Source organism: Sander vitreus, chromosome 20 (genome assembly GCF_031162955.1).
Source record: "Sander vitreus isolate 19-12246 chromosome 20, sanVit1, whole genome shotgun sequence".
Classification (NCBI taxonomy): domain Eukaryota; kingdom Metazoa; phylum Chordata; class Actinopteri; order Perciformes; family Percidae; genus Sander; species Sander vitreus.
Window position 1 is genome coordinate 11,253,726 of NC_135874.1, and position 267,177 is coordinate 11,520,902.

Sequence of the window (267,177 nt, forward strand, 5' to 3'; positions counted from 1 at the left end):
TACAAAAAAGGATTGATATCTTGGTTTGCGTGATTGGACCGAGAAATCGATCATGACTGTGAGGGCGTTTGAAAAGACTTTGGATTTCTGCTATAGCATTACCACTTTGTCTTTGTTCTGTCTCGGAGATGCTGTGTCAGACTCTCTGTCAGATTACAGACCCAGTGCGACATCTCTCCATTTGAAAGCAGTAATGTTTACATACCTCTTTACATGAAGAGGGTTGTAAAGATTGTGGGGAGGGGTATTTGTGAGTGAAGCCTGCATGCAAATGGAAATATGATAATGCAGTAAATGACAGTGTGCGCATGCATGTGCATGTTTGATTGCCAGTGTTTCCAATGTGTTGTCACTTTGGCTGCTAAGCAGCATCCCGTGTGTTGCAGGAGATTAAACTCCATATTAGCTTTGATGCAATTTTAGGTTGTGTAAGTAGAAGAATGATACATGGTCCTTAAATGTGGCAGTGATTTATATACCAGTATGGGTGCAGAAACCACAAGTCATTTAACTACTTCTTAACTGTGATATAATAGCATCAAAGCTCCTATGCAGTTTATGTCCTAAATTTCTAACGTAACCTGTAAACCCTAAAAATAATGTAGTAGAAACATTGCTGTTGTAGGTAGTAAGATAGTTAGCCCGGCATGCTAATGGTTGCAGCTAGAGTTAGAGCCGACAAACACAATGTTTAATCCATTCCTTACAATTTTGCTCTTGTATGTTAGGTGTGGGAAAGGTAAAAAAATACCCTCTAAACTCTTTGGAAGTATAGCTCTTAACTACAGCCCTATTCACACTGCTTCTTGTCGGTTGACAAATCCAAAGCTTGACAGGCCTGCCATGCCTAGTTACGGTTGCTAAGTTATGATTGGACAATCGCTGTGTGTGGGCAGGGTTTAGCCAGCAGTTGATTCACAAGGGATAAAAGCAAAGATTAGAAAAGCTTTCATATTAATTATTTCATGACCCCTAAAGTGATACCTTACCTGGCCCCCAGGTTTGGAAATACTTATTTAGCCCATGCATAAAATAATCTTTTCGTCACAACAAACCTCAGTGTTTTTCTATAGGATTATATGAAAATCCTTGATTATACTGTGTGTACTGTGATGATTACCTACTAGCCTTTGAGCGAAAGATGAACTTTTTGCCTTAGTTTCAATTACTAAATCGTCCTTTCTCAACAGACAAACAGACTTTTGCATGACCTCAGATTGGTACCAGACCATGTGTCCATTCTGCCCACTCTAATCATCAATCTGCAGCCTGGTTCACCAGCCGCTGGCACCTGTCAGGATGAAAGACATGGATTAGAGACAGAGAAAGAGATTGTGAAAAGGTTGGGCATACAATGCTAGCATCACGTGTCCTGTTGCTAGGGAGGCTGTGTGTGTGTGTGTGTGTGTGTGTGTGTGTGTGTGACTGTATGTGATGTAAGTCCAACACCGCTGTCAGGCCTAGCTGCAGGCACAATAGGATGATATCCAGATTTGTGTGTGTGTGTGTGTGTGTGTGTGTGTGTGTGTGTGTGTGTGTGTGTGTGTGTGTGTGTGTGTGTGTGTGTGTGTGTCTGATATGTGGCTTATATGATTGTGTGTGATGTATAAGATAGCTTGTGCCTCTTCTGCAACGTTGTTTTGGAAAAGACTATCACTACGCATCATGCTCACCCATAGAATCAGAAACAGCCTTACACACACACACAAGTCCATGTGCACACCGCTTATGCTTATCCCTCCCTATTTCATGTCTAAATATAGATATTTCTCTCAATGATCTCTCTACATCTCAAAGCAGCAGGCTGTAAGAAAGGCGTGTGCATGGGGTTAACTACAGCCCATCCTCTGAAGAGCTCTCTCTTTCTCACCCCCCCACCCTCACCCGTACATAGACACACACACACACACACACCCTTGGAGCAGCTCATTCAGGGTGCAGATGGCAGCTAGTGTGTGTGAGACAAGAGACCCTGTCTCGCTCAGTTGGTTAACAGGGGATCGGGCTCATTGACATGCAGGCAGCGCTTCTCCTCCAGTCCAGCAGAGTAAGCTTCACTCTGGAATGAGCTGGGATACAGTTAGCTCACAAGCTATGATGACCATATGTTCATTACACCCTGACTTCATATCACCCCCGTTGTCCTTGGAGGAGATAATATTAGGCTTACAATTAACATACCACAGTCGAAGTGTAACAGTCCTTGTAGTAGTTGAGTGGTGATGTTTAATGAAGACAGAGTGAGTGAGCTAGCTCCTGTGCTAATAGGCTTTGAATATAATATATAGTGAAATCCTTCTTGATTTTAGCTAGAGATGGTCCAATACCATTTTTTGCTTCCCGATACTGATTCCGATATCTGAACTTGCATATCGGCCGATACTGAGTACCGATCCGATACCAGTGCGTCATATATTTTATTATGTTTTAACAACTGTATACTACTATCCCTGTATGGATGTGATATGATTTCTATCTTTGTTGCCGGTCTGGCTCAGGTTAAACTCTTTGTGAAACATGAACAAACACAAACAATGAATGCCACAGAACTTTCTGTTATCATGCAGTTTGACAGTCAGTTATAACGGAAAAAGAACATAAATAAACTACTTAACGTAGATTTTCTTTAGGGCTTTATTACGTGGTATCGGATCGGTGCATAAACTCAAGTACTTCCCGATACCGATACCAGCGTTTTAGGCAGTATCGGAGCATCTCTAATTTTAGCTTCTTCATGATTTAGATATCTGTGTTTATGCATTAAATTTTGTTTTCCAACCAATTATTCTGTTGTATTACATGTCCACTCTGCTCCCCATTCACTTACTGTTTATTTCCATCCATCCTTTACAAACTTCCTTATGTCCATTCAGGCATCCGCACAGTAATTATGCAAGAGCATGAGGTTATGAAATCAAAATTAGATCAAGAATCACATCAAGGAAGGTGTAATTGAATTTGTTTTATAATTATCAATAAATAATCACATTATCAATTCCATAAAAAGAGCACATTTGCGTAAATTGTATTTGTCAGATAATATAAAGCATATGCCTCCATTCCCCTAAACTCAAACTCTAAATTAAAAAGTATGAACAACACGTGACATTATGATGAACATGGTATTAGTTATGTTTTCCCTTTTGTGTCAAAGCAAACTATCAAAGCAGTCCACTTCTCTGACTATGACCTAGTCTCCAGAGACTGAAAATGTAGAGCTTAACAGTTCATTCTTGACCTTGGTCACAGCTGTTGACACAACAATCTTAACTCAAGTTCCACTTACTCTCTTGTTTCGGAGCTTTCAACGTGTGATGTTATTCTATGTGTTTCTGGACGACATTGGGTGCAGGTGTAAGCCACAATATACAGTATATGCATTATAAACAAACAGTAGTTCTTAGTAGAATAAATTCATTTTGGTTTTGGTCTTTCCATGGGATTTATTGCTAAATATTGAAAACCTAACGTAACACCAGCATCGTGCATCCAATGCAATAACAAGTACAATGTACAGGAATCTGATCAAAGCATTCCAGACTGATTCATTATAGGACAGGGACAGCTGCAAAAATGCAAGTAGGTGATGTCCTCATTATGGACTCACTACAGTATAACAGTGAGCTAGTTAGCGCTGCAGGTAAAGAGAAGGTCATTGTGATGTGATTCCAGTCTGTTTGAGTCTAACAAGCAGACAGGATCATCCAGTGGGATTAGTACAGTCCAGCAATCTCCTAAACATGTGCAGTGTGATCATGAGTGGTTCAGAGAAATGGGCTGATTAAAGGTACCAATCAGTAATTGGACTAGAAGAGAGTAGTAAAGAGAGTTTGTTGTTTTGTCCATTTTTTACTTTCAAATAAATTCTCTTCAGTTAAACATTGTCTTTTGCCCCCATTGTGTTGTGATTTATGAGGCGTGTCGAAACAAAGCACACACAATAAAACACAAACCCTCCCTCACACTTACTGCCCAATTAGTCTGGCCATTCATGTTCACATCTTTTTTTATTGCCTCACACTGCCATGTTAATTAATAAAATTGTCATCCCTCATAAATTAAGATTCTAAGTTCTGGACTCTGTGTTTGTGTTGCTGAATGTGTGCGCGCCTAATCGGTGCCTCTGCAACTGAAGCAGTACGAGTAGCATGTGTGTCAGAAATAGCCAAGCTTTAACAAAGTACCATCTATCACTCTGCTCAGCCAGGCTTCAATAATAATTGGGTTAGAATAAATGGGCCATGATTTTAGAGCAGAGAGGAAAAAAGAGAAGAGATTGCCAGCCAAAACAAAGCCAGAGACAATTCAATAACCAGGCCCCACCCAGAGAGGCAAGAAGCAGAACGGCGAGGCAGAGGCTGCAGACACAAAGCGGATTGATGTCCTGCCCCTGAACAGGGCCAGTTCTGAATAAAGATATATCTGTTGCTGCAGCCCTGAGGCAGTGAGACAGAGTGACACAGCAGAACTCTGCAGCATTTCATCAGATAATATACGCTGGAATGCAGGAAAGATAACATTTTGTCATGGGAAAAAGGTAGATACTGATAGTTTAGAATACAATATAGAGACGATAAATAAATGGTGAATGCAAGACAAGGTCCATTTCATTGTATGAAATGTATAAAATGTATCTTAAATCTTATCTTAAACTTTGACCTGTAAGAACATTTCTCTGTCGCTATTATGAGCCATTACTGGTGCTACCCAGAGTGGTGCAAATAATTAAAACTCATTGTGACATTGTTGAAACTATGCATGTAGGTGAGCTAAACACAAGACACAAGTTGGAGTTAACTTGAAGCAGACTGTGAAAACAGTATTGAAGAACAAATTATAGTGATTACAAATCAAAAAACAGTGAGATACAATAAATTACTTCGACCAAATGTGTTTTAAAAATGAATTAAGGCTAGTACTGTGAGAAAGAGTCAGATTAGTTACGTTGCCACTCATGCCAGGAATAAACAAAGTTTCATCAGTAAAAGATCAACAACAAGTCCCCATAAGAAGTACAACACAGTAATTCATATATTAAACATGCAGTGTTAGAGGCCACTATAGTAAAAACACACATTAGTATCAGACAGCAAGATAATGGCTAGCAGTAAACTAATAGCAGAAAAAGGGTTAGGGCAATATTTGTTTGGTCACAGATCTAACAAAATATTATATATTATATGTATATGATGTAATAATGTCAGTTAAACTTAAACTGCCACAGGACTTTGTCAAGTAGCGGTTGCTAGTAACAGAATGTTTATCTAAAAAAAACTGCCAGTGACAAAACAGAAAAATATAATCTAGATGCTAATGTTGTTATGTTGAATGTTGGCATTGAGATTGTCCTGTAATGGTACTATGAATGTATTATCAATAATATTTACAGGAGGGAGAAAAAACATGAATACATGAGTGGAAAAACAAAATGTTTCCATACAGGGCATGAGGGCTCACTGAATGGTTTGATCATTTTGGAAATTATGTGAATCCTGCTATGGCTTATGGGAGATTTTGGACGGACACGTTAGACAGCACTCTCAACCACCATAATCAAAATACCAAATGAAGGAATATGTTTCAGAAGAATGGTGTTTTATCTATCCAGTAGTCCCAGAGACTTATATAAGCTATGTCAAGAAGTACTAGTAGTAGTTCTGGTGGTTTTTATATACATATTTATATTTATATACAAATACGTATATTAGTGAAGCCTATATTATATATAACGGATGCCACATTATCTGTTATCTAAATTTGTTCAATTTGGCTGAAACGTATTTCGTGATGGAAAGCAGAGGCTCTAAAGCAGAGAACAACTTTTGCAATGAGGGCAGTAAATCCTCAATTTCATGTAGGAGGACAGGGAAAATGGAAGCAGGGCAGACAGGAGGAGAGAGACTTTAGATTAGGGTAAAGGGCTCAAGAAGTAAGTTCCACAGGGTCCAGACAGAAACACAGGGAACAAGTGTGTCCAGGGTGCCATTGGGCATCACAGCGGCACACATACCCACGCCCATGTGCAAACATACATTCACACTCTCGTGACAATATGCTTCACCCACTCATCCCCTGCCAGCGTTTGAATGACAAGGTGGCAGCCAATCGCTGTGTGAATCCTTTGGCAGACACACTCTTGCTCACATAAACACACCGACAGATAATGTATGCAAGGATGGAGACAGATAGAGACAAAGTCTGTATTACTGCAGATCATTCTCCAAAACAACAAAGGCGGATTCCACCTTCCTCCAGTGGGCTTGCATCGGGAAACAGATTAACACTCCTCCTTTTTCAGAATTTTTTATTGCGTGAAACAGAGTAGTGGCACAGATACAGCGCAGCAATGTGTTGCATTGCCTAAAGTGGGGGTTTTGAAGTCACAGATAATCTGCTTTTGAAACAATGAGATAGTGTTGTTTTTCATTCGGCTTAGTTAAGCCATGTTCCAAATGAGGAGTGTGGATCAAACGTTTTTGTGTTGAATCCCAAAATTGCACAGCTCTTTAAAGTCACAACAGCTGCAAATTCTCCATCTATTGTCCTGACTTCTTTTGGAGATGATGAAATTTAGCATTTTGGACAAAAATAATCCTCATGAAGTACTGATCTCAAACATCAATGGATGAAGTACCCAGGCTCTTTTTTTAAACAGCTGGGCCATGTATTTCAGCTAAATCTGCACATTGGTAGTCTCTGGTACAGAAAACTGCCAAGTATAAAGAACAATAGGTGATTCCACAGCAACTGAATGAGTTTCAGTGGCATGATCCTAGCCTACGATTAGCCATAATCAACCTACACATCTCTCTTATTACGCTTTTGGACAGTCTTTCCTTAAAGGCATTTCTATGTACAAAAACCAACGAAAGAGAGAGCTTGAAAGAGACGTTCAAATCCTGCATACTTTCTATCCTGCACACACCTGGTTAATCTCTGCATAGTGGGCATGATCGTTGAAAAGGTTGGACGCACGCCCCTGGTTCTACTGTGGAAAGGTGTGGGAGGAGGGAGTTTAGATGCGGTTAGATGATGCAATATGCATTGTGTTTGAAGCATACTGAGGCTTACTTAGCCTTAATGTCAGTGATGTTTCCATTACCCGAGTCCTTTCAGTTCGCCTGATTGATTTGTAACTCATCTAACATTATGTTTATATTTAAATCATAAATTTTAAGTTTAATCCAGTAATACACTCCTGAACTGAACTCTTGAACCTGGAATGTAAACATAGCTTGAAAAAACACACTTAATGCAACAATGTAGTATGTATATTTAATTCCCTCTTTGAATGTGCTCACCAGTAAAAGAGAATTATTTATTAGGTCAATTTAGTCAAATCCATATCTTGCATGTAAGTAATGGACAGCTTTTTATTACTTTTATTATTATCATTAGCAAGGATGTGATGCATGAAGCTCACTGGCGCTGTTATTTAGATTTATGCAGAACATCAATTCTGATCCTTTTGTTCTCCTGCCTTTATTTGTATGGTAATGTTTGAGAAAGAGGCGTGAAGCTGAATGACATTTCTGTATTACACCGAATATAAGCCATGCTGTGTAGAATACCAACGAATGTATTAGGATGTGAGGGCAGAAAAGGATGAAGCACAATGTTTTGGAACAGACATTGAAATTAGATGTTTCTCATTGAAATGTTGGTAAGGAATCAAGACACAAACAACATTTAAAGTGATCTGTACATGGACAAATGTTCAGGTTTTAGTGTAAACCCTGTAGAGCAGAGGAGAGGTTGTGGGGGTAAAAAGGGAAGAAAAACTGAAAGAGGCAGAGAACACAGAGTCCTGAGCACACAAATTCATGTTTGCTAATGGAAACAGGCTGCTTCACGGCCCTGCTACATTCAAAAGAGCTCCGGACTGTCGACCATGCTTTAATCTTCAGCAGGTGCACAAACAGAAAATGGACATGAGGAAGGGGGGAAAACAAAGGTTAAGTGGAAAGAATGCTTTACAAAATGGTAACCATAGCAACTTGCTCCAGGTATAAAGTGACTATTACATAATACAGCTAATTTGGCAACCAGTCAATCACACAGTTTCATTAACGAGCAGTTTAGGTTTTTCAATGTAATTGAACAGAGCCATTTATGATAACTCTGACATTCAGTCATTCTGGATTTTTTGTTTTTGTTTTTTACCTTTGAGTCACGTTGGGCCATCTCACCCGTACAGCACAGTGTCATTGTCATTTTGATGAGCATTACATTTATCATAATTGCTGAAACAAAGCCTGCCTACTTTTGCATGTTGCAAGTCTTATCTCTTTAGTTATTAAAGGTTTAACATACCATGTTTGGACGCAATAATGCCGTTGTGAAGCTTACAATGTTTGATTTTTGTTTTTGTGTGTTGGTTGGTTTGTTTGTCAGCAGGATTATGAAAAAACGAATGGCCCAATTTTAATGAAACTTGGTTTTAAGGGTGTAGCATGTGCAAAGGGAGAAACCCTTGAACTTTGGAGCGGATGCGTATAATGGAGTGGATACACAAATGGGCATTAGTAACCAGTGGCATGGTGTGACTTTTCCGCTCGGTGGGGCTATGGCTTTGTAGCTAGCTCTGTGTATTTTGGCCATCTTCGTTATGTTTGCAGCTACGACGCGGGATGCCACAGACAGAAACTCAGCAGCACCGTTTAGATGGTGAGTTTCATTTTTTGTTTGTGATTGATTATCAAATTATATTTATAGCATTAGTGTTACACAGCATCACCCTCAGTTTGTCAGGCAAGTTTAATAGTGGTCGCAACATAAGTTTTACACCCGCAAGGGTCAATAACAACATTTGCATGTCTGTGTGTGTACTCTAAATGCTTGCATGTTTCTGTAGATTAATATGTTTGCAGTGTGAATAGCCTCTGGCATCTCTTTCAGTAAACAGAGTAGTGGACGAGAGATGAGGACGGCACATTGGCCACAGCTGAGTTCTGGCACTGATGACACAACAAGTAATCAAAGAGACATGAAGAAGAGGAGACATTCTCAGATTTGTGATAAGAAGGAACTAACGAAGGATGGAAGGAGGGTAGTCTTTGGGTTTTTTTTACAGCACTGTACTGATTGGGTCTATCCCACTATGATGCCAACTGTCGTGGCTGACAGGCATCAGCATGATGTCTTACTAGACAGCTCTCAGGCTGGATGTGAGTGTGTGTTTGATGTGAGTGTGTGTTTGGGTTCCTAGAGTTCCTGTGTTACCGTATTGGCAAAATGGAGCAAATAAGAACTCAGACTATTCATCTTGAGGCAGCTAATGGAGTGTGAGAAAGCAGTCCAGCAGCTCCCATTTCCCTCCTGTAAACTGCAAGCCTGGTCACTGTATGGCACCGTAGCTTCTTTAGACAAGCTGAGCCGGTGCAGTTTGGAGTCCATCATGCAAGGATGACATGTATTACTCGCTCTCACTCACATGTGTTGGGCGCTGAATGATGCAGAAGGTGTTAAAAGCCTTTGGAATGAGCTAAGGAGCTACACATGCCTCTATGGTCCTGCAGCTGTGCATGTCTATACTGTAGGTTCACACAGAGAGGTGTGGCCCTACACACTGAGCATTTCTGACTGTCAGGTAACAAATCATGTTGACATTTCAGCAGACTGAGTGTTTTATGGCATCACCTATGTGATATTAACAGGCATAAAAATAGACCACTGGAAGTGCAGGTTATTTACAGCAGCTAGGCAGTGTAAGCAAAGCTGTCTGGGAGAAATGCAATTCGATATTGCAGTAGAAGTAGAACAGTATTCTGTATTCCATACTGGTGCTTCACAAAAGAAAAGGAAAAACAGCTAGACCTTTCAGCCAGATCCATTATACCCTTGTTACCCAGTGGTGCTGCAGTCAAGCCTGACCCCTCTAGTAGAGAATATTCAAATTAAATTTTAAAAAAGGTCTATTTTTCAAAATTACTTCCCTATAGGCTACAATATAAAATGGAAACTAAATGAATAGAAAGTATGTCACTAGCTGAGAGTGGAGGTGCGGACTCAGGTGAGCAATGGAATGACTCAGGAGAGGCTCCCATGAGTCCCTGATTGAAGACATCCATGAATCATCACTTCAAGCTGAAGTTTCTGTGTGTGCGTGCATGTGTGCGTGCATGCATGCATTAATTTTATTTATTTTTTTCTGTTTATTTGAATAGGGACAGATACAAAAAACATAGATTATTACACAAAGAACAATCCGATGCCTGTATCACAGTGTTTATAGCCATGGCTAATTCGCAACACCTGTCCCTAGAAGGGCTTTTAACAGTTAAAATAATAGTCAAATTTTTACAGTGAGTACAATAAAAACTCCAAAAACCAGTTAGTAGCAATACAAATAAGTGTAGTAAATAAACACATTCACTCGAGCTCACACAGATGCACACCTCGCATACACACAGCTATACATTTCATATGGCATGATCACACTGCTGCTGCTGTATGAACCATGCTTTTGATAGTTTTTTAAAGGTGGACATTTTAGTTAGAGTCTTTATATTTGTAGGAAGCCAGTTCCACAGATTGGCTCCTTTCACAGAAAAAACATTTTGGGAAAAAGATGTTTTACAAAATGGAACTTTACAGTCTCCACATACAGCAGCTCTTGTGGATCTGGAGGATTCCAGCCTGTTCACAAATTTACAAAGTGGCTCAGGTGCAAGTCCAGTCAAACATTTAAAAAACAACTTTATGTATTTAAGATTAACAAAATTAACAAAGTTTAAGATTTTATGTTCATTTAAAATGTAACAGTGATGGAATCGAATGGGCTTTTTATCTAAAATTTTTAGGGCACGGTTATAAAGCCTCTCAATAGGCTTTAAGGTAGTTTGGCTAGCCTGGGACCAAACAGTGGTGCAGTACGACAGGTGGGACAGGATCATAGTGTTCAGAAAGACATGAGCACATTCAAATGTTGCTGCTGATCAACCTGAAACAGTTCATACTGGCCTTCATTTTTCTTGAGATGTTTTTAATATGACTTTTAATATTTAGATGAGAATCTAAAATCACTCCTAAATATTTTTCTTCTTCTACCTGATTGATGAGTTCACCATTCATTTTAATGTTAAGATCATTTATTATCCGCTTTCTTGTCATAGAAAAACACATAGATTTAGTTTTCCTCAGATTAAGTGTTAAACATGATTTGTTTAGCCAATCAAACACTTTCTCAAGACTTTTAGTCAATGTACTGCTGATAACAACAGGGCTTTTGCCGGACACATAAACCACAGTGTCATCGGCATATATCTGAATGCCAACTTCAGGACATACTTCAGGCAGCTTGTTCACATACAGGCTGAAGAGAACAGGCCCCAGTATGGTTCTACGCGGTATTCCGGTCTTAATTTCACATGGGGCAGATTTTGCATGATCAATAACTACACATTGTTCTCGACCCTGTAAGTATGACTCAAACCATGATAATGCCTGGTGTGATGTATTATAAGATGATAGTTTTGAGATAAGACGGCTCTGATTTACAGTGTCGAGTGCCCTCTTTAAGTCCAGGAATACTGCACCCACGATGTTTCCTTTATCAAGAGGCTGCACAATATTTTCCAATAATGCGCAGATGGCTGTTTCAGTGGAATGGTTCTGTCTGAAACCATACTGTTGAGGGTTATATGTACTGATGTATTTCTAAATATTGAGTTAGTTGTTCTGAAACAATTTTTTCTAGTATTTTTGACATTACCGGAACTAGACTTATTGGTCGATAGTTACTAATGTCTGTGGTATTCCCGGACTTAAAGATGGGTTTTACCAGTGACGTTTTCCAAGCATCTGGAAATATTCCAGTTTTAATAGAGACATTTATAATGTGGGTCAAAGGTTGAATGATAACTTGTGCATATTTTTTGAGGAAAGTTGCGTCTATGTTATAGTTATCTTTGGATAAATTGGTATTCAGGTCTGAAATAGCTTTCAATACCACTGCCTGATTCACTTCTCTAATTTTAAAGGAATTCTCATTCTCTGATGACAATATGTTTAAGTTGCTACTATTAGGCTTGCCATCTAAAAACTTAGAAGCAAGATCTTTGAATCTGAATTTTTTTGAAAAAATTGATTAAAGGCATTAGCAACTTGAACAGGGTCTGATATGTCCTTTCCTTCACATTTTAGTTCATATGAATTATTTAGTTCAATTCTCATCATTTAGTCCTTCCTGACATCCTGCGTCACCAGTTGTCCCCCAACCTGTTGTTTTATGTCACTTGAGAGGCCGAAGTGGAACATGTACTTTGGGACATCGGGCAGGAGAGAGGGGAAACTGGTTGGCTGATTGGAGACGTCAGTCCTAAGGGAACGCTCTCAGCCTTTTGACCGAAAAAAATGACTGACAGTTAGTATTTGCTCAGCTGGCAGACATGGGCACCCAGAGGTGGGTGTGTGGAGTGGGCCAGATTGGCAAAAAAATTGTCAGAATGGGGACAACAAACAAGGTCATGCAAACTGTGTCACCATCAAAAGTATAAAGGGGCAAAGGGGCTTTTGAGGTGATTGTAGACATGCAGATTTTAAGAGTGATAAAAGAAAAGAGTAATATGCTGCTCAGAAAATATTAATAGACTCAGAGAGTCAGTGCAGAATATTACACATACTGCATTTTACTCTTCATTTTCTAAACAAAAGTAATCCCCAGATCACTCCCCTCTGTGTAAAGTATAAAAAGAAGTAGGAACTCACTATCATTGTATCTGGCAATGTCCCTTGATATCCAGGTCCTGGAAAATTATTGCCATGGTGCTAAGCTAAATTTTCCACAAAACAGTAAAAATGGAAGCAGGCTTGTTTCTCCTGAAAACCTACATGGCACTTCTCCATCTGCTGGACAGCTGACTTTAATGGGTAAACTTCTGCTTCTAGTGAGGCAATGCATTCTGGTCCACTGGATCGAGGAGAATACATCACTCAGTCACCCAGTGGTACAGAGAAACATTTAAGGGTTTTCTATGGAACACCTCAGTGCTACATTAAAGGGTAATGACAACCTTCCCTCCCGGCTGGTGCCGTCCCTGAGTTTCGGCTTTTCAAAATAAAAGCTTGCGTCTGGTCCGCTATGTGTTTGTACTTTGGTGTGTTGGATGTTTGTGAACTAAACAGTACGGCAATCATGCTAATGAATACAATAACTTTTTCAGCAGATGTCTTACTTACAACACGTTGGAGTTAGCAAAGCAGTTTTGTGTTTATATGTGCGAACGGGATTTATTCAGATTGATAAATCCCACGGTAAATTGGCTGGTTTACTAAACAGGGCCTCAGTGCTACATTAAAGGGTAATGACAACCTTCTTTCTAATATTTGGCAACCCTTCCTTGATTATCTCCCTGGTGATCTTGTTAACCTAGGGCGCCCGTGCTTTGTTTTCACAAAAAAGTCATATACACTGGTTTTCCTTTTCTTTTAGTATTGTACTTACATATACAATATTGTATATATTATTATTTATATGTATGTTAATGCAACCTATGTACGTTAACTAATTAGTGGGAATGCTGATTCAGCAGCATTCCAACTATTGTTATTCTGTTCGGCCATTTTTATTATTCCGTACGTTTTTTGGCTCTCCATAACTTCTGCATACGTTCAGCTATTAAAACCATTCAACTTTTAAAATGTTCAGCTCTTTCAGCTAATGATGGGACTTCTTCAACTTTTTTTCTACTATTTATACTTTTTTAAATATTAAGCTTTTTAACACTTTTTTTTAACATTGAAGTCAATGAGAGCGTGCTTCAAATCCTTCAAATCTTCTTCCGCTCCCAAAAGACCTTTGTACTTTCACCTACAGACACCAAACAAACTTTAGCTTCAGGTATTAGGCTATATCTTTTCAGTTTGATATCTTTTACAGTTTTTGTGAAAAAGCTGTTTAAGTTTAGTGATTATTTCAGGATTTTTTGTTTAATATGAACATAACAGAACATCTCACACACACACCAACACACACACAGACCCACACTCACTCAGATACACACATGCACGCACACACACGCACACACACATATATGCAGACACACACACAGACACACACAGACACAGACACACACACACACACACACAGACACACATACACACAAAAACACACACACATACGCACACACACAGACACACACACACACACACACACACAAAGACACACACACACACACACAGACAGACACAAAGACACACACACACACACACACAGACACACATACACACAAAAACACACACACATACGCACACACACAGACACACACACACACACACACACACAGCCAAACATAGCCACACATACAGACACACACACATACACACACACACACACACACACACACACACACACACACAGAGACACACACACACACACACGCACACACACAACACACATATGCAGACACACATACATACACACACACACACACACACACACACGTGCAAACACACATACACACACGCACACATACACACACACATGCGCACACACACACACACACACACACACACACACACACACACACACACACACAGAGAGAGACACACACACACACACACACACACACACACACACACGCACACACACGCACACACAGACACACACACACACACACACACACACACACACACACACACACACACACACACACACACACAGACACACACACTGGGTCTCACTCATTAGCATCAGCAGGTGTGGTAATTACAGATCAAAGAAAGGCTTTATTAGAGCTGAACGATAACCTGCCGTCTATTGGGAGCTGATAGCACAGTGGATATGACACATACCTTTGGCGTGGGAGACCTGGGCTCAAATCCCACTGTCATACATCAATCAATGTGTCCCTGAGGACAACACTTAACTACGGTGGCCGACAGGGGCGAACGCCCTGCAACTTCAGAAAACACACCCAAATAGACAAAACACAAGCAAATTCAGAAAAGAACTTAATTTATTTGACAACACATGTGCAGCATTCAGCAAACGCGCTGCAAATACACACAACACAACCAAATACATAAACGCACTGCAAATACACACAACACAACCAAATACATAAATGCGCTGCAAATACACACAACACAACAGCAAAGCAGTTTTGTGTTTATATGTGCGAACGGGATTTATTCAGATTGATAAATCCCACGGTAAATTGGCTGGTTTACTAAACAGGGAGGGACTATAAATCCTGTCTGTTTTTTATATTTCAAGAGCGACTTGCTCCACAATATGAATACAGATTGATCACTTATTTTGTTGGTAACCATTGTTGTATAATCACAATATTACACTTGAGGAGGCCTATACTTCAGTAATGCACCTTTCGGACCTCGAAATTAAACCCTCTCATGTAATATGGCTTAAACAAACGTCACCGTTAAACGCTGATGCAGTTTTAAATGTTTTATCACCACGAGTTTACAGACATCTCTGCTGATTGAGTATCACCTGTGACCTGAGCCGAGACACACCCACCAAACGAGAGAAAACATATTTCAAACATAGACTTAATATTTACAGTCTATGCAGTTGCTCTCTCTCTCTCTCTCTTTCTCTCTCTCTCTCTCGCTCTCTCTCTCTCTCTCTCTCTCTCTCTCTCTCTCTCTCTCTCTCTCTCTGTCTCTCCCTCTCTCCCCGTGGGGTCGAAAATCAAGCTTTTCCACTTAGCTGCTCCCTCTAGAGGTCTGGAGAACTTCCGTTGTGTAATCTGGATGCTGCGTTCTTTTGTTGCATTTGTTTTCTGGGTTTGTGTGCTTTTCTTTTTGCATCGTTTCATATTTGCAGTGCGTTTATGTATTTGGTTGTGTTGTGTGTATTTGCAGTGCGTTTCTGTATTTGGTTGTGTTGTGTGTATTTGCAGCGTGTTTGCTGAATGCTGCACATCTGTTGTCAAATTAATGAAGTTGTTTTCTTAATTTGCTTGTGTTTTGTCTATTTGTGTGTGTTTTCTCAAGTTGCAGGGTGTTTGCCCCTGTCAACCACCGTAATAATCACTACTTCAACTTCTTACGAATTTAAGCTATTCATCCAGTTTAGCTTTAGCAATTCAGCTATTCAGCATTCCTACACATTTTCTGCAGGAAATGCATTTTCTAGTTTATTTATTCTTCTATTCTATTTTGACAATATCTGTGCTTTCTGGCTTTTTTGTGTAAAAAATGAATATGCAAAAAAGAAAATTGTGATATGGCCCATATGGAATGTGTGGACACCAAAACATTTACATTTAGATACACAGAAACATTTTAGTGTATTAAAGGGTATAAGAAACCTAGTTGTAGCTTTGACCTACGGCACTTGCCATAGTTGTGTGTGCACATATTTTTCTTGTGCAATGAGGGATTACTACGGCACTCACTTTTGATTTACCTCTAAATAAAGTTGGCTTGATAACTCTGTCTAATCTTCAAGCAATGTTATGATAACCAATAGAAATAATGGCCAAATCTATGAAACCAAAACCCAAATTGCACATTTATAATCTATGTAAAACACAGCCTAAATACCACAACACTGTAAATGAATACAAGGCTTAGCTCTGAATGTGTAAAGATAGGTATCTCCTGCTAGACATCTTCGTGCTGGAGCACAGTTGCACCTCAGCTCCAATGAATTATGCAGTTCAGGATCATCGCAAACATTTTCAGGGATTTGGGTTGCTCCTCTGTACCCTGTGTAGTAGTAGTAAACACTGCATGATTTATCAAAGGCTAGAAACAGCTTGTATGACTGCTGCAGGTTCCCGCAGAGGAGGGGAGCAACTTGCATTAAAGTATTTGGCTGCTTCTAGCTAATGCTAGATGGCATAGCCTCCGTCTGCCTGAGTGAGGTCATATCTACGAACAAGGAAGCTGTGGTGAAGTCATGTCTGGCTAGCTGGAAGAGACAGCAGTCTAAGAGAAACATGCATGTCTCCTCATCCAATGCTCCTTCGACTTGTTTCCTCTATTTTTCTGCATCTCTTTCTCTCTCTTGCTTCTCTCAACCATTGATGTGTAATATTCCCCCCATTTACCGTTCTTTACATTTACTCAGTTCTGGCCTTGTTCTGATTCACAGCTCCCAAGTGGAGGTACAGAGGTGATGTAATGCAGGTCTGCACTCATGAATGTTTGAGTAGAAATTTTACACTCTATTTCAGTCATGTGAGAGGCCAGTGCCAAGCCAGGATTGACTGAGCATTTTCATAAAGTAAGTGTGTGTTTGTGTGTGCACATGTGGTCTTGTCCTGTGCTTCCACCCCAGTGAAGAAAAAAAGTCTAAACAGTTGTGGATGTGAGAAAATGTTATAGAGTGCAAAGTAAAACAACATTTTGAACAACCTCAGACACATAAAGGCTCACATAAATTGTATTGCATAGATCATAATTTCTACAATAATTACTGCATTTGGAAGACATTAAACATATGGAGGCAGCTATAAATCTATAGTGTTTCAGGCATGTATGCAATGCAACCATTTACATTAGTTTGGATATATTAACTAATGTAATATGTTTAGTGCTGGAAGGACTAATCTGTTATTCAATTTACAAAAATTGTAATAATTGTTACATCGTTGGAGTCATTTATCAAGCAATTAATGCCAAATGTTTACTCCTCAGATGTGAGGCTTTACTGCTGCTTTTATATTGTAAATTAAATATCTTTGGGTTATGGACTGTTGGTTAGACAACACAAGACATTTGAAGTCACTCCAAAAAATTGTGGGCACAATTTTCTAAAATACTGCACAAAACTATGAATTGAGACAATGTATAATGAAAATGATTGTTAGATGCTGCCCTGTAAATGTTAATAAAGAAAGGAAAATATTAGCAGAATAAAACCTAGGAGTAGGTTACTGAGCAGAAGAAAAGCAGACAGGTTTAGAACAATTAGTATCAGTTTTAAATACAGTAAATGCTCTTTGTGTGTGATTGTATGTATGAATGTCTATGTGTGAAGTACACCTCTGGATAGAAAGAGAGAAAGAATGGGGCTCCAGTAACCCAGAGAGAGAGAGTGATGATAATAGCACAGTCTTTGCCAGATGTGTGACATCTCCCGAGGGGGAACCCATGGTGCACTGTGCTTCAGGATTAATCGTTTGAATAAAAGAAAGCATAATTAAAACCTTCCCTCATGCCCAGGCAATCAGAGAGAGAGAGGGGAGAGACAGCTTTGATGGATAACCGATTCCATCCCCCTTCCCCTTACACACCACACACATATGCAACAACATGCCTTTAGCTAAGATGACATACTGTACATAAGCACAGAGAGCACAATTGATGGCTCCTGTCTATCAAATGCAGACAGCGTCAATTTTCCCTGTGTGGCATTACAGCAGCCACAAGGCGGGATGGCAGCTGAAGTTTTAATTGTCACGTAAATAAGCTGTGCAGGAGGATTCAGTAAGAGTGGAAGGCAGTGAATGTGTCTCATATCATATATGTATAGCATATATATATATATATATATATATATATCAATCTGTTGGTCCTGTTGTTAGAACTGTTGGAGGAACATGGTCGCCCATGACTACAGTATAGGCTGCACTCAGTATGTGTTTGCAGACAATCATGGAGCACTGGCTTACTCAGATATATTGTATGGTTAATATCCTTTGTGTGTACAAGAGGTTAAAGAGTGTTTGCTCAGTGTACGGAAAAGAGGGAGTGCAAGGTGAGGAATAAAGGAACACGGTTAATGATAACTGCAACTGCCGGACTGGAATTGGTCATCTGTGGCATCTTCGCCAGGGTCTCAGTTTTTTCACTGCATTGGATTTGAAAAAAGTCAAACTTAAACAGCTTTTAAAAGCCTTAAAGGCCCTTCCTAATCTTAGCAATGGAGCCTGACATGAACAAACTATCATCTGCCAAAATTTGAATGAGACTCCGACACTGTATTTGTGATGTCAATTATTTTGATGGCCCAATCAGAATTTGATATGCATGTGCCAGGGAGACACATTGAACGTAAACATTAGTGTCCAGCTGTTTTAGAAAATGATTTAGCCACTTTTCAACTTAAAGTATATATTCCTGACCCGTTTTAAACATTCATGTCTTCAATGCCTTCTGGCTGTTTAAAAAGCTCTCAGTAATGATTTGGCAAGCTACAAACCACAATTTGATATTCATGAGTCAATTCTATAGTCCTATGTCAACATGGGAAGACCACATCCTTCTGTCCATGATGGCTGGTGTGTGTGTGTGTGTGTGTGTGTGTGTGTGTGTGTGTGTGTGTGTGTGTGTGTGTGTGTGTGTGTGTGTGTGTGTGTGTGTGTGTGTGTGTGTGTGAGAGAGAGAGAGAGAGAGAGAGAGAGAGAGCGAGAGCGAGCAGGCACTGCGTTGTTTAAATCATGGTTCGCACATGAGCACAGAGGACATTCCCATTCTGCAGTGTGTGGTTCTGCAGGGGAGGACTGTGGGGGACAGCTGCTTGCTCAGGTCATGTGAACCCAAATCTCTGTTTGGAGGGAGACCAGCTTGTCTCCAGTTGTGCCTCCTAAGGCCTTGGGAGAGCTCCCAGTCAGGCTGAGCCAGAGCAGCTCTCACTGGAGAGGCACGATGCAAGCTCCTTTTACATGCCAGTGAAAAGAAAACAAGGAAATAATAGAAAGAGGAAACACCTCGATACAGCTGGGAATATATTTCAGGTTACATCTTTGAAAGCCTGAAAGCTAATGTTAAATAGAAAATATTCAAAATATGGTTCAACTTTTTTTTTAGGCTTTCATGACAAATAGTGTTGCAACTGTATTATAATGTTGTACCAAATTGAAAAATGCAGTACATAAATCCATTGGCTGCATCACTCATCATGATCTAATGTAAAAAAAAAAAACAATACAATGAACATCAATACTGATAAATGAGATAACCCTGGCTGATGGGATTACATTTCACTGGAATCGTACCTTTCATGTGACAAACAAAATTGATTGATTGATGATAAATGAAGTCGGAATTCACCGACTGATCACCTAATGCTTAATGGATCATTGTTTCGTGATTGAATAACAGTTAAATCAGATTAAATACACCTGATTTTTCTGTGCATGCATTTATGGAGCTAACGGAAGGACCTAGTACGTTTTTATTGATACACGACCCAAACCTTTGATTTGAAGATAGTGTTTACTAATGTAAGAGGACAATGATCACTGCAGGTTACAGTAAACAAGGTCCAGGTCAAGGTACAAACGTAGATTTTAAATTCTAAATAATTGGTTCGGTGGTCTCAAAAAGGCCAATTAGAAGAGACGATCTCATGATCATACGTGCTGACGTGTTATGGTAAGTGTATTGTTTAATTTCCGGTTCGCAGGTGTTCCTCCTGTGTTGCCTACTAGCCAGAGCTTTGTTGGTAGCCGTGCATCTCTAGCTCAACCAGACACGGTTTTATTTAAAGAGAATATTTGGCTAAACCCAGTTCATTTTGTCATATTCTTGCTACGGTTAATTACCCGCTATATATCTAAACTTGCACTAGTTTGCTCAAGCACTCATAGCTTCCTTCTTCTTTTACAACTTTATCGCTAATCCCACAGTTGGTTACCTGCTACTCTTTTACCGTAGTTTTCGCTCAACGTTAGCAGTTGGCGATGGCTTCTCCCTCTTCTGCTCTCTGGCTTGGCTGTCAAATGTTTCCTCCACCCATAGGTGTTATTTACAGGGGGTGGGGGGTTACAACCCCCCCAATAATCAAAACTGGCCAGTGCAATCCCCCCAAAAACCTACAATAATTTCCTTTACATAAATAAAGACATTTTCACCATAACTTGATGCAGAGAAGGCACAAATTGTTGCAGAAAAATTCACCAGAATGCAAGATATTTAAATCTTTGACGTGTTAAAATTTTAATTTTGCTCAAAAGTGGAGCAAATGTTGCAATGTTGAACCCAAAGTTTCGCCCTTGCCTCCACCTCCTTAAGTGATAATGGCACATGTAATATTAGGCTATGTAGTTTATTTGCCGTGTTGGAAGCATGGCTCCACACCGTAGAAACTCAATCGTTAGCTGTTAGCCAGCCCCCAGTAGCCGGTGCGAGCCAGCAGGTGAGTAATGAAAACTTTTTATTTCAGAATTAGGAATACTGTGAATATTCCACTCTCTCTTAGATACACTGCCATGCAGAGTATTTATGAACAGGTAATTATGAACAGGTTACTTTGAGACAAGCCAATAGAATTGTAAGTGATGTTCATGTTCTGCACACAGAATATGAGCTGCTGCCCTTCGGTAGGAGCTTTAGTGTTCCTCACTGCAGACTAAACCGATTCAAAAACTCATTTATTCCTGTGTCTATTAAGCTTTTAAATAAACTGCAGATAAAAGCCAGAAGAGGCCCAGGTTGATGATGGTGATTTGCGTTTTTGCACTGTTGTTGTGCTTGTTATCACACACTGATATTTATTTTTTGAGTAATGTTTTTGTTTTATTTATTTAGTTTTTAATGTTTATTTATTTAAAACGATATGGACTGTGTGACATGTTGTGGTTTACACACCATTAGGGTCATATTATTGTTTGTTGTATTGTATTCGTATCATGTTGTATATGTCGTTTTTTTTATGGCTGCAGCATGGGTTAGGTGCCCAAGACAAATTTCCCACCTTGTGGGGCAATAAAGTTAATCTTAACCTTGACAACTGAAACCATAGCAGCCCACGTTTGGTTATTGGGAGCAGCTCAGCTGAACAACTGTAGCTTTCCTGTGGAATAAAATTGTATAAGAAAATTGAATATAAGCTAAATGTGCACAACCCAATGTTGTGAAATCCTCATCAGAGTATATATAGACCCTTAGTTTTTTTCTTAAAAGTAAGGAGGTACACATTGCACTTGTCCTTTGCAAATTGACTCGATCAAAGTTGTCTTCCAGACTCTTTGTGGCCTAATACTCGACTAATCTGTGCAAAGATCTGTGCCATTTTTCAAGATAACAGTGTTCTCCATAACAGCTGAAGCTGTAGTGGACAGAAATAAAATTATCTCGCATCACTGGCAGAAAATAAGGTTTAAGGCTAAATGACTTGTAAAGACAGACATTTTTTGCAGTGTGAGAACATAAATCAGCTAAAGTCAGGAGAAACTGAACTTCAGCAGGTAGAGCCCATCTGTTTGCTGCTGGTATATTGATCCCAGAATGCTATTAAGTCATTTCTTTAAGGATTCCACTGCATCAGCACCCTGAAGCTAGGATACCTTCCTCTGTTCTCGTGCAGGTCCTCATTGGTCCTACCACCCCTGTAATGATTTTTGATTTGCCTCTTCAATGACGGAATGTAACTTTGTACTCCACTACATTTATTTTTACTTTACCTTTACTACACATTGGTCACATAGAGGTGTAATATATTGATCTCTGCTAACAATGGTTGTGCTTTTATTGTATAATATGAATGCCTTCTTTTCTATTTGAATCTTATCGCCACTATTCTGTTCTTGCAGCATCCAAATACATGCATGTTAATTGTGTTATGAAATCGTGGCGGTGTTACCTTTGACTGTAAAGACAAGCTGGCATGAGAAAGCAGAGAATCATTAGCACAATCAACACTTGCTGCATGCCAAAACCCGGATGCTATGATCTCTTCCAGCTCACAAATTTACACCAGCTTCGTCAAAGAAATGAATGACACTCAGATTACAGTTGATCTCTCCTGAGCAACTGGAATTTCATGCACACATTGCAAGTGGCTCACAGCTAAGACATATTTTGGCACACATATCTTGTGTGTGTGTGTGTGTGTGTGTGTGTGTGTGTGTGTGTGTGTGTGTGTGTGTGTGTGTGTGTGTGTGTGTGTGTGTGTGTGTGTGTGTGTGTGTGTGTGTGTGTGTGTGTGTGTGTGTGTGTGTGTGTTTGTTACTGGACGGCTTGGAAGGAGGGTCTAAGACAAGATTCCTCAGTCTAATTAATGCCTCAGCAACAACAACGCCAACATACGTTTCTACATAAATTTCCCAGCAGCCCTGTTTTCATTTGAAACACTGACAAGGGAGCAGCTCAGCATGTGTGCTTGGAGACTTATGGGAAATGTGGGTGGAGTGTGTGTTTGTGTGTGTGTGTGTGTGTGTGTGTGTGTGTGTGTGTGTGTGTGTGTGTGTGTGTGTGTGTGTGTGTGTGTGTGTGTGTGTCCTGTCATAGGTCATCTTGTGCAAATGCTTTATTCTGACACATTATTGGGAGTGTTCTTGGTTCATAGCCAACAGGCACCTTGGGGTTACTGCCACCATCTGCATCATATTGGCAAGATGCACAAAGATCAGAGGTTTCAATCTAAAGTTTTTATGGCAAAGTGACAGACATAGGATGCTGGTATCTCTGTGACTTTTGATGATGAACATGTTGCAGGTTTTAACTTTTGTGTCATCTTTCTCAGCTCTTGTCTCAGCTTTCTCAAGAGCTCACATTTGTAGTTATGTTGCTGTATGTTTGTTCTGAAATGAGAGTGAGATGTGTTCACGTTTTTTGGAATATAGAAGAAAAGTCTGATAATGTTAAGTCTACTGATTATCTACTGCACTGTCTTGGGTAAGTGTTAAATGAGTAAAACCTATATGTGTCTGAGTCTCAGTAGAATACTCCCCAGGTAAATATCAAAGTATGTAGATGGGAAAAATTTAATTGTGAGTTCACTTTAAATATAAGTTATCACTGGAGAGCAGGAAGAACCTGCTTCCAGCGGAGACCCAGCAGAGTAACTGGGCTAAAGTATACTGTGTTTTAACACATTTGCTATAACAGCAAACATGTAGCCAGATTTGCCTTCAATCCCCCACCTATTTTATTTCTAAGCTTTGGTTCAAAACCCAACCATGGTATTTCGAAAAAAAACGTGCTGCATCAATAAAAGACAGTGCTGCATTGTAAAGTGTGATCTCATACCTGCCTTTGAGGCTCAGTAAAACGGCAACCACGTGATTCGCGGCATGTGGCATCACATCCACATGGTAGTGGGGGGATGGGTGAAGGAATGGGAGAGGTGGGAAGGGAGAGAACAAAAAAAACACCAAGGAAGAAGAGAGAAAGAAGATTAAAGCAGGGATGAGTTGGAGTAAGAGGGATGTAGATTATTGAGCAGGAGGGCAAGGAATTAAGAAAGGAAAAGAGGGAAAGAAGGAGAAATAGAGATACTCGCAGAAATTCAACTGAGAGACAGCACTGTGGCTGGTTCATACAGAGTCCAAAGGTAAACCACAGTGAGGTAGAGTAGATGAACAATCCAAGCAGCGGCATCATCAGTGAGTCCAACCCACATTGTGTAATCTTACACTTCCCCTGGGATTAAGAAACAACTGAATTCACCATCAAAGTAGTGATATTTCTTTGTTTCTCTTTCTCTTTGCATTTCATTACTGCTCGTCTTTTTTATAGCAGCAGCTTCCCCACTCATCTGGCAGCAAAGCAGACAAGTTAAAAGGTGGTCCTTTTATTCTGCAGCCACAAATCTTACAAGATGAGTATTATCTTCGATCCCTGTGTGCCTCTGTAATACACAGTAGTGATTCACATTCTTCTCTGTGTGTGATTGCATTTCAGTGTGGGTAGCTGTAAATTAATATATCTATACTTCTGCCTCTATGTCTCTTCCATCTTCCTAAGCACGCTGCTATCCTGTACCTCCTATATCGGTACAAGTCCAATTGGCCGGCGAACGCTCCGTGTCCGATTAAGACTTGCCAGCCACTGATTTTTATTGGTTGTGTAATGGTGCAGAACCTAAACATTTATCAGGGTCGATGGACTGTTTGTAGTACAAGCTATTAGAGAATGCAGAGGATGTGAGTGGGCATAGAAAGTTAGAGCAAGCAGTCTGTGTCAGAATGAACTGTCACATCTGGAGGGAAATTAAAGATGACACAAGCAGGAAATTGTTTATGGTTTGTTTTTGCTGCAGCATGGCCTGGCCCTGTCTGCTTTGCATTAATGACAAACTACTTTACTGGGAAAGTTGGTGCACTATGGCAAAAAGTTGTAGTATTCAGAGGGTTGTGGCTTCCAAAATGCTAGAGCCTCATAAAAGAACAATGCTGAATGTAGAGAAAATACTTATAGTTATCTGGTCTCTTTCTCAAAGTTTGAACTTCACCCTAACTAACTCTAAATTAACCTTACCTACCTGGCCAAAAGAGGATGAATACATCCGTTTTTTTGGAATTGGGTGCATTGTGTCCTCACCCAGGTGCTGGCTGTCCCACAGTGAACCTCTAGTTGACAAATCTGTGTATAATCCCCTAATGTTCTTAATCCTGGGGTCACATTAAAAAATGAATGAGAAATTAATCTGCTGTCAAGTCTGTCAGGTATATTTTGTCAGTGCCAGTGCTTATTTTCAACCAAATCCTTCTCTATGAGCCATTACGGCCCAAAAACCAACCAGACCAGCCACCCAAATCCCTCTGTACAGACTCTATCAAATGTCCTCTGTCCTTTTGTCCTTGTACTGTGAAGATTTCATTAAAGTGGAGAAGTTTAAAAACAAAACACCCAAAGCGCAGGACACAGAACGAAGGCTTGGTCTTCTGCTTCCCTGATCTGCTATAAAGCAGCAGTGGTGAGGAGGGAGAGAAACTATTGTGGCTAGAGACAGAAAATTACTTTACAGCCAGAACAGAGCGTGTGTTTACACTCCCCTGGCAGACAGAAAGTTAGAAACTTGGTCACACGGTGCAAATGCGTTACGGCTTCCTCCCCCACATGGATGCAAACATCAAGTGTGTTTTGTTTCAATGTCTGCCATATCTGCCTATGCCATACTATGCCGTGCATATGTGCTGCAGTAACCAGGCTAATTTCATTGCTTCTGGCTGAGTGGATCAAACAGACCCACATTCACTGTGTTTCTACTGTTTGCTCTCCCCCTTTCATGCAGTAATCTGTGCAAAAGGCAGAATTAAAGCAGCGTCCCTCCGAAGCCAGCTTTCTCTTTTCAGATTGGTAAAAGAGGGGAAATTGGGAGGACATGCTTGTTTTGGGGCAGAGGGATTGCAGCATTCCCTCTCAGGTGAAAGCTCTGGTTTGATCTGTCACATTTTCTGAAACACCACACAGAGCAGAGGCTGCTACAAGAAAAACAGTCCTGTGTTGGTATTTCTTCTCTTCAAAACAATATTCCTATGGTTACATTCAGGTGGGTAGTTTTAATTAAATATAAATCAATAAGAAAAATAAGTTACAAAAGAATCACAAATACACAGACACTAGACAAGAGTTTCAATTATTCTGAGTTCTCTTTTGATTGATTTGGTTGTGTTTTGGAATTTGTCCAACTGTCCTCCACCTTATTCCAGGGGAGTTGTCAGTATGATGTAAGGATGGCTGCCATGATTGTTAATAAAGGTGTCAGCACTCCAGCTCCATCACTCACTTCTGCCAGTCCGTCCTTGTCCCTCAAATAAAAACACACTCTGGTCACGATATATATCACATCTGCAATTCCAAACCACTAAATAGACTTTCTTTGTCCTTCTCATGAGAAAACATCCAAGAAACAGTTCTGACAGGTCTGCTTATCAAACCCCAAACTGCTCACCCAGTCTCCCCTGGCTCTTTTCAACCGACTCAGGCCTGGAGCTACTGAACTGTTATGTAGGTATGTAAATGATGCCATGCTTGCTACTGTAAATCATAAATAATGTTAATACAAAATGTTAATGGTTATTTTACAAGTTGAACACTTTTTTTTTTACTAATAAACACATACGTAATACAACATTAACATCATTTTGACTGGTCTCAAAAAATGTGAAGGAACTGCTGTAGTAACACACAATTTTGATGCTGCATTTTCTGCTGTTTCCGCTACTATGGCCCTGCACCAGTCAGATTTGGGCTCATAATAAATGTTCCTTAGATGATTCTGGTGAGTTTAACATTTTATACTGCAACAATAAACAAAAATTAACGCATATAGGGTTGGGATTTTACTCTGGAACAGCCTGCCTGCTGACCTATGAATATGATATTACGTTATACTCAAACTTAAGACCTTTCTTACGACATGTAAATACTAAAAATGTATATTATGTTCTGCCTTGTGTTTAAATTATATGAATTTCTATGAGTATGTGCACATTTTATGTGGAAGCGAAGCATTTAATTTAAAATGAAATAATCTTTTACTTTTTAACAATGGTACCCCCACACCACACATAACTACAAATGAATATGTGCAGCATATGATCTTTAATAATCTTTCTTTAACCTGAATGATGTGGATATATAGTTATGATGAGGTGGCCCACATTGCTCATAAAAAAGCAGTTTGTTCATGATCTAAGTGCCTTCCACTCCTACAGTATATACCCAAGGAGAAGACCTTTCCTTTGATAGGTTGTCTTTTTGTCGATGACTCACATTAAGGGGGAAATTTGTCTCTAACAATCTCTGCCTTCACCCAGAGCACCTGCAATCACATGAAATTGGAGGTGTTCCTGCAGTGTTCTGCCTTGTAGTCTTAAAATAGCTTGCATGCAGCCTTGCTGTGTTCTACTGCAGTTGTCAGGATGGGTAAGGCCAGTAGATGAATGCATAGGGCCTTGAGATTACTTGATCTTCATACAGCACGTTTGCATTTTCTTAGATGTGTAAATCTGAACCAAGTGAATCGTCATGCACATTTTAGATGCCGTCTGCTAGCCTCTATGCGGCCTGTAAGAAGAACAAGAAATGCAGACACACAGGTACAGTTTAATCTCTGCTGAGTCCGGCAACACTCACATGATGTAAATGCATGACAGCATGCATAATTGAATTGGAACATATCCCAATAATTTTGCCATTATGCTGAAATTTGAAACCAGGTTGAATGTTGCAAAAAAATATAACCACTATAGCATCACAAACGGTGTCAATTGCATTTAAACATTATGGTGTTGTATTTACACTTTTTTTGCCAAGGTTGATTTATAATGTTCCTTTCATTCTGTGATACTGTTAAGTATATTTAAAGTTTAACAGGCATTTGAGGAGTAATTGAATGCCTAAAAAACATAGAGATGAGCGGGAGAAAAAAGAGAGGGAGAAAAAGATGCACACAGGCGTGCACTGCATTGCATCAGAGCAAAATTGACAAACAGCTCTTCTTTCTTTTGTTTTTCTTTTTTTCAAGTTCATGACTTAGAGAAGTCTCAGGTCCCTGCTGAGTTAGAGATGGATGTGCAGGTGCCACCACCCTTCGATTTCTCCCAGTTTTGCAGTCATCCTGGCAGGGGAATCATGAAGAGACCAGCCCTCTCCAGATCAGCTGCAACAGTCAGCTGCATATATCTCATTTTATCTCTGTGTCTTTATTTCATTCCCACTCTTTCTCTCTGTATGGTGTTGGCATATTCGTGAGCACTTTCTCTTTTTTCCTCTCCCTATCATGTTCATTTTGACCTTCACAAGACGCACACAACCTTCCCCTCACTTCAGGCTGCTTTTTGTTACATCCTTTCTTAAATGAGAGAAGAAGGGATGGGCAGAGCTTCAGAAAGGGCAGCTCCCTCAGTATTCAGAATCATGATCAGTTTTTTGTCATTCCTGCAGAGTGCAAGGGAAGTCACAAACTAAGCTCATAGTGAGACACTGTGAATGTATAGCTCACCATAAGGGCTGAGGGCAGTGTTGGATTTGCATATAGACTAAAAGTTCCCTTAGACCACTCTGTGATTGTAGCATAAGTATTGATGTGTCCTATGGAAGCAGCATCAGTATTGCAACACATTGCAGAGTGATGAAATCCTGTACAAGGTGTGTCCTGCAGTGGGGGTTTCTTTTTTGTACAGTGTGGGTGTGGCTAACATCTTCACTGCACCAAGGCAAAACTTCCACTGGATGTATATCTGTGTGATAGGTCAGTCACACAATCTAGAGTAGCAGACACAAAGTACTGCACCTCACACGTTGCTGGTGTACATGAATCCCACTTTTATTTTTCACAGAAAAAAAAATGATGTTTTTTTTTTTTTCTGGTTTGTTTTGGTTACATTTAAACCACTATGAAAAACTGTAGCACCAGAGCAGATTCTATTGCCCATTCTTTGATAAAAATGTCAATTGTGTGCCATTTTTCAGTTTTGATCAGCTTTGATTAGGGAGAAACATTTACTTCTTATATATATATATATATATATATATATATATATATATATATATATATATATATATATATATAAAAGACTAGCACTTTGTTTATTTTTCCAGTCATTTGCAAAATAAAACAGAGAAAATTGTATATCTTATTATTTTTTTTCTTCATTTAAATCACAACAAATACATTTAAAGCAAATAAAAAAAATTGGGCTGCATTTAGCATAATCCAAGCAGGGAATCAGCCTTCATGATGATTATTATATATTTATATATTTATATGTATACATATATATCATGTTTATATACAAGTATGGCACTTGATTACACAAAAGCAAGAAAAAAACACTTCACAAATAAAAGCAGTGGGCGCTTTGGTGTGTCATAAATTAAGGAAGTCACAGACGTTAGCGTTTGCAGCAGATTCACCAGATACTGTTTTGCAAGTCAGCTATAAAGCAATGGAACGATTACATATGTTAAGGTCGGTGGTGCAACACAGGCAACATAAAAACATGAATTACGCTGATGTATTTCAACTAGGTCGAACCATAGTCAGTAAGAATTTATATATCTATGCATATATAAATCTGGATGATAGATTTGTCCTTTAACCACTGTGTATGGTGCCATTTAATTAGGTTGATGCCAAAAACAGGTGGAAAGAAAAGGTCTTAAAAACACCGTCAGGTCAGTAGCACATTTTGGATAAGGTCAGGCCCTCAAGTGTTCACCTCTTAGTGCAATTTTTGCATTTACTCTCTTCAAGTACAGCAGAACAAGCCCACAAAGAGTAAATATGTGAACACGTTAACATGATCTCCGTTTAGCATCTTACAGAGTATAAACGTTACTAAAAAGTTGCATCAGTGCAATAATAAATAAGTAAACAAACGTGTAAGCCACGCTTGCCATGAAGTTCTTAAAAGACCAACAACTCAAAAAAATCTGCCCACTCAAAGTCATGACACGAATTAGGCGTGCGGAGCTGTCCATCATGTCCATCATGTTTGTTGTTGTTTATTTTTACATGTTTTCACTCCTTCCTTTTCATGTGTTACACATAAGCAGAGTCACTGGACTGAGTGCGGCCAAAATTAGGCACACTCATCCTCGGCAAGTCCTTATTTCTGATTTCATAAATGGACTTCCGCCGAGCCTGCACACCTCGCACGGCCGTTTTGATTTTCCTCCACCCCAAATGATTGAGTTCTGCCAGGTTCAGCACCACACAAAACCCACTGACCGCGAACATGAAGACCAGGAACACTGTCTTCTCCGTGGGTCTGGAGACGTAGCACTCGACATCTTTTATGCAGGGGTAGCGATCACATTCGTACACCGACGGGACGTTGAATCCATACAAGAAATACTGACCCACCAAAAAGCCTATTTCCAGCGCGTTTCTGAAAACCACCTGGATGATGTAAAACCTGGAGATGCCCTCTTGTCGCCTCAATTTGGACTTTGTAGTTCTCATTGCCGAATTAGGGATCTCTTTGACTTCTAAACAGTCCGGCTCGGCTTCTTTGGTGGAGTTCTCTGTGTTCTGAAGTACTCCATTAATAATGGTGTTCTTTATCTTTTTGCTCTCGTCTCGCTTCAGTGAATCTTGATCCTTATCTAGTGTCAGATAGACTGTTGAGTACCGCCGCTCCTTCTGCTTGGCCGACTGATGCACCGAGTACGTGATAAAACAAAGACTCGGGGTGCACACCATGATGATTTGAAACACCCAATATCTAATGTGTGAAATGGGAAATGCCTTGTCGTAGCATGCCTGGTTGCAGCCCGGTTGTAAGGTGTTACAAACAAACATGGTCTGCTCGTCATCATAGACAGTCTCTCCAACTATTGCTACGATTAGAATCCGGAAGATGACCACCACTGTTAGTAGGATCCTAAAAAGCAAGCAAACAAACAAACAATGTGAAAATAAGTGTAGATATATGTGTGTTAACTGATACAAATGTGGTTGAGTTGTGCGCAGCGTCGGTGGCTGAAGCGCTCACAGTTCAATTCGTGTGTGTTGGATTTAGGGAGCTGTCCAGTGCTGAAACAGGATGCTCTTCAGGGATATGTGTTTTTGTACTGTGTACTTAGTGTTATGCGTGTCTCGGTGTGTCTGCTTGTGTGGCTTGTGTTCTCTGATTTAATGGCTGAAATGAAATGGCATGTAAGCAATCAGCGTCGCTTTGACTGTACCTGTGTGAGCTTCGTTAATGGAAAGAGGGGATACCGCCGACTCTGTCAATCTCTTTCTGCCACCCATGAGTGCACAACCACCACTCAAACTCACCAACAAACATCAAATGGATACGTGGATGAATGAATACATGAAATGACACATGAATTTTAGTTTGGTTAAGGCTGTTTGCAACATCATCCCATCTTCTGAAACGACAGCTGTCAACTGATTTACTAAGCTGACTCGTTTAGGAGGAGGGAAAAAAGGATATCTGTGAAACAAGACAGAAGAATCCACAACACAGACACGAAGGACTGGGCACCATGCTAAAGAAGATCCTTGAAGCACAACACAGAAACGGGGGACTGGGAACCATGCTAAAGACGATCCTGGAGGCTGCTGCGTTTCTTCGGTTCTTGGTTTTTGTTGATCATCTTACCTTCCTATCATAGTAGAGTGCTGCTGGACAGCAGCCTCCAGGAGCCTCTCTAGTATAGTCCATTCCCCCATTTCTGAGCATCCGGAGAAGACTAGAGCACAACGGCACTCTGTTCAAATCCCTCCAAAAAAGCGCGTTATTTCCCGTTCTGTCTCTCTCTGACTCTCGTTGTTTTCAGTCTCCAAATCGTCCGATTTTAGCTAAAAAATGCATCTGTCACGAGATGCTGCTGCCGTCCCCGTTTCTCTCCGTCTCTCTGCGCGCTATCTGGTTGGTTATGTGCTGAGCGCGCAGCGCCAGTGAGCGTCCTGCTGTGTGTGCCGAGCGCTCCCACGACGTTGCCACACTATTCCTTGTCATGGGAGTCTAAAGGGCTGATTACTATAAGCCCTCCTATTTTCGATCTTCAGATCAGGTTGATGGGTTGCGCGCTGCGTGTGGATGGAGGAAGGTTGGATTTAATGTCTTGCCAGCGTTAATCCGCCTTTAAGTAGTCTCCCCCCGCCCATGCGTCACATACGCGCAGACAGGTCGGTGGAGCGCAGCCAGGAGTACCACGGCTTCTGATTTTTAATATTTTAGTTCTGTACATAGCGAAGCTATTCAGTGGACAGAACGATCGTGGCCAGAGTGTTGTATAGCCTTTAATGCCTTGAGTTTGTACATGTTAGTATGGGTGGCTTTATGTGAGAAGCAAACCTCTAACCTGGCTGTATTGTTAAACTAAACTCGCGGAGCTACAGAACCACCAAACCACCAAATATGCACCATATAACAATATACATCCTTCCGGCAATGGGCTTGTGGATGTACCGTGGTCTGTGCACGAGGGTCAAGGTGACTTTCGTGTGTTTTAACTTGCCACTGTTATGCGGATAGTTGCAATAACATGTGCCTATATGCAGCAAATCACATAATTTTAACAAAATAAATGGACCCAATCTTCCAGTCTTTGAGCGGACAGCATAGCATGCCCAGAGGTATCCCTCCGCAGGCTGCTGGCCCGGCTGGTAGAGCTGTTGTTTTCACCTCGGGCAAAGATGATGCTGGACACATTGACAGAGTGAAAGTACCGTCCGAGTTGCTAATCGCTTTACAAGGCAGCCTGCCTGCCTGTCTGTCTCTCTGTCTGTGTGGAGGTTTAAAAATAGAAGCAAAATATGTGACCCCGCCCTGTATATAGCTCTGAGATTTGATCAACTTAGAGCGCTGCATTATGTGTACACTAATATTAGACTATTGTGTGGTTTGACATCCATGTCAGTTATTAATGCGATTGTCTCTTTAAACTTAAATGAGTGGCTTCACTATGTATTAACACTGCATGTAGCCTTAGAGACTCACAGCATATTATTAAGTTTCTTGATTATTATATAAAAATATATAAAATAGTGCATCAATGCGCTTTTAATCAGCAGTATTTGGTAATGTATTTATTGAACTGGAATCCGATTCAGCTTTCAGGAAGTTCTTTGGTACCTACTTAGGGATTTGTTTCACTAATTGATAACCAAGTTATTATTAATATATTATTATTGTTAGCATCATCTAAATGTATCCAGTAGGTTTACAGGTAGGCAGGGGGAGCTGAAACTTTGTGTGGTTGATTTCTCATGAGGTGGCTTATCCTCTCCGCTCACTGTAATCTTCTCTAATTCAAATCTTTAATAACCTTTACTCATCCATCACGTGACAGAAGGACAGAGCCTCGCTGCTTTCGAGACACGGAGGGGGGGAGAGAGACACAGATGGAGAGATAGAGAAAGAGAAAGACACACAGAGAGGCAGAAAGAGAGAGGGAGAGAGAGACAGATGGAGAGACAGAGAGAGACGCAGAGAGGCAAAGAGCGAGAGAGAGAGAGAGAGAGAGAGAAAATGACCACACAAATACACACACAGACGCACACAGGCGCGCGCACGCACACACACACACACACACACACACACACACACTCTCTCTCTCTCTCTCTCTCTCTCTCTCTCTCGTTCTCTCTCTCTCACACACACACTCACACACACATACACGCACACAAAAGATATGCTGTATATACAATAAATATAAATCAATCAATGTTGTCTTAATGTTCAAATGTTGGCAACATTCTTATTTTAGCAAGAGTGAAGAGAGAGAGAGAGAGAGAGAGAGAGAGAGAGAGAGAGAGAGAGAGAGAGAGAGAGCCTAAATCAAATCCTGTAAAACACCATTGAGCTTGAGATTCAAACTGCAAAGAAAGAAAGATGTTCCTGCAAGTCCCGGTTCTCGTTTATTAAAAACCTGTACATATCCACATATAAATTGCACTTGAGTGTAAACAAAGAATTTGACGACAACACACGAATTCCTGCTTTGGAGCCAGGTTGTTGGCACAGAAAGGAGGGAGGTAACAGAGGGTGAGGACGGGGGCAGTCTGGCGCTTAGAAGCACTTCCTGTGGACGATGGAGGGTCCAGCCTCGTCATACTCCTGCTTACTGATCCACATCTGCTGGAAGGTGGAGAGAGAGGCGAGGATGGAGCCACCGATCCACACAGAGTACTTCCTCTCAGGGGGGGCGATGATCTAACCACAAACACACTTGTTCATTTAGGACTCTGCTCATAGAAATGTCAGTCACATTCACTAAACAGTCTAAGTTACCTTAATCTTCATGGTGCTGGGGGCCAGAGCAGTGATCTCCTTCTGCATGCGGTCAGCGATACCAGGGTACATGGTGGTGCCGCCAGACAGCACGTTGTTGGCGTACAGATCCTTACGGATGTCAATGTCACACTTCATGATGCTGTTGTAAGTGGTTTCGTGGATGCCAGCAGATTCCATGCCTGTGCAAACACAGCGGACAAGTTAGTGGATTTTCCCCCCCGCTGTCGTAACAGGTGCTAAAATGGACAGCTCCGCCAACAGCTGCGCACTCTGTGGCACAAATGTGAACAATAAGCCCCTGCTTTAGATTACTCAGTCATGTCTATTTATCGAAACAGAAGTTGGATAAACTATGACCTCCAGTTGGTGATCATAATTAGACAGCCAACCATTTATATAAGCAATAAGCACGTCTATTTTCGGAAAACAATCCCTTCCTCCAGTGTTTATTCTGATTTAGTAACATATTTATGTTCGCCTGAAACTCTTGGCAAACAGAAAAAGGCGAGTTTAGTTTTAGCTTGTTTCAAAACAGTTTCACATTATTGCGTTTTTTTTTTATGTGCGCACAAAACAAGTGAAATTATCGTTTCATTTGTTTATAAGAACGTTGATGTAATACTTAGCTAATTCTTATACTAAAATGACTATAGTAAAGACCCCAAAGCAAAGTCACTGTTAGAAACCTTTAAATCTACAGTTTATGGGACAGTGTCACTTCAACTAAATATAAAGTCTTCGATGTCTACGCTCGCCTTTACGCACCAATGAATGAGGGCTGGAAGAGTGTCTCTGGGCAGCGGAAACGCTCGTTGCCGATGGTGATGACCTGACCGTCGGGCAACTCGTAGCTCTTCTCCAGGGATGAGGAGGAGGCGGCGGTGGCCATCTCATTCTCAAAGTCCAATGCCACGTAGCACAACTTTTCCTTAATGTCACGCACGATCTCGCGCTCAGCTGGAGAGGATCAGATTTGTTTTGTGTCAGTGAAATGTCCATCATCAAAAAAAAAAGTGAAGATAATTACATGCGCGTGATAAGTATTTCCCCTGGTTTCAATTGCTTAAACAATTTCTTAAAATGAAAAGTTTACTTTCTCCAAAACAAACTACATTATGTCCTCTTTTCTTTACCAATTGTATCGTGCAGATGGATGATTGGAACAAACTGATTCGTGTTTTTGTCTTCTGTGCATGTTTAGGGTGAGGAGTGTATCTAAATTAAAGTAATGATAATTTGGAAATACAGTACGTGATGCGTTATAGCCAACCTAAGTTAGTCAGAAATATTAATTAGTAGTCTATACTCACCGGTTGTGACAAAAGAGTATCCACGTTCAGTCAGAATCTTCATGAGGTAATCTGTGAGGTCACGACCGGCCAAATCCAAACGCATAATGGCGTGAGGAAGAGCGTAACCCTCATAGATGGGCACGTTATGGGTCACACCGTCACCGGAATCCAGGACAATACCTGATGAACATTTCATTCATATATTAACTCACTGAACAAAATTGCTTGCACACTTGAGGAATCTGTCTTACCTGTGGTACGTCCAGAGGCGTACAGGGACAGCACGGCCTGGATAGCCACGTACATTGCGGGGACATTAAAAGTCTCGAACATAATCTGGGTCATCTTCTCTCTGTTGGCCTTTGGGTTGAGGGGGGCTTCTGTCAGCAGGGTGGGGTGCTCCTCCGGGGCCACTCGCAGCTCGTTGTAGAAGGTGTGGTGCCAGATCTTCTCCATGTCGTCCCAGTTGGTGATGATGCCGTGCTCGATGGGGTACTTCAGGGTCAGGATGCCTCTTTTGCTCTGAGCCTCGTCACCGACGTAAGAGTCCTTCTGGCCCATACCAACCATGACGCCCTGATAACAGCAAGGGTCAGGAAATTTGTGATGTGGTGGAGAACTACTACTAACCACCACAAAGCATCATTACTACTACTATAAGCAGATTTAAACGGTATTTTTAGAATAATAAATGGACTGTTTTCCTAAATTATTAGTTGTAGATGCGTAATGTTCGTGCGTAATTACGCACGAACATTACTGATCTGGCCCTCCAAAGCCATAGACTAGTTTTGATGTGATGTAAACGACTTAAAGTGATAGTTATGTTTAGTGTGTGTGTGTGTGTGTGTGTGTGTGTGTGTGTGTGTGTGTGTGTGTGTGTGTGTGTGTGTGTGTGTGTGTGTGTTTACCTGGTGACGGGGGCGACCAACGATGGAAGGGAAGACGGCGCGAGGTGCGTCATCGCCGGCGAACCCAGCCTTCACCAGGCCAGAACCGTTATCACACACCAGGGCGGTAGTCTCTTCGTCGTCGCACATGGTGTCCGCTCAGCTCTGCAACACACACGAGGACGCGCGCGCACACGCACGGTTAGATCCAGTAATACAATGTTTGGATCGAAAATATTACATTCTCTTCATAGACCGACAAAAACACAACTTTTGTGGACAAACAACCAAGGGAATGGTGGTTTGTTGTGGCCCTGCTGATGCTGATATTATATACTGTGGAAGTGCATGTTATAGGATTTTCACACAACACTGGAACTGTTAAAAGTTAATATTGTTTTAGTATTTCACAACAACTGTTAAAAGTTAATATTGTTTTAGTATTTCACAACAACTGTTAAAAGTTAATATTGTTTTAGTATTTCACAACAACTGTAATCCGTAAAAGTAAAGAAGCAGATGAACCTCATGCCGATGTTGTGAGATGTTCCGTTTCAGTTAGGTGATGACATTTGGTTAAGCAAAGATGGAAATCACTGCCATTCGTGTTCAAATCTTGTATCGATCCTCTTGTGATAAATCCACTGATTGGTCGTTTTTAGTCCTTCGGTCAGCAGTGCAGGTACTCACCAGATCAGCACCAGGCGCCAGATCTTCAGTGTGTAAACCAGGGGTGGCGAATTGTCACGTCGGACCAATTTATACCCTACCAAGTGTCCATATTTGGTAGCCCATTGCCCCATTGACAACAGCCACTCCATGAAGGGCATGACAGTGAGAGTGAACTCCCGCGTGGACACCTGTGCCTGCCGCCGGTGTATGGAGGACAGCGGCGTAGACAGACAGAAGATGACAGACTTCCTTTTGATCTCTTCCGACCGATAAATCACGATAATATTACTTAAAAACCACTCTGTGTCTGTGAAAGGCCTATTCTAGTAAATGAAAGCAACAGTATGACTCAATTCTGTCTAATGTCAGTAGGCCTATAATAATTTTATAATGTTAGTATTTTAACAAAGGCAAACTGAATAAAACGTCCATTTGAAGGACACAGGCCATAATAAGTAGAGTCGATTGAAAACAGAAAGAGCCACAACCCAAGCCACATCTATACTGTATCTGGATATCCAAACAAGGGTACTTGTAAAATTAATATATTTAAATTAGTTGGTATTCTAAATAATAAAGTATTCCACTTATTTTGTGTCTGTGTTTCTGGAAAGGTCTCCTAAACATATTAGAGTTTAGACTGGCAGGACACATGTAGCCCTACAGTACCAAATGGGGAGACCACTTGTGCTACACAGCTGGTGTCAGCAGCTGTTTGACTCTATTAGAAGCTCCAAGCCCCACATTTCAGATTTGTCTGAACAAAGAAGGGGAAGCCACTGCAGCAGACCAAACATTTCTATTTTAGTACAGCGTAAGTGTCCCCCACTCAAAACAGTTTTATTACATTTCATGCACATAAGTTATTCATGGACAAAAATATGCTGCTGGACTCACCATATGGCAAATGAAAATTGATATATTTGCAGATACATTCATATATCTAATTAGCATAAAATCAATGAGTTTCCATAATTCTAATGAGCTAATTGGACATTATTGATGTGGTGGTCATACAACATGCTGTGTCCGCATGTGGAAAATTTTGAAATAATTCAAATTAATGCTTTAGTCATGCTCTCTTGGTTTGCCATTTGCATTTTTCACTTTGATTGTTATAGAGAAATCCTAATTTTTAATGTCTTCGGCAGAAAATACAAACTAGAAAGCACAATATTCAATCAAAAAATATAAAGATCTAACAGGAAGAAATACTTTGGCCTGAGTGTAATATCAAAGGTTATCGCAGTGCATTGAATTCATTCTCTTTGGCATATTTCTCTTCCTCTGTCTGAACACATACTGGTACCTTAAACACCATCCACTGGTCCTGTAATTACCTTTTTATGTAATAAAAGTCAAGGCAATGTCTTGTTTTGTGTAAGAAACCTTTACAGATAAATCAAAAGCAATGTTGATACTTTTTGTTGTTCCTGACATCAAAACAATGAAGAAAAAGGAACATCTCTTGTTGTGACACATGCCATATTCTTTCTTTATTTCTGCACTAAGAAAGAATAAGACATAAGACAATGACATTGCCGGTTTACTTGAAATGGACAGGGAGTGAGCTCTGAAGGCTGTAAAATAACATTGGCTAAGAGCAGTGGATGGTCCCACCACAAGGAGGACAAGACAAAAGGGCACAGCAAGCCATGAATCATATGCTGCTGTCACCCGACCCCGAGCCATAACCCTTCACTGTGTGACTCTTTGTTTTGGTCTTATGTAATGAATGGTAGGCTGTGGTCTGCTTTAAGCATCCTTTGCCTCGGTATTCAAATAATGCTAACATTTTTTGACCAAAGCTTAGTTAAGTTTCTCTAAGAAGAACAGAACTGTTAAGAACAAGAAGGAACAGTTGACTTTCAACATGAGTTTGCCCTTCTGCCAAAATATTAAGTCGTTTTAAAATTTCATTTCAGTGTTTGCCGCTATCCTTTTTCATAGCGTGTTCAGGTACTGTCACTGCTAGGGCAAGGGCTCAGGATGTATGTAGTGGTATTTGTTAAACTGTAAACTGTTTGTTGTGCTTGTTCTCAGAGCAGCCACGGGTGTAAAAGGTTCATGCCAGACTCGGGATAAGACAGAGACACTTGGAGGCTGCTCAAACTGTCCTGTAGTGTGACTTTTACTTTAGCTGTTGCTACTGAGATTAAATCATTGTGGCACGGTCATTCTCCTCCTACTCATGACCCCTCAGGAAATCGCCCTCATTGCTCAGCACTAGAGATGAGATAATGAGGACAAAACCGTCCAGAAAAAAACAAACTATTGATTTTTCTATGGGAATTTCACATCATAAACAGAGTACAAGCCCTTTTAAAGAACCCTGAGGGTAAGTCATTTGCCTGATGCAGGCAAGGTTTTATATCTAAATCAATAAAGTGCACATATATGGGAATGCTAGATTGTAGCATTCAAGCTGTTCATCAAAAACTCGCTCAATACAACTGGTCTGAAAGCACTTTTTTCTTTCCAACATAGCACATATATCTGTGTTGAGCATCAGGGGCTGTTTAAAGGTCACAGCAGAAAGAAGACGTGAAACATATTGCTCAGTGAAAATTGGGTGTCCTCCTTCTCTCTCTCTCTCTCTCTCTCTCTCTCTCTCTCTCTCTCTGGCCAGTGCACTGAATACTGAGTGACAAACTGTTGGCTTATGTTAGTCTTCTGCTGGGTAGCTCAAAGGAGCACAGGGTTTGGATAGCTATCAGTGTGTCTGCAGTTATACAGCAAATGTTGCTTCATCATTTATACTTTGGATAGTAAGTCTCACTTTCCTAAAATGCACAGTTTAAAGTTTTTATACTTTATGAACATCGGCTTTGTAGTAGGCTCATAGGCAGCACGTGTTAGGACTACAGGGAAAAGACACAAGGAAAATAAGTTCTGATTTTGGAAAAGAGAATTAGATTTACCAGCTGGTGCAGGTCAAAATAAAATCTAACTGCAACATGATGAAATTCATTAAAACACAATGCTACTGTATTGATATTTAAGTATACCAAATGATCAAAGTTGGAAAGGAAATATATAGAATGTCTCTCAAACAAATTAAGGCTGCAACAAATGATTATTTTTATTAATGATTGTTCTGTTGATCATTTTTAATAGGTGTATAAAATGTCCTAAATATCGAGTCGAAATGTACTAAAACCAGTCTGTAAAATACCCACCAGGTTTATTAGACTGTAAACTCCTCCTAGGTTGCTAAAACCCCCATTTAAAACTGAGATTTCAGTGTCCTCAATGCTTGCTATGGCCCTGCCCAATTTGTCATTAGGAAACTAGAAACCAGGAAAAGCTCTTCCGCTTGTGGACTGGAGAAGTGGCCCACTTTGAGGCCTTGCAAACTGACATTTCCTCACATAGCCATTTAACAGTCTACCCACTCCACAATGTGTTTGTTTGTGCGTGTGCATGTGTGCCCGTGTATGAATGCAAGGGTGAAATTACAGAGCAGTAGTGTGGTTAATTGAACAGGGAGGCCTATACTTATCCTCTTTCTCTCTCTCCCAGGTCTCCTTGCAGCCAATAGGAGCAGGCTTTTTGCACAGACAGTGCAGCCAGTGCAGTGTCTCTCTCTCTCTCTCTCTCTCTCTCTCTCTCTCTCTCTCTCTCTCTCTCTCTCTCTCTTAGCCTTTCAGTAAAGCACACTCAGTTTGGCTTTAAGGCCTATCGCCTGCTGTGTCCTCTGCCAAGACTTCTGGGAGGAAAAACAGAGAAAGTTGAATTAAAATCGGGTGATTTTTTTTTTTGGCAAGTGGCTTCTATCCTCAGGATGTTTGGGAGCAGAACTGGGAAGACAAGAAAGCAATCTAACTAGGTCTCCTATGACACTCACATAAATATCGCAATACAAATTTGGGCATTGGTCACCTCCTTTTTTTAAATAAGTTTTCTCACATAATAACCCTCGATTAAAATAATGAGTGAGGTTTTGTCACTGTGCGTCAGTTAAGAGTGAGGGGTAGAAAATGAGGTTAAAAAGCGCTTTGGATTGAAATGAAATATTCATGAATCAAATTTAAATAAGCTAAAAAAAGACAACTACCCAGATGCTAAGGTAGGCTGCTCAGCAACAGTATTTTGGTAATTCTTTATAAGTATTGAATCCTGAGCTATTTTGGTGGTAGCAGCGAATGTGCAGTGCCAGTCAAAACTGATAGGAAAGCTTGTGAGTTAAAGACCTCGCCTAGAAGAAGTTCAGCTAAATAGGCTTTTGCGCTCTGATATTTTACATATATTTAAACTGTTTAATTGAGCTTCTACAGCAATAAAATATTGCATCCCCCCTATCTGCTTCATGGATGCTGTTATGAAGCTAAATCTGCTCCAGCCTCGAAAGAGACCAATAAAGCATTACTTAAAGTATTTCACATTTTGTCCCCAAAACTCACTAGCTTTAAAAGTGTATCACAAGATAAAAGTAAAAAAAGGTTCCTTAGTTGGACTTTTCAGCCACAGTAGACTTCTGCAGTGAACTTACTGTGAAGTTTGCTGTGAATATTTTGAAAGATTCAAAAGTAATCTGAAAGTCCACAGACTACTTTCACATTTACAGGGCTTTACCTATAAAAATACATCTCCAGTGTCGGAAGAACTATGCAGATAATTTACTTACTTAGTAAGTAATACTACAACAATATGACAGTGCATAAGTATGAATAGCTAAATGTAATTAAAGTATGAAAAGTAAAAGTACTCATTGTGTAAAATTACTCATTTCATAGTGTCATATAGGATAATTATCACCGGTGCATTAACTTGTGAGTAGCATTTTTTTGTTGTGGTTGGTCAAGGTGATTTTCAATACCAAACAATGGGCAGTTGAATCAGCAAAACCCTCCAAATGTATAAACACATTTATATGACTAAATCAAAAACCTTATTTTAAAAGTGCAGTCTAAATATTTCCACCAGTTTTTTTGGAATTAAGTGTCTTCCTCGAAACAAGACACAATAAGGCAAGCAACACTAGAATAGGAAAATTAAGAAAGAAGTGGAAATATTGCAATTTGATCATTTCACTTTCGATCAGATTTAAATGACTTGATAAGAGGGAGATGTTTTTTCACTGAATAATACAATTGTTTTAAAACATGCATATGTTTTGTATGACAAAAATCTGCAAAAGAACCAGTCTCCAAAGCTGTCAGAACTAAAAGTACAATATAATTTTTCAAAAAATGGAAATACTGCAAAGTACACTTACCTCAGAACTGTAGTTAACTACAGTACTTGAGTAAATGTTCCCAGTTACATTCCACGAACATGGACATCCCTCTTCTTAATACAATACATTATTTCAGTGTTTATTCGTGGCAGTCACCTCTAATCAATGGTGTTAAAGTGGCTCTTTTACCTCTGGATCCATATTACCACTAAATCCAGAAGAAAATAAAACAGTTTTTCTTTTTCATGAAATGATTAACTCCTGTGAGCAACATTACTTCTGACATCAAAGCCCTACAAAAACTCTACTAAAGCAAGCCAAACTGACCCCAACACAAGCAATCAAGCAAAGGGTGACTTAAGGTCACTAAATTAGTATGTGCCAGATGAAAATGGTAATTTACCATGATAATGCTCTAAAATGTTTGGTCAAGCACAAGCGTCCCCTCCCCTATTTGTCATGATAAGTCAGATCACACTCGATTGAGTCACATGAGTTGAAAATAATAACTAGCCTTAAAGAAATTTAATTGAACATAGGTTACTCTTTCCTGATGTCCCACTGAGACACTTCATGGTATAATAGCATAACTTGACTTTGGGTCAAAGTTAAAGTTTCATGGCAGTTGATCTAACAAAGACTAGAGAAACTAGAATTACAACCTTGCGGTCGGATGCCTCCACCAACCTATCAATTTGCGGTTTACGTCTGTCCAGACTTGTATATAGTGAAGACTTTAAATCAATTTAATAAAAGGTATTAAGTGTGTTTTGGATGCTTAATGCACATAAACCTGGCAACACAAAATATCTATACAATCACCACAGTTTTAAGATTAGTCTCACCAATTTAGTATACAAACAAATGTGAAATATGATCACAATCTCTACTTCTGTTCCTGAGTTATTGCGTTGAATAATACAAAAAGCATTTTTGCAAAACATTATGATGTTACAGTGAAGTTATCGCATGGCCAGACCTCACATTTTACTTACCTTACTCTACAGTGCTGTGGAATAAGGTCTGGCTACACCACATATACATTCTGGGATAGGAGAAAAAAACTCTCTGGGTTGTTTGCATTTCTTTAAACCAATCACAATTGTCTTGAGCGACGCTAAGCTCTGGACGCAGGGGCGTTGGCTCTGCAAAATAAATCTCGGGAAACAACTTGTTTTGGTGTCATAAAAAAGTCATAGTATAGTATGTCATGGAAATGTCATAAAAGTCATTGTATAGTATGTCATGTAAGTTATAGTATAGTATGTCATGAAAGTCATAGTATGTCTTAAAAAGTAATAGTCATTAAAAAAAATGTCTGAAAAAGTCATAATATAGTTTACCATAAAAAGTCATAGTATAGTATGACATGGAAATATAAGTCATAGTGTAGTGTGTCATAAAAGTCACAGTATAGTATGTCAATAAAGGGATAGAAAAGTAAAAGAATAGTATGTCTAAAAAAATTTAAAAAGTCATAACATAGTATGTCAAAAGAAGTGATTAAATAGTCATAGTATAGTATGTCGAAAAAGTCATAGTATAGTATATTGAAAAAGTCATAGTATAGTATGTCGAAAAAAGTCGTAGTATTGTATGTCCAAAAAAGTGATAAAAAGTGTTAGTATAGTATGTCGAAAAACGCTGTGTATAGCATGTCGAAAAAAGTCCTACTGTAGTATGCCGAAAAAAGTGATAAAAAGTTATAGTATAGTGTGTTGAAAAACGTCATAGTATAGCATGTCGAAAAAAAGTTATGAAAACGTAATGCATAGTATGTCGAAAAAAGTCATAGTATAGTATGTTGAAAAAAGTGATAAAAAAGTCATAGTATAGAATGTTGACAAAAGTCATAGAATAGTATGTCAAAAAAAGTGATAAAAAATGAGCTATCTGACCTGAAAGAAAAGTACAGTATATGTATGTTTTTGGCATATTTGTCTCTATCACTTCAAAACTTACTGGAACATATAAGATGTGAACACTCAATCGCCTGTCTTCTAATCATACACTTTTCACCCTAAGCTATCTGCCCTAACACATATCGCTATGTTTTAGTCTTATTTTTACTTTTCCTAAGTAGAAGAAAGTCATAGTATAGTAATTCGAAAAAAGTGATAAAAGTGACAGCATAGTATGTCGAAAAACGTCATAGTATAACATGTCGAAAAAAGTGATAAAAAAAATGTCATAGTATAGCATGTCGAAAAAAGTCATAAAAAAGTCATAGTATAGTATGTCGAAAAACGTCATAGTATAACATGTCGAAAAAAGTGATAAAAAAAAGTCATAATATAGTATGTTGAAAAAAAGTTATAGTATAGTGTGTCGAAAAAAGTCATACTATAGTATGTTGAAAAAAGTGATAAAAAATGAGCTATCTGACCTGAAAGAGAAGTATATGTTTTTGGCATGTTTGTTTCTTTCACTCAGTATATTGGCCCCTTAAAACTCACTGTAACATATAAGATTTGAACACTCAACCTTCAGCAGGAAACCGATGGAGTGCCTTCTCCAGGTAGGGAATGAGTCCTTACCCCAAGTGAAGGAGTTCAAGTACCTTGGGGTCTTGTTCGCGAGTGAGGGGACAATGGAGCGGGAGATTGGTCGGAGAATCGGCACAGCAGGTGCGGTATTACATTCAATTTATCGCACCGTTGTGACGAAAAGAGAGCTGAGCCAGAAGGCAAAGCTCTCAATCTACCGGTCAGTTTTTGTTCCTACCCTCACCTATGGTCATGAAGGCTGGGTCATGACCGAAAGAACAAGATCCAGGGTACAAGCGGCTGAAATGGGTTTCCTCAGGAGGGTAGCTCCCTTAGAGATAGGGTGAGAAGCTCAGTTATCCGTGAGGAGCTCGGAGTAGGGCCGCTGCTCCTTTGCGTCGAAAGGAGCCAGTTGAGGTGGTTCGGGCATCTGGTAAGGATGCCCCCTGGGCGCCTCCCTAGGGAGGTGTTCCAGGCACGTCCAGCTGGGAGGAGGCCTCGGGGGAGACCCAGGACTAGGTGGAGGGATTATATCTCTAACCTGGCCTGGGAACGCCTCGGGATCCCCCAGTCGGAGCTGGTTAATGTGGCCCGGGAAAGGGAAGTTTGGGGTCCCCTGCTGGAGCTGCTACCCCCGCGACCCGACCCCGGATAAGTGGATGAAGATGGATGGATGGATGGACACTCAACCTTCTGTCTTACAGTCATACTCTTATCACCCTAAGCTAGTGCAGATGTTATTTCTGTAGCATATTTGTCTCCTTCACTTAGTATATTGGACCTTAAAACTTACTGAAACATATAAGATTTAAACACCCAACCTCAAAAAAAGTGTCAATAAAAGTCATAAAAAAGTCATAGTATAGTATGTCGAAAAAGTCATAGTGTAGCATGTCGAAAAAAGTCATAAAAAAGTCATAGTATAGTATGTCAAAAAAGTCATAGTATAGCATGTCGAAAAAAGTGAAAAAAAGTTATAATATAATATGTTGAAAAATGTCATAGTATAGTATGTCAGGAAAAAGTCATAGTATAGTATGTCGAAAAAAGTGATAAAAAAGTCATAGTGTAGCATGTTGAAAAAAGTCATAATAAAGTCAAAGTATAGCACGTTGAAAAAAGTCATCATATAGCATGTCGAAAAAAGTCATAGTGTAGCATGTCGAAAAAAGTGAAAAAAGTCATAATATAATATGTTGAAAAAAGTCATAGTGTATCATGTCGACAAAAAGTCATAGTATAGTATGTCGAAAAAAGTGATAAAAGAGTCATAGTATAGTATGTCGAAAAACATCATAGTATAGCATGTTGAAAAAAGTCATAGTATAGCATGTCGAAAAAAGTGATAAAAAGTCATAGTTTAATATGTTGAAAAAAGTTATAAAACAGTATTTGTCTCTTTCACTCAGTATATTTGCCTTCAAAACTCACTGAAAGATATGAAATTTGAACACTCAACCTTCTGTCTTACAATCATACTCTTATCACCCTAAGCTATCTGAGCTGACACAAATGGTATTTTTGTAGCATATTTGTCTCCTTCACTTATTATATTGGACCTTAAAACTTACTGAAACATATACGATTTAAACACCCAACCTTCTGTCTTCCAATCATAGTCTTATCACCCTAAGCTATACACCCTAACACATGTTGCTATGTTTTAGTCATATTTGTCTCTTCCTAAGTAGAAAAAAGTGATAGTATAGTAATTCGAAAACTGAAAAAAGTGATAGTATAGTAATTCGAAAAAAGTGATAAAAGTGATAGTATAGTATGTCAAAAAAAGTCATAGTATAGCATGTCGAAAAAAAGTCATAATAAAGTCATAGTATAGTATGTCGAAAAAGTCATAGTGTAGCATGTCGAAAAAAAGTCATAATAAAGTATAGTATAGTATGTCGAAAAAAGTCAAAGTATAGCATGTTGAAAAAAGTCATAGTATAGCATGTTGAAAAAAGTCATAAAAAAGTCAAAGTATAGCATGTTGAAAAAAGTCATAGTATAGCATGTCGAAAAAAGTTATAGTATAGTATGTCAAAAAAGTGATAAAAAGTCATAGTTTAGTATGTTGAAAAAAGTTATAAAACAGTGTTTGTCTCTTTCACTCAGTATATTGGCCCTCAAAACTCACTGAAAGATATGAGATTTGAACACTCAACCTTCTGTCTCCCAATCACACACTTAGCACCCTAAGCTATCCACCCTAACACATGTTGCTATGTTTTAGTCATATTTGTCTCTTCCTAAGTAGAAAAAAGTCATAGTATAGTAATTCGAAAACTGATAAAAGTGATAGTATAGTAATTCGAAAGAAGTGATAAAAGTGAAAGTATTGTATGTCAGAAAAAAAAAAATCATAATATAGTATGTTGAAAAATGTCATAGTATAGCATGTTGAAAAAAGTCATAGTATAGCATGTTGAAAAAAGTCATAGTATAGCATGTCGAAAAAAGTTATGGTATAGTATGTCGAAAAAAGTGATAAAAAGTCATAGTTTAGTATGTCGAAAAAAATAATAGTATAGTGTGTCGAAAAAAGTCATACTATAGTATGTCGAAAAAAGTGATTAAAAAAAAGTCATAGAATAGTATGTCAAACAAAGTGATAAAAAATGAGCTATCTGACCTGAAAGAGAAGTATATGTTTTTGGTATATTTGTCTCTTTCACTCAGTATATTGAAAACTCAACAAAACCTTCAAAAACTCACTGCAACATGTAAAACTTGAACACTTAACCTTCTGTCTTCCAATCATACGCTAATCACCCAAGCTATCTGAGTTGCTGTAAGAGTAAAAGTGATAAAAAAGTCATAGTATAGTATGTTGAAAAAAGTGATAAAAAATGAGCTATCTGACCTGAAAGAGAAATATATGTTTTTGGCATATTTGTCTCTTTCACTCAGTATATTGGCCCCTTAAAACTCACTGTAACATATAAAATTCAAACACTCAACCTTCTGTCTTACAATCATACTCTTATCACCCTAAGCTATCTGACCGGACACAAATGTTATTTTTGTAGCATATTTGTCTCCTTCACTTATTATATTGGACCTTAATACTTACTGAAACATATAAGTTTTGAACACCCAACCTTCTGTCTCTCAATCATACACTTATCACCCTAAGCTATACACCCTAACACATGTTACTATGTTTTAGTCATATTTGTCTCTTCCTAAGTAGAAAAAAGTCATGGTACAGTAATTTGAAAACAGTGATAAAAGTGATAGTATAGTAATTTGAAAAAAGTGATAAAAGTGATAGTATAGTAATTTGAAAAAAGTGATAAAAGTGATAGTATAGTAATTTGAAAAAAGTGATAAAAGTGATTATAAATAAAGTGAGTATAGTATGTTAGAAAAAGTCATATTATAGTATGTCGAAAAAAGTGATAAAAAAGTCATAGTATAGCATGTCAAAAAAAGTTATAAAAAAGTCATACATTCATTTCATAAAAAGCTATAAAATAGTATACCATACAAATATCATAACATGTTATAGTATAGTTTGTCATAAAATTGTTTAGTTTTTATTAAAAAAAAGTCATGGGTGTCATAAAAGGTCATAGTATAGTGTGTCATTAAAAAGTATGTCTGAAAAAGTCATAGTATAGTTTAACATAAAATATCATATTATATAGTATGTCATAAAAAATCATAGTATAGTATGCCATAACAATGTCTGATTGCATTGATTCAATTTAAATTAAATTAATTTTCAACCTCAACCGAAACAATTGGATTGCAGACTGTGAAGCTGCACTATTTAAAGAGTTGGTGGAGACTAAAGCTGAATATAGGACTTATATTTTTCAAGTGGTCAAAAAACATGAAGCTAAATGAATGATGATGTTGCTCATTGTCTGTTGGATATATAATCACGCAAGTGTTTGATAACGTGTTCGCCATTTCGACAACTTCATATGTTCATAATATCCCAATGTTTTGTTTACCTCAAAAATAGGAAAAAAGCAGGTAAACAAAATGATTGAAGGAAACTAGAAATCCATCTGTGATCTCCAGCTTTCTCTGTCTCTCTATTTACCTTCACCTTCTCAATATTTACCTTCACCTTAATATTTCGCAACATGGATTCTCTACCAAATATTGTATACAATAAGTCAGTCAACAAACACAGAGGGCAAGTTCAAAGCAGTTTTAATCGCATTAATTCATTTACAAGTCTAAGCATTTTCATTGTTAAATTGCCATTTTCATTCTTATCTTCTCCATGCAGTGTCATCATGAATTAAACAGCAAACACAGACCATGAACACAAAGCCTATTTTCTTCCTGACAAATCCATAAAAATTTGAAATCCGTGGTTAATTACATGTTAACAGAACAAGTGGAATCCATTTTCCAAACCTTCCGGACCTTTGGTTACATAACTTGCTAAAAAGTTTCTCACTGCATTGATTGCCAGTCATCCCATTATATATCCACATAAACATTAACAGTTCTCAAAGCAAATACTTTTCTTTGTAAAAAAAACAATGATCTCTGTTCCTGCTGTCTGGTCCTGATCACTTAGGGTCAATCATAACCACATGGCTTGCCGTGCTTCATGTTATAAGCACAGGTTCGGCCCAGGTTGGTCCCCTGCAGGAGTAGATCGCAGAGTTGGTCAAGGCAAAGGAAGATCAGGAGGGGGGCGACAAGGACGTAGATACCCCCTATAGCGATGCTGAGGGGCCAGCCAATGAAGAACAGAACCAACAGCCAGATGATGGACCAGAAACATGACACACAACTGGCCATCCTAGTCTGGGAGAAAGGGAGAAAGATGAGAGTGGCTAATAAAAGTGGACATCCGCATGCTTTGCAAAGCCAGAGACATACAACTATAACTGATCATTGGAATTTGGGAGGAAAGCTGACAGAAGTGCACTTCAGGATCACTACAACAGCATCAAAGTCAGTTCCTGTGAGCGGCCATGCCTCTTCAGCGGTGATAGGAGATTATCAGATTGAAACGTGCCCTGTTGATGATATGGATGTACTTGTCGGGATTAGGCAGTGGCCTTGACAAAGCATGATAAACTGGCAACCTCAAGCAATAACCACCAGGCCTGTCTGCCTGGTGAGGTCAACAGGCTTACATGGTGTTGAAGACCAACGCTGGCACATTAGTCAGCCACTAATAGCAGATCAGCGGAGATCATGCATAACTTTGGTAATGAGCATTACTTTCTCTGTCAACGCTGATAAGAAACAGTGACCAGGAGTATGATTTGCTGCTATTTTGAGCTATAAAAATGCCTGTTGTATTATCTGTGATGTAAAATTGGAATGCTGTGCAATGTGTGAACTCTCCCTACCAGATGATTTGTGCATATATATATATATAGTGGCAAACATATAAGAAGAGGTTCGCAACAGTGGAATTACATTTTTCCTAAGAAATGCAATATTAAACGAGAGGATTTTTTTTTTTTAAATCCACCAGAAAAATCTGCCCTGAGGCCCAGCCTTGAAGTTGAGATTGTAGAACTGGTCGTTTTAGAAGTGTGAAAGTGTTGTGCACTGTCATGCTGATTCCCTAATCCTGTTTTAGCTTTAAGACACAATGGTCAGATGTTTCCCCCCTCTGGGCACTACTGTCTTGACGATGTAATGTGTAATATCCTGTTGTGACACTAGTGTCACATATGGTTGGGCAATAAACGACTCATTCAACGCGAGTGTGTCCTACGGTGAATCCTATGCTTTTGGAAAACGCCTTCACAATAAAGTAAAAAAAGGGCAGAATAGCATTGCACAAACTGTCATAGCCTTAAACGTCAAATAAAAGACTTCATCTTTCTCTGCTGTACTTCCCTTAAATTCTTCCTCTTGCACCTCATATATCTTGTTTGTGTACTGTTACATTTACTGCAAGCCCTTTAAAATGACTGAATAAGGGACCATTCGGTATTTATGGAATGGACCACCGGAGGAAAATAGGGGAGGGTCATGTCTTTTTATTCTTTGTTGAGGGGAGGGTCATCCAAATTTTTTTAGTCTAGGGGGGAGGGTCACCCAACTTTTGTATTTGTGAGAACAGCAACATTTCAAAGTGGTTTGTTTGGTGCATATTTATCCATGTAGCTCCATGTAGCTCTCTCAGTCTTGGCCCCTATCGCTAGCAGATGGGTCCCTCCCTATTTAGTCAGCCAGACAATTTGAACTGTAGCTTTAATGTGGGATTTCCCAAACTGAATAAATCCCGCTCACACATATAAACACAAAACTGCTTTGCTAGCTCCATCGTGTTGTAACTAAGACATCTGATGAAAAAATAATTGTATTCATTAGCATGATTGTCGTACTGTTTAGTTAAAAAACATCCAAAACACCATACGAAAAAAATAATGGACCAGACACAAGCTTTTATTTTGAAAAGTCAAAGCTTGTGGACTGCACCAAGCCGGGAGGGCATGAGACGGGAGGTCTATATATATATATATATATATATATATATATATATATATATATATATATATATATATATATATATATATATATAAACGACAGCCTTTTCAAGGCATTTGAGAAGGAAGGAGTGGTAGCATGCAAGCTCCCAAATTGACGCTCGTCTGAGAAATGGAGTTTTGGATAATGTTCAGCTTTGGCAGCTTTACCTATATGTTAAAATATACAATGACAGAGGAAGCCTAGTGACGAGTCCATAGAAACCAGTGTTGGATGTGTTATTTCCCAGTGTGCTTTGCTGAATGGTCTCAATGTTTTATTGTTTTACTTCATGTGAATACTAGTTTACTAGATGAATAAATTAGTATTTGAAGTAATGCAGTAATGCAGGAAGTATGCATTTAGTTTCCATGCTTATTGTGTTTCAACAACAACGTTATTGAGTAAATCTACTGAAATGGCCACCACACCATAACAGAGCAGTGTGTGTAAGATGAGAATGCAGAGGTTTAGTCGTGCATATCATGGCTGTAAAAAAAACAATGGCTATCTGTATGTCTTTGCCAAGAGCAAACCAGTACAGAAGGCACCAATACATTGTTGGGGAGTATTGTATCATTTTGGAGAGTTATCCAAAATGTATTGCTGGTGAAGGGAGGGTCAGGTCTATTTTGACTAAAGGTCCCAAAACTCCTCCAATGGCGCCTGAAATAAATAACGAACAGTCCCTAACCAAAATTATGTTTTGTAAAAATGCCTCCTTCAATTCGAAACTCTTTTTAAGTGTTGCAGCATAAAATACTTTTGTGGCAAATTACAAGTCTGTATAAACAATAACATACCGTCTGTGCTCATGACCAAATGTACATTATCAGTTTTACTGCATGCCGTTAGTCTCTGTGACACATCAGCCCATAGCAAAGGTTAGAAGTGAGAGCTTTGCAAAGTAACTATTAACCTAAGGAATACCTGTCGTATGAGTATAAAAGACATATTCACCTTCAGCAAAGAAAGGTTCTGGAGAAAGTGTGCTCCTGATCTCCTTCTTGTTTGTAGCTATTCCTTCCCGTCTCCCAGAACCTGCTCGAGACTTGCAGAGATGTTATGTGAGAGCAGTAGCCACTTCCCACCAGTTAGCTCTAATTTACTACAAGGCACCACAGGCAACTGAATTCTCAAGAGGCCAGCTGGGAGAAAACAGAAATATAGTAACTGGAAGGCTTAGCAGAGGGAGGATATTACACAATGCATGTGACTCAAAAAGAAGTATGCTTGCTGTCATGGGTTTGTAGAGGTGTAATTAGTGATATATATGACAGAACACTATGCACATTTGTGTTATGGCTGCATACAAGTATATTGTGTCAATGTACATTCATTAAGTATAAATCATAAAATATTTCAGCATCATGTGATATACACTGTGTTCCAAATTATTATGCAAATTATATTTTACTCTGATTTTCCTAAATAGTCGATGCAAATGACAGTCAGTATAATTTTCAAGTCACCAACCGTTAGGGTATAAGTCAAATTTCACTGAACAAACCACCCAATGAAAACACAATTATGCACAACAGAGTTTCAAAACATTGTATAGGTTGTAAAGAACTGAAAATGGTAATTTGCTGAATTTGCAGCATTAGAAGGTCATATTTACTGAAATCAAAAGCTATTTCAATCATACACATCTTAACAGGGCAAGTTACATGAAGAGATTTGTGGCTGATTCAGAGCATACACGGGTTTGTGCAGATAAAGGCATAATGAGGAAGGTTTCTGCCAGACAAATTCATCGGATTAAGAGAGCAGCCGCTAAAATGACATCACAAAGCAGCAAACAGGTATTTGAAGCTGCTGGTCCCGCGAACCTCAAGGTGTAGGATCCTCCAGAGGCTTGCAGTCGTGCATAAACCTACTATTCTGCCACCCCTATCCAATGCTCACAAGCAGAAACGGTTGCAGTGGGCCCAGAAATACATGAAGACTAATTTTCAAACAGTCTTGTTTACTGATGAGTGCCGTCATAGGCTGATATGGGCATAAAAGGAGAGAAACCCATGGTGTGGCCCCCATCCTCCCCTGACCTCAACCCTATTGAGAACCTTTGGAGCATCCTCAAGCAAAAGATCTATGAGGGTGGGAGAATTTGCATCAAAACAGCAGCTCTGGGAGGCTATTCTGACATCCTGCAAAGAAATTCCATCAGAAACTCTCCATTAATCCACTTAATGGATGCAGGAATTGTGAAGGTGATATCAAAGAAGGGCTCCTATGTTAACATGGAACTTGCCCTGTTAAGATGTGTTTGATTGAAATAGCTTTTGATTTCAGTAAATATGACCTCCTAATGCTGCAAATTCAGCAAATGACCATTTTCAGTTCTTTACAATCTATACAATGTTTTGAAATTCTGTTGTGCATAATAATTTGGAACAGTGCATTTTGAGTTTTTTTATTTTTGAAAAAAATACAGTTTTCATTGGGTGGTTTGTTCAGTGAAATTTGACTTATACCCTAACGGTTGGTGACTTGAAAATTATACTGTCATTTGCATCGACTATTTAGGAAAATCAGAGTAAAATATAATTTGCATAATAATTTGGAACACAGTGTATATCACATGATGCTGAAATATTTTATGATTTCTACTTAATGAATGTACATTGACACAATATACTTGTATGCAGCCATAACACAAATGTGGTCTTGTCTTATGGGCTTTATGCCAAAACCGCAGCCGACAGGGATTATCTTCCTTTTCTGACCTCTCATTGTAATCCTTTCCTCGGCCGACAGACAGGCATATCCTACTACTCTAGAATACTGTACTCATGAGAACTTTGACCAGGAGTGCCCTGCTCTCAGAAGATAGAAAAATAGTTGTTACATGGCTCCATACTTGACTAAATGCAGAAAATATGCCTCTCCACATCTATCAACACATGGTACTCCATCAGGTCTTTAGACTGGCCCGGGCTAGAGCAGCTGTGCAGCTGACCTGTTCTCTCAGCCTGCCTGAGGTATGATGTAACAACAACCAACCTCTGGTGCATGATAATGAATGAATTTCCAGTCTATGTTTTTGCCTGCAGGACTGTGAACTGGGTTAACCTCTTCATCTTAAGTTAACTTGTTTAAATTACCAAGACTTGGGTTGGAACTTTTGAGCAGTTGTTTTGATGTCCACACAAATATTAGGCCTGAAATTGTTTTCTTAAATTTGCTCATCAAACCTCATCTTTGAAAAATGACCCAGCTGACATATGCTATTCTGCAGAGCACTGTGATGTTAGTACTCTACACAAAGTTATGAATGGCAGAGGATTTAAGGCTTGCTGGTTAAGTGACTGTGTACATCCAGAGGGCGAAATCCCCCAGCATGCACACTGGCCCTCGGGTGAAGTGACTGACCTACAAATGCAGCTTAGTCGCAGCTTGTGTAGCTGGTATAGGCTTAGCCAATCAGATTTGAGTTGTGCTTAAAGCAAAGCTGGAAAGCAGATGAATGGAAGTATCATGGCAGAGATATTTTAACAAAGCTTAAACATGTTGATTATACACTGTATTTGTTGGTCACTGTGCGTATGAGAATGATATAGATTAGAACCTCTTTTAAAGTATTATAGGCTCTGGTGGTTGCACATATAATGAAACATGTCAGAGACAATAAAGGATTTGCATTTTTATTTATTTTTTATAAAAAAAGTACTAATGGTTACAAAATTGAATGTTCTAGAAAAATGAATGAAACATTATCACCAGGATCTCCTTTCAGTAGAAAACTAATTCAGAATCACTGATTCGCCTGAATCCTTTTTTAAGGGACAGTCCACTTGGTCCCCTAAATAGCTGAGGGCCCTTAATTTAACAATAGTCCCGTATGTGGATGCTCTACTGCTTTTGCTCCTCTCCACTGTCCTCCCCGTCACTGTCGCTGTCTCTGCCTGGATGCTCTGGCATCTTAGCATGGCCCACTGTATCTTGATTTTCTTCCTTCTCACTGGTGTCCTCCGAGTTTGGCTCTGAGGTTGCCTCTCCTTCTGGGGTTTCCTGCTCCATGGGGGTTTCTTCCTGCGGCTCCCCAGAGCTAACTGGCGCTTCCTCGACCACAGCAACCGTCTTGGTTTGTTGTGGAGGCATAGCCAGTTTCTGCTGTTGCTGGTAAAAAGCCAAAGGAAAGGACAAACAACCTTTAGTTATTATAATATTAACTATTAATGTCCAAGGCAATGTAGTATACATACACCATCTAAGCAAACCTTTCCCCCTCCGTCATGTCATATTCCTCTTTTTAAGTTGGCACAAGACAATGTCAATGTGACAGTAAGTGTAGTGAAAATAAAATCACTTAATATGCTTGGCTTGTGGCCTGTTAATTCTCCACATGCACAACTACAGCAACTATTTTACATCTGACCTATTTACTGTTCTGCATTAAAGTTAAACAATACTAAAATAGTGACTAGGGAGAGACAGTGGCAGCTTTTAGCACTGCTTCAGTGCTTAATGTCATAAGACTTAAAGAAAGTTAAATACAAACGTGTTAGTATAATGTGTGTACGCTCAACATAGTAAAAGTACCAGTTTTAAATAGTCTTAGTAATATCATCCTGTCTTCTATCTATGTCTTCAATGAGACAGCAACAGTACTGCACTGCTGGTTGTTTTGAATGATACAGTAGTACATCATTTGACACTGTGTATTCATCAAGGGTTTTTACCTGTTTGTACTTCTGGGAGGTCTGGATCATGTGCATGTACATATTATACACCAGGTTGGTCATCTCTGGCATGTTCTTAATGATTTGGTCTGGCTGTCCAGAAGCATCTCTCTGAGGAAAGGAAAGGAAAGAAAAAATATCAGTAAGAGAAAGATAGTTATGAATCCAGGATGTGATGGTAATGAAGAAGTATACCTGCCTTGTTAGCAGGAACCACATGGTAAACTACTGATCTGACATAAATTACAACTGCCGGCTACCTGCTTGGTATTTGAAAGCAAATTTCTCACTTGCTGCTCACGTACTATCAAAAAAGAGTCGAGAATGCAGAGTTTGTAATTTGACAATATTAGTATGCAGACAGAGTCTTACAGCCTAAACTGAGGAGTGAGGAGAGCAGAATATTCAATCTGCTGGGCTGTTACCTCCTAAATACAGGGGTGATGGTCACAGAGGCCCTTAGGGCATCAAGTGAATGCGCTGATGGCTTTAGCACTGTAAAACTTAACTGTGTGTGGTTTTATTACTGTAAAACTAAGTAAAAACATCAAGGCATTTATGAGTCTCCCAGTGATTTGAGTGTGATTAGACATTTAGCTTTACCATCTGTCAAATACTATCCAACAGCGCTGTAAATATGTATATATCCATATGGAGCATTACACAGCAGTGTTGTCTGTTGCTTCTGAAACAGCACTGTTAAGTAGCCTGTGAAAGTTCTGGTCGAGTATTGCCAGACAAAAATCTAACTGCATCTGCGTGTAAGCAGCAGGGGTTTACTGACTCCAGATAGACGGGCTAAGCAGGGGCCACATGTGTGTGCCCAAAAGAGCTGTCGCCCACGGGGATGAACACTCTAGAGTCAGAGAAAGTGTCAGAGGCTATGGGGTATTTTAGACACCCCGGTTGCCACACACGCCAGTCACAGAGACACAGTTACCAGACAACAGTCGTCTCATGCTGGCCTGGCGGGATTTGGGGGAGTGTTTTTGCCTTCTGACCTTCCAGGGTTAATTATAGCCAGGCCTGTGTTTCCCATGCTTGCAGATGGCCTCAGCTGAATGCTGTTAACAGGCCAGGGCCAATGGGTAAAGCTGCTGTAAGACTTGGGACTGTTAAGAACTAAAGGGAAAGAGGATGCCATTCAGTATATAGAGGCAGGATTAGGCAGAGTCAGGGGGCTGTGTTAGGATGTTGGGAGAGTGCAACAGTTATATGGAAATGGGAGCTGATGTGAAAAGTAAGCTTGGTTCTTATCGGCAAATATGGAGCTTGAGTGCAAATTTAATTGAGTACAAGATTATGGTGCTTTAAGAAAGTGGTGTGTGCATGCAAGCGTACATACCGGCTGTTCCTGGCTGTAGTATTCATGCGGCCTGATGTGTAGCTGCATGGGTCTGGCAGTGAGCTGGTTGAAGACAGGAGTCAGCTCAAAGCAGTTTTGAAACAACGACACCCGGGCAAAGATGTACAAACCAAGTCTGGCTCTTGACATGGCCACCACCAGACGCCTTACATCCCTGTAGAGTTATAGAAGAAAACATATCGTTAATAAATTGGTTTGACAAAATGGAAGAAACAATCAAAGTGGGATGAAAGTGTAAAATTGTAAGAGGAGAGGAAATCATGTGTAGCAAAAACAAAAACGGAATCAAAGTGGAAGGATCAAAGCTGTGCAAAGTAGGAGGATAGAGGTTTAGTGAAGGATAAGCAGCAGTAGGTTAGGGGGACAAATATAGAAGCTAAGAGAGAAATAAAGGAATGAAAGGCAAAGACCAGGGATAAACAAGACAGACAAAAAGAGGGAGATGTGGGAGAGTACAAGAGAGGTAACATAGGTTACTTTTTCTTGCTATCCAGTAGAATTAAGAGATTAGAGACAGAGGAGTCATTTCCCAGAGAATGGAGGAATCATGCTTGGCTTGCTGTAGTGGCCAAAGAGTGAGCACTTCATGATATTTAAGAGGATTAATCTTTGCAATATGCATGATGAGTTCCAAGAGGTTGTTTACCTGCCCTATTTTAGAGGAAGGTGGAAGAGAAATTCTTGGACAACTTCTAAAAGCCACAAAAATGTACTCTCTTTCACAAAGTGAACCAATAAAAAAAGGGAGGCTGTAGTCTTCGAACTATGTATTAAATAAACCTTTGTAATTGTACTCTTCGTAATCTTTGTATTGTGTTTTAGGTGTTTAGATGGACAACCTAATGGAGCTGTGCAAAAATATGACCAGCTGGCCTATAAATCTTCAGGACAAAACCATACCGGCTTATAGAAATTTGCAGAGCACAAAAGAAGGCAGAGCATACAAGAGGGAAGAGCAAATCGCTCATGCAAGCAGCTGTGGCAATACTGAAAACATCTTCGGTTTGATACACAAGAATTTGGCAAACACTTACTCACACACCTACACCCACACACCCATCCACCCACCCACACACAACCACACCCACCCACACCCACCCACGGATCGGGCCGCATTTTTCTGTCCGAGCCTGGCCCGCGTCCGACAGAGCAGTAACCGAGCCCGACAGGCATTAAGATATGTATGTCCGAGCCCGACATGAAATGTCCACAGATGAGTGCATCAGCACACACGGGGCAACAAGTGCATGTTAACACAGGCACGCATCTACCTAATAAGCTTTTTTAAATTTAAAATGTTCAACGCCTTATCGCGCTGATGACCGAGCCTAACCCGAACATCATTTCTATTACTAATAAATACTTTGATAATAGATGCAGATATTACAATGTGCGGTTTCAAATTCAGTGTCACTTTTGAAGATGCAACATAGAAGGTTAACCGACAGCACCATCGCCGTCATGAAAAACAAAACAAATATATATATATACACATATATACATATATATACACATATACACACATATATACATATATATACATATATATACATATATATATATATATACACACACATATATACATATATATATATATATATATATATATACACACATATATATATATATATATATCAGCTCTAGTCTATAATTACAATGAATTCAACTTAAAATTAAACATGCATTGTTTAGGCTACTACTGAACCAATATCGGTACCGATACCTGAAATTCGGTTCTGTTTTTTTGGGTATTTTCCCTCTATAATTACAAAACAATTATTTCAGTTGTAAAAATTATTGTCAAACCTATTTATCCTATGTACTTAGAACATTGTTATTTTATTAATTAAACAAAATCCTCCTCCTCCCAAACCCGTCCCTAACCTATTAAATTGAATGATTATTAATTTCTTACTCACTGTAACTTTTATTCTTGTATTTGTATATTATTATATTTTAGCCCGTTTTATTTTCATCATGACCATTTTAAATTGCTCTTTAATGTTTCATGTAAAGCACTTTGAATGGCCTTGTTGCTGAAAGGTGCAGTAGAAATAAAGTTGCCTTGCCTTACAACCTCAGCCTGTCAGTCAGTCACCAGGGCACAAAAACCACCGTTGTGCCTGCTTAGGAAGTGTAACGTCAACAGCACTGTGACCGCTTTCGGCTCTACATTAATATCATATCGCAGCAAATGCTGTCTGCGTGAAGTTTTGAAAAACTGTAACCACACTTGAAACCACTTTATCGGCATTTCCGTGACTCACTGTGACTTCAACAAAACTGCAGAGCCGACGTAGTTTGCAACGTCCGCAGCTATGCGTGTGAGTGTGTGTGATTGTGTCAGAGCTCTGCTCTCTGTCAATTTTCAGAGGACAGATAAGCTTGAGCTTACGCGCTCTCAGGTACCGAAATTTCGACGTTTAACGTGTAAAAAAGGGGGCAAATTTACTGGTCGCACATGTGTGACTGGATGTAAAATTCAGTCGCACACTCTCAAATTTTGGTTGCAAAATGCGACCATTTGGTCGCAGTCTGGAGCCCTGTGTCGGCTCGGGTATCCATCAACACACCTGAGCACTTTATGATATTAAGAGGATTAATCTTTGCAATATGCATGAGTTCCATAAATATGTAGAAGGAAAAAAAGGCTTATGGAAATCATTGTGCAGGGTTTATGAGTGAGTGAGTTAACAAGTACAGCTGGTAGGTTATGTAAAATTACTGCAAATTTCAAGCATGGTACAAAATGAAACTTGAACGCACAACATTTCCACAGAGACAAACTACAAAACAGCCTACAACTAATGAGCACAGAGCTCTAGAAAGGCTGAACCAATCAAGCATGGTAGCCTGTGGACATGGCACTACTGAGAGACGCCCACCTGCGTTTACTGTGACATGGCATGGCAAAGTGGACGAATACCGTTTGCATGTGTGTGTGTGTGTGTGTACATGTCAGAGTGTGTCTGGATCTGGGCTTCCCTGTCAAAGAATGTTCTCCAGCATGTGAGCGTGCCTGTGTGCATCAGCAGGAATGCTTCTCCTGTCAAAGCAAGGGTCATCTTATCATATAGTTGGGTCCCCTGTTGTTGTCATGGCAGCAGATTGCCATGAGGACAGATGCAGGAAGGGGGGAAGAGTACAGAAGATAGCACTCAGTGGTACACCACAGTGATCCCATAAGGAAAAAACACAATGGACAACACGAGAATTTACCATAAACCACTGCTCTTTCAACCACTCAGCTGACCATTCATTAGTGTAAGGGGGGCCAAGATATGAATGAATATTAAGTCAAAACAAAGCATATAAAAAATTAAATTAACATGATATTTTCTATAATTATAATTGCTCCGTTATTAAAGGGGAAGTGTGTCGATTTTACTCATCAAAGTCCATCTCTAGTACTATTGTACCCCTTCAATAACAACTGGTAACTAGAGTTTTAGCACATTGTTAAAAGGGACAACCTTCCCACTTTGTGTGGGCTGAGAATGTGTATAAGGCAGGGTGTAATATCCAGTGTAAGACAAGATCAAATGAATGATACCGAGAGGAGAGCAGGTGCTGTCAGCAAGATAAACTACCACTTTCTGTGGCCCGCTGCACTTTTCTTTCCCAGCTACATCAATTCATTAATTTATCTGTGAGATGAGGAAAGAACAAAATAGAGTGTTTAAGTGTTTTCTCTGCCGGCTAAAAATGACCGGGGGGGGGGAGCATGTATTTAGCTACAAAAGGAATGGCTTATTATTCGTACTGGGGTTCCAATTTGCAGACTATCCAATGAGAGGGCGGGTGAATGCACTGGCAGTACAGCTGTGATAAAGCTGTGATAAAGCTGTACATTACAGCCAGAGGCCAGCATGGGAAGCTGAAGTACTATGAAAGAGTTCAGCCAGTGTCAGTGTATCAGGTGTGAAGAGCTCATCAGGATGTCATGGCAGCCAAGGTGTAGCCCATTTCACTACGTCAATTCGTGAAATGAGAAAAGAGGTGGTAATAAAGAGAAGAGGGAGCAGAGAGATAAGGAGACAGAGCTAAAGACTAAGAAGAAAGGCCAGCAAGGGAGTATAGTTGAGTGGATAGCAATAGGACATGGAACAAAAAGACAAAAAAAAAAAAAAAAACTACCGCTGCAGTTTGGTTAACCATCATATCTCTTAATGACTGTTATATGGTATGTCTTTGATCAGAGCGGAGCTCTTTGTTTGATAGTCTCACCCCCAATCATCAGAGCACAATGGCTTCTCTTAACCAGGACAAAAAGTACAGTCAGCTCCACAGACATGCTCCTGTCCTGAAGCACCCTTTGTCCTCACTGCTTCAAATTAAGCTCATGCATACTTCAAGACAGCCAGTGTTATTCTTTTTTTCCTTTAGCAAACTTGATTCAGTAGTTATACATGACAAAAGGAGAAAGCCTCCTTAGAGCAGCTGTCTCAAGAGAGCAATGGCGTTTTTCCATTACATGGTACCTGCTAGACTCGCCTCGACTCTACTCGCCTCACTGTGCGTCCGTTTTCCATTGCATATTTTAGTACTGCCTCAGCGTGGCTGGTCGTCATAGCGGCGCCGCAGTAAACTGCCGTGGCCTAACGCAACACACACACAGAACGTGGAAGGTGTGGTGTTGTTGCCACAGCCAGAAGACACATTTTGTTTCAAATGAAGCTGGAGGCAGCAAAAATAAACACAGTTGGCTAAACTATTTAAAAATGGCGGGTTTGTCGCTCGCCCCCCTCCGTAGCTTTCACGTCACCTTTTGGTATCGGCTCAGCTCGCTTGGAACCTCGACCTAGGTGGTACTAAAAAAAGCACCCGTTAGCAGGTACCAGGGACTTTTTTTCGTAATGGAAAACCAAAAAAGGCGAGTAGAGTCGAGTCGAGCAGGTACCACGTAATGGAAAAGCGCCATAAGTGTTGTTTCCCTGGAGGATGTGTATCTAAAGTGTAGATCCTATTACACAAGTATTTTTATAGTAGAATAGCTGCTGAAGGTGTCTATTTTGGGTAAGGCATGTTTTTGTGCTTGGCATGCATTGAAGTAATTACCTCAGATGTCCCACGGCTTTGGTGCGGACCAGTGAGAGGATGATGTAGTCATTCTGCTGACCCTGGAACCTGTCCACTGTTGTCACCTGCACAGACACACAAACATATTCATTATTGAACAAAACAACATGAACATAAATATGCTAACTACAAAGATATGCTAACTAAGCCATGGCAGCTGATGTATTTTGCAAAGTAAATAGGTGTGCGCATTTCAGGTAGGTGGAGGGATTTGGATATGTTTAGAAACACGAGGGAGACTGCTTTCTGTCTTAAATTCACCTTTTTCTTTCTTTCTTCTTTCTTTTTTTGGGGGGGGTGGTGGGGGGAAGATAAATGATGGTGCCTGTGTTTTCTTGTTACTGCTGTTATCGCTCTGGGCCACATGGGCAGCCAGCGGAGCTAATACGGCTTAGAGGGCATTTGCTGCTACTAGCCTCTTACCTGGGCCCCTGAGACTCTGGGCCAAGGTACTGGGGGCCACGCTGCTTGACTGGATCAGAGATTATTTCAGGGAGACAGAGAAAGTTTTTTTTTTTTTTTCAAAGCAAAAGGAACTTTGTGTCAGCCAATTTGCTTTTACACCCTGGTAATCCTGTCTTGCTGAGAAGCGTACTTATTCCTGTACATTAAGAACAGAGCTGTGTTGTGACTTTGCCAGTGCTGTTACAACTTGCATAATAAAGAAAACATACTACACTTGCAACTTGATACAAAGCAAAGAAATTGAGATGCAACTCTGTAAAACTTGAACCCATTACACATAAAGTACTAGCTGTACTGTATGTATAACTGCTCCTACAGCCAACATTTCATGAACTTCCATGCACAACCCATGGCAGTTTTTTATTCTCAAGTGCATATTATATAGCCAGGACTTCCTTCCTGTCCATGTTTTCTTTTTCTTTTCTTCAAGGGATAAGCAGGTTAGTTCAATATGATGGGCCAATAAAACCTACGGTGGCATCCTGAACACATTGTATTGAAACTAAAATAACAGTGTTTAAAACTGTGATAGACGCAGGATGAATCTGCCACGGGCCATCACTTACGTCATATATACACGATTATACCCGTCTTATTGTATTTTAGCTTTTTTTTCCTATTCTCTATTTTTATTTCTTTATGATGTATTTATATGACTTTAAATACAAAACAGTGTGTAAGCCCTTACACGTGTGAGGAAAGGGAAAATAAATTGTTACAAAGTGATAAGGGTCTTCCTGTCCGTGTTTGATAGAGTTGCCTCCCAATTGGTAATGGCAACCAAGGAAGAAGCAATTATGTTAGCCTAAACCTACATAAAATAAGACTGCATGTAAATAATGGTTACATACACAAAACACGTCATAAGTCCTCCTTATTTACTATTGAACAAAAAATACTACTATTTAGTTATATAGACCACATGCTGCGAAATCAAAAGCCTAGCAGAAAGAGGTTGGCCTTTCCTCTATAGATCCATCCTGTAGAGTTGATCACTAGGACATCAGCTACCATCGAGCTGTCACACGAAGCCACACACGCCCAGGACTACAGCAACCAACCTATGAACCAGCCATGCTAAATAAATCATCCTGTGGTCCTGGTTACCTCATATTAGGTAATGCAACTTTCAGTGACTTTCAGTCCCTTTGCTAAACCCATCCAAAACCTGGGCAACAGGAAGAAAGTGTGTGTGAACTTGTGAATGAGGAAGAGATGAGGCTAATGATGTAGTAGACCAATACTTATTTACGTGTCTCTGTTGCTATGTAGAACAGGTGCAGCACCAGAGGCAACAATATGTTGGTTTTACAGTAGCATGGGCTGTATGTTCAAGTCAAATGCTTAATGTTCAACTCAAACAGCCGTGGTATGCATGCATGCATGCACATGTTCACACAAATGTCGCACAGACAACACGCCAGTACACGCTTTGTTGAAATAGGCTAGAACTGTGGATTTGAAGGGGATATAACGGCACGGTTTTAACCAAAACAGTCCAACTTGTTTAGCAGAAATGGGGCACTTAAGAGAGGGAGTTATTCTTAGCCCACATACAGTGAAGCCCAGATAGAGAATCTACCTAAGGCATAGCATTTTGAATGGTGTTTAGTTATTTATGAGAAATCTTCCAGGGAGTGAATTACAGAGGTCATGTAATTGTGGCGCATGCATGTCAGTGGATACAAAGCTAATGGTCAAACATGGATCTCCTCTCGTTCTTACTCACTCTATCCATCCTGCTATATCTGACTCATGGCAATTATGCCCTAGACTGTGCAGAAGGCAGACAGACAGATTGTTAAAATTTTTCACAAGAGACTCTTGGGGATGACAGAGTTAACAGTGTAATGTTTCAGTCCAAGTGCCTTCATATCCACATGTCTCAGGATTTGATATCTGTCTAAAAAAAAAAAAAAAGGCATGCTGGAACATGTTAGGAAGACATTTCCCTATCTATGTCAACATATCTGGTTATAAGACGTCCTGGTTCTGGTCACACAGCAAGACTTGGTTTCCTGTTTAAAGAGGCTTCTGCTCTCAGAAAATAAAAGAATCCCACAGAGGGATGGGGAAAGAGTGTGTGTGTGTGTGTGTGTGTGTTTGCAGCCATGTATATTAATGAAGGGAGGGATGCAGAAGGTGAACTCAAAGATTCAACATGCATACTCTTCCCTTTTAAGTCATCTACAGTATCCTTGACTTTTGATGTGCTTTCTGACTAACTAAACACAGGTTAACTAAATCACAATTGCTAAAAATTTTAACATTGTTTTGTTTCATTGCTTGGCTGCTAGTAAGGACTGGGCTGAGATTTGGGTGGGATGAACCCATGCTGTGATTTTGAATCCAGTTTGAATTTATGTAAAAATGTTTTGATTAGTGACCTGAATGAATTAACACTATTCTGGTGTTTAAAATATACAACACCAAAAGAAAGCAAATTCAAGTGGACATTTTCTGTAAACATTAATAGAGTAAACTAAAAAAAAAACATCATTAAAGATGCATAAATGCAAAACTGCATGCATATGCATGGCAACTGTTGTGTTTGAAATTCAGTAGACAGCTAAGGCTAGTGTGTTTATTTGATTTTGAGACTGTGACTGGTGCCAACTGTCCCGCTCGTTCTTTTCTTACTAATTAAAGTCATAGCCGCAAAGTGGGATGGCTGTTGACATTTGCTTGGTTTAGCTATTGTGACACATTCTCAGACACTCTGTGGACCCAACGCTCTGCGCCATGACCTTTCAGCTGCTCAGCATTTTCCCGCAAGAGCCCCTTTCTTTTTCATCTCCCTCCCTCTCTGGCTCTCTTTCTTCTCAGCAAATCTAACAGCCTGTCACCCCTGTCACTTTATTACTAGGCATGCATACTGACTAAGGCCATGAGCACAATGAATGACACTTTATGTCTCAACATAGCTGGACATTTAACATGACCACGCACAATTTCTGGCTAGCTGTCTGAACAGAGAAGACAAAGCAACAAGGAAGGTATGGATGTACAGCATGAAATACAGACACACCAACAGCAGATTAAAGACTCCAGCCCTGCAGGTGGTAGAATGCACCATAAACACAAAGACATAAGAGGGATTCACGTCCTGCTTGCTTGTTAGACAATTAATAAACAGTAACATCTGCAGTTTGTGCCTTCATGCGTTTAAGGAGAAGGCTGATGATATTCTATATTTTTCTTATTGTCAGCAAATCCCATAAAAAGACCAAAACCAACAAAATTGTCCTACTAACAAATACAGTGTATTCCTCTGTGCCGTAGACCTCCATTTTGTAAAAACAATGATGTATTTGTGACCCGTTTTGTAAGATTTACGTATTACATCAGGCTGGGCAAATGGAATGTATCAAGAGACAGACAGGTTTTGGTCTTTTCGTTAATTTGTTGACAATAAAAAAAATGTAGAAATCAACAGCATTATCTATTCCATAAAAACCCTTAATTGTATCTAATATACTGTGAGTCTGTGCTGAACACTGCTGTACTGACAACACTGTTGAAATTTCATTGGCCAGTGGGGAAACCACCATGCTTACCCACACACTCTGCCACTTTGGCACAATGACATGCCAACTGACTGGTGATGTGCCATTTACACTCCGATCTTGAAACTTTCGCTGGCATGCCTAAATAGTATTTGACATTGTAAAGTGTGTGAAAGGTCTGAAGAACAGAGACCAAAGAAAGGTGAGAGATTGTGAGTAGGGAAAAAGAAACGAGTGAGAGGAAATGATAACCTGAGGCTAAAAGCATTTAGCAGTACAAACAGAAAATGGATGCCAACGGGCTGCTGACTTAACACTGTGTAAAGGAAGGAAAGAGAGAAGAAAGACAAGAGGAGTAGGGGGGAATACCGTGGGCTGAAAAACAATCCAACAAGTATTCTTCAGGGATGAACACATTATGGAGACTACACCCACTTTTAAAGTATGCACATTTAAATCCTTTCCTCAACACACACAAAGACAGACAAAGACACTCAGTTAGTTTGATTTACAGAGGTATGCAGTCAGCTGGTATATAAACTGTTGAACAGAGGGCACAAAGGGTCCTGCTCTATTTGAGTCTTATGACCTGCATCAGTCCTGATGGTCTTATGATTTGATGGAGCAGGACAATAAAGGCCAGGGCCTACAACAGGGAATAGTGAATAAAGAACGTACATGAGCTGCTCATTAATTTTCCACCCTGCAAGAACAACACAGATTCACTTATTTCAATGAGATTCTATATGTCACAATGCAAGTATGAGGCCCATTGGGAAAACTTGTAGGGAAAATGTACAAATCTAATTAAATTGCACAAGGAGAAAGAGGAGACTGTGTATGATTGTGGTAATGGAAGGCAGAAACAGCTAAAGCCATGTGAGAATTGAGAACTGCAAATTTATATATTTAGGAGGTGAAAACATGCCTGTGGGACTGTGGATTCCTTCCTGACAGGAGAGAAGAAATGTGTCTCAAGTCATATTAGAAGTGTGTAGAGTTAATGTATGTGGAACCGGGTGTGTTTCAGTGTTGGAATGCTACATGAAAAGTGTAAATATCAATATTTCACAAATACACTTTAAGTAGCTTGTTAATTTAGACTGAATTGCCATTTTGTTTCATTATATTAGGATCGCTAAACAGATGTGGTTGGTGATTCAGAGGTCTGGAACCAAAATAAAGCTTAAGTAGTTTTTCAGGTGTATTAAAGACCATCCTTGTAAGAGAACAGTCAAAGAAAGTAATGTATGGAGATTAAACAAAACAGGACTTAATACTGCTGTGCTTATAATGTATAGTATTACTGAAAAACAGCTGTGTGATGACGTACCATTTGTTTGATATTACATTAAGATACCATTTTGATTTAGATTGTAGCCCATTATTGAATATTGTACAATCGAATACCATAAACAGCCTGTTCTATTACAAGATGATGCATTTGCATATTTCAGCTTACAGACTCGCATTCATGCTTCCTTTGTATGATAAAAAGTTTTCTCCAATTTCATTTACATTTCATGAGGACATACTTCTTATACTTGCTTTAATAACAATTTAAATAATACAATCATTGGATGCAGCTGTATGCACTGTTCCCTGTAGTCAGTGTCAACTGGTGCATGTGTGTCCTCCTTACCTTGTTAGGCTGACTAAAGAAGGGATTGCCAGCACAACGCTGGTTGATGACGTCTCTGATCAGGTGTTTTTGTCCATTGTAGGTTGTGAGGATGCTGATGCGGTCAGCAGGGTAGCCCAGTAAACGCATGTACATGTACAAAGCGACAGTATACTCCGCCTCTGCCAGGTTCTTCACAGGAAGAGAAAGAAAAGGAGAGGGCAAGATTAACATTATCATATTTTAACTATACACTATTGTACAAGTCATGAGAGAAGGAAAAACAATGATGTTTGGGAATTGCTATTGTCTATCAATTTGGTAATCTTGTAGTGAATCGAAGCAATACGCTGAGTTACCCAAACACACGGGTCTCTCTTACTATCAGCACAGCCAGGGCTGTCTGCTGTGTTTGACACTTTGCTGTTCCCATTCTCTTGTACTTTAACATCATGCTCTAACCCTTTCTCGCCTGTCAAGTGTTTAACTTTTCTGCCAGATAAAAGCCCACTCATTCATGCATGAGTAACCATCTGATTTGAGTCGGAATTAATTGCCTTGGACAGAGTTCAACACCACCACTAGCTAGGCTGGGACAAAATGTCCCAATCTAGGATCCCCTCATGTCACAGTGTTTCCATACCCAGGTAGATAACATCCGAATTACATTTTTTCCCCAATCAACAATGTATTTTTTACAGCGCACCCAGACCAGCGACCTCCAGCCCCTTACCCCTTATGAAGTCACGCTCCGCGTGCATGACAGCGTCAATGCTTCACTTCAGGCTCAGAGGCTATTGTTAGTAGTAGCATGCTGCTGGTGGTCTTGCCATGGGATTAACTGTATTAACAAACCGTAGAAACGCCGCTGTGAAACCTCATTTATCAGAGTTCAGTTGTTACCCCTGTCCGCGGCAGTCTCCTCCACTCTATATCTATAATGGAGCTAACTGCTAATGGAGCTTATCGTTGCTAACTGAGCCTTCAGTTCCCGTTCTCCGTGCCTGAATCCATGTATTTATGAACTTGAGCCCGATTAAAACCCGAGATTTTATTAAGTTGGCTGTAAAAGTTTAAAACTACAACTCAGAGTTGTTTGAATGACAGAAATATTCAGATTAGATCTTAATGAATGCAACAAGGACATAGCTGTAGTAGCCTACAAAACAGTGTGTTTACGATCCCTGAAACACGGATTAAAAACACTTTAAAAAAAACTAACAAAGATCTAACCCAAAAAAATAACTTTAACTAGCCTTAGTCTTATATGATTTAACAGAAATTAGGAGGAGACAGTGTTGAGATTTTTATTAACATGTAACTTTTTATTTAGATCATAGTATTAAGTTACATATAATAGCCTATTTGGGCTCCGGGTATTCAGGTATTTTATCTGATGAACCATAACATTTGACAAACCAACTACATTTAATTGACAAAGCACATCATGGCTACACTTCATCTGTATCATCTTTTAGTCTGATATGTTTAATATTTAAATAGTTATTTATTTCGAAAGTATCTGTTAATGTTATGTAGCCTATCATTGTTTTCAATAAATAGTTCATAAACTTCGTTTGACTAGTTTTTACTGAACCCAGCAATAGCGCCGCGCCGTCACATCCTGCGTCACCCACCACCACAAGTAAATTCTCAACCTGTGGGAAACACTGTGTCTAAATGTTAAGGCCAGTGTTGCATGCAGCATTCACCCACTTTACAATCAACAAATTCCCCAGCATGTGCATCCTGGCTCCAAGGCTACACTCTGCCCTTCAAATGGGACCAAAAAAGAAAAAAGGCAACGGTATGCATTATTCATCCAGTTTCTATTAAGCCTGGATTTCAGCCTTACATCTTTGATAATAATGTATGCAGCTTCATCAACAGTTCCTGATCCAGATGCACTGAAGTCAACACATCAAAAAACAGTGACATCCTTTGTTCTTCTTCCCTTATTACATCTCTCGGAATGGCACAAATTCATAACTTTAATGACCAAACCATGTTTTTACTGATAGAAATGTTATTCAAGTTTGGCAGTGAATGTAAGGTATGAGCTGGTCCTTTTCAAGGAAAAATATTCAACATTATCTACAAATGGTTGAAAACCATGGGAATGATTTTGGAGGCACATGAGGTGCTTGATGGCCTCACCGTGTTCATTCTGGCTGTAACCTTACTGTTTAGTAGGGCTGTTGAAACGAATTCCGAAATTTGAATATAATTTGAATATTAAAAAAGTCAATACTATTCGAATGCTAAAATTACTATTTGAATATTGCTTTTAATGTATTTTTTATTTATATATATATATATATATATATATATATATATATATATATATATACACACATACATACACACACAAATATATATACACACAAATATATATACACACACACACATGCAATCTTGCCTTTCTCGCCACAACACGCATGTGAAAATGAAATGCTTTTGTTTCGTCTGATGAACAATAACGTTTTTGAATCGTATCACAATTGTACATGTTCCAGCGACGTCTCCACGGAAACGGAGATCATCACTCCTGACAATTTGTGTGGAAGGTGTTTGGATTTCAATCCATAAATGGAAAAATTACAGATAAAGAAGTGGCAATCTGCAGAATATGCAAAATCCGAATGAAATATCACTCCTCAATGAGCAACCTGAGGGCACACCTAACAACGTTACACCCTGACAAGCTAGGCGATCTGTCCGAGGAACCGCCGCTAAAACGGGCAAGAATAGGTTATTTTTTGCCTCTCTCCTCATCATGGGACTTACCAACTGACAGCTGTCTGCCAAAAGGCGATAAAAGACAAACTGACACGGTTCATCTGTAAAGATATGAGACCAATCAACATCACGCAGGGGTCTGGATTTAAAGATTTTATTCACGAGTTTGAGCCAAGGTACATTAAAGTTGACAAATTAAAGTCATTCATTTTGTCCCGCTGTTTTATTGTTAATAAGAAAGCGATCACCTGTTTCCAAATGTTTGTATAGTAATGTTAGTAGTCCCTCTAGTGGACAGAACTTGTAACAACAACCACATGCTGATAGTGGAATTGGCGATCCATAAGCCTGTGTAATGTCGTAAATATTAATAGGATGAATTTAAGCATTTAATATTTGAAAATTATTCAAATATTAAATAAAATAAGGAATGGGATTCAAATAGTATTATAGATAGAGATAAGTAGACACAGGGTTGGCTTTTCCAGCTTTGCCTACCTGGTATGCATATTTACCATACTAATCTAATAGCCTAACACCCAGAGAACTTGTTAACCCTAACAACAAGGTCAGACCTAACCCACTGGAGTTTGAGCCAATGGCTGGAGGCTCCATTAGGAGTGGAGAGAATGGAGGGACAAAAATGGGCAGAAATAGAGACGAGACAGAAGGGGAGAGAGGGTCAGAAATTGTGATGTAGATACAAACGCATAAGAGGTAATAAAAAGAGGAACAAAAAAAAAATCATCTTTTGGAAATTGATCTTAATGCCTTAATTTAAAAAATGAGGAAAAATCCAACCTTTAAGGACACCAATTTTCTTTGTGAATGAATGATGTATCGTAAATAAATAAATGTTCTTCCTTAAAATACAGCGGGCATAAGTAAGTACACCCTATGTTAAATTCCCATAGAGGGATTTTTATTTTTAAAGGCCAGTTATTTCATGGATCCAGGATACTATGCATCCTGAAGTTCCCTTGGCATTTGGAATTAAAATAGCCCCACATCGTCACATACCATTCACCATACCTAGAGATTGGCAGGGGTACTTTCCATAAAATCATCTCTCAATGCAAATCAAACCAGCTATTAGGCTAACATAAAACCATGCCAATCTCTACTTATGCCCCCTGTATTTTAAAGGAAGAACATTTATTTATTTACGATACATTATTCATTCACAAAGAAAATTGGTGTCCTTAAAGTTTGGATTTTTCCTCATTTTTTTAATTAAGGCATTAAGATCAATTTCCAAAAGATGATTTTGTGCTCCTCTTTTTAGTCAACTTTAGCATGGGTGTATTCACTTATGCTGAGCACTGTAGATAAGCATCTTACTCTTTATGAGCCATTTGACAACTTAGGAAATACTATCAACGGGCTGAGACTTAATATGGAAAGGGCTTTAACAAATGAGGTGAAGAAGCAGGAACAGACCTTTGGACTATGGAGTGTCTGAGTGCACAACGCACATGTGTTTGTGTGTATGATGGTTGTGCAGTTACTGTGTAAGTGCAAAGTAGGGTTGTGGCACTGTTTGTTCAGCTGTGACAGGCATTCAGCATGCACTGGGTACAATTGCACTGCATGTGAGAGTGTGTGCGTGAAAGGCATAGTCAGTGGTACTGGCAATTCCCTTGAGGAGCTTGAAAATGGCAATAGGCAAATGGTATTGAGGTTCATGTGACCTGGTGCCTCAAGAGGTGCACATAAGATCATGCACAGTGTTGAATGCTGCAGTAACATTCATGAAGCACTGATATATCTTCATTGGCCATGAGCTTATTAACAAATTAGTGTCTTAATTGATGTATTTACTAATTAGTATCTATTGTAATCATTAGACAAATAGACTTTTACTTGAAATCAAGTGCTGCTGGCTTTCTGATGGAAACAAACTCTGTTGTGTCCTGGAAGTCTTTCTGTTTATTGTAAAATGTATGTCATGTGTCTATTCTGGTTTTAGCTTCCTTCCTTTATTAAAAAGGAATACAGTTTTTCAGAACCACTAATAATCCAGTTAAAGTAACTAGATTCATGTTACATGTACTCAAAATGTTTTTATCACAGTTATGCTGTTATATTTGACAGTAATTTTTGGACTCCTGTGCTAGTGTGGTGCCGAAGAAAACATTTTTATTTTAACACAGCCCTATCGACCCTGCCCTCCGTCCACACACAGTCTTGAGTGTCTCAGCAATGTCATGATGAAACACAATCTAGCTCCTGGTGTGAAAGGCAAACACACTGGTCTGTGCTGGGCAGCCAGTGCTAGCTACAGACTAAGCAGGGTTATGAATATATCATAAGGACCGGTAGCTAAACCATTAAACATTTAAAATGAATGAACTGCTGTACAACAACCGATTCAGAGGAAATGGAGGTCACGGAGGAATACGGTTCTCTGCTCTAGTGGAACTAAGTGTGCATGAGTGTGTATCCGTGTAAAGGAGTGTATAAATTGTGCTTAGAAACTGCCATCCATTGAATAACACAAACTATTTCTGCTTTTCCAACATTGTGTATGTCCTACACATATATTGAATTTTGTGTTGCATACTGTGCGTTCACAGCTCTCCAAATTGAAGTAATGCATATATGGGTCTGTGTAGGTTCATGCTGTCGGCAGCAGGGTATTTACAGTTGAAATCATGTCTACCCTTAGTATTCAATTCTAGTTTTGTTTTAGTTAGTTTTAACAATACATTAAAAGTTATTTTTGAAAAATTACTCATTTGATATTTATGTTATTTCAGTTTTGGTCATAATTCTTGTTGAAGATTTCTAAAGTAGAAAGAGTGGTTTGAATGTGTAATATAACTGGTAGACATCCATAGCACAAATAACAGTTGTGCTGCGTTTGTATTTGTGTACTGTGGTGTGCACTACTACTGACCTGGTAGAAGTAAGGGTTCGGCTCAGATTCTCCCACTCCATTGAAGTCCTCCACATTAATTAACTGGAAGTCAAAGGTCAGGCCGGGGTTGGGCACCTGGAACTCAGGCAGTTGCTGAACATGAGGCAGATTCCCCAGGTGTTTGTAGCGCCAGTTGTACAGGTTACACAGGCTGTGGGACAGGAAGATAGCAACACATTAAGTCACATTGTTGCCATGTCCTTTGTGTGAGGAGACAGTACCAATCACTAAGATACTGCATCATTTGTGAAATTGAGTTGGTCCAAAGTGATTCTAGCTTGATGCTGCAGCAGGGTGACCCACCTTGCACGTGCACGACCCTGTGCATCCAGATCTATGGTGGGCACTCCAAGGCGCACAAATCGGGTGAAGAGAGACTGCTCCATGTTGGAGTACTTCTGGAAGGCCATGTTCTTGATAACAGGGGGCAACTGGTGGTGGTCTCCAATCATGATCCAACGTTTCAGCCTGCTGTAGCCATCCTCTGGGTTCTGTAGAAAGGGGAAGACAGAAAAAAATAAATGGTAAGAACACCTGTTACACCTAAATAAAATGCAGGGGTCTGTACTAGTCTTATTAAAATGTAGGTAATAGATTTTGATCTGTAAAGGTAGGTATATTAGCTGTATGAATTAAAAACTAACCTATATAGTCTAATCGATTACGACATGTTGTCCAACTTTATTCAATAGTTTATGTAAAATCAGATCTTCAGCATAGAATAACATTTAGGTCCAGCAGGGCAGTGAAGCATGAAGGGCCTGTACAGTTTTTTTTTCTACTAATGTTTATGTCATGCTGCCAGGTTTGGCTAATTAGATTTAGTTTATTTGGAGCTTGACCTCAGACAAATCTAATATACCAACCGTGGCAAGTCAAGAGTTGATTTAATCACTGAAATAAGGGTTGAATGGCCTGATGATGAAAGGGAATGGGAGGAGGAGGAGGAATTAACAGTTTCGCTGTGACATATACCTGGCATTCTCAGACTGTGACTCAGTAGAGAAGAGAGATAAAGAGAGTAGCTCTGGCAGGGTTGTTGGATGGGCTGATGTGCTTAATGAGCTCATCTGTAAACAGAACTATCTCGGACAATTAGGCACAACTACCAAAGACAAGCACCATTACTGTGTTTGGAGCCCATCAGTCAGACCTTAACAGAGAAACTCAGGTGGTAGAAGTCTCGTAGAGTCCTGAGTAAAGGATTAAACTAGGTTTGATGTCAGAACTTATGACAGTGCTACGGCCTGGCAGTGAGCTTTCTGTCAAGGCATGTCTGTAGTTTTTCAATACTCAAGATTAACAGCTCAAATGTTCACAGTCTTAGTCATAAAGACTAAGACTTAGTCTGAATAGGGTTACCTGTAACAGGAGGGGGATGAAGGTCTCGATCTCCAGAATCTGAGCAGCTTCTTCCATCAGGATGTTGTCATACTAATAAAAACAATCAACAATTTCAACCAAATACATAAAGTAACTGCAGTAAATACAAGTTTAGCCAGGTTATTGTCTTTATGTCAACTGAAAAGAGCGTACCTTAAATCCCAGCTCCACCAGGTCATGACGTTTGAGTGCAGCATGTGTACAGGTCATGGCAATGATTTTGGCTTCCTTCACAAGCAGATACTTGGAGCGGTCCAGTCCACTTCTTAGCAGCTCAAAAGCCCTAAACTCCTACAGGATAGACAGGAGAAAAGGTGAGGATCCAGAGTTAATCACTGCACACAGAAATGTTTGGGAACACAAATAGCAAGAAGAAATCAACAAAAAAGGGCAACATCCTAAAAGGTAATTAAAAACTACTTGTTTAATGACCTCTGGGAAGAACTTGGACAATCATGGATTTAAATAGATGTGTTCTGAATGAAGTTAAGTTTTGCTTTCATGTTTTATACAGTGGGGTTGGGAGGGGAAACTTAAATGGCATTCTGACAAAATGATGGATGATTACTGGTGAAGATGATGGATAAGGTGATTATAGGGTGAAATAACCACACATCTAAAAGAAAGGCACAGTTTAATATTCAGATTCAGTTGTGTCACAATTAAAAGAATTGTACTATTGAACTATTGTACTATTGAACTGTAGAAAACTCAGTGGCTTAACCCTAGCAGTGTAATAGCTCCAATTGCCTCTACTTTTGATTCTCTATAACTCCAAACTTTCAAGACAAGACATTCATAAACGATGAAGTGATTGGCAACCTACTCGCCTTTTCATTAAACATATTGTTATTAACATAATCCCTCTGCTTCCTATCCTCATTAGGAAACGGTCTCCTCTTTTTACATGATGCAGTGTAAGAGATGTCAGGAAGCCACAGGGCTGCTCTGCTGTTCAAAAGCTGCAGCTTGAGGAGCACTTTAGCACAGATTTAGCCAATATCATGGCACTATGAAAACCACGCTGTGGGGAGAAGCACAGAGGGGGAATATGAGAGGGGCTGCTATATTCAGGTTGCCCCACTAGCTGTGTAGGGGTAGGGAAGGGAGAGAGGAAGGGAAGACGGAAGAAGTAGACTCAGACAGCACTGGAATATAAATATTTAATGCGTTACTATTTTAGCATTAATATTAAACCAATCAAAACATGCAATATTGATGAGATCTATTTTTAACCCCCGTGGCTCCAGAGCGGTTGAAGGGTGAAATTAAGACGGTAAGGATTCACTGACACTGAGAAGAGAGCGAAGAGAGAAAAAAAGTAAATAGCGGTAACGATGTGGTGGGACTGCAGAGGAGGAAACAGGAGATGTCTATACAGGAGGAACCCAGGAGGCACACTTTGTTGCTGTCTGTCTAGCTAGCAATACATTCTTTGGATATTCCTATGACAGCTTATTCCAAACAGATTTTACATTTTAAGAGGCAGACAGATAAGCAAATTCAGCAGAATATTGATTTGTCTACCCTGCACCATAGACAGCAATACCTCCTAATAGGTGTACAGATTTCACTGCAGCATGGGTGAGGCTGAGGGAGGAGGGAGAGGTACTGTGATGCAGTGATACAGAGGTCAGCCAGATAAATCAAGGTCACCACACATGTTGGGATATTACCTCCAGCCAATAACTTCTTTATTGCTTTTCTGAGACCTTCTTGGTGTTCCCATAAATCTGAAATGTTATTGTTATCCCTATAGAAACACTTGATGGACCGAGGAGGAATAACAAATTCAGCTGTTTGTAAGTGCGAAAGAGTGTAAAAAAGAGTGAAAGGGAGAGTAAAAAAGAGAAGTGGTAATAGCCTTCATTACTTTGTTGTGCTGCTTATCTTTTCAAAATGGTCAGCAATCATATCTATGAATAAATAGTACAAGTACTGTTAAGTATCTTTTATAATGACTCACTCTATCAACTGAATCAAAGGGACAGGTGATGAAAACTCAGATGCAAAAGTGGCAGAAGTACCATCAAATACAGCTGATATAAACCTGTGTGTGTATGTTTGAGTAAAAGAAGGAAAGGGCTATATATGTTTACCTCAGTTTGAGAGAAGTTGAAGATGATGTTTGCTTCTGTGTATGCTATTTGTCGCTGTGAGCATTTTAATGTAAAGTACATTGAATTTAACTTTAATGACATGCACTATAAATAAAATGACCTTACTGCACTGAAGTAACCTCCTTACATCCCACTGGGTGTTGTTCAGCAGTGAGGGAAATAGTACTGTGTCTGTGTGTGTGTGTGTGTGTGTGTTTTTCTTACCTCCAGCTGGGTAAATATTTTCTTGATGTGGCGGTAACAGCCCTCTGCGATGTCCATGTCCTCTTCATATGACCGGCCCTTGAACACAGGCTGGGGGGCGTTGGAGAAGTACTTGTGGAAAGGAAAGTATGCAGCCACAGCTTGCACCTCCACCGTCTTGCCCTGTTTAGGCCTGACTTTGCTCATGTACTCTTCCCAGCGAGAAATCACCTGTGGTAGGGAGGGAGAGCAGACATACAGATTACAGCCAATGTAAAGAAGTTGAGCTCCAGTAGTGCTAGTCTGCGTTTAGTGTATGTTAAAAATTCCCACACGATTGTGGCTTGTATGAATTTGGGTTCTATGTGTTTTTGTGTGATCACACAAATACAAACCTGGAATTGTACCTTGTACGATTTCATGTAACAAATCAAATTGACTGATTTCTTGAACTGATTGATTGACAAACAAGTGCCTGAAAGGTGGAGTGGGTTGGTGTGCATGACTGCGGTATTGAAATTATACTGACAGAAAAATCATACCTGTTCACACCAAAGGACTGTGGCAGCACAGTGGTGTTTACATTTACAACAAAACAAGTGTTTTAATTAATGACTTGATTTAGCCACAACATAAATAAACACAATAAGGTACTTTCTGGTATGCATGAGCCTTGACTTAGGTGATGCCTTTCTGAGGTCTACCAAAATGTGAGCACACAGTGGGTGTTCTGCATGGCTCTGCCCAGCCTGTATTTTCTCTATTATTACTTGACTATAGCAACACCAATGAACAAATGAGAACCGATAGCCTCACTCGTATACAGGTGCCCCTGCTGAGCATTTAATAAACCAGCTTCAACTAAACAGCAGGGAAGCTTAGTTCTATAAATACCCCTATGAAAAACAACATTTAGAACATTAATGAGTCTACTAGAGGACTCAGCCTAATTGCACTTCGAAACTTTAAGTATGTCTACATGTGCGTTGTTATCATTGATCACAGACGGAGTAGTCTGCTAATGGTCACAGATTCACTACTCTCAGCTTCTTGACATTTACATCTTCAATTGTCACAGAACTAGCACTGTTGGCCAGTTTTTAGAGCTAAAATAAACACAAGAACTATACTAAAATTAAGTGAGGGTTGAGAATCCAGTCTCCAAGCAACATCAAATTAATGAGGAACCAAAGTGGTGTGCGTGTGAAAGACAACTGACAGATTTCTGGCAAGGTGCAAAAATCGCAGCCTGAACTTCATCAGACATAAACTCTGACACTAAAAACCATTGTATCCAAGTATTTGCTATGACTTTTATTCACCAGTGAAGTATGTGCTATAGAATGGAGTTTGAGCTATGACCATCACTAAAAACTATGTAACTGCCATCTTTACACTGCTTTTATACTGTATGTCTCACATTGGTGTTGAGATGTGATGCGATACTTAATGACTTAAAAGGTTGGATATTAACTTGAGCTCCCCATAACACTGACGATGACAGCTACACGCCACACTTCTTTATGTCACAATTGACAATAATGTCTATTTTAGAACCATTCCAAAGAAGCATAGGAATGCAAGTACGTAATTGTCTGCAGTGGCATTTCTCTTGCAGCACGAGAGGACAGGGATAATTAGGTAACAGGAATAAACAGCGAGGCTTGAGACTGTTTCTAGGGTATTTGCAGTCAAGGCAAAAAGAGAAGTGTGTCTGGGGAATGGAAACTTTGATAATGTCTGGGTTTGATTGCCGTGTATATCTCTGAGGAACAGGACAGGCAATGCAGAAATCCATCCTAATTAATTCAGCAAAAATATCTTCTGTATCCCCTTAACTCTCTCTCTCTTTGAAAATCAATATTAATATCCACAAATTTCAAGGATTTTGAGAGGCAGAAAAACATCTAGACTTTTTTAAGGTTTGTTTTGCTAAACCTGTATGCAATTAGGAATTTTACTTGGACAGTACACACACACACGCTTGATGTAATATTATGCACAGTATGAACCGATGCTGAGTGCAAAATCAGAAGCATAGCCTATGCAACATTGGTTGACAATTTGTGAATTTCTCTGCACATTGCAGAAACATATACACACATAGTTTTAGTCTTACCTGGTAGAGGTAGAAGTGTCCAGCAGTCTCACAGGTGTAAGAAACATCTCCCGGGACATCCAAGCTCTCCTGTAATCTCCCCACTTCTCTGAGGAGCTCCAGTCTTCTGGCAAGGACATAGTTTACTCGGCCATATCTGGAGAGAGACAGCACAGCATAGTTAATCAACAATCTGTTAACAGTTTACCATTTATTATTACCGTAGGGACAAAGGGTTAAGAATGGTACAATGATGTAAGAAGATTAATGTTTAAGGTTCAAATGGCTGTTTCTAGAATTAAATCCATAAATCAGGTCGTGGTCTCATTTCAAAAATACACTCTGCTAATGCAGTTACGCTAATGTAATGTAAACATCCTGATAAAGGTCCCTTGGCCTTTGGAATTAAAATAGCCCCACATCATCACATACCCTTCACCATACCTAGAGATTGGCATGGTTTTATTTCAGTTAGCCTAATAGCTGGTTTGATTTGCATTGAGAGATGATTTTATGGAAAGTACCCCATGCCAATCTCTAGGTATGGTGAAGGGTATGTGATGATGTGGGGCTATTTTAATTCCAAAGGCCAAGGGAACTTTATCAGGATGCATAGTATCCTGGATCCATGAAATAACTGGCCTTTAAAAATAAAAATCTGCCTGCCTCTATGGGAATTTAACATAGGGGTGTACTTATTTATGCCCCCTGTATTTTAAGGAAGAATATTTATTTACGATACATTACTCATTCACAAAGAAAATTGGTGTCCTTAAAGGTTGGACGTTTCCTCATTTTTTTAATTAAGGCATTAAGATCAATTTCCAAAAGATGATTTTTTATTCCTCTTTTTAGTCAACTTTAGCATGGGTGTATTCACTTATGCTGAACACTGTATATTGTAAATATGACCCAATGGAGTACAAAGGTTTAAAGAGGGCAATGACTGTCCTTGACTGTACACAGGTTTGTTTAGGTTCTATCCTGCATCCTACTGTGCAGCTAAGCAATACTTCTTAAAAGCAATTATCAGGTGGCAATGAGACAAGCAGCACACAGGTAGACAGGAAATGGGAGGGGTCACAGGGTAATACTAGAGGTGATCTCTATTTTTAGACCATCTGCAAACATCCTCAGTCAGCAGATGACTCAAAGACCGTCACAGTGGACTGCCTGTTTTGCCTGAATAAAATTAAATAAAAATTTGGAGTGACCTTGGTTCCCAGGACCTCTAATGAATTTAGCTACTGAGAGAGAAAACCCAGAAAAGATACACAGGTGTGAAAAACGGCAGTTATCGACAGAATTGCATTTTATTTTTATTTTTTTGTAAAATCCCATAAATATAAGACTTGCACACAACAGCAACAACTGTGCTTAAATCTGAATGAGGATGCTGCATTTCCTTTCCAACAAGAGCAAAAGTGGTATCATGGCATTTTCTTGACAAAGAATTAGGGGTGTGACGAGACACCCAGCTCACAAGACAAGACACGAGATTGGGTTCACGAGATCGAGACGAGATTTTAACACTATTTTACAGAAAACTACAATAAAGAAGTAAGACTGAAAAAAAAAAAAAAGACCTTTATTCAATCGAAAGTCCCAAAATGAAAACCGAGCACTGAAAGGTTTTGCCATAAACTCAGATAACTGGCTTCTCTCCTGTATAACTAACAGTTACACTGTTACCTATTCCATATGTATGGTGGAGAGCTAGTCTCTTCACTCAGAGAACCAAGGTTACAGCATAACTAAGCGTTTTCTGGCAGTAGTTGAGACCAAATGTGTTGTACTCAAATCTGTCATTGTACAGTAGACAGAGAGAAATAAAGCTTATTTTACTATTGTTTCACATTGATTACGTTCTAAAGCACAAATAAATTACCATCAAACACTCAAAAGATGATTTTTGTTTAGACAGCTCTTTTCTCCTCTGCATTTTAGTAATTGCAGCAATAAATAAGGAAGTAGGCTATTCTAGTATCAATTTATGACCATTATAGGACGAACGGAGAACATTTCTCTTTGTTTAGTATCATTAAAAGTAAAGTTGTGTCTCGGCCAAGAGAGAGAGAGAGAGAGAGAGAGAGAGAGAGAGAGAGAGAGAGAGACGGAGAGCGGCGGTACTCTCTAACGTTCTAACGCTGGGTTTTACAAGCAGCTTTTTTATTCCGCTCTGCGATGAGAACGGGCGGGGGATCTTCAATGCTAATTTCAAGGCTGCTGCTCTGCACTTGTGTACTGATATCGCGAGACACATTTTACCTTGATGAGAAATCTCGTCACGATTAATCTCGCAATATCACGTCACACCTCTACAAAAAATCTTTTTTGACCTAGAACCTAGGGTACAAATATAGACTGTCCACATCTGAACATACGACTTGGTATTTCTTTAAGATCTCCCCTATACAAAAACCAACATGCACTCCCTACAATCTCATTAAAACAGCACAAAATGCATCATGAAACGCAGGGAGGCATTGATAATTGATGGTGCTGTAGCTTTCCCTTTGTTAGGCATTCAGGGGAGCACTGCCTTCCATTTTCCATCTCGTATAGTGTTAATTAAAACTCTCTGGCGCTCTCCTCTCGCTGGTGTCAGTGGGGTGGAAGGAGTGTGGAGTCTGCATGTTGTTATGAGGCAGCCAGGCAGGCGGGAATATATTAAATGCTGCTAGCTAAAGCTCTTTCTTTTATGTAGGAGTTATTTGCTGCATAATTAAAAAATGTAACAGACTGCTTCCATGTGCAGACACCTGTTCCCATACACTGCTATTCATACTACAGTCATACCCTCAAAGTGAGCAGTAATCATACACAGAGTATAGCAAATGCATGCATCACCCCTCCCTTCCTCCACTGGAACTGTTGCTAAAAGCTATAGGGTGCAATTTGCTCAGTGCCACAGATGGTGATGAAAGGGTTAATCAGACGGGAATTGCCTCTGAGTGCAAGGCTGTAGGGAGAGATCCCTTACACTGGTGGAATGGGCTGAGGGGCCAACAACGCCTAATGAAGATAAACCAGGTCCATGCCCTGGCATATGGGAGTATCGAGTAGCCCTGTCACTGTGTTGGCTCAGACTGATTATGTATGTGGGCAGCTGGACTGCTTTTGTGTACGTATGCGTGAGTGTATTGTCCGCTTTGATCAAACTGTAAGGGTTGCCTCTGCAATGTTTATGCACTTTAAGTATGTAACCATTTGTTCAATGCACCACAGATGCATGTGTGAATTAAAATTGTCTCAATTATCACATGTGCATTTCTGTTGGGTTAGGTACATCTGTGTGTCTGTTCCCACCCCATCTGTCCCCTGCTGTTATCACCTGCTAAAGTCCTTCTCAGTCTCCAGCTCCTCTTCTCCGTGGCCCAGACGCAGGAGGTGGCGCTCGTCGATGTCTAGAGCCATGATCTTTTCAAACAGCTGGTTCAGAGCCTGATGTAGAATGAAGCATGTCAACATGTAAGCATAATCAGACATGGAAAATCATTTCATTGTGTGTGTATTTTCTCAACAGTACTTGTACGCATAAACCTGTTTTGACTTGTGTCTTTTTCAATCTCTATGGATTGGGTTTCATTCTTCATACAGTGCTGTTTGTAATATATTTGAGGTATTTATAATGCTATCAAGCACGTGTCTATTCTTGTATAAAGAATGTAAATGGAAGGGGGAACTATTGTAGGAGAATAAGGTTTTTTATCATTATATCCAGCAATGCTTCTTGTGGCCAAGGTTCCTCTTGGCACTGGTGTAAAACAACAGCAGATTACTTTATGATTAAATTCGGAGGGGAGAGGACTGGGTCACAACAAGGGAGCTTAGATATTAATTTTTCCTTTATGGTTGAAATATAGTCATTGCCTGATTAATGGGCAGTTCTGAGTTCAAGCCATAAATTCTCCAGACAGCTTCACTGTTTGAGTAGTGCGTTAGGGAAACTTTTCATAGCTTAGCTTAGAGACGTGCTGAGCCGGTTTGGATGTAGATGTGCTCTGTGTGTGTGTGTGTGTGTGTGTGTGTGTGTGTGTGTGTGTGTGTGTGTGTGTGTGTGTGTGTGTGTGTGTGATGGGTTAACCTGGTTAGAGTGTGTGACTATGAGGGTCCTCTGCTCAGGAAAGTTGTGATAGAGGTTTGAGATGATCTGAACAGCAACATCCGTCTTTCCGGTACCTGGTGGTCCAACAACCTGAGACACAGCAGGAAGCGAAGAAGGGGGTGGGAAGAAAGAAATGAAAAAAATTAACAGAAAGAAGTAGAAGAAAAGCACAATCAGAAGTTAGGTCGCATGGGAAAGGCGCTTGCCTTGGAGACACCCTAGTGGTTGTGACAGCTAGGCCCTGGGCATGTCAGAACGGGCTAGGCTGGAGCCCCATCGTTGGCCGTGCTCAGATATACAATGCATCAGGACTTCAGTGTTGCCTGGCATGCAAAAACCCAATGACTGCACGGATGGGTAAAAACACAGAGCTACTGAAAATGGAGAAAAGGTATAGGAGGCATAAGTATTTTTCAAGCCTTCCTTATGTACTTGTCATCTGAATGCTAGTATCACTTCATCTATGTATACAGGTTACCATGACAATGAGCCTTATATTTACCTGGGGGGAATAGCATATAATTTACTAAATAAATATTCATGTAAAACTGTAACTGTAAAATACATGTCTTAGTATGGGTATCTCAGGTGAGTAATTTCTGCTAAAATAGTAAGCACACTTAGATATACTGCATAAATCAGGAATATCTAGATAATCTGTTTCTGGTTCCCCTACATAAGAGGGTGTGTGTGTGTGTGTGTGTGTGTTTGTTATGGCTGCTAACAACATATGGAGGAAGGTTAGAGGGGGTGCAAAGAAGAACGGAGAAAGGCTTGCATGTAGAGTTGTTTTACAACTCTGCTGATAGCCTACTTGCCATATTTACCTAGGATAGCTGCACAATAAATTACTCAGACCGTGCTGCCAGCTTCCAATCACCACATCAGAATAGCAGTTTTGTCAAAACAAGTGTGTGTCACACTTCTGTTCAGATGACAACAGCAGGCTAGAATGACAGAGCTGTGGATGTGTGTATGAACTGGGTGTATCCATAGCTGTAATATGTCATTTTATGTGTGGTTGACAATGCCAAAATTACAGAGAGGATTTCAGGGAAATCTTTCATCACTCTAAATGAGTGATGAGATAGGGACACCAAACAACAGCTTATTTACTGGTGAGGAAAATCCCTTGGTGTACAACACTAAGATTAATAGTTGCAAATCTTTGGCTTTATACCAGCAAGCTGGAACAGTATGCATCTGCAGTATCAGCATCAGTGGACTGACTAGAGGCTTTACCCAGACAGCATCACACTCCTGGATATGCATGATGATTTTATAGGGATGGGTTTAACACACAGCTCGTCCTCGTAATTAAGTCTACTACTATAAACTTTCCCCTTTTCTATTACCTGTAGAATAAAGTTAGAAACAAAAACAAAATGAAACATTAGGATTGACTGTACTGCTATCAACTTAATCTTCCAAAGAAAAATAGATAGGGTGACTACACTAGTATTCCATTAAAGCCAGATATCCATGATAACTACTTATGCTTATGTATGATGGGTTGAGTCCGTTGAAATGTCAACTAGATCATTTAGATCTTGCAGATTTTCTGTGGGTGGCTTCTATTCAGTCTTGAAACTTATGTCAGAAATGTATACAATAAAACCTGAGCCTTACCATGGTGAGTCCTGGCTGCATCCCAGCTCGAATGGCTTCAATCTGAGTAGGAGTGAACTGAATTGTATTCCTGTAACACATGTAGATTGCTTATATTAATAAATCAAGTAATTAGTCAGATTTGCTTAATAGCCTTGACAGCATAAACACATTTGTGTTCAAAAGCTTTCACAAGTTGTTGTTGTTTTTTTTGTAAAAGAGATGCTTAATGCCGTAAGTTTTGTTGTGTTGTTTTTTGAGACCATCTTTAAAGATTGTTAAGTCAGGGCGTCCCCAAAGGCCTCGTTGTTCCTATCAACATTTAAATATCAAAGTGCAAACTGGAAATGCTAAAACACCACCAGATGAGTCTTACATTTTCATGAAGGGCAATTATTTGTGGTGTTATAATTAGTACAGGAATATTAAAGCCTATTCTGTTCACCTTTAATTGCATAAAAAAAAAAAATCTGTAATTGTAGGCATAACAACAACCAAAATAGCACCAACACATTATATGGCAAACAAGTCAGAGCAGATACCATGGAGACAAGCACGGACAAACATAAAAATAGTCAGGGCCAGAGAAGGGCACTTATAATAAGCCTCTGTGCTGTTTTATAATAAAAAGATGTTTTGGATAGAGGTTAAGGACTTAAGGTATGCTCAGTACACTGACCTCAGAGAGAAGTCAAGGATTGACCAAACACTGAACAACCTTTTGACCCCTAACCTTGTTGAATTGTGAATGGGAAGGCCTGAGTCTTGGCCTTAACCTCTCACCGTTTGGGCTGGTTGTAGGGATATGGGCCACGGTTGAGGGTGACATAGGGCTCAACCATCAAGGTCATGCCCTCCTCTTTGTCTTCCACTTCTTCATCAGCCTTTCTCTTCTTAACTTTGTCTGCTTTGTTTGAGACGGGAAACTTGATTCTGGTAAAGCAAAAGGAAGAAGATGGATTATTGTACTAAAATATAATACAATGCAATATGTATGTATTCTCATTTATACCTAGTAAGCAAATTATACAACAGCAATTAAATAAAATATGAATGTCTATACATTTACTTTGATCAAGGTAAATCAACCTCAACAAAACCGTTCTCTTTATCATTTGATTATTGGATCTTTGACTTTCACCTGAAAGGGAAGACTTGCAGATCGGGGTTCTCCTCGGTGACCTTTATGGTGTAACCAGGGAAACACAAACGTAAATGGTCCAGGGACAGAAAGGTGTCATTGAAGTCCAATGTGGAGATCTGATTGGGCATTTTGGAGTAGTGGGCACTGCCTGGGTCGCCATAGCCGAGGATGATGTCGTGAAGCCAGTCTGGGACAACACACTCTGTGTTCATCAGGTTTCTGATGGTCTCTAGCACTGCCTAAAACAGAGAGACAGAGAAATGTGAGCAATGACGCACAGACAACAGACAACCATCCCACAAGAGGTGCTTTAGCTGGATAAGAATAACTTTGTGGTGGGCTGATGGGACAGCAGGTAATTTGTATGTCTGTCAATTATATTTTAATGAACTGCAAACTGTCTTAATACCCTGAGCGTCAAACATTGGGTAAGGGAACTTGTTAACTTTTATCTATGTCACACATCAAAGATGGAGAAGAATGTTTCTTGAATACCCATTAGTTCCTGCTCTTTTCAAATTCATAAAAAAACAACAACTTCAAAATCATCTGTCATTGCTCTGGCTATGAAAGACAGAAATGGGTGTGCAGAATTCGAAATAGCAGATTTGACAAAGCTGTAATGAGAAGCTCTCAAAAAAAGGATGTGATAGACAGCAAAAGGCTTTTGTGCATGATTAACGTTCCAAAAAAAAGTTAAACAACATACAGCAAAACAACATAAGATGATAAGATATTTAACAAAAGTTTCACACACTTGCATGGATAACTTTACTATGACCTGATTTGTAGAAATATTAACAGATGTATCTCTCTTAACCTTTTTCTTAACAGCAGTTCTGCTGCAGGCAGCTGAATGTATATTCAATATAACATGGCTATAGAAAGCTCTACTATACAATGTTGGCTTACTACCACAGATGGTTTCTTAAAAAGGTGAAAGAGAGGTGGAGGTACATTTCACATGACTTCTTCTAGTGAGAAGTGTCTCTCATTGGGATCACTGGGAGGGCCTTGAGTGGGTGGTATTCTCAGAGTTGCCCTGGCCCCAACTTTACAGCTACAATACCCAAGAGAGTATAATATGTGCGACACATCACTCTGGGGTGGTGTTGGTAGGACCAGGGCTCAAGGTCTGAAGATAAAGTACTCAAATACAACGTACAGTGAGGGCTGATCTCTTTGCTTCAGCGTATAGTCCAAACCTTGAAATTGTTCTCCTTGGGTTTGCGTCTCATGATGATGTTGAAAGTCTCATATGGGTCTTCGGTGCCACTCTGAATACTGCTGGTCATGTCCTGTTGATACTGGTTTGGGTCCAGCCATACACGGAAGGTTCTGGCATCTCCTCGCAGCTTAGGCTTTGGGTCAGGTCCTAGACCAGAATGGTTGGGGAGACCACTTGTTACAGCGACAGAGTAATGATAACCTCAGTGATAAATAATAATTCTAATAAATAATAATAATAATAATTAATAAATGCCATTTTTCACATCACTGTTACAAAGTGTTATACAATCTAAATAAAAAATGTAACGTAGGCCAGGACATTAAAACAGAAAACTAACAGAAAATGACAGGGCAAAGAAGGACAAAGGTTAATATCACAACTGAATCTAAACCAGCCAATTCTAAAACCATGGTTTCAATAACAATTTCCATCCTATCCTTCCATTAAAAACAAAACCCTTGCCTTGCTAGCTACAGTACTATGGCTCCTCAGGAACAGGAATTGCTTAGATGCTTGACTGACAGGCCACTGGCTTTAGGCTTACACCCATGGGGAGCCTGTGTGGTGCAGCAAGCGCAGCTTTCACATACGTCTAAATAGATTCTTGAATGCAGCTGCAGGGCACAGAGCAGGAAAGTGAAACTCAATCCAGTTGGCCTCTGATGTGTGTGTGCCCATCCATGTGTACGTCTGTCTGTGCGCACGTGTACAGCTATGTGGGGATCATCAAATCCCCCTTACTAAAATGAGTGGTGATAGCTTAAGAGTGGAAGCTACACCCTCAACACCATGGGATAACAATGTGGACAAAGCTGGGACAAGGTGTGTGAGCAGTTAAAACATGTTATGTGCCATTGTTTTAAACTGTCAGTTAATAAAAGGTGGGATTAAATCAATACACAATTAGATTTTAACGTAGATGCATTGCATTTGTTCATTTCACTCACACTGAATATATGTTTGTAACATATTTGACACAAATATTCCATTTTTAAATATAGTTTTTATAAGACAATATGCAAGTCAATTATTAGTGTCCCAAAATGCACCTCTCAGCTTGCGTCTCACCTTCGCCAAGTGCCCAGTGATTTATGTCTGACCCTACCTACCAGTTACCTATAGTAGCACTTAGGCCGTTGGGGATTTGAAAGTTTAACCAAGCGGACACTGACAGACACTGGCAGCATGTCTATGTAGAAGGCCCTGCCCTCTACATATTTAATCCAAACAGATAAGAGGGAAAGAGCGCTTCAGTGCATGGACACATGTTCTGGCAAACACTTAAAATAGCAGGGCTGCAGGCTAGCTTAGGTGAAGCAACCACTCAGACCAAATGCTTTGGGCTGTGGGGAAGAAAATGACACAGTAAACAGAGGAGATCCTGTTACTGTATAAACATATTTTACTTCCCAGGGAAGACCAGCGATTTGAATTTGATCTGCGGGGATTTCTCCTGTGTACACACACACACACACACACACTGAGTCTTATATTTGTTGACAGCAAATTTGGAGGCTTTTATTAGCGAAATATGGTAGTTCACGGATACAATTTCATGCTGTGCTCAAATAAAGCTAGAATGCATTGTTGCTGGCAATACCTTGTTTCAGAGATATAGGTGAGCGTATCTATATGACACATTACTCTAGCCTGCAGGACAAGCCCATTCAGTGTTCTCTTACAGAAGCACATCCAGATATAGCCAATGCAGCTCTTCAGTTAAATCCAATAAAGAAAACGGGGGCAGGGCCCAAATCTCTCAGGTGTTGTTGTTGACCTCAGGTTAATGGAATGTTAATGCAAACAGGTCAGGTCTCACTGTGACTGTCACCATGACAACACCAGTCTGACCCTCTACCGAAGATTTGTCGGTGGGGTTCCACTAGGTGGATGGATGTCATGTGTGGTGTGTGTGTGTGTGTGTGTGTGTGTGTGTGTATGTGTATGTGCAGGAAGGCAGGGGCAGATATAAGCATACCTTCTTCAATGACACGTCCCTTGTCATCCAGCATACCCTGCACCTCGCAGCCTCTCACATACACCAGGCCAGTCTGCTCCACAAAGGGCTGGCGCCGGTCGAAGCGTGTGCCGTAGGGCAGGTTGGGCCGCACCGTGATCAGAAAGCAAACGTCATGCTTCCGCAGCCCTATAGGGAAAAATGATAGAGAGAGGGGTTAGAGCCAGGGAGGAAAGAGCGAGAGGACACAGGAAGAAAGAAGTGATGGTAGTGTGGGGGATTTTGGAGATGTGACAGAAACCACCCTGTCAGCATTTGCCTGATCTTTAAAACATGAAGCTCTAATTATACAATGGGGGAAGAGTTAGTACATGGAAGGAAGTAATACTTCATACCTCCACAGAATTAAAAGAAAGTAAAACCATAAAAGGGTGAAAGTGAAGACATCAATTTGGGCTATTAGGCTTTTTTTAAATCCAGGGTTCACTACATTACCTCTACAGCATTAACCCAATGAAAGAGCCCATTTCTTTTCTAAATGAATTAGTGCAATACACCATTGGCATACATTGGCGTGTGAACCTATATCCTATATCTTTCTTTGGAGAGCTATAGCAGTCAGCTTGCCGAAGGCTTCATTGTGCTTTCTATGTTCCCAATAATTCAATGTATTTCAAGGCTGACAAGCTCCTGTTAACATTATCTACAGTGCCCTTATCAGCCACACAGAGAGATGGAGAAAAAACGATCAGAAAATAAAACATAGAGGCTCAGTGGTAGAGACACACAGACATATACAGACACAGACATGAGGTAGTTAAGGGTCATGAGTCAAGGCCTAGTGGGATGGAATAGAGTGAGTGGTGAGGGAAGACTTTATGGAGGTTATAAACTGCTTACTAGGAAGACTTTTAGGAGACACAATAAGAGAAAATAGAGGAAAAGAAACGGTGTAGCAAGGCAAAATGAAAGGGGAGCGTGATGATGAATAATAGTCATAAGGTGTATGAGGATGCGTTTTGTGATCAATTATCTTTTTGTTTATTTTGCTTTCCCATTATCCTTTGTGAGTAAAAAATAAATAAATAAATAAATACATAGAGAACGCAGGACAGCTAGATTGGCATAGCAAATATGAATGTTGGACAGACAAATGTGACTAAAATAAAAAGGCATTGACAAAAAATGGTCTACCAATAATGGACAGACACACAAATACTGTTACCTTCCCACTCGTGCTTAATATGATCTTGTACGTTGAGGTTAACAGTGACATCCGCTCGAACACGGGCAGGCCAGCTCTCTCCAATATTGGGCTTGGCAACCTCTACTATGGAAAAAGAGGTGATCATCTGAGCCATCCTGGCCCAGCCCCCAAACACCGCTCCACCGTACTCTGATTGCCTGCGTAGAGGGACAGACACAACAACAACTTAGACAATCGCTGTGGGCTGTTGTGAAGCTTGAAATCAGTTGGATTTAGGGCAACACATGGCACTACTGCTTACTTATTTACTTTTGCAGGAACAACAAACAAGTTGCTACATAAGTTGACATAATGGGAGCACTTATAAAATTCTCTTAAAATATTATTAATGCGCCATGCCACCTTGTGAGAGGTAGACAGAGGATAAGAATCTTCATTGATTGATCTAAAAAGACAAGGTGTAGCTGAGTTAATGGTAGAAATTTGTTCTACCTAGGCAGAAAAAGGAACCAGAGATGCTTATCTGTGTGCCAGAATCCTATTTAACACTCAGAACCTGTAACTTTTATATGATAAGTTAAACTTTTATTCTAACTATTATTATTGCACATGAGCTTTTTACCACTTCCTTTTGAGTATCTACACCCAGCATTTCACTGCATGTATTGACAATATGAGTATGTGTATGTATCTTTTTAAATATCTGAGAACATTTACATTTTTACACCAAGATAATAATAAGACATTCTGGATCAAATTTCCTGTAGCTTTACAGAATTGAGGACATCTCACCATGGTTTCATACGCCACACCACATCCTCTATATCCTGCCTGATCTCATAGGTGGACTCTAGACGAAAGAGGTTAAAGTTCCTCAACAGGTAGTCATGGAGAGTCAGGAACTGGAGATTCAGCTTAGGTAGTGCTAGACAGCCTAAAAAGACAAAACAAATGAATAGACAGAGACGGACAGAGTGAATAATAATTGAAATAAAACTAATTTCTTCTATACAATTACAAAATGACCAAAGTTATATGAAGCTACGGTTGTAATATCAACTGTGTAAAATGTTGCTTCTACATGGACTACTGAATGCCTACTAAGGGTGTCATGATTTTGATTTTAAATCGAAATCAATCGAAATTAAGTCACAATCTTGAATATCGAATTAAAAAAAATGGAATCCTCGATACTGCCACGCCCCCATGTCCGGGTCTGTCCGGTCGGCTTGTCAAGCGGAAAAAAAACACACGTGTTGAAGTGCGAGTCAGTCAACCTCCTGTAACTTAGCTAGAGCCAGTCAAAAGATACCATGACAACTGCAGATGCTGGAGACCCTTCGACAGAACTTCAGCCCCCTCATCTAAGTGTATGAAAGTGTGGAAGTATTTTGGATTTCCAGTGAGTTAACGTTCGCGTTGTCGACAAAAAAAACACAGTTTGGAAGCTCCGCTATGTGCGTGTACCATATTCTGTGTGTGTACCATTGCACATTAGCCTAGCAGCTAGCGGATATTCCTTCTACTTATAGCTTTATCCCAACAAAACCGCACAGTTGAATTTCAGCCTGCATGCACGTTTTGTAGCCTAAACAGAGCAGCTTATATTGGTTATATTAAAGAGAGCAACAAGTTAGCGGACTGCCGAGTCGCCCTCTTTGCTATCGGTCTGCTCAGCTGCTGTGCTGGTTCGATGGTGTTTAAGTCTCCAACTAAGCCTTCAAGGCAGCGCTGCGACCGTCGTCTTCAACCATAACCATTGCCTAGTCCTAGTGCCTTTCAGGCAGCGCTGCCTGGAAGACGACATTGGGGGCTTCAAACACCAAACACCAAACTGTGTGCTGCGAAGCGTCTGCCCTCAGGATTGTCAGTAAACTTTTTTTCTTTCTTTTTACTTTATTGACAAATTGTCAAGTTTCCAATTGACTGAAGATATGTTATTGTTACATTATGTTGTTAATAAATGTTTTAAATTAGACAATGTAATGTGGTACATTGCGAACAAAGGTCAGATATTATATTACATACAAGTCTAGTCTAAAAATGGCATAGCAACCTGTGCTTAAAAAAAAAGAAGGTAAAAAACGAGAATTGAATCGAATCGTGACCTTAGAATCGAAAATGTAATCGAATCGAGGATTTGTAGAATCGTGGCACCCCTAATGCCTACCTGTTACAGCCAAAGTAATATACTTAAGGGATTTAGTTTTAAAGGTCAGTGGTATGCAAGTTGTTTAAGGTGTCCTTGCCAACCAAAGAGGATTCCCCAAGAGAGGTGCCAGTTCAGTGCCTTCAGGATAAGTGATAACACAAGGTGAGGGTGTAGAATTGGGAGTAGGAGGCACCGACTAGACACTGAAATTAGCATGCGTGCTCAAGTGCATGTTAACTCACACAGACATGCAAACCCAATCACAATTTACAAATGCAATACACACCTTCGCCTGAGTAGTACTCTGTCGGGACGATGTTCTCATCCCAGATTATCTTCTCTGTTGGATAAAGAGGCATCTGGTTAAGTTGCTCAATCTGAGAGATTCTGCGCTCATGACGGGACACCTGTGTGTGTGTGGCAAATAGAGCGAGAGAGAGAGAGAATTTGGGTTAATTACCAAAATGTTCCTCTGGTTCAATGTCTAGGGTCTATATCTTCTCTCTTACTAGAAGACAGACCAGGGAATAAAGAAAAAAGCATTGACAAAATCAGGTCACACAACAAATCTGTTACATCATACCCACGGTAAACGTCTGGTTTAACGGACGCCTTTTATTACTTGTCATTCTCAATGTAGAGGATGCAGCTAGACCTCAGGTGGCCAGTGGGTTTTAAAATGTGTGTGCTTGTTAATGAGCATATAAATAAATATATATGATATCTAGAAGTACTAAAACAAAAAGCAACAGTATTATGATTGGATCTTTTAATGTTAGATAAAGATGGTCAACACATATGAAAGTTATTATGTCACTGGCTTTTTTTTCATATGTATACACTAGAGCTGCAACTAGCGATTACTTTCATTATCAGTTAATCTGGCGATTATTTTCTTGATTAATCAACAAAATCGTTTTAGAACATTGCAGGTAAAAGTTGCAGCAATCTGAACTGGCCCACAACACTATCTGATTGGCTAGATGTTACACGATTAATAGTCAATCAACACTCAACCTCTCTGCTGATAGCCAATCAATAGTCAACAACCAGCCTCGAGCAGAGGGGTCTTTGCTCCGGTGGAGTTGGTTGCGCTAAGCTTGGAAGCTAGGCTGCCGGAATTTCCGAAGTTAAAAACATTATAATCTTCCACACTGAATTTGCAAAAACACGCCAATCCTGTGATCTATTTCTGTAATGACAAGCCTGCCCAGTTATATCACTTAAAAGCCAGAAAAATGAACTTTTTTGTGGTGATAATGTTAGCTTGAAGTGTTAACATTATCATAAAAGGAGTTTATCAATACGGAGCAATAGTTAAATGTTTAATCTTAAACTAGCATTGGTTCCAGTGCAACAGTGACTTACTTAAGCTTCCACCCTGCAAACGGAAGATTACTCATCCGTATGAGACAATGTTTTCAAGTTATATGCAATGTTAGCTGACAACAACGTTGAGTCTCACAGCTAATTTGAACACCTTTGCAAACATCCATGAATTCATTTGCTGGTTCATTAGGCCTATCTAACGTTAGGTCAAAGATGACATTGCATGCACTTAAAACTATGACTTAAAATCAATTAAAATGAGCTCCACATTTACCAGCTGCAACATTTAAGTTTTGAATGCATTAATGCATCAGTAATTATATATTATATTGAAATGGACGTTAAATTTAGTATTTTTTTGTTTGTTACAATAACATTTACTTAAGATTTTTAATACAAGACATCTATTTTATCAAAGTATTTTATTTAAATCTTAATTTTGACTAAAAAAATTTAATTTTTACTGTAAATATCGGTTCCAAATATCAGTTATCGGTTTCATTAACTACAACAAAAAAAACAGTATTGTTCGACCCCTATGGCAGAGTTCTAGTTCTGTTGCCTCTTCCACTTAAACCCACTCAGTCAGAGATGTTGGTTGTTGGGGGCAACCTCAGGCGCAAACAAATGAGTCCCCTGATATTGTCTCCTGCAACAGTCTAATCAGATAATTATGAAAAAGCTTTTCTCCATTGCTTTTCAGAGACCTGGGGAGGGTCTGAGTGGGCAATTACGAATAACTGCAGGGCAGCCTTGGAACAGCCACTTTGATCAAGAGGTCTACAACACATGCGTGAATGTGTATTGGGCAGACTAGTGGGATAAGGGTCCAGTAGTTTCCCGGAGGGGTTTTAAAAATGAAAATTGGGAGAGCAAGGGAAGGGGAACCAGAGAGCACAATCAAACTAGCTCTAGCCTTTCAAGAGATAGTTAAAAAAAAGAAAAGAAAAAAAGGCTCTCTATCTCATCAGCACCGTCTTCAATTTACCATACGTCACACAAATGCCCACATAAAGCAGTAATTGGATTAGAAGGCAAATTCAAGAGGGACGGGCAGCAGAGAGGGGATACTATATGTATTCCAAGGTCAAGGGCTATAATTAATGACTTTAAAATGAGAAACACAAAACCCATTATGCCGTAGCGCTGACTGGCCAGTTATTGTTCTGGAAAATAACTGCACCAACATTGTTTGTAAAGGTGCACCAATACCAATTATGCATTTTTTATAATGCCAGGTGACAAGCACATAGTGCCTGACATATTGCTTCATTCCCTCATACAACTACACTTTTATTTTATAAATTTAAATGTCTGAGGCATTGAATATGGTCTAGTATAAATATTTTAATATTTGATGTACTGGAAAGCAATAAGACCATGTTTTCTGTTAAAATTGGTCCTAGTTTAAACCATGACCACTGAGAATTAAAAACTCAAAAGCCCGCATGGACAATTTACTGAAAGCCAAGACTGCACTTACCAGCAGCTCAAGGAGAACCTCCTTCTCATAGGTGGTGTCTTGACCTTCAGGCAGCTCTGGCAGCAGACACAGATATGAGGCCACCTGGTGGAGCGTATTGGGACTACGGAGAAAGATAAGAAACAAGTGATTAGTCAGCTAGAAAAGTTGCATTTGCAAATTAAACATTTAGCTGACACTCTTATGCAGAGCAGGGATGACAGTAAGCAAATAATTAATACAATTAAATAATAATTGCTGTCCTGGTAATGAGTGAAATGTGAAGATTAAGATTGAGACAGGGACAAAAGAATGTCTACTCATACGATATAAAAAAAACAAAAAAAACCCACTATGTATCATTATTTCAGTGCATCATATTTACAAAAAGAAAAAAAATGTGTAGTTTCAGCCTCTCTTTTGGGACACTACCTCTACTTACCTTACATTTCAAATGGCGACAATCAACACCACCACTATGTGTGAAGATACACAGCCTTATCAAATTCTTTGTGCTTGTTAGCACTGCGGCACAAAGAAATTCTCTTGTTTGCTTTGACACTCACTCCCGCCCTGTCAGCATGTGTGTGTTAAGGGGCCGGGGCACACTGATGCGACAGGATTATGAAAATCGAAGCCCATCTCTGTCTCAGAAAGCTGAGGCATGGCTCTTTGCATACAGACCCGTTTTAATCAGGTTGACACACTGTGACACAGGCAGGGTCTGGTACACAACGAAGGACAGGACACGGACACATTGTGACAGCCCTGGACAGCCACACGTGGCACTGACCGACTGTATTCGTGTATGTGCATGCATTCTGCTACTTGATGCCGCGCTTGAGCTGTGGGGTGGCAATTCTGCCAATGCTGCGGTTTGGTGGCCCAGTGGATGACCTGGCATAGGTCATGTGGACATTTCTTCCCTTAGCAACAAAATAACAACTGCACAACAACTCACTCTGAGTAATGAAGATGACTGGACCAGGTCATGACTGACAGCTGAGCTACTGGCAGGGTAAGGTAAGGATGGGGACATAATAGAAACTGGTCTACAGTAAGTTTGCCCTTCAGCCTGAAGGCTTTCTCGACCCTTGTTCAGAATTTGGATAAGCCATTAAACAGCAACTACATTAGGCTAATGTGTAGTTTCATCACTGCAAAGGGCAAATTAACAAAAGATATTACCTGGCAGTTTTATTCAGCTAGACACATGTGTACACACAGCCACAACATGAGACAACATCACAAGCCCGACAGGCCGCTCTTTTCTTAATGACAGGATCACGCTGAAGAACTAATTACACCCATTATTTTGGCATTTCCAGTAGTGGTGACTCTCTTCAATTTTGCTAGCATTTCACAAAGTGATGCATACTCTTTGATCATGTAGTCAATTCATTTTGGCCTGAAATGACACTTACACAAACTTACATGTTTTATGAAACTGAAAGAAGAGTGTGTGTGTGTGTGTGTGTGTGTGTGTGTGTGTGTGTGTGTGTGTGTACATGTGAGAGAATGGGTGTGTATATGTGTGGGCAGACTAAGCAATAATGCTGCGTTTGTGTGGGGACTTAGCGGATAAATTCAGAGCGGCGGCTGTCTGGGAGCTAAGCCTGTGGGTAGCGCAGTTGGAATAAACTGGCATTAGCGTGAGTTGTTTGGATGAAATGTGCCTCGTTAAATCTGATCGGCATATTTGGAGTTACCCAGGAGCTGCTTTGGTGACAGTTGTGGAGCAGGGAACAATGCAGTTACTGCTATATTCAAAACCCTAATTCTGGGAAAAAGAGCGGAGCTTCTACAAATACATTAAATGGTTCAGCTAAGTCTTTACCTGATTCAGCTCAGCTCATAACCCTCTGCCTGACTCAAAGAAACTTAGTTTGGGGTTTAAAAATGTATACTCCACTACAGAAGTTAAAAAGAAGTGATGGATATACAAACATTGACTGCAAAGAGGAAATTTGTGTTGATCCAACACTGCACCTCAGAGCAATCATGGCAAATGAAGACATTAAACTGGACAAACAAATACGTTATCAGACACTCACTTAGAGTGTGTTGTAGAGCCAAAACATTCGTGGCTTAAAGTCCAATAATTTTACATTTTCATTATGAAATCAAAATGCCAAGAAAGGTTAGAAATCCTGAAGTAATTACAAGTTACCAATAAATTAATGTCTTTTCACTTCCCTTCACGCATGTGTACAAGTAAAAAAACATACACACAGGCCAGTTCATCAAAGCAAGGGTGCTTTTTAGCTCTTTGGCAAGCTAATATGATCTGACAAACAGCTGTTCAGAGAGTTTATTCTCAAGCCACTGCAAATCGATTAAATTAATGAGGCGTGCCTCTCTCTCTGGCTGGTACCAGCTGCCTGTTCAAGGGCTCACTAGCTGCCATTTAGCAGGGAAGTCAGGCAGCAACGGTGGTGCTGATGCTATACTGCAACATAGGACCAAGATACGTAGTCTGCATGTGTGCTTGTACTTTAACTGGGGCTTGTATGTTCTGGTGATCAGAAGAACCTCTGCTGACAAACTGCTGGAAGGTTTGTTTCTGTGCAACTCTTTGCCACCAACAGCGCTTTAAGAAATTATGATGTGCTCGCTTAAGGACATCAAGGAAATACAGTAAGTACTTGTACATGACGCAGAATTTGAACCACCTCAAGGTAGATATGCAGTACATTTACACATCAGGATGTAGTCCCCTTAACTAAAACAACACTCTGCTGCTACAGCATTATAGTATTAAGAGTTCACTGAAATGTACTCATGCATATCCTCCCACCACGTCCCTCCATCTGGGCACTTGTTCATTTCACGATTCATTTTGGATGTTTTGATTTACCTGAGATGCCCAAAGTGTTTCGTCAAGGATTCTCGAGTGTCTACTGCTGCTACGTTAGACAGAGCAAAGTCCTGCAACTCTGGAAAATGAGCAAAAGCTGCCCTCTGCAAGACAAAAAGTGCAAAACACTGAAGACTGATGTCCAAATACACACCACCACTGTAAAAATATTTTACTCATTATTACATATACTGTATTGGCGTGACCACGATAAACAACTCTTATTATTATGGAATAACATTATAAAAATAGAATTAGTACAGAATTTGGCATTACACACACACACACACACACACATTTATTATCACAACTATGAAAATCAGACTTGGAAGCTGACAGTATCCTTTTTTATCTATGTCGCACTCTCCCACAACATGAAGCCACGTACCCCTGATGCACAATAATACCCAAAGAGATCAATGAAGAACATCCTCAACATTTTCAATGAAAAACAACAGCAGAACCAAAGCAGGCAGCTGAGATATGGCCCTACACATCTGTCTATTCCTCTTTATGTATGCTATTTACCTGCAAGGAGAGGATTTTATCATAGTGCAGAGTGGTCATCTCTTTCCCTGTCAGGGCATTTCCTGTCTGGTCATTGATCTCAAAACCTGTGTAGAACTTCAGCATATCCAGCAACTACAGAGGTAAGACAACAATACAGGTTTCTCATTGAATTGTTAGCAGAGGTGATTTGAATCTCAGTGCTTCCACACAATCATTTCAGGTGTACATGTATGCATGTTGTTGTGTTTGCTAGTGTGTTGTACCTGGCAGAAGAGGTGTCCCTCCTTCTCTCTTTGGGTGAGGCTGGACAGGTGGCAGCTGACTACCAAGTGAGAGTCATCTAACACTGTATTGAACCAACGCCTGGTGGGCAGCAGGGCCTAGACACACAGGACACCATGTTAACAGCTTTAGACTACATGCTTACACAGTTGTGGCTAAAATACCCTTTCAAGTTCACACAACAACTGTATATAACTGGAATGCTTTTGGTAACATAAACAATTCTATTTCAGTGGACAGGATAACTAAAAACAAATAACTAAGAAAGACAAGCCAAATTACCAGGAAAATGGTCTGACGGCCCTCCATCACACACAAAAAAAAAAGAATCAGGTATTGTATGAACGGATCTCTCAGGAGATTAAATAATCAATTGGCTCAAGAACGACCACATTTCCCAGCATCTGGACCATGACAATCTATACATCTGATTGATCCATGATCTTTTCTTTTCTTGAGGTTGTTTTGAAACATATGATATAGAGGCAAACGATAAGGCAAACTGGCTGTGAGATGTGAAGAAGACTTCCTTTGCCATCAATTATTTGCTTGCTGTAACACACAAACATGACATGAAGGCAAGTGCAGAACAATCTGAGTCAAAATAAGATAACAGAGCTACTTTGGTAGGAATATAACAAAGAAAGTCTGATGAACTGACAGTCTAAGAGAGCAAATGATTGGTGCACACAAAACAATAAAGGGGTTCAATCTATCACATTATAAAAGGCAGAACAGTCCAGAAAAAAACTGCATTGTGAAATAGAATATGAAATGAAATACTGAAAGACAAAACAAATATTTTATTCATTAAAAACTGCTCTTCAAAAGGCAGCAGGTGCAGCAAGTGATACCTAAACACAAGAGAGCAGATACCTGTATATCTATTCAGCCATCTTTGATCTCAACACAGTCCTGACAGCCAGCATACAAGAGACATGAAAACAGGGATCTTTTTCCCTGCATTAATTTTCAGGTCGTCATCAGAGAGGGTAAGTATGGATTTCAGGCAACTGAGGCTTTGTAAAAGGATAGCGCTGAAGGACAAGAGATGTCTCTGGAGACAGTTAGCTGGCCGGCCACTAGCCGCTGCCAGGAACAGCAAGGCCGGCCTGTCAGCAGGACAGCCAGATGAAATCTATTGAGCTCCCTCGCTAGAAACAGGAGACCTGCACAGGCAGCAGCAGCCACAATCTTATGTGACATAGTGTCTTCACTCCAGAGAGCCAACCTCATTGGCAAGTTGCGACCCTGAAACACTATGTCAAATTTTATTTTCCTTTATTTCTTTTAAATGAACAAATATGATGAAAGTTCATAATGCCCTGACAATGCCAAGTCTTACTGCATAACTGAGGTGACTGACAATGCACCATGAGTACCAATGCAAATTATACTCCACTGCACGACAACTACAGCAACAAAAAATATTGCTCTCTGTGGTATATAGTTGATATCTTACAACTAAAACCCTTTTTAAGACCACTGCAGTGCGGCGGGTTAAACCAATGCTGCCGATGTAAATGGGCAAGAGGATATCGTTCCTACATTAGAGTAGAGCTACATATCAGCCAATCTTAACAAATATGAAACAGACAGGACAAGAGTAAAAGTACTCTTTTGATTTTCATCTAGATTGTTGATTATATATTTTTTTCATACATCAATCATACATTTGCAGATTAAAACAAATAGGGCCGATAGCAGAAAGAATCCATTTTTTAAAACAACTACAATATGCCCTCTGCCAGAGTGTATTTCACCTATAAGACATTTATCTCAAATTTGATGGCAATAGCACACAGCAGATAAATTAAGAATTTTAGGTGAGGTATTTGAAAACAGGTCGTTGTTAATTTAAAAAATGGAAAATACAATGCATGTGTGTATCAACTGCTCCTTTGAACATTGGGATTATTCCAAAAAGGAATTGTGTCTCAGGTCACAACCCTTATGTCTTGCAGACACTGCACATTACTCCAAACACCTTATACCAGATGTTGAAGCCATCAGGCTGAAAATAGCCATACTCCAATCAAAGACTACTGTTTCAAATACTGCATAGCTTTGCAGACAGCACTGTCAGAGACGCATTGACCTGAGTTAGCTATAAATATGAAGGACAAAAGGCAAATGAGCTCAGCAGAGACGGATGTCTACACCGCTTCCTTCATCAGAATACCATGATCAAGCAAATACACTGTACATACACAGTGGAAATGAGTGTCTGCTTAGTCTGGGTTAAGATTGAGTGCATCATCTTGCACTGCACATTTTAAATAAAGCAATCAAATCTAGGGAGAGAAAAAGTTCAAATGTCAAAGGATTGTAAAAATGTACTGAATAAGGCTTTGGAACAGGAGGATGTGCCTTACCTCCAAATCAATCATGAGTTCAATGAATCTCTCACAGTAATGTACTTTGTCCATGGATACAGGCCCTATTGAAAGGGGAGCAGGAAATCATGGAGGTTAGCACTTCACTTCATATCAGGGAATGCATGTTGTCAATGATAAATGCAATCTGACAGACAAGCAGACATGACTATTTGAACATACAAGGCCAAAAAAAGATCGGGAACGAGAACGATGAGATATAGCAGTGGAAAGGAGGTTGTGTAGTTATCACTGAGGATATGAGGACAGCAAATGCATGTGGACAACACTAAGGTGCCATGCTGAGTGTGTGAGCCTCACTATGATATACTGCATTGCCAGCACAGCAGCATGCTGGGGCATCAGCCCTCATTAAGCATGTTAAAGTGTGTGTGTGTGTGTGTGTGTGTGTACTTAAAGTTTAGGCATGCAGCACGCATTAGAGTGATGTGGATCCTGCTGGGCTTCAGATTGTAATCTACTCTGTCAGGTTTGAATTCTACCTAAACAAACAAATACACCACGTTCTGTTTTTAGCATTCAGGTGGGGGGGCCTCTGCGTCGTCCTGCATTACAACATAGTAGTTAGGGCCGTTGGCTGTATGGCAGCTGGAGCACATGCTCCTTCGGCGGCTGCACAACTCAGAAAGAAAAAAGGGATAAGTGCAACTAAAACAGTGATGAAAAAGGGCAATATTGTGTTTCATACTGGAAATATGTCCCAGGACTGAAGAGATGTGCTCTCTGACTGTGCAAGCTTTAGAAAATCCTAAGTACATTAATCATGCTGGGAAAGGTAGAAAGAGCACATGCAAAGACCTGCTTTGGGACCAAAGGGAGAGTCACCCAGTATCATTAATTTCACCCAATATTTGGAGGTAGAAATCCACACCAGGGAACACATTTTTTTATATTAAAATAGAACCAGGATCGAATGGTCATTCCTCGTGCCGAAGGAATTAAGTAGTTGTACACAATAACACTATGAAATCCCAAGGGAATAAATTTTTTTTTCTGTTTACCTGATGGCGGAATTGACATGAGAACTCCGAGAAACTTTTTAATGAGAGCTGAGAGGAAGGTCCTCTCTTTTTTTGCCCTTAGGAAGACACAAAGAAAGCAGATCAGAAATAAGGCTTAGACACTGATAGGATAAAAAACACAATTTCCTAGTGTGTATAGATCTGAAAACGCAAGTTAAGAAAATAATATTACTGCTCAGCTGGGTCAGCATCCATCTTATCACACTTCTTCTTGATTAGATTCCAGAACTTCTGCAGCTTTGGAACTTTCTTAAGCTCTTGTTGGAGTCTGGACTGTAAATGTGACAGAAACAAATCAGTAAACAGTATTCGTGTGATGGCAAGGAGGCAATTCTTTCCAATGAAATTATCAAACGTCATTACTTGGTGTACCAATAACCACCAGAAAAAAAAAATAATTAGAGTAATAGGTTGACATCTTACTGGTAGGAGGCACATCCACATAGGCAGAGAGATGAGCTGCTGCACCTGCTCTCTGATCAAATCTACCTCCTGGGAAAGAGGCGCGCAGAGAGAGAGAGAGATAGAGATAGAGAGAGAGTTATCAAAATGCACTGTGTATGACAGATTTTTATTATACTTCAGCTCATAATAAAAGTCTGCAACTAAAATATTTAGAGGGCTTTATATGATACAATCAAAGTGCAGCAGGCTATCACAGCAGATTTTAAAGTGAGAAATCTGCAGTGCTTCCCTGTGGTTTAATGCGGCTGCAGAGGATACAGATGGGTGGGAGCTGACCCAAGTTGTTTTGCCTAGGCTACTACTGCCACCTAGTGGACATTACGGACAATTGCCTTAATATCCACATTTATCTTGACCGACAAGGTATTTTGGCATTGCTTACATTAAGTGGGAAGATGTTTTTAACCTGTTTGAAACAAAACCCTGATTATTCAAATCCCCATGTAAAATCATTGAGATCATATTTAGAGTAACAACAGAATGGTGTAGATGAATACTTTTCTGCCATCTTCCAGTATATTTGACAAACCGTGGTTATCTGTCCCTAGATACAGATGTTGTACACAGCATCTTAATTATCTTCTTATCCAGACATGCACTAATAAACACTCCAGCCAAGACTAGTAACGCTAGGGCTTACCAAGGCCGGCTGCTTATTTAAAAATAAAATCGGTGTAGCCCAAGTTTATTAGACAAACCATCTTACTAGGGCTGGGCAATATGTCGATATTATATCGACATCAATATATGATTCATGTATTTCTATTTTCCTTTATTGGCGCATATACATTGGCGAAAAGTATGAAGAGCAACATGTCCCCTGCCCTTTGCCATAATGTGCCACATAACGCATGCATTATGCCTATGTGTGCACACGCACATTTAAAAAAAATGCATTGACGATGGCAATACCAAGTCCTCCCGGAGTTGTGCCTTTTGTCATTAGTTTTGCTTTCAATAACTTGGTAAACAGTGGCAGTAAGCCAACAGCTACATGCAAGGCACCAAGATAAATGATGGCGGATCAACAACGTCGGACTTCATCAGGCATCTCAAAATGCACCCAGATAGGTCAGTCACTTGCTAATGTGAAAGAGACGTTACATTTAGCATATATCTTCACAGGTAACAAGCTAACCATCGCAAAGTGTTGTGCTAATGCTGGGAACAGGCAAATTGTATCTTTATAGTTAGTAGTTGCTGAGGCTCAGACATCCATGGCGCACAGGAGGCGGGACGCACAGATCCATCTCCCCAGGAACAAACGCTGTGTCGGGTGGGCAAACTCATGTGATGCGTAAATGATCCCGTGGTGATTTGTAGGCTATTAAGTAAACAAGGTTCTCCTCTGAGTCGGGTCTCCCTCGCGCTGGACTCAGTTTCACTGAGCGTACTAACACTTAGAAAATAAATGGCATTACATTAGTGAGTTCAAACTGCTTATTGTGCGTAATTTGGACTGACACTGAGATGCATGTTGTTCTGTAACTGTATTCTCTTGATTTTCACTTCGACATTAGACATTTTTTTGAGTGAAAGAGACGTTACATTTAGCATATATCACCACAGGTAACAAGCTAACCATCGCAAAGTGCTAATGCTGGGAACATGCAAATTGTATCTTTATCATTGTATCCATATGATGTGACAGACTTAGGTTAATATTTCACCAGGTCCGAGGGCTAGAGGGATGTGTTAAGTAGACCCCATAAAGTTATCCTACAACTGATTTTGATACTGTACTGTCTGGACGGTAGCTACAGGACATGTTTTGAATTCATAAGATTTAACAATACAGTGTTAGGGACAGATCAGATGGCCAGAGACTTGAGACTTGACTTGAACTTGCCCCTCAAAGACTGGAGACTCGACTTGGACTTCCAAAAAATGACTTGTGAACATCTGTTGTGTTAATATTAGTGCTGTCAGTTAAACACATTAACGGCGTTAACGCAAACCCATTTTAACGGCGTACATTTTTTTATCGCGAGATTAACATTCTTTTTGGCCTAGCAAACTTTGTAGTTTATTTCACATGCTGTTGCAACAACTAGTAACATTAGAAAAACTACAACAGACCACCGGATCTAGCTAGACCGGAAACAAAACAACAGGCACACCGCACACACTTGTTTGGGCTTGCGAGCCGGCCAAAGAGTAGTAGGCTAACGTTACGCTTGGAGTGGATGGCGAGCGCGAGACGCCGAAATGGATGCCAATAAGATTCTGAATGGAAAGTTTACTTATAAAAAGTTGCCACATGGCATTGCCATTGACAAGACCAAAGTGATCTGTGCGTTTTGTCGTTGTGAACTGAGCTATCATCGCAGCACGTCCAGTCTGAAATACCACTTGATACCAAGCACACAGCTGATGCGAATTCTTCGCCCCCTCGTCAAAGCCAGGCGACAACGGATGACTTCAGACAGAAGCACATTTGCACAAATCAAGCCGATCCACTTTTCCATGTTGATAAGAGCATTAAAATGAGAAAAAAATAATGGGACAAAAAGAAATCAAGGGACATTTAGAATAGATAAAAATGTGCGATTAATTGCAAGTTAACTATGACATTAATGTGATTAAATATTTTAATCGTTAGACAGCACTAGTTAATATTTTGTGAAAGCACCAATAGCCAACCCTACAATATCGACATCGATGTATTTAGTCAAAAATATCTTGATTACTTTAAACCATGTAAATATTGTTATTAATATATTAGCCGATTAACTCAGAGTAATCTAGGTATTGACATGAAAACAAACCTCCCTTATTGACCCTACAAGCAGCAGCATAATAATCAAAGTTACATACTCCTCCAGTGAGTCAAGGCATTGAATATCCGTTTAGTGGTACACACCAGACTGTTGAAACAGTGGTCCAGGAAGACCAGCAGCACAGTTTGTTCCTTCAGATTGAGGCAAGCCTCCTCGCCTGCCAATGCAGCTTCCATCACACATTTGAAGAAGAATGGGAAATGGCTGGGCTCCCTCTTGAACACCTGATACACACAATTCAAAAAGCAAAACAATGTTGTAGATAGCCATCCATTTAAAAACGGTAACTGTAGAGATGGTGAACGTACAGGCTTAAAGTAACTTGTGTAAGTATGATCTCTTCAGAAGCTGGGGTCACCATGCAATGACAAAGTCTTAAGATGAGATACTGCATTTCTTACCTCCCAGGCTGGGACATTTTCTCTGAACTTCTCGTTGACGATGCAACAAATGGACATGAGGTAGGCATTGCTGGACACCTTGGGAGTGTAGTTCACCCATAGGTAGTTCTCAAGATACTGGCTGAAAAATTAGAAAATAATGTATGACTATCTCTCCACCAAGTTGTTTTAACACTTTGTATTCATTAGCTGCTTCATAAAAAGAGGGAAGAGGAGGAATTGAAGTATCTCACCTGAACTCAAGCAGCATAATTTTTCTTATGGCAAATCTGAAAGCGTAAGGGAAAGAAGACAACAGAAAGATAAATAAGTGTTAATTGGATTAAACATAGCATTTGAAGGCAGATATGCTAAATATTTACTTACTTGGACTTGAGAATCTCTTTTTCATAAACATCTTCCATCACCTAAACAAACAGCAAAGAATGTTAAAATTCTTAGGGGTTAAGACAAACACGGAGCACACCTCAATGCAAAAAAACACAACATGTGTGATTAGTTCATTGACTGGTGACTGGCCATTTTATTGTATACAACTAAAACACACAACTAACATTTTGATAAATAAAGTATATAGAACATGTGTTTGCAACTTACGTTGTGAAAGTAGTTCAGCTACAAAAATTATATAAATATATATATATCTAAGATGCAGCAATGAATATAACTCACCTTAGGGTCAAACGGTAGTTTATTCTTTGCATGAGGAGCCCAATATTTATTAGCTAACTGAAACCAGAAATAAGAAAAACATCAAATGGTAGTAAAAGTGACAGCACAGAGAAATTCATAAAGCAACACAAAAGTTGGTACAAATGATGCATTACAGGGTGGTGTATTTGTGGAAAATTCAGAGGTTCAACTAGATATATTATTTTTTGGTTTAGAGATACAGTATATTTTGGTTTAAATAGTGAACTATCTAGAAGGTAAATGTCTCCAACTTAGATCGACTCTCTACTAAACTGAACAGTATGTGATCCACAGCACAGACTCAAATCCTGTGTCACAGGTACACTCCTCCCATTTGCCCGTTACCTCCCTCTCACATTAGTACTTTTTGTATGTAGTAGGATCTTCTATGCAAGCTTAATTCAGGTTCACCTAACAGACATAGATCAATTACAGGTAAATCAAAACAAAACTGACTGCAGCATAAAAACAGCATGTGAAAACGTATTACAACACACAGTGCTGGACCAGCACACAAGTGTAGTATACATGCACAATGATTACCTGTGTGACATATTCTGCATTAATCTGAGACACAGATGGCGCAGCAGCCTTTTTAGCGGGGGTTTGTTTCTCCATGGTGGCCATCTGAAGCGGCTATAATGACGACTGCCAGAAAAAGAGGGAAATACGACATTGTAGTAAAGTAACCATAGCTACTCATTGATACAAACAGGCGTTGAACTTAACTATTTGAACTGAACTACGATTTGAAAATATGGGGCGACCATACGCAAGAATAGTGCTGAGAAAGTTAGCTAGCTAGGTTAAAAACTTAATCAGTTTGTGCTATTCCAAACATTACAATAACTCTAATGCCTCCCGATACTTGAATATACATCATATTAGTGATATACGTTCCTATAACGTATTATTATTAACAAAGCGTCGTAAAACACTAACATTAGTAACGTTAAACGTTAGCTGTTTCACAATATCAGTTGGTGAGCTAAGCTAACGTTAATTAGCACTAAGAGGCTGCCTCCGAAATAACATTATATAACGTTACTGTTAGCGCCATGGCGTACACAAATATATGACGATAATAAATTAAGCTCACAAACCTTTATGTTTATTTTGGCATCAGTGTAACTGCCGTTGGACGGTTGGTTGCGGTTGCGCATGTACACAACCAAAACGCGCAGTGTGCGACTCACTTCCTCAAAGGGTACGTCGTTAAAATCGTCCCAAGGTACAAAAGCAAATCTTCCGTTCCTATTGTGTACGTTCTTAAAAACAACGAGTCTTAACTGAAGTACAAAAAGGCTATCATAAAATATTAAATTATATAATAATATAATTCTAATTCTGATATTGAATCAACAAGAGGGACTACAAAATACCATATGAAAGACGTTTAATTCATGAAATACAAAAATGTAAAAATATTCAGTCCATTATAAGTCCATATTATTATACATATATTTTACATACATACAGTATATACAAACATCACACTAATGACAAATCATGATAATCATAAATACAATTTTACACTGCAAAAAAGTAACATGTTGCTAATCAATGAATTAGCCGGTGTGTTGTGACATGTGCCGACTGTGTGAATGTTTTGCCACAAATGTCACACCTAAACGGCCTTTGACCTGTGTGAATGAGATAATGCCTTTTAAGTTTAGAGGGAGACACAAAATGTTTGAAGCAAATGTCACAACGATACTTCTGGGCTGACTCTGTCATTTTAGGTTGAACATTGGTTGAACAAATATGTTGCTTAAGAATGTTTTTGCTCATAAAACTTGCAGAGCACTTCTCACATTCAAACACTGATAGTGGTTCACACCAGTAATTATCTGGCTGCATTTGATTCTCAACTACAGAACTCACAAGTTCATCACTGAGCAGCTTGTTGCCATCTGAAATAGCCATAACTCCTTTAGACTGACATGGTACTTCTACATTATGTGTAGAAGTACCATCATGCTGGTGTGACAAAGGTGGAGCTGCCGTGTTTTGATTTTGGACAAGCTTATTTATTTCAAAGGTAAGTTGAGAGGGAAAGGAATAACTATAATGGTCTGTAGCCAGATCATAATGGTCTCTCTGTCTTTTCTCTGATTCATTTTTCTCCTCTTGTAAGCCCACTTCTGGCACTGCCATCCATTCAGTGTTTATTGCCTCTGACCAATAAGACAAATCTCCATCAGTAAATGAGTGATGACCAACACTGGCATATGACTCTGGCTGCTCTTTTGTTGCATCTACATTCAAATTTGTACAATCAGAAAGGTTTTCAATGCATTTATCCTGGAGATTGTTGATCATTTGAATTTCTCCTTGAATATAATGTGAACCCTGTCTGCATCTGTGCTCGTGAACTTTTAGATGTCTACACTGTGTGAAGGTTTTGCTGCACATAGTGCATTTGTATGGCCTTACCCCAGAGTGAGTGACCGGGTGCCTTGATATTGGAGATGTGTTAAGTTTCCCTTTTTTACCAATTACATTACTATTTTTTTTAGAGTTTGTCTTAAAGACACTGTTAACTTTTGTGATGGATATTTCACGCCTGGTGCAGAGCAACACTCTCACTCCATTATCTTCAGCACCAACAGAATTTGAAAGTGTAATGTCTGTGTTCACAGATCTATTCTGTTGTGGGATATGGACACTGATCCTTGGGTAAAGCTGCTGTTGTCTATTTGCTTTCAGTTTTCTGATGTTCCCCTGTAGATTGACTGGCCTGGGTGGTTTCCTCTCCCAGTGAGACCTTTCATGAGTTTTCAGATGTGGAGCTTGCCTGAATGCTTTCCCACACAAAACACACTCAAATGGTTTCAAGCCTGTGTGTACCATCTCGTGCCTTTGTAATTTAGAGGCACTTGGAAAACACTTTAAACACTGGAAGCACTTGTGTTGCACGTTGCCTGGATGACGCATTGATTTAGCAGCCTGTGTCCTTTTCACAGTCACTTTAGAAACCTTGCGCACAACCTCATTTTTATTTGAGATATGTGGCAACAACTTGTTATCGGATTCCCTGTTGTTATTCCGAATAGTTATTATAGAAGGACTCTGATCCAGGTGTTTTACAGAGACTACATCACTGCCAGTGTGCGTCTCAAAATCATTCTTATGTAGCAACATTTCCTGTACTGGGACATCTGCTGCAGTCCTTGTGTTAAGCCCACCTATGCGAGAAGGCGGCCGATTGATATACAATGATCGTTGCTTGTGATATCTAGACCACAGATGAGTGCGATAATGGACCCTCAGGTGTGTTTTCTGACGGAATCTCTTTCCACACATCTCACAGCCAAAGGGCCTTTGTCCAGTATGACTCATCATGTGCCTCTGAAGTTTTGATACCGATGGAAAACATTTTAAACATGCGTGACACTGATTTAATGAGTAAATTCTCTGCTGCTCATTGGTGGCATGGTAGGTTTCCCTCTGCTGCTCTGCTGATGTAATTAACACAGAATCCTGGGAAAGAGAGTCATTGTAGTCACTGCAATTTCCACTCCATGTTTCTGGTTGAGCAAAGATGTTCAAGTCAACAGGATCTGCATGCCTGGGTTCAGGTAAATGTTGTATTGCTTCAGAATTAGACATTTTCACATCATTGGTGTTTTGCTCAGTGGTTGAACTTCCCAATTCTTTTTGGTTCCTATGAATTTTATGATGACGTATTAAATTAACTTCCAACTGAAACGACCTGCTGCAGATCATGCATTGGAATGGTTTCAAGTCTTTGTGTGTTAAGTGTTGCTGCTCTTGTTTATCTGACTTGTGACAAATACTCCAACACTGACTGCTTCTATTTAAAGATTGCTCTGGTTTTACAAATGCATCCGACTTGATTTCAGTTTTGTTCAGGTCCTGCACAGCATTTACACTTATTTTACACTGTTGCTCCAGTTCCACTGAAGAATTCACAGGAGTGTGATGGCTGGTGGGTTGAAGATGAAGTGATGATTGAGGCTGCAGACCTGTGGTTTGTCTGCTATTGCCAAACCTCTCTTTTTTCCTTTCAGTGCCGGCAGACAGTGAACATTTATTTGCTGTACTTAAATGGGATTTCAAGTGTACCTTCTGTCTGAAGGCTTTCAAGCAGATCATACATGAGTAGGGTTTCTGCCCCGTATGAATAAGGAAATGCCGTTGTAATTTGGATGGCGTGCAGAAGGTTTTGAGACATTTAGGACACTGGTGATTCAAAGTCATTTTGCTTCTGCTGGAGCTCAATTCTTGTGACTGCAGGTGCTCTTTCGAATAAGCCTGTTTAGAAAAAGTCTGGCCTGACTCTGTGCCCCCCTCACATTGTTTTAGTTTGTTATGAGCTGGTGAATGAATCCAAAGCTGAAGAGATGAAGAAAATGACTTCAAGCAGACTTTGCAGGTGTGAGGCATCATTTACATGTGGCATATATATTCATTTCCAGTCTCCCTTTCCACTCTGGCTGGGAGGCCACAGACGTTGACACAATCGAAGGCATTAAAGTGTAATAACCATTGCCATGTGTGTTAATCCCTGCAGCTGGTTTATCACATTTTGCTTGTTGGTTATGAGTTACAATGTCATCCCGTAGATGATGTGTTGGACGCCTTGAATGGTGGACTTTCTGCAAGTGCTTTTTTAAAAGATCGGACTGCTTGAAGGCTTTTCCACAGATTGTGCAGATGAAGGGCTTCTGGCCAGTATGGATGACATAATGTTTTTGAAGTTTATGTGGCGAAGGGAAAGATTTTGGACAAACCACCTTGGTGATTTTTTCCCCCTGAGTAGCGATCCTCTCAATAGACCTAGAGCAAAGCATATGGAATTAAAACGTAAAGCAAGCATGGAGGAACTCTAATCAGTGCAACAGACAATAGTAAACAAATGATTATATATATATATATATATATATATATATATATATATATATATATATATTCAAATTCTGTCCTATTATGTTTGTCTTCGAAAACCGAAAAATGTGACCAGAATTACGTTTAATATGTATAATGTCTAAAATATAGTGCTGTAATAAACCGTGCATTAATTTCCATAACGTTATAACGTTAACTAACATTAGCAGGAATTTGACAAAGGAGTTAACAATATACACTAGCCAAAATGTGCAGCAAACGTCGGAACTGGCTAACAACCCTTTGCTTTGAGGGAGTATAAGTCAAAAGTACTTACTATATACGTTTGAAGTCCTATTACAACTAATGTATTCATTATGAGCTGACAATGTGCCTTGTTAGCTTTCTTGCTAACGATGCTAACGATGCTAACGACTTGGACTTACCTTGGCAACAAGCATGTACGTCCCTCAAAATGTACGGCGGGAAACAAAGGTATAAGGTTCCTACCCGTGGCAGACCTCCAGATGCGGGTATACCACATGCTATGGATGTTATTCTCGCGATACTTAATCTTCTACATTGACGATACAGAGGCTATGCGAAATTTCTACAGACCTATAGCTCTCTTAATACATCCATGACCTATATAGTGTAAAAAGTTAGACCAAGACTCATAAGACATACAATGTATTCCTACATTTTACCTATTCAGATGGCTCCATAATTGATATGCATTCTGACTGTAATATCCCCAGGGCAGGGCTGTGGAGGAGTGTTGGAGAAAGGCAGTGGTGTTAGTGTAGCAGCAGACAGGTGGGTTCACAGTCCTCCTCTGTAACTGAGTGTTTCTCTAGTTTGACATGTTATGGCCCTTTTCACTCCTCATTTAAACCATCTACCCCTCTGATATGGTCCATTTGGTCCTCAAACCTTTATTATTATTTTTTTCTGAGTTCTGAGCCAAAGGATTTTACTCGCTGCACCAAGTGTTTGTGTTGTTTGGTTTTGTCAATGTACATACATATATATACACACACATATATATACACACACACATATATATATATATATATATATACACACATATATATATACACATATATATACACATATATATATACACACATATATATATACACATATATATACATATATATATATATATATATACATATACATATATATACACATACATATATATATATACACACACACATATATATATATATATATATATATATATATATATATATATATATATATATATATATATATATATATATATGCCTCAGTGTTTTGGCAGGTTTAAAAAAAATATATAAGACCATTACCTTTCAGAGGTAACTGGGAGATGACAATAGGGTTTTGGTCTAGTAAGACCCAGAGTAACCACAGGTTTTCAAACCCAGTTGGATGTACTTCTGTTTCTATTTTTCTCACCTAAATCGACAAGAATGAATCACGGCTGTTTTTGATTATTGATTAAGTTGTCATATAAGAAAGTTTTCGAAAGATGTAATGTGCATAGCAAAATATCAAATCATAAGCCTAAAACTTTAGAAATTAAAGCTAATTTTACTATAACAAAGTAAGAAAAAAATCTGAATTGAATCAGAAATACAAAAAAAAATTGGCAATAACCACCATTAATTCAAAATACCTAAACAATTAAAATAGTGAAAATTTAGAAAATAATTCTATTGTAAGTCTATTTTTGTGTCTTAACATGGAACATTGAGCATTGAACCAAATATATCAGTGATCTATTACAGGAGAGAGAAAAATGTTAAATATTTGTAGTTCTAATGCTACATTTCTTAATTCATAAATTGTTTCACTGTAATATAAATAAATAAAATTGTTTCAGTATATTAGTGAAAATACTATGCAAACTGTTATGTTGACCACTAGAGGGCAGCAGACACCACTCAATAGCATGCGATGGCTGGCCAGTTCAGAAGATAGAACAAGTTTCATTTAGTAAGTGCTGTGACCATGAAGACATGTTTCACAATGTGTCAGGAGAAGAAAACAATACATTATGAAACAAAAAGGATTGAAATATGTAAACAAACAAAACCATAGCCACTGAGGCAAACGGACCACAATGTCAGGAGGCATCACATGCAGCGAGGCCGCTCCTGAGCTGGGCTCCCCTACTGTAGCCCACTGCTATGGGGAAAGAGAGTCACACACATCAGCCTGGTTAGCCTGGAGGAAGAAACACACAGTTAAAGTCCATGTGCAAGGCCACAATGACAAGAGCCGCAGGCTTTGTACACTGTGCACAAAGGACAATGTTAGCCACAACAGCCAGTCTGTTTGCAGAGCGGTTGCAGGTCAGCTTAAAATGTACATTTGACAAAACACACAAGAAAACTAAATGTCACCCTGTCTTTATTCATTTTGTGAGAAAACACAGTGGTAAAGACACAAAGAAATGTTTGCCATAGGCCATCACATCAGCTATGTTGAGGTTGTGATGATATACTTGTGGCTTTGCCTGTGTCTGTATGAAAACACGCACACTGAAAGACAGAATGTAATGTTTACAGTGCGATCGACAATAAGTTGTCGTACACTGAATTTTAGTGGCTGATTTCCTCCTCTGTGTTTACTGAAATGTTGAGTCTTGTATTTTTGTGTTTTGTGACATCAAATTCCTTGAAATTTAGCCATTGTGCAAATGTGGAATTTGAATAATTAAGTTAAATCCAGTGCCTATATATAATTGAAATACAATTCCATTGACTGGTGTGTGGTTTTTCCTTCATATTCATTGCTCAATTTGAACAAAACCCCCCTCTTAATCTTCCCTGTAAACCATTGTTTATCAGGGAAGACTGCTGAATGTGCATGTTTGCCCAGCACAGTCTTTTCGGCAACACTGTGCTTGGCATTCAGCCTGTTACACATATTTAGAAATTTAAGGTACCAAAAAAATTGACAAAGAATTATTTTTTTTTGATTCATGTCTTTTTCGACTATTTGTGTCATTGCCAAATCTGTGGCTACACCTACATTTATTGAAAACACTGAAATATAATCAAATATTTGTTGATTAAATGTATGGGTGTTTACTTGACTGAAATGTACAAGTACATAATAAAAATACTTTATTAAAAATACCCATACCTTAGAGTTTATTTGACAGCTGCATCATTCAACAATTCTGAATCTCCCCCTGACGGGGCCCTTTAAAACCAAACAGGTGAAGATTAACACACACTGTATATTTATGGGGCTTGCTCACTCTCATAAATAATTGCTCGTTTGTGTTTTTCAACCCTCAATAAAAATCTTCAGGCTCTATTGGCTGCCTCTATTGTTCAATTTTTGATAACAACAATCAAAACAACATTGCGGTTGGTGAAGATCAATAGCCAACTCCACACCCCCGCCATCACAAGCGTGATGAAAAGAATAGCCGGAGTGAAGATGCATTCCAACTCAGATCATCAATATGGTTCATGATCTTTGAGAAAAGAAATGTTCCAGGAGCAGTGGTTAATAGTGGTATTTTCTTCCCACATCGTCACAATGTCCATTGACAGCCCCAACACACACACACACACACACACACACACACACACACACACACACACACACACACACACACACACACACACACACACACACACACACCTGCCCTGCAGCTGTGTGTTGCAGTGTCCCTCTCCTATTAACCAGGTTGCCTTAGAATCAATAGAAAACATAAAGAGGCGTAATCTTTTCAGGTGCTTGGCGCTGATTGCCTATTACACAATAATAACGCACCTTGAATCCCATGAAGCATGAGAGGGAGAAACACAGTCACCTCATCCATACACATTACACACTCTCACAAACCAGTCACACAGTAAATCTATAGGTTTACAACTGAACAGATGGTGTCAGCGGTGGCGCTAGGCCTTTATGAGGGGTGTTAGCTAACGTGGTGAGAGAAATTCCACCAGAAACAGTGGGATATCAGAGGATACAGTTTATCGCCTCGTGGAACGAGACACTGCTGGTGTCTCCTTTTGTAGACTATGGTCTCCAGTCTTCTGGTATGCAGCTTCAGCTAATAGAAGTTCCATGAGACTTGTTTCCGAGGCAGAACGACAGCTGCTGCAATATACAAGTCCAGGGGAGGACAAAGTGAATTATTGGCCTAAATTCTGGGATGTGAAGTGGAATAAACACATCCTCAAAACCGCACATCATCAAAACCACTTGGAGACAGACAAAGCTTTACATTTCAACAATCAGCAGTGATAAACAGTCAACATTAATGAGCACTGATGTCCTGTCCTGACAGTAAGTCATTAGGTTTTGGATTGTCAGAGTCGCTCCTCTAGAAAAGCCCCACTGAATTCCGGTGCTATGGATGACTGGAGTCTGGTTGTTGACTCTGGCTGTGTTTCTATAAACTGAGCCAGCAGGACAGGTGGAGGATCTGGGAGTCAGGCAAGTCCAGGACTGGAACCAGGGCCATGGACGGACTGGACTCTCCTAGAGAGCTTCTCAAACTTTCTTCAAGTCCTGGTGGGTAGAGATGGGGAGGGAGATCAGAGGGTGAGGAGAAAAAAGAGAGAGAGATTAGTTTCATGAGAACTTTGGCTGGAGTTGGACATCAGGTTTTCATATAGCTGCCCCACTGGGGCCGTCCCAGGACAGAGGCTGCACTTAACCCTTCGACCAGGGAACACAGACCTATTTACAAATTATTGGCATTCTTAAATCCATGGCAGATTGTAGGCCCCCCCCCCCCCCCAATTCAACTCCCTGCAGTGTGCAGACATATGGTCAGCGAGGACAGAACTCTAAACTCACACACAGCCATATACAACCAAACACATACACACAGAAGTACAGAGGGGGGGGTGTAACCCTGCCATGCCCTTTTGGACAATTGAGCAGCTTGTTAGGGGGATCTGGTGCAATGGATCCTCTGCTCCTGTTGTGTTGGGATGTTAAGAAGCTGTGTTGGGACTACCTCTCAGTTTTATAGGAGCTGAGATGTTAGTGTGTGTGTGTGTGTGTGTGTGTGTGTGTGTGTGTGTGTGTGTGTGTGTGCGTGCGTGCGTGCATGCGTGCGTATGTGGCCGGACTACAGACAGCCAGTGGACATGTGAGAATTCATTGAGCGTCTCAGAGCCTGGTCTTGATGACAGCCTGTCTATTTAGCAGCAGCCCGCTGGGATGTTGCCTATTCCCTCCTCTGCCTCGTGCACTAATTGGACACAAGTGTTCCTGTCTCATGGTTGACTGTCCTGGCTTATTCCTTCTGATTTAAAAGCATGTAGGATGGGACTTGGGTGTGGTCACTGTGATCTGACATGGTTAGAATAGAGATACACATCCAGGAAAGTATGCTATCTCACTTTTGTACCATCACTATTGCAACTCAATCTGTTTTTGTTCCATAAACAACAACATCTGCGTAATATGATGTATATCAAAATGTAATTCCTGACCACTTATCTTGAGTCTCAGTGGAGAAACACAAACCAATGCCATTTTAATAACATCTACTAGTACTGCAGTACCACAATGTGACATTTATGTAAACTTGTAGAGAGAGAAATTAGGACAGAGAGGTTACGCGAGCAGTTCAGCACTATTAAATAAGCCTCATTCTGTTTCCTTTGAAGCACACGCAGCATGCCACACATCCTTACAAACAGCCCACACACCCTAATTAGCTAATATGCACTACAGCTTAAAATACCCCCACTGAACACAGGGCTTTTTTAGAGGGCATTAAAAGCCTAAATATGAGTTATCAGAGCATGTGGTGCACCCTGGTAAGCGGCATCCTCTGGAGATGGCTAGCTGACAACTGAACGAGCTAAGGAGATCACAGACAGAGGATGGTTTTATTAAGAGAAGAAACACACCCTTCATCACACCTCGCACACTAAGCCTGTTTTATGTCGCAACGTTTTAATCTTTGTACTAACAGATAGGAAATAATTGAACTCTCTCTTTGAGAGTCACTTTCAGTGTCCGTGTACACAGACATTCCTGCTTATGCATGAATGAGAGACATGAGGGGGGTGAAGGTGACTTGAGTTACCAGGCAACTTTGTGTTCTTTTGTCTTTGTGAGTGAAAAGCGAGTAAAACCACGGACCGCTTTTCCCCAATCCCTATAAATGCTTCTGTAAAATCACACAAAATCCCAGGGATACTTCCCACCACACACCCAATCCCCATCCTCTGGTCTCTCAGCCCCCCTTTGGGCTACACAGGGAGCCTCATTGAGAGGCCCAGTGGACAGAGGCTGTAAGATTCAAAAAGCCATCACATTAGCAATGGGATGGAACTAAACCATCTACCCAAGAGGACGAGCCATTATTCGGCTTCACGGGGAACACACAGGGTGCTGAGAAGGCTGCTGTTAAATCTCTGTTTTCAAAACCACACTATTACTAATGCCCACAACACCACTTTATGCTAAACATCGACAGCCATTTTTGTTCAAACTGATTAATATATAAATATTGTAAGGCTAAGTGAATAGAAGGTGGTGTGTAAGTGAAGGCAGTGGTGAAAAGGAGAGAAAAAGGGGATTCCTGAGAGGAATGGTTGATGCCTGCTGGGCGTATGGTGCTTTTAAGCAGTGGCCAAGGCCCAGAGCCAGTGGTTTTTAGTTGTGCTACACTGACTTCCATACTGGTCAAAATAACCGGTAAACAAGGTGGTAATTAGCAAGTGTTGGCTCATGAAAATGTTTCATTTTGTCCAAGAAGAATGAACGAAAAAGACGAGGGGCTGGGTGTGTGCAGTAGAGTAACGAAAAAGAGAAACAGAACGCTTCCTCGCCTTTCTTTAAAGCAGCCATAATCAATAATTGTATAGCAACAACGACTCACACGCCTAATTGTATGTGAAAAGGAGTGGCTCATAGTGTTAAACCCAAAGAAAATATCGCCCGACTGCAGTTTCCCTCAACTCTACGAAGATGTATACGTCCTTTAGTTAATTGTTTGGGTTTCCCGGCCCAGGACCTTACTGTTTTTTTTAGTTCACTCTCACAAATCTCATTGCATCTAATAAAGCTAAAAAGTAAAAAAAAAAAACACTGTACACTACCTTGCCAGCACCAAACAGACAGACAGTAAACAAGAAGTGGACATTGTGGAGCATTTAGCTGCTAATGACACCAGATATTTTCCTCAGGAATTGGTGGAGACCAAAACAGAACTTAAAGGAGAGTGGGTATTGAGCTCATTCATCAGATGTATACAAACACAGCTTCCAATAAATTATAATGTGCTGAGTGCTCTGTATCTGCTGGATGTGTAAATAAGCAACTGTTTGCTAATATGTTCACCATTTTAAAACTTAAAAACATGTCAATGTTGTGTTCACAGTTTGTTTCAGCTACCCCCAAGTGGCCAAAATCAGTTATTGCAGGTTTAAGTATATGAGGTACCCTTTTTATTTTAGTATTAAAGTAAAGACATCATAACTTATTTGTTTTTGACTTACTGTTGTGTTAAATAGTGGATTTCTTTAATCACAAGATCTTATTTTGGTCCTTCTCTAAAAGTTGAGGTTTTAGTGGCAGGGGCCTATCTTTGAGAGAACCTTTCTATCGTAAGTAACAAGTTGAGACAAGATGTTTAAAGGTTTCATTTGGAGCATATGTCATGTCTATCAGCTGTGAATCCTAACGCAAGTAACCCAAGGGTGGGATGGGGGGTGGGGGGTTCAGCCACATTTTGCTCCAGAGTTGTTGTCTGTCTGCTCCGCTGACAGCAGCAGTTGTGAGGCTGTGACTGCTAGCGCCAGAGGTGTTACTTTTCCTCCTTTGACTTTTTGGATTCATCGCCCGATGAGCATAGGCTGTGACCCATAAAAACGCCCATGGGTAAGCTTCCGGGGCTTGGCTGTGCATGCAGGGTAAGGTAACAGATTCCAGCTCAATGATGAGTCAGTAAATGGTTTTAGGGGAGCGGTCCGTGCAGTCCATAATCAAAGAAACTTACATTTCAAGGGTGAAGATTGAGGTTGACTTTGCTAAAGTTAACCAACGACCCAGTACCACACACAACATACACAACATTTTGGAGTACTTCTATAGAGAAGCTTCAATAGTACATTTTGATTTCAATTGTACTATAATATATACGTACATTTAGCATTTATTTGCCATATCTACAAATTATTACCAATTTTGCATGTAAAATTTATAAATATTTTAACAAGATTCCTCCTAATTGCTCGTCACTCCTCTCTTCTATTGTGGACAACGGCAGAAGAAATAAATGACATGCATCATATATCATGAAACAGTGTTTTATAACAATTATATAATTAGGTAACAAAACAAATAGCGCTGTTCGTTTTGTCATGCATATCAACACGTATTCAAAACGGATCAACCTTTTCCCCATTCATCACTGGTAACCATAATTTCACGTCCTCTGGAAGATGAGTTATGTCAAAGCTAAAAATGACAGTAAGATGGCTGGTTTGGCACAGATTCAAAAATGTTAACTGACTGCCTTAGCGATGACTTGACAACTGAGCCTGTGTGATCGATGTGCTCGTCGCCCTTTTCCTTCCGAGAGAACATCTCTCAGGATAAAACAAATACCGTTCCACATTTGCCTTGACGAGAACCTACAATCCGGGGAGCAGGAGATGGTGGCGTATAAAATTGTAATGATGACAAAAGACTGTGCCAGCTGCTTGGGTTACTGTACACAGCGCCGACACAACAAATGGCTTACAATAATTAAACACAGGAAGAAGTGGAGATCCTCTGGAGAGAATGCTTCCTAGAATATCTTATGGAGTTTACTTAACCAACGTCAGCTCAAACTTTCTTTGAAAAGAGACTGCAGAGAGAGATGGGCTGTCACTTTGTTTCCATTAATATAGTGATGTGGAGGTTAACTTACAATGTTAACAGTGTTAAATCCTCTTAAAGAATGTAAATATTAGATCAGTGCAAAGCTCATGTGTAATGTGATGTAAGCAACATGTCCAGTGACATACCTTTAACAATCTGCTGTGCCAGTGAGTGGTTGCACTTGTAGAACACCCTGGCACACAGTGGCACCAGCTCAGCATCCATCTTCGTCATGGCTTTCTTAAATGTAGCGCCAACTGCTTCTGTTACATCCTCCACACTAGTGACCTCCAGGTTATCGCCGGGCACAGCCAGGGAAAGTGAGAGTGAAGCACTACACGTGTCAGCAGACATTACAGTGTGGCACTCTATGGATCCGCACGCCACCTTCGTAGTCACGTGACAGGAAGTCCTTTTGGTGGGGTCATCCTGAATTGCAGTTACATGAAGCTCAACAGCTGCACCCTTGGGTAAGGCTGGTACCATGACGACCAATAACGGTGCGGCTTTGGTCTCAGGCTCCCACAGCAAGTCCTGCAATACACACAGATGGAATTTATATTCAACTGGCTGGCAAATTATATGCTGTGTTGTGCTACACACTACAATCAAATGTATTGCCCTCCTGCTGGGATACATGCTGTGCTTTCTGACCACAAACACTGCTCCATCAACATTAAACATTATGGTAAAGCATGTCGTAAAATTCTACCACAGAGCACTAAGACAGGCTTTTTACTTGACAGACTGACAGGCTATCAAGTAACACGAGATTGTGAGGTGACCCTTGGTAATGATAGTGTGTACAAACAATTCAAAAAGCAGCCATACTGCTTGCCGCCACCGTGAACAAAATGCACAAATGCATTCACTTTGAGCTGCATTTGCTAACATGACAGGTCCTTTCCAAGATGACTTTTCACCTCTCTAAGAAGATCACTCACACAACATGTTATGGCAGTTTTCACCACACATGTAGCGGAAAACTGCCTCAATTTGATCTATAGACACAAAATCGATTTATTTTTCTCTCCTCTGGACTGAGGGCCATTAACAGTAACAAAATGTCTTGGAGCAGTGCTACAATGTGGCCCTCTAATAATACTTGGCTGTGGCTTCATCTGCTAATAGGAGAGAAATGAGTGTTTTATATAAATGCCATTTCAGTCGGAGTCGATAGGGCAAAAACACTTAACCCCCTCTTCAATTCGCTGGATCAATTTTCAACCACTTACACCCCACTTTGTAAGTGCAGAATAATAACAGGTTACTTACATTTTATTTTGATATTCACTCACAAAAAAAGAGAAATCATAGACAAGAGCAGACAACGGCCTCTTTGTCCCTTCAAAAGACAAACCCAGCATGACCCAATCAGCCAGATTCACTGAAGCAGCACTTCAGCCCTCAGATTAAACTTTAGTAAACGCTTAATTGTGTATCAACAGCTAACATCTTGCCTTGAAGAGTGAAACAAGAAAAAAAGCAAGTGTCCTGAATGTGTATGTGTGCATGGGTTAAGATGTCTTCACTCTGCTCATTTTGAAGAGAGCCAAGCTTGCAGTGATCAACAATCACAGGAGCACAGAACAATAGCCGTGTCAGCACAGACCTCTTAGGATGTCAGACTAAGTGACAGCACACATACGTGTCCTATGCTTTGATAAATGTTATATTAGCACTTCTGGCACAGGCTAGGTATTCTCCCTTGAGGGAACTGCTCCTGCACTTGTCAATAGTGATTGAACATGGAACAGAGAGTGGGAACTGGGGAGAGAAGTGACAGGACAGGGGGTCCTGCTCAGCCAGGCTTAAAGGCCACCCTGCAGGCCTTGGGTGCTGAGGTACTATACCCAACCGACCGACCATAAGGAGATCAGGGGACTTCAGCACTGCAGCTCCAGCCTCAGGCAGGACTTTACTGTCACGGCACAGTTTCTGACTTTTTGTCAGAGCTGTCGGACGAGGTTACATCAGTCCCTTTTTGTTTTGTTTATTAATGTATCCGCCAAAATGTTACATTAGGTGGGAAGTTTGTTGAGCGGTTCTGTGGAACTAAATGTGCTAAAGGTGCATTTTTGTGTGTGTGTATATGTTTCAGACTCGACTGTGGTCAGAACTCCATTACCCTGCCATAGGAGTGAGAGGGGGAACACTGGCTGAATCCAATAAAACACAAACTTTGATATATGGTGGAGTTGAGTGCTGTAGTGGAAAGTTGGGAGGGCAGGCGGGTGGCAGAATGTGTGCGCGTAGAGGGCTCTGTTCCGCTCTACATCAGCCACTTAACACAATCCATCTCATTACTTCATCCCACTTCAGTTTCAGGGCATGCAGCCGTTCCCCCAGTGCTCTCTCACTCCGTAGGCAGCAGGTAAAGGCATGAAGTCTGGATCTGCTGCACTCAGCTCTCTACACTGATGGGGTGTGACCTGCCTCTCCTTATGTTTGTTTTGTTTCTCCCCACTTTCCTCCCTCTAACTCGCGTCCGTGCGCCTGGAGCGTGCGGTGGGTTGGAGGGCCAAGAGGCGTGAAAGCCGAACGGTAAACACGGTAATAAGGAAGTGGTGTAAAGGCGGGGGAACAGCGGGGAGTTGATGGGACTGCGCTGCTTAGCCAGTTCCCCTACATTTCCTGCCCAGCGGGATGCCTTCAGCATGTGGCTCTATGTCTGAGCACTTACTGTAGTGCTGTCAGTCTGCTATAATATCCCTTGCCATTCACTCCCTAATTCACTGACTTTTCTTGAGATTCCATTCTGAAGCTCTGTCAGGCTGTTTGTGTAAATGAAACACACAGGGCCATGTCAGTGGGGTGAAGAAAAGTTTAAGGGTATGATGCCATTATAAAACCATGCCAGAAGCCACAGTTACTTCAAAAGTCCCAAGTAAGCAGGAGAGGTATAATGTAAAAACAAAAAAGGTTTTACTGTGATATGCAAGGCGGAAACTCTCCACACTGCACATTCAGTACTATTAAATTAAATGTCTCACCAATCAAAATGTCAACAAAACCAATCTTTTTATTTTGTTTCCACATTTCCAAAATAACTTTAGTGTTCATGATTAGTGTGTAATACAATATAAAAGTACTTTTACACTTTATAACAAAAGTATATTTAAACCGGCTTCATAATTGTTTACTTTTTTTTTTACATGTTTTCAGAACCTGTTATTGCTACACAAAGACACATATGTTTAAAATTTTTTGACTTATGACATCAACATCTCCCTGTTCATCAAACCCTTTGCACACACACAGACAAACAGGCTCTTTGTGGTTTAATGCACCGTAAATACAATTTCACACTTGTAGCGACTCTAGTATGCTCCCAATTAACCCTGCAAGCTTCTTCATCCACCTGATTAGAGAAATTATCAACGCACAACAACAACATGGCCCTGTGGGTTCACAAACACGCCAGGCACTAGTGTTTCTACACAGGTCTGGTGTCTGAAAAATACACTGAAAAGTATACCAATTATATTTTGGTATATAAAAGTGTAAGGCTACATAACCCAACATTTGACAAGTGGAAATCTTTTATTTGTTGTTTATTTGAATAGGGACAGATACAAAAAACATAGATTATTACACAAAGAACAATCCGATACCTGTATCACAGTGTTTATAGCCATGGCTAATTCGCCACACCTGTCCCTAATGTCAATTAGTATCCAGAACTTAACCACATATTAATGTTGCGTTCACTGTTTCAACCTACTGACTCTAAACAAAATGCAATATAATGTATTTCAGTACTTAATATGACATATTTAATTCGTTTTTATTTGTCAATGAAAGTTTAAGATAAAATATTAGGTATAACTTTCCGTTTTTATTTTTACTTTTAAATGTACTTGTTACTACTTCAGTTTCATGGACCAGAATGCCAAAAGTAAACATATTAGATTACACATAATAGATTATTTTATGCAGCAAAATACGACATCACATTATTGCCTAGCATAATTTAATGTTTTCATTAGTATTTGTCCCTGTATTAACATATTGTCTTGCCCGTCTTCTTTTCTGTCTTTTTGTAAAACACTTTTGTTTTGAAAATGGCTGTATAAATTAGGTTTACTTATAGAGCTACAACAGTGTTGTGCATTTGAACTCTTTTTTTCCAGTGCTAGCCAGCAGAGTTCTTCTGTTGTCTGTGGGAGTTGTGTTATCAGTGTTTGACCTAAGTTAAACATTCTAATTACAGTCAATCCCCACCCCAGGGAGAGAGCATTTCACCTAGTTTAGGATGAAACAGTAGCCCCCCACCCGCCCACCCCGGCTGCTCTCCCTATCTTTCCTTGATGTGAAAGAGAGAAGAAAGTGTGAGGGCCAAGCTGGGAAGACACATCAAGATGATCTGCCTCACAGGCAAGTAGGAGCGTGAGGTCAGATCAGTAACCCACCATCTCAGCCAGATCTATTCTTAAGGGAAGAAATCACCTGTTTGCAGATGGAGCTGTCAATTAGAGCTGCTTAATCTGGGAATCAGTTGAAAATAAAACATGGTCTCCTGGTGACTATCCTGGGTCAAATGAATATTTTTGATTGTTCTGACATGGAAGCACAACAGATGGCGGATGTTGTCCATCTTCAGTGACCTCTGACATGAGCCTAGCCTTGTCACCTCCCAAAGAACGACCCATTCTGCATGCTAAATTGAGGTTACACTGTCAACGCTTGAAGTACAATAAGGCTGAATCAGCCAAATAAATTCACAAATAGACACCGGCTCTTGACTGAGATAAGCTGAACTGCAGTATATGTATTTAAATTCAGAAATGATCACTTAAAGATTTAAGAATATGACTGCTGGCCTTCAATAACACATTTTATATATACTGCTATACTATTGTGGAATTGACACAAAGAAGATACCCTCTCTCTTGTCTTTAACACCTCTCACCACTGAACAGAGCCACATGTTAGAGGTGGGCTCTTGACTCTTAGGCCCTATTCCCATGGCGAGACAGATTACTGTGGGTGGAGAAGGGCTGCCAGGGGAGACTGGTGCCCCTATTAGATGTATGGAGCAGGGGTTGTAAGCTGGGGCGGTGGAATGGAGGGAAGGATGGAGGGAGGTGGCAGGAAAGAGGGGTGGAGAGGGGGATAAGCTGCTCTGAGAGTTGAACGGAGCTCCAAAATGGTGTGTGGGGGCAAAGGATTAGGGAAGCTCTGAGGAAGACATCTGCTTCTGTGCCAAGCCCCACATTATCAAAGACACCAGCGTTTCCCACATCATCAACTTTTCATGAGCGCACTCACTGGTAAATATAAGTCGCAGCGGCTTGTGTCTCAAGGGGGCTGAGAGGGGCGAGGAACTTTCCCTTATTTCACAACTATAAAACACAATTCTGAAAGGCCTCTATGAAAAACTTGGGGTACCGTATAAAGTTTCTCTTCTTTTACTTATTCATCGACACATGGATCCCACTATCTTCTAATCCATTAAATATGTTTTCATTCTATGTAGTAGTAGTATCGTATTATAAGTATGATCAATATTTCCTCTGTATCTATAATAAAACAGCCAGTCATTGCTCTTCTTCTTAACCACTGGTATATATTGCATAGATAAAAATCTCACTCCACAGAGACTGACCTTCTCTTCCTCTGCAGCCCTCAGCATGCTCTCCCAGACGGCCCTGATGATGGGGATGTCTTGGTGTCTTGTGGTGTAGCAGTGGGCCTGGACAACATGAGCTAGAGTCAGACTGCTGATCACAGCCTCCAAAACCTTCTTCACATAGCTGAAGGACAAATGGGCCTGCGTCCTGGTGCCAGCCTTTACCAGCTGCATGGTACACGGGACCAAAGCAATTTGGCCTGCACAGAAAACCGACTCTTCAACCTAGAGAAATGAGCATACATGAAAAACACAACAATGTTGGCTTTATCATGGTAAAAACAAGATTAACAGTCTACAGCCAAACTAGCGGCTCAATGAGGCTGTACTTTGTACCTCACTATCTTAGTTTAGTGTGAAGAGTGTTAGAATGCTAACATTTGCTACTTGGCAATAAACACAAAGTACAGCTCATAGAAATGTCATTAGTTTTGTATTTGGTTGAAAACCAAAATATTGGACACATTTTAACATGACAGTGGTGCTAGATGGAATGTAATCACCAAATGTATTACAATTCATCCTGAGGGTAACATGAATGTCTGTACCAAATTGAATTTCAATCCATCCAATAGTTGTCGTGTTATTTCACTCAAAACCACAAATATGGACCTCATGGTGGCGCTACAGGAGAAGTCAGGAGCTCACCAAAGTCATTATTATCCTCTGGGGACCATGAATGACTGTGACCAACGTTGCAATCCCTAGCGCCACACTGCTAGTTAGAGCTGGGCAATATATCGATATTATATCGATATCGTGATATGAGACTAGATATCGTCTTAGATTTTAGATAGCGTAATATGGCGTAAGTGTTGTCTTTTCCTGGTTTTAAAGGCTGCATTACAGTAAAGTTATGTCGTTTTCTAAACTTACCAGACTGTTGTAACTGTTCTATTATTTGCCTTTACCCACTTAGTCATAGCCACATTACTGATGATTATTTGTCAAAAATCTCATTGTGTAAATATTTTGTGAAAGCACCAATAGTCAACACTACAATATCGTTGCGGTATCGATATCGAGGTATTTGGTCAAAAATATCGTGATATTCGATTTTCTCCATATCGCCCAGCCCTACTGCTAGTGTGGCTAAAGATAAGTAATTGTTACAGTTTTGTTCAGGTATTTTATTGTTTATTTGCACAGAGTTATAAAGCACATACAATAGATTTAATGCAATTTCAGTGAAGGAGAGGAAAGAAGCCCAAAAAAATCTTATTTAGAGTCTCCCCTATACAAAAGAGAGAAAAAAACAACTGAAACATAATTCCTCTACAAAAAAATAAATAAAACAAGCAATGCAACAAACAAACAGGGAAACACAACACTCAAAATATATCTATATAAAAAATAAAACAAGTAAAAAGACAAGGCAAACAGAAATACAAACCATAGAGTCAGACAATAAATACGATCAACATAAGTATTCCAACATAAGGTTTAAGATTAAATGTCATTGCCACCCTATACTCCAATGCTTGAACTTATTCATATCATACTTCCACAAAAGAACACAGGCTAAAGGCTTTCATCTCTCTACTAATCCATGGTTGACACTTAATTACAGTCTTTTAGAGAACTGTTCTGGTAAGGCAGTGTTTAGAAGTGACCTTAACAAAAGCAATACAGACTTATTGCTAAGGGGAAAATCTTCCCTTCAGGGCCATAGAGCATGAATCTGAGTCATAAATGTCAATTAAAAATACATTAATTTGGTAACATTTAAGTTATATAATGTATATATATATATATATATATATATATATATGTGTGTAATTGTATGTAACCCCAGCAGTGATTGTGGAAATGTGCCTTTATAGTGAAAGTGGGTTAAAAAAATAACTTTTAATTTGACAATTATGAACGAACACATCTATTCAACCAGAAAACTAGATGTAAGAAACAAGTCATCAAACTCCAAAATGACTTTTATAAAAAAAAAGGACAATATTCATCAATGAGGTGCTATAATCAAATTAACATTCATTCTAAGTGTATGTTTGAGTAGCAGTGCATTAATTAACAGGTTTCACCTCTTGCCATTTTTCAGCATCTTAACACCAACAATTCCTATTTCACAAGCAGGTATTCTGAGAAGCCTGCAAATGCATCTACATTGCACATGTGTTAATTATGAGCATAATAAACCATGTGATAATTAGCTCAATTCTCAGTTAAATACCTCTGTTAGAATTAAGCTTCTAGTATAATGAAACCTAAAAAAATCTATCTGTTCAATGCAGAGAGATGGTCAGGGATGAGGAGTGGCATTAAGGAGGTCAGGTCTTTAGAGACCCTGTAGCTCACCAGTGCTTGAGGTTAGATGGCATTAGTGCTGGACAATAGCTGGCGGTCAATGCAAATAGCTGTTGGTGACTTGTTGATAATTCCTGGCCTAGGGGACCCTGGAGCACGCGCAGATCTCTCGGGAGGATCAAGAAGGCCTGAATCAATTGATACATGACCTGAGACAAGGTCCTTCACTGATTACCAAAGACACAGCCAGGGGTATCATGTTTCACAGTGAGATTACCAGAGTTAGCATGGACCAGAGGTATTACTTAAGACTCTCAACTTGTTCAAAGGAGGAAAACTGGAAAATGGAATATTTCCCCCTTACTGCAATACATGTCTTTAATGGGATACTGGCAGAACAAGATGCTAGCCGCACAACTGTTTAGCTAGAGGGCAGACATGGTCATGGCCATTTCCATAATCAGATGGGTTTGCCATGATCCCCAGCTCCTGGGTTCACTTGTCAACTTTGATGAATCTTCAGCTTCCATCTCTGCTGCTCCAAATTACTGGGACAGTGTGGGAGACAAGAGATGGAGGGAAGAGGGGCGCAAGTGAGGGAGGGGGAAGAAAGGGAGTACATAAGGCCCTCGCTGCTTTCAACCAGTTGGATCAATCACCGGATCATTTACCTGCGAGCACAATCTGCCCGAGTGCCTGCATTACTATGTCTGTGAGTCGTACATAAAAGCCAGATTCCCACACATCAACAACAAATTGTCATTGGCATTCCATTTATGAGCCATCAAATGCCATCATATCTACCCCAACAAAGAAGGGCTCCATCAGGTTGGACGGGTGGCCAGAATCTTTTAACAAGCTCGTCCCCATGAAAAGAGCTCGCTCCACTTTGAATTCATAAAGGCTGGCTACCATTTGTCAATTTGAATATCAAAAGGAGCTGGCATGGGGCCCCTTGACTGTTAAAGGCAGACTCCCATAGCTTCTACCAAGCAGGTGTGTGATGATCAATTATTAAGGATCCCTCTCTGGTTACTCTTAGTGGGAGGTGGAATTGGGAATTTGGGGGTTTGTGGTGGTGGTGGTGGTGGGGGGGTTACATCTTTCTGTGGTGAACCTGGATGGGGGAGATACAGTGGAGAAGGGAGAGCGAATACTATTTACATAAAATTAACAGTTCAAAAGAATGAGTTCGCACACCAATCAAACTTGTTAATTGACTGTCAATGGTGTGTCCCTGAATATACAACACAACTACATTATTCATCTTAGGCCTTGACAGGGAAGACAGTCCAATTTGCATGGGCGTTCTAAACGTGATCAACAACCACAATGCCACATGCATTTTTAATAGGCCAGAGATGGGATCCTTTAATATTCATAAGGGTCAAACAATTGCATATGACATTAAACTTTCTATAACAAGGTAAGTACTTTTCAAATGTTAGCCATAGCAGACTAAATGGCCCACAGAGAAAAGGGGGAATCAATACTACTTGTTCATGTTGGTTTATTTCTGTTCTACTGCTTCTTAGTAATATTTGATATTTCCTGTCGTAACTTTAAAGGTTTTTTGAAATGTCAGGCTTAAGCTGCCTTTCGGAGCAAAAATGAATATTATTTATTGTATCTTAGATCGGTTTTTCATCAGAAAAAACATAAGACTGTCAATGGGTGGGCAATTTGGACCAAATTCATATCACAATAAATATCAACGCAATATCTAATTTTCAATATTTGATGGTATTTACAAACAACAATTATGATTAAAAAAAATAACCATTTAGTCGACAAAGCTTAGTTTCTGTCGTTTTTTTTTTTTTTTTTTAAGTTTCACAATAAAATGTATAAATTAATTAAATTAATTTAAACATAATAACAACAAAAATGGAACATCTCTTTCTGATAATTTTGTCACTGTTTTTTCATTGTGAGTCAATAAAACAATACTGAGTGATCAAGCAGCCCTAACTAAAAAGAAAAATGGACCACAACGCTGTCCTGCTTGATATTAACGAAGCACTTTTTTTGTTCATGCTTTATCAACCTTTATTTTATGACTAAAACGCCATCACTTTTCTAATAAACCCAATGACATGTCAAAAGGTCACCTTCCCCAAAGACATTTTCTCTCTCTAGCCCTGTGAGCTGCAGACAGTAACATATATGTAAATGTACTCAGGAAGCGCCTTGCTGTGTCCACTTCCAACCTTTAATGGTGTCTTGTTTCAGGCTGGTGTGTCTAAGGTGTTTCTAATTGCAGTTTTTGTCAAAGAGCTTCCAGAGATGACCAGACAGTGCTATACTATTCACATTGGTGTTGGAGCCCTCTGGGCCCCCATCGTGTTAAGGATGTCTCAGAGTGTTATTAGCAGAGCTTTGGAATGGTATGGATGAACTGGGCTGGCCTGGATAAAATGACCTGGTATTGACGAACAGTCAGGTTTTTCTGCCTGGTTCCAAGGACAGAGAGAGGTGGAAAACTGCTCCAGCGCTCCTATCAGATATGCTAATGGTCACATTTCTCCCCATTGAGACCTCATGCATAATTTACCAGGAAAATGATAATACAAAATGTGTTAAATAGGTTAGATTAATATGGTGTAACTTTTCCCTTATGCAAGGACACATGTAACCAAGCTAAAAGGGTAATGGCAGCACAGTATCAGCTACAGGGTGAGTAATTAAATGCAAAATGTTATTAATATTTGTAATATGTCCTTTCATGGAGATGCTACTACATCTTTTGAGTGTTGTTTACAGATTCACCATGAGTAAGGGTAAATAATTGCATCTTAAGAGCACAAGGCTTTCTAACTCAGAGCTAAAACTTAAAAAAAAAAAAAATGTATAGCTGTATGCCTTCATTAAGTAGTTTCTAGTGAATCTAGAAAAAATGTTAAATAACGTGTGAGTAGCACTGGCACACATTCAAAATTAGGATGCTGCATTTACATGGTATGTTCCATTCAAAACTTGATTTGTAAACTGTAATTTTCTTTAAACGGGACACTCTTTGGTTCACTTTTAATCCCTAATGGAACATTCTTAATATATGTGACAAATTTCCAAACTTCTGTCTTGACTCTTTTTTTCACAGTAATTTTCTTCTTTTCTTGAATATTTTAGGGTTGGCAAATAGCTCAAAATAGTTCAAAATGTGGGGATCAAAAAACGAAGGTTGAAGTTTTATTGAATGTATTTAAGTGCATATATTATTTCTGCTTTTTGGCGGGGATTTGATATGCAACGACTGTTTAATCCTTGTGTGGTGGATGGCAGTTTGTCAGGGATGTGCGCTGTGATTTCATCTTGAACTGGCTTCAAGTCTGTGGGGCTCTTTCAGCATTAGTGCATTCAAAGCAGATCACGTCTGGGAGTGGGAAATGATAAGAGATGGGCTCATGTTGTGCTGCGCCCTGAGGAAATCCTGCCTCTTCTGACACCTCATTTCTACAAATACAAACCTTTCAGGAGAACCACAACCGTTCTTCCCTCTACAGAATCTCTCCCCATGTTAGGCTTCTCATTTAAGGCTTCATAGGAAGGGGGAGGGAGATATTTGCCTTTTTTATTCCCTCCTCTTTTTTTTCTACTATCTCTATTTTTTTTCTTCCTGTTTGTGCTCCAGTTTGAGCCTAACCCCTGTATGCTCAACTGTCACACAAAATCAGTGTTACTTAAACGGCGACATAAATAGCCGTATGAAGTGCACAAAGAAAGGCAAGTATAGGGCACTTCTGAATGCATTCTGTCAGGTCTGAAACTGCACATTTATTTAGAAAACAAACCATACGCATATGTTCAAAACACAAGGTTATTACAATGGCATATCTAGAAGTATACTTACAATTACACAATTACAATGAGCCATTGTTGAGGCAATGTGTGGTCAGTCTGAGACAGGGACACTGGCCTTTCCCCAACCCCCACCTTCTCTAAGCTTATGTGTATTTTCTGTTGTGCCTGTATGTCTGCCCTCGACATGCCCACTCCATAGACACTGAACCGTGTGGAAGAGTAACACTGTCATGTCAGTTCTGGTCAACTTTTTAGTGGTCAGGAGCTGCCGCTCATCGCTATAACCAAGGTCAGGGGAGCCTGACTGCTGGATGCTCAGGGAGACACATCTGAATGCCAACAGGCATGAATAAACTAATAAATAAATACATCTTTCCACCATCATAAAAAAAATAATTCCTAAACACAAAATACAACTAGTTTTGATATGATTCGTGTTTTGTTCTTGTGTAAATTTACTGTCGCTCTTATGATGTTGAAATGAAGAAATGGGATCAAATAAAAAATAAAAAAAATAGCTGATGTATTAAAATTGTCTGTTGTTGTTGAGTACTGTGCCACACCAGAGCTGGGCTGTGGATGAAGAGTGATGGAGGTGCATGGATTTTCATTGCGTTAGGCAAAATGCCCTGCTGCCTTCAACTGTCCCGACCTCACGTTTTTTGACAAATTGGTTGTGAGGCTTTTACGACTGATGCACATATCGCAAAAATCATTTCTGCCAAGCTTCCTCTATGACCTGCCCGTGGGACATGACAAGCCCCTCCATGCATCGCTCTATCAAACCGAATCTTTCCAGGACAATGCAAATTATGACAAATTCCATCATCCTGCATTATGCGCTTTCCTGCTAATCTCCCTAATTCGAGAGAATCTGGGAGGGTCTCGCTGTTTCAGCTGAGGGGCATGTTGTCTGATTGAATGATGCTGAAACTGCAACCCTCAACCCTCGTTATTTCTCCCTTCCCAGCTGTGACCACCTTGTCTCTTCCGTCTTTTCATATTTTTCTTCTTTTTGAAGCTACATCTCATGGCCTGGCTGGTAATGGAAGCACTAACTTAACCTGGGCACAAAAAATTATATCAACACAAAGTGGCACAACCATTAAAGCGTAACTGCCAGTAGTGGTGAAGTTAAGTTAGTCTGTGTGTGGGTGTGTGTGATATGAAGGGTAAGACCACAGTGTGAAATGTCTTTTCTACGTGAGACAGTGTGAATGTCAAGAACAAATCAGCTTGCGACCCAGCGACATGAAGCTGCGAGTCCATCCAGTTAAACACATGCACACACAAACCCTCTTTTTTCTGCCCTGATGCTACTCTGTAGCTTGTAATGGACACAATATGTAGTTCAGTATTCACAAATTAAAGATGAATAACAGACAAGAAAAATGAAAGGCAGACTGAACAAGACGGTGCAGAAAATGCAGAGGAGAGCAAAAAGAGATGTAGTTCCTCCTGTACTCAACAGATGGCAGTATGGCTGCATTAAAAAGGCAGCTGGAGTATCAACAATGCTGTTTATACAAAGTCCACTCAAACCATGGACAGGCTGGCTAGACAGCATCGAAGTCGTCTTGGATTTTCTTCTTTTCCTTTTTTTTTTTTCTGGCAAAGTCAAAATGTTTGCATAAATAAGCCACGAATTCCACCAGTGAGATGCTGATGAATATGGATGAAGGAACATGTGGGGGCAAATGATTTAAAAAATTGTATACAAATTGTTTGTGTTTGTGCTACACAAGCGTTGTTCTAGATTTATTGTTATCATCAAAAACTCAAAATACAATGTAGCGAAAATAAGAATAAAATAAAAATAACTAAAAAGCTAAAAAGAAAGAGTTTTTATTGATGAAATCCTTTGGAATGATTAAAAATGTTATTTTACTGTAAATGCGCACCAGAGACAATCACTAAAGCAAACTGATAAAATACAATAGGCTGAAAATGAAGTGAATCCCCACTGAAAAATAGAGCAATTATTAAAATGTGTGTCGGAGCATCACGTTCAATAAATTTTGACATGTGGAAAATATTGTGTACACTATATTATATTGAATGAACTCATACTCTGAGCATCTCAACTACATTCCATTACCCAGACTTGCGGGGCCTGACACCCTCTTACATAATAAATCCATAATATCAATAATAAATATATATTAAAAGTGAACATGCTATGTCCGCAGAAAAAAACAGAAGGCTGTATATTATTAATCTGCAGCAGTTTTTACTCCAGTAAAGCGTGCTTTGATGACAATGGCATTTGAAAAATGAATGACCCAGGTTAAAAGTTACTACTCCGAAAAATTGCTCCGTGTGAAATTTATGATGAAGCGAGTGGCCAAAAGTAAATGGAATGTAAGCGCTAACTCTTGTCTGACTCATCTGTAGTACTGCTAAAAAAAATTCAGTTAATGAATGAAGACAAAATGGCAATGCTCACACACTGTTGCATGTGGATGTAATAAGCATTTCTAACCAGAGGCGCTGACTGCCACTTTTAATGTGTGCAACTTATGGAATGGCAAAAACATAGGAAAGCATAATATTTACTGAAATCATCCATAATAGCAGTTTTCTAAAAAACACAATACTACAGTGCAGGGCTGTGCAGCAGTGAGTAGGTGAATCTGCTGCAGTAACAGGCTGTCTCTAACAGCCACTCAATCTGGGTTGGTGACAATTAGTGTTATAAACCCTGTGTTTGTTGGTAACATATCAATCATGGTTTCTCTGTTACTACATTTATTATGTGCTAACAAAGCACTCTATTAATACAATGCTAGGCATTTTTATTCAATTCTGGTTGACTGATAGCTATACTGTACATCACAAATATGAAAGCATTATGCAGTTTTTATTGTGAGTAGTTTAATTAAATTATCTTACTGCTAGATTCCTCTTATGTTTTGGATTAAATATTTTGGCTAGTGAAATGTTGAAAAGTTAGGGGGATATATTTCTGCCTAACGCTGTTCCCTATTAGTTTCTGTATGTCACCACACTAGTATGTGTGGGAACTGGCTCCTGTTTTGTTCTGTCTGTATTTGCCACACATGTGTATATTTCACAAGGAGCATCTTCCAGACCCTCCCGATGTGTGTGTTTTTGTGTGTTTCTGTGTGTAGGCCCTGTCAGCTATGCCCTCTCGTCACTGCAGGGGGAAGAAACACACCCGGGCAGCTCTGAATATAGTGGCTAGTTACCATAGTAATGGGATGGTCATACGTCTCTCCTCTCTCAGACAGTGATGGGAGTGGACAGGACACGCCGCTATGCTTTTTATCTATGCATTTGGTATTCAGTTATTTCATTCCACAAATACAAACCCAAGCCACTGCACCTCTCCTTTCTCCTTATTCAAATAGAGGGGTAAAATGGGAAGTAAATAGTTAGATATGGGGTAATAATTCACACATGGGACTACAAATAATGATGTGTTTTGACTGAGTGTTTGTGATTGCAATTGTAATAGTGCGAGTGTCTTGGCAGATATCTGCTGTGGTGGGATCTTTACATGATGCTTTTCAGATGGCTTATTGATGTGTCTGAACCATTCACCCCTCCACTGCTCATCAGCAGTGACAAACTGAAAAGAAAACAAGCGCACGCACACACTCATGTAGCATGCGTTGTCTCAAATCAGAAAGCAAAAGTCTACAATTTATCAAATCATATTCATACATCATAACTGATTACATTCAGGTGATTAAGGATGTATATATATATATGCATATCTAGTATACGTGTATCTCCACATCATTCAGTATGTAAAAGAGGAAGAGGGACGACGGCTGTGGATATCCTGTCCCTTGTTGACATGAACCAAGGCAGTCAGGCACCAATAATACATGAAGAGCTGTTCAAAGGCAATTAGGATCAGTTGTCAGGGCCGGGCCCATTAATGAGTGGGAGTGTGGCAGGGGCCGGGGCAGAGGCACAGCGGCGGCGTACGCGGCCGCGTGAGACTCGATGCACTCTGACAGATCCAGTCCTTCCCCTGTCCTCGCCTGGTACAAGCTGATACCAGTCTGTCCCCACGTGGTGCTACAGCAGCAGCGGCGCAGTATAATGTATTGAAGAACGCACTGACTCCTGAAAATGACCACCGCCATGGCAGGTCAGCCTCTACGCGGTCACAGCAGGAGAGAAATGTGTGGGGGGCACGTGGGATAGGGTGGGGGAGGAACATAATTACCTCCTCTACCGTCTACCACTTCCCATAAAACTGCCCCCTCATCAGATTAAAAACGTAGTCTCATATGACCTCTCACATATATGTGTACACATTTACAGGCACAAATACACAATCCCCATCCAATAGTTCCAGCAATGTCCCAGCACAGAACTATGACAATGTGTCAACGCAGATATACGTCTTGGGATGCGGAGCTGTATTAGACAAGGGGGAAGGAAGTCCCCATTTTTGCATGAAAGAGTGCTGAAGAGTATGAATGCATGTTGTGGGTAAACAGACCTGCACACAAGCAAACATTTGCCAACAAATGTTTAGGTGCTGATGGTTTGAGATAACGGGTGAACAGTCAATCGCCCATTTTGTTTGCCTTTGCATGCATCTTTATCTATTTGCATGTCAATCAAAGCAGTTTCAGTGCTGTATACCTGTCCTGTAAGCCATGAGTGTGATACAGTGAGTCAACTGTGACTCACTGTAATGACCTAACCAGTTTACCTTGTCATACAGCCAGGGCCTTTCACAAAGAGCACACAGGTAGGTGTGTGTGTGTGTGTGTGTGTGTGTGTGTGTGTGTGTGTGTGTGTGTGTGTGTGTGTGTGTCTATATATATATATATATATATATATATATGTGTGTGTGTGTGTGTGTGTGTCTGTGTGTGCGTAAGACCTGGCCTCGGGGCATACAGCCGACATGCCATTGCGGTAAGGTCTTACTGGGTTTGATCAGTGTGTTTTGTGTGTGTCCAGTTCAAGCACAGACAGTTGACCCCACTGTTTGGGTAGGATGAGTAAAGCCTACAGAGACAGACTCGGGTGATGTACAAAGAAAGGAACTGAATCGATGCTCGCTGGGGAAAGGCTGTGAGGTGAAGCCCAACTGTCAGTCAAAAACCTTTCTGACTCTCCCCAGACAAAAGGTTAAACTCATTGCACTCCATTCAGGCATTCAGGAAAGGAAACAACCAGTCTATTCTACTTGTGCCTTCATTGAAATGTAAAGAAAAAACAAATATGTGTTAACATCCTCCACTTCAACTAGGAGCAAGTAACTACAAGTGCTGAAGAACACCGTAGTTTTGAGAAGCCTTCAATCTCATGACTGCTCAAACCGCTGAGCCTTCAAGACCTCATTTTTCATCGACTCAATTACTCGACAATTGTTCCCCTCCTGGTCCCACCCCTTCCTCCCTGCCTCATCTCCCCCTCTTCCTTGGTTGGAAGTGATCATTTGTTCTTTATTAAAGTTGATAACATCCCTTGCATTGTCTGAGTGTGCACGCCAGAGAGCCGCCCCTACTGTTCTAGCCTCCAGCGCTTCGTATTATTGGTGCATTATTTCACGCATGCCCTCCTCTTTTATCAAACGCTTTTGAAGTAATGTTAATAGACTAGAAAATTGAGACATTTATGAAGTATGGGCTGTGTTTATGAAAAAATCCATAAAGTATGACAGGGGAGAGGTGAGATAAAAGCAAGGTTTTAATAGATTGTGGCAAACAGGGGAGAGATATCAGATGCTGACAGGCACCTCCTCTGAGATCCCTCATATTTTATGGGATTAATTTTGTTGTATTAGAAATGAAGTTAAACGTCCTAATTAATCTGTTCGTGCTGCATGAATACCTCCCCGAACGCAGATGCACGCACACACACTGCTTTTTAGCTAATTACTCTTCTGTGGTAATTGAGGTAGATGCAGTCTCTATGTAGGCTGAGGAAGTTTGGGGAGGTGGAGGGATGTTTGATGTGATGGATTTGGGGGGGCTGCTGAATTGTGCATGTTGGCTCTTTTACAGTAGTGAAACATTGTAGGTGAGAACAACAAACCGTAAAACTAAAGCACTTAGCTTAATTTCTGCTATTCATCACAATTTTTTTTTGCTTTCTCACTCACCACATTAGCTCATATTTAGCTGTCAGCCCTTTTGATTGTTCACAACAAAGCAGGGCTGCTAGCTTCACAAACGTGTACTATCCATTCTCCTACTACATTTCTAATGAAAATCACAGTTTCTTTTAAAACACAGGTGGAATAATAGGTTAAAACATGTATATTAATGTGAGGCAGCAGGCTCAGCTGCATACCACAAAGTCTATGTTCACATTGGGGATCTTTACTTCATTCCCATCTCTTTCCTGTCACTCTCTACTGTCAATTACCTTAAAAAGTCCTTAAAGTAATCTTTGATAATATACTCTATGCTACTATGTTGGCTGAAATAAACAAAATCCAAATGAGGCATCCAACACACAAAGGGAACTTCTACCTATGTTCTTCTTTTAGTCATTCTTGCACACCCTTTCTGTTCCTACATGGGTGGCCCAAACTTACTATGGCTCCGATTGACCTCTGGACTTTTCATCAAGAGGGTCAGACAAAGTTCAGCTCATTGGTTTTAAACATTAAGAATATTGTTAGGTGATTATTCAAATTCAACCACCCGCCACGGTACACTCCTCCCTTTGATGCTAATTGGCAGCGTCAGATCCACTTCCCTCCTGATGCCTCACAATCCACTTTGACAATTTTTAAAATCCAATGCAAATCCTATTGCGGGCTTGTGCAAGATGGTCTTCCACAATATTGACTGTCACTCACAATTAGGGGAATGAAGCAAGGGGTTAGTGTTCACCAGCAACCTGAGGCGAGTGCAGTCAGCTCCCAAAACACACCCCGCAGAATCTGATCAGTGAGTATAATTTCCTAGCAAATATCCCAGGGGTGAGCCACTTACCTTAACAGGAAAGAGGAGATGTTTAACAGCCATTCAACTGATAGTCTTTCTATTCAGACCTGGTTTGGCTATTGTGTTTGCTTCTGTAAATGTGGCTCCAAAGGGAATGTAATGGAACAGGCAGCATTAATCTAAATAGATGTGGAAAAGGTCCTGCAATGTGAGACTCCTGTTGCTAACAAGTCTGACTTTAGTTAATGATAGGTCAATTTTTTCCATCTGGCAACCCATACGCGTAATCGTCTGTTATTAGTACAAATGGATTTCTGTGTAAAAAAATGGAACATTGCTGGCTAAAGAAACCCATGCTCTTTTTTCCTGCTATTATCTTAATGCAACAGAATCGTTTAAAAGCTCCTTTTAAGAAACAACGGACAGAAAATTCAGTAATAACTTTTATTTATTCTAAAAGCATGCCCATTGCTTGGCTTTTGTTGTAATGAGATCATTTGTTTTGATATTTTGCAACAAAAATACTGGATGTCTAAGAGTATCTTTTGTTTTCAAAGAATTGATTGATGTAATAAAATGGTGACATTTCTTACATCTTAATTAGATTATGCAAATTGTGTCTAAACAAATGACAGCGAAATTTGCATCAGACCTCTGATAAATAAGACAGCAAAACAAAAATAGCAGGTGAAAGTGTAAAAACAAAGCATATATTAAATCACTGTTTTTGTCTTTATAGCTTGCGGCTTGTACCTAAACTACTGGCATATCATACATTAACTACAATACACCATGAGGCCTGCAGCTTTGATATCGTAAAGGTTAACTAATTCTTTAAATCAAGTCATATCTGAATCTGTCAGCTTGCCAGGCCAAGTCGACAGTCAGTCAGCTTGCCATTCCCGAGAGCTGAAGCTGAGAGACATGACAAGCCAGGCAGATAGATGAAGAGATGGATGGAGTTTGAAGGTCCAGCATCCATCACATGCCAATCCTTAATGCCATTGCTCTCTCTACCTCCACAGGTACCACGCTCTCAATGTGGAGACCTACTGTGGTCCAATCCTGCAGGGCCAGAGTGCCACGTTCTGTCAGCAGCCATGTGCTGTCTCTCAAACCACTGGACACTTGTCAAAAGAATAAACTGCTCCCAATAGAGCTGAACATTTATCAGTTTATAGCCCTATTGGAATACAGCACATTCAAATGGTTAACATAACAAACAAGGAAGTAAAATGTTACACAATTATTCATCAAAGGCGACTCTCAATTTCTATTTCTTTTCTCCATTAAGTCATTGCCCCATCAAAGAGCTCATCACAAAAACATTTCTGCTGCACAAAACCGACTCTCTGGACATAATTAAGATCACAAATTCATCCTTTAATCATTTCAAGTTCAACCCCCCCCCCCCCCTTCCAACACCCTTATATAGCCTTCTTTTGATTACTAATTCTTTTCCACAGACAGTGAATGCAGAGGGCTCCAGGTTATTTGGTCTCAGACAGCAGCTTTTCTGTCTCGGTTGTTGCCAAAACCTTGTCACCATGGTGTCACACGGCAACAGTCACCAAGGAAAATTGTCATTAAGATGGAGTCAACGTACTGGTGAGAGAAAGGGTGGCACTGCATGCTTGCGCACAGCAAGGGGGTAATTGTATCAATATGTAAAAATCTCTTGCTGTACTGAGGAGTTGTTAATACATTTTTGATCAAATTAAGTCATTGTAGCGTGGAAGAGGAGCAGAGGCGACGCAGGGGTTGTGTGAAGCGCCGTGCACAGCTCTGAGCAAGCAAACTCCTCTCATTGTTTTCTCAAATTGCTTTGGATATGAATGATCATTAGAGGAATAAGAGATTAGACTGTTTTCCAGAGGCAACAGCACGCGCCTACAGCTGACTTCAATTTCATGTCTCAATGAGAATCCATTGAGGAAATCAAACACTGCTGGCATTTTAAAAGCAAACCTGACTCTGTAGGTTACATCTCAGGAATCCGAACTGCACAAGACCCATTGAGCTTCAGTGAAACACTGTTGAGATATGCCGTCAAGCTCTAAATGAATGGCTAATCCACACATGTTCTCACTCATAGACGGATTTGGCTGCAGGATCAAGGACAGTGTGGAGGAGACGGACACTATCCTTGTTGACAGTACCTTGACAAGTGTAATCCCATATAATACACACTGGGTAAACAAAACACCAAGCCAACCGTGCAACCACGGCCCACACTTCCTCTGATCTCCCTTTGAATTCGACATTCTTCCTGGGTTTGAAACAATATGAAAGAAGTTCTATTCGTAGCTTTGCAAACATGTGCAAAAATGAATACACACTGCCCACTATAATAGGGATACATATTTACACGTATGCGTAAAAGTAGTATTGAGAACAAACTATCACACGTAACAACAATCACATGCAGCTGCACACATGCATCTCTACATAAACAGAGACAACAGAGACAAACACAAAGTACTGCACGTAATCTGAGACACTTCACTTGCTTTGTTAGAGTTGAGCACAACGAAGCATCATAAGAATTACCAGCCAGATTCATCATTCATCCAAGTAATCTTTGGTATTCCACCATTGATCTATTAATCACCTTCACAAAGTGACTTTGAATTGCTTTGCTAACCATGACGCAAAAGAAAAGAATTATTTTTTTGTTTTTGGCTCAGCCCCCCAGACAAGAATCAAGGGATTCAGTGGATTAAGTTTCACTATCATTTGCAATTACTAACCAAACAAGTTATGTGAAGAACAGGGGTGAAATGAACAGAAAATGATAAATAGAAAATAATAAATAAATTGAAGAAAATGTAAATAACCTGGCCTGCAAAGCATTTGCCTTTGCTGAAATGATTAGCTGAATAATGGATGAGTCTATTAACAGTTTAGTTTATAATTTATATATATATATTCATATATATTCAACTGTCAACACTCATACCCACAACCAGGAACACCACCTCTCCCTGTTGTGGTCCTTGGAGCCTTACCCTGAGGGCCTGACTGTAGGGCCCGATGTTGGCTGGGGCCCAGTGGGACAGGCTCTGGACATGCAGGGCTTCCCTCTGGTGGAAGCAGCCTTCCTCCAGGGGCTCGGTCCAGTCATGGAGCAGACAGTCCATCTGCAGCAGCTGACCAGCAGGTAGAGGAGCCTGAACACACACCCTACAAGAGGGGAAACGTAGAATGAATGCTTTGGAGTGTAAAGATGTTCCCTGAGAGAGAGAGAGAGGAAAAAACTACGGGAAAGCTCGTACTGTATGTGTGTTTGCACTTTTACCTGGCTGGAGGATTTATGCCAAAGTGTTTCTTATAGACTGTGTTGAGTAGAAAAAAGTCTTCCATGGACCTCACATACAGGTGGACCAGGATGATGTCCTTCATTTTCCAGCCTCTGCTGTCCAACTCACCTGGTTACAGGAAACACATTATACTGTAAATCACTGTAGCATATTGTATATTGGAGTAACATAGCCTAACCTACCATAACCTTACTCCCATTTTGGCTAAGCTAACTTATGCATATTTGGGTAAATGTTGCTGTATACCACATATAAGTTATATATAGCAGTTTAAACTCCTGCAAAATGGTAGGCTTGTGACCAAAAAGAAGTGCTGCATTTGGCCTGTACATCCTTGTTTGTAAGTGTTCACTAATTTCATGCAATTGGTTCTGTTTGACTCATGATTTTGGTTTACCTCTATAAACGTATTCTATTCTCTTTTGATATCTTGTTTTGGGGAAGTTATGAGTTGTATCTACTCCCACTGCAACAGGCAAGCTTGCCAGTAAACAAACACTCACCGAGTCTAAACAGTAATTTGAAGGCTATCACCATTGCAGTTGAGAGGTGGATAGTTTAAAAAAAAAAATCCTGACACTGAAATCCATTGAAACTGCATTAAAGTGGTAATGGTATTTGTCCCCTTCTATAAAGAGCAGTCTAACACAGTATGTGTGCAAATTGTGGGCTTTGGATGCAAACACAGGCACCACGGCTCAAAGCAAAGCCCTTCTCCTTACAATCATTTGAAAAGAGCTTCAAGTTTGTTTTTCCTTTGCCAACACCAGCGTCTCAGACTACTTCGCCCTCATACAAAGAGGTTGTTCATTAAATATTAACTTGTTTAATATTGTCTCTGCACTGTGAAGGCTGTTCAGCCGAGCACCACGATAAACATTAAATATGCTTTTCATCTTTCACTCCTCTTTCTCCATCAAAAAAAGAGAAAGAGAAAAAAAAGACTTAGATACACTGTAAAAGCGTGCGCTTTTAAACTTCTGCAGGGCAGAAGTGTGTGTTAAAAAAAGGCTTGGTTTGGGTTAATTTGAAGTGCTTGTCCTTGTTTGGTGGCCAACTCGCGATCCCCATCTTGTGACGGACGGAGTCTCTGACTCCCTGACACACAGGGTTTTGCCTGCTGGGTTGACAAGCACTTTTAAATAAGAAACGACTTCTCAAGCTCTGCCACACCTCCTTGTGTGTCTTTAGCTAACACAGCAAGGAGAAAGAAAGACACCCACGGGACAAAGAAGATTTCCACATATGTTTCTCTCCATTGCCATTTGGGGGCTAAAGTAGGGAGTGTTGTACAGTAAGCCCTGCAGAATCTGTTTTACTGAGCTGTCTAAATCAACCCTGGACAAAGGAATTCTGTATCATCTTCCCTTGATCATATCAAAGAAGAAGATTTTTATTTGATTGAAGAAAACATAACTTATTTAAGGTTAGTTTACTTGTAAGTGTCATTCTGTGTGCCTTTTGCTTCTGCGATTTAAGGAAGGCAAGAAAGAATTCTTTAGTAGACCGTGTTTTTCCTGAGTGTAGAGATATTTAAAAGCATGTCCACAGCTCTGGTACACCATGTTCTTCAAACAGGTTCACTCTCTTGTTCAATACTTTCTCTCCCTCACACTTTCCCTTACTTTGGAGCTGTGTAAAAGCCACCGATGTCTGGCTCTGGATGGCGGGATCTTTGCTCTGAAGGCCATTGATGCCAGAGATCCACTGATAGCCCCTGGAGCTTCTTGGTGAGCAGGATGGAGGGAGATCTGCAGGAGATACATGAAGAGGTAGAGGGTTAGCTGGTTTGGATTTCCACAAGTACTTTGTACAGGCAGCACTACAAATGGTTGTATAATGTTTGTTGGGCATATGTTGTATGAGAGGTAATTCATGCATAGGTGGTTTATGTCAAAGGAGGAATGAATTCAGAGACTGTGACAAATACGCTGCTGAAATGACAGCTCTTGTCAAACAATCACTCAGAAATACTAGCATCATGATGCTGGCCGTATGACACAGATTCAGGAAGCAGACACCACACACATCAACACACACCCAAGCTTGCATGTCAGCATGTGCATGCCTCACCATAAATGAAACTCACCGTGGCCCCGCTGACAACTAAGGTCACATTTTGATGTAAATTCTTGCTGGTTGTCTTGAGCTTGATCAGCATATTCCACCTCCTCAGTCACGTTGTCAATGGCGTTCTGGCAAGGACAACTACCATGGGGCAAAGCGCTCGCCACCACATCCTGCAATAAAGCACCACAGGGAATACATCAGGCCAAACGCCCACCAAAGAGTGCTGAGCCTTTTGCAAAGACAGACAAAACGCTGTATAATTAGCCAACCTTTTCAAATACACCACCAAGCGGGCTGTGTGTGTCTGTCAGTCTTTCATGACAAGGGCCCAGACACACATAACTTCAAGGTGAATGAATATGAAACAACATGCTAACATATTCGTGGTTCAGGCGAATAGGGAGTGGTGTTTTCTGATACTGTAGATTCAATCATGCTGGCTGTCAGTCAAAATTCATGACTGGATGGGTGAGACATGTTTTGGATTTCACCAGTCTTTTCCTTCTGTTTACTTTTACTGTGCCTGCTACTTCTTTAAATAACAAATCATTACCATTCTCTAAGGCGTACATATTACCTGCCAAATCCTGCTGGGGCGTCACACATATGAATACATATTTCATATTTCCTCAATGCCCCCCTCACCCTGTCCAACACTCATTCACCCCCCTCATCTGCTGTCAACTGCATTACGCCATATGATAATCAAATTAATTATACTTCAGCCCCTCTCTCCTAGCCAGCATGAAAAATAGCTTGACTAGCATTAACGGAGGGCAAATGATGGTGGTCCATCCCCACCCCCTGAGCCCGGTGCAGTTTCCTCTAGTGCTGGTGTCACTGCAGATCTGTCACCCTGACGAGAAGAGCTTCAGAAGGCTGAACCAGGGCAGGTTCTCCCCTGGTTGCCCCCTCCTTCCCCTCCCCTTGCAGGCCCTGGATCTCCCTGCTCTTCCCCCAGCAACCTAAGGGAGGCTACAGGGGCTGTGTGAGCGTGCCTGTGTGTTTGTGTGAAGGGGGTGGGAGCAGCGGCGCGGGGAGTGAAAAAATATATAGCTGTAGGGAGTGAGGCTGCAGGGTCACGGAGGTTGTGGGATGGGGGTATGTTTTCTGTCCATAACAGTCCCAGCCCCCACCCAACATGCAGATACACACGCACACACGCGCACACACACACACACACACACACACACACACACAGGTCTACAAACATGAACACACGCTCTCTTGCGAACACAAAATCGAATGTGCACATTATTGTGTGGCGTGCGAAGAAACGCATGTGCAAATCGCATGCTTTACCCCGGAGACATGTCGAGCTACAGGCGAGTAGCATCCCTTAGTGAAACCCTTAAAGTTTTACCTCGCTGCAACAAATACCACGGCATGCAAGGACTTCATGTCACCAGGAACCCTCATCAACTAGTAGGTGTCTTATTAAACCAGACAATGAAACCAGAGTAATTAAAACTACACATAAATGAGGTCAATGTCTCCATCACAGAATTTGTGACAATAATTTAAGTATCATAAAGTTGTCTGTTCTTGCAGGGAAAGTAAAATGTTTCAAAGTGTCACCCTTCTTGTCTGTGAAGCCCCATTCAGCTCCTTCTAATATACCAAAAGCCAATTCCTACTGCCTCCCCGCAACCCCCGCCTGTGTCCGCTTAGCCAGCTACCTGAATGCAAAGCGCCTTAATGTGAGCAGACATGTTTATTAAGCTGGGCCTAGTTTCAGGCTGCAGTGAATATTGCAGACGTCAAAGTAGGCCATGTGGGGCTAGAGGAGAGAGAGAACGAGGGATGAATGGAGACACCGAGAGCAAGAGTGTGCGAAAGACAGAGAGAGGCCCTCTGGAGGTTGATCTGAACCCTGCCCTACAGTGCTGTGTTTCTCTTCTGTTCAACAAAGTTATCAGACACCGAAAGGTTTTGTTCTTGTATTTGTTTTGCCCTCAGAGTGGTTTTGAAGTAATCAACCCCAAAGTGACTCAAACTTTTGTTGTGAAATGATTGATTCAGCATTGCAATGCATTGATCTTATTTACAAAACAAGTTCAACTCATGGATTCCTTCAGACGTTTGACTCACGGCATCTTTGTTCTCGGTGTGGATCTCGGTGAAGCGCAGATAGCCAACTGGAGCAAAGGCATCTGCTGAGTGGATCACTGTCTCCGCTGCATCACTGCGCGCACACACACACAACTTTCACTTTCCAAACTTACAGCAGCCACATGCTGAAAAAGTGTAACTGAGTTTTAATGTAGACAAATGATTGTAAGTTTATATTTCTTTACTCACATAACTATCTTCTTTTTGAAGAGGGGGCAATCAAGGGTGAAGGTTTCATATTCACCTCCTTCTCCACAAATATGAACTCCATACTTCTGGGAGAGCTAATCAGTGGAAGCAAAATACCTTATTAAAATACTTCGAAACTCCTGTATTTTATTTGAACTATTCACTGTCAATTTCCACTCCCAATTTCCATAATTTCCCCGAACATTTCAATTTATAGTCTAGAAATACCATACAAGTACTTGTATGGTATTTATCTAGACTATAAATTGAAAGTAAGTAAGTCTTAAATTAACAAGAGTGTCTTCATGTTCATCTTAGAAGTGTTTTACTTTTGACACCAGTTTTAAAAAAAAACAAACATTTTAACAGCACCTGTAACAGAATATCATTGGTATGACTAGGATACTTTCTCACAGTAAGCACAGAAAGAATAGAGAATATAATCATCATAATCATAATCATCTAAAGCTAAAAGTGAAAGAAAACTATATTTCACTGTAGTATTAAGCACTTCAAGATGTTTTAAGACTTTGAACATTGAACATCAGGTAACCTGACTTTGAGCAAATGATGTACAAATAGAATATATGTAAGTACTGCAGTCAAGAGTGTAAACTGGGTGGCAGAGTATCTACCAGTCTGTGACCTGTTTCAGATAGGGCTCCATGTCAGCCAGAGGTTTTCCTAAGTGCTTCTCTGGATCCAGGCCTGGCACCCACGTGGGAAACGCATTCAGGACACACACACACACACACACACACACACACACAAAGACAGAAATACACATGCAAACACAATGTGAGAGAGAGAGAGAGAGAGAGAGAGAGAGAGAGAGAGAGAGAGAGAGAGGTCTGATCAGGAACAGAGTAGTGATTGAAGATGACAGGCAGGGAGGTTTACGGGCAGTCGCACAAACACACACGTAAACCTGCACCCTGGATCTATTTGTTTGACTTTGCAAGTAGTGTACACAGATCTCTCCGGGTAAGGGCAACAGTTTTCAATTGCTGGCCGCAGACCCCCCACGCCCCCTCGCCTGCCCGCCCCCTCATCTAGTTCCCTTTGAGAATATAAACTCTGGAAAGAGATCTTGTTTATTTGCCTTTTTCCCTCCCCTTCCCCTGAAATGGTGCATGGAAGTGACTCAAAGGCATGGGAGAGAAAAGAAGGAGGGGAAAGAAGGTTGGAGGAGAGCTTTGTATGAATACCCAGTGGTGCCACACTCAAAATACAAGCTCATCCCCTAGACAAAAAAAAAAGCAAAACCAACACACCAACCAACCAAGCAGACTTCTAGAAAAACCCTAATGCCCTTTTAATAAGATATCCAAATCTAGACCATAGCTTCACCCAAAGATTAGCACTTTGATCAGTCTCATTTTGGGATTATGTACATTAGCAGGAATAAAAAAGTGTACTTAAACCGTAAACACTTTTCTCAGCTTGTTGAGCGCTGAAGGGTTTTACTGCTTCGTGACACTAAATCCCGATTTTGTCTTTCAGACGCCAGTTCCTGATGGCACCACGCTGAACTCCAGCTCACCCTGTAAACAAGTCCTTTCACCAAAAAAGTGCAGCCAGCGTTTTCCTTTTCCTTTTTTCACGTCGGAACAGTGAGGAATGTACACCTCACTGTTCCGACGGGAAAAAAGCCAGGTGCTTTCTACAAAGAATAGAACAGTAAAAACACAACAGGACATTAATGTAAAATGCTACATTTTAGGAAATTCCAAACTGTGTAGTTATATAGTCCTGCCATTATGTGTAGCGGAAAACCTGATTGCTATCAAAAATATGACAGCAAAGTTACTGGAACCAAACTATTACATCTTAATGGTCACTGACTATGCTCGCCTTAATTTCATTTTTTCTGTGGCCGCCTCTTAATTGACTGACATAATCATTAACACGTTACTGATGACCTATATGAAGTGACGTGCAGTTGTGACAGGAATGCCATCGCAATAACAAGAAATAGCTGAAATTGTCCCTAATAATTTCTCTGAAAATCCAATATAGCGCCTCTATTCCGAGGCTTCACGTGGTCCCGCTCATCGGCACATTCATGTGTTTAATTAAAGGAACAAAGCTAATCGTAATGTGAGAATATCTCCTCTCTCATGGCCTGACAACCTCAAAGGTTAGGGTGTCATCCGTGGGCCCCATGGGGAGCAATGGATGAGAGACTAGAGAATAGGGTGAGGGAACGTGAAGGAAGGACGTCGCATCCGATCCTGGGTTCATCTTAATCCCAGCTGTCTGTCCTCTGAGCCCCGGTGGTCCAGCATTACGGGGGAGAGATGGAGGGCCACAGCGGAGGGAGGGAGGGAGGGAGGGAGGGAGGGAGGGAGGAGAGAGTGTGGAGGGAGAGAATGAGCAGGCCCTTATTCTCTTCCCAGGGGATCTGTGGTCTTAATTAGTGTGAGAATATCTAATCTCAACATCCTCTCATCTTAACCCTGCCACAAAGGTAATAAGGCAGGAGAGAAAAAAAAAAAAAGCATTAAAATTCAATCCCATTTAAATATCCTCTTTAATTAGTCATGCCTTTTAACAAATTTTAATAATTGGCTCCAAATTGCTGAGGGGATGCCACTTTTTTTTATTATGTTCATTAACTTCTCTGCTCTTAAATAATACATGATACATGATTTGATATTTACAAGGGGGGAAGAGGACGGTGAAAATCTCGGAAGACAGGAGTGAGTGATAAAATGATATGAAGATGGCATTAACGTGAAGGCATTTCTCCCATGACCACTTAGCACTTGTATGAGTGTTTTCTTAATTGAAGTTCCTGACTGACTGAAGGTTACTGAAACCTTTTGGAAATGAGGATAGGTGGAATGAGCTTGCAGTTGTACAATACATGCCTTGAGAAGTCTTTGAGTAGCCACTGGTGTGAGCCTTCAGCGATCTAACACCACTCATTTACATGATCTTCACATCTCTGTCTCCTCTGAACCTGTTATACAACTTGACCTAAACCCAATTACCTAACCTCATTATGCCACATTAAACCCAAATAAGCCCACTAGAAACTGCCATTAGTCTGCCGCCAGAGACAGCAAGACCACACTTTGGAGAGAGAGGAGCTTCCCAAAGAGAGACTGAGAGGAATGGCTCTCCTTTAAAAGGGCTTTTTACCTCGTGTTATCCTATAAAACTCCAATTAAATTCAGTGAACTTTAAAACCAGGGAGCCCAGTAATGAGGGAGAGCATTTTTCAAAAACCTTGTTGACATTTAGGGCCTTGAAATTAGCCAAGAACAAAAAGTTTACCAGTAAACCAAAAGCCATTTAGGCATTCAAGTTTGTTTTTCTACGGGGATATGAAAACCTGATGCAGAACATTTTAGACATAATACTAGTTACCCTACAGCAGAACGCTTACAATAACTAGAAGTAAAATCTAGAAAACCCTTTGATTCTGCTTAGAAACTCACTTTTTGAAGTCGATTCTTTGACCAAAAGGCGAAGCTTTCAGATAAAAAACATGCTCCTTCTGAACTCAACAGAAGATGCTGTTCTCACTTCTACCCTTATAGAAGTCAATGGTAATTATTTCCAGAGCACACTTTTGCAGTAATCCTTTTTAACGATCATGATTGGCCTTTTCCCACCTTGAAGAGGTTGATTCATGTAAACCCACTGCAGTGAGTAATTGAAAATGCTTGTGATTTTGCTTACTGAGCCTAATGCTAAATTAAAAGCCGGGAGATTCTAGATACTGTCTGAGCTGAGCTGAGCGCAGTATCGCAGACATCCACGGGTTGTCTTAAGATCTGGCATGCCGGCTGACAGCTCGGCTTTAATCCCTGCCTTCAGAGAGAAAAGGCAGAGAAAATTGGATTCATGATGTGTAACATTTTAGCCTTTAAATGGATGAAATACGCATCTCCTCCCTAGTAGGTGAGCTGCATCCGCCTTCAAACAACACTCTCAAAGACCCCCGCAAAAACAATAGCTGTTCACTATCACCTAATCTTTGAGCGCGAGAGAGAAATACATAATGGAAAGAAAGAAAGGAGGGAGGGAGGCGGAACCGTACAAAGGATGATAAGATTAAGGTTATATGTGAAATTTGTCAGGCTCGTATCTGAAATTCAGTGCCTGTGAGCAGAGTAATAGGCAGCATGAATTGTGTAGCAATTGCATCAAGATGGAATCCTTTCAGTCCAACAAATCAAAAAAGGAGAAACTGGGAGCACTTTCAACCATACAGAATTTAACCCGCACAAAATTAACCTGTGTAAATTAATAATCTTTTTTTCAGTTTAAGGAATTCACATGAAGATCCAATGTGTAGCAGGTTTAAAATAAAAAAAAAACAGCAATTGCTTCCATCATACTTAAACTATTTAAAAGGTGCTGTTGGTAGGATTGCGAAGATCCAGGATTTAGCCAAAACATTTGAACATCAACAACTTCTCAGTCCGGCCCCCCTTTCTGCTAAAGCCCAAAACGGTCTCCTAAGCCCTTCCCCCCACAAGGGAGAATATTCAGTCTCCCTTGCGTGTGCATGAGCAGTGATTGACACGCAGTTAGACCCCCCCCCCCCGGCCCTGATTGGTGCATCTGAACAGGGAGCTGTGGATTTTTGCAAATCGCACTACAGGCTGTAGGTGGTGCCAGAGGGACCAGATTATTTTTAATTACCTGCTTCATGTAGTTCTACTGGAACATAGGGTCAGTTTAAGCAAATATGACAGAAAGTTAGTTTTATAAGTCTTACCTACTGCACCTTTAAGGCTGCTTTGACACCCATTCTGTTTAAATTGAACTGGCAAGAAAAGGTCATGGTCAGTGGCTAACAGGACACACAGGTAAAACAGTTGTCCAGGTACCTAACTTTATGAGTTAACATTTCGTGTGTATTTTCTTATTGTGGGTTAGCAAATTTGGAGTAATATGGAAGTTTATAATTTTCATTAAAAAAAAAGGGACAAACCAGTGAGGGGCTTAACACACTGAATTTCTAATAGCAACCTTGTTTAATGTCATTATCTTCCCATCACTTTATCCCTAGTCTATATCCACAACGTTTCATTTCCGGGATTGTTCAGGTGCTGCCGGAAGATCCGCCAGATGTCCCTCATTTTCAGCCGGATGTCCCTCAACGTCCGCTTTCTTTGTGTTGGCATTCTAAACTCCGGTCGATTGATGAGGACTATGGTTAAGTGCTCCTCAGATCTCTGCAGGGTAAATCCAGACAGCTAGCTGTCCAATCTGAGTTTTCTGTTGCACGACTAAAATAACTTTTGAACGAGCACGTTCCACCAAAATAGGTTCCTTCCCGAGGCTATTTTGCAGAGGCGCCGTTGCTTGTTCGCCGCCCAAGACGACTGTGATTGATTTAAAGAAATAAAACAGAGCACGTTTTTCTCCTATCCAGGAATGTTGTGTGGAAGGGCCAGACCTTCCTCCGCAGTGCTGTGGAGATAGGTCTGGCAATGCGAGACTACTTTGTCACTTTAAAAACATATGTATGTCATATCCATATGCCTTGCCACTACATATATAGCTTTACTTTATATACGGCAGGTAATTGAAAAGAAAAAAAGTTTCTTTAGATAACAGAAAGAATGCAATTATTTAATTTGCTTATTTATTGCCTTCCACATTGAAAAAAACATTTCAGTACATTATCTGTAATGTCTTTGAACATTATTTGTCCTTTAGGTATATATTCAATTCTATTCAATATCCTTAAGTGGGTAAGGTGATCAGTGAAAGCAAATATGTGACATAAATTTCCTTCTTCATAGCACAAAGGCTATGTTTGTGTGAAGGGTAAAAGATCATGCAGTGATAAAAGGTTTTCCCGCAGATACACCTTGATTTCACACATGCCAATTATCTCTGGAGCTGAGGACCAATTAACTGCTAAACCTGTGCCCTCATATACACCTGTGCTAATCAATCAATTAACTAATTACATGAATATTTAATACTGGGTTTTAGAATTGCCAATTATTGTGGTTAGCTCAAGAGATATTGCATTTCAAAGAGAGAGTTTCCCGAGAAAAAAAAAATGCATTCCCCTTTGAGAGAAATGCATTTTTGCTAATTAGAAGCATTTTTCTGACATTCATAGCCTTAGACTCCAATAGTTGAACTTACTTCTCTACATGCAATTTGGCATCTTCAAAGACTAAAATCCTCTTTCTCCCTTTTGTGGTTTTAGGCTGCCATCAGCACGCAAATGAACACTTCTAGAGAATTCACTTAGAGGATCATCCTGTATTTGGACAGCTGTCTTTTCACTGCAGGGATTTGACATCAAGGAATATATCCACCCTTAAAATAGATGCTATTTTTTTGTCTTTCTTTATCCATTCACTGTTAATTTCCACCTGTCTTTCTGAGTGCCTAATGAAGGAATATTAATCTTGAATGACTTCTCACTATTCAGAGCCCTCCAAAACATACAGAACAGAATCATAAGGCGTTTTGGCCGTCAGTTCAGATGCAGACTTAACCTTTGCCTTGTGAGAGTTGTTATGTTTTTCTCCTCATGAGGTCGGCATGAGTAAATCCCTCCAAATCTCTCACACTCACACACACACACACACACACACACACACACACACACACACACACACAAAAGGCCACCAGGTACGCCCTTCTGTCACCCAATCTCCCCTAAACAGCACACCTCACTGCTCAGACCTGCTCCCACCAAAGCTGCAATTATGTGAGTGCTGCCTAAAATGCCTTGGGCGCTTGCACCCCTATTCAATTCTTTGCTTTCTAATTACCACTGCCTCGGGACAGGTGAGGAGTCAGGGCTGATAAGATCTTTCCCTTTTACCTGCAGCCAAAACACACATACTCACACAAACACCTACACCGGGAGGCCAAGATACACACTCAGAGGCACCCGAGGTGATTTTCCTTTCTAAATTATAATCTTCCAAAATATGTTAAGAATTTGCTTTTAGACAAAGTAGTGTTTAGAATAGAAGGCTTGGCGGAGGTAGCTGGGTTACAAGGTGACTGAGGTCTTTAAGGTGTGGTTTTTCTTTAAATGTGTGTTATTCCAGAAGGGTAATTTGGCATTATGATTGATAAATTAATATGAAATGCAGACTTTGATCATATATTGTTAGAAGTGCAATGGAAATAAAAATATATTTTGACTGGTAAACAATAATTATAATCCCGCAGGAAAAAAAATCTCAAATCTGACATCATCTCTCCTCTGACAGGCATCTGACAAGTCGTATTATTTATTACCAAAAAGTCCTTTATCATGAGACCATTAAAAATGAGAAATGGGTCCAGCAAATAAAGTACCAAAGATAAATGGCTTGACAAGTGCATTCCATGAGAGGTTATTCGAGCAACGTTGAAAGACATAGGCAGAATATCTTAAACGCGCTGCTCAGCTCTCAGGGTCATCAGTCAGCTGGGGACCCCTTTTCAACTGATTGCTACCAAAGGTGACAACAAGCACTTAACAGCACGTAAACAGTGTCTACATGATGATCTATCGCCGTGAGTAGTTTGAGAGTAAAAAGAACCATTTGTAGCCGTAATTATCATTTATCACTGGCACCGTCTAAAAGAGATCCTGCTGCACTTTCAAGTAGACACAGGTAGGGATCTTAATGCCATGTACCTGAGAAAAGAAAAAGAAAACTTCTTTTTTTACTCTCTCCTGTTATTCAGTAATCTGATCTTCCTGTCCTCGGGCTCCAAAACAGGCAGGTAGAGAGCAGGTGATACCACATTAACCTCTTCCCCCAGTGCCGCTGAAGCAGTTGAAAAACATAAATGAGCGATTTTAATCTTCGCTTCATGGACCATGTATTCTGAGCTATGCATAAGCAGAGAGTGCAGTGTTTCTCTCACACAATGGGGACATGCGTCGCTTATTGACAGGTTGCATTAATGTGAGGGGCAATCACCTGTGATTACTTCTCAACTGCCAACCCTCCCTCCTCCCTCCTCCCACCCAATACAACTGTGCATTTCCCTCACACCTCCTCCTTCTGTGCTTCTTATCTTTTCATATTGTTCTCTGCTTCAATACCTCCGCCGCTGGCACAAGTCTCAACACCGCTGCTAAGCCACAGATTAATGATTAGGGCATTTCTCTGCTTGCCTCTCTTTTTCCTCTCTGGTTACACCTCCCTTTCTCCTCCTCCTATCCCTCACTTATCCAAATTATGTCTCTTCTATCCCCGTGCCACCACTTAACCAACATGGCACCTTCAGAGAAAGTAAAAAGAGAGTTAAGAAACAGCTGCCTGACACACAAGAGAGTGGGATACAAACTCACCGAAGGCGGCGACTTTGATGAGGATAGCATGGAGGTCAGATGATATCATCTCTGAGAGCAGGGACTCTTGGTCTCGGCGCCACAGGTAGGCCAGGGGCTGCAAACCTAGCCGCAAACATCTGGGGAACAGGTGAAAGGGAAGAGGGAGAGGAGTAGGTTGAAGACAGAGAAGGCTATGCAAAGCAGTTAATATTGAACATTTGCCAGCTTCAGAACTACTTCAAAGCCAACTGGGCTAGGCACATTCTCTATTTGCGGGAAGGCTGCCACCCTGATAGACCCACACGACATGCTCCCACCTGCCAGTGGCTTTATTCAAAGACAAAACAAAAACTCCATCTTAAGCTGTGGCTTGTCTGTCGAAAAAACTCATGTGAAACACGCATCCACAGCAGGTAACTGGACCCAAAAAGTCTGCACACTAATTTCTACAGCTCAATAAACGCGTGAGATGTTCATGTGTTTGCATCCAGTGTGTATAAGGGGAAACAATAGCTGACTGACAGCAGGGTTTGTTAATAAGAAGGGAGCTTTTGTGCTGAGTCCAGTCTGTGTAAGTTTAGAGCAAGAGAGAACAAAGAGAGACGACGGAGGGCAAAGAAAAACAAAGAGAGGAAGAATAAAACAAAAACAAGAATTTAAAAAAAAAACAACACATGGGTTACATGTGTAACAAGGAAACCATCTTGTCTTTCTGCTAATAAGACTGTTGTGTTTCACCCATAATGGGAATGTGCATTTTTTATATATAACAAAATCACGATTATGAAACTATCAGTTTCATTCCTTCTCTTGAAATCATTGCTCCATAAAAACAGTGCTGCACCATAAAAATCAAAGCTAGTCTAAATAAAATGGCATAAACAAAACTCAGTGTGTATATGTGTGTGTGTGTGTGTGTGTGTGTGTGTGTGTGTGTGTGTGTGTGTGTGTGTGTGTGTGTGTGTGTGTGTGTTTAAACAAAATCTGTCTAAGTTTTGGAACACACTGTGACTACAGAGGATGTACTCTTTTCCTTCAGTGGACCACAGAGTGTGCGTCATTCGAGTTCAGAGGCCTAAAACAGTGGGTGTGTGTGCACTTTAGTTAGAAAGCGTGCTCTGCATCATGAGTGTGCGTGTGCATACTGTATAACTTACACATTTTCCACACGGACCCTCTGGTAATCGGAGAGAATGGCCCCTACAGACACTGCCTCGACACCCTCTTTTTCCTGTGGGGAGGAAAAGATGGAGGAAACTTAACCGCAAAGATTTCTTGCCTTTTCCATTATACAGTATGTGCAACGTAACAGCAATATGGTGTCACTGTCCCATGGGGCCAAATACTCTTTGCCCAACCTACAATGGTATCCCAAAGTGTTATCTGAACAAAACCACACAAACACATGTAAACATTATACACACACAGAGTGAAACAGAGACAAAGAAATCAGATTCCTGACGGCTCTTTCCTTTTGTCGGACCGCAATCCTGTGGGGATGTTTACACTCTGGCTGTATCAAGGCCTTATGGTCCAGCCCATATCCCCTGGACGGTTGCGTACATAGCTCTGTGTGTGGAAGTGTGTTTTTACGTACATGTGGGTGTGTGACTGGAGGCACCGGCACAACTAAAGGCAGTTCCTGGACCTTATCAGCAGTCTAGTGTGAGCGGGAGAGGAGTGCGTCTGGCCGCAAGTTCCATCCTCTACGCGCCCAGCTGGAAGACGGAACCACAGTGACAACTTGAAGTATCAGTGGAGCATTGTGTCTGTGAGTGGCATGTATCTTTAATATTGCTGAGGGCTAATCTAATTGCTTTTCATATCATATTCATATTTCAGAAACAGTGAGACAACTATGCACTCGAGAGATACTGACACAGCCTTGAGATGCGTTCAATCTTCTCTCACGGAAACAGGCTTGATCCGGAGTGACACAAACAAACAAACCTACAGTAGGTGCAAGCAAGGGGTGCGTGCTCGCACACATACATATATATGCAAAACCCCCTTGCCTACTTTCATGACCCTACCCTTCAGACACACACCTGCAGATGCATTACAGAATATTACATGGGCTGTAATTAGAATGAGAGGCAAGAGTAGAAGCAGTGGAGGGATGCACAAGTCTCCAGTAAATTACCTTGTAGCCATTATCAATTTCCCTGGCTACTGGTCCTTAAGATAACCCCCCCACCACCCCACCCCTCCTTCTCCCTGTGGTCCCTTCCTGCAATTTTTCTCTGCCTGATAAACATGCTGATTAAAGCGAACAGCGTGTAAACCTTTGATACTTTCCTAAATGAAATCCATGCCCTGCCTGGGGCCTGACAATGCGCTGCAACACACAGTGCCTCACACACAGAGCTCCATGTAGGCGTGCCAGCTAATCAGATAAAGGATGTGCTCTGTGTGTGTGTGGCCATGTGCGTATGTGTGTGTGGTGTTTACGGTGCAGCAAAGGATGTGAGGTATAAAGCTGAAGTTAAACACATACAGACAAATACACAGCCAGGATTTAACTCTTTGACCTAAAGTTAAACATCAAGAGATCTTAAGAACTTGGGATTCAGTACTCAAGTTTTGATATCTCTCCAACGTGTCCAACACGGGAATATACATTACAGTCAATTCCACTGCCCGGTGACAGTAATTAAGTCAGACTGATAACATTTCAGCCCAGCACAGAGCGAAGGGGGCTGCAGGCGGTGTCATGTAATTCTAGGTAAGCCTCAGGGCCAGCACTCTATTCTAATACAATGATAACCTTTTCCCTAAATACAACTGTCACTTCCTAAAGAGGCATATTAGGAGGTAAAGAGTGAGATAAGGAGAGACAGAGAGGAAAAGAGATAGGAATGGAAGTGTTGAAGAAGTGCGCTACATCAACAGCATTTTGGTCCCTTGGCTTTAAACTTGGCAGGACCGGAGTCAGCCCGACAGAGCATCAGCAAACAACATCCTCGTCTTGTGTTTCTGTCTTTCCGTCTCCCTCTGTCTCCACTTCTCTCTGAAGGCAGACTGTTGTAGGTACTCAGGCCTCTGAGGTTCGACTCAGCCTCGACCAATTAAATGGCTTCTCTTTTCACTGGCTCTCATTACATTACATCATGCAGCCTTATAATACCCAGGCATACTCACCACTAATGATAACACAGGACAAATTTCTCACACATCCCCTTGTTTTCAATGGAGACTCCATCTAGTAGACCTTTTGGCAAACAGCTTTGGAAAATGATTATTTTTGGATGCTGTTATGTTTTCGTCGCTATTAAAGCTATCACCAGGAGACAGGCAGGAATGAGGGGGCAGCTAATGCTGCTCCAGACGCCATTTTACAAATTCTAGACATACTTTCTCATCCTCTGTGGGAAAGGTAGGATAAATGATTGCGGAGAAGTGGTATATCTATGTATGAATCTGAATTGATGGATATTATGGGAATTGTTTCATGTGTATTCATGATGCCATAAAAAATACAAACTTTGATTTTATGGTAGCTGAAAAATTTATCAAAATGGTTTATAGTAGGAATACCTGACAAAGCGACAAGGTAAGCCATGAAGCACAGTATAATAATAAATAATAATAAAATCTTTATGAGAGCTATCTGGCTAAACGATGTTTTGACTACATTAGAGGTGGGTTCCGAGTAGGAAGCTAACATAACGATAAATCAAGGCAGAGGTCATCAGGACTCTTGTGACCCGCAAGCCACTTTTCTTTTTTCATGACTGTTGGCACAAGATTCCATGTCACTTTTCTTTTTTTCTACATTTAATGACCCCAGCTCATTAAAAGAAGCTTCACCTGATCCAGGACCTGAGGCCCTGCGTTAACCCACGCCCTGAGCGGGACTAATTCTGGCATGGCATTGTGCAACAGTGCAACCCCGTAGCAGCGCCTTCAGAGGCAGACTAAACAAAGGCCTGGCCTGGCTTCCCCTGTCCTCTCCAGCGGGCAGAAAAGCTATTAATGAGGATCTATGGCCAAGAGCAATGGAAGCCCTCAGTCCCCCCAGCCATGTCCATCAGGGTACTTAGCCCCATGCAGTCATTAACTTCTGTTACTAATTGTCAAATTCATTAAACTAATCCTTCCCCCACATCCGGATGTCTCTGGTGGAAATAGATGGAGAGGACTGAGTTATTAAGATGTCAGCTGTGGGGAAGATTAAGGCCAGCAGACATGCTCCACAAAGAAACGATACGGCCATTAAACTCTATATCAAGGTAGCGTGCGTGATATACTTTGTAATTATATATACATTCATCTTAGTAAGGGAGTAAATGAGTGGTTCAAATGTATTCACAGTCACAGACATGCCGTCAGTAAAGATATGTATCTGCCCCAAAGATACATAGGCGACAATCATAAAGCAAAAAATTCAGCTTGAGAATGAGAATTTCATCAGCTCTCAGCTTAAAGATACTTACGCATGCCACACATTCAGTCAGGGTAGTATTCAACAGTCAAAACTATTAACAGCAACCAAGGCAATTAGAAAGCCATAAAATATTAAAAATGCAATACTCATGTTCATATGGAATACATCAGAACCCTCATTAGCTCTCTCTCAATGGTTGTCACAATGAGAACTTAATTATACACTCCTAACAATACAAAGCTCCATTTTGCAAAATGGTGGGTTTCCAAAATGCCTGCTTCATTCTGTTCTGACAACTAGAAAGCCAGCATTGGCAGATCTTGGCTATTACAGCCACAAGGCCACATATTTCCCTTACAAAATACTCTTTTTATCAGGTCTAATGTTGTTGACACATACATTCTATTACTGCCTCCTGTATAATATGCGTGTGTTTGATAGCAGGGAGGAGATAAAGTGGAGAAATTAATTGAAGTGGTTTGAATGACGAAGATGATGAAGTTTGCTCAAGGGCACAGGGGTACCATCACAAGCATTCCATTGCCGCATCCATTCCGCACTGTCATATCAACACCACATCTGACCCCACAACCTCCTATCCCTCCCCCCTTCCCTCCAACACTCCGTCTCCCTCCATCCCTCTCCTCCAGGATCCATCAGGTAAGTGAGTGGACGCGACATGGTTTTAATGTTCTCTCCATTAGATCAGCTCTGGGCCTGTTGTAATGTAATGGGATTGTTCTCCCATGTTCCCCTACATGGTGGGAGGAGGTTGTACCTTGTAGCAGCTCAAGTAGATGTGGTACAGGGGATAGGGCTGGCTAGGGTCAAGCGATTGTGTTTAATGTAATGCGGACATAGTCCCGGGGCGTGTTGGGCTGTCCTGACAACTCAGACATGCCAAACTGACAGGAAGCTTAGTAGGAGGAGACACTGGTTATTTGTTTTAAATCAGCTTCCTCATTACCATTCTGTACGGTTACACTCCAAGGTGACTCCCTGAGTTGGTGAAGGAGTGCCAGGATGTGGAAGAAGTGTGCACAAGGTACAGGATAGAGTTTAGGGCTGCACAATATATTGTTTTTTTTTATCGTCATCGCTATATCAACTGGCGCAATATACACATTGCTAAAGACTGCGACATATCGCAAAAGACCGAGATTTTCTTGTGTTAGAGAATATCAGAAGAAAGCGGCACTTTAAAATGTAACGTAATGTAATTCTTTTTTAGTGGTGCTTTTTATGTTCAATTCAATTTTCAATGTATTTGTTCAATAAAAGAATGCTGGAAATGATTTCCTTACGTTTGTTTTAAATTCAACAAGCAGTTTAGAGTGCACTTTAATATTTAATATTTACTTATCGCAAGTAATATCGTTATCGCAAGTTTCAACAGCATTATCGCACAGCGCATATTTTCCTCATATCGTGCAGCCCTAGTTTGGACCAATTATAATGTTATAAGTTACACTAATGCTTACAAGATTATACGCCGCTTATATATACTGAGGCTAAAATACTATGAACAATGTCTGATCCATCAAAATAAAGCAACAAATGGACATGCAAGCTTAGCGAATGTCTGTAAAACAAACATCGGGCAAAACCTTGATCTAAAAAGCTTTCAGAGACATTCCCTTTGGTAAATTGGTGGGGCTGTCTGTTTGAAGCAGCTGTTGAAAGACGGGCTCTTCCTTTGTGCTCGTGGATGGGCTGGCGGGATGACTCACCACGTGTCAGTCCTCAACCATACGGAGTGGTGGAAAAAGAAAAACAAACGGCTCACAAAGCCAGCTGCTCATAAACCTAAATACCCCGACCGGTTCCTGAGAAGTTACAAGAAGGGGAGAGAGGAAGTAGAATAGGGGAAAGTATTACCCTCCTCTGGGGCCACGATGCAGGTGTGACCAGCCAACAGAGGATATGACATGAGACATTGTCTCATCAACGCGATGAGTGAGGGGCGCTTATCAGCTCACAGAAATGTGAAAAGTGACAGGCCAGTGCGCACTGATTTGGGTCGGGAGAGGAATGAAAAAGAAGCAGCAAATTTAATCCAGGAAGGTATCGCTGCAGCTTTTCATGGCTGAGCTTGTATTTGTACAGTTTCCTAGCCTGAAGTTTACACACACACACACACACACACACACACACACACACACACACACACACACACACACACACACACACACACACACACACACACACACACACACACACACACACACACACACACACACACACACACACTTTAGTCTTGGATAGTGATTCATTTACAATGACAGAGCTGTTTTCAGCGATAGAGCCTGAGCGTAAATATGCCATGTCGCACAGCTGGAAAATGTAGAAATTCATCAGGGTTAAAAAGTAGAGAGATTAACGTTTCACAAGTTTCCTCTCAGATATATATGGTTACGTAAACACAGGCCCAGCCAGTCGTCAGGCAGGGAGGGAGAGGGCCTTGGCCAAAGCAAGCACAAAGCACTAGTTTCAGCAGGCCAAGGACAAGGAGGCTTTCCATATCTAAGCGCACGGAAAACTAAATTTTGGGAAGCAGCGGGGAGACACAAGGTTGTTTATCGATGTACTGCACGTCCATGAATACTTGCAATTCAAGCAAACAAGTTTAGTTATTACTGGCTCTTATTAAATGCTATATTTTAATGGTTGTTTCTACATTAAACAAATTGTCACTTGTGTGCCTTTGTGGGATTTTTTTTTTTAAGATGACAAGAAATCCTGTAACTTCTTCAAGCATTAGTAACAGTTTTCTACAGGGCATAAAACAAAGCCATGACCCAGGGGCGGTTCTACATTGAATTACACCCAGGGCGAGACCCCCCTCGAGCGCCCCCAAAACAAACACGAAATTGCAGAATTTTACAAAATTACTATATTATAGTGTATATTTATTTTAAGTTCTGATAACTTATACTGTCATTTTGTGCAGAATTGTGTTCATTGTCTTTTGAAAATGTTGGAGGTGGAGATTGTTCACCTTAAAAAGTGTGTTTCCTGTTGTAAGTGCAATAGTTAAATAACTGGATTCTCTTAAGTGTGTTTTTCAAATGTTCTAATGAAGGATTTGTGCAATTGAGAAATATAATTTTCTCTTTCACTTATAATATATATATAAATAAATAAATGTGCCAAAAATATATACAATCAGATATATAAAAATTGTAACAACAGCAGAGAGCAACAATAATATAAATAAAATATTAAGAATAAATAGGCCTATTCTAAATAGCACAAATCCTTCATCACACAAATGTGAAAACACACTAAAGAGAATCTAACTGTTACACTATTGCACTAAGAACAGAAAACACAAACTAAAACCTGACCTTTCTGGCCTTCCTTGATGCAATATCGTCAATGATGTTATTGTATGAAATCTGCTCCCCTATTGAATGCTCACCGGCACATGCCCTTTAAAAAAGTAGTCAAAAAATGTTTGCATTTCAGACGGCCGACACGAACACACACGCCTATCAACTCAATGATAAAGCCGTAAAGTAGGCAAGGCTCTTTCAACTCAGGATAGGATTGGAGATGAAAAGTTTAACTGACACATAGCCTAACCGCGATCAGCTTCGTGGGTGCTCAGTAGTTGCGGAGAACCAACGGTATCGGCGCCTATGCCCAGCAACCCGTTCGACCCAGAGGTGAACTGTCCCCCGCTCCCCCCTCCCCTTTCCCCTTCTCACACAGCTTCTCTGTTCAGTGTGCGCACGGCACCTTCTCAGCAAGCAGGGGCGCAAATTTGCCCATTCCCCACACGGTGAAATGATAGATAATACAGTAGATAACCGCTTCGAGGATTTTTCGAGGAAGTGCTCGTGCTGCCCCCCATGAGTCATAAAAAAAAATGCGCCCCGGGCGGCTGCTCGCTTCGCCCGTGCCAAAAACCGCCACTGCCATGACCCCAGCTCTGTCATAGCAACATTCCCACTTGGCTAAGGTAAGAGTGTTTGAGCGTCTGAGACAGGAAGCTGCTTCGAGAAAGCGAGTAGGACAGAATCAAAGAAGGAGTCTCATGCCACAGAGAGGTAAACTATGTCAGTTGCTTTTCATGGTCCGTAACAACCACCTAGTCCACAGGGTGTATGGATGTATTGACGTCCATGTATATACACACAGTCAAGAACTGGCCTACACACACACACACACACACACACACACACACACACACACACACACACACACACACACACACACACACACACAAAAATGTAAATGTTTTTCTGGTGAGGTCAGGTTCCAGGCTCTTGGCATCTTGGCTCTCCTGTCCTCTATTCTCCATAGCTCCAACAGACATCATGACCCCCCCCCCACCACCTCCCCAGAGAGAGACTGGAGGAAAATATAGCAGTGATGCTGGTTTAACCCACTCTCCAGACTCCAGACAGTGTTTTTCTACGGCTGGTTATGACTTTAGCTGCGGGAGGTGATGGGGCTTGCCACAAATATTTCTGAAGGGAATGGTTCCCAAAACAAAACATAAAAAGCCATCTTAATTTTGGAGTAGATGAATGGCAGGGAGTTAAAAGACTTAGCACTATTCCTCAGCGGTTTCCTGAGACAGGCAGTTAGTACAGGTGAGTTTACAAGGTTGTATTACAAGTCCAACCTCCTCAGTGACTGGCTGCATTATCCTTCACACTTTTACACAGGGCTCCAAATTAAAAAACGACTGGCTAGAATCCAAATGAAAAAGAATACGTTAGCTCGTGGAAGCCATGTAAATCTGACTTCATATTTTCAGATTCACTTAAAATTTTCTTGAGGAGAAAGCAGAGTGAAAAAAAAAGTTTTTTTCATCGAGGGTGACAGTGAAGATGTAACAATAGATCTGTGATGATCAAAAGTAGAATATGTTTTGAAAGGAAGGACGTCCAAAGGCATTTTGAAGAAAGAATTCACAAATGACAAAACACACAATGACAAAAAGAAAAGAAATCTAATTTGGTTAGCCAGGCTTAGAAAATGATCACAGAATTTCCCTAAAGTTTTAATATGAACAATCAAACAAAAGAGAAATTATAGAAATAGACTTTCCATAATGTTGTATTTACATCAGTGCATAACAAAACGTATTAGCCAATATCTCAAAAGCAAATAACCGCTAGATGCGTCTACAATTCATCAGGCATCAAAATAAAATCTGAAAAAAAAGACCATAAACACACACACACACACACACATTCTTCATTGGAACAATGTTCAACCAAGCAGTGGTAGTGGCTCATGCCCTTGGCAAGGCGAGATAAGGCTATCAGCTTCCATCATCGCTAAACAAGATTGAGCAAAGTACATTAAGCAGAAAAATACAAACAAATTACAAAGGCTTGAGGCAAGGCTCTTTATCTAATGTTTGTGGGGACTGTTAGCGTCAGTTGGAGGGAAATGGGCCTGCATCTAATAGATCCTGTCCCACCACTTCCACACGGCCAGTGAACAATACACAGCGCCATTATCTCAGCGCTAATGCTATCCTTCCTCATGTGCAAAACAAGCCTGCAATCTCAACCCCACTGCCACTGTGTCGACCAACATAAATACAAGCACTCTCAGACCAAAGGAAAAGATAACAATGGCTATCACATAGAGAGGCGACACAGAGAGACAGCTGTTTGAAGGAATCTATACTAGCCCATGCTGAAATATATCCTTAAGTGCTGTGCTTTAAACTTGCACTGAAAATGCAATAAAAGAAAACTTTCTACAAAGTGATTATCCATCGGGTTGCTTGTAAGCTACTTCCAAAAACACCATTTAGAGGTCTCTCTGCACCACAAACCTGCTACAACAAGCTTGCATTAGCTTTGTTATTGATCTGATCTCCTAAACCCCTGCTGTGACCCCAGAGGTCATGATTTATGTATTAAGCAGCTTTTTAAAGAAATCCATTTTTCTGTTGAGCCCCCAATGTACGTCTAATGCTGCACCATGCCGGTAATCAGAGAAGGGCTACGTGTTTGATTTTGACCACCCCCCCCCTCTTCCTCTATAGTTCATACCCCTCCTCAACGACTTGTCTCACAACACCTCAGCTGCCTAATCAATACCGCAGAGCTCTTGGTTCAACTGGAGATTCCTCCGCCTGCCTGCCAGCCAGCCAGCTTGCCCTCCTCCTCCTCCTCCTCTTTGCTCCTTTCTTTCTCCTCTCCCTCAATCCCTTTCCCTTCTTTCCTCGCAGCAGGATACACCTCCATCAGGGCACTCGCAACAACGCAGTGCCAGGCTTCTGAAGGGTCCGGATGAAAGTGCGACGATAATACAATGGAGACAAAGATGCCAGTAGAATGAAGAAAGATGGAGCGAGGGAGAAGGAAGAATGAAAAAGAATGTTTGGACTTGTGGACAGACTGCCTCTGCGATCTCAGAGGGCCCTCTTGTCTGCTGATGTCGATAATGGAGCGGCGGCAGAGACTAAGGATGAGGGGGGAGTGTGTGTGTGTGTGTGTGTGTGTGTGTGTGTGTGTAATAAAGGTCAGGAGAATCAGGGAATGGGGGGGAAGAGTGTGTGTGAGTTTAAAAAAAAAAAAAAGGATTATCACACTAAAAACAAGGTGTTTTAACACACACCAATAGAAGGGAATGTTTCATCTACAAAGGTCTCAGTGCACCTCTTCAAGACTTTTCCCAGACATCTCCAGAAAAAGAAAAAAAAATACTGGTTTTCCAAAAACAAAAGAAAGGGGAGGGGGAAAGTTGGGTGTTAACTGACCCGCAATATCAGTTATCCAAAAAATAAAAGAAGCATTACAGGATATGAAATTAGATTTGAAAGTAACATTTCCATCGTTCTCAAAGCTGGGTCTCAGTACGACAGAGATGTCACAGTGCTGCTAATTAGCGCTGGCAGAAAGGAACGTGTGCGTAGATATCATCTATTGTTCCTCATCACTCTAATGAGCTTAAATGTCTTTGTCTTTATTCATCAGCTCAGAGGTTGCAGAGTTGCTGCAGAGTCACTATCTTTTTATATCTATTACTACATCAAGTGATTGAAGCTCTAGTTGCATCTTCCCAAAACGCACTGCCATCCGTGCCCTATAGGCTGTGCTACTTTCAAGGCACAACATCTTTGTGTTGTAAAATGTTATATGAAAAATGCAAAATGTCTTGGAACTAATGTCTTAAAAAGCTAGTAATACATACTAACATTGACTTCTACGCAACATTGAGTATTTTACAGTTGGCAGAGAGGAAATACGTGTATATGGATGAGAGCAGTGAGAGCACTTCTTTCTACCATAGAGTGTTGAAAGAAGACAAACTGGGGCAAAGAAGAGAGGCAGAGGTGTGCAAGGAGAACAGAGATAGACCTGTTATCATGTAACAGAGGCCCGATTTGACCTAACCTTGAACACACAAGCCTGCACGTGTGTGCGCACACACACGCAAGCAGGGTCACGGGGCATAAAGAGCCACTGTGTCAGGTCACAGAGCACAGAGAGAAGGATAAAGGACTTGAGGGATGTGATATGACTAATATGAGGGGTTTTGCTGGCCTTCGGGGGGACTGGCGTTACAGCCAGGGGTGACTGACACTGCTGATCTGTATCACACATCAGAGCAGATCGCAGCAGAGGAGAGCAGACCAACCACACACATGAAGTATGGACACACAACCTACGAAATCCATTTTCTAAATCCACACAAACAAGGACATGGAAACTACAAATCTAAATGTTAGACTTACACAGTGTTATCTTTTCACATAATGCTCATATTCCAGCTTGCCTTTGAAGCCTGGCAGAGGACACAAGGAAGTCACCTATTCTATAAAAAAAAATACCCTTTCAGCCGGGGACAAAACTGTTATTTCTCCCCCTCAAAGAGCGGGTTCAAAGATCAGCACCTAGCAGGATGGGATAGGGTATGCTGTGGCTTGCATGTCTATCAGGTTACACACTTCAAAGGCACGCTGCCATACACAGCCAGTGATGAGAGCAAAGGGGCCAAGGATAGGGCCACATTGTCATTCTGCCATTATCACTACTGCCAGGGGATGGACGGCTCATTTTTTCTATCATAATTGGGCTTTTTTTCCTCCATCAACAATGGTTCTGAAGAATATGATCTCTTCCTTTGAATCTTTTCAATGGCTCCAAACATTCTCCGAGAGGCCAAAGTGTAGAGAGTCTCTTTGGTTTGTCAGCTTCTGGGATTGATCCATAGATGGCACTGTTGGCTCATGCTACAGGTCTGTTGCCAGCAATGCAAAGGAGGAGGAGGGAAGAATATCCACTTTAAACTCATCAACTCCGGATCTGAGAAAAAAAAATTCTTTCATCTATGCTCAAGTGTCATTTGCCAAATATAATCGTGTAACTTCTAATTAATTCAAACTGCAAGGAAGAATCTTTCAAAATATCACACTTTCCAAACTGAGCACATTTTTTCATGCTAAAATTGTTCTTTTTTCAGTAAGGGTGATTTAACAGCTCATTATCAAAAGAAGTGTTTCTTCTCTCGTTCTCCCCTATCTATCATTTCCTTCACTAATCAACAACACCACAAACTTTATGGTGAAAAAAACCACCAGTAAACCAGGTTGAACATAACTGACTGTGACTATAATCCATGACTTTTTAAGAGGATATTTGAGATGCTTTGGTAGAATTGCGTGAATTTCTAATTACAGGGGATGACTTTACTACCTTTCACAATGTGGTACAGATGGTACAAGTTAGTAAACCCACCAATTAGTGAAAATGCTAAAAAAGCAACTTCAGAGAGCAGGTAACTTGGCATTTGACATAAGAAAGTCTATTCTTATGGTTGATATCACTCAGTGAGAGAGAGAGAGAGAGAGAGAGAGAGAGAGAGAGAGAGAGAGAGAGAGAGAGAGAGAGAGAGAGAGAGAGGAAGCCTGTTGTTTATGGTGCAGGTCTGTTAATGATGGCGATAGGGGTAAACGGAGAGACGACTGGAGGTCTGCTAGGCTGCGAGGGCCCCATGGGAGTCCAACTGCCCTGATCTATGGCCCGTCTGACTGGTGAGGTCAGACCAGAGAAGCCCTGGAAGTGGGAAATTAGCAGCCCTTTGCAATTAGAGCCCTGACCACAGCCAGCGACGGTATATTGCATCACGCACCAGAGAGATGTCCACTATTTGACGGTGAATACTCACGAGAGCCCCAAAATGAGAATTTGGACTGTGTGAAAGTGTGCGCACTCACAAACAAGCGATTTCTCATGTGGCTGCATGTGTAAAGCCTGCGATTTATACAGAAGACCACAAAGAAAGTCAGGCAGAGGGCGAGAAATGCCCTGAGGCAGGCTGACTGGCCCTTGCCACCCAGGCGGTATGCGGACATGTAGGGGCCCTGGAGCAGCCCTCAGCTCCGGATGAACATGTCTCCACACAGACCTACAGAAAGAACCAAGCAACCCCCCTCTCTCATTTACACCATGTCAAGCCAACTCCCATCTCAACAACCAACTCCTATCCCCCATCCCATAAGAAGCTCTTAAATTTTGATGCTGCAAGCTAAAATGAGAGGTTGTGTGGGGCTGCAGAGGGGAAAAAGTGTTACACAGGATCAATCCCACACCCTGTTTGCGCTGACAGCAGCAGAGCTGCAGTTGAAGTGTGTGTCCAGGTAGCTTCCTCATGGCTGCAGGCGGTCAGGTAGGCAGGCAGTGCCAGAGGTGTGTTAAACACACACACAGTTGTCTCAAACCTGTCAGTCAGCCACCCCGCACCATCAGACCACCGAGGTCTCATACATAATTTGGCATCAAATGAATATTTTTTTCAACGTCCTGGCAAAAGTGGTATTTGATGAAATATTAATTGGTGATTAATTTTTACATCTGATCTTCTGTCAAGTGAGATAAAAAAAAAAAAAAGAATGGAATTTTTCCTGTGTAGCCAGTTGTTGAAGGGCACCTCTCTCCAACTTCACACGTAAAACTTTGATTAACTGATACAACAGGCACACTATTTTCCCAGAGTAAGATCAAAAGAAAACTTTGAAAGTGAAATCAAGACATACTAAATGAGACAGCCTAAAAGCAATAACATAGCTTTTTAATCTACTGAGCAGCTTGGTTGCACTTTACAATAGGTGCTAAGGACTGTTAGTGTATAGCAGGCCAGATGAAACTAGACAAGCAGGGTCTCTTTGAGACGGTGCTGATGGGCTACAAAGTGACTCTGAATTCACAGAGAATGACTTGTAAAACATCTCAACAGTGTGACATGTCATGAACCTTAGCCGAGATGAGTAGCTTAGTAGTACTCTGAGAGCTTGTTCACTAAAAAACAGTCAAGCATATGTCAGTGGTGGCAAGGAGTCAAAACGATGACTACTGTATATGCTCAATAAAGCACTGCAATGGTAAGTTCACATAATTATGAAGTACTATAATAGTATTCTGAATAAGATTCCCTCTCTATATCATTGTGTGTGTGAATGATTATTTTTTTATTTGCTGATTTATGGTCAGATGCTTTTTTATGATATGTACATTGGTGCATATGTAGGTTTGTGTATATCTATGTGAATGTGTGTGTCCATATACTATATCTTTTAAAATGAAATTATAGAAAGGGATTATTCAATCTGATTGTACTGTATCTGCCCAGTACAAAATGGAGAGAAAAAAGCCAAGCAAACAAATAGCGTGTGAAGAAACTGGAACATTTAGCAAGACAAAGAGACCCAGATGTGTTTCTAAGGAGCCATCAAATCTGAAAATTGGACTTAAGTTTGTCAGGTGCAAGAATAACAACAATGGTAGGACAACAATGCTGATTTCTTTCTTTTGTGTGTGCAAAAGGTAAGTCAATTGTTGGTGTGCTTACCAACAGTTGTTGCTACAGTTGTTTCTACAAGTCTGCTTTGGCCTGCTGTATGGCAGATGGCAGATAATAGATACATACAGCAATACAGTATCCTGTTAGTCACTGTTAGTGACAAAAGTATCACTTAAATCATTAAAATCATTATCATTAAAATAAATAAACTAGTTAAATGTATGTGTATGTGTGTGTGTGTGTGTGTGTGTGTGTGTGTGTGTGTGTGTGTGTGTGTATGGAAAAATAAAAGGGGGGTGGGTTCCTCAATTATTAAGGCATTTTGGCCAGAGGACCTGGGCTGAGCCCTGAATGTCAGGCAGTAATAATGTATACAATATAGTAATAATAAAATCCTTTTATTTCTCACTAATGGTAGGGGCAGGGAGGCCTACCTTGACGAGGTGAAGCAGCTCATATAGGTCCTCCACCTCATCCCCCTCTGTCACACTGTAGTTTCTGCTGGTGTCCAGGCTAGAGCCCTGAATGGTGCGTCTATATAGGGGCAGATCCATGGCTTCAGAATACAGCTCTATAGCCTGGTGGCCAACTGTCTGGTACATGTAGCTGTCCAACTCATCTGTGGCATGGAGGAAAGGGTAGTTAGGCCAGTGTCTGGTTATAAACTCATGTGTCTGATAAACAGTAATAATGAGTATGTGATGTAGCACTTTTATGGAAATAGTTAAGGGTGAACAATTATCAAGAAGGTCATTTCGGATGTCAACAATTTTTTTTACAAATATTGGCAATGAATAACATGAGACTACAGGGCCATAAATGAACAGGAGAACTATGACATTCACAATTTAAACCATTCATTATACAACAATACGCTAATGGCATGGATAAATGTATTGAAATCAAAATACTGAGTAATTAAATTAAGATCCATATGGGTCAAAGTAAAATAAAGAAATAATATAATAATTAAATCAAATTGAAATCATTCCAACTCAACTTATCATGATATTAACTTTATTCTGTAAAGTGACACAATGAAATAAAAGTGTCACTGTGAAAAATGTCAACATGTAATAAAAATAAGCCTTTTGAATAAAAAAAAAAAAATCACTGTAATGATATAAAAATAAACTTTAACAAACATCACCATTAGAAATCCGAATGATAAAAGTTAGGCTAGGCTTTAATAACGTACTCAAATGTTTCACAATTCATCATTTTGTATTTCACATGAATATTTATTTCATTGGGTTTTCATTAGTCATTTACTTTTGGACCACTTCAACAACCAGAACAGTGTGCACTAGATGACTAGAAGATAATAAAAATCATAACTTTAATAACATATTCACGTTTTATATTCATGTGTTTATCTAATATCCATCTTCTTTTCAGCAAGAGTAACCATAAACCTTTTAAAAATAAATATTATAATATATAGAACATCATTATTTTCATTATCCATTAATCTGCAGATTAGATTCTCAATTAAACATCAGAAAATAGTGAAAGATGAGCATCATATTTACCAAATATACAATTTACCATAATGTAATACTTGCAAAATATGCAAATCTTACATTAATTAAGCTGGAATCATCAAATTATAGGAATTCTTTATTCAAAATTAACGATGATCGAAATAGTGGACCTTTAATTTTCTGGAGATCAACTAATTAATCGCATAATCGTTGCAGCTCTAAGTATAAAAGCTAGCATGCTACAAACCCTCCTGTGGAATTTACAGTAGCCTACATAAAGTTCTGCGGTACTTTGATTGTGTACAGTTCTTAGTTTCTTGGTCCGCAGAAGAGCAGCTGGCTGGCCCATATAGCCCATCTAGCCCCTGTAGATCACTAAAACCCCAGCAGCGCATCTTTCTCACCTGTGTTAGCAGGACGTAGGTTGGCCAAAGCTACGATCCGGTGCCCAGCAACAACACACTGCATCATGTTGTAGCAGCTGTCTTTGCCCCCACTGGAACACAGCATGAGAAATAGGCATAGAGGTAAAGCTGTTTGAATCATTATGCAGCCCTATACATTAGCAGGGATGTACATTTAGAGATCTGGGAAAGTGATGCAGCAGCATTAATATTTAGTGATGAAGAACCTGTTTTTGGCTTTAATGTTACATACTACACTGAGGATGTTCTATTCTAAACAGTCTTGACCACACAGTAAGAGTTAGCTACTGTGTGCGACTCTTGTTGTGGTTTTCAACACCCTTATAGTCAATACCTTTGGATTTCTACAAGTGGCATGGTATTCTCGCTTTGAACAAAGTCAGAGGCGAAATACAACACCTTACACCTCATAGGAAAAAGTTATCTAGCGTTTGTTTACAGCAATCCATCTGAGATTTAGTTACTGTCATGCTAGAAAAAGCATCAGCGATATAAGTGACAGAACTATGAGACAATTACAGCAAAGAAACGTGGTTACCTTATTAACGCGACAACTTTCATCGTCTGATTTTTTGCTCAAAAAACTAATGACATTAAAAAATATTGGCTATAATGGTACATAACGTGATAACTGTGCTTAGCAACCGCTAAATGTACATCGGGATGTGATGTACACAACAACATGTGAGAGTTAGACTTCCGGGTTGTTAAAGGACCCCTTTATATACCGAGTTACCCTCCAATATGCCTGATAGAAAATCGCTCCCTGGCATTTCTCTCCCTTTTCGATTAAATTAAGATTTAAGTTTTTTTTAACAGGCATGGCCATACTTATGTACAGGCATTGACAGGTTTTTCAAAGTAAAACATGCAATTATACTAATTTAGAATTTCTAAATACAAAAGGGAATTTATTGTGGTCACGTTACTAGGGTCATACTATAATGAAAGACAAATCGATGACAACAAGTAATTTAATAACATACAATAACTAAAATAAGTAATCATGAATAATAGTTATAATAGTAACAATAATAATGAAAAAAAATGAAATAAATATTTTTAAAAAATAGATTAATAAAAATGCAAATCTCTTTGCACACACAAATAACTAAATAGCTTAAGCATATGCACGTTATTTTTTATTTCACATATCAAATGTGAGTAACATGTAAGACATCACATATGAAAGCAACAATTTCACATGTAATAACAAATGTTGGAAATTGGGTTTTGGACATTTCATATGTAAAATGATTTATTTTATTCTTCAGCTCTCATAAACTTACTAAATTGTCAGCAAATTAAAAAAAAAACTGCCGATGCAAACTACTATAACATAATCAAAGCGGACATGCACTGTAACTCTAATACTGACACTGAGACACATCCTTTGCCTCTAGTGTCTCAAGAGAGAACCAAAAGTCCATGCACTGGTATTCACACACAGGTTGCGCTTTTCCTCTGAGGGAGCCCTATTTTGCTCAGAGGAAAGCCTTTGATGCTCTTTTTGCTCTCTGTTGTTGTGCCAGAGCAGAATAATTGCACTGCTTTTGTGTGCTTCCCTCACCTTCTACCCCTAAGCAGGCTAAAGGCAACTGATTTTGTTTGAGTGTACAAAATTGAGAGAGACGTCTCTTCATCCCATTGCTTTTAACTAGGTTCCCTTTTTTGTTTTTGTTTGGTTTTTGTTTTATTCATCCTGAATATATGGCAAAATCTACAACCTGCAGATGAGCACCATTTGTGTTGTGGCACAGGCGGTACAGACTGAGAACAGGGATCACTTTTACAGTGAATGAATGTGCTCTTGCTTAAGTCCACATATGATATGATTCATTTTTGTATTCCACATTTTTCCGAAAAGGTGAGTAAATAAAAGATGAAATATGTTCTGTTAGGTATATTTTCCTTCTTTCTTTGTTTAATTGTTTCCTTCTTTCTACATGTACAGTATTATTAATTCTAGTTATTTAACATGGACCATTATTATTTTATTCCGTGATGTGGCTACAATAAAAATATGAACTTCCATGAAGTCTGACATATTTTATTGAGATACCAGTTACTAGACAGGTAATATTCATCCTCCGTCCCTGGGCGCACCAAAATACAATACATAAACCACGAAAACAAGCAACAAATACATTTGTATAATGAATATTTCAAAAGTGTTGGACATTTCATTTGACAGGATGAGTGATATAGTTTTCAAAATGTTTCTTTGACATGTTGGTTTGAAAAATGGCCTTGTCTTGGAGAGAGCAGGACACATCCCCTTGGGTCTGGTTGTCCCTCAGTTTTGTAAACTCATTAATATATCACCTATGTTTTCCAATTTTGTGGGCAGTACTTTATTATACAGCTTCACTGCCTCTGGTCATTTCCAACAGGCCCAAAGGATATGACTCATGCAAATGTTGTCACTTATCAGTTTTAATTTATGTAGCTTATTACCCTGACAAATAAAGAGGTGTGTTGTTCCGGTTTTATTTGTGGTAGCATTTTGCTGACGTAAAAGAGCGTTTTATGTCCGTATTGTTGGTGTGATGGGGATAAAAAGTGTTGATGGATGGGCCAACTGAGACACAGCCAATGGACGTGAATATGAGACGCATAAATATGAAAGCAAGGCAGCAGGAATCAAATGACACCCTTGGCCTTTCCTTAAAGGAGCATGTGCATATGACAGGTGATTTACACAGACACGCAAACTAATTTTTGTCGCACAAGGACACAAAAACTTTGGGTGTAATGAGAAACTAAGGCCTCAAATCACAAGACGATAAATTGAGTGTCAGAACAGGCCAGCCAAGGTTGCACGCTGAGTGGCCAGAATACAAACACACATACGCACTTGTGGTCCCTTCAAAAACATGACAAAGCAAGTACATGTGCTGCACAGGAACACAGTAAATCATGTATACTTCTTTCTGAATAGGAGAAGTGGATTGTGGGTATCTGCAAAACGTTTGCTGGTAATGTCACCAAAATAAAAACTCAAAGTTTAAGTTTCATGATAATAAAAACGTTACTTTTTTATTGATTAGACATGCAACAGTAAGCAGGCACAAGTTAAAGAAAACTTGAAATGTTGTGATGTTTGAGCGTATAGTAGGTATACAGGTATAAATGATGAAAACAATCTCACCAATAAACATTCAACTTAATGACAACAGTAACAATAGGAGCATAAAAATGGACATTTTAGTATTACTTATCATTGATACTGTCTATCACAGTTATTGTAATGCAGAAATGCTGGCCATTTGACAAGGTTTACATCTTGTTTATGTGATGACAATATACTGTAGTTTTCTGACAACTATAATGCAATACTTAATGTAAAAGTGAGATATAGTTTACACTTATTACATGGATTTTCATGTAAACATTCTCAACAAAACAGATACACTAGTTGTACAGTATAAATTCCATAGTTTACCCTCCATACGATACATTACAGACCCACAAAACGGTTTCCTTTTTATTTTTTTGCATTATTTAAATTGTCTTGTACACTTACTCAAACTACGTCAATCCTTTCCGGATATACTTGGGGTTGATTTTTCTGTCAAAGAGATGCTGATAATAATATTGTTGGGAATACTGATATTAATTTGGGCAAACATGTGTGACTGACCTCTAAACCGGTAGCAAAATTAGAAGATTTCATTCTGTTAGAGACCTTTTTCTCTATGACATAAAGAATGTGAGCAGCAAACTTTGTCATAGTAATCCCAATTTCCTCTCATTTAAGTAAACATTAGGAACTGATGTCAAACAGAACTTTCTGCTACAACTCAAGCCAATGTAGAAGTATTCTTCTGACTTTATGCAGAACACAAATTGGATTTGAATTGTACTGTAATTTGGATTCAAGTTTCAACAAGCCACAAACATGAAGCAGAGGACACAGAGGATACCAAATAAAACCGATGCCTGGAACATCTGGTAGTCCAGTTCCTGGATTTATTTCCTGGACCTTACAGTGTGAATCACCGTCTATCCAAAAGTCAGAAGTTTATGTAAAATAATGTTTACTTCCTCCACTATAGTGTACTGAGCAAAACAGAAATGTCATGCTAATTATAGATGAAGTTCAATGAGGGCTGATGACAAACAAATGTTATTTTAAGATAGTGATACATTTGCACTCAAGTGAGCAACGGTTGAATGCAGTCCTGTGTATTCTTAACTCTGCTCCACTCTGGTGTTGCCTCCTTCAGGGGCTCATTTTCCAAAGAACTATCAACATAATGATACCTCTTTAGGGCCTAACCACATCCAAATCAGTTAGTAAACAACCCAAACGGGGATCTGTACACATTTTTACAGACAATTAACTGTTACCATGAGGGGCCCAAATGGATTAGTAGGCTCATTAATGTCTGAGGCTAATCGGTGCTTGATTGGAAATGTGAGAGAATGTGAAATAAAGTCGTGGTTTGATCCAAATTGTGTTTGATCACGGCATCGTCCTTAACAACAGCCCTAGTCTGCAAACAGTAATTGAGTTTTTTTCCCCCCTAAATCCCCCAATGAAAATCTGGCTTTTACCCTTCTTCCATTTGGCTTCTGAGTTACAAAAAGCATTACAATGGATTAAAAATGTTTTGCCTCATAAGCTGCTGCTCTTTTGTGAAAGTCAAGAACATTTTGCTGATAACTATTATTTGGCCATCAAAATAATAAATATCTTTTCTTAGAAAAGTGCCTTTCAGAGTCATTTGAAATTGGTGCTGATTCAGTGTTACTTGTATTTATGTCTCATTTTTTTATCCAACCTGGATTGATTTTGCATCCAATTGATTAAGGGCGTTACAATATTTCACAGCTCTAATATACAGTATGATGATATGCATAATAAAAAGAAATGGATCAAAATATCAATAATGCCTCTGAAGGGTCTGTTTTTTTTTTTTTTGTTTAGAATAATTTGATAGCAACAAATTGTATTTTGTAGTCCAACCAAGTTCATACATTTGGTCTTAAGATGTGAAATTTATTATTATTATTATTATTATTATTATTATTATTATTATTATTATAATAACAGGACTAAGAATCTCTGCGAGGCTGTACTCAGCGCTGATGTTTAGCTAGTATAATGTTTGCCATGTTCACCAACAAAACAAATTGCTTATTAGCAGTAAACACAAAGTACAGCTGAGGCTGATGGGAATCTCATTAGTTTTACCGGTATTTGGCCATAAACCAAGGTATTGGACAAATTGATTTTTTACTTAGTGGTGGCGCTGAAAAAAAAAAAAAAAGTCAGGGGATCACCAAAGTTATTATTAAGTTAATATTTAATTAATTCTGAGGGGGACATGAATGAGTTTGTAACAAATTGTATCGCCATCCATCCTGCCAGAAATGTCAACCTGCTGGTGGCACTGGAGGAAAGGTTCAATGATCACTAAAGTCAGCGGGATTCATCCTCTGGGGACCACCTACTGTAGCGGGAACTACCACAGAAGCAGAATATATCACAGCCGTGCAAGATGATGTCACAACACTTTACAGGTGTGTAGTTGACATCAAAATGAAGGCTGAGTTCAAAGATGGGTGTGGTCTGAGCAAGGTCAACAGAAGTAGTGGGGTGGGAAGTACGGAAGGGGCCATTGGCCCCCCCACTTTACACCCCTAGCCCGATTTGGCGTCAAGGCTGGTGTGATCCCATCGCACGATAGTCTCTAGTTACAAAATGTGATGGCAATACATCCAATATTTGTTGAATTATTTAAGCGTTAACCAAAGTGTAGAACCGACTGACCGACTGACCAACCAACCTACTGTCAGACAGACCAATTGGCAGCCATAGAGCAATGCTGCTGGCATGACTAAAGACTAAGCAATGATAGCCGTGGAGAAATTTTCAAAACTGCTTTGGCACTTTTTATGGCTTAAAAGTAATGCATGAGAGATTTTATGTAAGTAATAGTTTGTCTGCATTCAAATTAAATATTGTAAGTGCATCAAATCATGAACTCCGATTTGTGTAGGCCTATACCACACTGTGAGCTGACTGTACTATTAAAATGAAAGTACCTTTAGTCATTTCTAATCTGGAGATACAAATTCTTAAATGATAGTCTCAAAAATGATTTTTGCATCAATCAGAAATTTCAGAATGAATAATAAAAAAAAAAGCATGCTCTGACCCATCAAACCCTACAGGAAAAGAAACTTTCCAACATATAAACCAGCCAACCCTCCTTAGGTACAAATGTAATTTCCTGAATATTTCTCCTTGATTTGAAATTGTCTTGCCCTGTTTCTACTATCCCAGAATCAAATCATGGCTTCAGTGGTTGAGCCCTGTGAAGCTCCAGCCAAAAGGATGTGGTCCATTACAGTACGCCACCATTCCACTAATTATGAAGCAGCCAAAGCAAACATCATGCACTGCTATCATCTGACCCTGCTGCATAAAACACTGTTCTATACACAGGATCTTAGTCTAATGGTTTACAGAGACAATCCAAACCACTGGACATACAGCTGCATTAAATAAAACCACATTTACCATATATACATGTATATTTATATACCTGTCTTTATGGTCAAACCATAATTAAAAGCCTTACTAATGCATAGCATATGCAAACACATTCCTTAAATAAAATCATCAAATTGATATATTTATTAATATGTATATGGAAGAATAATTTCATAATAAAAAAAATGAAAAGTGATGATTATTTTTCTTTCCTCACATCTTATCTGTGTTACATTAAAATGATCAATTCTGGCTTTGCTTATAGTAACTAATGAAAAAAATATTGTAACTGAGCTGACTAACTTTTATGACGTTAGTGAAAATACTTTTTAATCTGTAAATTGTCTGGTGGGATGCTGTAATTAGCTCGTCTGCTCTCTGATATACAATCCTAGAACAGTTTCCCTCTCAGCCGACAAACACAGTCCTAATCCAGGAAATAGCCTGCAATCAGAATATTGGAGTTGACATCAGAGGTAGCCACAGAGGCGATTCCCACACACCCCTCCCATAGCTTCAAAGGTCTTCCTGGACCTGTTATGGGTTTCCCTCATGATGAAGTGTGACACTCCACAAACACAAAAGCCCCAGCCCTCTCGTGGGTCCGCTTTGCTTTTCTTGGATCACTCCAGTCCGACCAATGCCAAGTCAACTTGGCGGTTGTCAAAACGAGCACCATATCTCTGAAGAGCGTGTCTGTGTGGTGCTTGTGTTGCTGTGTGTATGCCTGTGGTAATGTGTTGAGTGTGTGTAGATAGCTTGTCACAGTCACAGGGCACTGTATGCGTGTGAGTGCTGTCTGTGTGTGGGTATGTGTGTTTGTTTCCACCTTGAAATGATGTAATGTGCACCCATAATCAAGGCCACCACCTGGTTGTCTGTGGGAGTTGCTGGTTTTCCAAAACCCTCCACCTATGGTCTCTGGAGACAAATGAGTTAGTAATGTTTTTTCCTTCTATTTGAAGATCAAACATTATCATCAACAGTTGTGCCACAGACAAAGTATTAATGCTGTATATTAAACCTTTTTTTTTGTTTGTTTTATTGTTTTGTTTTGGGGGGGGAGTTATTTCTTGATAATCCCATCCAAAAACATTCTGTTTTTGATTACAGTTTCATTTTCAGCATTCATTTTCTATCCATCTCTGCCTCTTTTTACCTTGCCCCCACGTTTCCTTTCATCTATCCACCTACCCTCCTCTGTGGTCAGTTCTTTTCTTGCAGTAAGATGTCACCTGTGCTGAATAGCTGGCCACAGCTGAGTCAGACCAGCCAGCTCACTGCCAGAACACAGCGAGCTCGGGTCTGCCATTTGTCTTGTGGTTTTTGAGTTGGAGATATTTGTCTAACGTGCTGTCCAATGTCAACACTGGCTCTAAATACCCCTCGCTGCTGCACGAAGTGGGCTTCCTTAGGGAGGATAAGGATTAATGCTGGGCTGGAGATGAAATAGAGGGAGAGGAGGAGGAGGACAGCGGCGGGATGAGCATTGAGAAAATGGATTGATCAAGGCAGATACTGTGTATGATGATGACAAGCAGAGGAGGAGAAGGATGAGAAGAAAGAAGCATTCAGCATTGGATTTATGGAGTTATCTTATTTGTATGTTAAAAATGTTTCTATATGCAAAGGTTCTTAAAACAAAACTTTTCCACATTACCAGCTTGTATTTCTACACTTTCTAGCCACAATGTGTACACAGGGGGTTAACCATTGTATAGCTGTGACAGGCCCTGTGTGAAAGATAGCCTCCGATCATTCAGAACCATTTCTAAACCTGTGACTAACCATAAATAACAAACAAAATCCAAGGCCTCCCACCAGCATCAACACCGGCATTGCCAGATGAGAAACTGTCGGCTAGATAGGAGATGGCCTCAAGTTTACGGCCTAAAACCTGTTGATCCTGAGCAATTGATTGTCACCCATAAGAGAGAGCCCCCTCCTCCATCAATTTCCCACCACCTCTCAGCAAGAACGAGATGAATTCTAGCCGCGATTCTGCCATGAGAAGCACATCAGTGGCCTCTGTCTTTTCTTTTATGAGGAGAATTCCATACACTGAGCCCAATATTCCTGGTTACTGGAGTCTGGTGATTAAAGTGTATAAAAAAGGGGGCAGCACCACTAAAAGGCAGTGATTTAGTGAGCTGTCACCCCAGTTCAGGCGGGGCAACAAGTTCAAGTCGCTGCAGGAGGGTTGTAATGAAAATGAAACAAGGAACAAGAGGGTGTTAGGGAGGAGAGGTTGGAGGGTCGAGGGGTTGTGAAGGGGTAGGAGATGTGAGTGGGATGGGGTCATCTGGAGGGTGGTGACGATGATGATAGTGTTGCATGGCTGCAGATTTTCAGCTGTATGAGTTTACGTGTTTGTGGATGTAGGATAGATATGTAGGTTAAATGGTGTAGCTATTACCCCAGTAGCAACCCTTATCAAAAGTATGCCACAAGTTTTAAGATTGATTTCCTACCTTGTGGTGAGCCTTTGAGATCCGTACATTTCATCGCGAAATAAAAAAAAGCAAAGCCTTAAGTAAAAAATTAAAAACTTTTAAAAACATGTTTGCTTATTGTTTGTCTTCTTCATTTTTGGCAGCAGATTGTTCTACATGAAATGAACGCATGTAAGAAGCTTTTCAAAATGGTCCCATATTGACACTGTTTAAATATAACACTGGAAGAAAAACGAAGGTTACAAAAGTATCAAGTCAAGTACAGTAAGAAGTAAACTTTATAATCCCCGGATGGGGCAATTCTTTCTACAACCAGCAGAGAATAAAAGACAGCAGTTCATACAAGTATCACTTTGATAGATTAAAAATCTCAAGTCTACAATAACTGCCTTAAAAGAAATGATTTTAAAACCATGTGTTGGCCTGCAATAAAGTAAATAATGTGAGATTTGTAGTTATATCTCACTTTTATATATGTACAAAAAAAGAATTTTTTACAGGGGATGTCATGTGCTGGACTATTTTTTCAGTAACTTGGAGTCTCCGTCAGTTGCCTTGCAACTGTTCCTAGCCAAGAAACAATCGAGCACATCCATAAACCATGAATTGTTGTTTTACACTTCGCTTTCATGTTAGATGTGCTGTAAGGCAGATTTTTTACATTTAGACCGATTCACGCTAGCTTTTTCCCCCTATTCTAATCTTTATACTAAACTAAGCTAAGCTGCTGCTGGCTTCAGCTACATATTTACTGTATAGGCGCAAGAGTGGAATTGATCTTCTCATCTAACTCCTGGCAAGAAAACAAATATGGGTATTTCTTAAAATGTTGAACTTTTGTTTTAAGTCATCTACGTCTTAACATGTGTTAAATAATACAGTGTGGAGGTACGTGTGGTAAGTTAACAGACATTCAATGTCCTGGACTGAAGAGAAGGGATTACTGGGTCCCTGCCCCTCCACTAACCCTGTCCTGACCTTGTAAAAACCCTGACCCCATCATTTCCACCCTTACAGGATTCATCTGCTGGCTGGACTGCCTGCATCTCATCTGTGGGAGTGGGGTTTGATGCCTTCAAGTACCAGCCAGCTATAAAAGACACATCCTGATGGGCCTTCCTCTGTTGTGTTTAATCGCTGTCTCCCTCTCCCCACCTCCCCCATCCTGACCTCCGCCACCACACCCACCCTCAGCCTCTGCGCTGGCCCTTGGCTAACCCCTCATATTCAGGGTTCAGGGTCAGGGCAGCAGACTCCCAGCCAAATTGGGCGGTTGCCCAGAGGAGCTAATGCAGCCGTGAGCAGCAGGTGAGACGTAAGAGACCCAGGGACCCCTCTGATGTTCCCGAGAGTTTGACGAAAGAGCAGTACAGTGGATAAATAAGTGTCACGTAAAAACAAGTATTTGATTCTTTCACTGCAGTCAAACAGCCGAATGGAGGCAGATAAAAGAATGACATGCGCATTGATGGCTTCTTTGATATAGAGCAGGGACTCAAACCCTAATTTATTTTATTATTATTTTTAAGTGCGCACCATAGACTGTACAAAAATATGTATTGTAATATCATTAAAGCTCTCTTAAGTTCTAAACACTTGAAGATGAACACACAATGAAAGACACAGTAGTGACGTTTCCTTCCGCTTACTGGCCAGTTGGGGAGAAAATAATTAAAAGCGAAAAATAAAGACATAAAAATAAGATGAGATAAAGAAGAGACAGCATAAAGGAAGAAAATTAGAACAAGTTGTGAAATTATGGAGTCTTTTACAGAAAGCATCTGAATTAGGGTGCATTTCTTTCTATTTCAGTTCTAAGCTAATTCCATGGAGGACTGTGCCCTACTGCTGCTGAATTCTACTTTAGGAAGTGTCTTCCGGCTTTGAGAACACTGATTCAAGAGACTGTTATCTGCTGCTTCCTGCTGCAGGACAAAGAGAACACCAACATCTATGCACACAGACTCCTCTAGCATTTTTAGATTACTTGCGTGTGAATCTTTGACATTATCAATTTATGCCTGTACTTCTTTTGTTTCCTGCGGATATGAAATACCATTCAGCTGCTGTTCCGTCTTCTGGCCCACTTATTTCCTAAGCAACTATGATTGCACACAATGGCTGTAACTCTGTTAAGGTATTTCACAGTAAAGACAACGACAATACAAACACTAACATCCATAAAGCCTACTTCCTGAATTGGGTTCTTTGGAACAACAAATGTTGCCTGCTTATGGCTCTCTGATTGCTTCATTTTTCACTCGGTATAACTTGCTAATTTTTACTGCTCAACGTCCTCCACTCAGCCCGTGTCACTAAGTCATAAGCATGCTGCTCCTGGCTGATATATGGGCCTGCACGATGATGTCAGCGAAAAACACTTTCAATAATTGTTATGATTAATAATCTCAACCTTCCAACACCTTCCCTTCTCCATCCAGCCACATATCTCCAGCGAGGTTCATCTATCAGTCTGCTCTCAAACTGTTTAGGTCCTCCGAGTGATGCATGGCACACTGCCAACTCTTTGTTTCAACACAAAATATTTACATCCATTCAAATTATGAGTCGATGAGCCTCTGGAGCATAAAATTACCATGAGTTAAAGAGGTAAAAAGAGGGAGAGGACCAGAGTATTTACAATTTAATTGTTTCAACTTCATTGTGCAACAATGGGGAATTTTCCCTATGTGTCAGCTGAAATGATGACATCAAAACGTACTGTGTTTGTCTTCTTTTCCAAACAGTTTTCACTATAAATTTTTAAAGTGAATACATGTGAATTGTACAGCTAGAAAAGTGTTTGTCCACATTCACCCCTTCATGTCCATGTCCATGTCCATGATGTCCTACAGCTGGCTGCACTGGCTGGAATGTGCTTGGAGCTCTCACAGGACGGGTTTCCTCTTGGCCTGCACACTAATTGTTTAGGAGGAAAAAGGTGAAACAGATATGTATAAACAGCGGAGGTCTTCCAGAAAGTCGAGAGAGGACTAGAGGGCCTGGGACAGTAGCTGACCTGTCATATTCACCATTAACACTGAGGACCCAGGTCTGTCTTATTCTGTCTAGTGGCGTCAGAAAAAATAAACTCTCACTTCCTCAATGTTGATGGACAAATTCATACTCCAGTGGGAAACATTTCTCATACACACGTCAGGCTGTCCAGAGTATGTATACAGTAATAGAGTATACATTAGGTTATTGTGAGTTGTGCTTCACTTAATGAACTGTAGCCAACCCATATACAATGTTTGAGCATGTTGTCTTTGTCTTAATCAAATACAGACATTTAAATACAGATTTCCAACATCTCTATACCTATATTTTTCACTTTGTGTATGCAGGTTTAGGACAACACACTACGATGTATGTTGTTTATCATATTATGTACATAACATATACTTCAATGTTGTATGTAAGTGACAGGACCATGTAAGAAGTAATTTACATATATACAGTATATATATATATATGTATCGTTGTTGGAGAGGTACAAAGTTCATGTCAAATTCTTTCTTCACTCTTCATCTACCTGTGTCCAATGCAATGTGATCAATATAAAGTGACTTTATACTTTACAGCAATGAACAAGTATTCAGATATTTAGGCTATACAGATATGTATTTTAAATGTGTATGTATTTTCTTTGTCACTGTTACCTGTTTTGTCTTTCACATCTGTCTGTCTTGTACTATCCTAATGCAGCACTTCATTGTATTGTGTATTTATGCTGATCATAAAAAAGAAATATGGTCATTGCTGGGAATATGCCTGCTCCCTGAATGAATGAGATCTTTAGACAGTGATGTTCAGTGTTACAAATTGATAGGAGTCAATTAAGCATCTATTATTAACCTCCTATGGTTCACTGTCAATTATCTGTCCCATTAACTCTGTAATACTGTATGCAGTATGTGTTTAACACTGAGGAGATCCAGCATGTCTCATATCTAATCTGCAGAAATGATGACTTTTAATGTCAATTCAATTTAATTAGATTTAATGAAATGGTTAAGGTCATTTATACCTCGTGTTTCTCTGCTCTTAAATAATTAATAGTAATAATAAGGTATGCTTATTTATATTAGTCATAAATTCCCCACACTTACGTACAGTCTTAAAGTCAAGGCACAAAGGTGTTTTTTTTCTGCAATGATTACCATATTAAAGATAATATTACTGTCCATTTCAGATATGGAAGGGAATTACTTACATTTATTTAAAAGCATGGGGAAATTTGGAGAAAGACATTTCTTAAAAAATAGATGATATCTTTTCCTTCTCAGACAATGACACATGCTGAAAAGCACCACGGAAAAGATAATCACCACCACATGGAAATAATGCATATTTGTCACAGTCATGTGGCCGGTGCAAAAACACCCTTCCATTTCTTCCATGTTGCTTCCATGCCTGCGTCACGTGATGCCAATTCCTGCTGTGTCCCTCTTGATGTTCATCAGCAAACCACTGTGCTTGTAACAGGAAATCATTCTACTGCTGCACTGACTGGGTCATATGTACACAAACTCCCCCAAAACACTTAAGACAGGATATCTGATTGTGAGAAGGCTTTTTCCATGTTGTTTTCCCAGAGCTGGCCGTCACCCGGGGTTAAGCACTAAACACATGAAACACACAACTCACAGCACTGCTTACATGGTAAAAAAAATTAAAGACCTGCTAGTCATTAGAGACTTGGGTAGCTGTGTTCCACAGTACTGAATTAGTCAGACTTTGTTTGATGCCATTGTTTTTGTCTACAATGTAGTGAGTCAGTCATGTGTTGTACCTACTGTGCTGTGTTGAGACACATTGCATCAAGCAAATGAGCTCAGGAAACAGATCACATTGTAAACTATTTGCAGCAGTTAGAATACAGCACTAAACACAATGACATTCAGAGGGCATATTATGCCAAAATGCAATTCTTCTGAGAGTTAGGAAGGAAACCATTCTAACCACAGAAATCCCAAATACCAGCTGGCTAGTTGCTGACATGAAAAGCAGGGCTGCTAAGCCAGACATGCTGTCATCTGACCCCAGTAAATGGACTGCAACTCCATACACTTGTGTCTTCCGTCAGTATCTGGACATCCTCTCAGTGTCAGTTGACCAGCAATGTCCGTGTGGAAGAGTCCTTGCCAGCCATTTTTGCTAATGGCTCTTCCCTGAGAGATTTACGATCCAGAGACACCGGACAATTAGAAAAAGGGAAACACAAAAGCCTAGAGCTCTCCAGAGAAAGATTTACAGTTTACAGAGGTGCTATTTTTTAAATTGAAAGTCTGATTAGAAAGTGCTGATGGTCTGATTCAGTAGAGGACTATGTTCACGTATCACCTAAAACTGGTGGCCTCATTACATTCTCTCTGGTTCCATGGTGCTGTGCTGTGACTGACGTGTCCTCTTTGTTTGTTCACTGTCATGTTAACATAGACAGATAATAAATAAAGTCACAGTAAGATATATGGCATGATGGCAGAGCTTGCTCAGTACAGGGTGTCTTTTAGATTACTACCCCTGCAACCACTGCCATCAAAACCTCTCCACTTAGAAGGAGAAACAGGAAAACACTTGTAGTCATGTTCCAAGACTCCAGGAACCCAAAGTTCTGTAACACACAGAAAGGATGTAAGACTGCATGATAGGGAGAGGGTCAGGGTGAAAGAGGAAACGAAAGGAAGTGAGACAATGGAGAAAATGGAGAAAATGAAAGGAGAAAGAGGGACAAAGAAAAAGAAACACAGGGAAAGAAAAAGCTGGTGGAGATGTTCTATAAAAGAAAATCTCTTTTATTATTATATACGTATACTAACTGTCACTTTAAATGCAGTCAAGTGGCCAAACCATGTGAGCCTTCCATTGCTATGCAGATGACACCCAGCTATATTAAAAATATATCTCATGTGTGGCATACAGCCATTATTACAATGACATTTACATAATGTTCAGGTCAACTTGTCTAAAAAAACTTTCTGTGGTTAAACTTATTCAAGACTTGAATGGATTCAAGATAAATTCTACAGTATGTTGGTATTTCAGCAGATAATGTTGTGGCTTTATTTAAAATCTCAGCTGTCATTGTAGACCCCAGTTCATACTTTGTCAATAGTTCCAAAAAACAAGTCCAGTTATGTTTTCTACAACTAGAGAATAGAGTAAAATTTAGGTCTGCCCTCTCTGTCATGATTCAAATTATATCTTTTCACAGTAATGTGTTGCTTTGCATTGCTCAGCATTCATTACGTCATCTTGCAACATACATTATTTTGTTGAAACACCACTGACCTTGAGGGCCTTTGATCCTCAGCTACTTTTTAAGTGTGAGGTAAAGATTGTACTGCTAAAACCCCAACACTTGAATCTGAGTCGCTGCATGAGGAGTCGAGACTGTCAGGATCACTGTCATCTTTTAAAGTGCTCATATTATGCTTTTTGGCTTTTCCCCTTTCGTTTATTGTGTTATATATGTTTTTGTGCACGTTATAGGTTTACAAAGTGAAAAAGCCCAAAGTCCACCCCAAAGGGACTTACCATCTCCATCAGAAAACACTGTTCACAAACTGCTCCAAACAGCTCAATTGTAGTCCAGCCTTTACTTCCGTGACGAACGTGCGTCACTTTGTAACACACGTTATAATGCTCGCCTACCTGCTAGCATGGCACTCCCTCATGCTCTGCAACTGACTGGCTAGCAGTACTTACTGCGCATGTGCGACTCCCAACAAAGGTGGTACAGAAGTGAGATGCCTCACTCTGTAGCTAAAACAGAAAGCTCAACACACAGGGTGAAAAGAGGAGCTGCAGCAATGTGCAGTACAACAAAAATATGGTGTTTTCTGAAAATTAAACCACATAAACCTATTCTGGTACAACCTGTAAATACAATTATGAACCTGAAAATGAGCATAATATGAGCACTTTAACATCTTAAAATAAGTCTTTTCATTATGAACTTGCATGTGTTGGATCTTATATACGCCATCAACCACAATAAAGGATCATACAGATTCCTGTAATGACACTAAAGCTACAATAAGCCTGTATATCTACAACTGTCTTTCTCTCTGTGCACAACATATTGCTCAGTGATTGTGTTCTCTGATTGTCCGTGTTTAATGGCAGCCTCCATCTGCCAGCCCTATGTGTCTGCAGGCTAGCGGCCCGCGGCGCCCCACATTAGGGCCTGTTGGCGCGGGCCCCAGGCGCATTCCGCTTCTGGAAGTGTGATTATTGAGGCCTGATTACAATGTCTGCGACCACGATAACAAACCAACCCTTACAGAGTGCTTGGCAATCTGATTGCAAAACAAAACGGCTGGAGAATTAATGACGCTTCAAACTCGGACAGGTTTTTTACTGCTGATAATCTGGATCCAGGGTAATTTGCAGCAATTGGTGGCATATGGTTTGGTTTTACACCAGCAAACATACTGAAATGTCCAGCAACATATATGAAATCTGTTGGACTGGAAGTGATATGGCACCACATAAACAGATTAATTCAAGTTCATTTAGAGTAAGTGGATAAACAAAAAAATAATATGAAAATAAAAAATAAATAAAAAAGGGGAGCTTACAAAATCAAACGGCAGTTCAGCTGTCTGGTTTGAGTTTCCCATAGGATGTCCATGGGGTGGCTAAAGCATGTCGCTGTGGAGAGGAACCAGAGAACAAAGAGCATGCTGCTTAGTGTTTGACACATACCTGAAAGCCCCCATGTTCTCTCTCTGTAGAAGTGCCTGTGGTGGTCTCCAACTGCTGCTTGTTTTTGAGGGGTACTCATTGCCCCATCCCTGCCTCCAGGCAAAACTCCATTTATATATCTACCTCCACTCTTTTTTGTTTTTCTATTCTCATTCTCCCCTCCCTCATCAACTTCCTCTTTTGCTCAATCTAGTCTCCCTCTCTCTCTTCTTCTTTCAGTTTCTCCATCTCTTAGTCCCCTCAGGGCAGCAGGTTCGGGTAGAATTCTATTGTGGCGATCAGAGCTGATAACCTGTATTCTGGACAGGTTTGCCACATGGGGCCACACCTTGCCCGAGGATAGGTCCATCCATGCTGGGGGCAACAGAGGCGCAGGGGCCAGGGGGCTAAAGCCGGGGGCTAGGTCTAGAGTCGGGGCTGGGAGCTTGAACTGCAGCAGGAGCAGGGGGGAAACGAGCTGTATGCTGGGACAGCAGCTGCATGAGCCTGAAGGTCAGGGCAGGCACAAGGGGGCGCAGAGCGGGGTGAGAGGCAGGGATACAGAGCCAGGAGGAGAAGGAAGGGTCAGGGTTAGTGACAGGGGTCTGCACGGTCCAGCTGAGGCTCTACTGATCCATGGTCGAGTGGAGCTGACAGGTTAGAGAACAGCACCACCCCTAATGATGGCAGAAGGGGTTGGGGGAGATGTTGGTGCAGGTTGGCATGCACTCTTGCACTGTGAGGTGAGTTTGATGGGGTGTTAGAGGGGTGAGGTGAAAGGAGGGAAAGAAGTGAGGGGTGGACACAGAGCTGTGGATAGTGATTGACTCAACCGTTATAGCCTGCTGTGTGTAAAGCTTTTGTTTATACTGATGTTTCGAATCATAGATCAATTGCAGGGCCTCAGCCTAGCTGTGACTGCGGTGGAGTTGTTGTGCTGTAGCGGAACCACCACATAATTATCCATCAATGCAACTCCACCGAAATGCATTTGATAGGCAAAATTTGTACTTATAGTACCAATGTTGGATGTCAAGTGGTAGACATTCTACCACTTTTCACTATTCACACTGTAATAATGCTGTTTTTATTCACTTAGCTGGCACCACACTGTGTGACAGGAGCCCATGTGTTCTGTTTTCAACAGTGCAGTGTTGAAAATAGGACTTTCTGTCACTGTAGTGAGAGACCACAAGCTGGACTAGTTGGTCAGAGGAACTATGGCAAGGTGCTGTTTATATTCATATTTCCGTGTATATATGTATGTTTGTTGCAGAGGCAGGGCTGTGTGGCAACGCTCCATTTGCCTGGCTGCCTGGATTGCTCTGTCTGTGCCGCCCCGATTCCATCACCTTCCATAGGTTTGGAGGGTGGTGGGAGTGGGGGTCGATTGGGGGAAGGAACGGTGGCGTTGGGGAGTGTAGACAAAAAGTCACCCTGAATCTGCCAGCTGATTAATCAAGGGTGATTCAGCGGCAAGCGCAGCCTACCCGTTCCTTCCTGGCTAGTCCGTGTGTATTTATTTAGAGTAACCTGTGGCCAGTCACGCCTGACCTCAAACCATCAGGAGCAGCCACAGTTGCGCCCAAGCATAAACAAAAAATGCGTAATGAAGGTAAGAGGACAGAGAACGGGGTGGTGTGGGGTGGGCATGGAGGGGAGGGGAGAGAAGCAGAGTGGGAGGAGGGCAGGCCCTCTTTCTTTTCTCAGAGATAGGGATCTTGAGCTTCACAGCAGAGCTCATGGGTCCAGACATTGAGCTGAAATAGCTGCCTGTGTCCTGGTGTTTACTTCTCAGCTAACATGGGAAGGGAAATCATTGACCTCTGTCGGAGCAGCCAGAGTCCATCCATCTTCAGGGCCGAAGGTATTTTTTGTTGGGTATCAAATAGCTGACGGTGAGGGGGAAACCTCTTTACTTGCAAGACTTAATTGGAACCCCAGGCTACACAATTGAAGAGATTATTTATGATTTTATGAAAGGTATAATATGGCGTGGCTGCAGTTGTGAGTATATGTTAAGACAAAGAACACATGAACTACAGTTGGCAGCCAAGTTCAATCGAAGAAAAGCAAAAAAAATTTGGAAACCAACTCTTCTACTTCCCTTTCTAAAATGCTCAAGTTCATTTTGGGGTTAAAAGCGTCAAGGTTGATCAATTTCATCATCTTGGCTGTGATGTAAGTAGCACGACTAGAAGGAGAGCAGAAACAAACAAACTCCAAAGATGGAGCCTCTATAGAGAGTTATTGATTGAACATGAAGGTTAGCCAGAAGTCTGAGAAGGTTGGCTCTCAGCGGTCCCACGTGGCATTGCGAGGCCCAACTCTCTATGTCTTAAAGAGCACAAAACACAGGAAAGAACAAACACAGCGGATGGGAGAAAGGAAGGGAAAAACAAGTATAACACACTCTCAGTAAGGCTGAGAATGTGTGTTTTGATGAATCACTTGGTCAAGAGTCATTGTTATAAAAGGCAACTCAATGGGACTGTTTTAGAGCTATTGCAATAATATTAAAAGGAGTAAATTAAGAAATAGATTAAAGCAACACAGAAACAGCACAATATGCTACAAATGAAAGATATTTTGTGTACTGAGTCTGTTTTTGAATTCTAAGTCCTCAAAGTTATTTTAAAGGCACAGATGGAACAGAAGTCAGCCTTGACAAGAGTAGGTGGCAGTTAGGATGCCTGTTTACCAACCTCCGTGTCCTACACACGTCTGCCTCTTTGCCTTGTGTTGGTAAGTAATCTGCATGACATGTGGTGATCGTCCAGGAGAGGCACAGTGGCATTTCAGGTGAGCAGGTGGAAACAGGCAACACACCACCTGGTGCTGGGAGAAAAAAGAGAAGAGCGAGCACAGCCTCCCAGCACAGCTTGCTGGGTTCTGACCCACCACAGCCTTCAATCTCTACAAACCAACCCGCCTTCCTTTTATCCTCCGCCATCACATTCAGATCAGCCACACAGCGCCCTGCTTGACTAAAGCAGGAAGGGGCCTGTCTCCTGTAGAGACAAACATAGGAAAGGAGGCTGAAGGGAGGGTAGGAGAGAGGGAAACATAGCGGTAAACAACAACACTTTTTGTCCTGCATCTGTCTGAGCCTGGCATCCTACGGCGTGTGACAGTCAGAGATGCATGTGGTACATTCAGCAATCCCCGACATGGATGTTGAGTCATCCCAGATGGCCATCACTTTTTCCTCCCCTCTCCTTGTCTCTGTTTCTTTTTCAATTCTCTCTCTCTCTCTCTCTCTCTCTCTCTCTCTCTCTCTCTCTCCATTGCTTGTGCCACTCTGGTGTGACTTTGAGGAATGGGAACGAACAAGTGGCCAGCAGTCAGGTATTTTGCCACTTATACTATAAAAGGTTAGCTAGTTAATAGTTCAGATTAAAATCTGAATCAGTTTAGGCACATTGATTTAAAGTGTACAAGAGAAAGTATAATAAGTATAAGAAAAACACTGGGAGGTGGTGAAGCAGGTTTTACCAAACACTTATAAAGACTTTATTTTCAGATGTAATGTAATATCCAAGATTCACATAAAAAAAAAAAAAAATATATATATATATATATATATATATATATATATATATATATATATATATATATATATATATATATATATATATATATATATATATATATATATCATTGTTACTGATGCGGTAGTTAATGTAGTAACATACTGTAAATCTGTGTTATTGCAGAAACTAAACATACCATATGTTATATTGCATTTTATCTGACTGAGAGAAAATGCTATTTAACAACCTGCACATTTCATATCAGAGGGGACAAAGAATGATGATTAACCTTCTCTAATAAAACTTCTAACATACTTATGCATGCCAAGAGTAAAGAAGCGCTCCCTGTCAAAGTTAATACCCCTGACAGCTTTTCACATCAGGTTGTCAAAACAGAAAAAAAAGATGCATAACCCTTTGACTTTCGACAGTTTGGATGTAGAAGCCGACTTGACAGATGCTATGCTTTTTCCCACATCTTGAGATGGGAAAAAATATGAAAATGCATTATTAATTTCACAATGTGGATAGCCAATATTCATAGAGTGCAAAGGAAGAACAGGCAGGCAGGCGAGCAGGCAGGCAGGCAGGCAGGCGGGCGGGCGGGCTGGCGGATGTGCCAGCCAACGAGTGAACGAGCAACTCTAACCTTGAGCTTCCACCATAGCTGGTTGACATCTCTGAAAACATGTTTTTTTTTCCAAGTGTGGGTTGTCAGTGGTACTGTCACTGGCAGGGAAAGGCGACGTTAAGTATAGAAGGACACATGTGGCTCGGTGAGGGGGGGGTCTCTGTAAAGTCACTCACAGAGTTCCTGTCACGGTTAAGTAGACAGGTGCTTACTGTTAACACCCCACTAATATCTTTATGCATATTTATGAGTCCCCCTCCCTTATAATACGTAGCTCGTTAATGTCACAGCTGCCAAATATTGACTATGACTTTCTTTTAAAAAGCGCATAAATAAAACTGCTTTTAAAGATTCTGACCTGCTTAAATACATCGCTTTTCCTGTCCCTTTGATCAGAAAGCTTTTCATTATTTAAGCCTTGCATGCTCCTTTATATTCTGCCACCTCATCTGCAAATATGCAATATAACTTTATTTAGAGTAACTACCTATCCCTTCATCTACTGTACCCACACTTAATCCTCCCACTTTTTTCTTGTGTCCAAGTGTGGTCAGAGACATCTAAGTGCTCTCATTATGGGAAAAGTTTGTGAGAGGGGCAAAACTTGCTGCTGGGTCTCATCAGTGAGAAAGAGGGAAATGGCTTTATAGTCTCTGAGGATTTGAATGCTGATTGCTGCCTAATTCTGACTCGCGCTCTGTAACTGCATCTTTCTTTTCCCATGAAAACTTGGCAAAGAATCGCAGAGTGCTGCACATGAGAGGAAGACTTTTGAAGAGATGTATATAGACCTGGACAAGTCCTACTCTGCTGTAAAATCTCAGTTCTGATTTGGGCAAATAGTCCCATCAGAGAGATTTGCTTTAAGTGTGGCCTCTGTACAGCATCTGTGGGGCTTAAACAAAGGCCTAGATGAGACAACCAGTAAAATTTCAGATTTAATTTAGCAGCGTTGATTAAATATACTGTAGTTCAAACTGTGGTTTTACCATGGTTTTCACCGACTGAGAATATTGTTGGATGGTTTGTATTGTTTTGGATGGTTTGTATCTCTTTATGGTTTGTAGTGATAGTACTGATGCAGCCTGCTGCAAACAGGAGAAAGGGTCATAAGAGCTCAGGATAGAGATTGAACATTTCCCTCTTAAGATTGACAACTCTGACTTAAGAAATTCACAACAGTAAATGGCTATGACATTATGAAATGGATAACAAATACATCATTGAGTCTGAAGATCATAATCTGCATTAAAATCTCTGTTTTGTTAGCAGATCAAATATTGTTCTATTTGTCAAGCATCTGATTTTATCGAGTTTACGGTGCACTTTGGAATGGCTTCATGCTGCAAAGGAAACATCAAAGATCTGATATAAAACGAGTAATCACTTAAGCAATGAATTGGTCTAAATACATTTTGCCAAGGTTTGCAAATGCATATGACAAAACCTCTGTAACTGATCATCATAATTTCTTTACTTTACAAATTACATAAGGAGTGGGTGTTTGGAAGCTGACAATTAAAACTCTGAATTGAAAATCTGAAGCTGAGTCAGAATTAAAGACCAAAATGATGAGCAAAACTGCACAATTCAACAATTAACTCCAAACAAAAATCCTGTATATATGTGAAGTAAGGGTAAAGAAATAAGAGCAATGATCAGACATACAGCACATACAGTAGACTATATTAACATTCAGAATGTCCATATTTAAAGATCGAAAGCTTTTGCATTCTGGAGGGATTTTGGTTTGTCCCTTCCTGTCTTTGAGAGTAAACAAATTAGCCCTGTCGAGCCATGGGTGGGGTCAGAGGTCAAGCCTGACACAGGGAGGCATGGTGTGACAGGCTTAGGCCACTTGGACTTCTAGCCCAAGGAACAGATGTTAGCGGCGGCAGTGTGATTATCGCCACGGCGACCGAGGAACAGGAGCAACGGCCCTTGGATGAATGCTGGTAATTACCCAGGCTCCCCTGGGAAGGAGATGACACGTGCCCGCCACTCTTGGAGATCACAGGGGCGTAATTAAAGCTGCAGTAACAGTTGTTAATAGGGCAGCAAATAAAGGTAGCAGGGGATGAAGGGAAAGAGAAAGCAAGGGAGGGAAGGAAGTAAGGGGGGGGCATAATGGAGGATTATCTCTCTTTTGTCCTTTCTCTTGTGTGTTTTGCACACTGTGACCTTCCTGTAAGCAATGGGTTTAAATGAAGGACAGTTCATTTAAGCAAAAAGTGAACTTCACTAAAAATGTGATATTGTGCCAAATAAAAAAGTATTGCACTTATTTTTTCATGGGAAATAATGTGTAAAATAACAAATGGTTACAAAGGGAAGTTTGGGGTCCCCTGCTGGAGCTGCTACCCCCGCGACCCGACCCGGATAAGCGGATGAAGATGGATGGATGGATGGATATCATTACATTACTTGTCTATTGACCAATCAGTATTCACACTACAGGAGCAATATTGTAAAGTGTAAAAATGTGAGAATTATATATATATTTTTAATTTCATTTTACTAAAACAAAGCTTTATGTAGACTCAACCCTTTTTTTCAGAGGAATTATAGAAACAAACGTGAAGAATTATGGCTTCAATGTCCAGCAGCAACACAAATCCCCATTTCACTGTACAACAAAAATGTCAGAAAGTCACCTCAAGACTTCTGCTGGCATGAAATCAGCTTGGAATCTCTTTAAGTGCAGCAGTAGTGTTTGCCAGTGACAGGTATGTTTTTGTCTTGCTCGGCAGTGTGTGATGCAGAGAGTGCCCACGCAGAGCTCTTAAAAGCACCATACAAGACCCCAAATGTCAGAGCACATCACCACAGCCTTTTAGAGCCACAAAACCCTCTGACAGCACCAAAATGGCTTCTCTTGCTTGTTTTGTGCTCCATTCGGCTTCTTATAAATGACCACATTCAACCCCTGTGCTGCACTTGACAGGCCTATGAATTCTTCTTCCTGAAAAGCCTGATGCGAAAAAATACCCATTGCGTCTGGGATTGTGGGAGCGCATTCTGTAAGTGCGTTTAGACTTTGTATGAACAACTTAAATGGTTTTCAGTTTGGTGGTATAAGTTCTCTTTTTGGATGTCAAAAAAGGTTAAACTGGAAGTGGTAGTGGGCAAGTGAGAAGTTGCTCAAACATTATGGTATACTGTATGATCAATCCAGTGGATAAGACTGGAAGGTTTTTAGTGCTGATACTATATAAAGGTCCTTGAAGATCAAATGCCTGGCCTAAGGCAACAATACGGTTTGTGTAAGGGTTTACCTAAGTTCATTAAAGCTATATTTGTAGATTTATATTTGTAATCCTGCAACACATGAAGTCTTCATTGTCATTCATCTCTAACCTGCTGCTTTTTGATGCACATTACAGATCTCTACAGTGGAAGAATGAGGGGAGTAGAAGAGAAGAGGCGGATCAGATGACTGTGGCGATAATTTGTGAGTTTGCCAGTCAGGTCTGTCTTCCATAGCAGAGGGGAGTCCCGAAGAGAATTAGCCATGCTGAGCTTGACACAGAATACCCACCCAGATAAATGGCAAGGTTCTGGCAGGACATATTTTTGGGATTAACTCGCTGACCCAAAAAAGTGATGTCCACAAAATGAGACCACCAGGGACAATGGAAGAGAAGTAGTCTTTTCTTCAGCTGTTCGGGCCAAAGTCAACCGGTGAACCTTGATCTTTCAATTACTTTCGTTTAGCTCTCAAAGAGAAAAGGTACTCCCCACTAGGGATTATTTTTCTAACGGGAAACTGCCAATTCATACATAAGGCTAGCCAAGGCAAAGGTATGGAGAAACCATCTATATTCTAGTAAAACTAGCTATACCATTAGCATATAGTACTCATGAGCCACTTTAAAGGAACAAAGTGGGGTCTATTCAGTGTCAACGAACCTCAAAGGCTTAGATGGAATGGTCACATCTTCTGGTGTACCCCTTCCTAAATACGTTTGTCATGTGGAAAGACCACCACAGATGTTACTATGCAATGCCTCTCTCCTTTTTATTGTATTTCTCTCTCCCTCACACTCTCACTCTCTGTAGTAACATTCACACATCACACATTGCAAATGTCCGCATGCTCTCTATTTCTTTGAGTGTTGTGTTGTCAGTGTTTCATGACTTATTCACTCATTTTATCCCACTAAGGACATCAATTTTTAATGGTGATGAAAGCATGTTTTCCCATGGCTTAATAATGGATATGGTGTGCATGCACAACACACACATGCACAGTATGTGAATGCATATGTGAGTGCTGTCTGCACCGGTATAAGAGCTTGTATTCTCTGCCATCTCTACGTGTATGGTGAAGAACAACCAGTGTCAGTGGAGTCTTCAGTCAAACCTGCAGTCAGCAGGCAGGACAACACAGTGTATGTGAACTTTATACAAATTAGTCATTTTAATTGCCTTGGATATAGCTTTTTACACATTATCAAGTTAATTGTGATGCCTCAGTGTAATTAAAAAACATTGCAGTCAGGGCAATTTGCAGCCTCTGTCTAATTTCCATATTATTGTTAGCTGCTTATGCCACATTTTCATATAAACAAAGTTAATTTCTGTCATGTGGAACTTAGGGTGTTTCCTTTTAGTTTTTTGAAAAGGGAAAACATAGAAGTGATATTTAAGTGTAATATTTCCGTTAGCATAGCAATACACTAGTCATTGCAAGTGACTCTGAAAAGAACTTATTTTAATATTATTTAATGTCTAATTACTGTAACATAAGGACTATTTATTGATTTTGAAAAGGAATTACTGAGCTATTGAAACAATGCATACAGCAACCCATGATTAAACAATTAGCACTTTACTTAGCGGCAAGCTATTATGCCAGGCTCTGGGCCTCACCATCGGGAGTGTCGGTTCAGTGTCTTGCTCAAGGACACTTCGACATTTGGACAGGAGGAGCCAGGGATAAAATCGCCAACCCATAAATATTTCACTGCACTGCGGTTGCCTTCTTTTTCACCCTCATCAAAATCTAGCTATAACTTATGAATGACTCAATCTGCATTTGATCTAACGCTGGGTTTAGCCAGGTAAATCGATTGGTATAACCTTATGCATTTAAAGGGCAAGCATGACTGCATTAACATACTGTGTTACTTGACCGGTACAGTCCTACAGCTATATCAATTCCACAGTTAACACTCATCAAATCTAATCCTGGCTGGAAATCCTCATGCAGCCCGCTGTCATATCCCATTGGCAGGTTGTATCTAAACTGATTTGGCAACCTTTTGTCTTCTCTAATCTGGTCAAATCAATAGAAATATTCGCCCTTGATCCGGCATGGGGGGCCTGGATCAATATGAATATTGATCAATAAGTGGTATTGGATGCGTTGGGAGGTCAGCCAGTCTTAGTAGGGTCGAGGCTAATCAGTTTAAACTGCCCATAGGCAGTAAAATGGGGGCTAAGCGAAGTTTAAGAAGTGACCTGGCCTGGAGAGAGTGTCCTTGGCTCCTTCTCTGTCATGAAAGCTCCCACAGAGAAAGAGGGAGGGGATAAGGAATGAAAAAAGGGACTTGATATGTCAGATCGTTTAATGGATTTATGCAACAGTCACAGAGACAGACTACGAATTCATTTTCAGTCTCACCTATACTAAATTACATTGTTGCTTCTTGTCTGCTCTTTCTTTAAAATTTCAACTTTTTAGGGAAGAAAGACTACACAGATTTTTGTTTTCTGACAATGTATTTTGTTTTGATAGTTCAATGGGCTCTTAAATGGTTTATTGATCTTAAGAAATAGGAAAATACTCTCAACCAATAAATGAACACTTTATCTTTTAGTTAGCCCTAACTGAAAAATGCAAAATCACCAAATAACGCATGCACTAATTACTAACAAATGTATTGTTGTTGTAAGGATTCAGTTATTTTTCTTGGACGGATGGTCTGTATTTAGCAGATTACATGCACAACACGTTTGTAGGTCTATATGGAAGAATGTGACACAAATGTTAAGTCGTATTTGGGCAACAGAGAACACGGTAGCTACAGACAGATTACACGTGGCACTGACGAATGAGACGTGGTCATGGTGTCGACACACACACAAAGACACACCACACACACACACACACACACACACACACACACACACACACACACACACACACACACACACACACACACACACACACACACACACACACACACACACACACACACACACACACACACATAGACACAAGCCTTTAGGGGGGTAATTAACACAGGGCCAGTGTATCTAACCCCAAATCCTGTTCCTCCTCTGACATGTTTTAGCAGATTTGCTGAGTTTATTCCTTACTTATCTATTGAACTTTTTCTTTAACATGCTGAATCTGTGTGTCTCTCCTTTTATCCCACTCCAGGATGTATGTCCTGACGTCTGACCAAAGTCAAGGATTCAGAGAATCATTAGAAGAGAGGATACACATACAGTAAGAAGGATGAATGAGCCCTCCAAGGGTCAAATGACATGAATGATAACGTACCATATTCTCTGCAGCTAAAACCCAAAGACCTTATGAAATAAAAGAAGAAAGAAAAAGAGGGAGAGGCACAGAAGACAGACAGAGAGGAATTGTTGGGTGTGGGGGGGGGACAAGAACATGGTGAGTCGTGGCGGAGTCGGGGCAATAGATGACCTTTTCAGAGAAAGCCCCTTACGCAGTCTTGGGCCAAGGTACACTTTTATTTATAGAAGGTATTTATAGAAGCGATTTTCCCGAGGTTATCCTGAGCAAAATGCCAGTTCTCATTACCAGCCGGGTCCTGCCTGTGCCTCATTTTACGGCTGAATGAGCCCAGGCAGCGGGGGACCCAGCATGCAGCCCAGGGTCACCTATTAAATCCTCATGTCCAAGAGAGCACCGTCATGCACTTCTTGTTCTACACTGGGTGGGGCTATAGAGCAGCAAGAATAGAGTGAGAAAAGGGGTGACCAGGTGTGTCTACGCACGTGTGCGTGCATGCTATTGTGTGGAGAGTGATTTATTAGGGGAGTGTGCCATTAGTACTGGAGTTTGCCATTTTACGTCCCTCCTGTTGTTTCAGGTTGTGATGATTTCCATTTGTAAAACAAAAAAAGTACAACTTACTGACACTAAATACTTCATAATACAAAATAAAAATGCAGTTTAGCATTTTTGTACGTAGATTACTTCGATGGACAAAATGCATCCAGTCTGTTAAAAAAACAACATACTGCCAGAGTGGAAACATTCATGCTTGTGTCTGCATACATGATACATACGTTTGTGTTTCTGTGTGTCTGCATGAGTGTGTATGAATGTGTCTCTCATCAGAGCAGCTATAAGTCACCCTGGTGAAGCACCTCAGGTCCTTTTGGCGGGGCCCTGGAGCCCCAGCATGGGGTCATCACAGCCTAGGGACATACAGACAATGTGGAATGTCAACTCAAAGACATAACCAGACATGTACAGGCTATGGAAAAAGAAAAGAAAAAACTCTTCCCTCCAGTAATGATGGCAAATAAGAAAGGCTAAATTAGATGCCTGCTGCTAACATACACAGCATACCTTGCTAAAATAAAAACGTCTTATGTATTGAACATGATTTTGTTGATGACCATTACGTGCATAATACAGCATAACATGCTCTGTTTTCTAGACTAATGATGAGGCAAACAAATTCAACACACCTGCACAGTCTTCTGTCTTTTAACAGCAGCAGAGGAGTGGGAAAGATATAGACTGGACAGATACACTATGGCATAGGGACAATGGCAACCCCGGGGAATTGTACCATATTCACACAGTGCAGCAATATTCCTACTTGTCCCTCATCAAAAGAATATTCTGCTCCTACTTTTTAGACTTGAGGGAGTCCAAGGGTTTAATGCTACTGGAAGAAATAGAAAAATAATGCAAATTGCTCCAAAATCCAGACAGCAAATTGACCTGCTTAGCATAATGGCTATTCCTTAAAACGTACTTGCTGCATATGCAAAAACGGTTTCACTCTTTACTGTAACAGAGCAATTGCACTGGCCTACAAGCTACTGAAGACATTCTCAACAATAAAGTTGATACTTTGTCACTTCATTGAAAAACACTATGGGTTTTACATTGACTGTAGTTTCTTATTTTCCAACAGGGGATCCAGGTATTCTTCCCTTTTCTCCCCCTCCTCTGCCTCCTCTTCTTACAATATGCTTGCTTGTTTGGTGCAAGGTTGTGAGGCTGTCAGGTGAGACACCATTAGAATGGGTCCTGACAGGCTGTAGTAATGACGGCCAATGTAGAGGAGAGGGCAAACATTTTTGCACAAGAGCCACACAAACATGCACAAACACTTGTGCAACTGCTACAGATGCTTGACGGACAAGAGTCCAGCTATAAAAAGCTAGAAATGTGTGTGTGTGTGTGTGTGTGTGTGTGTGTGTGTGTGTGTGTGTGTGTGTGCGTGCGTGTGATTTTGTGATGGGGTGGCAGAGAGAGCGAGAGAGAGAGAGAGAGAGAGAGAGAGAGAGAGAGAGAGAGAGAGAGAGAGAGAGAGAGCGAGAGAGGGCGAGAGAACAAGAGAAAAACAAAATTGGGCCTGCAGCCGACATGTATTTCAAAGCTTTATACAGATTACAGTAGAAGATGTCTAATCTGTCGGTTGCCATTTCCTCCCACTGAGCAAGAAATTTGCCTGGATCAAATTTTTTTATGTGGGGGGAGATTCTACCACAGGTTTGACATAATCTTTATCATACTTCTTGGCCTCATCATCTCACCAGCAGGACTAGATTGGTGCTTTTCAGAGAGCTTGGCTGCTTCCCCGTACCCCTGTAACAACCCCCCAATGTCTGATTGGCTTATAGGCTCTACTATAGGGCTGTAATTTTTTCCATCCCACAAGGCTCTGTAACATTTAGCATGAATGGACCATTTCCAGAGGAAAGATAGTTGATGTGAACTTGGCATTGCTGAGTTTTTTTCCTTATTGGCAAATTTAGCAAGCCAGCATTTATGTGAATATAAAAGGGAGCAAACAGACTAGGAGAAACTAGAAGAAAGACTCATCTGGCACAGTCTGTACTTTGAACAGTTCTGGTTTCACCAGTTCTTTGTAAGGTCAAACGTAACCAAGTAATAACGCGAGCGTTTACTAAGTGGAGATTTGCACATCACTAGAATATAATAAGTTGCACTTCTTAATACATTTTAAACCCGACTAACTGCCAGGTGGATCGGTTGAGTAGCAACCAGAGCAAACTGACAAAGCGTTAGTATGCTATATATGACCTGTTTAGATTGAAAAGTAACTGACTTCCTGTTTACAGTTGATTGCTTTTGATTGGACGCAATTACAGAGGTTTTGTAGCAACTGATTTACACATTCAAAAAGTCTTTACAAACTAAGAAGTTCCTTAAGATTTATTAGTGCAACAAAATTTAATGAATCACTAGTTTGAGCTAGTAGTTAATTGTTAAAAAACTAAAAAATCTGCCCACAACTTTACACACAAACTTGAATTAACAAATAGCTGGTGCAGGCCAATCCTATATTATTATCGTCTATTATGTCTGAATAAGACAAAATTCCTCCACACATGCCATTCATTACCAACTTTAACTATCCAGTTAATCTATCCATCAAGAATGCCAATAGATGGAGCTTATTTTCCTTTTCTTTTTCGTGGAGTGGTAAAAAGGAGAAGGGGAAAAATAGCTTTACAGTGCAAATTTAATCACAGACACATGGTCTGAGAATCTGGCTGTTATGCTCCCACAATGCAACGCATTGGCAAAGCATGACATCTTCATTCCAGTGATCCTTCCCTGTGAGTCTCCCTAAATCAGCTAAAATCTCATCAGCCATCAACATCACACACAGTTTCGACCATCGAGTGCAGGCCCTAAAGGAAGGACCGCCTGCCTTCCTGCCTGTGTGCCCAGCTACCTTTACAAAGCCACATGATTCCCGGTGTTCCAGTGTTTGGAAGTAAGGGAGCAAGGTCTGTCCCCCAGGGCTGTTTGCCTGCCTGTCTGACATCATAGACTGCGGCATCTTCTGATCCGCCGGCACAGAGAGATGATCTGACAGGCTTAATTTACAATGTCAGGCCTTTCAAAACCATTTCCCCCTCATGCTGACAGCAATCCTGCATTTATAAATTAGCAGAAACATTAACCTTTAGACTGATTATAACGTGTTCTGAGGGAAGCAAATTAACTTCCATTTGTTAATGTCAGATTTTGGGTTCAAATGGTACCAAAGAAAATGAAGTAAGTAGATTGAGAAGATAATGTGATGTATTGTGTGTCTGAAAATGAAATGTTTTGTCAGGTTTTGATGATGAATATGATATTGTTTTTGAGGTAATGCGAAGCGCTTTGCACAGCAGGTGAAGCTTGGTAATTGCAGTCGTGCTCTCATCACATGCAGCACAAAGGTCTTATTGTCTGAAAACATGATAATATGTACTGTCTTTTTCCATTTCACAAGATGTGACCTTAAAAAACTGCATACTGAAAATTAAAAATGCACAGATAGTATTTAAAATATGCAATTAAAAGACAACCCACAGTATTGCAGATGTTATTTCTTACATGGGAACAATGCCAAAAGAGATGAATACAAGTTATTAAAATGCAGCATTGCTGTTCACTTACATCAGTGTGATTGCTAACTTGTGCCTATCAAACCCAGAAAAGTCTTCACACATTGGCATGTAACAGCTTGTCATGAGAAACTGTTGCAGTAATATTTGTGGCTATTACCCTAATTAGAGGAAAGCACACAGATGGTGTTGTTTCACAAACTCTCAGGCTGAGAATCAAAATGTCATCACTGCCAAAATTAGTGATGGTCTGAGAAAATAACCTAAAAAAAATACAAACTACATCACTCTTTCTCATAGCCTTGTTTCAAAACTTCTTTCTTCTCTCCAAGTGGAACTGACATTAAATGGCCTTTCTTCCTTGATGAAAAAACAAGGGTCTTTAGTGGTGAAACAATGGTACTTGGGTACCATATGCTGCATTTAAATGCTGTAAGACAGCTGTGAAGCCTGAGTGTTCCTGGATGTGGGCCAGCTCCCAGAAGAAGCCTTCCACTGGTTGGAAAATGTTTCCAGCGAGAGCAGGAAGAAGCCACTTTTCATGGAGCAACTTCCAGATGCAGGACACAGAGGATGAGATGAGTGCATCTGTGTGTGTGAGTGTGTGTGTGTGTGTGTGTGTGTGTGTGTGTGTGTGTGTGTGTGTGTGTGTGTGTGTGTGTGTGTGTGGTGTGTTTTTCCATGTGTATGTCATTACTGTACCAAGTTTGTAGTCAAGCACAATCTCTGTATGTCGATATCTCTAATGAAGGAAGTAAAAAGGTGAGGTTCTCTTCAGTTGGACATTATGATTGGTCTACTTTTTTGGTCCTTGACCCCTTCAAAGACTTTTGCCTGCAAAAGACACATTTTTTTTAAGAGGCATGTCTAATTTAATGCTGCTCTACTTCGCCTGTGCTTATTTGTCAAGGCTTCTTTATTATTACTTTTTTCAAGATAGATGCATTTTAACCTTATAAGCAAAAGAAAAATATCTTAAAATATCTTGTATTTTTATTCAGCCACGCAGCAGGTGGATATGCAGCTGCACTGTTTCTGACTCTGACTTTATTACTTACCCCCATAGAAACTGTCTGTCAATCAAATCATGCTCATTCACAGACTAGCCCAAGGGTGGAGTGCTAGTGCACCTTCTCAACAATGTTACATTGTTCACTACATATAGCATATCTACCACAGAGAGGCAGATGATTCAATAAGGAGACCATGAGGTAAGATGATCCCCTTTCTTTAAAAGAATGCTGAGGATTTTATATTGCCGAGGTGAGCTTTTATGTGATGCTTGAACATGGTTATGAGGAGGTGAGAAGTTTCCAATAACTGTGTTTTGCCTTCAGCGGGGATTAAACTGAATCTATGCCCAATGCTGGAATCTCGGATTACAAATCTGGATCCTGCCAAAGGGGGGTTTACATCATCTTTGTCATTCCAGAGTAATCTCCTCACATAAGACCTGTTTTGCAGTGATTTCCTGTCTTAAACATAAATATGAGATTTGAAGCGAACATGTTGCAGAGACTCGCTCGATGTTGTGAAAGAGTTTGGTTTGTGCAAGGGCCTACCTAGTGCCGATAATTCCCCTTATCCTGTTTGGAAGGGATTTGTTTACGTTTGTTAGACAACAAAAGCGATGGATGAGGCGCTGCTACCACCTATGAACAGAAGGCCTAAGGTCTAATAGCTGCTGCAGGTAGACGGAGACTGAGAAACAGAAGGAGAAGAAAATGTGTAAAAGAAAGAGAATGAGATATTTTCAAGGGGAAGCAGGTTGGCATCAGATTCACTCCTCAGAGCTTTAATAAAATGTGCTCAGTTAGCCCCTACTCATTACTATACTATGAGTATTGACTTTGGCCTAGAGTCATGACCAGATAAAATGGTGTAAGGGCTTGTCCTAAGTGATTACTCTGAATTACAAATCTGTCTGCATGTAACCCAATACAGCCTGTCTGCTGAGCACTTCACAAATAACACTTCCACATACACATAAACACAATTTGAAAGCACTACCCATTGGGTGAATATTTTACTGCATGCATGGGCATGAGTGCCTCAAGTAAACCTTATGACACTGGAATGAATACATACTGTACACAAACAAACAGGAGGCCAAGGAGAGAGGGGGTCTATTCATCCGCTAATAATTGCAAAAACACATGAAACCCCCCCCCCCAACACATACACACACACACACACACACACACACACACACACACACACACACACACACACACACACACACACACACACACACACACTCCCTTGCTCTCTCTCTGCTATCTCACAGTCACATTCAGTCACCCAGTGTTGGTATAGTGTCTGGTCCTGACAGCTGAGTTTTAATTGGCCAGGGTGGTGCAGCATGGGCCGCTGTCATGCGGCTGGCAGTTTGAGGGGTTGTGGGACAGGCCCCTCCGTGGGGGCTGTCAAACGGCCCACGGTCTCCACAGGAACCCCCACCGTGGGTGTCCCGCTTCATTTAGGAGCGCACAGACAAAGCGCCAATTAAGAAGGGCTTTAAACAATCAAACAGAGTTCCTTAGGGCCCACAGACACTCCACAGGGCACTAAGAAAGACAGACAGACAGACAGAAACACACACGCATATCCATGCCTGATAGTACACATGCACGCAGACACGCACACATGCACACAGACAAAGATAGAAAGGTAAAAATAGACTGATCATGACTTGATCTGAAGACATAATTAATGCTTGTTCACGGGACTGCATGGGTGAACTTGGGTGCCGGCATGCCTCTGACTTGAAGTGGAAATTAAATGTGCCTGACAACAACACTGAATTAATACAAACATGCTCGATATAAAACAGAAGTCCTATATTACAGTAGTTATTTTCTGCTGAAGCACTTTGGGATTCTTTCTTTCTTTCTTTCTATAAATTCATACATTTTGCAAACAATTACTGCAGCCATAACGTAAAAAGGGATCAAAAAAGAAGCTTGCTGCAATCACAAAAGGACAACCTCCTGCATCTGCCTGTGTTTGTCTGCCTCCAGTCCCACGGAAGGAAGCGCCACTGACTGATATTCCCCACTAAACCGATGAACCTTGCATTTTTAAGAGCAAAACAGACTCTTTAATGTATATCTCTGTCACTCCCTTCCTTTTGCCCCATCTTCTACTATGAGCTTCCATATGCCACTTCCATATGGCCCTGCACCCTCTCCTGACAAGCCCATGGCTAAGGCCCATCCATCATTCTAGGGAGTGCACTCACTTGTTATCAGCTCAGGCTGGCGCTGGGGAGTAGGGAACACTGACTAGAACAGGGCTGGGAATAACAGAATTCAGGCATATTGCCCGGGTCCTTCCTAGAACTATTTTGTCTCCGAACAGAGCATCATTTAGTTGTTGGATATTTTGTTTTGGATTTATTTTTTTAATTTGGTGATTGGAATGACAGATTTCAGAATCTAAGGATGGAGATGGAGATGTCGCTCTCCAACTGCTGCCTTCTTCAGCCTTAATGCTGAGAGAGAATGGGACCATAATGCAAGTTGTCCTGGAGGGGGAGATACAGGCATGCATTCGAGCCGGAGCACTAAGAAACACTACACCCCACCATGGTACAGAAAAGAGCAGAGGCATGATCCACACCTCAGTACAATAAAGACTGTTCATTTTTTGCTCTTGCAAAAACCAGAAATAATAATAATAATAAAACAACAACAACAACAACAACAACAACAACAATAATAATAAAACTAAATTATGACTGTAGCCATTCAAAAACATGTTAAGGTAAATGTGTACTGTTTGTTCCAAATTATTCTTTAGAAAGGGAAACGAACATGAACAAGCAGAAATATTGCAACAGAACCAAAAAAAATCTGGAGAAAATATATGATCTCTCTCATACAGTAGAAAAATAAACACTGTCCTTAAGACCAGATGCTAGATGAATTCATTATGTTTATCAATGCCAGTATAAACATGGACCACAGACAGTTTACATTTCTATTAGAAAGCATGTTCTGTGCTCTCTCAGTATTAGAAGAAAAATATATTTTCAAGTGGATGGAAATGGAAGACTGCGCATGTATTATATTTCGATTATAAAAACATTTCTATAAAAGTCATAACAGAGTGGGAGATTTAAAAAAAGCAAAGAGTCAACACACAGCATAATTCTATCTCTTTATATATGCCTGAGCAGTATTTCCTTTCATGAGTCAAGTAGGGCTATCAGTCTGCTGAATACATGTGCTTGTACGGAGTGAAATCAATTCAGAGAGATGATAAACAAAAAATACACCTCAACGGACAGCCTTGGTGGCCGCAGGTGTAATGACATTCAAACACTGATAGGAATCAGTAAACACACAGGAACATAAAAATGAAAAGCAGCGCTGTTTACAGACACTGGAAGAGAAAACCTTTATTCGCTATCCGCTGGTGTAAAACAACCACCTTGAAACATGAGAAAAGGTGTGGAAAACAAACATCCACCTTGAAACAAGGGAAAAGGTGAGGAAGGCAATGCGTCTGGAGATAAGAAAGACGACAAGGGCGATGTGGAAGTGGAGGCATTGTGGCCATTTTGTGGTATCACTGGTGCCAGACATTCTATCTGGAGGGACATGTAGCCTCCATGCGCTTGTATGCCACATTGGTCACACTGGTAGTCGGCTGGGGAGCAGAGGATGAGTAATTTTAAACCCCATTAACAATCACCATATTTATTTATGAGGCTGGGGCTGACTTGGTATGTATTGCTGCCCACACTTCCTTACTTACAATGAGTCCAGAGGACAGATGATCCTTGTCTGAGGCTTTCTGGGAGGAAGAGAAGCCTCACTCCCTTGTAGACACTCTGATAGCATGAATTATTGAGAGGGTGTAAGAAAAAGAAGCAACTTAAATGTAATATGTGGCCTTGTTATTAGCTCCCACCTTTTGCAACCTTTCAGCTTTAATTAACAGTGTGGGATAAAGCGGGGGCTGAGGTGGAGGGTGGAGGGTGGAGGTTGGCGCCCGTTTGGAGATCTGTGGCAGTTGCAGTGTTAGTGACGCAAGAAGTGTGTCTATGTGACTGTCCATGAGGTTGTCCAATTGTTCTTTAGTGCTCATGAGAAAATGTCAATAAGGACACATGGGGACGTTTTCTCCACATTTCCTGCATTTTCCTGCCAATGCCTGTTATTACTAATACAGTCAACAAGATTGTGGATTAACTCACATCTTTATGACAGGCAAAGGATGGTTCTGATCCGAAACACTTTGAAATCAAATATCTCTGCACCACACTTTGCATCGGACAAATCAAAAAACCACAGCACAGCTGCATGCCCATCCTCTTCTGCCATTAAGGTTAAAAACTCTCCCTGATCAAACACTCTGTGTCTGATTCTGCCCATGTGTCTACAACAAGTGCTGCCAATATGGCCGCCTCTCTTCGCGCTCCCTGGGCGGGATGCTGCATCACCGCTGCACCCCGATGACTTCAAAGACCCTGGCGTGCCCCACACAACTGACGGACAGGCGAGGAGGCGGCCCGATGTAAATACACACTCAAGCATTTTACCATCAAAGAGGTTGAGCCATTGTTGTGGTCAGTGTTGTCTCACGTGTCATGTCGGATGATGTGGCAGGGAGTGTGTTGGTTGTTTTGATGTACAGTGGTGCTTTTCATGACCTGTTAAAGCGTTGTGGGGAAGGGGGCGTGTGTTCAACCACAATGCTGAACCTCTATCGATCAAAGTCAAGTGTCAAAACAGACAATTGGGTGATATGGTACCAGAGGAGTTTTCTCTGTAATGCAATGGAGAGGGGGGCCAGATCTTCTGGCTTTGCTCTTAGACACAAAGATACACACTACAAAAATGTTCTTCTTATTTACTGAAGATGTTCAGCTATGAAACATAGAGTCTTCAACTGGATTATAAAGTATTAAAAATACCAGATAAAAGGAGTAAAGAAGTAGTCACTTGGATCTTGACTCTAGCAGAGAAATTATTAGACAAACATAAAATCCATTCTTCTGCATTGAGGCTCTAAAAAACAAGGTTTATGTTTCATGCTTTAGGTCCCCAGGCTGTCATTCACAGGGTTTGTTTTGTAAGCAATTTTTCTTTTGCCCTCTTCCACTTTTCTTTGTGTGCCACTGGCGACTATCATATTAAAACACCTTTGTTTATGTTTTCTCTCCCGAAACTGCCTCGTCTCCCTTTTGCCCAGTTTCTTTAAAAGATGTGTCATCTTTTTACATGATAGGTCTGGACCTGCAGGAAAGCCCTCCCCTGTCCAGCTGTTATGTTCTGAGGATAAAGTCTGAGGAGAGTGATGGGGGGTCAATATGGGGGAGGAGGCAGAGGTGGAGTCGAGAGAGGCGCTCAAAGGGGAAAACATGAGCAAAAGGCTTCTTCTCATCCTTGCTCCGACCATGTTAACCATAAAGATGTGTGTGCATGCATGGGAGAGAGACACAGAGAGTGAGAAAGAGAATCGGGGCTTGAATATTTCCACCCAGTCCTCACAGCAAAGGCATTTCCATAGCAGGTGGTCTGGCTCAGCCGCCATCTGGAGGCCGCGATGGCCAGATAACCTTCGCTATTTACAAACCCCAAACTTTGTTTAGACAAACCCTCTAAAAGCCATGTGATGGCCAAAAAAAACTTCAGGCTCACTTTTGTTTTTAACCATCGAGACCTGGGAAAAGGGAAAGTCACGCTGAATTTCCCCAAAACCACAAAGAGAATACTTCTGTTGGGATTACATAAATAAACAGTGAATTAGAATAAGATTGTGCAGTTACGTTTCAGAGGTTGTGCGTACCAGAAATCAAAGTCCATAAAGTGGAAATTCATGGGGCTGCATATGAAGCAGTTTCCTATTATATCCCTCCCAAAAAGTAAAATAATCATTTCATTAACATTCTGGGAATGTATAAGCGCTGCAGCTTTGTGGTGTGGGAAATGATTTGACAGAAAAATGTAATGTCTAAGAGAATGAAGCAACGCAAAAAGAATTATTGACATTGTGTTATTTTCCAGATGTTTTTCCTCAATTTAGAATTGTCTTCTGTTTTATTTGCATTTGTTGTTTTTCTCGAATTATCTTGCATGGATACAATTAAGCATTCTAAATGAATTTATTTCAAATTTTCAGTTCAACTCCAGAACTATATGTAACATCCTTTTTCATCAGCAGGTGAGAAGCTGAAAACTAGGTCATTTACATTGGAGATACACCTTCAGTTCAACACTCTTTGAATGTTGTTTGAACATCTTTTCCCCCATGCAGCTTCTCAATGATTGGGAGTGTAATACAGGCCGACTGCATTAAAGCCATTTCCGCTAAGTGAAATATGTGTCCCGTCAGTGCGGCTCATTCATTATTTATCCGTTTGCTCACATTGAAACAAACCTGAAAAAAAACAAAGCTGTTTATGGCCCTATGGGTTGGAGGAGCACTCGCTGATGTCATCCAGGGGATGTGCCGCATGTTGATTTATTCTGAATGTTATTAACCTTTCCCTCCCCGGAAGGCTCCACTCACCTCCTAGTGAGAAAGGCAGGGGGGTGTATGATTGAAAAGGGAAAAGTGTATCAAGGATTGGGTTGCTTCACATTTGTTTGGGTCGATCTGGGCAAACCCTCTTCCCCCAAGTTCAAAGCAGATAGCATGTGGTTTTTCACTGTCCTGTGAGTAATTACTGTATGAATGGTAAAATAAAGTCACTATGATATTGCCATAACTGAGCAGGCCCGCTGTGGATGATTTCCAGATGTCCTTTGCGCACTAATGCATTTGCTACAGCAATAAAAATACTTTCGATTATATTTTCATTTCAAGAATAGCTGGAGCTATCATTGCAACTGGAACAAAAGCACATAAAAGGCAAAGGAAGATCAGAGGGAGATGATGAGAGGGTGGGATTCCAAGAAAATGGCATTATTGATAGAATTTTACTATGGGGTGAGGGAAAGGGAAAGATCAGGAGAAGAGATGGACTACAGCTTTCAGTATGCAAGTAGCAGAGAATTTATCGTCTTGTTGCAGGAGCAAGCAAGGAAATTAAGTGATAAGAAAATCAATTGCATACTCCTGGATCCATATAAATGCTGCTAATGTTTAAAATTCCCAGTAAATGTGCAGAGAATGCAGCATGGGGGAACGTAGGAGGGTGAAGTAAGGGGTTGCAAGAAAGGACGTGGGTGGGGGGGTCGAGGGGCGTGGAAGAGAGGGTCATCAATCACTTCTGGGTGACACACAATGAAATCTGACCGCAGCCCAAGATGTTTTAATACGGCATCCATTAGAGCCCTCAAATAAATTGCAATTTGGAAAACAGAACATAATACCAGCCAAGTTTTCCTCATCCATCTTGCAGTGTGTCATGTAATGTAATTGCGTTGTTAATTTATCCAAGAATTTCCTTGGTACACCATTTCATCCGCATTGGTTAATTTCCCTGTAGAGTATATTTTCTCCCTTTCCTTCAGCCAGCCCTCCCCTCCTCTAGCTGTATAGCTAGCGGGGGCAGAGTAATGTTTCTGCTTAGCATGGCATTAGTCGAAGGGCTAATCAAAGCACTGAAGTCGGTGACACTTTATCAATGCCTGGCTGTGTTGGCTGTGCGCTGGCCGACCCTGCTGTAGTGCAGATCCAATCAGGCCTCCTCTGCCTGTCATTATGTCCCCGCGACAGCAGGATCACTCAAAAATGCCTGTGGATTACATCAATATTATTGACAGAGTTTGGGGGCATTTAAAGCTGGGCAGCAGCATCGCATGCATAGCAGAGGACTGACACTTCCTGTGTTTGGACCGAGGCCTTACAGCAAGCCTGGGAGAAGACAAGAATGGAAGAGATGTATGGGCATGACGAGGGTAAATACAAAAATCAATACACCGCCTAAAAGTGGGGGCATGGGGTTTACTTTGATGTGCAAAAATGCAACTTTGCAAACGGATTTGATTAACATTTAAGGACCGTTTGAGTGAATACTTCCAACCATAAAGACAAGACAAGAACCCGGGTGATTTAGCTGTCAGCGATAATTGACTAAGGACCTGTAATGCAACAATAACACCCTAAAAATGTTGTTCATTCCTCAAATGGCTAAGTCTAGTTAGGGGATTGGCACGTTTTGACATCCTTCTACAGCCGCATGGCGTGATATCCACAGGTGCTGAACCCAGTCTTTGTTAGAGGAATACCAATGACAGTGCATAGAGGAGGACTAATACGGGCCTATGTTGGAGCAGTATCTCCTGTTATCTTGCAAAACCAGGTGGGGGAGTTCTTACCTCCTGTCACTTGACTAGGGATCCTGGGGAGGGGGCTGGGAAGTAAGGGTAAGAATGGCCCTGCGGGGGGAAATGGACATGGTGAAGGGGATACTTTTGTCTCTCTCGGCGCAGTCCTGAACGTGTCTTCTCTCCCATCAGACCCATGAGGGTAGGACAGAGAGTGAGGAAGAGAGCAAGAAGCCTGACATGATCAAAGGATGACAGGAGAACTAGAGGAGGAGAGTCGACCAAAACAAAGGCTCATTCTAAAGTTCCCTTGTGCAGGGTTCCTAACCGGCTGACAGAGAGGGAGAGACATGGGCTCCACCCCTCAGCCAGAGCTCATTTCTGCCAGTGGACACATCACAGGCAACAAATGAGCTCCAGTTATTTGATTCATCTGTATATTTTACATACAAGGAATATTCAATGATAGAAATGTAGGTTAATTTAGTCTTGTTAGGTACACTCTTGCTATAAGAAAGAACATCAGTTCCTTAACTTGAGTAAAAGCAGTAATATCACATACCGCTGACTGATTACCTGAACCTTGAATCCTTACCAAGTAAACGATTGATCTGAGTCCTGCTTGAAATTCCACGTCTGTGTTCAGAACTGTTACATTACTGTAGGAGTTGATAAAGACCAAAACATAGATAAAAGGAGAATACTAAACTTTTATGCATCAGGTGGACATGACTTTAAATGAATGCTAATGTTGCTCTGTGTCTGTTGAATGTGTAAAGAGACTGTTTGCTAATAAGTGCATTATATCAACTTAAAAAGATGAAAAGATGAATATGTCAACGTTGTATTCCCAGCTTGTTTCTGCTGCCCCAAAAAATTGGGTAACAGTACTCATAATGCAGAACAGCCACTTTCAGAGTGTTTGATTATTATATATTTATTAGAAATTATATATACATCATTCTTATTATTTGCATGAACCCTTTAAGCAGCATTTTAATGCTGTGGCAGGTCAAGGTGGGGCTGTTGGGTAGTTTATTCTATAAAATGCATCATCTTTTATTTGTTTGACTGTAAAGCCCCCTGAGGCTGTGTGTGATTTGTGATATTGTACTCTATAAATAAAATTGACTTGAGTTTGTTGGTCAATTGTTTTATATAAAGTCTTAATGTGCAAAGTAACTTACTTTTTGTAAATAATTGTAATGGAGTAAAAAATATGTTTGCCCCTGAAATGTTTAAAGAAGCATGAAATGGAAATACTCAAGTAAAGTACAACTTCCTCAAACTGTATACACTGACAGACACTGACTGCATACATTAAAAACATTCAATGGGTCTTTATTTGAAGCTGATCTGGTCATTCTGCTGATGTCCATTTAGCTTAAAATTTGAATTCCGTTTCAGAACTCAAGACATGGGACTGTAACAATTTTGCCAACAATTTTGAGCTGTCTTCTCGGTTTTCTACGATTCTATCATTAAAACTTTGGCGGTTTACTGAGAGGAAGTCTCACTTCTTCCAGATAAATCAGTGAAATAAAGACAAACCCTTTCATGCATGTCCAAAAGGCAGCAGCTCTCCAAACCTCACAAATCTCAAAGCCAAGGCTGCAGAAATACATATTTATTTTCATGGTTTAGAGAGGTATAATCGGATGTCATTATGTGGATTTGGCTGAGTTGAACGTCTACATCTGAGTGGAGTGACTATACAGTAGTTTTGAAATCAACACTTTGTAAGGCCTATCTGCGAGCATCTGTAATGTTTAAGTGATAATCATATATGTGAAGGTTTTATTTTGCATGAACAAATTTGTTACAGGATTAGATTTCACACATTTTGGGATACCATATGTTCTTCCTGAAGGATCTGGGTGATCTGGAGGATTGACGAGAAGCACTCAGCATTCTCACCAGAACACCAACCATCATTTACTGTTTTTAGAGGGTTGTATGAAAAAGGAGTTGAATACAGTTTTTGGGTTTGGTTTTCTGTCTGCCTGACTAGGATTGAACATCTTCTCTTTCTTCAGATGGATGGGTGTTTTCCTGATCTGACCTTAAAGCCCACATTGCCTATCCCCTCCCCCGGTTCTAAAATTCACCTTCACCCGCCACACTTTCTCTCCACTTCTTCTTTGTAGTAAATGATGTCTCAGGAGGAAGAAGACAAGGAAGATGTGCTTGCTTCCTTAAATCCCACCACCTCACATGAAGCGCAGCTATACCATGAAGACGAGGGGGGGGGGGTCCTTGAAAAGTGCACTCCGTCCATTTCCTCGCACAGCCTGTCACGGCCAATGCGCCTGAAGACGACAGGAAGGGCAAACAAGCACTTGTACGTCCGTCACCGTTCTGACAGGTAAAATAAAAGGTTGACAGGACTGAAATCTAGTTTGCCCCCCCCCAAGACATGGCCTCCTCAGCTCTTAGTCTACTAGGGAAAGGTGAGAAATAAATTAGTAATAGTGCTTTGCCTGTCAACAACACAGGCACTCCTGGCTATCGACCCATTGGTGTGTTTGCAGAGTGCAACTCAAAACACATTTACAGAGAGTCTAAAAGTTAGCAAGAAAAGTATTCAAAATCATGGAAGTTTGAACCCCAGCATAAAGTTGGACGGGAGGGGAATCAATAGCGTTTGCGATACTGTCTTTAGTCACCGTTGAGGTGCCCTGCCAAGGTCAGTGGTAAACTTTAGCCTTTTAACACCCACCCCCTTTTTTGTGAATTTTCACCTATTTGGCATACCCAAATGGAAAAGCTTATAACAAAAGAACTGTCAAAATCCATGATGCTTCATTTGAAAGGTAACCTCTTCTAGTTTCTGTGTATTTAGCATGTAGCTAAGACACAACCTAAACTACATCAGTTTAAACATGGCTCAAAAATATATAAATAAGTGATATTTGAACAACAATTACTAGAACATGCTTTATGCCAGAACTACACAAATCACTACATAACTTCTACATCTTGTCAACCACAACTGTATACAATTCCAGACCTCTAGGCCTAACCTCATGGAAGCTAGGGAGTTTTAATGGTGTGGTGTCCCCGAACCTCTCAAAAACTATAGAATGTGTATAAATGTGGTAAGTATATATACAGTAAGAAATCTCTACACTTATGTAACTAACTTACATTACCACTCAATGTCACTTTGACAAGAATAAACCTTATATTAATAGCCCTCCCCGAGCAAGTTTCAAATATGTCAATTTACAAAACTTCTCTATGTCTTGGAAAGTAATGGTAATGATGTGCTGTCATGAGAGACTTCCAAATATGATAATTACTAGCAAATAGCCAATATTCTGTCTCTAACCATGCAGGTATTTCAGTAATAATCAAAAGAGTGGTCATGGTGACTGAAAGCATTAGTTAGCTGCACTGTGGAGCTGTTCAAAGTACATACTACCATTTAAACCAAAGGCTTTTCATTTAGTTTTCTTATCCATAGGAAAATCTCCCAGCTTCAGGTGTATCACATATCAACTAGCCTCGAAAATTAGCAAAGGAATTGCCTAATTGAATTTGCAATCAACGTAGGTTTCCGTCCTGCAAGTCTGCTTCCATTTGTGCTCTTTTGTAGCACTATTAAAAGAAAAAAATGTGCCCATGTTCATCTTAAAATAATACTTTATGGCCGGAGTCTTAATTGGTATAAACTCAAGACCTTTCTACACAAAAGAAAAATATTTTCGCTACACATCTGGTTTCAAAGCCATCAGCCATCAACACTTTCTCATTTATAGATGGAGCTTTCTGTAATGCAGCATTCTTGGAACATTTCGTAGGCCTTTTGCAGGATGCTCTACAAGCCTCATTTTTAACCATCAGACTTTCATGACCCCTTAAATCTTTCTGTGGGATTCTACTGGCTGGTAAAATGGTTATGACCTATTTATCTGTTTTATGGACTCCCTGGTCATTTCAGATGGGCAAAAATCAATGTCATTTTTGACTGAAATCGATCGAATTTACTGGTGGTAATTTGAACATGCAACGGAAAAGCTTACAAGGGAATTCTGGGCCAGAAAACCACTGACGGGGAGATTTTCACTAGGTCAATAAATACTATGATTGCATTTAGGATTAAATGTATAGAAAATGCCAAGAATGTTAAAATAACCAAATCACTGAACCATTATAAAAATATATATTATTTAAATGTTTTGTTTTAATTCCACAGCTTCTGCATACTGAATGAATGCATGGCTTCAAAGCAAAAGGGATACAGTATCTTTTATATGACAAGACAAAGACATCATTGATCATTTTGCTGCGAAAGCCACATATTGGTAATCCCTCTCTTCCTCTCGCCATCGCTGCACTATCTAATGATGCACAGATTGACACTGTGGCCCCTCCTCTTCTGCTTTCCTCTTCTCTGCCCATCTGTGTGAAAGATCCTGCTTCTGCATGTTCCCTTAGATGTGCCTCCCAGCCTGGGAGAATAAGGGATTAATGAGATAGATTTATCTTTTCTGGTAATACACCCGCCATTGTTTTCTCCATGCATGTCCTAAATGCATCCCAGAGTGCCTTGGGAGAGGGCTGCATCATTGAGTCCCATAGATCAGTGGTGCAGCGTTCTATTCTACATTCCCATTTCCCTTTAGAGGAAGAAGCAAGACGTGTATGCATACACATATTATTCACTCAACATTTCAGCACTTTAACAAGTGTGTTATTCTGAGTTTAGAGATGAATATTGCAAGTGTATGCTGCATTTATAAATGTCTCTGACTTTCATACATAGCTCAAAAACATAGTTTCAATATTATATGCACAGTGTTATCAATAAAAAATTAATTTCATAACCATTTATACGATGAAGCCAATACCACTTAAATGTACAGATGTGCTTAGAATAGTCTCAATTTCTTCTATATGTTTGGATACATGATTGTATTAAACAACTTTTGTATCAAGTTGTAGTCTTATTAATATTAACATATCTTCTCCAGCTAATTTTCACTTTCTTTAATCGCTTAAAAGCATCCCTTAAACAAGGAAATACAAAAGAGACATCCGTTATTAAATGTTCTCCTGATTACCCCACAATCTATATCAATACAAACCATGATTGTACAATTTACTGAGGCTACATACATGAACTCATCAAAGAGCAATCTGAAACAACCTGGAGCTACACATATACATGGATAGACAATTACAGTGTCCTTATGAGAGTAGTTAAAAAAGGCTAAGAGTCAATAATGACTTACATGTTCTTATTTGGTTTTGTCAAAGCTTTTGCCCTTACTCGGAAATTGTTTTGCTGCACTGCCTCAAGGATGATGTAAATTACTGCCTTGCAGATGTGAAAGCTCCATCTTGGAAGACAATTATACCATTTATGTAGACTTTCAGCGCAGTACCCATTCACACTTAGCTCAATTGGTTATAACACAATTTAAAAGGAATTGTTGATGGAAGTAAAGATTATCTTTACAAGTATTGTTTCATAAAATGCAATTAAAATATCACACTCGTCCTCTAGAAAATGTATGCTTCAGTTAAATTGCATAGTACATCCAAAGAAACACATGAATCCCTGTCAGGGCATATCTCCACAGCATCTGTTTGAATAGTCAGCTGCTAAAAATGAGAGGACACACACTGTAATTATCAGGGCATGAATCACACTCACTATCCTCCCATTGCCATGCATTCCTGCCTGGGTGGCAAACCAGAGAAAAACACACAGAGACCCCAGAGACTGCTGGGTGTTCTGCTAACAGGTGAAGAACCAGCTTTCAGCACGACAGAGATCAAGTTTCTGAAACCTGGTGAGAACCCAAGAGCATTGATGACTGTTAATGTTGCACGTTCAAAGTGTGAGAGTGTGCATGTGCATGTGTGTTTTTCTCCAATCGCAACGGCCTAGAGCAAATCAGGCACACATCTACCCCCAAAGTCCCTGACCTCCCAGCATGAATGGCAAGTGTTTTGGAAATTTACAGCGGGAGTGATTAGCTCATATTTAAATGTGGCTTAACAGCCAACTTCCTGAAAAAAATAGTGGCTGGTATTTAGTCATCTCAGTGGTAGCGAGTCTACCAGAGTGAGTGGCTAAGGGCTTCTGAAATTACTGATTAAAAACTTGGAATTTTTTCTGCCCTGTTTGAGACTTCAAGGTGAAAATATTCAGATTATATCTGCACTGTGTGGGATTTAACTTGAAATGTCTTCAAAGTTTAGGAGGCTGTCCATCACTTCAGCAGGCCAGATGTGCAGTGAACTGACAATCATGTACACATACACACTTTTGATTCATTTTCCCTGTCTTGAGAGCCACGCTAGTTTTTTTATGTTTTAAAGTGAAAAGAGAAGATGAGGCTAAACTTGCAGAACCAGCATCTTCCAGAGAAACAAATGAGTGATTGCTCTGCTGGAAGACTTTCGCCCCGGTGTCACAGTAATGTGCGTGGCTGTCTTAACTTGAAATGGCGACGCAACTGAAGAGGGTTTCCTTCCCTGAATCCCTTGCTCCTCTCCACACATGCACAGCCATCAGCAGGTTAATTAACTGTGAAAGCTGCTCACTTGAAACCTTAAATCACTCATTCAGCGTTCTGTCACGAGCCGCCAGCTTAAGCACGCTGACGAGGGTTCCGCCTTGTTTACCCAACACAGGAGACAGCGGCGTGGAGGTGGGGAGGGTGGGAATTTAGGTGGTGTGGAGAGGTACTGCGCGGGGGGGGCATCGAATTTGGACTGTGAGGATGGAAGGAAAATGTCAGCGAGTGATCTAAAATCACATAAAGAAACATACCCATGGGTGTCACTATAAATGTGTTGCTGCTCCTTCTCCTATCTCTGTGATTGCAGACTGCCATTCTTTGTGCTCTGTGAAACGTAATCTGTCGATTCAGACTGTTTGAATAATAACAGGTGGATTGGATATGAGAGTCTTGGGTATTTTGGAGGTGAACCAATCCCGCCCACTCCACCAACGTCCTCCCTGAGCACATGTACACCCAGACATCTCTTTCTTTGTCTAACATAAATTCTATATGTAAAGGCTGTATTTATTCCTTATCTTCCAAGCCATCCTCTGTGCTACAGGGCAAGATGGCGAAGAATTCCCAGAATTCCACAGTCAAGGTGGCATGGACTTCTTGGGTGACATCTGTCTGCCAGGCAGCCAGCCCCAAGCCGCTCCTTCACACTCTTTAGGGCTCGTATTATTCCTGCCTCCATAGGTCATCCATAATATCAAAATGTGTTTGCTTAGGGAGAACTGTGACGTTTGCCTGTTTTCACTCATTAGTCAAAAGGCTGCAACGAGAGAGGGCTCTCTTTCAGAGAGCAAGACCCAACAGAGAGGTTGTGCTCATGTCTGTTCATTTCTCCTTTTAACAGGTTGGACATCTCAGAGGCGCGGGTTCATTTTGTTCTCACTGCAGGGGTATTGACCAGTAATGGCACCCTAGGGAGGACTGGACAAATATGTAAGAGCTTTCAACAATAGCAAATATCTGGGACACAGATTTGGATTCACTTATGTTAATCCATTCATTAAAAAAGAATAAAAAACAAGTTACATTTTGAAATGTGGCTTGCAAATGATGTTTCCCCTTTGACTGCTAACAGTATTGACCATAAACAAAAGGACCACCCTGTTGAGAATTCCCCCCCCCCCCCTCTCTCTCTTCCTGCCTTCAAAATCCTCTGTCCTTCCTTTGAAACATTACCGGCGAATATCACATCCATAAATCACCTCCCATCCAAATAATCTCATAAACTTTTTTACAGTGTAATTCATGCTCATCAGCATTCTTTGTTTAACATTTATGTTTATTGATAAATGAAGATAGGTTTAAATAATTCAGACCAAACATTAGCTGTGAGCAAGGAGATTAATAATTGATGGGGTGTGTGAAGGGCTGGGCCACTCTGGGAATAGATAATATTAGCTTAATGCAGGGCTGTGTGAACACGGGAAGTGTAATGGACCCGCCGCTTTTAACTGATGATGGTTATTGTGGCCTGAAAGTTGTTACAAAATGGAAAAAAGGGGTCTGAGTCGTGCAGAGGGGGGAGGGGCTGTAGTGTGGTCATAGATTTGGCTCATAGGAGCTGACAGTGCAAATTGTGGTTTTAATAGCAGGAGGTTTACACATTCTACAGAGAGGCCCTAATGGCCAGGCCAGTGCTTAGCGTAAAGGGAGAAAAATGGCCCTGTGCTATTAAAATGAAACTTGAGAAGGTCCTTGCTCTTAGTCTGCTGTTTTCCTTTTTTCCCAGTCGAACTCTGTCTCTCCATCACTCATTCTGATCCCCTCCTGTCCATTTCCTGCTCGGGGTCTCACTTAAGTTTGCCCACACACCCTCAACATAGCGGCTCACAAAGTGATCCAAGTGCAATGGCCCTGTGTGTGACAGGCAGACTCATTTTACACTGAAAACTGGGGACACGACCAGGTCACTAAAATAGTCTGAGCCTGTGCAGAAGATAATATTCTGAGGATAATCTCTGCATTACATTAAATATGCATATATGAAGATTGAAACCTGAATTGGAAACATTCTCTGACCATCTAAGGCCATACTGTCGCCCCCCCCCCCCCCCAGGAAGTGCACAATACTGTACGTACTGTACAACAAGGCCATATTATTGAGGCATCATTATTTCTTGTACACAAAAGCAGAAGGCAGCAATGTTAGATATTACCCATATGCTTATGTTAATGTCTGCTCAGTGCCTGCAGGTCAGCCTGGAACAAAAGGGCCTCATTTACTCTCCAAGGGATACTATTCTTGTTGTGCCAGGCTAGTAAAAAAGATGCAGAGGGGTAATGTGTATCAAAGGCAGAGGAGGACCCCTTCATTCTATATTGCTATCACAGCAGCATATTAGCATCTAAACAAAGGAAGCAGAATCCCCTGCAGCGCAGTAGTGTTTCAAGTGGTCACTCACAGCCTTTATTTATTTCTTAATCCGACACATTTTATGCTGAGTAGCAGAATTCAGCACACTTCTCTCTCTCCCCCCCCCCCCCTATTGTTTGAAAGCATGTGTCTTCAGCACAAAAGTGTTGAAGTTGCTGCTTCTTCTCTTTTTCTACTCTCCCTCTCGCTCCGCTCTCTCCCTCTCTTTTGTTTGACTTTATCACAGAGCTATGACAGCTGTCATCACTCCTCAGTAGGCCTCAGATCTGCATTTCAAGGTTTGCAGGTTCACAAGGTTCTGCTTGACACTGATGTGTACAATTGTTGGATTGCCCCTTAGAGTATGAAGCCAGAAGATGATTATCTTATCTTAGCATAAACCCCCATAAACAACAATGTGTAATTTTCAACACTTTGGTTTTTGTACAAACTAAACAAATACGATTTTGCGTGTTAATTAGTGAGCTCCAGAGCTGCTGGTAGGCATATTGTTTAACCTTTGTACAGAGCCAGGCCGGCTGTTTCTCCCATTTTTACATGCTATGCTAAGGTAAGCTAAGCATCTCCTGGCTGTAGCTTTATATTTAACGTGCAAACACGAGAGTGGTATGAATCTTCGCATCCAACTCTTGGCAAGAAATCAGAAAGCGGATTTCCCAATATGTCAAACTATCGCTTTCCCATGATTACTAATCCAGTATGTCTAGCATGTTAGGCCTGATAGGCCTCTAACTGGTTGCAATGCGATCTGTTTATAGGCCGCACTAACCATACTTCTATTCAAACTTTTTCACAGACTTTTTCACGTTTTTCTTTTCTGGGTTAAGAATTTAGCGTTGTTGAGGGAGCAATCATGGGCAGACAAGATTCCTCCCTCTCCCAATCCTGACAGACAGACTTGTTTGTTTTTGACCCTGGCTGCTCTCCTAATGCTGTCACTGTCAGAATTGAAATGCCCTTTAAGACGGCTGTTGACTGGTCAGCTGGCGACCTGCCTCACAACTTACAGCTCCTGGATGGATGGACAACATGCTAAGACCAACCCTGCAATTTGGCAGATCTAACTTTGACAGCCCATTGAAATGGATCAATAATAACCTGTCAGGAGGAGGCAGCCATTCCCTCTCATTTAGTGATAAAGGTGAGTTTGTGTTGGACAAGTTGCAAGCAGATAGATTGGAGAGGAAAAGAACAAAAAACTCACTGGACAGATATGTTGGAGAGGTTCCACTACTTTGGTATGAAAATTAAAAAATAAATAAAAAATATGCCCTCTTTGGTTATGTCTATGTGTTAGTCACCATTGATTTTAGGTTGGTGTAGGACCTCTGGGCACGAGGAGGCATGTGCATATGTAACCAGGCTAATTTACACAACGATCTGAGCAAGCTTTACTCCATAATTCACAGGCTCGGTTTGTTTGAACCCACTTTCTCCCCATCAGACGGCACTAGGTCTGCGGCCGTGCACAACTTCAACTCCTCGACTCATCTGGATAGCTGGAGGCCTAGTCGCAGACAGATAATAGACCAAAGGTACAAAGGCACACATATCTCAATACATGCATGAGAGGAAAGTGCGGGGTCGTTATGGTAGTCCGGGATGGCCCCAGTCCCATCACTTTCTCTGATGTGTGTGTACAAGGGTGACATGTCATTGTCCTTATGCTTGGCCTAAAGCGAAGCTTCGTTGTTATCGTCTCTGAATGCATAAATCCTTCTTGTCTGGACCTCAAAACAGAGGACAGGGCAATTACAGACAAAACACCAGGGCGTCTTGAAGTCATTTGGAATTAATTTTCTGTTCATTTTTTTGCAATTTAAAATATGTTTTAAAAATTGATCTAGAATCACTTTGTGAAACAAATGCATTAATGGATGTTTTCGTATATAAAACATTAGTGAAATCATATTTATTACACATTATTCAATTGAAAACTAAAACTGGGCTTTTAAGGTGACTGTTAAATGAAATATTGGTTCAAAACAACCAACAGACATGAAACATGTTTATTTGCTCCCTTAGCTTCAAATGGGAGAATAATATTGAGACGGTCTTGACATGATATTCCAGACTAAAAGCAAAACTCAAATTTCAGATCATATGAAGCACTTTGGCGAGCCTTCAAAACAAACTTCACTGCCGCCAAATCTCAGAAATGTTACCATTTCTGAGTTCCTCTGTGAGAGCGCTATGACGAGCTGTTCTCCCAGTTCAGAGCACTAATAGTGTCTGTGGAAGGCATGCAGCTACGAGTTCCAGGCTGGCAGGGACGTGCTTAGAGCGGTACACTTGTCACAGCCCATCATATGAGCGCTCCTCTGAACTACAGCCGTGAATAATTTCTTCAAGATCCAAAAAGTCTTTCTTTTTTTCACACTATCTTTACAGAACCAACCACCAAGTCCTTGTAACTATTTCAACACTTGCAGTGGAGAAAGCAAAGAGATGGAATACTGTAGCAGTGTCTCTTTGTTTAACTGAAGAAAGTTTGTAAAACTGGGCTCAGAACTTGACATTAAAAGAAGAACTTATGTGTGGAGTCAGGCAGAAAGAAAGTCAGGGTGGCAGGATCTGAAAGGAATTGTGGGTAGGAGTTAGCTTATCTAATTGTAAACCAGCACACAAGTGTGTGGACACTCATCATGCACTTGTCAAAACACGGTTGCCTGTGATTTTGCTCGGCTGCTCTGGCTGTGTGTTTTAAAGATTGTTTACATTCAGACAGGCCTTTTACAATTCTAGTTTGAGAGTACAATTGTAGCAATTACTCCAAGATAGGTGCTGTGCAGCTGGAGAAACAACAGAATGAAAAGATTTAACACATGCATCCCTTACAATTATTGCCTTATTTTCTTTATTTTCAGTCTTTGTGCATCATCTTTGAACAAAGATTTGCAGATATGCACTTTTTCCCAACTGTGGTTTCAGATGTGAACCGTAAAAGCTGAACTGTTCTTCATTTGTTTGCATTGCCATATGTGTGTTTTTTTTTGAGATGGTGAAGATGAAGGGAGTTGTTAAAAAGTTAAGTGTCATTCATGCAATACGATGAAGGGTTTTATTCAGTCATGGGTCTTTTTTTACAGATTATTAAAATAGTCACTTATTGCTGATGTAATCATAAACACAAACAACAAAACATCTTACAGTGCAACTCACCCTCGAACGAATAGGGCGACTGCCAATGACTCCAAAAACGACATATCACAGAACTAGTCAAGTTCAGGCAACAAAACTATGTGGTTATGTTTAGGGCTCTAAACTACGTGTTTAGGTTTAGGCAACAAACAACTTGGTTATGGTTAGGAAAATATCATAGATTGGCTTAAAATGAGTCCCAGACGTAATGAGCCATGGACGTACTACATCATGGATCTAACTACATCAATGACTTATGTCCGTTACAAAGTCAGTTATTTAAAAAAAAGTCACCGTTGACTTTTGGTTCCACTTGGGACACAATCTCTGATATCCTGAGGTAAAGAGTTTGTTTGACTCACCCATCACCTGAGCCTGCCACAGAGTTTTGCGCTCCTATTACGCCGTCACCTTACTTCCTTGTTTGCTCCGGCAATAATTAGTACTACCACCAGAGGTTGCCACCTAAAAGAGTAAACGTAAATATGAGTCGTTATAAGCCCCTTGCACAATCAACCTATATGGTTGTTTTCTGGGTGAGGACAGTCTTTACAGTGTTGACAGACTGCACTAGAGTATTAGAGGTAATTCTAATTATGGGAACTGTGTGTCAGTTAATAAATTATAGGCTAAGTCTGATTAGAAAAAGGAAGCAATATCTCAGTGAACAGTGAATGTAATAGAGTTTCACACCAAATTGGATCTTATAGAAATTTAGATAAAACGTGGCAATGCACGTAAAGAAGACCTATGGGTATATGGCTATGCTATGGCACTCTGAGGCTGTGAGGCATGTTGGTGCTTTGATCTAATGACAATGCTAACATGCTGATGTTTAACAGGTATATTATTTACATTGTTCATCATCTTAGTTTAGCATGTTAGCATGCTAAAATTTGCTAATTAGAACTAGGCTGAGCTGATGGAAATGACATTAGTTTTGATCTACAATTCATTCTGTGGGAAACATGAATGTCTGCACCAAAGATCTTGGCAAAATGCCAACCTCATGGTGGCACTGGATGGAAAGTCAAGGGATCACCAACATGATTACAATTCATCCTCTGGCAATATTTCATGGCAATTCATCCAATAGTTGTCAAGATACCTCACTAAAAGCCAAGAATGTAAAAAAAAAAAAAGGTCGGTAGATTCCATCCTCTGGGGATCATGACTGTCTGTACAACATTTAATAGCAATCCATCCAAAATATGTTGATTTCAGTTCAACCAAAGTGGTGGACCGACCTAAGCGTCAGGCAGACAGCCAGACTGACATTGCTATCCCTATGCTTTTGGCATGGCTTGGTGACACAGGTATCCAACTATAAATATAAAAACCTCTGTGCATGTTTGCATGTGTGTGTGTGTGTGTGTGTGTGTGTGTGTGTGTGTGTGTGTGTGTGTGTGTGTGTGTGTCTCCCGTTAAAGGGTGCTTTTTGCGTCAGTATCTGACGCTGAGAGTCACTGACCAAGCGTCAGCATTTGACTACTTGATGAGAACGGGTTCCCAAGCATGTCTCCGCAGTGGGCTACCAGTGTCGTGCCCAAAAGTGATCATCTTTAACATCCGCCCAGGCCACATCGCTACCTGGATGTGTGACGGCTAGATGAAAAAAAGGGGACATGCCAAATCTCTAGATGAGCCACAGCTGAGCCGCTCCTGATTAAATCGCACTTATAGTTAGATAAAGTTGTGGGGAAAAACATAGTGGGAACCAAGCAATTAGCCCGTTAGGAACAGGATGGCACTCCAAATGGGCACTGCACTAGTTCTATCTAAAAGTAATGAGAGGAGGAAGGAATGTATCCATGAAGCAGAGTGAGAGAGCAGGCAGACAGGCACAAGCACTGGGTTTGAAGTTGATTTTGATTTCACAGTGGTTGGGGGGGAGAGGGGCGAGAAAAGCTTCACCACACGGATGTTCACAAGCTGCTGTCAGAAGAACATCAACATCTCCTCTTAACGAAGACACTCTGTCCGAGCCTGAGAACACAATGATAGCACACATTGTGGTTTTCCAAATATACAGTACATTTGAAGGAGACACATCCTTCTGCACTCACTGGAACATCCTCGCTGACCAGGTGTCACTTGGTTGCACTGGGGTCAGAGTTGAAGGAAGGAAGAGGCAATTTTTTTTTCAGCACTGGCCTGAAACTGCTGATGGATGCACTTCCTAAGTCTTCCCATACACACACACAAGCTGGAACAAATGGCGTGATTGTATGCTAATGTTCTTGCTTGTGGCCATGCATTATCTGCTCAACCGAGCAAAAGATTAAAAACAACCTCCGATCACTTGTGTTTTGAAGAAAGAATATTTGTTCGACAGCATTTTGCACTTCTCTTTTAATGCCACAAGGCATTAATGTCAAGTAATGAGTCAGACTAATCTGTCATTGGTTTCTGTGGCTTTGAGCATTAAAACTTGATGCGTCTCCTCACTTCGCTGTAAATGCCTGTGGACCTCTTAATGTGCAAGCCAAATGCCCTGCTGGGTTGAATTGACCGTAATGGATTTGGTCCAACGACAGATATCCAGCACTCGTAAATTGATTTGATCTCTGAGGACACAGAATGAGAGATGATTTTTTACAATTGAGACATCAATGGAACGTAGACCACAATAGAGGTGATGGAGAAAGTCAATCCCTGCTAAATTGGCACTGGAAAAATCAAAGATGTTACTCAAGTGACTGGTAATGAGCATCTCTAAACCTCTTTTATTTTATTTTCTGGGAGGTTGCAGATTTGCTTAATACAGTCCCAAAGCATAGAATTGGGGCCTATATGCTAGTGGGCAAAGTTTATTCTTACTTTTACCCTTTTACTTGACATACTATGTATAAATAAAAATGATAAAGCTTCTTATTATTAATGCTACTATCAACATATTTTAGGACTGAAGATCTGTAATCTATCACACACTATTTTTAAAATCAGTCACTCAGCCAGACAGGGTCCGATTGCTCATAAATTCAGCATCAAATAAAGTGATCAGATTACATTTAATGCATTTTTTTGTATCCGCAGGCCTCTGCCATAAATTAAAACCATCTGAAAGCGTCTGGAGTGCATTTCATTTTGCCTTGATTCATGTGCTGTAATATAACCCCTCTCCGATTCCCTGTGTGGCACAGGACAGCGAGGGGAGTGAGCTGAGTGTGTCAGGAGATTAAAACCACGGGATTGGACTCAGGATGTAGGCATCAGATAATATAGTAGAGATATAAGGAAAGTGTAAACAAAAACCTGGCACATGAGAGGAAAGCCGGCTCATAAAGTCTCCTCTCTCACCATTGTCTTCCTAACAAAAGGGATTCCACAGGCCTGGCGCCCTGCGAGTTATTAACAGTGGACTGAATTACATACTTTAAAAACTTTAATTGATTTGATATTTGCCCTAGCGTTTCCATTGTTTTGTAGACGTCCATACAAGGGCTGAGTAAACAAGGAGCACTTTGTACGGAAGGGATACAATAAATGTGCTGTTGGGAATCCTTCCAAAAAATCACAATGTAATTGCAAAACTGACCCAGGAATATAATGAAGATGTCAACATATTCTGTCAGTTTCCTATCTAGATGGACAAGCCAATTAAATCCCTTTAGCACATACAAGTCTATGAGGATAGATCGTGACGTGTAAAGCTCTGTCAGCGCACTGCTGAGCCCTTCTCCTCTGCAGGCTGGGTTTACACCTTTGTGTCCTTGTGTGCCCGGCTGCTGTAGTGATAGATTGGTCGTCGCTTTCACGTTGGGAGCAGCTCTGAATGAGATGCATGCCGGACAGCTGTGCTGGCACAGACTGCGATCTTTGCTGCCAAGTCACAGAGCCTTTTTACCCCTGCTGCTCCCTGAGCACTGCTCAGTGCTTACCGTCAGCCTCTTCCCTGTCGTGCTTCAATGACAAAACACACGTCAAGCTTTAACAGCTCACTTTGCACTGGCTTGCCGGACCCAGTCCGGCTTTTGTGTTATTGGCAGGGTCACTGTCTGAGATGTGTGCTGGGCCAGTGGAGCATACAAGGTCATATTTGGTCTCTATTGTTAATATATTAAAGCCTGGATCAGTGCAGAAATTCATAGACTGTATAACATGGCCAACACTAATTTCCCTGGCTGGCTGCTAAGAGCTGTTACCAGTTTATTTAAAACAACTCACATTAAACACCCAGCTGGGAGAGACATCACAGAAGACTTCTGAAAAAAAACGCTGACGGGTATCCAAGACCTTAAATTGAGACATACTCTTAGTTACAGTAATTGAAGAAGTTAAAATGAAAAATGTAGAGAGGCTTAATGTATGATTAGCATTTTTGCTGGGGCACCAGACTACATTAATAAGAGATGATGAAAAATCAATAGCAGTCATTACACCACTACGTAGGATAAAATATTAACTAGTTTGAAAACTGACCTGAGGAGATTTCTTTTCCTCCAGCGGTGAAAGCTTGATATGGTTATTGGTAATAAACACCTACAGTGGTGCAACTACTAGCTTGGGAAATATCATATTTACCAAAGAGAGATTAGATGCACAGTTAACCTTCAGCATAATTAGACCGACCTGCTTGCATGTTCTGTCAGTCCAGTACTGAAAGATGAATGTGTTTGAGCAGAGAACATGTTAGGTAACACAAACCCTGGGAAATTCAGTTCCTGCATTTGTGAGCATGTGTTGACCCCGAGCCCAAGACCTCAAAACACATATCAAAAGTATCATGGCTTTGTGCAAATATCAGTCAGTGTTGTATCGTCTGGTATCACACAGGTGAAGTCACTTTGATCACTCCAAGCTACTTTAAGTGTGAATGCAAAATCTATTTCTAAAGTATGTTATGATTGTCTGTATGAAAAGCACGTTTGAAACAGGAAGCAGATAATGTCAGAACCAGATTCTCCATACATTGGTGCCATTCTCACTGCAGCTTTCCATCCAGGCGAGCCCTCCTTTCTCTATTTTTTGTGAATGGATTCCCAGTGGAAGGATCGACATGGATTTCACAAACAATTTATCCTAAATTGCAGGAAAATTGGCTGCAGATCTTAAACAGAGGACGGGGGGGAGGGGGGGGTAGAATGAGGTTAAGATGATCCACAGGGTATTTATTCACTAAGGCTCTCATGGTCGTCCCACAGGGTTCTCCCCTTTCAAAATAACCCACACCCCCCTTTCAAACCCTCCGAGCGCCCCCCCCCCTTTCATTCGCCGTTTCAAATGTATTAATGGGCCGGAACCTTCCTGGATGATCTTGGCCCTCTCCCTAATGAAAACGCTCTGTGGCTGGATCCCAGCGCAGTAATCAGGCTCGGGCCTTCAGAGCACTGGGGCATGCAACATGCAGAGCAGGAAGAGCCCCAGTGTGACCCCACACTGTGTCCTTCAGTCACCCCATGTTGCCCTGCGCCCTCTCTGGCCTGGGCCTCTTCTCCTCTAAAGCCCTCCGTGCCAGAGGCCACAAGCCTGGACCTCTATAGAGTGAGGAGGAAAATCCAGCGATTTGATGGACTAGAAACATAGTCCCTTTAACAAATTTACTGTTTATGTAATCTCAATGATATGTAATGCTTCGCAGTATAACAGCTATGTGTTTTTGCTGGCAATTAGACCTGGAGAAAAGTCAAAAGATGTTTTGATATGTTATTACAGTATCCTATTGTAGGCTGTTTGTTTCAGTTCCATTCCAAGACGGTATGTCAGACAATGTTTACTTTGACATGTATTTAAATGAGTCTTATCTCAATGAAGCAAAGTTACTGTTACATATTTCAAATGATTACATCATCTTTAACTGCAAAAGCTGTGTATACTGTGTGCTCCCCTTTGGGTATCTTAAATGCATCATCACATTCAGTACCCTCAGCTACCGTAAACAGAAGCTAGCCACATATTGTAAACAGTGAAATAAAAGCCATCCATTTCCCTGTGAGGTGTCACTTTGAAAGGCTGATGGGGACAAAACAGAAGCAGAAACCATGTTTTGGGTCCTCTCTGCGTTTAGCCTGTCGGTAGCGACCAAGCCTTTGTTTGTTCTGTTCTGACAGGTCTCCTTTAGTCTCCACTGTCTGTCCCCACAGGCCCCAGCCTTCAGCCTCGAGGTTAGCCCGGCCAGATGTGGCGACCCAGGGTTCTTTGCAGCTGCATGCGTAGCAGGGCATTAAAATGATGGGCCAGTCACCGGGACGTGCCTCATCTGTTTTAACTTGTCTATCTTCCCTGACAGACCCGCTGAGTGCTGTTTTCATTCCCCTTGGATAATATCTTGAATATATGAGTGAACCTAAAGCACTGAGCCCCACCTGCCTGCACTGTTGCCCATCACCCCTAATGACAACCAGACACCCTCAAAGACAGGGCACTAAGGTGCTAACTACCCCACAGAGTTACATCTAGCACACATTTGCTCGCTCAAATTTTCCAATTGCATAGTCATGGGCAGATTTTCTCAGATAATTTTAGGCAGTTCAAGCTCAGTTTCTTGCTTGGAAAAAATTTCCACTTTCAGATAAGTCTAACACTTTGGAAATTTTCTCCAAGTAAACATGCACTACTCTCTGTGTTGGGATTTGAAAAAGAATATATCTTCCAGACCATTTCTAAAAAACACTGCACATCTTGGGTGTGTAATAAGCTAATGGAGGGGTGATGTCACTCAAACTCAACGACGTAAGATAAACTCTGAGGACCATTTTCGCAAATCATGAAAAATGCCCCTCTTACTTCAGTTTATGCGGGACACATTTATGTGTGAGCACTTCTTCGGGGCAATTTATTAGAGAACAAAAGAAGAGCCAGCCTTCACATGTGTTAGTGGAGCGTGTGACAACTACACTATGGTCTGCATTTGTTTTTCTTGGGCACTTCCATTCTCTCTTTTTGACCTTGGGGGAACAAGGACCGGCGGGCAATTATCTGGTGTCTCGAATAGTTAAGTCAGACATTTCGCTGCTCTACAAAGAACTGCGGCCTCTCTAACTACTGAAGAAATTATGGAGAAAAGATAATGAAAGAAAATCTGTCAGATATGAAGAAGTCTCAGCTTTTTTGTGTCAGTGATCAGCCAGGCATAAAATGCTCCATTTAGACCCCTTTCCAGAAACAAAGCTTTCTGGCACAGGCTCACAGTGATTGTCTGAGAATGTAAGGAAAGATTTCCATTTCTTCCCAGCCCCCTCATTCACCCTACACGTCTAACCTTTTTTCTCCTCAGCCCTCCCTCTCCCTTCATATGAGACTGTAACATTCAGCAGCTCAGCCTGGAGTTGTGAACCAAACTTGGTGAAAAGCAGCAGGAGATGAATCTCTTTAAGTCCCCTTGAACAACATAAAACAGTCTGGGTTTCCATTATTCAGGGGTCTGTGCTGCTTGTTTACAGTGGAGTGGGCCCGCTGCACCTGCACTCCGGATGGCCTGACAGCTTGATGGGCCCTTTAATGGTGATTCACTGGCCAGATCTATGTGGATAAAAATGGAATTCTGGGAGAGCAATCTAATAAGAAAATAAAGCGCTGAATGGTTGCCATGGCTGTTGGATGGGCTTGTTGGGCGCTGTTCAACAGACCATGCTGGCTGGAAATCAAATCCAAACTTTGATCTTGGAGCTTTATTACCTCAGCTATGGGTTCCTTCAAATAGAGTGTCACAGGGTCAAGTAGACGGTACTTTAGTTTTGCTTTTTAAAACTTGGGCTTTAACCTTGATGCTCTTTAAACTGTAAAAATTCAATCCCAGCATTGCAGAATATTTGGATGTCTCTGGCAGTGTGTCTCTACAGTGAACTGTATATTGTATACAGAGCTCGAATTAAATATCTGACTGACGGAGCTATGCTAACAATATTTCAAAACGGCATATCCCATTGTAAACACAATACATTGGATATACAGGACTATGCTGCACATATTGCATTGAGTATAAAGTAGAAGACGCAACATAGAGACCACATAAGCATTTTACTGATCGTTGCTGTCCACAGAAAACATACGTATCCCCAAATTTGGTGATTTTGTTCCTTTATGGGTTGAGAAAATGTTCATAGTTCTTAAGTTAAATAAACTATTTATAAAACCCATTGAATAATCGGAAATATGCATTTTGTCATTTTGGAGATACAAGGTTTTCACTGTACAGCGAAGCCATGCTCTAAAAGTAATAGTGTGGTTATAATATACTTCATATCGATCGATATCGATCGAATATTTTCTTCTACATTTAATATGATTAATGTTGTGTTTTATATTTTTAGTGTGTGATTCCTATGATTTTTAACTTGTGTAAAGTGTCTTTGAGTACTATGAAAAGCACTCTATAAATAAAATGTATTAGCCTATTATTATTATTAAAACAAATAAAGATCAATTATTCTTTGATAATGTAATAATATTAATAATCATTATTTTAGGAGTGTATCAGAAAGAAAATAAAACATTTAATATAATTCTTTATTTATTTTTTTACATTATATATTTCTTAAATAATTTCTATTAAGTTACAGTGATAGGCCTATATACAGTGTCATTGGGTTCTGCCATCCTTTATTCTCACTTCCTGATAGGAGAACATGTCATTACTGGTATCTTCTGAATCCTTCTCTTATTTTCTATAAACATAAGTGAATAAGACTGCACAAATCAGGCATCATACACAAGTGGGGTTGGGACAGCAGCTACCCAGAGCAAAGCTATTTCAGCTCTGTTTATCTGATAAACCTATACTCGCTGTGTAATTTATGGAATTAGCTGCTATATGACCTCCGAAGGCATCCCAGCCTGCTATTCCCAGCCTCTCTTTCATGAGGTGAAAACGTATCCAGAGGCAATCCAGTCTCTATGATGTTCAACAGCATGTACCCATTAAAGGCAGTGCATGGATTAGTGCACACACACATAAACATACGTGTATACACACATGAATATGTAGAAATGCTCACACACACACACACACACACACACACACACACACACACACACACACACACACACACACACACACACAGATCCAGGGCTCGCGCGTTCTGCATTGATCTCCCCTGTCATATATCATTAATGAGGGTATTAAATCCATGTTTAGGAAACAGAAGGCTGGCTTTAAGTGGGGTTTGCTGGAGCAGCTCATAACGCAAAAGACCCTTGCTGAAATCTCCCCCAAGGAAGGGCCACTCTCTCTTTGGCTGAGGAGCACATTAACGGAGTGATGTCATGGTGGCTCATATCACTGCTACTGTCCAGGGACAGGGGGGGAGTAAATTCAAATCTGTGACCCATAAACTGACCCTGAACCAGCTAAGGATGATGGACAAAAATGACCTAAAGCGTGACAAAATATATATTTTTTTTGTATAAAACTGCGACAACCAAAAACTTTTCATATTTGTAAATTATATTAAAAATGTCAAAGTCAGTGATATTGTAAGCAGCAAGTAGCAAGAGGAAGGTGCCTCCTTATACAAACCTTGTCATACTGTACACTGTATTGATCAGTCTAAAATTCTCCCCTATGCGATTCACCCCTGGGTTATCATTGCATCATTATCATCCGGAGTTTGGGGAGACGCTACAGTATGATATGGCAAATGGACTTGCTATTGATTTTGTCAAAGAGAGAGAGAATGGCAGATGGAGAGGAAGTCAAAAGGGAACATCTGGAAGGGGACAGGGAAGAAGGGTGTGTGAAGGGCCTCGGTGTTAGACGATACAGGAGGATAGTGCAAGGAACACATGCCATCCTGTTGAAATTTGTGTCAGAAAAGTAGAAGTAAGGATAAATATTTGAAATCTGTGCTACACCAAAAATACGCAGTTTTTCACATTCTTTTTGCGCTCACTCTCACCACACATGATCAAAATCATTTTCATCTTGTCTTAAAAGGAAAACAGAGGCTGTAGCACTTTACACTACATTAGAAAGAAAAGCAACTTTGCTCTGACTAATCCCATTATAAGAGGGAGTGTAGCTGAGGTGTTAATGTGATGAGCAGCGTGAGAGTTGAAAAAAAAAAAAATGGGGCAATCCTTCCTTTCGGGAAAGGGATATCCTGAGGCATGGCTATATAGACCTTAAGTGCTGACAAAGAAGATATTGTGTTTTTCCAGTAATCCTTTTAAACACCGCAGAGCAGAGGCATACAGTTTATTTCAGAGTAATGCGGTTAAATTTCATTGAGGAAAGACTCCCATTGTGATCTTATCATTCATTTATTACAAGCCAGATAGAATAAGGTGAATATTCATATACTTACTAGTCACAGTGTGCTTTTTGTAAAGGAAAAAGCTCTGAGAAAGTAAAATAATGGCAGCAACTCATTTGAGGTCATCTATACACGCCAAGAGGCCAATCTTTTTTTTCCTCCTTTCCTCCCACTGGCTTGTTTTATTTTGTTCTGCTTGATTAACCAAGAATGCTGGAAACTGTATGTATTGTTTCTGCACCATGAGCAGTGTCTAAAATATTTGCTGTGCATTAAATACTTTAGCAGACAATCAAAATCCTTTCATCACTCCCCATTACTGTGAATAGGCTTAAGGGAAAATAATGTGCTGGGCATGCTGGCTTCAGAAAACATGTCAACAATTCATGGTCGGTGGAGTTTCTCACTGTCAGGTGGAGCTTACTAGGGGCTACGATTAGCGCGGATTTGTGTGATGCACCATAACCTTGACACTGAACTGTGAAACAGCTTCACGCAACATTCCAAAGCACCTGTCAATCAACTCACACCTACAAGGATAAATACCCATCTGCTAAGGCAGTGCAATGAGAAATGGTACAATGAGTTCTGTGTGTCTGTTTCAGTTACATCAGGAATATGTTTTGAAATATATTATCGGCTGTATTTTCTGTTCTTGCACCACAGCTGACAACATTACTGACAAATTGACCCACACAGTTGTCTGCAGGGATTGAGTTTGGGGATTGTGGTTGACTTTAACAGATATCAAGACAGAATAAAGTATTAAATATCTAACACAGTTTGCCCTAAGGGCTGGCACTTTCTCAGCCTGGACCTTGAGAAGCTACAGCCAGCTGCATCGGATGTTGGCAGGGTTGTCTCCTGGTCACAAGACTTTCTGACTAGACCGTCTTTTCATTACCACCAGCACAGGTGGATCCTCACTGGAGCCTGTTCAAGCTTTGTCTGCTATGAGAACAGCAGAGGTTATGTGAAATGTGAGGCAGGGAGGAAACACATTTTTCAATTCATTAATTTTCGGGAAGCATCTTTCACAAATGTCTCCGTTATTAGCTGACCTGTGGGAAGGGGTTGAATGAGTTTCACCCAGCGTTCAAGGTAGGATAGCAGCGTTTAGGAAGGGCGTAGGTCAGAGAGCATTCGTTTTCGTAAAACTAGCTTTAATCACTCCTGTGCCACTTGTGCTTTGGTTGGACTGCGGTGTGTGTGTGTATGTTTGTGTGTGTGTGTGTGTGTGTGTGTGTGTGTGTGTGTGTGTGTGTGTGTGTGTGTGTGTGTGTGTGTGTGTGTGTGTGTGTGTGTGTGTGGTAGAGACCAATAAAAGACTACCTTTTCTTCTGCTCCTCATTAAATCTACTAACTTCACAGCACTTTGCTCTTCAACATTTCCAACACATACATAGGATGTAAAGTCAGACTAACTACAGTAGCCAAAAAGGAAAACAAAAACCACATAAACCAATTAACAGTTGCCTGTATGAATTTATTGCAGTTTTTTGAACTGGACTTTTTCCCTGCCAACAACTGTACGCAATATCCCATGGCTGAGAAATACAGGAAGTCTGGCTGCTTTGCCAGGGGAAGCCGGAGGTGTCGTGAGGGCACCCCACTAAGAGGAAAGATGGGCCGAGGTAGTCACAGCACCTCACAGGGGACCAAAAAGGATTTCACACCAGTTGTGTCCAATTGTTTCGGTTTATCTCAGAATGTATCCCTGGTTATTAACAACTCCACCTCACTGGCAGCGCAACACTATGCAACTACACTATGCACTGTACAGTAATGTGAAGCTTATACACAAATGAAAACTATAATTGCCTATTACAATCACAGAGTGGCGTATTTGTTGTCATAAAGCTCACAGGATTAAAACCCTGGCCTCGCCTCCCGCCATTCCTCCTGGATTTAGGCTTTGGCAGGGCGGTAAAGCTGTCAGTCAGCGACATGTCTGGACTCATCATCCACTGATCATCAGAGTCTATGAAAGTCCTTTACCTCTGACAGGTTAGGATGACTGATACCTCACAGCAGCAGGCCCCACTGCCCCAACATGTACTTTAGATCCCATTAGAAGCCTCCAAATCAAAACAGGATGAAATGGGCACACTCCTATCTCTGAGTGTTTGGGAATAATTCCCCCATGGGCAGATTAAAGGGTATTTTTTCCTGGTTCATGCCTTGATGGAATTAACCATGTAAAGTTTGAAAAAGGCTGGCATTCTCTTTGACGTCTCTTCATTTGGTTCTCTGTGCCATCAGGGCACTGGAGGGTGGGAGATGAGTGGCGTGGTGAGGTACACGTTTGCCTGTTGGTGTGACGTAAGGGCAGTGTTTATGCAACATCATAAATATGCATGTTGCTTTGTGCTATACAGGGGCATTTATGACAGTGGAGTGACAGTATTTGCACTTTCAGAGGTCATTTACCTGTCATGCGCTGTGACAGTAGGGATGAACAAAGCAGAGGACAACTACACATCACATCTACTGGACAGGATGATTTTAAAGGCTTTGAGTAGCTGGGGGGGGGGGATCTGATAAAATAAAAAGAATGTGTAATTACATTTTTGAACTTAACATACTATTAATAATTTTACAAGTAACTTTTTCAAATGTGTTGGATTTTGTAGGATAGTAGAGGTGATTCATGTAGGATTGATTAAGATGTGGTGGCCAGAGAAAAGTCAGGAAAAGTAAAGGAAACAGAATGAAGTACATTTTAAGTAAAACGGAAAAAGAGTTGGATTTCTTGAAGTATTTACAATTCTACCCCAGAAATATTAAAGTGTAAATTAAAAAAGGAAAGAAGAGTAGGGGAAAAAAGAGCGAGAGATGTGTTCCCCCCCACTGTTTTTCCTTGTTTCCATTTTTCTCTCCCGGATACTGTCTATAAGCTGATTGGGGTTAATGCACTGGACAATAGCGCAACATTGCACTTCTGTTCCGCATTATGCTCCTTTTTTTGGGACAGTATGGTGCTACTTTGGAGTATACACAAGCCCTCGCCTTAAAATAATATTTCCCAGACCTAAACACCATGTGGTACCACTCTGAAGGAAGAGTAGCGAGGCCGATATCATCAAGCCTTGTGACCTGAAGCTTTTCCTATGGACGTATGAAACCATTATAAAGATGTCTTGGCTATGACGCAGTGCCTGTTCACCTTCTATGAACTGTAGCCCTAGTAAAGAAATAAGCGTTATTTATACTTAATAACTTCTGAATACATCAATAATCTGCAAGTATAGTGAGAAAGAGAGGTAGCATTTTGAAGGTATATTAATTGAGAATATGTGAGGACATTTTGCATTTTATGAAATAAATTCTGTAAAAAATTATAGATGTCAGTAAAACTGAAAATTTCAGGATAAGAAATTGAATAGAAAACATCAAATACAGTAGATGATGTCATCTTAGAGGTAAGTGGAGGCAGAGAAGGATAAGTCTTTTCCTTGGTCGACCAGGTCAGTTTGATTAGCCAGGATGAGTTCTGGACATCAATGTGCCCCAGCTGCAACCCCCTCTACTCCCTGTCCCGCCTCAGACAGATCATGTGATGTGCAGAGCTATGTCCAAACGAACACAGGTGCTCTGATTCGTCCTGCATGTTCCAGCACAAATCCAGGCATCCAGGGAGCCGCGCTACCCCTCCCCAAAGACCATCTGCCCCGTGGAGACACTGATCCTGTGGATCTAATGTCAACACCGAGGGGATGTATGGGAGCAATGGTAGAATCTTAAGTATTGAGTCAGAGGTATGGGCGTGTGTGCAAAAGACGGCAGGGCAGGGGTGGACTGGCCTGGGATAGTTGCAATCACAGAAAAGGTATATTTAATTTAAAGGTATTTAAAGATGAACACCACCTAATTAAGAATTCCAATATGTTAATTCCAAAGCCTAGGAAAGTTCAATCAATATTTGTGAACATGAGCTACTCTGTCTAAGTCTAAAACTTGTGATGTCATCAAGTATAAAGTCTGGAGCTGCTCCATAAACAATGAATGTGAGTTTGTTTTGTTCTTTATACCCAAAATGAGCTTTATTCTGTTTCTGTGTTCTCAGTTCTGAAACAGAAAATGTACTCGAACATTCCCCTGGCTGCTTTCAGTGTCATCTATAACATATTTTCCAATTGATTGTCTATAGAGCAGTTCAAGACTTTATACTTGATGACACCACACATTTCCATTTTAGCACTTAAGTTTTGGGATTTGGGAGAGTTGTTCATGTTTACTAATATTTTTGGACTGTCTTAGACCCTAGACCCTAGAAAACAATGAATTATAAAAATATGGCTAAAAAAAATAAATAAATAAATGAAAAAATAAAAAATAAAATAAATATATATATATATATATATATATATATATTATTTATTATTTATTTTGATATATTTTGATTTAGAGAGACTACAGATCACACGTGTCAGTACAGTAAGTTGAGAAAATGATAAAGCCCACCAAAACTAAACCCCGCTGTGCTGGAACTCACAATAGCTCACTGTTTCCCTTCTGGGATACAAGTCTCAACAATCTCCTCTCACTGGGTCAAAGTGTCACATGGCACAAGCCCAAACACAGGCCTACAGTAAATAAAGAGTGCTTCAGAGAGCTCAGAGCCCTGCTGCGGAGGGACAGTGTTTGGATAGGCCCTCCCTGTCTCATCCACATGGACTAAAATGTAGAATTAATGAGCTCATGTGTGGCATGTTAGATTTATCTCACAGTGCTGCTCCATCTCCCCGTCCTCCATCATACACAACATACAGCCACTTGCTGATAACTTTGAAGTTTATATGCAAAAGCAAACAACTGCTAAGGCACTTGAACCTGACTCCATGACAGGCGGAAACATTTATATAATGTTGTCATTTTCTTTGCCAATTTTTTCCTTGTTTATCGAGCTAGGAAGTAGCAAGTCACAGCCTCTGGCTTTTGCTTGGAGTTAGTCCATTGTCAGTGTGTTATGAGCTAACAGGATTAGCTGTGTGTGTGTGTGTGTGTGTGTGTGTGTATTGAAGTATGTTTTGGAAAAAAATCAAATAGTGACAATGCCTGCGGGAGAATGAAGTAATACCTATGTATAGTGTGTATATTTACTGTAAAAAAAAAAAAAAAAACTTGGGCAGGGAGGAGGTGGGTGCTGAAAAACTATTTCCCCATTCCTCTCACTGCCTGGGGCTGAGGCTGATCTGTCCCTGGCATGGGCCCCAGGCACTGAGAGTGGAGATACACTCCCTAAAATTATGGGCCTGGAGAATAAATACAAGTCTATCATCGCTCAGCTAAAAGACTCATTAGGGCTAGAGGGACAGAGGAAAGACGGAGGAGTCGGAAGATGGTGCAAGTTTGTTTGTGTATGAGTGTGTTCGAGCAGAATGGGAGAGAGTATGATCAAAAGCGAGGGGGAGGCAGGAAATGATGCAAGGCTGTAAAAAGAAAAACTGCTGGTGATGCTTATTTTCACTGCAATCACCACTAAAAATGGACTAAGGTTTGTGGCCCCTAAAGGTTGGGGGGCTGATGCCTTGGAAGTGACCCGGCACTACAAATAGCCCCCCTGCCCTGTCCAAATGTCATTGTTTGAGTTCCGTCTGGAATACAGATAGTTCCTCTGGGGTCAGGATCCCAGGAGATGGATATTTCCCTCATGTCCATATCTACAGAGGAAAGGAAATATTAAACAATTCCACCACACATTGATATTTCTGCCCACTGGTGTTTAAAGTGTTTCCTGACTAAAATCCTGCAGACCCAGGAAACACACTTTAGCCTAAAGGTGCTCTACTCATCTCTATTTAAACAAAATAGCACACAGACATAGAAAGTGGTAAAGAAAGAGAGGGTAGGAGGCAAAGAGAAAGAGTTAAACAAATAAAGACAGAGATAGCAACACTCTCAAACAGGAAGGCACAAGTGGTGGCGAGCAGACATCAAACTGTCAGTGTCAGTCTATATGCGGCATCTCCATAAACTGCTGGATGCAGACAGGCCCAGCATGAGGCCAGGGCCCCCAGTCTGCAGAGCGTTCCACTATAGTGAGCCCAGGGGAGTCCTGAGACAGGTAAAGTACTATCCCAGCCACAGTTCTGTCTTCTGCAACTAGAATCACAACCTGTCTAACAGAGGAGACAGAGCACTTTCACCACTGTCTCTCAGAGTCATTAACAATCTTCACTCAAAAAGATTTATAACCTCATGATAAATGCGTGTGTGACTAAGTACAGTAAAGACACTTCCAAGAATAACTGTTTATTTTCCTTCCAGGACTGGCTGGACTGTGCCTTGCTCTCTGCAACATTGAACAAAAACCCCACTTTTTTTTTTTTTTACATTTTATAAAATGTAACACAAAGCCAATTCCTGTGCGTCATTTTCCATTTCATACCGATTCCTTGGGATATGGGGTTTATTTAAAGGGTTAGTTCAACAAATTTGCACAGGTTTTGCAACATCCGTCCCTGATATTTCTGCCACCAGCCCAATTCAATAGATCATAATGAAATTCAGTTTGTGTTGTTCACATCATTTAAAAAGTATTATTTAAATATTCAACAGCAACTTATTTTTCCATTAACATCTGCATGGCTTGATACCAGGAGAAGTAAGTGAGAAGTTTTCAGGCATACAAGTATATTTGACTTAACCTGTGCTTAATGCTAATACATGAGCTGCACTGCAAGATACAGATCTACTAAACGTAATGGAAAACCCATAAAGTCCACAATGTGCAGCATTCACGTGCAGTTTTAAGTCATTTTATAATGAAATCAACTATAGCAAACCTGCAGTAAACATACAGCGTGCACACAATCCCACACAAGCACAGGCACACAGCGCTATCTGGCAAAGAACAGCAGCAGGTAATGTAAAGCAGTTCCCGGACTTAGTGCTGCTTAGATGGCTCCATGCCTTAAGGGCCTGCTAAACACTGCTCCCTTGGCTAATGCCCCGGAGAGAAAGAATGACGGAGAAATCAGCGGATGAGCTCATCCAGGCCTGCAGCAGCGAGCAAATACTAAAGCTAACCCTCACCTGTCCATGAAGATCCCTTTACCTCCATGTGTGCAGTGTGTGTGTGTGTGTGTGTGTGTGTGTGTGTGTGTGTGTGTGTGTGTGTGTGTGTTTGTGTGTGTGTGTGTGTGTGTGTGTGTGTGTGTGTGTGTGTACATTGTGTATGAGGGGTTGAGGAGCATGTGTGCGCTCATGTGTGCGCCAAGAAAGCCCTTCCCAAAAGCACAGCTGCCTTAATTCTGACGCATGGTTCCATTCCATCTGATCTATCTATCCAGAAAATGAACAACCCCCTTTTTTTTCCTGTAGTGTCTTTCTCTGACACCACCCCTCCTTCACCTTTCTCTCTCTCTTTCTCAATTCTCTTTATCTCATAATTTCTTCCAGTCCTGCCGTCTGACTCTCCCTCCAGTCTCAAACTGTGCCGGCGGACACAACCTGGAGCTCCAAGCCCTCCTCTTGGAATGCCATTAATCCCGACATTCCCATCTCCATCTAAAGTGAGATCATTAGACCGCTCGCTGGCTGTGGAGTTAAGAGACATATTCTGATGAAAACATCTTGCTGCCTGCTCCTCCTTTCTCCTCCCTGTGTATGTCGCTGGTGAGAGACAGAGGTTTAGGATGAACAGAGAGGTGGGGGAAATAGGGTGCAGCCTGCGCAACACCACTATTTATATTCCCCAAACATCTGCAGAAAAATATACTCTTACTACAAATGGAAAAAAAGGAACAAATGCGTTTTTGGCACTATGAACACTTCTAATGATTTTTTCTGCATAGTGTGTAACTCAATAACAAGTTGGCATGTGTTGGATATAAAAAATGATACTGAAAGTGCAGCACAAGGATGCTGTTTGTAAAAATATGGCTGCCTGCAAATCCCTCTGGGTGTATTAATTACAGTGATTGGTGCATCACACATTTGATTGACCATTAAATAAGAAAAGGAAATACAGCAACACAATTTGCATGGTGTACCAGAGTCTAAATCAACATTCTTTTTCTATCATCTACTATAAAGATAGAATGTGAAACAGTGAGTACGGATGAACGAGGCAAAAGCCTAAAATAGTCAGATTACTTCAGCTCCAACAGGGAGACCATGGACAATACAGTGCAGCACAAGTGTCTGATAGATCCGACTCCTGCTTATTGATGAGAGCGAATGATCGAAGGGGGAGCGGGAGGACTGCAGCTTAATAGCTGGAGACCTGGAGGTCCCCCTCAGCTGTACAAATGAACTCCCATTTGATGGGCGGTCGTTACTGGGTACAGATGAGAGTGATTTTCTGGAGATGGCTGATACATGGATACACTGTATGTATTTTGCACTATTGAAAAAGAATATACCTAGATTAAATGTCTGTCTTTTGCACAGTGACGTGCTTGCATTGAGAATGTAACTATCATTTTGCACAATTGTTTCTATTATATTTCTGAAGCCTGCTCTCACTTTGTCACTTCCCATCTCTGCCTCTATAGTCAACAACTAGCCTGTCATTTTTACTTATTTTGTTAACGTACCTAAATTAAATTCTGCTTTCAAAAGACTTCATTAAATGCATTGATTCAAACTAAACAGTGTTCCTACTTTCTGGCTGTAGGTTCTCATGCAATCTGATCCAAACCAAATGAACAAATAAAAGCCTTTTACAGAACACTGTGACTCAATTAGGCCTTTTAACCGAACCACAGCAAATAAATCACTTTGTTGATCAATGTCTTCAATAATTAAATGCTGGGCAATAGCTTTTCTGTTTTGCTGCTGTCAATACTGCTGAAATTTATTTCTCTCTGGCTGTACAGGAAGTCAATTTTTACAACCCTTCGATTTTCGACTGTGAAAGCAAATAATTTGAATGCAGCAGTGAGGGGGGAATTAAACAGTCTGCTGTGTAACTGCAGACTGTGATGTCTTTACAGGGGCTTTCGTTTTTTTCTACTGCAACGTTAATCAATAGCTGAATTTAGATATACCCTGCAGTCCTAAACCCCATGTACTATGCTTGAGGAATGCTGGTGCACAATGCCTGAGACTCTGCACCAGGATATGAATATGATATAACCATCCAGTATTGGTGCTATCCACAGTAGTAATCTAACATGATGAAATACATCCTCTGAAAGCATTTCAAAAAAGTTTTCTGCAAGGGTCTGATTGTGTCTCATGTTGTAGTCTCCCTCTGGACAGGACTGTATATCATTATTTTCTCCTAACCTCGGGCTATTTACTACACTTTACACTGACGAAATAACTTACTTTCAATCGGCAACCCTTGCCCTCTTTGTAAGGTAATTTCCCTTGCTGAGAATGGAGCAACCAGAGGAGGAAGCAAAGGGACAAATTATCCTCAGTGTCTAGACGGGTACACGGGTAACAACAAAGACTAACCTCTACAGAGAACACATCTGAAGAAAAGACAGGCACACAGTCAACTCTCTAGACTGCAATCCAAGGCTTACACAAAGTCTACGCAATATACAGTATCGCTGCACTAAAGCAAATAATCACAACAAACAGAAATAAATAATGAAGTTGTCATGCAATGGAAGGAAGAGTACGTGGGGAACATAAATCACACAAGTATCACAATGCAGCACCTCCTTCAACAAGGCTCCCTGGGGAAGGGTCTGGGCAGACTTAGATCCTGGACTCTCTCACAGCTATGTAAATCATACCTGCCCTACTAGACCCTCCACCAGACCCCAACAGCCCCCTCCAGACACTACTCACAGCTCCCCTGTTCAACTGTTAATTCAACCCAGAAATCACTACAGCCGCAGAGCCCGTGGCTCCGACCTAAGTCTCAGAGGAAGCTCTCTAACCCCAGCCACAAAGCTCCAGACCTCTAACCTCAGCCCCTACGCTGCAGCCCCGAGCCCTTAGCTTGAGTCACAGTTGTGAGGTTGCAGTTGTGGGTTAGAAGCATCTCACCTAAAAAACTCCCACATTAATCACGAGATCCAGCCTTTCAGTCAAAGCACAGTATGATAAAGTGACACTGTCATATCAACTTTGACTCCCAGTGCTCGAAATAGCACAAACATAAATACACAAGTCAGATAATGGAATGCTGTGGATAGGTAGGTGGAGAAAGAAGAGTTAAAAGTTTAGTTTCAGAGGCCATATTTGATCCTTCCAGGCACTTCATTGGGAGCCCAGCAGGAGGAGAAAAAAAGGAGCTGTTGATGGAATGCAGCCATTTGGTTGACCCTGTGGCCGTCTCGGGAGGAAGGCCGGAGACAGGTAGATATATGGCCAGTTTGTTATTGTGAATTCCAGATCCTGTGATTATCTCCGACTCTCAACCTTCTGGAGTTTTTTAATCTGGGGATTCTTGAGACAGTTCACTCGCAGTGGCTGACGTCGCTTCTTCTTCTTTCGCTTACCTTTCTCTGACCCCCCTCTTGACTGCCCTAACACACATGCATGCACACTCGCACACACACTCACACACACACACACACACTCACACACTCTCACACTCTCACACACTCTCACACACACACACACACACACACACACACACACACACACACACACACACACACACACACACACACAAGCTGCAGGATTCCGTGTTTAAGAAAAAAGAAAAGAAAAAACCCAGTACCTTACAGATTCCAGGGCCAGGGTCAGGTTTCGTTTTAATGTCCACTTGCATGTGGATGGGGGGCTGTGGGAGCGGGTGGCTGGGGAAGAACTGGGGTTAGTGTGGAAGGGTGTGGGGTTAGCGGGAGTTCCCCATGGCAGCCATCCATTCTGCACATACAAACCCCCTGATGTCACACACCGCTATACTTGCAAGCAACATGACGAGAAGCAGCTTTTTTTACTGCCACTGAAGTCACTCTCCTCACCGCTGATGGAGAATTTAAAATACCGTTAGCTGTAAAAGATGGTGATAGACAAGACAAACAGGAGACCCCTGATAGCAGAGACTTCTAGACAAAAGGAATCAAGTTTCTGCACCTTGCTCCAAATGAGAGGCGGCTGATTGAAACCAGATAAGGTTCAAATGGAACTGTTAGGTCCAGTAATGAGATTCCCCGAGTGTATGTTTGGATTAGGTGATTACAGACCTTGCCTTCCTCCTCACAGTCACTCTCACATGCACACTGACACACATACAGACTCATACATGCATGCATGCAGGCACACACACACACACACACACACACACACACACACACACACACACACACAAACACACACGGTGAAGCATTAGGCTATCATAAGGGTAAGAGTTCATGAAAATGGTGAAATACAACTCTGTCTTCCTGTCTCTGTACTTTTATAGGGAGGTGTAGCAGAACAAAAGGAAAATGGGTTATGAAAATAGACACAGCTGGCAGAGCCTAAACAATGGGCCAGCTGGTTCTTTTTGAAAGTAATGATCCTCACGGCTTCTCACAGACGTGACAGGGTCTACAGAGTTACTAATAAAAACGCAGCTAAGATTAAAAGAAGAGTAAAACTCAATGACACCTGCTTTTGTGAAGGCTCATGTCAGGTTCAGGGCACAAACAGTGCAGGCAGTGGTTAAAATAACTTTTTTGTTGTTGTCCATCCCTGAATTTTTTTTTGGGAATTTACAGTTTCAGTATTTTATTTGAATTATTTTGAAAGTGTTCTAAATGTAATCTGCTATCACACACAACATGAATCTCGGCAATAAGTCTTTCATTCTACCAATGTGCCTGTTCACCCGGGAACTCTGCAAAGTATATTGACATACGTTGAAAGTTTGTAGGTTTAGGTATTCAGAGAAAAAAGCAAAACAGCATGCATAATTAGGTGATGTTTCCGTTTTTTAACTGCTGGGACAACACTGTCAGAGGCTTGCAGCAGCTCACTTCAATAACGGTGTGTGTGTGCATTGTTCTTTTGAAAAGTTTGTCACAGTGACAGCGTCACCGGGGTTTTTGACATCGCCTGTCATGCTGAAGATCTCTGCTGCCTCTGTTGCTGTCACTCCTTATCAGCACTCATTTCTTAAGTTTATGCTTGCAAATATTCAAAAACCATATTACCATACCTACCGCTGCCAAGGGGCAGAAATGAAAAGAGGCAATAATCTCTCTCTTTCTTTATCTGCGAGCTATCCTTCAGCAAAGTATTCAGAGCTAGGAATTTTCAGCAAGCTTATATGAGTGAGAAGGATATTAATGTTTTGATTGTCATCTTTTTATTTTTTCAAAAATGATCCAGCGTGTGTTCTCTATGGCAAACACTCAAAAGTTATTCTTTTAATACTCCTCTAAATTATTCTATTTTACCTCGGGTTAAATGGCAATGTCACAAAAGAGCGTATATAAAATTATTAAATACAGCACACAATAGTTTGGGGAGTGTGGGGGCGGCTTACATGCACATTTAATTGCATTACAAGACAAACACTTAGCACCATAATGCAGAATCACAGCAGTACAATTTCACAGTGCTTCCGCACAAAAACATGCTGCCTGGCATGCATTTTGGCATATCCATCACAATACTCCTATCTGCAAGGTGCAGGGTAACCTGATTTAAGGGCAACTTATTGGATTTGTGGGAGGGACTGAGAGGGGTGGAAGGGAGAAAAGAAAAACAAAAGGGAAGGATTAATCACGATGCAGCGGCATGACAGTGCCTACAAAGGCGGCCATGAAACAGTTGCTTGACGAGAGAATGATTGCAGGATCTGCAAGTAACTGGCTGCCACCGGCGATGTTCTTCCTCCAACTCAACTTGTCAGGTGTAATCATTTTGTTAAGCTTAATGTTTTATGCAAATGCACTTGGGGAGAGTTTTGTCAGGGGGCTGGTTTTTTTTTTTTTGTGTGCCTCTGTTGTGTGATGTATGTGTGGGTATGTATTGTGGTTAAATGTGTGTATGATGTTGTGTGTGTCTGCATGTGTGAGTGTGAATGGGGGGGGGAGTATTTGTCAGTGTGTGTGTGTGTGTGTGTGTGTGTGTGTGTGTGTGTGTGTGTGTGTGTGTGTGTGTGTGTGTGTGTGTGTGGTATTGTTTTTTAAGCACTCTGAAAATATTTGCATTCCTCTGAACCCTGCCTGTGTTACCCTGATTATTTCCTGTATGCATCAGGGTTTTCTCTCATGGAGATCACACGGCTCAAGTCACATCACACGCTGCCTGAAGAGGAGGGAGCCGGTGCTTGGCTTACTAGAGCCTGCCTTCTCCAGTCTGCACTCTTTCAATAGAGAGGAAATGATAAAAGAATCAATGAGAGGAGAGGAGATGAGATGAGAGGGGAGGAGAGGAGAGAGGAGAGGAAAGGAAAGGAAAGGAAAGGAAAGGAAAGGAAAGGAAAAGAAAGGAAAAGAAAGGAAAGGAGAGGAGAGAAGAGAAGAGGAGAGGAGAAAGAAGGAGCGGCCCGACATGTTGCTGTTGTATTGACACAAAACTCAATGTATTGGCATGGTCTCATTATGATATATGAAGGCATGTGACCCATTTGTATGTTTTACTTTGACTGAATTCAATGTGGACTTTCAAGGTGACCACGAAAACTCCAACAACCGTCTCATTTGTCCTTTCAATCTGCGTGTCAATATCAGCCGGTTTTATAATTCTGTCACCACATCACAGTGGATTTTTTTCCAGTTTATTTATGATGGCAGTGATGACAACAATACTACATTATACCAGTTTCTAACAGATAATAGAGCTTTAGTAATGGCAAGAGAGAAAAACAATTGTATTGGATATGCGCAGCCTCACAGGACCGAGCTGACTCAAACACCCAGCCACACAGTCTCCCTCAAATCAAAAAATGTTTCATCCATAAATATCCAAGGTAATCATCTCTAAAACCAGCAGAGGGAGAAGAAATGCATCGGTACGGACCAAACCTAACATGGCCCTCAGGTCCTCTTTATGAACTTGCGCCTTTTTGTACTTTTATTGAGCTATATCATTTTTATGGTTCATCATCATCATCATCAGAGGATCTCATGTAAGAATCAAAGCCTAATGTCAGTGTTGAGGGAAGAAAGCAGTCAGGCTGAATGCGGTCTTAGCCCCAGGTTTCATTTTCAATCGTCCCTTTTTTTCCACACGCCTTAATTCGCTGCCAGATGCGATAAAACGGATGTAGCCTGTGGAAAGCAGGGTGGCTGTCTTATCTACAAGATGATATTCACTGCCTTGCCTTTTTATCACCTTTAAAACTCCTTCATACTTTTACACAGCCACCTGAATCATATGGAGCAGGTTCTACACTATTTCAGTCACTCAAAGGCAGAGGAGGCAGACTGATACTCATCTACACTTCAGTGCTTTGAATGACATTTGACAAATTGCTCATTTGAATTCCCTACAGAGTATATGCCCCTAAGCTTTCACTCTATAAGTTTAGGTTACATCTTTTTCATCATTGTGTTGAATTGAAATAGTTTTGGTTGGAAGTCGAATGTTGATGATTCGTGACTTTGCCAATGATTTTTGTGTCCTAAAAGGGAAAAGGCTGTATGACCTTTAACCTCTGGTTCTGTTTTGCATCTCCCATGTGCATACAAGTCATGGTGAAAATATTTAAGGATCCTGTTTAACTGACATGACCTACAATGAGGGAAGAATATTGCAGACAAAGAGGAGGAGGGAGGGACAAATCTCAAAGCCTCTTTTCGTTATGTTGAACTATTTTCACCCCTTTATTCACCCAATTTTTCTATCAGAGAAATGACTCTCGAACATATGGTTCTAACAACTTGTATGATCTGGAGCTGCCCTCTTACAATGCTAATCAGACACATTTATCAATTACAGAACCTATTTAATGTGCAACTGAGGTTAACTCACTCAGTGTTTTTTCAGAAATGAAGACTGTCTCAAGCCATTAACCCGTTGCAACACTGCAACATGGCTATTGGACCAAAAGCTTCTGTAAGTCTAAACATGGGTGCTGCCAGATGTACTTTAGAGTACAAACTGCTCTGTTTCTTATCTGAATTTAGAGCTAATGTGAGGCGTGTTATGGAGGAAAGGCCACCTAGCAACCGCAGATGGTCGCCACGTGCCGTCTGTCTGTCCATGCGTCTTGTCAGCATGGTTCAGTGGGACAGTTACTCAGAGAGTGGACTCAAGGAAAACAGTTCAGCAGAGGAAATGACATTCAGGATGGGACATGGGACATCCTGAATCTCTACTTCTTCTCTGTACTCTTCATAGAAGAGTTGCTTAAAGGGGAACTCCACTGATCTTACAAATTGACAAGAGAGAAGAGTGCATGGAATAAAAAAGCTGATATCCATGGCTCTGCTTCGATTTAGACTTTTTTTTTAAAGTGAGTCCAACAAGTTTATAGAGGTGCAATGCGAAATCGGTGGAGCACTCTTTTAATAACTTAAATATGAATCCAAATGTACAGTTCTTGCAAGGCAACAAATGTAACAATGACAATATTGAGGAAAATCCATAAAGAAATACACATTATAATATGCAAACGTTTATGTTATTCTAAGTATGGACTAGGATTCGCAAAAGAAACAGCCTCAGGCATATTTTTTTCTTTTTGTATACACACATGCACTCAGGCAAACTCAAAATAAACACATGCACAGACAAACACAGCCAACACATGCACAAATGCACACAAACATTCCTTCTGTCCTTGTCCTGCCACACTGCTGTGTACTGGGGTTAATATTCATTCTTTTTGCTAGGTGGTTCTGATGTCCCTCCACCCATAAGTAAGCAATGAATAAACTGTAGCTTCCAATAAACACTGGATGGTGTGTGAAGTGGATTTGAAATATGGTAATGAGAGCGTATGTGTGTGCATGTGCATGTATTGAGCTTCGGCTGGTCCACCAAACCATACCAGAGAGGACAAGCAATGTTGCAAATAGCAACAAAGGACTTTAATACTACTGCACAGACAACAATAAAATGACATCCATGGGTGGAATTACAGAATTACTAGAGTGGTGTAGTGGCTCTTTCTCATTAGAATATTACCTCTGGGTCCCACCAGCAAGTTGAACCCCATTATGATGACCTTCACTGTTAAGGCGCTCATTAAAGAACGCTGAAATGCTCTTTTTCATCTGTGGCCGTAATGAGAGGACCAGTGTACATATCAATATGAAATGTTATCAAGAAAGGCACAGGCTGCAATTATAAGGACCTTTTTGAAAAGTTCACTTCTATTATACCCCTCTACCACTGGTAATGACATTGTGGCCATACTCGCTCCCCCAGTAAGTTAATATCAAATATGAAACCAGATATCAATGGCCCCAGAGACTGTGTGTGCATGCTGTGTGTGTGTGTGTGTGTGTGTGTGTGTGTGTGTGTGTGTGTACACGTGTATGAATGGAAGTGCTACCACAGTGTAAGCAGACGCGTCCTTCATTGCATTGTCTTTAATCTTTTGATATTACAAGCCATTCATCATTTCATCCTGACACCTTCATAAAATAAAACATACAATAATTAATTTTGGTAGGCGCAGAGAGAGAGAGCGAGAGAGAGAGAGAGAGAGAGAGAGAGAGAGAGAGAGAGAGGAGATGAGGAGAGAGGACTATGGAAAGGTTTGGGACTCCTAAATGAAGATTTAACCTAATGATATTTTATGTGTCAAATGTCGTACAAATTTACTTTATTTTCAAATTCCAGATGTGTCAAAGGATGAGCAATGAAGCCAATGGAGTTAAATATGGATATAATATACTGATTACATTCTTGATTTCTAAAATGCATCAGATTTTTTTATTCATCAATATGACTACTTAAGATTATAATACTGTATAATGTACAGATTCAACCACTGATAATGTAAATGTCAGTTCAAAACATACAGCAATATCCACTAAATTACTTTATATTATGTTTGCCTACACATGGTTTCAGGCTTTTATAAAACCGGGTTGTAAGTATCATGGTATCAATTTAAACTAACTAAAATAACTAGTATATTATGTCACATCCAGGCATATTAGATCATATTACTTATTCTCTCAGAAGCACACCTTGTGATATTTACATATTACCCACTATGGAAGTGTGACTTAAAAGTGGGTTTTTAGATTCTGACTTATAAATTAAAATATCCTCAACATTTAGTAACCACAAATACCAGTAACCACTTAATATATAAAATAAAAGGACAGCAAACTGTGTGTACAGTATACTGCTTTGTTTCTAAAGAGATCATTACTCCATCGCAAACCTGCTTCTCCCTGTCAGATGTGGGCTACACATCAGCCTGTTTCACACCGCTATGCTCTGAACCCTCTAACGGTGCTGCAGACAGCGGAGATGGATGCTTACACTGTGGAAAGTGTGAAATTAAAAGGAAGAGTCTGATAAATTGACAGCAGGCACCTCAGGATAGAGAAGCAGGAGATGGAATGATCAACCTGACTTGAGGGTGGAGCGCTGGGCTGCTGGGGAGAGGCTGATGGATATACAGCAGGGTAAAATGTTTGGCTGTAAAAATGTGTGCTGTGTTGTGTGTTCTTTGTTTCATTTGGGATTTGCAGGTTTCAATAAACATACAGTATGTATGTACACTTTTTTTTTTTATAGCTGGGTGCTATTTAAAAACCATTAAAACTGACGCACCTGCATGAATTGCCTTTATGCAGTTTAAACCTTTTTTGTTGCTATACAGAAATGATTTTGTCTTAATACATGTATATTCAACACTTTTTGACATTAATGATTACCCTTTAATGAAAGTTGTAAATAAATAACAAGTTTTGTAAGTTACTAACGTTGCTAAAAGGTTTGAATGTTTCTACTCAAAATATTTTAAAGCCATGCAAGCAAACAAAAAGTCAGGATACATTTCAACTGAAGATAAAAACTGCCATAATTCCTTAGTGTAGAGATTCTCTGAAATGCTGTCACAGGCTTATGGATGCCAGATGCATTGTAGTTTTTCTACATGGCTGTAGTAACTCCTGGAACATGCTGCTACATACAGAGAAACTAAATCTAAAAATAAGTCCTACAATTGTCATTTTTACCTGAATATTGGAAAAAGAATGCATTTGTTTAAATGTGTGACATCAGAACATTTTGGAGGATCACGTGAAGGATAGAGAGGATAGACAGTATCAGCACAAAAATACCGCTGGGAGACGTAGCTGAATATTGAACTCATATTTCTGAATTAACCACCATATTACTGCCAGCACGTTTGTTCAATTTTTTAAGGGGCAACAATCAAGACATTACTGTAACTAATTTCCTTAAACCTCTCAGCAGCATATGGTGAGGATGTAGTGGCCTGTCCAACTGACTTTATACCTCCCTCTTGCCTTCCCTTCCTCTTCGAACAGTGGTAAACCCCCGCCACCCCTCCCAGCATACTGCCCGGCTGCTCAAACCAGCACAGGTGTTTCCCATTGCCAGTCACAGTCCCTCTCGCCCCAACACCAACATTGTTTTAAGGCAGAGGACTCTGGGCTCCTTCCACAGGCTTCTGACAAGCCATTGGGCCCTTGTTTATCTGCACGCATAAAACTGCATGCATCACAGTGTCCACTCGCTCAGCCTCTTGGGACAACACATGGTTTGAACATTAGTTCATCCCGCTGAATAGAGTAAAAGAGAATCTGTGAGGCCTTTACCCACCACAGGAGAGAGCTGAGAAATAGGGAAGAGGACGAAAAAAACAGACTGCATCATCCACAGTAGTTGCTTCACAAGTACTATATAGAACAAGTGCGGTGTGATTAGGCCGTTACCGTACCTGAGTCAATGTGAGCAGCATGCATGCAGTCATCTTGATAATTTAATTTGAGTGTGCCCTGAGGTAGAGCAATCTTTATTTCATCAGCTCAAAGGAGTTTATTTCATTAAAACGTCTACTTGTCCATCAGTAAGAACCTGTTCCTTTTGAGATAAGCTGGCGGAGTTCATCATAATTGCAAATGTTTGCCCATAATGTAAAGACCTTGTGGGGTCTAGTATTCTTTGAGATGAAAAAGGTTGTCATGCATACAAATCAGAACAAGTGACAGTAATTCCTGCCAACATTTTTCGATTAGTGGCAATTCATAAAGAAGTGTCAGAGTTGCTCAGACCTGCAAGGCATTATAATTTGGCCCCACGGTTTGTTTTGAATCTCTGCTTTTAAAAGTATTCTAAACATAAAGTTATGTGAAAATTAAAAATGTATTCTTTTATTTATTTGTGTCTTTTTGTCAACAAAACTGACTGGACAGTTAGGCATCAAAATGAGTCCCCCGCCATCGCTTTTCATTTGAGTTTGACTTCTACTTCTACTTCTCCTGTCTACCACACATTTACAGTATGCACATTAATGTACACAGATGATCACACATGCTCACACAGACACACACACACACACACACACACACACACACACACACACACACACAGACACACACACGTCTACACCCCACTCCCACCCACATTTCATGGCATAGCGGCTGAGACGGGACTAACTGACAGAGATTGCTGGGTAATTCAAGCCAACATGATTGACTTTATGATCACTTTAAAGCCCCAACTAGTCTTTATGCTTTCAAGAAATGCCAAAAGTTTCCAGCACAAAAGTGGCAGGGAATCAGGCATGAAGGGAACAAGAGGTAGAAAACCCCCACAACTGCTTTCACTTCAGAGTCCACCTCCCTCCCTTCCTTCCACCCTCACTCTTTCCCCCTTGGCACTTTTAATGGCATGAAATTATGGGCCTGCAAGAGCGACAACAACTGTCTAGGTTTAAAACATAATACGTTGACAGGAGTGACATGGCCATTTTCTCCTCCTCCATTAGCATTGAGACGTGGCCACCTCATCATGTCATTACCCGCTGACACTGTGACTGCTGCTGCTTTCATAACGACACAAAGAAAAAATATCAAGGAGTCTGAAAGTATTTCAAGACTGGTCTCTCCTTATTGTTACATGAATGCACTCCTTTTGGTGGTGAATGTGAAAATTTGGAAATACCAGTAAGTCTCAGAACAGATATCATATATTTGGGGTCTTACAAAGAGCCTCACAATCACGTTCAATTTCAGAATTTTTTCATTCATTCTTCATGGCATTATTATCACACATCGTAAAGTTTTCTTATTACTTGTCATGTAAAATTCAACTCCTTCATAGCCATTTGCCTAATAGTGTGAAGTAAGAGAACCTGATATATTTAGCAGTAGATCAGGATAAAAAATGCCAACTGGTTCAAGCTTCTAAAATATGTTTTTGTATGTCACCTTGTGCTTTGGGAAATCATGATGTGCATTTTTTCACTTTTCTCTGACATTTTCTAGACTAACCGATTGAGTTATAGGTGGATTAATCGAAAAACAAAAAAATAGTTTAACTAAATAAGAACATATTAGAAAGTGCAGCTCTTAATACATTATTTGCAAAACTAATCAACAACTTGCCTTTTTAGACTAATGTTTATGAGAATACTTGGTGATTGTAGCCTTTTGAAAAGATTATAAACTTCGCACTGTGTGTGCCAGATACATGTTAGGCCAGGCAGATACATACTGTACTGTTTATGGCCACTTAACCAATCAGGAACACTGGGTCATAAGTCCTTCAAATACATCATCAACACTCCCAATGATATTGTAAATGTTGTGCTGAGAAACCTCCTCCCATCCCTGCAGGATCTCAGGCCCATTCCAAAACTTGTCTCAGCCCTGGTGCTGTGATGATCCGGAGCATGAAATCTGTCCCGCGGCGAAAGGGCCTCAGCTTCTGAAACTGTAGATCTATCCGTTAGCTAAACATGTCGACCACATTCTGTGCTGTTTGTTTCTGCGGCCTAAGAGAGGGAGAGAGAGAGAGACGTGGAGAGATCTATAATTCAAATAAACAGGAGGAGGATTATCACTCATAAGCTGCATAAGAACGTCAGTTGAGAATGTTTGGTTTGCTGTTAAGATCATAAATAAACAAGATCTCTCGAAAGAGAAGAGAGTTCAGAGGCCTGTACTACGAAGCAAGATTTGGCTTTACCGAGGTTACTTCAGGTTCAACCCAGGGTTTTGTGTATCACGACGGTGGATCACTTGTTACCGGGTTAAATCGCTGTGGTAACTTGTGCTGAACACCTAACCTGCTCGAGAGATTAGAGATCAACCGGTGTAAAAGTACCGCCTACTGACCAATCAATACTCAATTGATAACGCAGAGAGAGGTGCGCTCATAAAAGTTAAAACATTTGGAGACAGACAACCCAATGTGTGCGTCGCTGGATTGGGAAACCCTGGGTTGATTTAACTAGTTGTTAACCACAATCGTGACACAGCTTATGTGGGACCAGGGCATGTTGATCTTGATTTGTAGTACAGGGCTCTGGTGTCAGCTTGTGTCGGCTTAATACGTGTGTTATTGTTGATCTAACTACGTTCTCCCTTACATGCTGCGTGGTCCCAGTAACATACTTTAGCAGAGCCAAGGCCTTTGTTTAGCTAATGTCCTGTGGTGGCTTCTGATTGGTCTAAATGACACCTCATTAGCTCCTCAAGTTGGCCTCCCTGCATCATATTATTAATGGCAACATTGAAAACAGAAGCCATATTAACCACCTCACACTTAATGGCGTTGGTTTTGATTAAGATCAATATACTAAAATGACAGTGAGGTTAATGGGAACTTTGAACAGGACCCCTAACACACACACACACACACACACACACACACACACACACACACACACACACACACACACACACACACACACACACACACACACACACACACACACACACACACACACACACACACACACACACACATACACACACACACACACACACGTCTCAGGATAGGATGTGATATTGGGAGATCCTAAGAAAAGCTGTTTGCATGAATTAACAAATCACATGTCACATGTAAAAACTGCAAAGGTATGGCAGTATTTGTGCCAAAAAATAGAATGCAGGCTAGCACACAAACACATTAGCATCTTCCCTATCTTGGCTGATATCATCTTACCAGGGATTTGGGTGGTTATCATAGTGAGCATTAAAAATAAGACTGAACGGCCCAGGAAGCCTCCACTGACTTGTCTATATGGAGCCTCATTAGGGACATTGATGGATGGGCTATTGCCACCACCGGGCTCGCCCAGAAAAGCTCTGGGTATTATTAGTGTTTGTGTGTTTATAAACTGACATTTAATTACAGGTACAAAATCATACCACATACATTAACGAGTTACAGCCCATTGGGTATAATGCAGCCTGGATATTTAAAAGAAAGAAGAAGTGGAATTACAGCACTGTGACCAAGAATTGGTCAACGTTTGATGATTTAATACTCAAAAGAAATAAGGAGAGACATAAATTATGCATTTGAAGATTTATAAAAAACCCTTACTGGGATTTACTGCAGGAAATATGTATCTTGAGGCAGCCAAAATTAAAAGCCCTTTCAATGGAGGGGGAAAAACCTTTTGAAAGTTAAAATACAGGAGCTGGAAAATAATTTGTACTTACTCTTTTATATTTCCAGTTTCGGGAAAGCTCGTGTCTTCTTGTAAAACGTTTTACAATAACCTTTCGAATACCAGAGAAAACAGTAAAGGTTATGCTTTCTGAAAGCTTTTTTTTAAAAAATCAGCAACCTTCCAAAATCACAATTAGAAAAATGAAATGCATGGTATCTTTTTTGTTTTCCCATTCCCCCAAGGTGCAGCTACTCAGCTTGAGTCCAGATGCAAACACCAGTACCGAGTTTTCACGCTCAGCCAGACATTCTGAAAGCGATGCAAGCATATCAGAAACAGACCTGAAATATCTATAATACTTTTAGTTTTAAATAGATCAATATACCAGAAATTATGTCCAACACCTTCATTGGAATTCATTGGATCTTTATTTTACTAGTGAGCCCCATGTCGTAGAGAACTCACTTCCCTTCCTCTTCACACACACACACACACACACACACACACACACACACACACACACACACACACACACACACACACACACACACACACACACACAACTGTGGTTGTGTATCGGATTTACAGCTGATAGTTTTCTTTTATACCAGAGGAGGTCATACGATATGATATTTTCTGTTTCCCAAAATGGCTTCAGCCAAGGACCCAGACATATAAAACATACTCCTGAGTCCTGACAGCGATACATTTCACGTGATGACACTACTCTGAAACAATCTTGATATTGCCTTTCCATGTCATAAACAAAACCTGACCACAGTTCTGTTCGCCGGTGTGTGCGTTGCTGTCGATTTGTCTATCCAGCATGTGTGTGAAGGGGGAGGGAGAGAGGAAGAATGGTAGAGGGACATGGAGACGAAAACTCTCTCAGCGGTAGACGGAGAGTAAGTAGATGGGTTCACTCTGGGGAGAGCGGTAGGAATGGTTGTAAAATGCACAACTCCATGGTAACTGAAGGAGATGTGGCTCTGCTGAGAAAAGAAAGGGCAGGAGACAGGAAGGAGAGAAGGATGAGAGAAAGAGAGAGAGAGAGAGAGAGAGAGAGAGAGAGAGAGAGAGAGAGAGAGAGAATGGAGGAAGGAAGAAAAAAAGCGAGAGGAAGGCAGGCGAGCAGATAGACAGAAAGGGATGGAACAGACATGGGGGAACTCTGGCAGGTGCTGCATCATCTGCTAAGGCTTTGTCGGGCCGCCCGTAAACAGTCATTGGGCTTCTCGAGGGAGCAACCTTCTCCATAACTAGCACAGGTATAAATCTGCCTCTTAGCCACTAAATTAGACACATTCTTGAGAGAGTCTCACTCTGCAAGTGCTGCAATAACCTGAGGGAAAAAAGGAAGACAGAAAATTAAGCAAATCCACCGAGAGCAGTAACGGAGGTGCATGAATAAGGTATAGCCTATGTGAATTTAACCAGATGGCCACTTTGATCCATATGAAAAATTGTTAATGTTTTTACATGCAAAGCTGTTATGAATAGTGTTCTTTACACTGAGCAAGAATTCATTTCCCCACCATCTCAAAAAGCTGTCACTGACTGCATCACGTGTAAGACCCTGCTGTGGCTCAAAGCCGAGGGCCAAGTCCAAGGTCTGCGCTCTGTCACCTCGTCACAATGTTTATCCTTCATTACGACTCTTAAAACAGCGACACGCCCATGTTTTTTTTTTTTTTCCCCCTTCAATGAATTTTTCTAACCTATATGAAGCAGTGACATTGTGCGACAACATGACACTTGGATATTGTTTTAACACTTGCTGGGGTTGGTGAAGGGAGGAAAGGTCAGGGTAAAATACACCAAGAAGAGTGATCTAGTGTTCTGACATAAAGTTTTTACGGCATGTGTCTGTAAACGTGTAGCCATGAGTTCATACTCTACAATCCAAGACTGGGAAGAACATTACAATCTAAAAAATAGCAGGACAATATGTGGACTTCCACTAGAATTGTATTTGATGAAAGGCAATTTAAATAAAGTTTCTATATAAGATTGCCCAATTATAAGAAAACTGACACATAGATACAAATATACACACACACACACACACACGCACACACACACACACACACACGCACACACTTTTAAATAACATGTACTGTAACTCAGTGAACAAGTATAAAGTGTACAAAAACGTTTTTTTGATAAAGAAGGAAATAATTGTTTACTTGGTGTATATTTACATGCCATATCTGCTCCACTCAATGCTATCTGCTGCTTTGAACAACTTTTTTGAAGTCAGAAGTCCAATTTGTCATAGAAAAGCCCTGCAAACATGAAACTCAAGTGTGCTGCTCTGTGTTGTAACAGGATGCTAATCTCCTAAACACTCCATCTGTATTTGCGAAATGTGCCTCACAACCTGTATGCTTAAATGGGACTTTACTTAGTCCTGTTTTCAAAAGGTATCCTGCAAGTCAAAGGAAGGGAAAAAGTAGGTTAATGTGCAGGTTTTTCTGTGATAGGGAATAATGAAATACTCTTCAAAAGCGATCTTCAAAGTGTTTAATGAAAAAAGTTGCATCGACAAACTGTCTTTATGATGAGGCTGTTGTAAAAAAATAAACATAAAGTAGGCAATCGCACAAATAAAGACAACCAGCCTTATGTATTAATTATAGGCAACATAAAAATGGGAACACACACTGACAAAATACATTATTTTATAATTCAAGCTGACATTTTAGTTATATATCAGTATAAAAAGAGAAACAAAAACTTATCTTCAATATGAAAAAATAAAAAAAAGTTAAGTATTATTATGCATTACGTAATTAACACTTTACGTCTCTGGTGGAAGTTGTAAATATGAAAACATGGACTGTATTGATCTATGCTAGCAATCTCGGCCAAGGTTTTGTCAGTCCTCCAGTTTAGCATGACTATTTTACTAGTTTCCCTCTCAGAGAGTTTCTCTAAAAAAAAAATCCCCTCAGGACTTTTTAACATTCTAATAAAAAGATTTTACAGAGTGGTGTGAGTGTGAATTTTCGGGATGATGCCATGGAAAAAAGAAAAAATGGTGAGCACAAGATTGTCAGTGAGGGACAGGAAGAATAAAAGGAAGGTGCTGAGCATGTTTTACTCATAAATCAAGGCACCATATCAAGCGTTATGTTAAGTTGAATCATGCTGAGTAATAATAAAATGATCAGATCAATGCGCTCACAGTAAGTTAATGTTGCTGTGCGCTTCAGTATAAACAAATATTATTAAAATAAGTGATCATGCCGATGTGAAAGTTTTAAATCAACTTTAGATTGATCGAAATGAAGTCAAATTTGAAATGTGTTATTTAAGGAAGTTTCATTGTATTGTTTTGATTGATCACACAGACAGTAGTGCATACTAAATCAACCAAGCCATAATCAACCTTTGATACAATAAGCCTAGTGCTGACAGAAATAATCCACTGGCCACCTTCTTAATGAATAATTGATGTCCATCTTAACAGGCTAATGAATGAATGTGGTTTGGGTTTGAGTGATAGCCCTCTCGTTGGAGAGCTATCCCAGGAGGGACGGGGCACTGGAGACGGAGGTGTCATCCTCTATAACCTGTATAATTGGTCATTTGACATGAGGGACTTGACTGTGGGTCCATGCACCGCCAGTGGAGAGTGACCCTTTTATCCTATTGTTTATTAGCACTGTTCCAGGTTATCACACCAATTAGGGCTCGGATAACAGTGATCAGGAAAGGAAAACTAAAAGTACAAAAAGTACTATACTATTAGCTGAGGGAACAGGGATCAGCTCAGCTATGGCAAGCATAAGAGAGTACTATTTTGACCTCACTAAAAATATTCTAAAAAGAATAAATATCCAAGAAGTAATTATAGAATGGGATGAAAAGAGTCACAGATGCAAAAAAACAAAAAAAAGCTTTTTGTTTCAAAGTGCATGCCGTGTACTGTATCTCAGCTGAAAGAAAAAAAGAAGTGCAGAGAGGTGACAAGGCTCCAAGGCTGTTCCCTGTGTGCATTTGTGTTGGGCTTGTCCAAACAATCATACTTACATTTTAGCACTATTATGCGCGCACACCCTATTTTCCACAGCTCTGATAACATTCTCACTGCAGTTTCGGTGTGGCACTCTTACTAAACAATACCTTATTGACATGAGCTCTGGCCTCACAATAGCCACAAAACATCAGGGTTCCTGTTTTTGTTGACACTGTTTGAGTCCTCCATTGAAGGCAAAAGCCACTGTGGACACAGCAATGCATAATTGGACCTCTCTGTCATACAATACAACAAATCAACCCTTTAAATGTTTGAGCATGATAAGGCAGGGAGAAGGCACACAGAGGGGGAGCGGGACAAAGACAGGGGGAAGTCAGGTGAATGGAAGTGTGGAAAGTTGATGGAAAAGGAGAGAGACTATAGAGTGGAGCACCACTAGGGGACAGTAGTAAGTCATGGACGGCAGCAGGAGCGATGTGTGCGCGCGTGTGTGAGAGTGTGTGTGTGTGTGTGTGTGTGTGCGTGTGTGTGCGTGTGTGTGTGTGTGTGTGGCAAACAGTGAACAAAAGACTTTCTTTGTTGCACTCTCAGATAATAAAAGAATTCAGAAATAGCTACTTGACTGCTTTAGAAAAGATCTTGACAATGTGTCGGCCCATAATGCACAGGAACAGCTCCAGATTTACATAATCATATGTAATGTAAACCACTACGAGGCTCCACAGCCAACAAACAAACTGACTGGGGAAAGGGTGACAGCAGGAGAGGGATCCGCTTTCCCCTATGGACTTGATATACTTACTAAAAGTACATTTCGCTTCATCCGCTCACAACAATAAGACGTTTGCAAATTTTGTGGGCTTGTGTGCTGATGATTCAACAGAAAATAAGCTTTTCAGGTAAACACCTAAATATGCTAAAGCACAGAATGAGAGGTACCTATTTCAAACAGTATCTTTTTTTTTTTTTACTTAAAATGATTTATAGCATTAATTATTGCAGTTTCCAAAGGAAAGAAGCACATGATTTAATGCTGATTCAATAGTGACAAGAAATTATATCTGGTATAAAAAATGAGACACAAAAATATAGGGTCCTTTTCTTTGACCACAGATCAAGATGGCCAGTGGATTTCACGCTGCAATTTGAGGCATTACTGCTTATATCTACTTTCTTTGTGCTAACTGGTTAAACAAGAGAAGTTAACACCTCCACGTACCTCTGACGTTGGATAGAACTGTCAGGAGGGAGCCAGTGTTTCTTTTTTTGCTATGGTAACCGAGGACGTATATTCAAAACATGCTGCCTCCTCCTCCTCCTCCAGCAATTAAAAGCAGAACAATAACAATATTCACCAATGACAGCAGCGTCTGTACAGTAGTTATGCCCTTCGTTAGTTTCACAATCTTCCTCATGAATTAGTTAAGTCTGTTAATTGCACATTTATTACACTCAAGGCCACAGAGAGATACACTAAATGGCTCCGGAATAAAACAATTGCACACATATAGGAATCATGAAAAATAAATTAAGCTTTTAGATTACAGCTTAACCTTGTGTTGCAAAAATAAGTCTCACAAATTTTATTTACTTGCCTTTTTGTCTTTTAGAGGAAAATGGAAAAATCTTAACCAATCATATAATTGGAGTAAAAAGGGCTTAATACATAATTCACCATATTTTACTTTAGTCTAAAATTGTTAACAATATGTATGCCTTATGAGCACAGAGTGAAAAATCACAGAGTAATAAATAATAAAATTACATTTTAGGAACTTCATTTTCAAGAAAATAATATAATACATAAATAAAACCAACAGCCCTAATTATGTCAATATTTACATTTGTGTCGAGTGCTTCGAAAAACAACGTGGCAACGATCATATTTATTCAGAGACAAGAAAAAAAAGGCAAATATCAAAATCACCCAGCAGCATAATCTCTTTGTGTTTACACTTTATCATCGCCTTTTCTGATCTCTGGCGTGTTTCATTATGGAGTGACGTGTGAGTGACACTGTGCCGGCTGTCACAGCCATGTGCTGAGGTTCCCTCTAATTTCCAGCACCAACAATAATAATGACTATTCCATTGCTAGCCCCACTATTTGTGTTATTGTTGTAGGGTGTCAGACACAGGCCCTGACGTTTGCTATGCTATCAGCAGGAGTGTACAAATACAAACACATTTGCCTGAGTTATTGACCTTTATCTCCCCACTTTCTTGACAGCCTTCTCCAGTTATTGACAATAGAAACACATGGGACGACGCATAACCTTTCATTTACAGAGCACGCTCTCCCTCTCTCTCTCTTTTTGTCCCTCTCCCTCTCCCTCGCTCGTTCTTTCCCTCAGTCTGTGTCTCACTGCTCTCTTGCAATTTGTTTAAATAAAATGGGGCAGACAATGGTAGCGCTCATTTCTGCCATTTTTCTTTCACTCCAAATTTCAGAGGATAATATCATTAGACCGATACAATGGCTGCTATTCAGCCTTAGATACACAGATATTTCAAGTATTCAATATAGTTTTGACATGCTGACATTACGGGAGAGTGTTGTTTCCCTATTTGTTTGCTTACAATGTCGATTTTGTCATAAATCTTAGATTCCTGAGGCAACATGTTTGTCTTGATGATGTTCAAATTTACCACAGAAATATGTACATGGTCAGTGCAATCAAAACACGAATACTATGCAAAAGATGCACAAATAAAAATCTTGGAAAAGTAAAAACTCCTATCGTTGAAAAATAAATATTTACAGTGTATATATGTAGCATTTACATTTATGTTTTAAACACATAGAAAATGATATGAGAGAGTAGAGTGGTTTTATTTATGCAGAATCAGGGGCAACATAATTATTCTGAAAATGGGACTGAATCCGTAATTTACTGCTTCTCAATACTGCGTTGAATAACAATGGTCATAAAAACCACTAGTATTCCACTAATGATTCTCCTCCAGGATTTATTGTGTTTTTCAATGTGTTCCCTTTTGCATTTCAGCGTGAAAAATAGCATACATAAAATACGGGTGTCCCCACCAGTCAGCCCTTCTGCAGGTACTTCAGAGCCCCAAAATTAAATTTTAAACAATCCAGACCAGTGTTTGGTGACCATGGTTAATCATCAAGAAACAAAGACATCAAACAATATTTGATAATGAGAAAAATGCCTCCAGGACATTAGGGGATGGGGGGAGAGCACAGCGTGAGCCTCGGCAGCAGAGCTAGGTAGAGAGGCCAGACCAGACACAAGCCGCATTCACATGTCTGTGTGTGGTGATGGTGGGTGTCTGTGTGTGTGTGTGTGTGTGTCACACAAAAAAAAAAAACACACGCACGCACATATGTGTCAACTTCTATCTCATGCACATACACAGATGCATACACACATAGACCCACACACACACCTCTTATGGAGTTAAAAAGCCATTACATTGCCTCTTTTTTCTTTTTCTTTTTTTAAAGTTCATGACGAGATAATTAGAATTCAGTGTATTGAGCCAGTGGTGAGGTTACAGCTTTGTGAAATTGTGCTTTATTTTGAACTTGCATCACGCCTCAACCCAATTATCCGCAGTTAAAATGGCTTAGTGAGGCTCCAAACTGTGACGGACAAAAAAATACAGACCAACCAAAAAAGTTTTCTTAATAATAAAAGTCTTTATTTTCCCCGAAATTTTCTAAAAGGGTAGACATCTATTTGATGTACTATTCAAACCAAATAGTATTACATTTGGATGGTATTAATATATCTTAAATGTGAATTCATATACTGGAAAATGAAATATTTAAAATATTCAAGTATTTCAAAATAAATCTTTAAATAACGCTCAAATGTATACTTTCAGTAATAAATGTAATATAATGGTTTCATTTTTCATCAGGCCAGTGTAATTAGTGCTAACTAAAATGAGAAGTTGGGCAGACAGAGAAAGGGTGGGAGGGGAAGGAGCATTGGGTAATGAGGAGAAAATGTTTTTTTCCCCTCTTCCTCTGTCATATTCTTATTGGGTTATCCTTGATTGACACAGCGTTAACGGTCTGGCCAAATCGAGGCAGATCCAGCAACTATAGTCCGAACGGCAGCATGTGCAGCCACCTCGGACATGCAAATTGCACCCAGGCAACCCGTTGACTATGATTAATGAGCCTGGGCTGCAGCCTTTGTTTCCGTGTGCAGCCGTTTAGAGGGAAATACAATCCCAAAATATTATCAATCCCCTATTAATCCAGTAATTTTGTTCACATCACACATGTTGTTTTGAGCAATTTACAGCCAAATGTGTGCATGTGTGTCTGCACGTGCGTGTGTGTATGTTATTGGGGTGAGCACAATTGCATTTAATTACATGTCCTGTAATTAAATTCATTAAAGGATAATAAAATAAATGGAAGAAACAGCTTTGAAAGCTAGAGTGAAACACATGTGTCTTGTCTCCCGTGACGTAAAATATGGATGTGGGATTTTCAGGGGCAGTCATGCTGTTCAGGGGGGAATGCATGAATTCGATACCTTGCTAATACTACAGGCATTTCCTGGTTATGGCTTGCCTCATGTTTAAACTGTGATTTTTAGAGCTGAGATCCCAGACTCCCTGAAGATTGGAGAGCGATTCTGTGGTGCAGAGGAGTGAAGTCACTGACTTCCCAAATGGAAAAAAAAGAAACATTATGACAGTAATGCTGACGATCTAGTGTAACAATACGCTCTCTATGTATGGTGAGTAATATCACTGGATATGGTAAGGAGGGACTTATGTGCTAGACATGGGGGGACCTGCAATTTCCTTAAACTGTGTGATGAGTAAAGGAAATTACACAACCTCACAAATCTTACATTCATCGACTGAAGATGCTGTCGATAAAAAGCTATTTCTCATGCACACACCCTCCACAGCCACACACTTTACCTCTGCTGCAAGCAAAATGTTAATGTTTCCCAGGCATTAAGGTATATAAGTGCCATTAGTGGCACAGTGCTTAGCACTACAATGGTGTGCCGAGAGCAGTGGAGCAGAGATCAGTGCAGCGTCTCCTGGATATCAGAGGGAGACATCCTTTGTAAATTCATCTCCCACTGTGAGAAGGCTTCACAGCTGGTTAACGGCACTGTGTGTACCACTGCCCTGTTTACACACAGCCTCCAAAGCACTCGTCTTTCCCCCTGCATCCCCTCCATTGCCTCGATCTCTCCTTCAGCTCTCATCACAGCCCACTGTGGCTTTCGTAGCCATCAAAGATGCACACAAACTGATTCAATGCAAGGGTGTGTGTGCGCAAACAGAAATACATATACACACACGAGTAGACACCTACACACAACAAAATCTCTGATCCCCTCACTTTTGGGGCCATTACAGCGCACTGCCTTCCAACCCCTTTGCTGATTTTTATCTTTTTATACCATCACATTACACTGATCCTTTTATACCTATTACACACGCAGCTCCCCACCAAACCCCCTGATCCTCTGATACCTAGATGAGTAAACTGCTCCTCCTGCC

At 40.5% G+C, this 267,177-nt stretch overlaps 5 protein-coding genes across 10 annotated transcripts; all 5 read right to left on the reverse strand.

Moving 5' to 3' along the window:
• Positions 1 to 29,242: 29,242 nt before the first annotated feature.
• On the reverse strand, positions 29,243 to 32,131 carry LOC144535186 (gap junction delta-2 protein). Its single transcript, XM_078277500.1, has 2 exons — positions 31,704 to 32,131; positions 29,243 to 30,977 (listed from the first exon to the last, which is right to left on the reverse strand). Exons 1-2 carry the CDS (start codon positions 31,772 to 31,774, stop codon positions 30,134 to 30,136), a joined length of 915 nt encoding a protein of 304 aa, XP_078133626.1. The 5' UTR covers positions 31,775 to 32,131; the 3' UTR covers positions 29,243 to 30,133.
• Positions 32,132 to 34,118: 1,987 nt separating this feature from the next.
• LOC144535402 (actin, alpha cardiac muscle 1) lies at positions 34,119 to 36,675 on the reverse strand. 4 transcript variants are annotated; one of them, XM_078277841.1, is made up of 7 exons: positions 36,547 to 36,675; positions 36,085 to 36,211; positions 35,887 to 35,973; positions 35,654 to 35,815; positions 35,109 to 35,300; positions 34,341 to 34,522; positions 34,119 to 34,262 (listed from the first exon to the last, which is right to left on the reverse strand). In XM_078277841.1, the coding sequence occupies exons 1-7, from the start codon at positions 36,673 to 36,675 to the stop codon at positions 34,119 to 34,121; spliced, it is 1,023 nt and encodes a 340-aa protein (XP_078133967.1). The 4 variants fall into 4 exon arrangements, with proteins under 4 accessions (XP_078133967.1, XP_078133968.1, XP_078133966.1 ...); XM_078277842.1 differs by lacking the exon at positions 36,085 to 36,211 and having other exon boundaries at positions 35,887 to 36,082; XM_078277840.1 differs by having other exon boundaries at positions 35,887 to 36,211.
• An 18,279-nt stretch (positions 36,676 to 54,954) lies between these two features.
• Positions 54,955 to 108,300, reverse strand: aqr (aquarius intron-binding spliceosomal factor). Of its 2 annotated transcripts, none has more exons than XM_078277047.1 (36): positions 108,194 to 108,300; positions 107,634 to 107,738; positions 107,070 to 107,126; positions 106,764 to 106,804; positions 106,631 to 106,666; positions 106,398 to 106,518; positions 106,080 to 106,220; positions 103,175 to 103,243; positions 102,924 to 103,024; positions 102,731 to 102,807; positions 101,709 to 101,773; positions 99,315 to 99,431; positions 99,070 to 99,183; positions 98,542 to 98,645; positions 95,706 to 95,808; positions 93,180 to 93,300; positions 91,534 to 91,675; positions 90,760 to 90,938; positions 89,556 to 89,723; positions 87,552 to 87,721; positions 86,344 to 86,585; positions 85,986 to 86,135; positions 85,224 to 85,293; positions 83,574 to 83,684; positions 82,821 to 82,930; positions 79,508 to 79,643; positions 77,410 to 77,619; positions 75,239 to 75,376; positions 75,065 to 75,136; positions 74,006 to 74,193; positions 73,682 to 73,853; positions 68,065 to 68,235; positions 62,431 to 62,516; positions 57,352 to 57,526; positions 56,007 to 56,117; positions 54,955 to 55,437 (listed from the first exon to the last, which is right to left on the reverse strand). In XM_078277047.1, exons 2-36 carry the CDS (start codon positions 107,715 to 107,717, stop codon positions 55,177 to 55,179), a joined length of 4,413 nt encoding a protein of 1,470 aa, XP_078133173.1. In that variant the 5' UTR covers positions 107,718 to 107,738; positions 108,194 to 108,300; the 3' UTR covers positions 54,955 to 55,176. The 2 variants fall into 2 exon arrangements, with proteins under 2 accessions (XP_078133173.1, XP_078133172.1); XM_078277046.1 differs by having other exon boundaries at positions 54,955 to 55,443.
• Positions 108,301 to 108,469: 169 nt separating this feature from the next.
• Positions 108,470 to 112,426, reverse strand: LOC144535498 (uncharacterized). Of its 2 annotated transcripts, none has more exons than XM_078278013.1 (2): positions 112,388 to 112,426; positions 108,470 to 111,893 (listed from the first exon to the last, which is right to left on the reverse strand). In XM_078278013.1, the coding sequence occupies exon 2, from the start codon at positions 111,501 to 111,503 to the stop codon at positions 108,651 to 108,653; it is 2,853 nt and encodes a 950-aa protein (XP_078134139.1). In that variant the 5' UTR covers positions 111,504 to 111,893; positions 112,388 to 112,426; the 3' UTR covers positions 108,470 to 108,650. The 2 variants fall into 2 exon arrangements, with proteins under 2 accessions (XP_078134139.1, XP_078134137.1); XM_078278011.1 differs by lacking the exon at positions 112,388 to 112,426 and adding an exon at positions 112,279 to 112,381.
• A 1,898-nt stretch (positions 112,427 to 114,324) lies between these two features.
• Positions 114,325 to 173,102, reverse strand: dph6 (diphthamine biosynthesis 6). The gene is made up of 15 exons (XM_078277175.1): positions 172,944 to 173,102; positions 172,385 to 172,476; positions 170,931 to 171,115; positions 156,491 to 156,564; positions 155,352 to 155,470; positions 147,711 to 147,772; positions 147,065 to 147,159; positions 146,855 to 146,948; positions 144,783 to 144,933; positions 144,319 to 144,444; positions 142,672 to 142,801; positions 142,382 to 142,556; positions 126,400 to 126,648; positions 120,938 to 121,325; positions 114,325 to 116,468 (listed from the first exon to the last, which is right to left on the reverse strand). Exons 1-15 carry the CDS (start codon positions 172,964 to 172,966, stop codon positions 116,350 to 116,352), a joined length of 2,082 nt encoding a protein of 693 aa, XP_078133301.1. The 5' UTR covers positions 172,967 to 173,102; the 3' UTR covers positions 114,325 to 116,349.
• Between the last annotated feature and the right edge of the window lie 94,075 nt (positions 173,103 to 267,177).

Coding starts and splice junctions, on each gene's coding strand:
- LOC144535186 (XM_078277500.1), bottom strand. CDS start 31,774: ATGGGGGAATGGACTATACTAGAGAGGCTCCTGGAGGCTGCTGTCCAG. Junction 30,978..31,703: donor CACTCTACTATGATAGGAAG/GTAAGATGATCA, acceptor CTTGCTTTTTAG/GATCCTACTAACAGTGGTGG.
- LOC144535402 (XM_078277840.1), bottom strand. CDS start 36,675: ATGTGCGACGACGAAGAGACTACCGCCCTGGTGTGTGATAACGGTTCT. Junction 36,212..36,546: donor TTGGTCGCCCCCGTCACCAG/GTAAACACACAC, acceptor TGCTGTTATCAG/GGCGTCATGGTTGGTATGGG. Junction 34,263..34,340: donor CCAGCACCATGAAGATTAAG/GTAACTTAGACT, acceptor GTTTGTGGTTAG/ATCATCGCCCCCCCTGAGAG.
- aqr (XM_078277046.1), bottom strand. CDS start 107,717: ATGGCCACCATGGAGAAACAAACCCCCGCTAAAAAGGCTGCTGCGCCA. Junction 98,646..99,069: donor ATAAAATCCTCTCCTTGCAG/GTAAATAGCATA, acceptor TTTGTCTTGCAG/AGGGCAGCTTTTGCTCATTT. Junction 62,517..68,064: donor TCTTTAGTCAGCCTAACAAG/GTAAGGAGGACA, acceptor GTGTCTGTGCAG/GTGACAACAGTGGACAGGTT.
- LOC144535498 (XM_078278013.1), bottom strand. CDS start 111,503: ATGATGCCTCACACCTGCAAAGTCTGCTTGAAGTCATTTTCTTCATCT.
- dph6 (XM_078277175.1), bottom strand. CDS start 172,966: ATGAAAGTTGTCGCGTTAATAAG. Junction 171,116..172,384: donor CCTACGTCCTGCTAACACAG/GTGAGAAAGATG, acceptor TCCATGCCACAG/ATGAGTTGGACAGCTACATG. Junction 116,469..120,937: donor GGCACAGCAGATTGTTAAAG/GTATGTCACTGG, acceptor TCTACCCACCAG/GACTTGAAGAAAGTTTGAGA.